Source organism: Scardinius erythrophthalmus, assembly GCF_964197995.2.
Source record: "Scardinius erythrophthalmus genome assembly, chromosome: 6".
In the NCBI taxonomy this organism is placed as follows: Eukaryota; Metazoa; Chordata; class Actinopteri; order Cypriniformes; family Leuciscidae; genus Scardinius; species Scardinius erythrophthalmus.
In genome coordinates this window covers 3040398-3317463 of record NC_138226.1, presented here as the reverse complement: position 1 = coordinate 3317463, position 277066 = coordinate 3040398, and the positions used below count along the sequence as shown (strand labels likewise).

General features: G+C 38.1%; 9 protein-coding genes across 20 annotated transcripts in view; 3 read left to right on the top strand and 6 right to left on the bottom strand.

Moving 5' to 3' along the window:
- Positions 1-52164: 52164 nt before the first annotated feature.
- LOC308691976 (proteinase-activated receptor 1-like) lies at positions 52165-62441 on the bottom strand. Of its 3 annotated transcripts, XM_081367602.1 has the most exons (11): positions 62189-62441; positions 61710-61763; positions 61438-61494; positions 60974-61030; positions 60707-60763; positions 60240-60299; positions 56512-56568; positions 56237-56293; positions 55311-55376; positions 55039-55095; positions 52165-54207 (listed from the first exon to the last, which is right to left on the bottom strand). In XM_081367602.1, the coding sequence occupies exons 1-11, from the start codon at positions 62259-62261 to the stop codon at positions 53183-53185; spliced, it is 1620 nt and encodes a 539-aa protein (XP_081223728.1). In that variant the 5' UTR covers positions 62262-62441; the 3' UTR covers positions 52165-53182. The 3 variants fall into 3 exon arrangements, with proteins under 3 accessions (XP_081223728.1, XP_081223729.1, XP_081223730.1); XM_081367603.1 differs by lacking the exon at positions 60240-60299; XM_081367604.1 differs by lacking the exons at positions 61438-61494; positions 61710-61763.
- A 10337-nt stretch (positions 62442-72778) lies between these two features.
- On the top strand, positions 72779-121614 carry LOC308691975 (thioredoxin domain-containing protein 6; the record flags this gene model as incomplete). The annotated part of the gene is made up of 20 exons (XM_081367601.1): positions 72779-72811; positions 72959-73016; positions 73434-73537; positions 73631-73702; positions 75213-75329; positions 77713-77788; positions 77872-77954; positions 78832-78924; positions 79055-79209; positions 80215-80423; positions 82619-82763; positions 84244-84351; positions 86279-86424; positions 110474-110618; positions 114396-114652; positions 114943-115038; positions 116021-116122; positions 119880-119981; positions 120969-121022; positions 121509-121614. The coding sequence occupies 19 exons, from the start codon at positions 72779-72781 to the stop codon at positions 120986-120988; spliced, it is 2121 nt and encodes a 706-aa protein (XP_081223727.1). The 3' UTR covers positions 120989-121022; positions 121509-121614.
- Positions 120731-151661, bottom strand: LOC308691974 (SWI/SNF-related matrix-associated actin-dependent regulator of chromatin subfamily A-like protein 1). 7 transcript variants are annotated; one of them, XR_014030288.1, is made up of 19 exons: positions 151363-151661; positions 150621-150844; positions 149315-149597; positions 147654-147704; positions 146998-147258; positions 146138-146188; positions 145457-145640; positions 145180-145330; positions 142592-142753; positions 136885-136950; positions 135336-135476; positions 133735-133953; positions 133500-133570; positions 127565-127659; positions 126122-126304; positions 123873-123973; positions 122517-122613; positions 122254-122336; positions 120731-121003 (listed from the first exon to the last, which is right to left on the bottom strand). XR_014030288.1 is itself a non-coding variant. In XM_081367598.1 (19 exons), exons 2-19 carry the CDS (start codon positions 150837-150839, stop codon positions 121000-121002), a joined length of 2430 nt encoding a protein of 809 aa, XP_081223724.1. In that variant the 5' UTR covers positions 150840-150844; positions 151358-151642; the 3' UTR covers positions 120731-120999. The 7 variants fall into 7 exon arrangements, 3 of the variants coding, with proteins under 3 accessions (XP_081223724.1, XP_081223725.1, XP_081223726.1); XR_014030290.1 differs by having other exon boundaries at positions 151358-151642; XM_081367598.1 differs by having other exon boundaries at positions 127557-127659; positions 151358-151642.
- A 1355-nt stretch (positions 151662-153016) lies between these two features.
- Positions 153017-185090, top strand: LOC308691947 (E3 ubiquitin-protein ligase MARCHF4-like). Its single transcript, XM_081367554.1, has 4 exons — positions 153017-153544; positions 180182-180337; positions 182286-182478; positions 184489-185090. The coding sequence occupies exons 1-4, from the start codon at positions 153191-153193 to the stop codon at positions 184911-184913; spliced, it is 1128 nt and encodes a 375-aa protein (XP_081223680.1). The 5' UTR covers positions 153017-153190; the 3' UTR covers positions 184914-185090.
- Positions 185091-197895: 12805 nt separating this feature from the next.
- On the bottom strand, positions 197896-218661 carry xrcc5 (X-ray repair complementing defective repair in Chinese hamster cells 5). Its single transcript, XM_081368073.1, has 21 exons — positions 218613-218661; positions 217275-217388; positions 216597-216780; positions 215732-215780; positions 215518-215640; positions 214707-214889; positions 212900-213014; positions 212339-212477; positions 211640-211752; positions 211191-211253; positions 209892-210029; positions 209707-209797; positions 209044-209174; positions 207327-207523; positions 204191-204278; positions 203170-203239; positions 202751-202860; positions 199695-199791; positions 199557-199624; positions 198385-198459; positions 197896-198231 (listed from the first exon to the last, which is right to left on the bottom strand). Exons 1-21 carry the CDS (start codon positions 218628-218630, stop codon positions 198217-198219), a joined length of 2181 nt encoding a protein of 726 aa, XP_081224199.1. The 5' UTR covers positions 218631-218661; the 3' UTR covers positions 197896-198216.
- A 1003-nt stretch (positions 218662-219664) lies between these two features.
- On the bottom strand, positions 219665-225623 carry tmem169b (transmembrane protein 169b). The gene is made up of 3 exons (XM_081367768.1): positions 225497-225623; positions 223959-224284; positions 219665-222595 (listed from the first exon to the last, which is right to left on the bottom strand). The coding sequence occupies exons 2-3, from the start codon at positions 224191-224193 to the stop codon at positions 221979-221981; spliced, it is 852 nt and encodes a 283-aa protein (XP_081223894.1). The 5' UTR covers positions 224194-224284; positions 225497-225623; the 3' UTR covers positions 219665-221978.
- Positions 225624-226050: 427 nt separating this feature from the next.
- Positions 226051-233792, top strand: LOC308692239 (uncharacterized protein). Its single transcript, XM_081368068.1, has 14 exons — positions 226051-226292; positions 226396-226452; positions 226545-226671; positions 226763-226852; positions 228871-229058; positions 229168-229201; positions 229296-229377; positions 229500-229635; positions 229737-229786; positions 230627-230823; positions 232122-232266; positions 232360-232401; positions 232481-232511; positions 233296-233792. Exons 1-14 carry the CDS (start codon positions 226244-226246, stop codon positions 233436-233438), a joined length of 1371 nt encoding a protein of 456 aa, XP_081224194.1. The 5' UTR covers positions 226051-226243; the 3' UTR covers positions 233439-233792.
- Positions 233793-233893: 101 nt separating this feature from the next.
- On the bottom strand, positions 233894-267345 carry pfkla (phosphofructokinase, liver a). Of its 2 annotated transcripts, XM_081367932.1 has the most exons (23): positions 267084-267345; positions 265645-265718; positions 265476-265553; positions 262357-262546; positions 259167-259332; positions 257829-257873; positions 255819-255927; positions 254586-254681; positions 253211-253303; positions 252528-252653; positions 252261-252325; positions 252080-252143; positions 251078-251224; positions 248047-248117; positions 247879-247966; positions 246575-246727; positions 243931-244095; positions 243625-243686; positions 241800-241911; positions 239009-239108; positions 238702-238807; positions 235515-236571; positions 233894-235377 (listed from the first exon to the last, which is right to left on the bottom strand). In XM_081367932.1, exons 1-22 carry the CDS (start codon positions 267166-267168, stop codon positions 236424-236426), a joined length of 2343 nt encoding a protein of 780 aa, XP_081224058.1. In that variant the 5' UTR covers positions 267169-267345; the 3' UTR covers positions 233894-235377; positions 235515-236423. The 2 variants fall into 2 exon arrangements, with proteins under 2 accessions (XP_081224058.1, XP_081224057.1); XM_081367931.1 differs by having other exon boundaries at positions 234488-236571; positions 267084-267302.
- Positions 267346-271573: 4228 nt separating this feature from the next.
- map3k13 (mitogen-activated protein kinase kinase kinase 13) overlaps positions 271574-277066 on the bottom strand; it is a 79024-nt gene continuing 73531 nt past the window's right edge. For 2 of the 3 annotated variants that reach the window (XM_081368260.1, XM_081368259.1), the window contains 2 exons: positions 276706-276997; positions 271574-274538 (listed from right to left, as the gene is read on the bottom strand). In XM_081368260.1, the coding sequence (XP_081224386.1) occupies positions 274437-274538; positions 276706-276997 (394 nt within the window). In that variant the 3' untranslated portion in view covers positions 271574-274436. The remainder of the gene's footprint in view (positions 274539-276705; positions 276998-277066) is intronic. The other variant, XR_014030327.1, reaches the window with a different exon arrangement.

Genomic DNA, 277066 nt, shown 5'->3' with positions numbered 1-277066 from the left:
CTTCTCCGTGTCATGTCTCGCGCTGTTGACGAGTTGGGACTCGATTGGCTTTCTCCAGCTGAGCCCGCCAGAAGCCGCCTCGATGAATGGTACCTGCCGGGGCGCCAGCAGGCCCCTCGTCAGCGCGCCGCTCCATTTATGCCTGAGGTTCACGAAGAGCTCACAAAATGCTGGCGCGCGCCCTTTTCAGCGCGAACGCGCTCATCTGCCTCTTCTACGCTCTCCACTGTTGACGGCGCTGAAGAGAAAGGATATGTGTCTCTCCCCCCACTGGAGGAAGCGGTCGCTGCACACTTATGCCCCCCCACTGCAGGTAGTTGGAGGTCTAAGACGGTGCACCCTTCTAAGCCGTGCAGAACTACTTCGGCCATTGCCAGCCGCGCATACGCTGCCGCCGGTCAAGCCGCCTCTGCACTTCACGCCATGGCGACGCTTCAAGCCTTCCAGGCCAAACTTCTCCGTTCCATGGATGAGTCAGGCCCGGACCCAGACACATTTAAAGACCTCAGGAGTGCCACGGATCTGGCACTGAGGGCCACGAAGACCACCGCTCAAGCCCTGGGCCGCAATATGGCCAGCCTAGTGGTAATGGAGCGCCACCTCTGGCTAAACTTAACCGAGATCAGGGACGCGGGTTAATCTGCCTTCCTCGACTCGCCCGTCACAGCCTCAGGTCTCTTCGGCCCATCTGTCAGCGGCTTCGCCGATCGCTTCACTGAAGCTCAGAAGGCTTCCAGCGCCATGAGACACTTTCTACCAAAGCGCTCCAGCTCAGTCCAACGGCGCCCCAAGAGCACGCCGCGACCTGAGAAAGTGGTGTCCCAGGTCCTCCAGCCCCGCCCAGCGGCTGAGACCAGTAAGCACATGAAGCCAGCGAAACGGTTCCCGTTCCCTAAGCGCCAGGGCCCGCGGCCGAAGCTGACGCTCGATCACGAGCCCAAGAAGCCGTCCTAACCGGCACTAAGAGGGGTCACTGTCCCGCTGCGGCCGGACCAGCCCCAAAAATCGCTCGACTGCTGCTCACGGCTCCCTCTTCAGTTCAGGCGGCTGCAGCAGTTCTAAATGCAGTTCATGGGCCCGTCACATGTCACGCACCCCTGCAAACAAACGCTGTTTTAACAGCGACCCACACAAAGCACAAATCGAGCATAATTTCTCACATGCATACATGTCAGTCCGAGCCCCCCACTCTGGGTGTTCCAGATATGATAATGCCTCTAGCTCTGCGGGCTCTAGCTTGGCAAGCTATCCCCGGAGTTTCAGTATGGGTGATGAACATCATAAAGCATGGTTACTCGCTTCAGTTCGCCCGCAGACCACCGCGTTTTCGCGCGGTTATACAAACCACGGTAAGGGGCACATTGAGTCATGTCCTCCGCACCGAAGTGTTAAGTCTGCTGGCGAAAGGGGCCATCGAGAAGATCCCCCCTTCTCTGAGCGAGTCAGGTTTTTACAGCCGATACTTTCTTGTTCCAAAGAAAGACGGCGGCCTGAGACCCATTTTAGATCTCAGACATCTGAACAAGGCTCTCATGTCACGGCCGTTCAGAATGCTCACGACCAGACATATCCTGACGCAGATTCGCCCAGGCGACTGGTTTTTCTCAGTAGATCTGAAAGACGCTTACTTTCACATTCAAGTGAACCCCCACCACAGGCCATTCTTGAGATTCGCCTTCGAGGGGCAGACATACCAGTACACAGTTCTTCCATTTGGACTGGCACTAGCGCCTCGTACATTCACGAAGTGCATGGATGCAGCTCTCTCCCCCCTGAGACAGCGGGGAATGCGCATCCTAAACTACCTCGACGACTGGCTCATACTGACCCAGTCAGAGGCGGAGTCACATACTCACAAAGCCTGGCTCCTCAGCCATCTAGAATGTCTAGGGCTCAGGGTCAATGTTGCAAAGAGTGTTCTGTTGCCCAGCCAACGTATCACGTTCCTGGGAACAGTTCTCGACTCCGTACTTATGAGAGCATGGCCCACACCGGCCCTTGCTCTAACGATTCAGCAGCTCACGGCATCGTTCATAGAGGGCTCTCTTGTACCCCTCAGAACGTTTCAGAGGATCCTTGGCCTGATGGCCTCTGCATCATCAGTACTCCAACTAGGCCTACTGCGTATGCGTCCTCTTCAGCTGTGGCTGGCTCCTCTGGTGCCACCCCACGCCTGGCATTCAGGCCACTTGATTATCAAGGTGGACCAGCGCTGTGTTCAAGCCCTGGCCCCTTGGAAAAATGCCAGCTGGTACCAGCAGGGCGTAAGCATGGGGGTAGTTTCAGAGAGGAGGATGATTTCAACAGACGCCTCCAACTCCGGTTGGGGAGCTCTGTACGAGGGCAGGCCTGCCTCCGGCCTCTGGTCGAGCTCAGAGAAACGCCTACACATAAACTGCCTCGAAATGAGAGCAGTTTTTCTAGCCCTAAAAACATTCCTCCCATACCTGGCGGGACACCACGTGTTGGTACGGACGGACAACATGTCGGTGGTCTCTTACATAAATCGCCAGGGCGGCCTCAGGTCCCGCAACCTGTTTACCATAGCCTCACAGCTCTTGCTATGGGCTCACACCAATCTGCGCTCGCTCAGGGCAGCTCACGTGCCAGGCACGTTGAATACAGGAGCAGACATGCTCTCTCGGGGCAGAGTTCCCCCAGAGGAATGGTCTCTCCACCCTCAGACAGTTCTCCTACTCTGGGAGGTCTTCGGGAAGGCAGAAGTAGATCTTTTCGCCTCAGAAGACAACTGTCAATGCCCAATCTTTTTCTCAAAGAGCAGGGATGCGTTGGCCCACGACTGGCCCAACCTTCCTCTCTATGCGTTCCCCCCGGTCTCGATGCTCCCTCAGGTCATCGAACGGATCAGGAACACGAAAAGCGCAGTGCTATTAGTAGCTCCTCTCTGGCGGACCCAGGTTTGGTTCCCAGAGTTGATGCAGCTGTCTGTAGCAGACCCGTGGCCAATCCCAGTGAGGCGCGACCTCCTGACTCAGGCCAACAGGACAATCTGGCATCCCCGTCCCGACTTATGGACCCTACATGTATGGCCACTCAACGGGTACCCCAGAACCTCCCAGAGGGCGTCCTGAATACTATAAAGGAAGCTAGAGCTCCGTCTACCAGACGCCTCTATCTCAGTAAATGGTCAGTGTTTTCCAGCTGGTGTTTAGCTCGAGACCTCGACCCATACACTTGTGAAGTACCAAGAGTACTGTCTTTTCTACAGGAGATGTTGGACGCGGGTCGCTCCCCCTCCACTCTCAAAGTGTACGTGGCAGCCATTGCTGCTTTTCACGTATTGGAAGCCGGGGCCTCCTTAGGAAAAAGCGACCTTATAGTTCGCTTCCTCAGGGGCGCCAGGAGGCTTAACCCGCCTCGGCCACCGTCTGTTCCGGCCTGGGACCTCTCCTTGGTCCTGCGGGCTCTTAAGGGACCTCCCTTTGAACCACTTCAGTCAGCTGATCCTAAGTCTCTCTCTCTGAAAACCGCCCTGCTTCTAGCACTGGCGTCAGTAAAGAGAATAGGGGATTTACAGGCGCTGTCTACCAGCGCTTCCTGTCTGGAGTTTGGTCCTAATGACTCCAAGGTCATTCTTAGGCCAAGACATGGATATGTTCCTAAGGTGCTCTCAACTCCGTTCAGAGCCCAGGTTATTTCTCTGTCAGCTCTCCCCTCCTCCGAGGAGGATAGCGATTCTCTCATGCTTTGCCCAGTCAGAGCTTTGAGAATTTATCTGGAGCGTTCGGCCTCTTTCAGACAGTCTGAACAGCTCTTTGTGTGTTTCGGGGGCCGATCCAAGGGCCTCCCGGTCACTAAAACCACACTGTCCAGATGGATAGTTGACGCCATTGCCCTGGCTTACACCTCACTGGGCCTCTCTTGTCCCATAGGTGTTAGAGCTCATTCCACGAGAGGTGTTGCCTCTTCGTGGGCTTGGTCAAGTGGTATTCCCATTGAAGACATTTGTGCGGCGGCCGGCTGGTCCGCTCCGTCCACATTTGTGAGATTCTATAAGCTGGATGTCCCTGCTCTGCAGACATGCGTTCTTTCTGTCTAGACTCTGGCTCTGTGGATCCAGACTAGTTTTGAACCATGGTCACTTGGGTATTCCCATCTATAGCATATGTGCGGCGGCCGGATATCTGCTCCGTCCACATTGTTGAATTATAGCTTTAATGCCCTTGCTTGTAGCTACAGTTCTTCTGTCTAGACACTGGCTCTGTGACCCAGTCTAGTTGATATTGAACACACGGTTTTCACTTTGTGGGCTAAGTGACTGGCTCTGGCCAGATCCGATGAATTATAACTTTAATGTCCCTGCTTTGCAGTTACAGTCTTTTCAGTCTAGACTCTGGCTCTGCTGACCCAGACTAGTTTGATATTAAACACACGGCTATCACCTTGTGGGTTAAATGACTGGCTCTGGCCAGTCTTTATTACGGATAATTGATGGGCCCGATGTTCGGTCTCTTTTTATCCTGGCTATTCTGTACTTCCCGGAACTCTGGTGAGTCAGAGCGGCCAAAAGATTAATAGCACGGCGTTTTAAATGGAAACGTTCCCATAGCGTTTGCAACGCAGTACGAGAGAACGTTCTCGTAAGGGAACGTACTGGTTACTTTCGTAACCTCGGTTCCCTTAGAGATAAGGGAACGAGTACTGCGTTGCCTTGCCGTGCTATTTTTCTTATGGCAGGTTTGTCGCTTCAGTCGATTATACCTGTCAAATGGCGGATTCTATCTGTATTTATATGTTATGGTCACGTGTAGTTTCGCGCGCTTGACAGTGACAGAGCGCCAAGCGCCCTGATTGGCTCGCGCGCTTCTGTCTATCCGCCATTGGTTCGTGCAGTTGCCCACAGCACAGCCTATCAGCTCACTCACGTGGGTCTGATGCTCTCGCCTGTGCTGTAGCAAATGCGTTTTAAAATAAAGGCTTCAATATTCTCGAGAAAAGGAGTTTTCCCATAGCGTTTGCAACGCAGTACTCGTTCCCTTATCTCTAAGGGAACCGAGGTTACGAAAGTAACCAGTACGTTGTTTTCTCGTTTTCATATGTGAAAGTCAAGTCAAGTCAAGTCAAGTTTATTTATATAGCGCTTTTCACAACACAGGTTGTATCAAAGCAGCTTCACAGTAATAAATTAGAACAATACATCAATGTTTGTTTCTAGTGGAACGTCTACGTTCGGTAATGCTGATCAATAGTATCGTTGATTGATTAATTCAATTAAATATCCCCAAATATCCCCAACTGAGCAAGCCAAAGGCAACAGTGGCAAGGAACCGAAAAACTCCATCAGGTGACCTAATGGAGAAAAAAAAACCTTGGGAGAACCCGGGCTCAGTCGGGGGCCAGTTCTCCTCTGGCGTTTATGAACTAGAGGTCGGATTTAACTGTAGGATTAAAAGTATTATATGAATGCCTGGCTGAAGAGATGCGTCTTTAATCTAGTTTTAAACTGGGAGAGTGAGTCTGAGCAACGAACAGTATCCGGAAGACTATTCCAGAGTTTTGGTGCTAAATGTGAAAATGCTCTCCCTCCTTTGGTGGATCTGGATATCCTAGGTATGACCAAAAGCCTCGAATTTAGTGATCTTAAAGAGCGCGATGGATTATAGGGCGATAGAAGATCGGTTAAATAGACTGGAGCTAAGCCGTTTAGGGCTTTATAAGTCAGTAGCAATACCTTGTAATTAATACGGGACTTTATAGGTAACCAATGTAGGGATGATAAAATCGGTGTTATATGATCATATTTTCTTGATCTAGTTAGAACTCTAGCGGCGGCATTTTGGACTAACTGTAGCTTGTTTATTAAGGATGCAGGACAACCGGCTAATAACGCATTACAGTAATCTAGTCTCGAGGTCATGAATGCATGAACTAACTTTTCTGCGTCAGAAACTGATAGCATATTACGTAGCTTAGCAATGTTTCTAAGGTGGAAAAAGGCTGTTCTTGTAACATATGAAATATGATTTTCAAAAGACAGGTTGCAGTCTAATATAACACCCAGGTCTTTTACTGTAGAGGATGAAGTAACAGGACATCCTACTATGTTAAAGTTGTATTGTGAGAGGTTTTGTGGGTGGTTTTTTGAACCGATAAATAGTACCTCTGTCTTGTCTGGATTTAATAAAAGAAAATTATGCGTCATCCAATCTTTTATATCTTTAACACACTCTGTCAATTTGGATAATTTAGCGTTTTCATCTGGCCGTGATGAAATATAGATTTGAGTGTCATCAGCATAACAATGGAAACTAATTCCATGTTTCCTTATAATATTTCCAAGTGGCAGCATATATATTGAGAATAATAGAGGGCCTAACACAGATCCCTGCGGCACTCCATAGTTTACTGGAGTTATGATAGATTTTTCTCCATTTAAATAAACAAAATGGTAGCGGTCAGATAAATACGATCTAAACCAGCTTAATGCTTGTCCTTGAACACCAGTATAATTTTGTAGTCGATCTAAGAGTATTGTATGATCTATAGTATCGAACGCAGCACTAAGATCAAGTAAAACTAATATTGAGATACAGCCTTGGTCAGAAGCTAAAAGTAAATCATTTGTGATTTTAACGAGCGCAGTTTCAGTGCTATGATGCGGCCTGAATCCAGACTGAAACTTTTCATAGGTGTCATTTTCTTGTAAGAAAGAGCCCAGTTGAGCGGACACAACTTTTTCTAGTATTTTAGACATAAAAGGTAGATTTGAAATGGGTCTATAATTTACTAGATTATTCGGATCTAATTGTGGTTTCTTAATGAGAGGTTTTATAACTGCCAATTTAAATGTTCTTGGAACATGACCTAAAGATAAAGATGAGTTAATAATATTGAGGAGAGGCTCTTCCACTACAGGTAACACTTCTTTCAATAGTTTAGTTGGTATGGGATCTAATAAACATGTTGTTGTTTTAGAGGAAATGATAAATTTATTTAACTCTTTTTGTTCTATAGTTGAAAAGCACTGTAATTGTTCTTGCGGCGTGATAATTGAGGCTGAATTATAAGGCGCGATTGAGGATTGAACGTTTACAATTGTGGTTCTGATGTTTTCTATTTTCTCAGTGAAGAACTTCATGAAATCATTACTACTAAACTGTAATGGAATACTTTGTTCAGGAGACATCTGTTTATTTGTTAGTCTCGCCACGGTGTTAAATAAGAACTTAGGATTGTTATGGTTGTTTTCTATTAGTTTGCGAAGATGCTCAGCCCTGGCCGCTTTTAGGGCCTTTTTATAACGTGACATACTGTCTTTCCATGCGATTCTAAAGACCTCTAAGTTGGTTTGTTTCCATTTACGCTCTAAATTACGGGTTTCTCTCTTTAGAACACGCGTAGTACTGTTGTACCATGGTGCTTTACTTTTCTCTCTGACCTTTTTTAATCTAATGGGCGCAACAATATCCAATGATCCAGAGAGAATGGTGCTCATAGTGCTAGTTAATTCCTCAAGTTCATCTGTTTGTTTGGGTTCACTGAGCAGCTGAGACAGATCCGATAAGCTGTTTGAAAAATTATCTATGGTGGATGGAAGGATTGTTCTGCCTAATCGATAACGCGGCGCAGCATGATATATTACAGGAGTACGTAATATGCAAGTTACCATGTAATGGTCAGTGACATCGTCACTTTGTGGAATGATATCTATATCGGTTGGATCGGTTCCATGTGATATAATTAAATCGAGTGTATGATTAAATCGATGAGTCGGTCCGGTAATGTTTTGCTTGACCCCAAAGGAGTTTAATAAATCAGTAAACGCAGCCCCTAACGCATCATTTTGATTATCTACATGGATATTAAAGTCTACAACAATTAATGCTTTATCGAAGTTAACTAATAGGTCTGAGAGAAAATCTGCAAACTCTTTTAGGAAATCAGCGTAAGGCCCAGGCGGTCTATATACGGTAGCCAAGGCTAGAGATAATAGGGATGTTTTTCTATCATCTAAGAGCGTAACATTTAGTACAAGTACTTCAAATGAAATAAACTTATAACCCGTTTTCTGAGTAACATTGAGAAAATCTCTATAGATTGTTGCAACACCGCCGCCACGACCATTCAGACGGGGCTCGTGCTTATAGGAGTATCCTGATGGAGTAGACTCATTTAAACCGAAATAATCATTTGGTTTAAGCCAGGTTTCAGTAAGGCAAAGTACATCGAAGCTATTATCTGTGACTATTTCATTTACAATAACTGCCTTAGGTGTGAGTGATCTAATGTTTAAAAGACCTAGCTTTAAAAATTGTTTTTGATTACCAATAGCAACATTTTCTGGTTTAATAACAATTAGATTTTTTCTAGATCCTGCAGTAGATTTATGATTTGATCTCACTAAACGAGGAATAGACACAGTTTCTATGCAATGTTCTACACTATTTATATCAGTTAAATTGGTGCAGCAGAGACTATGATTTGGACTTTTGTTTACTAGTCAAAAGGTATTTAACATTTTGGAGATGTTATCTGACAGAAGATCCGATCCGAATCTGTTTGGGTGTAAGCCATCAGCACGGTAAAGCCTAGGACGCTCCCAAAACAGATTCCAATTATTTACAAAGAGAAGTTTCTGCTCATTGCACCATGACATTAACCATTCATTAAGCGCAAATAATCTACTAAACTTTTCATGACCTAGTCGGTACGTGGGAAGCGGTCCTGACACAATAATCGTTATATCAGGCGATGTGCTGCGTACCGTATCGATCAGATTCCTGAAGTCTTTCTTCAAAACTTCCGTCTGGCGCAGTCTGATGTCGGCCCCTCCCGCGTGCAGGACAACGGTTCCGACGCGCTCGTTCAGAATCTCGGGAACGTGAGCAGCGACTTCGGAAACACGAGCACCAGGAAAGCAGTGACTATGCACCTTACTTTTATTTAACGTAACGTGTACGTGTCGAACGATGGAATCGCCGATGATCACAGCATCGCGTTCTGTTTCGCGAAGAGGGGAGAAGCGGTTTTGTGTGGATATCTCGAAAACCGGGAGGGTCGGAGAGAGTTTTCTTGGTCTAGACCTGACTCGCGACTTCCGCTGCGGAAAAATCCAGGCTTCGTGATGGCATGTTGGAGCCGGAGTGAACGAGACCATGGCTGATCGCGACCTCGACGTTCGGGACCGATGTTGAGGAACGCACGGAGTAGACGAGGTCGGAGTCAGCGGGTTAGTAACATTAATCTCTGATTTGTGTGCCTCGGCGCGCGATGTTTCGAGAGCCAAACGCCAGTCTATCAGCTCGGCTTTTCTTACTAAAAGGTCGTGGATCTGTTTCTCAACAGCTTCCAGCTCAGACTGCACCGCGTGCAGCTCAAATGTGTCCTCACCTGCACCAAAAGGTAGACTACTTACATTTGATATATTCGCCATTTTAACAGATGGACAGTAAGTTAAGTTAGCAACGACGCTACCAGTGGTGCTATCAATATTAATACTAATTTATGGCTTAAGTCTTGGATATAATCCGTCTTTTCAGTGGTACGGGTGTAGAGTAGACGCACGATAGGTGAAAAATGTTTGTTTGTAACTTAAATGAGTGCGGAGAAGACGCGTTCAGCCGTGATCCACGGACGTAACCTATAAGAGTATCCAGCGTTGGATCACAAGGCTTGAGACGCGTCTGCTCAACAATCCGCGTTATAACTATGAGGTGAGGAAAAGTAGAAAATGTTCGTTGTAAGTGAGTTTAAAGAGAAATCAAGAATTATAAATCAATCGATGGAGCTCCAAAGACAACAACGCGCTCAGACGCGACGCATGCGCATTCGAAACAGGAAAGCAAAAACGATCACTTCTCTTTAGAAATTTATCAAACTGCTCAATAAATAGTTTTATGATCTCTTTATGAACTTTTTGAAGCATCAAATTGGAAGTTGTGTAGCTGTCAATAGAAGGACAGAAAGGTCTCAGATTTCATCAAAAAGATCTTAATTTGTGATGCGAAGACCAACTTGATGGTGAGTAATTAATGACAGAATTTGAATTTTTTCAAACTCTTTAAATTACCTATGGTAATTTTGAAACTTGTGACTTCCATCATAGGTGCAGTAACACCAGGACAGCAGTCAGAATCTGTAACCAGCACAAAACACAATGAGTGAAGGTCATATACTATTAAAACATACAAGCAATTATTTTTAAAAAGTAAGCATAAGATCCCCCCTTAAACATTACCATCACTGGGGTGTAAGCAGACAGTACAAAAACTTTTATGAATAAAATTATACGAGTTTATACACATAAATTCTGCAAAACATAAATACAAATTGTCATGGGATTGTGTTGCATATTACTGTTATACGTTGTTGAAGAGTTACGGTTAGAGTAGCAAAGATACAGAATGCGGTCAAAATCTGCAATCAATACAAAAGACCATTAGTGAAAGCTCTCATAACACCACCAGAGAATAATCAGGAGAAAACATTAGGGCACATTTGAGAAAAGGCTTTCTTTGCTTTTGATCCAAACAAATCATAGCCTAGGCCTGCTGATACAAGCTATGATACTAAATTCAATCTGTTCATCATATAGAGCGATCACTTCTCTTTAGAAATTTTTTATCAAACTTATGGCAAGCCGTTTTAGCTTAAATTGTACCCAGCGTTACTCATCGTAATTGCATTTTTACTAGTAAGAATTCAATTTGAGAGCTCTACAATTCAATTCTTACTAATAACAATTACAAATAGAGAGCTCTACAAATGAATTTTTACTAGTCATATGTCTCCATTGACTTCCATTCATTTTTAATTACGGAGCTTTACAATTGAATTGTTACTAGTAAGAATTACAGTTAGAGAGCTCTCTAATTAATTTCTTACTAGTAAAAATGCAATGACAGAGCTCTCTAATTGAATTTTTACTAGTAAAAAAAATTAATTAAAGATAGGTATAATTGCAGAGCTTTGTAAATGAATAAAAGAGCTTTGCAATTGCATTCTTACTAGTAACAATTCAATTGTAGAGCTCCATAATTAAAAATGAATGGAAGTCAATGGTACTACGGAGCCCCCCTAGTCCCACTTTGGCAAAAAAAAATTATTATAACTATCTTGTGGCCTCAAGATAGTAACTCGTGGCCTCAAGATAGTAACTCGTGGCCTCAAGATAGTAACTCGTGGCCTCAAGATACTAACTCGTGGCCTCAAGATACTAACTCGTGGCCTCAAGATACTAACTCGTGGCCTCAAGATACTAACTCGTGGCCCAAGATACTAACTCGTGGCCTCAAGATACTAACTCGTGGCCTCAAGATACTAACTCGTGGCCTCAAGATACTAACTCGTGGCCTCAAGATACTAACTCGTGGCCTCAAGATAGTATCTCGTGGCCTCAAGATAGTATCTCGTGGCCTCAAGATAGTATCTCGTGGCCTCAAGATAGTATCTCGTGGCCTCAAGATAGTAACTCGTGGCCTCAAGATAGTAACTCGTGGCCTCAAGATACTAACTCGTGGCCTCAAGATACTAACTCGTGGCCTCAAGATACTAACTCGTGGCCTCAAGATACTAACTCGTGGCCTCAAGATAGTAACTCGTGGCCTCAAGATAGTATATCTCGTGGCCTCAAGATAGTAACTCGTGGCCTCAAGATAGTAACTCGTGGCCTCAAGATAGTAACTCGTGGCCTCAAGATACTAACTCGTGGCCTCAAGATACTAACTCGTGGCCTCAAGATACTAACTCGTGGCCACGAGAAAGTGAGTTTTTTCAAGGCGAACGTTTCCATGTTAATGTTTCCATGGCGACGCGTCACGCGATTGACCGCAGGCACAATAATACTGTATGACAGATGTGTCGCTTTTATTTCGCTTTTCCTTTTTTGTTCAAAATATTCACAAACTTGCTTACCAACCATGTCATCAACTAGCCTATCTGATATTCCGATTCTCACATGTGTAAGTGAGTGTGTTTAGTCGTTTAAAAACCTTTATAAATAATCTTGATCTATAATAACATGAGAGGGGAGCTGCAATGTTGTCCTGTCAGTCGGATTTACAGCACGTAAATTCATCAGTTTCTCCTGAAATAAATGCAAGAAAGTGTCCGGTGAACTGAGAAGAATAGAGTAAACTTTATAGTTCCTTGTCTTGGACTATGTTTGTCTAATATGAATAACACATGTCGGCAAATTATATTTGAATAGATTGTTATTGCTGCTTCCACAGACATCAGTGTGTTTTACAAACTCCAAATGTATTGTTTTACTCGTGCTTATGTGTATTTAAATATCTGAAACCAAAAATAAACATTATGAAGTTGAAAAAACTGCTTAGTTGTGATGACAGCGCTGAACGCGTCCGACTCTGGCTCAGCGCCAGCCAACGCGCGAAAGCACAGTTTGGATCTGGCAGCACTGAACATTCTAAAGGGGCTATTCTAGGGGCTAGTTGATGACATGGTAAGCAAGTTTGTGAATATTTTGAATAAAAAAGGAAAAGCGAAATAAAAGCGACACATCTGTCATACAGTATTATTGTGGCTGCGGTGTATCGCGTGACGCGTCGCCATGGAAACATTAAAAGGAACGTTCCTTGAAAAAACTCACTTTCTCGTGGCCACGAGTTAGTATCTTGAGGCCACGAGTTAGTATCTTGAGGCCACGAGTTAGTATCTTGAGGCCACGAGTTAGTATCTTGAGGCCACGAGTTAGTATCTTGAGGCCACGAGTTAGTATCTTGAGGCCACGAGTTACTATCTTGAGGCCACGAGTTACTATCTTGAGGCCACGAGTTACTATCTTGAGGCCACGAGTTAGTATCTTGAGGCCACGAGTTACTATCTTGAGGCCACGAGTTACTATCTTGAGGCCACGAGTTACTATCTTGAGGCCACGAGATATACTATCTTGAGGCCACGAGTTACTATCTTGAGGCCACGAGTTAGTATCTTGAGGCCACGAGATACTATCTTGAGGCCACGAGTTACTATCTTGTGGCCACGAGTTACTATCTTGAGGCCACGAGTTACTATCTTGAGGCCACAAGATAGTTATAATAAAATTTTTTTTGCCAAAGTGGGACTAGGGGGGCTCCGTACAATGGAGACATATGACTAGTAAAAATTCATTTGTAGAGCTCTCTAATAGCTGGGTTTCAGTCACGTGATTATGATGACGCGCGAAGGCGGGGCGATTTCAGATGGAGGGCAGGAAGTAAACACGGAGAATACGTCTATGGAGGAAACCGTTGCGGAGTGTCCGTGTTGTACATTTATCCGATTTTTTTACCATCCGTTTAAACTTTCTTTCAACTCTGACCCATATCCGATTCATGTGTTTAGTGTTTACACTTGCCATACTATCTGAAACATCGCGCATGCTTAAAGGGTTAAATTCTAGTGCACAGATGGGCGGACGCGAAATATGCTTGATCCTAGCTCTGCAATGTATGCGAAGTTCGTCAAACATCACCATGATTCTGAGGCGGAGGAGGAGAAAAAGTGCCATCATTGCACATATGCTTTAGTTATTGTGTGTGAGAGAGATCTCAGGACTGGTGGGAGCATATTGTGTATAAGGCCCCGTCCACACTACTGCGTTTTCGTTTAGAAACGGAGAATTAAAACGAATACGATCTCCGTCCACACCAGCGTTTTAGCTGCGTATTAGCTGCGTATTAGAATTGATCTCAGTCCACATTACAACGACTGAAAACGCGGATCACGTGACTATTCACCAACACTGGGCATGCGCGTGCCGGTGTAAACATAGAGACTTTCAGACATAGACTGTAAAAAAATGCTTTCAAACATCAAAATGTCATTTATTAATATGTATTTGTGTCAAAATTACATATTTTCCTATTCTATTTTGCCTGGAAATGCTTCCAACACGTATCGCATGAAAAATAGGCGTCGGTTCTATTTATAACATATGCACGCGTTTACCGCGCGAGCTGCGCCTGAGACGCGGCAGTTTATTACTGTAAGAAACTGTTCCAGCGGGTGAAGTTTACTGAATATTACCTGTGTAACGTTACTCCATGACTGATGACACCCAATCATAGAGCCGAGCGTGAGCCTCTGCGTCATCGTTTCTAAAGTCCTCCGTTTTGACCCGTCCACACTAAAACGCCCTCCGGAGATTCAAAACGAAAAACGGGTCGGCAGCGTTTCTAAACTTCTCCGTTTTGGGTCTCCGTTTTTGCCGTTTTAGTGTGGACGGGAGGTGCAAACGTAACAAAAGGTCTCCGTTTTTAAACAAAAACGCAGTAGTGTGGACGGGGCCTAAATATTGGCTTTAACCGCGGAGACTTTTGAATATTGGCTTTAATCCCTCAGAAAATCCGATCTGCCTGTTTACATGACGGTCGCATTGGCACATATCCGATTAATTTCCACATATAAATGAGGCCTGAAACCGATCTCGAAATATCCGAATGCATGCGTTTTTTTCCTGTTTACACTGTCATAGAGCTCATCGGATCTGTGTCACATATGAGTAAAAAACGGAATTGGGTGACATTTCACTGACAGTGTAAACGAGACCGAAGTAAATGAGCATTTAACGACAACCTAATGCTATATAAACACGGACACAAAAAACACGTTGGCTAGCTAACATATCTCCGACGAAGTGGTCGTTGCAGACACAGACATTAAAGGAGAACTCCGGTCAATTTTAACATTGAGCTAATTTTTTTGTACATTTGGAGTGCTGTCAATACAGAGAACAATGACAAAAATCGGTGTTGCCTACACCGAGTTATTCTATGTTTAAAATGTGCACCCTGTTGACTTCAATGGGGCAAGTATTAAACCTGCTTTTAGCCTCATAACATCCTTCATGTGTCTTCATGCATCCTTCACTCAGAAGGAATCACTCACATTAGCTGGGCACTTGTAATGACACATCAAGGATGTTAAGAGGCTAAAAGCAGGTTTAGTACTTGCCCCATTGAAGTCAACAGGGTGCACATTTTAAAAATAGGATAACACGGTGTAGGCAACACCGATTTTTGTCGTTGTTCTCTGTATTGACAGCACTCCAAATGTACAAAAAAATTAGCTCAATGTTAAAATTGACCGGAGTTCTCCTTTAACAGACTCTGCTCCTCCCGACCGCAGACGTAACTTAGGTTAAAAATCCACTTTTTACGGTGGTGTTCTGTGAGCTTTTTACATTTCTCACCTTCATGAGTGACAATCTTCGGTACTCTATAAACCCTTTCCCTTTTCTCGATTAGAACGATTGGAGCAGTCATATACTATACAAAACATTGCCATTTTTTTCAGACGGCAGATCCTCAGCTATTTCACTTCCTGCCCTCCATCTGAATTTCGCGCTCTCGCGATGCAGCAGCGTGACGTCACGTGAAACCAACCCTTTTGTAATTGTTACTAGTAAGAATTGAATTAGTGAGCTCTGTAAATGTAATTTTTACTAGTAATAATTAATTAGAGAGCTCTCTAATTGTAATTGCTACTAGTAAGAATTGAATTGTAGAGCTCTCTAATTCAATTCTTACTAGTAAAAATGCAATTACGATGAGTAACGCTGGGTACAATTTAAGCTAAAACGGCTTGCCAAACTGCCAAATTCATAGTTTTACAATCTCTTTATGAACTTTTTGAAGCATCAAATTGGTAGTTGTGTAGCTGTCAGGGGGGACAGAAAGATCTCAGATTTCATCAAAAATATCTTAATTTGTGATGCGAAGACCAACTTGATTGTAACTAAAAGCCTAATTAATGACAGAATTTGCATTTTTGGTTAACTCTTTAAATTACGCATCAGCAAGGTTAAATTACAAGTCACATTTATGCATATTGATTTGATGATCTACTAACCGTTATTGTTGGCAGTGCACATGTGTGCAATTACAGCTAAAAGCAAGATTATTTTAATCCCCATGATGAGCATCTGTTTCTATCATCAGACGTTAACTCCAAAATCTGCTGCCGATTTGTGTGAGCCAGAGCCAGTCGTTCACTTCAATCTTTTCACTGAATCAGTTGAGCTGATTGATAATGTCCGAAGCAAGTACAGTTTTGAAGCCAACACCTCATTCTGGAAAGAATCACTTGTTGTGTGTCATTTTAAAGTGAACATGGAAGATATGTGTTTGTAAAAAAAAAATTCTCCTGGGACTAAAAAATCGTTTATTTTGGGAGTGTAGCCTATTATTCTTGTTTACGTGGAATATGATGTTTTGCTAAAACGTCTTTCATTTGATGCTAGGTCAGACTCGGCCATAGCAGGGCATGAGATCAGTTTCTCACAGGATGTGGAAAGACAGTGAGTCCTCGCTGCAGCCTGTAGCACAATGACAGTCCAACACGTACTGGACGTGCATGCGCGGTGGTGTGTTTTGGTCAGTACAAAAAAAAAATTTAAAAACTGAATTTAACTTAAATATAACTTAAATATAAATGATCACTTGAGTGACAACTGCGTGATCTGACTGCTGTGATCAGTTTGTATATTAAACTTAAATTCTTTTTTTTTTTTATGTAGCCTATGTAGGGTACATCATGGCATGATGTACGTACATAAAACTCGTTTATATACTGTCTGTGATACAACTCCGTCGCTATAGAAACAAAGACGCTAAAATGCAATCATGCAATGAGCTTCTCTACTACTTATTGTGAAATTGATTTCTTTATATTTGCTAGTATTATCCATCCTGCAAAATCCTTATATTCTTATTCAATGTGTGGGTCTATTGAAAAATACAGGACAAATCCCGTGCCTTATTGATTTGATTCGGGACGCATCATCTTACTTGTAAATACGGGACGATTACGTATTTTAAGGGACGGGTGCAAGAGGAACCTTATGTACAGATCACTGGAAAAATTAGTATAGCCATTAAAGAAGGAACTCTTACCAGGCAAAATATCATTTCGCACTTTTTTTTTTCTGACAAGAAACTAATTCTCGATACTGTTATTATTTTTTCATTTTCCCTTGAATGTGTAGGCTACTGGTATTTTAAGTTGTTTACAGACAGTATTGTAGCCCTACAAATTATTTAAAATTAAAGAGACAATTACTTGACTAATTTTTGAACTGCATATAATTCATTTTCTAAATACCCCACATCATTGAGCACTCATTAAACCTCCAACAAATCATATTTTCCTACCTCAGGCATTTTCAGATTTAAACACCTTTTATTCTCAATAATTTGATTACAATAAATAATTATTATATAATAAATGATTATTATAAATAAAGGTAACCTGACTTGACTCAACCCGGTAATGGACAAAATTTAATTGGTTGAATAAAAAGGGTTTTACTATAAAACTTGCTATAAAACAAGCATCTACAGCTCATGTGTCTCTGATAACAATTTAAAAACTACAAATGTAGCATTTATGATAATATTCACATTTTGAAGTTAAAAATAGACTAAATGTGTGTTTGTGGACTCTTTCTAAAAAGGATGTTTTCAGTTTAGATGCTCAGCTAAAACCTATAGGAATAATCACAGCTTTTGTGAAATGAATAACATCAATATATTACATAATAATATTAGATAATATTACCAGTTTTTACATTATTGGCAATTGCAGAGTATCATAATCCATAAACATACAAAATATTATTTAATCACCTGTAAGGATGGGGAAAGTGTTCTTACATTTTACTTATTTCCTCAGGGCAGAGGCAAGCTTGAGCAAGAAGTGTTCAGAGATGAACTGAACCAACAAGCACTGTCAGTTTTATTATGAACAGTGCGTTTAAGGAGGTGCAACAGATTTTGCTTTATGATAGCATATATATTTACGACCGATTATGACAAAATTACATTTCCTTCATAGCCTAAACAGAGGCTTTACTCCCTTTAAACTTAAATTGTCAATGTTTCATTACATCACTGTTTAAAAACATACATTTTTTGTACCTTTTATAAAGGGCATTTTTCCCCTAATTTTATTAAATGTATGCTCCATCTTTCATTTCAAATTCTTAAATTTGATCAATATATTAAATTAAAATTAAATCATTTACATTGAAAAATTATAACTGTTATTAAACTGGATTATTTTAAATATTTTTGAATATACAAATAAGGAATGTTGAAAAGAATGATAGGCTACTTTATGAAACTAAACCGCCAGTAGGAGGCGTCTTAATGAGCGAGTCATTGAATCATTCATTCAAACGATTGGTTCAAACATGAAAACTGGTCAGGGGTAAAAAAAGGTGAGATACAGCAGGAAAAAATCCAATCCAATCAACTTTATATATATATAGCACATTTAAAAAAACAAGGTTAACAAAGTGCTGCACAAAGAATAAATAGAAAATATAACACATAAAACAAATATGGGGGCGATTTAAAATATTTTGTTGTCACCAGTGTTAATTTCGTTAACGAAAAAATGTAGCCTACGTTGATGACCTTTTTTCCCCTGATCAAGACAAGGCGATGAGAGACGACACCCACGTCATTAAACGATAACTGTGACTATATCAACCATGCAATATCATTGACAAAAAAAGACGAAACTGAAATGTGTTTAAAAAAAATAAAACTTGACCAAAACCAGTTATTTTTGTTGAATAAAGGAGGAGACAACACATTACAGACTGTTTTTACGAGCGTTCATGCTTACGGTTGCCAGATTTCAACAATTTAAACCCCAGTCAGAGCTTTTCTGTTAAAAGAGCATGTTTTCTACCTGGTCTTTTCAATAGTGTCTGGTAACCATCCGCGCGCGTATGAAAACACAGACAAGTAAGCTGGAGTTCTGCGATTTTCATTTAAGATTTTCATTGAAAAGATTTTCTCACAGGGTCATCCACCATCGATTAATTAATGGATTGTTTGTATTACTTGGCCCGCCAGACCCGCGGATTATCCACGATCCCCGCAGCACAATACGGTTTGAGAATGGACACAAGCGGTAACAGCAACAGAACCATCATAGTGGGAAAAGTGTATCTGACCATGTGACTGTCTGTCTGAGTTTTGTCGAGAGCCGGAGGCGGCACGAAATTTGACGGAGACGGCCGCCTCATAATTCTCTATGCAGGAAAAACCCTGGAATTCGCTTAACTAGTGTAAATCAAGCAAGCTAGTATGCATAGGCCATGAAGTGTTGGCGAAATAACACATTAGGGGACCGGAGTGATTATGGATTTTTTTCCAGAAAACTTATTGCACAAAATAAATTCAAGCACTTTCAAGGACCGGTCTCTATGTATGTTAGGGTGACCAGATGAGATTGGCTGAAATTCGGAACGGGGGGGGGGGGGGGGGGGGTTATTGTTACGGGAGGTTTTGGGGTAGTCCTACTATGATATTAGACTACATAGCCTATAATAAAATGAATTTTCACTCCTGAACCAAACATATTTTTATTCAAAGATCAACAGTCTGTCATTAATATTTAGTCTGCCACAAAAAAACAACATTAAAATCATGAACTCATTGTGACCAAAAAAAAAAAAGACTGTTGTAACAGTGCGTAAATCAGACATTTCAGGCTATAGTCTAATAAGCCTTATGCCAAAATTATTATTATGACGAAATTGTCGGTCATTAAATAAGAAAACTAAATAATTGTGTATATGATTTGCTTTGTGTAACCCAACATCAGACATTAGGCCGAAGTTTTTTTTTGCACACAGTGCCGCGGCCCGCGACCAATCAATCACTCCTTTACTGGCTGCCTGCTGCACATTCACTGTACTCGCGGCTGCGACAACTCGCGCTCGCTTATCAATGCATTATAATTCGCGCCTACGCTATCTTTGTAGAACTTCAAAAAAAGAAAAAAAAAAAAGATGCTGCAGCCAATGAGCAGCCGGCGGGGGCTGGCTGCAGGACGACTCAACCTCCACGGACAGTTTTTAATGTTTTATCAGACAATAACTACTCAAGAATTTGCTTTAGTATAATTTTCGGGACAATTAGGGCCGGATTCGGGATTCGGGACAACAGCTTAGATTTCGGGACTGTCCCGAATTTTTCGGGACGTCTGGTCACCCTAATGTATGTTTATTTTTAAAAACTTGAAATGTAAGATGCGGTCTGTTATTTCTTGATAACAGACCGCTGCTAAGTATAACCAGAGACAATTTATATGAGACATGCCACTTCCTCAATCCTCAATACAACTATATAAGGAAAACCCGTAACGGCAAAGATGGCGGTTGTATGCACATGTCCCGCCCCTCCCGCTGGAAAGCCAATCATCTGCTTTTAACAGTCAGCAGCTGACCACTAAGGAGCGAATGTACAGTGACGTGACATAACTGCCATATTCAACCTGTGCTTTCGCGCTGTGGTTGGCGCTGAGCCAAAGACGGACGCGCTCAGCGCTTGTCATCTCTATCACAACTGTTCAGTGTTTTAACCACATAATGTTTATTTTAGGTTTCAGACATTTAAATACATATAATTGTTTAAGTGCTTGGCACAACACCGGCATTCTGGATAGAGACGTAAATGAAGTTTGATGTCCTGAACGTGAACCCTTGCGCATGCGTAGTAAAGGTATAACCTGTGGGGAAAAAAGGCATTTTAAACCTTATTTTGGGGCAAAGTCATCAAACTTTTTCAGCGATTTTTATCATATTTTACTGCTGTTTCTATACATGCAGTTTTTATGTCCCAGTGACCAGTGAAAGTAAAGTTCTGACTCTCTGCCCATTCATTTAGATAGGAGCCTGGTCTTGTTAGTCTGAAATAGCTGCCCGGAGGCGTTGCCAAGATGGCGGCCGAGTGGCACGACTTGCCTAAAAGGACTTTGGTATAACACACCGTTGCCATGAAAAACAGAGCGTTGCTATGGACGCAGGATTCTAACCGTAGAGATGGAACGGACTATTTTCTTTAGCGGATGCAATATAATCGTTTTTAAATCAATAAACTCATTTTTAAATCAATATTTTGTGTCAAATTATTGATTTATTTGGTGGGTATAATATGCGGGATAAGAGAGCGGCTGTTGTTATAGCGAATACAACCCCTTCAGGCTGATTCAAGCTGATTAAGTTAGCGAGTGTAAGGTCGTGCAGTCAAGCGGCTCACATGTTTTCAAAGAGAACTGCTGTTTTCTGAGAACTGCTGTTGTGTTTGGCTGTGTTTCACATCAGTGCTATTCACAACTTTCCCGAACTCTGACGTTAGTCTGAAGATACTGCTATCAGAGAGAGCCTCAACAAGCCCAAACAACTTGCTTGGGTAGAGCTTAGATCGGGCCCAAAAAATCAAGCCCGACCCTACCTGAGCCCGTTGTGCCCGAGCCCGGCCCGACACATTAACCGTAATTATGAGCCCGAGCCCGATTTAAACCCAACCATTTTTAATACTTGGGCCGTTATAACCGGGGCGGCGCCAGATAATTTTTTAACATGTGCTGAGGGGGTGCTATATATTATATATAAATACTTTTAATAAATGATCAAAAATTGGCCACTTAATATTTATTCAATTATTTTAATGATCACACTTAAATTATTTTTTTTTAATTGAACAAGCACAACATTCGGCATTCAATCAAATATTATTAAAGATTTATTATTATTAATAATGTTATTTCGACATAATATGTGTGCCAAGTGTGCGTGCAACAAGCAAGATGTGCATTTGTAAATACGGTGACACGCGTACGTTGATTTTTATTAATAAACTAGTCTTTTATGTCAGTGTCTGCTGCAAAGATGAAGCTGCGATCGCCATCTCCGTAGTGAACACGCGACCTATAGCCTAGAGAGAAATGCACATCTTGGATTACAATTACATAATCAGAGAGTAGCCTATTTCTTTTCAATTTGAATTGTTTCATTTAAAGACATTTAAAGCTTTCTTTAGGCTATATTTCTCATGTCTGAGTTTGCGCTCCTGTTCACGAGCAATGCAAGTGGCCGCGGCGCGCTGGCGCCTCCATGTCATTTATATTGTCTGCTATATTTGATTATTACTATAAAAATTATTAAAATTAAGACACAATTTAAACAAAACGAAATTCACTTTAAAGAAAGGTTTTCTACAAAACAAAACTTAATGAAGAAAATTAAGTTTAATCATGTCTGACCCATTAACAAAATCATGTCTGACCCACTCTATGTCTCCCGATCATCCTGTCATGGTGTTCACTTTTCATAATCAACATGTGAAAAAATAACATTATAATATTTTAACAAATATTAAACTAAATGCTCTTATGGCTACAACAAATATATTAAGCCTACATATTCTCTATTTGTAGGCTACAAACTGCTGCACATTCAAGATAATTCTCGAATTCATTTTTAAATTATTGAAAACAATAAACATACCCCTTAAAAAAAAATAACTTATACAGTTGTACTTTCATAAAATCCTTCAGTTTTCGCGTGTTGTTTGTGCACCCGACAACGGTACACGTTGAGCCACAAGGAGCCATTGCTTAAAGGACAAGTTCGGTATTTTACACTTAAAGCCCTGTAGATCGTATCTGATGAAATAGAAGGGGTAAGATTAAAATTTGGACACATGCTGCTGTTCCGAGAATTTTAGGTTTATTTCGCTTTCCCCCCCACCCCCACAATGGATGTCTATGTGCACTCGAACATTCATTCCTAAAACACATTAAACTTTCATTTACAAAGACGTGAAACTCACCGAGTGGTCAGGGGTGTTCACTGGTATGTTCACTCAAAAATCGCTGAAAATGATGCATTCCAACAGGTTTTATCGTAGTTTTTGTCCAACTCCATTGACTTGTATTGAAAGAGCTGTGTGAGGAACGGTATTACTCCGCCACTTCTTCTTCTACTTCTTCTGTGTATTCAATGAAATGCCAGTGGTTTGCTTGCAATTGGCAAAGGTGCATTATCGCCACCAACTGGGCTGGAGTGTCTATTATTCAAGCTCTCAACGGAAGAATCTACGGGTGTGAGACGTTTGTTGGAATGCATCATTTTCAGCGATTTTTGAGTGAACATACCAGTGAACACCCCTGACCACTCGGTGAGTTTCACGTCTTTGTAAACGAAAGTTTAATGTGTTTTAGGAATGAATGTTCGAGTGCACATAGACATCCATTGTGGGGGTGGGGGGGGGGAAGCGAAATAAACCTAAAATTCTCGGAACAGCAGCATGTGTCCAAATTTTAATCTTACCCGTTCTATTTCATCAGATACGATCTGTAAACAGGGCTTTAAGTGTAAAATACTGAACTTGTCCTTTAATCTGTCTAGCCTACTTGTCAGTAATCAGTTTCACCCGTTTGTAATATTTATATTTTAACTTTGAACTATAACTATATTTTAACTTCGAAAATCTCAGATTCATAAGGCTTAAGGGTATTATCAGAAGGGTCTCACTAACAAATATGGTTAATTATAAAAAGATGCTTTAGAAATATGCTACAGTAGGCTATATGTAGCCTACATGAAAATACTGTTTGGTCATGACTTTTCGGGGCTTGAACAGTTATAGTTAACTGACTAAATATTATATGCCAATATTCTAGTGCAACATCTCAAAAGAGAATGCGCAGTCTAGTTTATGGCAAGCCGTTTTAGCTTAAATTGTACCCAATTACGGGGAGTAACGCTGGGTAGCCTACAATTTAAGCTAAAACGGCTTGCCATATAGGCTACCATACACCCACACAGAAGTGAAAGTCAAAAAGAAAACGAAAGAGTCCTCACGTCGTGAGGAAGAACACTTCACTGTCTAACAGCTTCAATAGACGATAATTGTTGATGATACAATAGACGTTTGTCAAAGAACATTGTAGAAGTATAGGCTACACAACACCTGTTGCTGTTTGTCTGAACTATTTGCATCGTGTTAAGAAGGGACATGCGCGTGCAATCATTTTTTAAAGAGATGATCCATAACACCTGGATTCAATAATTTAAAGAATGCTCAAGCTTGCGTATCTGCTGTCATGCTTGACAGTTGTCAATGCATGGTAAGTTAATGCTCCGATCACATTTTGCAACGCTGACGTAAGCTGTACGGTATTCGCGCTAACGGTAACTCCCTTTCACTGTCCCGTTTTGATTTCGGCAAATCAATTTTGGCGAATGCAAACAACGTGATTATTGTTCATGAGTCCATGAACAATATTAATAGACATTATACATGTATTTGATTAATTTAATGCATCCTTGCTGAATAAAAGTAGGCAATTACTTACAATTTACCATTTAATAATAATAAAAAAAAATCTTACTAACCCCAAACGTTTGAATTGTAGGCCTAGTGTATAATCTTAAAAAAAAACTTTCCATTTTAGATAAATGCTGTTAATTTGAACGATGGTTTGTTTGTAATGTGACTATGTATGACATTAAAATTCGTTTCAGAATTAAATTGTAGGCCTACATAAATAGGTTAAGCAATACAAATGTGTTTATGTCTGATAACCTTTTAAACATACTTAACTGCAGACACTGGAATGACGTAGCCTACACTGTGTTATTCAGAACAAATGTTTTGAGTGTCCCTCATTTTCCTATAAAAATCCACGATTGTCAACCCTAATGACATGCACAAACCAACACACTGGTATCATAATTGTGACGTTTAGCCACCTGTCACGGCGCCCACACGAAAGGGTGAATTCCAAGTGCAGCTTTATTTTGGGTAATCCGTAATCATATCCACAAACAGGTAAAAGGTCATAATCAAATCAGTCCAGAAAGCGACACAAACCAAGACAGACCACGCGGGTGACACAATACAAGGACTCCACACCAGTGACTAAAACAGGGTATAAATAGACAGACACTTGACAATGTGAGTGGGAACAGTTGAGTGCAATAATCAAAGGGTGAATCAAGTCCGACAAGGGTGATGGGGCTTGTAGTTCATGAGTGAATGACACCGTGGGGGAAGAGGACCTCTAGTGGCTACCCAGGGAACATCACTCAGACATTGTGACACCACCTAACAGTTGTTTACAGTAGGATGGCAATTTATCATTTGTTGGCATTTTATTGTAATTTATTATTTATAGAGTAGTTAAAAACAACAGTCAGATGGGTGGTTTTTTTTATGTCTTTTTTTGAAAGTCATACAAGTTTGGAGGGTGAGTAAATGTAAACAGTTAAATTTTGGGTGACCAATCCCTTTAATGTTGCAATTTTCATATTTTGTGGGAATGTTGGGCAGTTTTTCTTTTTGTGACATAGGCCTACGTAAACAATCGTTAATACGTGTAAAATTATCTATTCATATGTTAATTTGTTAATTGTAAAATTGCACAATGGCCATCTGCTGCTTGTATGTCAAGTCAAGTTTATTTATATAGCGCTTTTCACAACACAGGTTGTATCAAAGCAGCTTCACAGTTGAAAAGGAGTAGGAGGATGCTTAGGTAGCTAGCTTGAAGCCAATGGGGCTGTCAGTAAAAACAGGTCCAGTCTAGTCACTCTGATGTTAAGGTCTTTTATTTTCCTTCCAAATCATGTATTGGATATGGGTGTGTCTGTAGGGGTGTATGTGTGTGAGCGTGTGGTTTATGGTCAAATACACACATGCAGGGAAAAACAAAGGAAGAACTCAGTCCTCTGCAGTGCATCCATGTGCACCAGAATGAAGGTGCTGTGGGCACAGGTGCAATTTATAAGGCCTGATAGTGTCCTAATTGGCTTGAGATTAGGTGGGTGGAGCTAAAACTTAATAGGAAAATTAACAAGATAAGTGGGGTGTGGCACATGCTTGGCACCTTGACGCTTAGGGACACACAACTTCTCAACAACAGTATTAAATTAAAATAATACATCAATGTTTGTTTTTAGTGGAAAACGTCCACGTTTGATAATGCTGATCAATAGTATTGTTGATTGATAAATTAAATTAAATTAAATTAAATATATGTGTGTGTGATATATACAGTGTATATATATATATATATATATATATATATATATATATATATATATATATATATATATATATAAATATATATATTGTTAACAGAGTTGAAGTAGTTGCCTGTCAACAACATTGCCTGTCAATACTGTTTATATTCTTTCATCCGTTATCTGCATGGTTGAAAATGCTGCAATAACCATCCAAATCTTTTCTCTCAATCTCTTGATTCATGCTGCCTATTTTTGCTTCTCCGTTTCACTGGTCTGCATCAAGTACATGGTTCAGTACAAGGTTCTTAACAGAGGAATCTTACTGCTTGATTATCTTATTGTGGATGACAACTTTTCTAATTAACTTAGCAATTTATAATGTAATATTTATCACATGTATATTGTTGTAAGTTACTTTTTTTATTTTTTTATTTTCTTGCAAGAAAATAATTTTCTTGCCCTTGAGAGTCTGGGAGTTTCTTCCTCATGAGTCTTGACTCTGGGTTTCACTACACAGAATAATGAGAAGTGTTACTGTTGTTAAACTGTTGCATTGGTTATTCATTTATGGTTCGCATGTTTCATTACGCATTCAGAGGCACGAATTTTCTGTCAGTACTGCTGTCTGGGTCATATTTGTTGATCATACTTTTTTTTTCCTATCTTAATTATACTGAAGTTAATCAGCTTGATTCTCTCACCTTTTCTCATATGGTTCTTTTCCAAATACAGGTACCTTTGCAAAACTTTAATGCAAATAGGATGATAAATATATCCATATAAATACTTTATATGATGCTGTTTTTCTTGGTCCCATGATAAAATCCATGGCTTTTTCATATGGATATCGTTTTGTTCCAGGTCATGGGTGAACTCCTCCATACTTAGTCTATCAAAAGCATCGCAGAAATGAAGTGGACCTGGTTTATCATCATTCAACAGTTCACATCCAGCAAGTCTCAGATGAACATGTACACCTTCAAATAAAAGAAAAATGTTTTTTTTTAACTTGTCTTCACTCTGACACAATATAAAATGTAGTAAACTGAAAATGAATATTTTTAATTTTATGATTACCCTTTTTACGGTCTTACATCAAAAGTTTTAATAAAATAATTAAAACACAAAAGGCCAGGTTCAAAAAGTAAAAGTCCTCCTCGGTATTTTGTTCCAATCACCTCGATCTGCTAATTAGCAGTTTTTCTGCCAGGAGATAGAACTAATTAGTGAAATCAGCTGGATGAGTTCATGGGTGGAATATGGAATATGGCAGGACTTTCTGTCATACTGTCATATTTTACTTTCTGACCCCTGGACTTTACACCTCTGGCTACAGTGCATCTGTTATTAAATGAAGTATGTGTTAATGCTGATAATGTAGGCTTTAGTTCTCACCATCTGTGAGATTAAGGTGTTCCTTAACATAAAAATCCCTACTTTTCATGCCATCATACATGGCTCGAAATACAACACCAGCATCCTTTTGCTCTTCATTATAGTATTTTGAATCATTGCGAGAACGATAGACAGGTTTCCAAGTGGTTGAGTCAAAATATCCTATTTGCAGATCATCCAACATCAGCACAGCACTGAACTCAGGGAATGGTGTCTGTCCAACTACAGGGTTCTCAAGTCTCACGCATTGGGCGTGAGACACACGCAATTCAACCAGTTCACACGCTCACACGCCACACCGTGTATTTCTCACGCTGAAAAGGCAACGCCAACCAAGTTGTCCTGCGAGCTTTATATATAACGTTGCATATGAGGCGCGGGCACACAAAGTGAAGTTTCCTGCCGCCAGCACGTATCTCGCGCACAGATTGCGTTCGTTGATAGGCAACATAGATGCGCGAACACACGGAAGTTGACGGAACATTCTCGGCCACCGTACGTTCGTTACTAGGTAACCACCAACATTGCGCGAACACACGTCGTGATGGAGAAGGTAAGTTGGACGAAAGCTCGTCTAACATTTTTAAGGCTGGAACATTTAATATATAGCCCATCGTTTACATTATTATTGATGCAGTCAAAAACTCTACAACTACTTTGCAACCAGGCCAGAAGCTTTGGCTCAGTTTGGCTAGCTTACATTATCTGAAACTAAGGGAAATGTTAGTGGGTATGGGAAAAAAATGAAGATGTATTTCTTCATTTTATTTTAAATAAATTTAAATGTATTTATTTAATTTTAAATTATATTATATATTATACTGTATTAATAGTATTTCTAGTTACATTAAGGCTACATACATATTAAAGCAGAGTGCTCTGGCTAATATTTTATATCCTGTCAAAACATAACGTTACATTAATCATTGATTGCCATGCATTTGTATTTTTCAAACACTTGCAACACAAAACACATTTCATAAGCTGGAGTGTGTACTCTTGTGTACACACACACACACACACACAAACACACTAACATACCTTAATAATATGTCATTTGTTCTCAATGTCCCACCACACAAATCATTATACCATTTCGACTAGACACATTCAAAATGCAAAAATATTTTTTTCCAAACTGTTTGGAGCAATTTGTTATATTTTTGTAATTTTTGTAACTTAGTTTTAATTTTGAAATATAACATTAAAGAGTATATTTGATGTGATTAATTGCTCTGTCATTTATCAGATTTACCAATTGTTATTTTCAATTTGTGCTGGTTAATTATGAACAATGGGTAAAATTGGGGGGGGGGGACAGGTGGGGGCGGGGCTCCATTAGGGCTCCTCCCCCAACCGCATGTGATCTCACTCCAAGATTTTGATAAAACTTGAGAACCCTGCAACTATATGTTGCCAAAGCCATCAGTGAGTGTCGTGAATTAAACTTTTCCTTCTCTCTGGGCCTCGAGTGAGTTAACGTAGTGTTTTTGCGCAGCGCGTCACACACATGACCAGCGTCGGCCAATAGTGAGCCTATGTGGTGACGTGCAACACTGACGCGCTGCGCAAAAACACTACGTTAACTCTCGAGGCCCAGAGAGAAGGAAATTAATAGTGGAATAAAGTCGTTATTTTTGTTTGTTTTTAGCGTGCAAAAAGTATTCTCGTCGCTTGATAAACTTAAGATTAAGCCACTGTGGTCACTTGGACTATATTAACGATCTCTTTAATAACTTTTCTGGGCCAGCAAGTTTCATTCCCTTAGAAGTCTATGGAGGAGTGAGACAGCACTCAGATTTAATAAAAAATATCTTAATTTGTGTTCCGAAGATGAACGAAGGTCTTACGGGGTTGGAACAGCATGAGGGTGAGTAATTACTGACAGAATTTTAATTTTTGGGTGAACTATCCCTTTAAGGCGGCATATACGCTGAAGATTTCGGGTTCTCTTACGAGAGGTCTCTCGTATTGCGTAAGGTTAGCTTACGCATCGGGAAAGTCTTCTTTCTTCGAGATCTGAAGCCAAAAAATTATCCTTAATTTTGTATACATTGTCAACACAGTGCAGCAGTTCTTACCGCTCTGAACGCTTCGCGCCCTCCACACCCTTCTAACCGTCAGAATGGTTGTGGCCAGCGTGTATATATTCAGCGCTCATAGGCTAAAATTCTGATTTTCTTGTCTTCAGCGACGCTCTTCGCATTGCTGGATCTTGAGAGCCGCTGCCGTTGAAACCAGCGACCAGCAAGCTTAGGAAAACGCCTGAGGAAACCGGCCGTCTTCGCTGCCCTCAGCCATCCGTGCCTGCTACGCTATCTGGCGACATATCCTTTACATTATTACTGTTTCTGTGTGTATTCTAAAAGAGCACGAGGCGGTTTTGTAAAACGCCTCGTTTTTCCTGCGGCTCGTGCCGCGCCCTGCTCAGCAACGGAGACCGCCACCTCTCTGCGCTCTCCGCCTGGGCCGCGGGCACGCCGCCACCGCACTCTCCGAGTGCGAAGAGCTTTCAATGTCGACCCTGCGGGCTCGACTTGAAGCTTTCGACCAAGCTGTCGCTCCGCCTGTCCCTGCCGGGCCGCGCAATAAGAAGCGCCGCTCGCAGCGACCACCGGAGACTGTTGTGACTGAGGAGCTCGCCGGAACCTCTCCCTCGAGCTCTCTCTCGCCCTCGCCCTCTCCCTCCCGGCCGCTCAACCGCCGGCTCTCGCCCGCGCCGCCGCCGCGTCAGGAGATGAGGCGAATGTGATAGATACCCGTACTCTCCCTCTGTTCGAGCCGTGCAACTACGCCGCTCACAAGGGATGGCAGAAGCGGACGGTCTCGGAGCGAGTTTCCTCTCCCTCTGTTCAAGCCGCGCAAACTGCGCCGCTCACAAGGGATGGCAGAAGCGGACGGTCTCGGAGCGAGTTTCCTCTCCCTCTGTTCAAGCCGCGCAAACTGCGCCGCTCACAAGGGATGGCAGGAGCGGACGGTCTTGGAGCTCTCTTTACGTTACAAGAAAGCTACTCCGTCCTCGCGCGTCACTGGTGAAAGGGGAACAGAGTGTTTTCGTCCCGCCGTGGCCTGGACTATAACCTCCATTTTCTCACACATTTCTCAGTCCCCTCTTAAGTTCAGGCGACTGGAATTGTTACTATTGCAGTATACGAGCCTGTTATAAATACACGCTCACCTGCAAGCAAACGCCGCCCCAAGACATCATGGTGCTAACCGAGTACTAATGTATTCTCCCCTGTGGCTCAGTGGCGGAATCCTAGACTGTCAAGCTAGAGACCCGGGTTCGGTCCCCGCTCTCGCGGCAGAAAAAGTTTATGCTGTTCGCTTCTCCGAGCTCGCGGCCAGTTTTTCTTACATAAAGAAAACAAGCCCGCTCTCTCCCTCGTTGGGCCGTGCAGATTGCGCCGTTCAAGGGATGACAAAGCGGACGGTCACGAGCAGCGTTCAGCGTGCACGCCTCACTTACCGGCGAAAAGAGAAGAGAGTGTGTTAGTCTCGCTACGGCTGGACAACCGCCAATCCTCACACATTTCTCAGTCCCCTCTTAAGTTCAGGCGACTGGAAATATTACTATTGCAGTAAACGAGCCTGTTTTAAACACACGCACGCCTGCAAACAAACGCCGACGCGACACATGAGGTCGCTTTTTATATGCTCGCGCTAACTGAAAGCTAATGTGTTTTCCCCTGTGGCTCAGTGGCAGAATCATACGCTTTCGTGCGGGAGATCCGCGTTCGATCCCAGCTCTCGGGGCAGATAAAAATTTATGCTGCTTGCTTCTCCGAGCTCGCGGCCAGTCTTTCTTACTTACAGAAAGCGAACCCGCCTCTCGCACCACACCTTCTCAGGGTGCTCAAGTATTTTTGAGCGTCTAAACACGAGAGAAGAAAAGACGGTTAAATCCCCCAGCCCTGCGGCTGGACCACCGTCAAAGCTTAACGCTCTGTCAGTCCCCGTTGCCACGGCTACTGCAGCTGTTTACCTCGCAGTCAACGAGCCGGTATATCTACCCGCTCGCCTGCGCGCATCCGCCGTTCTCACGGCAACCCAGAGAAATTTCAAAAGAGCATAATGTCTGGTTGCACGGCTGACGCCGTATGTGTTTCTAGTACAGTGAATGTGCCCACGTTTCTGTGCTCACCCCTGTACACAAGCACTATACATCCCGTGTCTCTCACAGAGCCCACTCTCATGAAGCAGGCAAAAGCCGCTTTAGTGTTAAAAGTAGGTCACGTGTCCACTTCTCCGTGCACACACCTACTCACTGCCCACTCTGTCACACGGCCTCGCACGACCGGTCATGTTTTAAATGTAAGTCCTGTGCCCGCCCTCGAGCGCTCACACATACTAACTAACATTTTCGCCCCGACGTTTCGAGCTCTCGAGCCCGCGATGCGCGGCGATCGGAGCCCGGAGGCCATCCTGCCCCTGGCTGCACAGGCAAAAGCGTGGGAAGCTATTCCAGGCGCATCAGAACGGGTGCTAAGCACAGTAAAACAGGGCTATACTCTGCAGTTCGCTCGCCGCCCTCCGCGCTTTCAAGCGCGTATCGAGACCAGAGTGAATGGGGAAGTAGCACATCTACTTCGAGCAGAAATAGCTACACTTCTGTGCAAAAGGGCTATAGAACTGGTTTCCCCTTCCATGAGCGAGTCAGGCTTTTACAGCCGTTATTTCCTCGTTCCCAAGAAGGACGGAGCTCTCAGACCAATTTTGGATCTGAGACGTTTGAACAAGGCTCTTATGAGAAGTTCAAAATGCTCACAACCAGACAAATTCTCGCGCAAATTCGCCCGAGGGACTGGTTTATATCTCTCGATCTAAAAGACGCGTGCTTTTCAGATCCAGATAATACCCCGTCACAGGCCATTCTTGAGATTCGCCTTCGACGGTCAGGTATATCAGTACACGGCCCGCCTGTCGACACAGCGCGCGCTGCATTCGCCGCCTGGCCGCGTCCCTCCGGCCGGGCAGCACCGTACCTCTCAAAACATTTCAGAGTTTACTGGGTTGTATGGCCTCAGCCGCAGCAGTGCTTCGGCTGGGTCTTTTACGAATGCGCCCGCTACAATGCTGGCTGAATGCCCGAGTGCCTCACAGAGCATGGGCTTCTGGCGGTATTCACATCAGAGTGACTCAGAGCTGCGTTTCAGCTCTGAAGCCCTGGTTAGCGGCCGACTGGTACCAGCGGGGAGTGACAATGGGAGCTATCTCACACCGCAAAGTTATCTCGACGGACGCTTCCACCTCAGGCTGGGGCGCTCTGTTCGAGGGCAAACCGGCTTTTGGCCTATGGTCAGACCGGGAAAAATGCCTCCACATAAACTGTTTGGAGATGATAGCGGTCGAGAACGCGCTCAGGCGCTTCCTCCCATTCATACGGGATCACCATGTGCTAGTCCGCTCGGACAACACGTCCGTGGTATCCTATGTGAACCGACAGGGCGGTGTCAGATCCAGGAATCTGTGCAGGCTGACAGAACGCCTTCTCGTGTGGGCTTACCGCTCGCTGCGCTCGCTGAGAGCCGCGCACGTGCCGGGCCACCTGAATGTCGGTCCAGACAGACTGTCCAGGGACAACATTCCCCCGGGAGAATGGTCTCTGCACCCCCAGACAGTCCAGTTTCTCTGGCGCCTATTCGGCAGAGCGGAAATCGACCTCTTTGCGTCGAAAGACAATGCTCAATGCCCGAAGTTTTATTCGAAGAGCGAGGACGCGCTGTCCCAGACATGGCCCAGCCTCCCGCTGTATGCTTTTCCTCCGATCTCACTGTTGCCACAGGTCATTTCGAGGATCAGAGAAACGCACCACTCAGTGCTGCTTATAGCCCCGCGATGGGAAAACCAAACTTGTTACCCAGAGCTAGTGAGGCTGTCGCACTCACCCCCATGGCCGAACCCGGTGAGAAAGGATCTCCTCTCCCAAGCCGGTGGATCGATCTGGCATCCCCATCCAGAGCGCTGGTCGCTGCATGCATATACCCGTTGACCTGTCAGAAGGGGTCGTGAACACGATCACACAGCCACAGTTTCTTGGACGGCCTCTCTTTCGCTTGCCTTGAGGGTTCCACCTGAGAGCCTGCCTGGTGATGTTTGTTGGCGGTTTGCGGAGGGTGTGCCCTATCCAACCCCATCTTCTCTTCCATATTTCTACTTCCACTGGGATTTGGCCGGTCCTTTCCCATAGGTTGGTGTTACTGATAGTGTCAGGCCAATGAATGTGGAGGATCCTTCTGAGACAGGTGTTGATGAAGGTTTGGATTTTAATATTGGTGGTTTTGGTTGTCTTCCAGGTTTCAGCGCCGTACAGCAGTACTGATTTCACGTTGGAGTTGAACAGTCGGATCTTGGTGGTCAAGGTAAGCTCTCTAGAAGCCCAGATGTTCTTGAGCTGGATGAAGGCGCCTCTTGTTTTACCAATCCTTGCCTTGACATCTGCTTCTGTTCCACCATGCTGGTCAATGATGCTGCCCAGGTAGGTGAATGACTTCACTTCCTCCAGAGGACTTCCGCTCAGTGTGATTGGGTTGATGTTGCCGGAGTTGATCTTAAGGATCTTTGTCTCTTTGCTCAAAGTATATGTGGCCGCTATTGCAGCGTTCGCTGAGACGACGCACGGCCGGGCAATGGGAAGGAATGAGCTCATTATCCGCTTCCTCAGAGGAGCTAGACGGATGAATCCCCCGCGGCCCCCCTCGGTTCCCTCGTGGGATCTGTCCTTGGTCCTAGCGGCCTTAGAGGCTTTTCCCTTTGTACCGCTTGAATCCGCGGATTTAAAGTATCTGTCGCTTAAAACCGTTTTTCTGATAGCTCTGTCTTCAGTCAAACGAGTGGGTGATTTGCACGCGCTATCTGTTAGCCCTGCATGTCTTGAGTTCGGGCCGAATGACTCGAAAGTCATTCTCAGACCGAGACACGGTTACATCCCCAAAGCGATTGGAACCCCGTTTAGGGCACAAGTTATGTCCCTCTCGGCTCTGCCAGCATCCGATAGTGGGGACAGTGATAACCTCCTATGCCCTGTCCGGGCGCTGAGAGTTTACATCACGCGCTCCGCCGCTTTCAGGCGTTCAGAGCAGCTCTTTGTTTCCTTCGGCGGACGCACCAAGGGTCTTGCCGCCTCGAAGCAGAGCTTGCCCAGGTGGATAGTGGACGCGATAGCAGCAGCTTATGCCTCCAGACACCTGCAGTGCCCTCTGGGCATCAGAACCCACTCTACTAGAGGCATGGCCTCGTCGTGGGCCTGGTCCAGCGGAATTTCTAATCACGGTATTTATATGGCGGCGGGCTGGGCCTCCCCGTCAACATTCGTGAGGTTTTATAACCTGGAAGTTCCTGCCCTACAGGCAAAAATACTGTCAGCATAAGTGACATGTATGCTCTGCCCATTTCTCGTGTGCAGACTACGTTCATATGCTGGCGCTATTCTGGTACTATACTCAGAGTGAAGTGTTTGACTCAGACCGGCTGATCCGCTCTGTTCCCTATTTCCCGTTACGCGCTGTTGTCGGTGCTGGCCCGCGCTGCTGGCCGCCCGTATTATTCTCTGTCGCGCGGGAATTTTTCCCTTCATGTGAGACCGACTATGTCGTTTTTCTCCTACCCTTATGAGTGCTTATGTACTGTATGGGCTCGCTCTGCCGGCCCTACTGTTTGTACTGTTATATGTTTATAGACCGGCCGCGCCGCTCTATTTCATATGCTGCATGAAGTGCCTGTACTGCGCTGGCCCGTCTCTCCGACCGGCCACATTTCCCAGCAGAGTGTTTTCCCCGGTTTCCCTGGGATTCATGGGCTGGATGCTCGGCGCACACGGCGTTATCAAAGGGTTCCCGATGCGTAAGCTAACCTTACGCAATACGAGAGACCTCTCGTAAGAGAACGTACTCGGTTACTAATGTAACCTCGGTTCTCTCTAGAAGAGGGAACGAGTATTGCGTAAACTGCAGTGTCGCGCCACGAGCTTTTGCGCTTCAGACTGCGAAAACCAGAATTTTAGCCTATGAGCGCTGAATATATACACGCTGGCCACACCTATTCTGACGGTTAGAAGGGTGTGGAGGGCGCGAAGCGCCCTCATTGGTTGCCGCGTTCAGAGCGCTCACCGATAGGCTTAAGCAGTTGCCGCCGAGCAGCCAATGAGCACGCTTATACAGCCTGCCTAGGTCTGTCGGCTGCTGCACTGCGTTGACAATGTATACAAAATTAAGGATAATTTTTTGGCTTCAGATCTCGAAGAAAGAAGACTTTTCCGATGCGTAAGCTAACCTTACGCAATACTCGTTCCCTCTTCTAGAGAGAACCGAGGTTACATTAGTAACCGAGTACGTTTTATTGATTTCAGCCTCCACGCATGATGAAAATTGTATCTATGTAATGCATTAAATTAAAAAATCAAGACAACACATGGGAAAATAAGAATTTTGGGGAGGTTCCAAGATGGCTCCTTGATTGCACATGTTTTGATCAGCTCTGCATTCCCAAATACTTAAAATGACTTGTAACATTGTTGCAAAGAAGACTTTGAAAGATAACTCAGTGATTCGTCGGACACGACAATGGGTGGATCTGAAAAAAGGAAAAGTGCAGGAAAGAAGGCTGGAAAGTCCAACCAAATTGTAAATGCTAACACTGCTAGCAAAACTAGCAGCAGCACGCAGGTGGCCGAAACTTTTATGAAGATCCCTTCCAGTGACCTGACTACTGACAACTTGCATGATTATCTTAAACAAGACACTGATCTGGATGAATTTATACTGGTGGAGGAAGAATTTCGATCTCTCCCTGAAACTCCATGCAAGTCTTCAGCCCCAAGCAACATAGCACTGTAGCAAACTAATTTAGAGGTCTTTAGAAACGCGTGGAAAGACAGTATGTCACATTATAAAAAGGCCCTAAAGGGATAGTTCACTTTGAAATTAAATTTTGGTATGTTTTAGCTTACCTCAAGGGCATCCAAGATGTAGGTGTCTTTTTTTCCGCAAGTAGTTTCAATTTTGATATTTTTAGGTCAAACCGTTCTTGTCTGTCAGTCATTTAATGCAGGTCTGTGGTCACTGTCTCAAAGAGCATGCACAGAGTCCAAATTAAAACAATTCCCCATCGTAAGTACACATTGATGGCCTAAGACACGAAACGAACGGTTTGTGTGAGAAAACGAACAGTATTTATATTGTTTTTTAACTCTTCTACACAGCCACGTCCAAGTTATCTGAGGGCGCGCGCGCGTCCTACTGTGTGACGTGTGCGCAGACTGCATATATATACACTAGATGTCGCCTTGGCTACGGCAGTTCATGGGAACGAGAAAAACGCGGCATTTTATGTTATTTAACTTTTTTTATTGTGTGTGCAGTATGTTTTACTTTCAGCTGTGCCTATTAATAAGATGGATTCCATAATTTTTGCTAAAAAGTTTAGTTTGTTAATTATCTGTAGGCTTATATCCCTGTTAAACACATCTGAGATCTTTCTGTCCCTCTATTGACAGCTACACAACTACCATTTTGATGCTTCAAAAAGTTCATAAAAAGATCATAAAAGTAATCCACATGAATTGAGCAGTTTGGTCAAAATTTTCTAAAGAGATGTGAGCTTGTAACACAGCCCCGTCCAAGTGATCTGAGGGCGCGCGCGCTTCCTGCTGTGTGACGTGTGCGCAGACCATAGACTGTAAAAAAAGGATATGAATTGTTGATATCAAGAATTACATTTTTGATATCAACAACTGAATTCTTGATATCAGCAATTGAATTCTTGATATCAAAAATGTAATTGTTGATATCAACAATTTAATTGTTGATATCTGTAATTATATTTTCACTAAATGTCACCATAGGCTGCCATTCAAGATCAATTGTTGATATCAAAAAAAATATTTCTTACTAGTAGAAATATAATTTTTTATATCAATGATTACATTGTTTTTAGTAAAAATGTGAATTACTGATATCAATAATTCAACTGTCACTAGTTGAAATGTCTATTCTTGATATCAACAATTGAATTGGTACTAGTAAAATTTTTCATTTTTGATATCTGAAAATGTATTTCTGATATCAATATTACTTCAGATATCTAAAATGGCTTTCTTATTCATGATATCAGATATTAACATTGTCACTAGTGAAAATTGAATTATTGATATCAAAAATGAACATTGTTACTAGTAGCAATTCATAAGTGACAGTTTAATTCTTGATATCAAAAATAAAGGTTTTTACTAGTATGAATTGTATTTCTGTTATGTGAAATTGGAATTTCAACAAGAAATCAATTCTTGATATCAACAATGGATTTTGAATAGCAGCCATATGGTGACATTTCACTAGTGAAAATACAATTACAGATATCAAGAATTATAGTTTTTACTAGTTGAAATTAAATTGTTGATATAAAGAATTAGCATTTTAACTAGTGAAAATGTAATTTTGGATATCAAGAATTAGCATTGCTACTAGTGGAAATCTAATTCCTGATATCAATAACTGTCATTTTAACTATATTAAAATGACAGTTATACATTATACATTATACATTATACATTTTAACTTACAGTTTGCATATCAGTCTAACATCAGTGTAGATGATGCCCTCATCTATATGCTGCAGAGGGCTTATACACATCTGGATACCTCTGATGCATCTGTGCGGATCACTTTTTTTGACTTTTCAAGTGCCTTTAATACCATCCAGCCTCGTCTGTTAGGGGAGAAGATGGGAAAGATGAAGGTGGATCCATCATTGGTCTTGTGGATTTTGGATTATCTATCCCTGAGACCACAGTATGTGCGCCTACAGAACAGTGTCTCAAGTACCATTCTAAGCAGCACAGGAGCGCCACAAGGAACTGTGCTAGCTCCGTTCCTGTTTACCATCTATACGGCGGACTTCAAATACAATACTGATGGTTGCTTCCTGCAGAAATTCTCAGATGATACCTCAGTGGTCGGCCTCATCAATGGAGACGATGATGAGGAGTACAGAAGAACAATTGACAACTTTGTGCAATGGAGTGCGGACAATAACCTCCATCTCAATACCACAAAAACCAAGGAGATAGTGGTGGATTTTAGGAGGGGGAGGAGGAGAAGGATCCAGCCAACACCAGTCACCATCAGGGGCAATGAGGTGGAGCAGGTTGCCAATCACAGATACCTGGGTGTTCAGCTGGATAGTAAGCTGGACTGGACGAGTCATATGGAGGTGGTGTACCGTAAGGGGCAAAGCAGACTTTATTTTTTAAGGAGGCTGAGGACATTTGACATCTGCCAAACCTTGCTCTGCAGGGTCTATCACACAGTGGTGGCTAGTGCTCTGTTTTTCGCTGTGGCATGCTGGGGAGAGGGAGTTCACATAGCAGACAGAAACAGAGTTGACAAGCTCATCAAGAAGGCCAGCTCAGTGGTTGGGGCTGAACTTGAGACGGTCCAGCAGGTGGCAGGGACCAGAGCATTAAACAAACTAGGCTCAATACTGGACAACCCCGCACACCCTCTCCACTCCCTGAAGGTGGTTAACAGAAGCACCTTCAGTCAAAGACTGATTGCACCAGTATGCAAGACGGAGCGGTACAGGAAATCCTTTATACCAGCTGCTATAAGACTCTACAACGCACAAAAATAACCTTTGTCCTTTTATTTATTTTTATTTTTATTTATTTATTTATTTATGCATTTAATGCTATAGTAGCTTGTTATATATATATTTTTAACTTAATATGTCAGGATAAAACTGAACTAATATGTGGTGTTATGTTATGTCTGTCATGAAGCTGCTGTAGCACTGTAATTTCCTGTTAAAGGATCAATAAAGGACTTACTTACTTACTTACTTACTTACTTACTTACTTACTTACTTAGTAAAAATTGAATTGTTGATATCAAGAATTCGTTTCCTTGAAATGAATAAAAGTTAAAACGGCTTGCCATAGTGCCAGTTGTTCATTTGAATCTGTTCACTGATTGGTAATGTCCGAAGCAAGCAAGTACAGTTTTGAAGCCAACACTATGGCGAAAAATCAATGCCAATAATCACCGAGCACACAACTGATGCTAGCGCGCGGTGAATGACTTCCGCAAGAGGATTACAGATATACACGCGAAGAAACGGGAACTCGCGAGCTCATTCAAACCCTGCGCGCGCGCATGACATCATCTCAGCACGCAATACAAGCCCTCTCGCGCGCGCATGATCGTTCCCCACGCGCTCGCGCTTTATCTGCTCTCGCCTGCTGCTTTTGCTCGCTCCATAGACAGTAAAAGAAAAAATAAAAAGTAAAAGCTCGCTCGAACACTTTTATTTTTGGCAGTCGAGGGGCGGGACTTACTGTTTTAATAAACTCAAATGTCATTGATTACTTTTCCCCTTTTACAGAAGTCAGTTGCGATTGGATGCCTGTCCAATGACTCGTAATTCACTTGACTTGAGACATGAGACATCACTTCATTTGTTTTATTTATTGTGGTTGGTTTATTAATGTGTAATGTGATTCAATGCATTGTTAATATAGAATAGATTCTTACCAGATACTTTATTAACAGAAAGTCTTATTGCAGTGTGTTGTTAACCATTTAAAGCCTGACACATTAAAAAAATGGCAGAAAATTATATATTTTTGGAAATTAGATGTTTATTAAGCCTTGAATCAAAATCTAAAAAAATTTTTTTGCCAACTCATTTTGTTTATGATATATTTTTTGTATCACATTTGATACATCAGGCTTTTGGGGAACGTTTTGCTTACAACAGTGTAGATTTTAGAAACAAAAAATCTATTATGCCTTTAACAGTTTGAAAACATAGCAGTTTCTGTCTTTGTTCAGGCAAAGATGCACCTTACACTTCTCACAGTACACATGTGAGAAGTGATTGTTGGTGCAATGCTTGCATCTTTGCACCAACAAAGTGCAAAGATGCACTTTGGCGGCCTATAGCTTTAGGCGGCCTATAGCTTTTTTATTTATTTATTTGATTTATTCCCATTTGGAAAGAAGTTTTTAAATTACTAAGCAACCACTGAATGGAACAACAGAAATTATATATCATTTTAAAGCTTAGGATTTCAGCTTTTTAATGCATCTAATTGTATTTATGTATTATTTATGTATTATCTACATGTATTTATTCCTAACGAGTGCTGAGTAATCCCTCTAAAACCAAGTGTACCGCCAGCAGGCGCCACCTAGCTGCGAAAATATTCATTACCATATTTTTCAAAAATCTTGCCTTGATTAACACAAAGTTGATGTCATTTGAAAGCTTAGAGTCTGAACTTTACAGTGAATGTATCCACTTTGAAAAACTCTTAAGTATTGCTGAGTTATTTGCTGATAAATAGAATTTCTTTTTTTTCATAATCTATAAAATAATGTACTGCAATGTGTCAAAAACATCATACAGCTCATGAAACATTCTCAGATAATTGAAAATGGCACTTCATTTTTTACAGCATATTATTACAATTAAAATGAGCCCAAAATTAACATAATCTATTGCTTTTATGACAAGATATTCTTCATGGAGAAAAAATTGCCCATGAGGGGGTGTCAAAGACTGTACAAAAAGGCTATCTCTTTTCAAAATGCTGTAATTTTTGATTGCTTTATCTAAAAAAAAAATTTTTTTATCCAGATGCAGCTAACATAGGGGGACTTCACTAAAAAAGAATTTTCCTCCTACCTTATTTCCTTCCTGAGTTATTACATGACAAATAAGAAAGATATGCAAAATCATAATAAAAATTATATATATATATATATTGTATTTTATCCGCCGTTTCTTGGCAGGACAATGTCCAAATGTAATGTAATTTATATTGTCAAAAAATGTAAAAAGAGTTCTTTCAAACGATACCTACCTTTTGACTCTCCTTGCTATAGTTTTGGAGTTATTATGATTATATAATTTTTATATGGGGCAAAATTGGCTGTTTCAGGCTTACCAGTTCATTTCTCTGTGTGTGTGTGTGTGTGTGTGTGTGTGTGTGTGTGTGTGTGTGTGTGTGTGTGTGTGTGTTTGTGTGGGTGGGTGTGTGTGTGTGTGTGTGTGGGTGTGTGTGTGTGTGTGTGGGGGGGGGGGGGGTTGTCTTATTTGCACTCTTGATGTTTTAGAGTGTCACCCCTTCATTGCTGTACACTTTTTTTCAGCACAGTGGCTGATCTGTAGCTTGTACCACCAAAAGTTTCTCTGAGTTTTCCTATTTTTTCCTATTTCCCATTCGTCGCCCGTTTTCGGGCGGGAGGAAGCTAAGTGTGACTTTTTTTTTAACGACCCTTTACCATATCAGAATCATCTCCTTGATTTTTTTTTGTGTTCATATAGGTAATAAAACAAAAGTCACCAAGTTTCACCCCCATCCAATGAAGCAAAAAAAAAATTAACAATTCGAAACGTTCAAGTTTTCGCCCGTTTTCGGGCGAAGAATCCCAGAGGGTTATGTCATTTCAGTCATTAATTGCCATTAATTGAATCATCCCAATATTGTGTGTGTTTGCATTGTGGTAGTCATAAAATAACATTACTACATTTGACATTACTGTTTAGACTGCTTTATGTTCCATTAATACCTGTTGTATCAAATTTGATACACAATTTCCAACACGATTTACTCGTAATTTAACGATTAAATTATTAAGTAATTATGCATTATTTCAATTCAGAAAGTGTTAAATTAATTATATCAGGCAAAATCCAATATTATTTTTTACCTTAACAACTTGAAATTAGCCTTTATTTTCCTGCCGAAAGCGTCTAGCTTGATTCAACTTGCAGCCGCCAATTTGAAAAGCTAAAAAATCACCCCTCTACTGCCTGCAGTACAGTGAAATTCCACAAGATGGCAGAATACACGTATCAAAATAGATACAACAGGTTTTCAAAGAAAGTATTGCTCTCACTGATTCAGTATATGTCTTAGAAACTCGTGTATCAAATATGATACGTGCGGCTTTAAAGGGTTAAGAGATATTTAGGCTACAGACTAATGACGCATTTCCATGGTTATTAGCATTGCAAATTGCAATGGCAAGTAGGCTAGCAGTTATATTGAAATAACTCAATTGTAAACATAATTGTGTGTGCTGGCTTCAAGAGGACCGTGATCCTGGCTGAAATGAGAGTAAGCTATTCGCAAAACAAACAGGTTCAGGCAGCATGCACACAAAGTTTAACCAAACTTTTATTTTGACGGTGTTGTATCGTAGATTCCAAGGGAAAACTCATAAACAACAGAACTTCAGAATGGTCTCTCTTTATTAGGACTCATCTCTGTAGCCAGCAATATACACACACAAGCACACACCACACGGCATGTTCTTCTCTGCTTTTAACAGTGCTACAGCCCACAAACATGGTACGTCACCGCCCCCTATTGGACAACCCCAATGCCACCCTTAACATACAACATTTCCCCTCCACTTAACTCAGAGGCCATCCATCCTTCCTTCAAGACACCAAATCTTTTAGAACAACTGTAAAGTGATTTTTTTTATATATATATTTTTTTTACATCATTCAACTCATAACATTTCTTAATGCAAAAAAAATGATGTCACAAAGTCTTTATGATATGCTAGTGGTTATGCATTTTATGTCACAAAGTCTTTAAGATATGCTGGTGGTTTCCTCTCTCTTACTGACCGTCGTAGACATCAAAGTGCACTCTCGGGCTCCCGTCTAGCTGGGCTTTGAGTCAATTCAGGCATTCTTTGAGCACTGGGTAAATCTGGCAGTTGATTGCTTTGACATCCAGATTTCAAACTCTCAGGCTCCCAGTTATCTACAGTTGGAATTGATTCAAATGTTGTCGACGTACTGAGTGATTCTGGCATTTGAATATCAGCATCCATTGACACAACATCAGTCTCATAAGGTTGAACACACAAGGCATCTTCAAAGTCTTTAGTCAGCATCTCTTTTTGTTGTCGACTGAATAATTGATCAACATGACGTCGCACTACTTGGGCACTTCCTATCGCTACTTTATAGGATACAGGTCCTGTGATATCCTGAATTACTCCCTGCACCCATTTTGGTCCATATCCAAAATTCCTAGTATACACCATATCTCCTACTTCAAAATAGCGAGATTTTGCATGTTGGTCATGTTGCTCTTTTTGAACTACTTGTTTCAATTCAATTTTGCTGGTGAAGTCGGGGTGTATTTTGTCTAAGGTGCACCGCAATTTCCTCCCCATCATCATTTCGGCAGGCGACAATCCCGTGGTAGACTGGGGTGTAATACGATAACTGAACAATGCTCTATGCAACTGGGTATCCACAGTGGTACCAGAACTTTTTTCATGAGATCCTTAAAAGTTTGAACTGCCCGCTCAGCCAGACCATTAGATGATGGATGATACGGGGCTGAAGTAACATGTGTTATTCCATTCTTAGACATAAATTCTTTGCTTGCTTCACTTACAAAGCATTGAGCATTATCAGACACCATCATTTCAGGAATGCCATGGGTACTGAAACTCTTTCTGAGGCACTCAAGAGTAGTCGCTGTTGTTGCTGAATTTACGGGATAGGCCTCAATCCACTTAGAATGGGCATCGACTAAGATTAAAAACATCTTCCCCAGGAATGGACCAGCATAGTCCATATGCACTCTTCTCCATGGCTGTCGTGGACACTCCCATGGATGGAGTGGTGCACTCCCAGGGGCTTTTCTCTGTTCTTGACACACAGTACAATCTTTTACTCTGGCCTCAATGTCCGCATCTAAATTTGGCCACCACAAGTAACTCCGCGCCAGGCCTTTCATCCTCGACATACCTGGGTGAGATTGATGTAGCTGTTTCAGCAACCCCGAACGTCCTTGTTCTGGAATGATGATGCGGGCTCCCCACAGCACACACCCGTCTTGAACACTAAGCTCTTGTTGTCTCTGTTTATAAGGGGCAAACTCATTTAGATTACTGTGATTAGGCCAACCTTTAAGAACATACTCACGGACTCTAGAAAGGACAGGATCTCGACTTGTCCAATGCTTGATTTGTTCGGATGTCGTCAAAGGACTAATAACGCTGTCCAGCATTAAAACATAATCCTCCTTTGATTCTTTCTCTGGAATCTCTGGCACCGGAAGACGACTGAGGGCATCGGCATTTCCATTGTCCTTTCCAGCTCTGTAAGACATGACATACTCATATGCCCCCAACATCACTGCCCATCTCATAATTCTTTGAGAGACCATCTGTGGCACAGCTTTGAGTTCATTTAGTAAACTTAGTAAAGGCTTATGGTCTGTACAGATCACAAACTTACGGCCATACAGATATTTTTCTGGAATTTCTTGACCCCGAACACTACAGCTAAACCCTCCTTCTCCAGCTGCGAGTAGTTTTTTTCTGCTACTGTAAGTGTTCGTGATACAAACCCAATGGGTCTCTCCGTTCCATCTGCCATCCGATGAGATAACACGGCTCCCACACCGTATGCTGAGGCATCACAAGAAAGTACTAGATCTTTTTCCTCATCATAGTGGATTAACACACGGTTAGACTGCAGTAGTTCTTTGGATTTTTTAAAGGCTTCCTCTTGTTCCTCTTTCCAACACCAGGGGACTTCCTTCTTCAAAAGCAGGTGTAATGGAGCCAGCAGTGTTGAGAGGTTTGGCAGAAATCGGTTATAAAAATTCAACAGTCCTAAATAGGCTTTCAGCTCTGTTACTGATGTTGGTCTTGGTGCCTCTTGAACTGCTTGAATTTTTTCGGGAACTGGATGAATACCAGTGGCATCCACTTTGTGTCCCAGGAAAATTACTTCCTTTTCCAAGAATTTACACTTTCCCCTTTTCAACCTCAAACCATACTCCTCCAGCCGCTGCAACACTTTATCCAGTGTCCTCAAATGCTCCTGATCATCTCGTCCTGTCAGCAAGATATCATCCAGATATACAGTGACCTTCGGAATATTTTTCAGGACCCCTTCCATGGTCCTCTGGAAGATTGCTGGACTGGAACTAACTCCAAAAGGTAATCTGGTGTACGTGAACAACCCTTTATGTGTATTCACGGTCACACACGGCTGTGATGTCTTATCCAACAGAATCTGTTGATATGCATGACTCATATCTAACTTGCTGAATTTTTCACCTCCAGCTAAAACTGCAAACATGTCCTCCATCCGAGGAATGGGATACTGCTCCAGTGACGACTCTCTGTTAATGGTTACTCTGTAATCTCCACAAAGTCTTACTGACCCATCTGGTTTTAAAACAGGCACAACAGGTGCTGCCCACTCTGAAAATTTCACAGGCTCTATAATATGATCTTTAATCAGACGATCCAGTTCGACTTCAACTTTCTCTCTCATAGCAAAAGGCAGTGACCTTGACTTAAAAAAATGAGGCTTTGCATTACTTGGTACATAAATCTTAGCAGTGGCTCCTTTTAATGTTCCCAGTTCCTCTTTGAAAACCATTTCATGTTTCCTTAGGATATCTTGTAACAACTCTGAACTGTCTTTAATTTTTGTCACTTTTTCCCAGCTGAGTTCCAGCTCTGTGAGCCATGATCTTCCCAGTAAATTAGGCCCAGATCCTGCTACCACCACTGCTGTGAGTTCTTTGATAAGCCCTTTGTGTTTGACTTTAACCTTGATGGTACCCAGAACGTGCACTGACTGTCCGGTGTATGTTTTTAAACTGAGAGAGCTTGTTTTAAGTTTAGGCAAGTTTTTCTTAGCTTCTAATTTGCCATACTCCATCTGTGATAAGACAGTCACGCTACATCCAGTGTCAATTTCAAACTTTACAGGGCATTCATTTACAACCAGTGTCTGTGTCATGGGGGGTACATGGGGCTGTGGTGTCTCTATACTATACATGGTGAAAACGTCTTCAGATTGATCTTGCTCCTCTTCTTGAAGATAATTAGCCCTCTTTGATTGATTTCCTCTCCCCTATTTCCAAAATTTCTTGTCTTTATCAACAGCCTTTTCTTGTGGTTCCATTCTACACACTCTTCTCACATGTCCAATTTTACCACAATTATAACATTTTTTATTGGCAAATCTACAGTCTTTGGGCCCATGATTACTTCCACCACATCGATAGCACAGTCCTGTAAAACTTGACTTACTTTTTTCTCTTGTGTCCATCTTGAAAACAGTAGTACCCATTCGACTTCCTTTATCTTTATGCAAATCAGCCATATCCTTATTAGCAGCTTCAATTGCCTGAGCTTTCCTTAGCGCTGTCTCAAACGTCAGTCCATCCTCAGCCAGTAATCTCCGTTGTATGCTGTCATCATTAACACCACACACTAATCTGTCTCTCAGCATAACAGTGAGTGTGTCTCCAAAATTGCAATCTTGTGCCAGCTTCCTCAGTTCGGCCACATATTCTACTATGCTTTCATCACAGTGTCTGTTACGTGAATTAAACTTCCACCGTTGAACAATTTCACTGGGCTTTGGATTAAAGTGATTTTTCAGCAAACTCACCAGATCCTCAAAACGTTTTGATCCCGGTTTCTCAGGACTCAGTAAATTCCTCATCAGTGTATATGTCTGAGCTCCGACACAGCTCAACAATATGGCTCGTTTTTTCTCTGGTTCCTCAACATCATTTGCCACGAAAAAATGATTCAATATTTCACAATACTCCTCCCATGATTGTGACTTATTGTCAAACGGTGTAACGGATCCCAGCATACCAGCCATAGTTCAGTTCAGTCAGTACTCCAGGTGATAGTGATTAACTTTCCTCAGCTCACCCCGTTGAACTTGGCAACCTGCTGCTCCACAGTTCTGACTTTCATCCTCGTCGCCATATGTTGTATCGTAGATTCCAAGGGAAAACTCATAAACAACAGAACTTGGCCAGAGAATGTCTAATAGGAAGAGAATTGGCACTCTCTGCTTACTTCCGGGTTCTGGATTGGTTGCAGTAACACGTCTCTGTCCATGCGGGGGCGCTCGCGAGCGAGTGCAGAATGAATGGAGGTCTATGGCGAAAAACCCTCAAAACCCACTTTTCTCAGGATGTAATTTTTTGTCTAGTAATTTGAATGTTGTATTCGAAAGGAGATGCAAAGAAATTACACATTGCTGGGTGTTAGATTTTTTAGAGTCACTTATTTGGTTTAAAAAGTCTTTTAAAATGTCAATGACGTCAGAATGCTGACGTCATTAGCAGAATGCTAGCGTGTTCTGGGCAACAACAACTCAACCTGTAAGAAATAGAAAAGAAATAAGTACTCGTTCATTCAACTTTCGACCTATAACCCATGTTGAACTTGCAAAACCTACAATAAAATCTGAGATTTCTCAACGGCATTTGGGTGAAAGAGACACATTTAGCCGTTTAGCCCCATTGACTCCCATTCAGTCTGCACTCGCTCGCGATCACCCCCAGTGGAATTCTAATGGAACTGCAACCAAAATCAATACAATGGGGCTGAATAGGGAGTGCCAAGGCTCTCCGTAGACGGGCTCTGGTATGGCTGCAACTTCCTTCTATGACGTCATCACCCAGTTGCTGTAAAAACGCGCTACCTTTGAAAAAACCCTAATAAATGTTATTTTAACGCATTTTAAGATAGAAATGTTTACATATATACATATTGAGCACTTAATTTATACATTAATTGGTTGTGGTGGTTAACCTGCAACTTACACTTTAAATTGTATCATATATTGCTGTCATAATAACCATTTCAAAATTTTACGTGCTTTCTTCTCTTTCCCATTTTTGTTCGCTGAGTTGGAGCTGCGATGAAATATTGTTCTTATAAATACTTTCCAGCATTTCAGTAATAAAAGTGTACATACGGTGCTCTGCAGTGATCAAAAAGGATTTAAACAGTGGATTTTGAATCTCTTGGTTTAAACTCAGAGATGTGGATTCAGAAGGCGATTAAATTAGGCTACCACACGACCTGTTTGTCGACAGTAATTTGGCCAAATATTTTTACACGGGTTGGGTGAGAAAAACACTGATATTATGGATCCGTACGGCACTAAAATCACCAATTTACCCCTGTAAATGTTTAAAATACCATACGAAACAATTAGCGTCCGAAAAGGCCTAGGACTTAACTGACAGTAGCCTATGCTTTCACTGGCCTTTAAAAGCGCTCTTTAATTAAATTAATAATATAATATTAAATCTAACAAAATCAGTGTAATGACAATTTTATTCTTGGCATGAAAACACTTGAATTAGCCTAATTGAACACTGTCTGGGTGTATTAAAACTTCTGAATTACATTAGGTAAAGTAAAGGTAAAGTTAAGAGTGGTCCAGACCATAGATATCATATAATAAAGGCTAGATGTCTTAAGGCGGAGTCACTTCCGGCATCACCGGCGGCCATCTTGCCATAGGGAAGCTGTGAATTAAGGTGAGTGATCAGCACGCACACAAATCCTCTTATCTCGCTGAAATCTTGACGGATTTACAAACGGTTTGGTTTCTTACAAACGTTATTAACGTGGCTATAATTCTTTCATATGGAAGTCCATTGTTATAATTATTCATATGTATGCAATGTCATAACTACATCTCTGACGTTTATAACAAACCAAACCGTTTAAAAATCGGTAGAAAATTGAGCAATAGAAGTATAAAAGTTATACTTTAACCTATAAAACCTATAGAACCTATAAAAGTTCAACGCAGTGCGCAGTGAGTGTAATCTTAAGGCCTTTGCGCCGTTAAATTGTGAAGATCTTGAATTTTCGTCGAAGGGCGGGTCCTCAGCGGCCTGACGAATTTCGATGTTTCGCCATTAAACAGAAAATTGCTGTAATTCAGGCATGTAATGTCCAATCTGCCCCAAACTTCACACTTTTGATAAGCGTTCTGTCCTGAACACATGACGATGCTCATATTCAGTTACAGTCATAGCGACACCTGCTGGCAACAGGAAGTGACATGTTTAACACTGTTGTGGACTCTTAATAACATAAAAAAGTGCCAGCAAGTGCTAAACATGCTAACAACATACTAGAAACATACTAAAACATGCTAGCAAACACTTAGCTAAGTGCTAAAGCATGCTATTACTGCAATTAAATAGGAATTTGCTGTAACTCAGGCATGGAATGTCCAATCTGCCCCAAACTTCACATGTTTGATAAGAGTCATGGCCTGAACACATCTACGTGAGAATATTCCGTTTCAGTAATAGCGCCACCTACTGGCAACAGGAAGTGACATGTTTAACACATTGATGCCGTTCTAGCAACATGTTAAAAATGTCATTGAGTTCTAAACATGCTAAAAACATGTTAAAACATGCTAGCAATACTTAGCTAAGTGTGCATCAATCTGCACTTCGGATTCTGACCGGAAATAGTAGACCATCCGGGTGGAACACTTATTTCAACATACTACGATTTGGGACATACTAATTCTGTTTTTGAATACTATTTAGGACGGACAGTAAGCAAATTGGGACGCAGCAATAGTAAAATATGTCATTGAGTGTTAAACATGTTAGAAACATGCTAAAGCATGCTAGCAATACTTAGCTAACTGCTAAAGCATGCTATTAATGCCAAGAAACAGGAAGTTGTTGTAATTTAGGCATGGAATGTCCAATTTGCCCCAAACTTCACACGTTTGATAAGAGTTCTGTCCTGAACACATGACCATGCTCATATTCAGTTATACTAAGTCATAACACCACCTGCTGGCAACAGAAAATGAAATGTTTAACACTGTTGTGGTCTCCTAATAACATATAAAAAAGTGCCAGCAGGTGCTAAACAGGCTAGCAACATACTAGAAACATGCTATCAAACACTCAGCTAAGTGCTAAAGAATGCTATTACTGCAATTAATTAGGAATTTGCTGTAACACAGGCATGGAATGTCCAATCTGCCCCAAACTTGATATGTAACATACAAGAAACATGCTAGCAACACTTAGCTAAGTTCTAAAGCATGCTAGAAAAGCTAAAGGAAGTTGTTGTAACTTAAGCATACAATGTCCAATCTACCCCAAACTTCACACATCTGAACACATGTCCATGCTCATATTAAGTTATACTCATAGTGCCGCCTGCTGGCAACAGGAAGTGACGTTTAACACTGTTCTGGACTCCTAATAACATATAAAAAAAATGCCAGCAGATGCTAAACATCCTACCAACATACTAGAAACATGCTAAAACATACTAGCAAACACTTAGCTAAGTGATAAAGCATGCTATTACTGCAATTAAATATGCATTTGCTTTAACTCAGCCATGCAATGTCCAATCTACCCCAAAATTAATATGTAATATGCTAGAAACATCATAAAACATACTAGAAATGCTAAAGGAAGTTGTTGTAACTCAAGCATACAATGTCCAATCTGCCCCCAAATTCACATGACATGTTTAATAAAAGTCCTGCACTGAACACATCTACACAGCAATATTCAGATATAGACATAGCCCCACCTACTGGCAACAGAAACTGACATGGTTAACACAGTAATGCAGTACTAACCACATAATTATTGTGTACTAAGCATGCTAGAAACATACTAAACATGCTAGCAACACTTAGCTAAGCAACACTTAGCATGCTATTATCACCATAATACAAAACATTTTGTAACTGACTTTGACATACTCTTACTACCTCGTTAAACGCACATTGCCCAACCATGCTCTGTCTTCCTTAAAGGGTTACTTCAGGATTTAGCATTAAGCTTTGTATTAGTAGAAAACCTGTAGTATTTTCGAATTACCGCGCTTTCCCCCCTCATATCCCCCTGAGACAAGAGATTTATGTATTTTTTGTCTGGAAAAAATCCTCCGATGACGCAAAAATCGTCATTTTGCGTCATCGGAGGATTTTCTGGCCAGAGGCTAAAGACTACAGCCAGTAGATGGCGTTGTCCCGCATGTGTTCAGCCCGCCCATAGGGGGTGGGATCTCACTCAGAATGTACACATAGTGTCAGCCGTCTTTCTTTGGAAGCTAAGCTAACAGGCTCTTGTTCAGTGGAGAAAGCTGAATAGTAGGAGAAAGCTGAGTAGTAGGGGTTACCATCCTCCTTTTCCCGGACTTGTCCGGCGGGCGAGATCGTTCAAAATGTCCGGGATTCAGCTTTTGCGTTCTGCGGTCGCCATTCATTGTTTACATGCACACCTTTCAATCTAACTGAATTCATTCCGATTGGTGAATCTGACTGTAGTGTTTACATGAACGCTAAACAAGTGATCGGTTGATGTGCGTTTTACCATTGCTAAGAAAATTCCCGCTCCTCCGTGAGAGATGCGAGACCGGCGCGTCTCAGTAATGAAGCCACCGGCCTCGCGCCGTTCTCCCGCGGCCATCAGCCTCGTCCTGCTCGCCACAGTAAACATGATGAATGGCGACTGGAGAACGCAAAAGCCGAATCCCGGACATTTTGGACGATCTCTAAATCCCTCGCAAACTCATCATGTAGGCTAGCTTTGTTGTTTACAACTGCGCACTCTTACCGGTAGTAGGCGTGGCCTCCTAAGGCAGCGAAGCAAGTGCATTCTGGGAGTTGTTGTCTTTCATCCACATAAGCCAAAAATACATTTTCTGGCTTTTCTCAGTCTAGAAAGCTCCAAATTCAAAAATTTCTCCACATTTCTTCTACTTAAATGACCTATTTTAAATACACATTCATCTTCCCAGAGGTGAAGTATCCCTTTAAGCCACTGAGTGAGGATGGCACGAGTGCGAGGGCCCTTTCATCACTGCTTGCAGCTTTAATGTAATTATTATTATTTTTTAATGTACGTATGCACACGTTTTGGTGTAATTGTCTTTAGAAAATAGCTAGATATCTAATGCATTAAACACAATGGCATATATATGTCGACCAGAATAGTATACGCTGTTAGTTTATTTACATTGGATAGACATATGGATTAACACTGCAATATTGCTCAATCACAGCCTCTGTGCAAATGCAGAACCGAAATATGTAAAATCAATAATCAATTGGCTTCAGTCAAATGGTAGGTATTATAGGTTTTATTATGATTATATTTAATTTATTAATATAGATGGATGGGTGACATACTTTATGTATGTTAATATAGCCTACATATAATATATTATGCATTATAAACAGTGCTACAAAACCTTCACTGATATAACACAGTAGCTACATATTGTCAATATAGTGCATGATATATAAGTAAATTGAATAATATATGAGTGCATACAGAGAAGTTACTAACACACTAACACATCATGTAGGAACACTTCATTCCATATCGGTTAATACTGGCAGAGAAGTACAGTGTAAAGAACTTGTCAAGCAAGAATATGACAGTTGTTGTTTTAAAGGTGTGGTATAATACCCTTTTCACAAGATGTAAAATAAGTTTCTGATGTCCTCAGAGTGTGTGTGTGTGAAGTTTTAGCTCAAAATACCGCACAGATATTTTTATATAGCATGTTAAAATGGTCACTTTTTGAGGGTGAGCAAAAACACATTGTTTTGTGTCTGTTCCTTTAAATGCAAATGAGCTGCTGCTCCCGGCACAGGGGGCGGAGCTTCAACAGCTTGTGTCCTTTTACCTCACACACACATGCACTGGAGATTTCAAAAACTTTTAGCCTTTTATGTTCAAACCGGAGTCAGACACTGATGGAGAGACTCAAGAAGAATTGACAACATGTAGAAGCAACAGGACATTTCTGAATGGTTAGTTGATGAATTTATGTAGTTTATGTGTAGTTATCTTCTAGTCATTGATTAGCATATTCTTGATAATCTATAAACCGTGTGTATATAAAGTCTAGGGATGGTGATGTCACTAATGTGGTGTAGTCTCTACCAGCCGTTTGTTGTAGTCCTTAAAAAGCGATTTCTTTAAAAGCAAATATCTCCCTTTGCTTTGAACTTTGAGCGTTGTAACTTTGCAGATGTTGTTTATGATCAAACAACAACATTACACACTAACTAAAGTTAGAAAAGTGAAATCATAATCAACCACCCCTTTAAGAGAGCTCTTTAAGAGACTTTTGTTTTCTATTGTGCTGTTGTAGTGAGAGCATTTCATGCGTTTGCTGTTTTCGCTCTTTTTGCCTTTCTGCACCAAAACACAGATCTCATTTGCTGTCTGCACTGAGACGAGCCGTAGTAGTACAGAAGAGGGTCCAGAAAAACACTCGCGCTCCCCAAACACACAGCCAACAGGTAAACAGCATATGATGAATCTCCCTCCCCGATGTTTCTACTTGTAGCTAAACCAACATAGTGGTACAACAGGATGCCATTGGTTGGAGCAAAACACAACACAAACTCAATCAGCACAGCAATAGCCATAATCACAGCTTTCCTTCGAATGCCTGAAGGTGATGATGAAGTTGCTAAGCGTTCAGACTTTGCACTGAGTACATATATGATAGTAAAGTAGCTCACTAAGGTGATAACCAGTGGCAAGAAGAAGTAGAGGCAGGAGAGAATGGAGAATAGGTACACATGATACAGCACTGAAGGGTCGTTTTGGCACAGTACATCATGACAAGTGACGCCCACATCCTCAACCTTGAGCGTTTGTCTCATTGAGAGAAGTGGCACCGTACCAGCGAGCGCCAGAAGCCAGACCAGCACACACACACACGTGGCTTTCCTTGCGCTCCTCCAGGTTTGAGAGGTGATGGGAAGCGCCACAGCCAGCAGTCTGTCCACACTTATGCACATCATCAGGAGTATGGAGCAGTACATGTAGCAGTAGTAAGCAGCACTGAGCACACGACACGCCACCTCACCGAACACCCAATCTGAAGCGTTCAGCTGGTAGTGGATCTTCAGAGGCAGCAACAGGGCGAAGAACAGGTCCACACACGCCAGGTGAGACATGTAGATCACAGCTGGTTTCTTCACTTTAATCCTACAGGTGAACGTCACCAAGGCCAAAGCGTTCAGGGGCAAACTAATGAGGATGACGAAGATGTAGAACGAGGGCATGACGCGCGTGACCATCAAGCCTTTGAGAAAGTCAACAGACTTGCCTGAGATTTTCCACACAGGGGGTATTCCTCGTGGCGATATGAAAGGTGAAATACGCTGATAGCAACCTGTAAACCAGCACAAAAGACAATGAGTGAAGGTCGTATACTATTAAAACATAAAAAAAAAATAAAAAATTAAGTAAGCACGAGATCCACCCCTAAACATTACCATCACTGGGGTGTAAGCGGACCGTACACTGAAAATAATGATAGTTGAATTTACAAAAAAAATGTATGGTAAGTGGTTGCACACAATTTATTTTAGCTACATTTAAACAAATGCATTAAGTTCAACTTAATTCATTTGTTTAAATGTAGCTAAAATCAACTGTGTGCAACCACTTTCGATAATTTTTTTTAGTAAATTCTACGAATCTTTTTTTCAGTGTACAAAAACTTTTATGAATGAAATTATTTGAGTTTATACACATAAGCCACCAGCTCTGCAAAACGTAACTACAAATTGTCATGAGATTGTGTTGCATATTACTGTTCGGGTTAGAGAAGCAAGGATGCAGAATGCAGTCAGAATCTGTACAATCAATAGAATCAAAACAAAAGAACATTAGTGAAAGCTCTCATAACACCACCAGAGAATAATCAGGAGAAAACATTTGAGAAAAAGCTTTCTTTGCTTTTTATCTGAAACAAAGCTAGGCCCGTTGATTCAAGGTATGATACTAAATTCAATATGTTCATCATATAAAGCGATCATTTCTCTTTAGAAAATCTCTTTATGAACTTTTTGAAGCATCAAATTGGTAGTTGAGTAGCTGTCAATAGAAGGACAGAAAGGTCTCAGATTTCATCAAAAAGATCTTCATTTGAGATGCCAAGACCAACTTGATGGTGAGTAATTAAAGGCAGAATTTTGGTTAAACTAACTCTTTAAATTACCTGGTATTTTTTCAGGAAATGTCAAAGATGCAATAATACCCGGAAAGCCGTAAGAATCTGTAACCAGCAAAAAACACAATGAGTGAAGGTCATATACTACTAAAACATACAATTATTTAAAAAGAATTAAGCATGAGATCCCCCAAACATTACCATCAGTGGGGTGTACGCGGAGCGTACAACAACTTTTATGAATGAAATTATTCGAGTTTATACACATCAATTCTGCAAAACGTAAATACAAATTGTCATGAGATTGTGTTGCATATTACCGTTATACGTTGTTGAAGAGTTAGGGATAGCGTAGCAAGAAAGCAGAATCCAGAAAGAAGCAAAATCTGCAATCAAAACAAAAGACCATTAGTGAAAACTCTCATAACTCATTAAACACATCATTGCTGAATAAAAGTATTGATTTCAAAAAAAGAAAGAAAAAAATGACTGACCCCAAATTACTGACCAGTAGTGTATATTGTTGTTACAAAAGATTTCTATTTTTAAAACATTTGCTTTTTTTTTTTTTTTTTTTACTTTTTATTCATTAAAGCATCCTAAAAAAAAGTATCACAGGTTATTAAAAAATATTAGGCAGCAGAACTGTTTCCAACTTTGATAATGAATCATCATATTAGAATGATTTCTAAATGATCATGTGACTGGAGTAATGATGCTGAAAATTCAGCTTTGCATCACAGCAATAAATGATAATTTAAAGTACTGTATAATAAATTGAAAACCAATTATTTTAAATTGTAATAATATATCACAATATTGCATTTTGTTTCTGTATTTTTGATCAACTAAATGCAGGCTTGATGAACAGAAGAAACTTCTTTCAAAAACATTAAAAATAGTAATGTTTCCAAACTTTTGGCCTGTACTGTATATGGCATTTTTAAAATTTATTTGCCAAAAATAGTAATGATATTTATTTACAGGTTTATTAAAAATAATAAAGTTTATCATTAAATCTGTATTGTAAAACGTGCTATAAAAGATAATGGGGACTTGACTTGAATGATAGATGTAATGCTCTTGGTATTTGTGTTTAGGCTGTAATGTGTGTGTGTGTGTGTGTGTGTGTGTGTGTGTGTGTGTGTGTGTGTGTGTGTGTGTGTGTGTGTGTGTATATATATCAACCAACTTGATGGTGAGTAATTAAAGACAGAATTTTGGTTAAACTAACTCTTTAAATTACCGGGGGGTTTTACAGTAAACGTCACAAATGCAATCATACCCGAAGAGCCGGAAATATCTGTAACCAGCACAAAACACAATGAGTGAAGGTCATATACTATTAAAACATACAATTATTTAAAAAAAAGTAAGCATGAGATCCACCCCTAAACATTACCATCACTGGGGTGTACGCGGACCGTACAAAAACTTTTATGAATGAAATTATTCGAGTTTATACACATCAATTCTGCAAAACGTAAATACAAATTGTCATGAGATTGTGTTGCATATTACTGTTATACGTTGAAGAGTTACGGTTAGAGAAGTAAGGAGGCAGAATGTAGTCAGAATCTGTAATCAACACAAAAGACCATTAGTGAAAGCTCTCATAACACCACAAGAGAATAATCAGGAGAAAACATTTGAACACATTTGAGAAAAGGCTTTCTTTGATTAGCCTGGGTTTCCCCATGCTGCCTTGAGCGCAGCGCGATTTTATTCACGCTGCTAGGCAGTCTTGATCATAGACATCCTATATGGTGTCTATGGTCTGGATACCATGGACCAGATTTTCGCCTCAGCTAGGGAACCAATCACAGAACAGGGAGGGAGCAGCAAGACGATGACGACATCTATGCGACACACCGATGCAGTTTGTTTATATCTATGGATCTAACATGACAGACGTAAAAATATATGCATATTTTTAGGAACACATCTACAAAAATATGCCTGTATTTCAAGTTGATAAAATAATTTAAAATCCACATCAGTTTATTTGTGCCGACGCGCCACGCCCTCCCAGGATCTATAACTTTACCTAGGCCAGTGGTTCCCAAACCTGTCCTGAAGGCCCCCCAACACTGCACGTTTTCTTTGTCTCCCTACTCAAACACACCTGATTCAACTCATCAGCTCATTATCACATGGGTTAATTGAGCTGATGAGTTGAATCAGGTGTGTTTGATTAGGGAGACAACGAAAATGTGCAGTGTTGGGGGGCCTTCAGGACAGGTTTGGGAACCACTGACCTAGGCTACTTTCACTTTTAAAAATTCATAAAAAAAAAACCTTTTAAAAATTCATCAAGTCGTCGAGATGGATGCTGAGGTCGAGAGTTGAAGAAAAGAATAGTAAAGTTGTCGACAATACGTCATAAAAAATTAAGTGCAGTGTGTGGGAGAAATTTGGAGTTATCTGAAGAAAATATTGTGAAAGGCTTTGCTGCATTTTCGTGTTGGATTGCCGCAAATGTGGAACTTCATCGCTGAGGAAGCACGCAGGTAACGTTACAGCAGTTCTATCGAACGGTATTTTTCAAATTTAACACTGTTAAGTATGTGTGCTGTGCAGGGCGTGTTTGAACCCAAAATTGTCAGATGTTGCCTAGACGAAATTGCGTGGCATAGTGTTGTAGCCGCGTCTGTTCGATTGGTAAAATGTTATAAGGCTACTTAGTTTTGTGGTAACGTTAGCCATGTTCTTCATGTACCGGCCTTTTGACAGCTTCGGCTGAAGTTGTCCTTGTGTTAAGTGTCATGTAATAACTTATGTATGACATGGCAATAAACATTTTTGTAAGTGGGTAGTTGACGTGACGTGGCTTGTTCACCGTCACAGAAGATAAAAAAAAATTATTTCACATTTTCATCATTTAGAAAACTATAAATGATTAAACATTTTCTTGTTTTACATGAATTTGTTGTTTAAATACCGGAGTTATTTTTGATTTTTTTTACAACTTTGAGCCAAATCTCTAAATCTTCCTATTGTGTGACAGTAGACAAGATTATTTCATAAATATTAACTTTTATAAATAAAGAAAATAATGTTTAAACATCTTAATGAACACTCCTGGCATAATTGTGCAAGTGTCTATTTCACTAAGTGGCCATCACTTTTCCTATACATACATTTCTAAAAGTGTAGGAATTTAATAAAGTTTGTCACAGAAAAAAATGTCCTTTGGTGTTATGCAATAACCTGATATTAAGTTGGGCAATATCATGGACAACTAAATTTAGTTGAAAGACCCCATTCAAGGTCATGTGACTGAAGACCCCTATGAAGCCCATGAGAAGTGCACATGGCAAGTATTTCTCTCAGAATTGTTCAAATATTTAACTATGTTCTCAGAGTTTTTGTCCTTTAGTGTGACACTCCTAAATTAAAATGTGTATTTTTAAAGGAGAACTCGGCAACTCTAGCGAACTCTAGTCACTTCTTCGCTGATTTTCCCTTTTGTTGTCGCATGTTTTCCACACGAGCTCCCCTACAGCTGTGGGGGGGCGTATATGTCACAACACGGTCGTAAAAAACTCACTTGCGGCGGCCTCCTCCCCCTCTCTACCGCTGCTCATGTGCGTTTGTTTTGATCGGAGCAAGCCAACTGTATCGCGTGGAGCTATGTCTACCGAGGTGGGTAATCTGGTAATACATCATACATGCGTGTGTGTTTATGTTGAATTGCCGTAAAGCGATTTGTGTTTCGCGCTCGTTCTCGTTCCCGCTTCTCACGAGACTTCCAATTTCTATTTTGCCGGGACGGTAGTCCCCAAGTTGCAAGGTTGGTTTTCCGCCTGGGAACGCTGGGGGGAGCGGGGAAAGTCACTAGTATCACCAGAACAGGTTGTTTAACCATCCAAATGATTTCTAGACAGTTTTATTAAGTTAAAAAAGTTACCAAGTTCTCCTTTAACAGCAGGAGTATGTAATATTATGCAAATGTATCATGCCAATTGCTAATAACAGTTCAGCTAGTATTAGCATGGTTATTAACTGCCACAAAAGCTCAAATGTCCTTTGGTGTGACAGAAAATGACACAGGAAATGTCCTTTGGTGTGACACTTTGGCCTGTCACACCATAGGACACATGTCACACCATAGGACAAGACCCCCTTAAAAAGCTTTTAAAACGAATATATAAAGTTTCAACAAAAACAAACAAATGTCCTCCTTTATTATTGTTACAATAAACACTATATTCTGACTCTTTTTATGCAATGGCTATCTCTGTCCTTTAGTGTGACGTTTTGTCCTATGGTGTGACAAACATAAAACAACAGAAAAATATACTTATTTTAAAATATCTTTTAAAAAAAGAGTCAAGTTTGGCATTAGGGGAGTTACAATAATATCTCCTCTTAAATAGGTACAATTTCAAACAGTTTTGTAAGGTTGGCGAAAAAGTTTTATTGACATTCGTAGGGAAAAGTTTATCAGGTTCATCTATCCATGTTGAAAATGATTCTAATTAGTACTTTCATGTAAAATAAATATCACTTAAAAATAATGTGAACAATTCCGTCTCAAGTATTTTTTTATGTTATTTAATAGAATTTCTTAGTACTTTTTAAATGTCACACCATAGGACACATTTACTGTACTGTTGAGTGAAAATGTGAAAAAAATGTGTGAAGTCGTTGACAAAATGAGTGACCACTACTATTTTCTGAAACTGCAGTTTTCATACTCCATAAATATATGTATTTTTCTTAAAAAGTTATGTTTTCCAAAAAAGTAATTTTTCTTGGCCATTTGTCAACTACCCACGCGTGCCTATAATGTGATATTAGGTCGGGTGTCGGTTTTATTTTAAGCAGGTCGGGTGCAGATTTTAATTAGTGCTGTTGACGGAAAACCGGTCGGATTTACAGAATCGGACCCGTGCATGACTCTGGTGTACACATAAATCTCTGACCCATCGTCTTCTTTGTTGAATATCTGTCGCTCTACATACGTCATCTGGTATAATTGAAATGATTGGCTATGAGCTACGTACAAGGCGTAAGCTACGGAAAGTCGTAAGAATCTGTAACCAGCACAAAACACAATGAGTGAAGGTCATATACTACTAAAACATACAATTATTTTTATAAAGTAAGCATGAGATCCACCCCTAAAAATTACCATGTGTAAGCGGGCCATACAAAAACTTTTATGAATGAAATTATACGAGTTTATACACATCAATTCTGCAAAACGTAAATACAAATTGTCATGAGATTGTGTTGCATATTACTGTTATATGTTGTTGAAGAGTTCGGGTTATAGAAGTAAGGAGGCAGAATGTAGTCAGAATCTGTAATCAACACAAAAGACCATTAGTGAAAACTCTCATTACACCACAAGAGAATAATCAGGAGAAAACATTTGGACACATTTGAGAAAAGGCTTTCTTTGCTTTTTATCCGAAACAAATTATAGTAGCCTAGGCCTGCTGATACAAGCTATGATACTAAATTCAATCTGTTCATCATATAAAGCGATCACTTCTCTTTAGAAAATGTTGATCAAACTGCTCAATTCATAGTTTTATGATCTCTTTATGAACTTTTTGAAGTATCAAATTGGTAGTTGTGTAGCTGTCAATAGAAGGACAGAGAGGTCTCAGATTTCATCAAAAAGATCTTCATTTGAGATGCGAAGACCAACTTGATGGTGTGTAATTAAAGACAGAATTTTGATTGAACTAACTCTTTAAATTACCATGTATGGTTTCAGGATAACTCCCAGATCCATGAATAACCGGAAAGTCGTAAGAATCTGTAACCAGCACAAAACACAATGAGTGAAGGACATATACTATTAAAACATACAATTATTTTTATAAAGTAAGCATGAGATCCACCCCTAAAAATTACCATGTGTAAGCGGGCCATACAAAAACTTTTATGAATGAAATTATACGAGTTTATACACATCAATTCTGCAAAACGTAAATACAAATCGTCATGAGATTGTGTTGCATATTACCGTTATACGTTGAAGAGTTCGGGTTATAGAAGTAAGGAGGCAGAATGTAGTCAGAATCTGTAATCAACACAAAAGACCGTTAGTGAAAGCTCTCATTACACCACTAGAGAATAATCAGGAGAAAACATTTGGACACATTTGAGAAAAGGCTTTCTTTGCTTTTAATCCGAAACAAATCATAGTAGCCTAGGCCTGCTGATACAAGCTATGATACTAAATTCAATCTGTTCATCATATAAAGCGATCACGTCTCTTTAGAAAATGTTGATCAAACTGCTCAATTCATAGTTTTATGATCTCTTTATGAACTTTTTGAAGTATCAAATTGGTAGTTGTGTAGCTGTCAATGGAAGGACAGAAAGGTCTCAGATTTCATCAAAAAGATCTTCATTTGAGATGCGAAGACCAACTTGATGGTGTGTAATTAAAGACAGAATTTTGATTGAACTAACTCTTTAAATTACCATGTATGGTTTCAGGATAACTCCCAGATCCATGAATAACCGGAAAGTCGTAAGAATCTGTAACCAGCACAAAACACAATGAGTGAAGGTCATATACTATTAAAACATACAATTATTTTTTTTAAAAGTAAGCATGAGATCCCCCCTAAACATTACCATCACTGGGGTGTAAGCGGGCCATACAAAAACTTTTATGAATGAAATTTGAGTTTATACACATCAATTCTGCAAAACGTAAATACAAATTGTCATGAGATTGTGTTGCATATTACTGTTATACGTTGAAGAGTTCGGGATAAAGAAGCAAGGATACACGCAGTTTGAATCTGCAATCAACACAAAAGACCATTAGTGAAAGCTTTCATAACACCTCCAGAGAATAATCAGGAGAAAACATTTGGACACATTTGAGAAAAGGCTTTCTTTGCTTTTTATCCGTTCAATCTGTTCATAAAGCGATCACGTCTATTTAAAAAAATGTTGATCAAACTGCTCAATTCATATGAATTACTTTTACGATTTCTTTGTATTTTTTGAAGCATCAAATAGTTGAGTAGCTGTCAATAGAAGGACAGAAAGGTCTCAGATTTCATCAAAAAGATCTTAATTTGTGATGCGAAGACCAACTTGATGGTGAGTAGCCAAATTAATGACAGAATTAGCATTTTTGGTAACCCCTTTAAATAATGCATCAGCAAGGTATTAAATTACAAGTCACTTTTTATGCATATTGATTTGATGATCTACTAACCGTTATTGTTGGCAGTGCACGTGTGTGCAATTACAGCTAAAAGCAAGATTATTTTAATTCCCATGATGATCATCTGTTTCTATCATCAGACGTTTGCTCCAGAATCTGCTGCCGATTTGTGTGAGCCAGAGCCAGTCGTTCACTTCAATCTTTTCACTGAATCAGTTGAGCTGATGTCCGAAGCAAGTACAGTTTTGAAGCCAACACCTCATTCTGGAAAGAATCACTTGTTGTGCTGCATTTTAAAGTGAACGTGGAAGATATGTGTTTTTTCTTTTCTTTTTTTGTAAAAAAAAAAAAAAAAAAAAAAAACCTTCTGAGACTAGCTGACACTGTCATGAGTGTCCCATGACAAAAATGTTTTGGATAGAACTCAATAATCACTTCCAAAGATAATGCATTATTCTTGTTTACATGGAATCTGATGTTTTGCTAAAACGTATTTAATTTGATGCCAGGTCAGACTCGAGTGGCCATAGCAGGGCATGAGATCAGTTTCTCACGGGGACGTCAACACGATCTCATGAAAGTGCGTATCACCCCCGTAATGGACAAAATTGAATTGGTTGAATAAAAAGGGTTTTACTATAAAACTTGCTATAAAACAAGCATCTACAGCTCATGTGTAACAATTTAAAAACTACAAATGTAGCATTTATGATAATATTCACATTTTGAAGTTAAAAATAGCTTGAGGACTCTTTCTAATTTTTTTTTTATTTTTTTCCAGTTTAGATGCTCAGCTAAAACCTATAATCACAGCTTCTGTGAAATGAATAACATCAATATATTACATAGATAATATTACCAGTTTTTAATCACATTATTGGCAATTGCAGAGTACAGTGCTATGCATAAGTTTAGACACCCATGCTAAAGTTGACTAAAGAGGAATAAAAAAATCATCTTTTGGAAACTGAACTTAATGCCTTAATTTAAAAAATTAGGAAAAATCCAACCTTTAAGGACACCAATTTTCTTTGTTAATGAATAATGTATCGTAAATAAATAAATGTTCTTCCTTAAAGGGATAGTTCACTTTGAAATTAATTTTTGATATGTTTTAGCTTACCTCAAGGCCATCCAAGATGTAGGTGTCAGGCGTAAAGGAAAGATCCAACAGCAGAGGAATTCAATACTCAACAGTCTTTTAATGTTATACAAGAAATAAGGCAGTCTGTCGTTGCAGCACACAGAGCTGGTGATTTATACAAGAAACAAGGCAGTCTGTTGTTGTTGCACACCGTGCAGGTAATTATACAAGAAATCAGGCAGCCCGTCGTCACAGGACACGGGACTAGTGAGAGCACACACTTAGACACACGTAGCAGTCGTGAGGGCTTCTCTTATCTGGACAGCCATGGAATAGATGATCACAGAGCAGGTGGATAAACAGTCACAGAATGAACAGTGGCACACGTGGCGGTAACTGGGCTCTGGACTCACAGCGAGGTTGGATGAGCTGAACAGACAGAACAAGTGACAGTCGTACCGGACAGACAGAACAAAGGTGAGTATCTTCCAATCTGGTGAAGAGAGTTGTCGTGTGAACGCATGACATGAAACAATAATCCGACAAATAACTGCTAGAACAAACACTTGATAAAGGGAGCGCATTAGGGCGGAAAGTGGAAACAGGTGTCAACGCAGAGCAGCGCGAGCGCTGATTGCGATGACAGGGAGGTGCGAAAAGAGAGAGAGACTGAAGCGAGTATGCGAACAACGAGAGGTAAAGGCAGAAAAAAAGAGAAATTAACTCTGACTCATGACAGTACCCCCCACTCAAGGAGCGCCACCAGGCGCTCCCGAGGAAGGAGCCTGACGGGACCGGTAGAAGTCATCAATCAACGAGCGATCCAAGACGTCCCGGGCCGGAATCCACCGCCTCTCCTCAGGACCATACCCCTCCCAGTCCACCAAAAACTGGTGGCCACGCCCCCGAGGACGGACGTCAAGAAGCTTGTGGACTCTGTAAATAGAGGTCTCCTCATCAATAGGAGGAGGAGGGGTGGGATGGGTGGGCGCACGGATAACGGGTTTAATGCATGACACATGAAAGACCGGGTGAACACGCCCCAACTGACGGGATAGTTTAAGTTTAACAGCGACCGGGCTGATAACCTTTACAATGGGAAAAGGACCGATAAAACGAGGCATGAGCTTGCGAGAAGTCTCAGAAACAGGTAAATTACGGGTGGACAGCCACACTTTCTGTCCACAGACATATCTGGGAGATTTGATACGATGGCGATTGGCGGCTCGACGAGTACGAGTTCTGGATCGACATAAAGCAGATCTAACCGTTCTCCAGGTACGTTTACACCTTTGCATGAAAGCTTTGACAGACGGAACAGAAACTAGTGATTCTTGAGCGGAAAATACAGGAGGTTGGTAACCAAGACTGGCTTCAAAAGGAGAAACCCCAGTAGCGGACGAAGGAAGAGAATTGTGGGCATACTCAGCCCAGGGCAGTTGATCACACCATGACGCGGGATTCTGAGAGGTGAGGGTACGCAACATACGGCCCAGAATCTGGTTGTTCTTTCGGCTTGCCCATTGGTCTGTGGATGGAATCCCGATGACAGACTGGGGGAAGCCCCTATCTGTTGGCAGAATTCCCTCCAGCACTGAGAGATAAATTGAGGACCTCTGTCAGACACAAGGTCCGAAGGTAGACCATGGATCTTGAAAACGTGATCGACCAAAATCTGGGCGGTCTCGAGAGCAGATGGTAATTTAGGAAGTGGAATAAAGCGCGCAGCTTTAGAAAAGCGGTCCACAACGGTGAGGATAACCGTATTTCCAGACGAAGAGGGTAACCCAGTCACAAAATCTAAAGCAATATGAGACCAGGGGCGAGACGGAATAGAAAGAGGTCTGAGTAACCCAGCCGGTGGCCTATTGCTAGATTTAGTTTGGGCACAAACAGGGCAGGCGGCAACGAAACGACGAATGTCGCGCTCTCGAGTAGGCCACCAGAACCTCCTACGGATGGTCGCAAGAGTGCCTCTTACACCGGGGTGCGCTACTAATTTGGAGGAATGACCCCAGCGAAGAACCGTAGGACGAGCGGAAACGGGAACAAATAAAGTTCCCGAAGGCGCGCGGGGGGGTCTAATCGTGTGAGACAGTGCTCGTCTAACAGCCTGTTCAACTCCCCAGACGGCAGCTCCGACCACACACTGCTGAGGTAAAATAGTCTCCTCGGTCGAAGCAGCCTCTGAGGAATCGAACTGACGCGAAAGTGCATCAGGTTTGAGATTCTTGGAACCTGGTCTAAAAGAAATTGAGAAATCAAAACGATTAAAGAACAGGGTCCAGCGAGCTTGACGGGCATTAAGACGTTTAGCTGAGCGAATATACTCTAAATTGCGATGATCCGTCCAGACGAGGAATGGAACACTGGCACCCTCAAGCCAGTGTCGCCACTCCCCCAAAGCAAGACGCACGGCCAACAGTTCTCGGTTACCAACGTCATAATTGCGTTCTGCGGGTGACAGACGATGAGAATAGAACGCGCACGGATGAACCTTGTCATCCAGGGGAGAGCGTTGTGACAAAATGGCTCCTACCCCAATTTCGGAGGCATCGACCTCAACTATAAATTGACGAGTTGGGTCAGGAGAGATCAGAATAGGCGCGGAAGTAAACGGTCTCTTAAGACGATCAAAAGCTCCTTGAGCGTTCTCCGTGCAAGCAAATTTGATCTTGGAGGAGGTGAGAGCGGTTAACGGGGTGGCAACTTGACTATAGTTCTGAATAAAGCGCCGAAAGAAATTCGCAAAAACCTAAAAATCGCTGAAGCGCGATACGAGAATCTGGAACTGGCCAGTCGAGAACAGCTCGAACCTTGTCGGGGTCCATGCTGATCCCCTCTGCAGAGACTACTGAACCGAGAAAGGTAACCGACTGAGCATGAAAAACACACTTCTCAGCCTTGACAAAGAGGCGATTCTCGAGTAATCTCTGAAGGACGCGGCGAACGTGTTGAACATGTATCTGGAGAGACGGAGAGAAAATCAAAATGTCATCCAAGTAGACAAACACAAAAATATTTATCATGTCCCTCAAAACATCATTAATAAGGGCCTGAAAAACGGCAGGAGCGTTGACCAGGCCGAAAGGTAAAACCCGATATTCAAAGTGGCCCATGGGGGTATTAAACGCGGTCTTCCATTTGTCTCCCTCCATAATACGCACTAAATGATAGGCGTTGCGCAGATCTAATTTGGTAAATATCTTTGTGCCCTGCAAAATTTCGAAGGCCGACGACATAAGAGGCAAAGGATAACGATTCTTTACTGTTATGTCGTTCAGCCCGCGATAGTCAATGCAGGGACGCAACGAGCCATCCTTCTTTACAAAGAAAAAACCCGCACCGGCAGGAGAAGAGGATGGAACAATGATACCAGAATCGAGAGACTCAGACAAATACTTTTCTAAGACCACGCGTTCAGGTGACGAAAGAGAATATAATCTGCCGCGAGGAGGAACAGAGTTAGGAAGGAGTTCAATACTACAGTCGTAAGGTCTATGAGGCGGCAGAGAAACGGCCCGAGAACGGCTGAAGACCGCCCGCAGATCATGGTACTCCTCCGGAACACCAGACAAATCCTCAGGGCTCTCCTGAAACACAGAGACAGGTGACACAGACGGAAGAGCAGATACAAGACAGTTAATATGACAAGACGGATTCCATGAATGAATAGACCCCTTGACCCAGTCAATTTGAGGATTATGTTGAATAAGCCAGGGGTGGCCCAACACTACAGGGAAATTAGGAGACTAAAAAATAAAAAACGAAATAGTCTCTTGGTGGTTGCCGGAGACAGTGAGACTCACCGGACTGGTGACACGGTGAATAGTAGAGAGTTCTCTGCCGTCTAAGGAGTAGACAGTAGTGGGTTTAACTAAATTGACAAAAGGAATCTTGTGTTCACAGGCCCAGCTCTCGTCGATAAAGTTGCCCTCGGCACCCGAGTCGATGAAGGCCAGAGCAGTTGCTGAGGAACCTGTCCAGCGGAGAACAGCAGGAACACTCGTGCAGGACCTGGAACAGGAGGACTTAATAGTGGCGCTCACCAGTACTCCTCCGTCTACTGGCGAGCCTTGTCTTTTAACGTGCAGGAGGAAATGAAGTGACCGGGCGCACCACAGTAAAGGCAAAGACGACTCTGTATACGTCTCTGTCGTTCCTCAGCGGAGATGTGCACCCTCCCCATCTGCATGGGCTCAGCTTCAGACTGGCTGTGAACAAGAACTGAGGGAGTAGCAGAGGAATCATTAGACTTGGAATAAGATGAACGAACGCGTCGTCTCTGTTCAAAACACTTATCCAGACGAATAGCTAGTTCAACAAGTTGATCCAGCTGAGTGGGTGGTCCTTGTGCGTAGATCTCCTCCTTAAGATCTAAATTCAGTCCTTCTAGAAAGCGGGCAATAAGTACTGGCTCGTTCCATTCACTCGAAGTCGCCAGGGTCCGAAACTATAGCAAAATCGGCCACAGATCTTCTGCCCTGACGAAGAACAGCAAGAAGACATGAAGCCTCACCACCAAAGACTGACCTGTCGAAGACCTTGATCATCTCCTCCTTGAAAAGCCCGAAGGAAAGGCAACACTCAGCTCGAGCCTCCCACACTGAGGTCCCCCACTCGCGTGCACGTCCCGAAAGCAGAGACAACACATAAGCAATGCGTGCCCGGTCCTCCGCATTCGTCTGAGGCTGGAGAGAAAAAAACACTTCACATTGAATGAGAAAAGCTCTGCACTCAGCGGGCTCACCAGAGTAACTGGATGGATTGTTGACTCGTGGTTCAGAGGATTGTTGGCGAGTAGGAGACCTGAGAGGTTCCTGATGAAGATGCAGAAATCAAGCAGACAAATCTGACACCTGATCTGCCAAACTCCGGACAGCTTGGTGGGCGGCGACCAGCTCCTCCTCATGTCTGCCAAGCACGGCACCCTGGATTTCAACCGCCGATCGAACCGGCATCTCCTCTGCTGGATCCATGTAATTGGTCGGATTATTCTGTCAGGCGTAAAGGAAAGATCCAACAGCAGAGGAATTCAATACTCAACAGTCTTTTAATGTTATACAAGAAATAAGGCAGTCTGTCGTTGCAGCACACAGAGCTGGTGATTTATACAAGAAACAAGGCAGTCTGTTGTTGTTGCACACCGTGCAGGTAATTATACAAGAAATCAGGCAGCCCGTCGTCACAGGACACGGGACTGGTGAGAGCACACACTTAGACACACGTAGCAGTCGTGAGGGCTTCTCTTATCTGGACAGCCATGGAATAGATGATCACAGAGCAGGTGGATAAACAGTCACAGAATGAACAGTGGCACACGTGGCGGTAACTGGGCTCTGGACTCACAGCGAGGTTGGATGAGCTGAACAGACAGAACAAGTGACACAGTCGTACCGGACAGACAGAACAAAGGTGAGTATCTTCCAATCTGGTGAAGAGAGTTGTCGTGTGAACGCATGACATGAAACAATAATCCGACAAATAACTGCTAGAACAAACACTTGATAAAGGGAGCGCATTAGGGCGGAAAGTGGAAACAGGTGTCAACGCAGAGCAGCGCGAGCGCTGATTGCGATGACAGGCAGGTGCAAAAAGAGAGAGAGAGACTGAAGCGAGTATGCGAACAACGAGAGAGAGAGAGAGAGAGAGAGAGAGAGAGAAAGTGTGTGAATGTAAAGCCCCGTTCACACCGCCAGAGATTTTGTCGCTGCATGTCGCTAGTCTCTGTACAGTGAAGTCGCTTGTGGGCGTTCCTAGTGTTGTCGCTCTAATGTTATTGGTAGACTGCACGTCTGAGCAGTGGTGTGCCGTCAGAGCCAGCAGGGCCTTCTCTGCTGGCCCTGTCAAAATAGAATTTTTTTTTTCTAAAATTAAATTAATGTGTGTCTGAACATGTCTAAATTCAATTACTGTCTATCAGTACGTTACAATTATATTTCCAGAAAGAATATGGTTATTTTTTGTGAGTCTGAGCTGGATTTTACATATGTCATCTAAACGCCGTGGACCAGCACTAGTAGTATAGCTAGCCTTCCGTTGAAGCTGCCGTTTTCCAATTGATCATAACTTTGACTGACGTGTTTTATCAGCCAATCAAATTGTGATGCGTATGACAGAACGCCCCAGAGGCCCAGCGATGTGTCGATGGCTAGCCCGCGCTGATGTCATCGACATGGGTGGGCAGATACAATACATGTTTGTGTACAATAACAATTTTCAGGAAAAATAACATTACGATGTCCAGAAATAAATTTCATTAGTACATTGGGTCATTTTGGGTACATTTGTCATTCTAGATCTACCAATTTTGTTAATACCGAGAATTTCCACGTGAGTAAATCCATTGATAACTATGCAACTTTAGTGTTCGACGATGGTCCAGTGGTAGAACTTTAGCCAAGTGTGTCAGAGGTTCTGGGTTCGAGTCCACACTTGTATAGTTTTTTATTTTTATTTTACCGAATATGTTCATCAGTGGTTGTATATCAAGCAAGGCGTTTGTGTGCATTTTGTTTTGTAAGATTTCAACGAATAGAAAGTCTCCGCAACGGCGCTAGATTGAAGCGCGCATCTGAGTGAAAACTGTGCGCGAGCCACAAGAGAACACTGTATCCGCGCCACTGATAACAGCGGCAACGAGCACTCAGCTTGAACAACACATTTCAGCGCTAGAATGCATCTTATTCAACAAACGAAAATTAATGTCCTGCTAGTTAACCGGAGATGTTTTATTTATTTGTATTACTAACTTACATCCGTGCGCGAGATGTTTCAGCTCAGCTTTTATAATGTACAGTGGTGTGCGTGTGCGCTGAGGTTGAAGATCAGCTGTCTCGTCGTTGATGTTACGCAGTGCATACAGTGCATGATTGTATTTTTATTTTATTTTTTTTGGGGGGGGGGGGGGTAGATCGTTACTGAAGGCCCTGACTGAAACCCCACGGTACGCTACTGCGTCTGAGCATATACCATCACAAGTGTTATATAAAACTGAGATATAATTCTAATTTGACTGGGAATTGGTCTTAAAAGATTTAAAAGCAATATTATGCTGTTGGGAGAGTGTTGTTATATTAACCACAGCAGTGCAGTGCATTAAATATTTAACTACATTAACGATCGATCAATCAACAAATTAAACTCACTCATACTGTCAATAGTTACTAAAACGTTATTCGAATTTGACAAATAATCCATTTCTTGTCCCTTATAATCCACATAATGCATGGGGGAAACTGTAAAATGAACTGTCTGCAGCAGTGCTAAACTTCTTGTCTGTCATAGAGGGACATAGATGTCGCCTTGGCTACTGCAGTTCATTGGAACGAAACCGTAGCCAAGCGACATCTAGTGTATACATCTATACCCGCCCGCGCCGTCAGATCATTTGGACGTGTGCTGTTTTCAAGAGATAACTACGATATAAATACTGTTCGTTTTCTCACACAAACCGCTCATTTCGTGTCTTAGGCCATCAATGTGTACTTACGATGGGGAATTGTTTAATTTGGACGATGGGGAATTGTTTTAATTTGGACTCTGTGCTTGTGTTTTGATACAGTGTCCATCGACCTGCATTATATGACTGACAGACAAGAACGGTTTGACCTAAAAATATCAAAATTGAAACTACTGCGGAAACAAAGACACCTACATCTTGGATGCCCTTGAGGTAAGCTAAAACATATCAAAAATTAATTTCAAAGTGAACTATCCCTTTAAAATACAGGGTGCATAAGTGAGTACACCCCTATGTTAAATTCCCATAGAGGCAGGCAGATCTTTTATTTTTAAGTATTTAAAAAAAAAAAAATTTAGGATACTATGCATCCTGATAAAGTTCCCTTGGCCTTTGGAATTAAAATAGCACCACATCATCACATAGCCTTCACCATACCTAGAGATTGGCATGGTTTTATTTCAGTTTGCCTAATAGCTGGTTTGATTTGCATTGAGAGATGATCTTATGGAAAGTACCCCATGCCAATCTCTAGGTGTGGTGAAGGCTATGTGATGATGTGGGGCTAATTTAATTCCAAAGGCCAAGGGAACTTTATCAGGATGCATATAGTATCCTAAATTAAAAAAAAAAAAAAATACTTAAAAATAAAAATCTGCCTGCCTCTATGGTAATTTAACATAGGGGTGTCCAAACTTATGCACCCTGTATTTTAAGGAAGAACATTTATTTATTTACGATACATTATTCATTCACAAAGAAAATTGGTGTCCTTAAAGGTTGCATTTTTCCTAATTTTTTAAATTAAGGCATTAAGTTCAATTTCCAAAAGATGATTTTTTATTCCTCTTTTTAGTCAACTTTAGCATGGGTGTCTAAACTTATGCATAGCACTGTATATCATAATCGATAAACATACAAAATATTATTTAATCTCCTGTAAGGATGGGGAAAGTGTTCTTACATTTTACTTGTTTCCTAGGGCAGAGGCAAGTTTGAGCAAGAAGCGCTCAGATATGAACTGAACCAACAAGCACTGTCAGTTTTATTATGAACAGTGAGTCCATAAAAGGAGGTACACCAGATTTTGCTTTATGAAAGCAGATATATTTACCACCGTTAAGGGAGTTTCATAACTGTAACACATGGCCTCTTGTGGCATACCCATGAGTTTGTTTGTCCCAACTGTGTCTAGTGTCCCTGAACTGTTCTCTGTGTATTTAAGCCCCTGTGTTTCAGTCAAATAAATCTCTCATACATGTTTGAGCAGTAGTTTTTATTAGTCTATAGCGAGCGTAAGGTCGTGTAGTCAAGCGGCTCCCATGTTTTCAAAGTCTGAGAACTGCTATTGTGTTTGGCTGTATTTCACATCAGTGCTATAATTTGAGGAATGTCTAACTACCAGACACTGAAGAGAAAACCAGATTCTTTATATCAAAAAGACGTAAATATTCAAACCTAAATTTAGGAGTTATGTAAATATTTAAGCTGGAAGATAGTGACCAGACAACAGAAGCATAAATCTAAAATTGTTGTGACCTGGACCTGATATTTTGTTTAATACAGTATGTCTCTATTTTTCTTTATAATCATCTAATGAACTATTCCATCCTGGCAAACATGATGGATATGATACAAGACACATGGGGGTTTATATGTCAGGAATCATCATCATTTGCTTTTATTGACATACCATCTGTTCTCTGGAGGAAAGCAGGCCTTTATTTTGGACATGGTCTTTGAAGTAACATGGAATACATAATATAAATAAACATAAACTTTCAGTACCATCAAAGTTCTTATTTGTGAGTCACACATACATGAACGTGTCGGTGTCGTTGACTGTGAGAATAACAAATAAATCCTGCAATCCAAACAGCGTCCAGCAGATGGCGGAGGAGGAACGGATAATAAATGGTTGCTGAGCGACAAGGACGCGAAACAATCCGAGCTGCGCATGCGCTGACACTGTCCGTCGCTGAAACTTTTTGGAAATAAAAATAACGAATTAGTGATCACATTATTACTATCACTATCACTTGGAATAATTGGAGAAGCGTGTAGTTATTTTTTTTACGCTTAAAAAGACATTTCTATGGCTGGTAAAAAGAAGGAGATTAGTTTACAGGTTTGTAGGACGAAATCTTTATTAGCATTAAACTGTAAATGAGGGGAAAGTGGTTGTGTTGTCTGACAGTAACTTAGCTTTCTAGTTTATTTACTTTGCATCTCAACTGAAAAATGCCTGACAACTCTTGAAAACTTTTAAATTCAGATAAATATCAATAATGACGATCAATGGAGTGAAGTTCTGGCAACGAAAGGGTTAATAGGTGAGATCTATCTATCTATCTATCTATCTATCTATCTATCTATCTATCTATCTATCTATCTATCTATCTATCTATCTATCTATCTATCTATCTATCTATCTATCACTTACAGATATTAGGCTACTATGATTTAATTACCAAACAAAAGCATTTGTATAATTTGTTTTAAAGTAATATGCACAATCACACAATCAATACTTTTGACAAAAAAGTTAGTCAGGTTAGAAATGAGAACAATACATATAACGTTACTATATACATTTTATGTGTATCTTTCTTCACACATACTTTGGGGCCGCTGTATCACTGTTTTCTGTCATTTGGTCTGATCTGTCTTTCTTATTTGACAAATAAGTGCCTTGAGTTTTCAGTCTTGCAGTAATTGTTGTGATCTGGTGTTTTGTGTGTGTGTGTCAGTGGTTGATGTGTACCAGCAGTGGTGTGGACCCTGCCGTGCCGTCGTCAGTCTCTTTAGAAAGATCAAGAATGAGCTGGGAGACGACCTGCTGCATTTTGCCACGGTAAGATAAGCCGCTCTGGAGATTAGAGATTGCTCACAAACAATCATTATTAAATGTCGACATTTCTGTCACACCGTCTTATCATCCCTGCAGGCCGAGGCTGATGGCATTGAAGCTCTGGAGAAGTACAGAGGAAAGTGTGAGCCCACCTTTCTGTTTTATGCGGTGGGTCTGAAACTGTACATCTCTCTCTGGGTGTTTACAAATTCTTTTTAACTACAAATTCTAACTAAAATGAGCAAATAATTACATAGATTGATGCTACAAAACCTGTTAAGGACACATGCAAGCAAAATGTCACCCCAAAATGAATGGAAGAAGAAAAAATACTGTGCGATCCTGCTTTTAGGACCATTCAAGTTTTTTTCATTTTTTTTTTTTTCATGGAGGTTTTACTTGCACTGCCTTTAATTTATGCTGATATAATAAAAATTCTGTAGTGCAGTAATAAAAATCTAATGAGTCAACACTGAAAATATTAGGAATTATTCAAAAATACAACATCTGGAAGTATTACAATAATTAGCATTTTTGAGAAAATTGTGGTTAAAGGGATAGTTCACCTAAAAATGAAAATTCTCTCATTAATTACTCGCCCTCATGTCATTCCAAACCCATACGACTTTTGTTCATCTTCGAAACACAAACGAAGATCTTTTTGATGAAATCTAAGATCTTTCTCTCCACTTGATGCTTCAAAAAATTCATAAAGAGATTGTAAAGCTAATCCATATGAATTGAGAGTTTCAGTCCACATTTTCTGAAGAGACTCGATCGCTTTATATGTTTAACAGATAGAATTTAGGCTTTTATTCACAACGAACAACCGAACCTGCTTGATGCGCGAGAACAAACCTTTTGCAGAAGCTCAAACGTGTTGTGTAACACGAGAATGAACCTCATTGGTTTATATAGATTAGTTTTACGATCTCTTTATGAACTTTTTGAAGCGTCAAAGTGTCAGTTGTGTAGCTGGGTACAGAAAGCTCTTCATTTGTGTTCCGAAGATGAATGAAAGTCTTACATGTCTGGTACGAAATGAGGATGAGTTATCAATAACAGAATTGTTGTAATTTTTGGGTGAACTATCCCTTGTCGTTATCCAATTGTCATGAAAATAATGCATACAATGCGAAAAATGGTTCTAAAACAGACTTAAATTTCACATATGTGACTGGACCACAAAACCAGTCACATGGGTCAATTTTTTTAAATTTAGATTTATACATCACCTGAAAGCTGAATAAATAAGCTTTCCATTGATGTATGGTTTGTTAAGACAATATTTGGTCGAGATACAACTATTGAAAATCTGGAATCTGAGGGTGCAAAAAAATCAAAACATTGAGAAAATCTCCTTTAAAGTTGTGCATTTATGTTGGCGATTGTGCTGCATTCACTCACAAAAATACATGTTTTATATATTTACGGTAGGAAATTGACTAAATATCTTCATGGAACATGATCTTTACTTCATATCCTAATGATTTTTGGCATAAAAGAAAAATGGATAATTTTGACCCATATAATGTATTGTTGGCATTTGCCACAGATATACCCGTGCGACTCGTGACTGGTTTTGTGATCCAGTGTTACATATTTGGTGTGTGTGTGTGTGTGTGTGTGTGTGTGTGTGTGTGTGTGTGTGTGTGTGTGTGTGTGTGTGTGTGTTCAGGGTGGGCAGCTCGTGTCAGCTCTGCGGGGACCGAACTCTCCTCTCCTGCAGAAGATGATACAGGAAGAGCTGAACAAAGAGAAGAGCGTTCTAGAACACGGGGCCGCTCGCAGGGCGGTGAGTTACTTCACACACCTGACCTCTTTACTGTGGGATTGCATTCCTGAATCCCGATGGAAACAAGAAATGGGATCATAGAATGATGGAAATGTAGTCCTGTACGAGGTGTTAAATGCATCCAATAAACTACTGCTTGCTGAATAATGCATTCATATCATGCATATTATATAATTAGGTCTAAAAAACATTTTAATGAAATTTTAAAAAAAAATACATTAAAAAGTAAGCTCGCGCTCGATCGGCCCAAGGCCGGCATCCGACCAGCGCGGAAAGTCTTAACGTGTTGCTGTCTTTTCTCGAGGCAAAGTATTTTTTGATTAAATGCAATACATTTGAATGTGTATTCTCTCGTTATTTCATCTGACTCCATAAATGAAAAGGTTTTTAATGATATCTATGGATCATTAATTGTGAGCGAATGTTTGACTATTCTTTTTAACTCTTTAATGAAAATAATGTCAACGTCAGTTAGAATAATCAAATGTAACAATTTATTATGTCAGGTAAATGTATCATGCCAATTTCATAATCAATTTGAAGCTAATCGATACAAAACATCAAATACTCTGGAAAATGAGAAGAGATGCGAACCCAACATTAAAATACATGATGCTGAGAGTTTTGGCCGCTCTCAGCCTCACGGGCGAATCTGAGGTACAGAAAGGCCCCGAATCCCCTGCTGCATTTCATTATATAGTCAGGACCTCTTTCACTTGGAAACATCTTTTAACAATGGAAATTTGCATTCAGAAGTTACACCTTTTGGGGGGGGGGGTAGGAGACCACCTTCCTTTGTGTGCCAGCTATCTCTAAACTCTTAAAAACCTTATTACCTTTTGTTTTACTTATTTGGAAATGAGACATTTGTACCAGTCGCACTGAGACATTTCAAATGATACCAAACATGAAAAATACTCTGTGATAATCATTCACATTAAACTATACATTTTCTTGGGCGAATTCAAGTGATCTGGGCTGCGTTCTCCGAAGCTACCTTAACGCTACGTCGTTCTTAAGTTGTACCTTAAGAAGTACCTTATCGTTAATACTTGTTTTCCGAAACCTTCTTAGTTAAGTACACCTTCTGTAAGTCATACGTTCGTAAGGTTGGTCTGGAGCGCTCTTAGCTATACCTTATCGCTGCTGACGTTTCATACCGCTAGTGGCCACCACTACGCAAAAAGCTTTTTTACATCGCAGCTTAATTACACATAGACAATTTTATATGAACATTTAATATAAAATCTGATTTAGTATTAAAATTACAATTTTACTTTACTTTAAAATTTTACACATAAAATACTTAAGTTGTTATAGCCTACACCCAGTGTATGGAAGTGTTTTCATTAATAAAGTTTCCATACACTATAATGGTTGTTAGCTTTTTTAATTACTATCCTAAGGCACATCAGCTGGCGAACCATTTGACAGAAAAGGCTTAGGAGTCTATATAAAGAAAGATGAGTTTACACAAACTTTATAGCTATGGCAGCGAGACAGCGAGTACTTGTTTTAAATCAAAGACGGCGCCGTCCGCGGAGCCAGTTAGTGTATGTCAACTACATGGCTGGTGGATAATCAGCATACGTTGTGGAGAACATTAACACACTTATGGCCGTAAGGGTTTGGGATTGCACACTTGCTAAATTATAAACACAAACTCATATTTATTTCTGCATATACATATTTCAATGAGCCCCGATAAATGCAGTTTGTACTATTTCTAAAACGCTTCTTTATAAAGAACATTGTTTTCTCAATACTTTACCTATACCGCTGTGAAGGAAAGAGCGCACAATCGATCATCGAGGCATCGATATCAACCTATTCAGCGCCTCCACCATGGACAGCACCTGCTAAGGTCGAACTTAAGAAGGTTTACCTTAAGCAACATCCTAAGGTATAGTTCGGAGAACACACGTAGGAAAGGTATACCTGTTAAGGTGTACCTTTTGAGTCTTCGTAGCGCGCTAAGAGACAACGTTATCGGAGAACGCAGCCCTGATCATGTGAGAGATGTAGATTAGGATGTTTCGGAGGTGAGACTTGCGTCTCGATAGTGCACGAGGGCTAGTTCAGATGTTAATTTCCAGAGAGGTCCTTTGTCCTCTCAGGGTCTGGTCGCTCTTCAACCAGACTGTCCGGCATTTTGTAATTTCATGTTATTTTGTAATATGCTTATTTTGTAATTTCTCAATTCTTACAAAAGTTAAATGTAAAAATGATTTATACACCCTAGGATTTTTATGTTAAATTCTGCACAGAAAAGCATATCATCTTCAATAAATGTAATCATGTTTTATTCCTATTAGTAATTCAGCACACAAAGATTAGATTAATGTCATGAAAGATGACATTTGGGTGTCATGTGTCACTCCAGGTGAAAGATGAAGGTTTAACTGAAGAAGAGGTGAATGATGACATTGAGGATCACCCACACGATGAAGATCTGATTGGTAATGATCTTTCCTTCATCCTGCTTAATTGTAGTTTGTCCTGTTTGCTGAGTTTACCCGCACTGGTTTTGTGTCTTTTGTAGTTGCTGATAATAAGTCTTACACAGTGGCAATAATAAAGCCTGATGTGGTGGCACACGGCAAAGCAGAGGAGATTATTATGAAGGTAAGAGCTCAGTTTAAGAGACAGTTCCCCCAAAAATGAAGTTCTGTCATTATTTACTAGCCATCATGTTGTTTCAAAACTGTATGCTGTTTTTTTGGAGCAATATGAAGTTGAGAAAACAGAATTTAATTTATTTCGCTTTAAAGGGATATGCAAATGAAGTCATCATTTACTCACCCTGGTGTTGTAATAATGCAGTATGCTCTTCTTTCTTTTATGGACTACAAAAGGAGAATTTTTTTTATTAAAAAAGTGTCCCGCTCGCGCTCGTCCATATAATGGCAGTGAATAGCGACCAGCATCAAGCTTTAAAAAAATATGCAAAAGTATTACAGAATGATCATGCAACATGTGTCGTATATTCCAAGTGTTCTGAGGGTTTATGATTGGGTTTGGGGAAATCAAACTTAATTTAATGTTTTATTTTACAAAAAATCCTGTCTTTGGCTGTTGGTGAGTCACGCAGACGTGCACAGGATTGTCTTTAAAAATAATGCATTCAATTTTGTTCTGTTTTTCACCAAACCCTATCGTAAACCCTCAGAACAACTGGAATATAAGGCACGTGTTGCATAAAAAAAAATATATATATATATTTTTTTTTAAAGCTTAATGCTGGTCGCTATTCACTGCTATTAGCAAGATGACAAGCATGAGCGGGACATTTTTAAAACATTCTCCTTTTGTGGTCCAAAAAAGAAAGAACGGCATATTGCATTAGAACAACACCAGGGTGAGTAAATGATGACTTAATTTTCATTTTAGGGTGACCTGTCCCTATAAGTTCCTTATATTAATATGATATTATACCCTTTCTACACAGATAAACAGCTAAAAATGTATTCCTGAATGCAGTATTATATGCTTTTGTTTCTAGATTCAGGATGCAGGGTTTGTGATTTTAGCCCACGAGGAGAGAACGCTGAGTGAAGCAGAAGCTGAAGGCTTCTATCGACACAAAGCAGCAGAGGTAAATGAAGGAACTTCAGTTGAAGTCTAAAAATAGCATGTGTTTTAATATTTTGGCTGATGGTGTGTAATGGCAGCATGTCCAGTGTGTCATGTAAAGGGGGTGTGTGTGTGCTTGCGTGTTCTTCCAGCCTTACTTTCAGGAACTCATCCAATTTATGTCGAGCGGGCCGTCGCATGTCCTGGTCATTTCTAAGATGGAGGGCCGTGAGGACGTCATCCCAGCCTGGCGGGAATTCATCGGTCCACCGGATGTCGAAGAGGCCAGGACCACGCAGCCGGAGAGGTACCTTATTCCCAGGAACACACATATACAGTATAGACTGACACATGAACATAAGCAGTCCCTCTGACAATTTCATTAGGATAATGCAACGAAAAATCTCACTCAAAAATAAGTTTTTAATCGAAAAGGTACAAGGTCTTTTGAGCTGAATTTAATTTATGCTGATTTAAAAACATTTTTTTTGAATGAATGAATGGTCCACACAGGATGATTTTCATTATGATGATGAGAATGAATTTTTTTATGACAATTTGGGAGACATTCAATTATTAAGAATAATGCCAGAATGCTAAAAATAACTACATTTAGATGGTCCAAAAACCTTTTTCTTATTGTTAACTAAAACTATTATAGATTGTTTTCCATTAACTGAAATAAAACTGAAGTAAAATATAAATATTAGATGAAAAGATTAAACTTAAAAACTTCAGAAACGTTACCTTGTCAACTAACTGAAATAAAATAAGTTAAAGTTGAAGTAATGAAATGAAATATAAATAAGTTAAACTGACAAAAGCACATAACAAAATTATTAAAGCTAAAATTGAAATATAAAAATGACAATTCTATTCGATTAAATTCTAGTATGATTAAAGTATAGAAGAAATGTAATGTATCATTATGTGTTTTCCTTTAAAAATAGTTAGTTGGTTTTTACAGTATATATTTTTCCCCAGTAAATTATTATAAAACTGATTTTGTTGCGTTATTTATACATTTACAAATGATATTGTCTCTCTGTGTAGGCCTTACATAGATCTCAGTGATTCCCTGATGTGTGCATAATTTAATTTTGTAAGTAAACATAATTTAAAAGTGATACGAGGAACATGACGCTCCATATTGTGCTCACAGATTCGAGCACTAACAGTTTTAGCACAACACATCCTGTGTGGACTCTTGCCTCCCCCCCAGCAGTGAGACCATCTGCTCTTCTCTTTCTCCATCTCTCTGTTTCTCCATCCATCCTCACCTCCTTCTCTCTGGCCGTTCTCCGTTCTTCAGCTTGCGGGCTCAGTACGGGACCGAGACCCTTTCGAACGCTCTACACGGCAGCTCTGACAGCGAGCAGGCCAGCAGGGAGCTGGCGTTCTTCTTCCCGAACTTCAGGATGGCGATGGCGGGCTCGAGCTCGGAGCGGGCCGGGCCGGAAAAGGAGCATGTGGAGAGGACGCTGGCGCTCATCCGCCCAGACGCTGCCAGGGAAAACAGAGGCATGTGCCAACATTACGTTCACACGCACAGAACTGCGGCCCCATGGGTGCAGAGTCAGACTGATACTCCTACCTACACTGAAGCACTGACACACACTGCCTGTTTAAAGTTTAAAGACACTTGAATTCATTTGTTTCACACAATATAACACTTATTTTAGGTGAGTCGGCCTACATATGACTGGCATTTATCGGTCACTACATCATTCCCATACCATCTCAGGGTTATTTTAGTATAGTATTATTAAAGGGATAGTTCACTTTGAAATAAAATTTTGGTATGTTTTAGTTTACCTCAAGGGCAACCAAGATGTAGGTGTCTTTGTTTCCGCAGTAGTTTCAATTTTGATATTTTTAGGTCAAACCGTTCTTGTCTGTCAGTCATATAATGCAGGTCGATAGTCACTGTCTCAAAACACAAGCACAGAGTCCAAATTAAAACAATTACCCATCGTCCAAATTAAACAATTCCCCATCATAAGTACACATTGATGGCCTAAGACACGAAACGAGCGGTTTATGTGAGAAAACGAACAGTATTTATATCGTTTTTACCTCTAATAACAAAGCCACGTCCAAGTGATCTGAAGGCGCGGGCGCTTCCTATTGTGTGACGTATGCGCAGACTGTTGTGTTTTGAGACAGTGACTATCGACCTGCATTATATGACTGACAGACAAGAACGGTTTGACCTAAAAATATCAAAATTGAAACTACTGCGGAAACAAAGACACCTACATCTTGGATGCCCTTGAGGTAAGCAAAAACATACCAAAATTTTATTTCAAAGTGAACTATCCCTTTAATATTTTCAAGGGCCTGTATGTAGAATTCAGAAACCCTTGTTATTAGCGACACCGGTGGCCATTGAGTGAACTGCAGCTTATTGCTCGTAACGTAAAAGAGACTGAAGGTGATTCAATGCACCGATAAACTCACGGCGAAGTTCTTTTTCTTTCTTTGCTTAGAAGTAAAGAGAAGTTTGAATTTGAACTTGAATTTTAATTTAATCCTGACACCGTCCACGCTGCTGAGAGCGATGTTTAGATGAATATGTAAATATGTGCTGCGCTTTCCTCTCAATAACAAAATAAACACAACAAAAACGCATCTGATCATAGAGATGTGGATGTTTGCAGCCGCTCTGCGATTCACAGGCATCATGTCGACAGATGAGCTCATTAAAATTACACTGTTATGATTATTAAGTATGTCTGAGACTATATCGATCTGTATGAATCAATCCTTTTTGCATGACCTTTTGAATTTCCCAGCAAAAACGTCCCCATTCCTTCATATAAAATCAGTCTAGAGGGTTTCATAGGCAACCCAGGAAGTCAAGAAGGTTTCTTTACTAGTTCACAAATTGGCTACAAGAAACGATTAATACATGACAATTCTTACATATAGCCCTTTAAATTAGCATTTATTTGTATATTTTCAGTTTTCTTATTTTAGTATATATTTTCTTAATATAATACAAGTTTATTTTTGATATTTTACTTTAAGCTTTAGTAATTTTGTAATTTGTTATTGAACTTTCATTAATTTCTATTTCAGTTTTAGTAATTTTAGTACTTATGTTAATACAGCTAGTTTCCAAGGTAACACCTCTAATTGTATTTTTTTTGTAAGTAAAATTTTTTCACCTAATATTAAAACTTTATTTTAACTAAAGAAAACGATTTCTAATAATTTTGGTTAAAAGTGCAATAATCTGTACAGATTTATTTTTATTTTGTTATGCCAGTTGAAAGTCTCCTCATATTCTGATAACAATCACTATGTCTAAATGTATTTTTATATCGTCTGTGGAAGGTGTAGGACCATATAATGTTCATTCAATCATCGCATTAGGTCCGGATCAAATGAAAGCATGTGAAAGCATGTTTCCATACCACTTCACGCAGACATCATTCATCATCAGCGCGTTCACGTACGCTGTGCATGGCAGGCAAACAGTTGTTTTCGTTCTTTATTTTACTTTTAACAAAGTTAAAGGCTAAAGTTAGCATTTCTCAGATCACATATCGCACCTTTAACAATACCAGCACTGTTCCAATTGTTATTTTTCTAGTTCTGATGACTTTATTACTTCACACATTTTAGATTAACAGTAAAGAATGAGGAGATGTGTCTAAATTGGAGCACTTACGATCAGGAAGTGAATGGTGTGAAATGAAATGTGTTTGCAGAGGAGATTCTGGCCAGGATCCATGAAGCTGGTTTCACTGTGGCCATGCAGAAAGAGATCATGCTGTCGGAGGATCAGGTCAGACAGTTCTACAGCGCTCATCTAGAGCAGGAATACTTCCCCAGTTTACTCCAGAGCATGACCAGGTGAGCGCTCACATACTGTACATCACACATCAGTGGAAAAGGACAAAGTCAGGTGGTTTATCACTGAAAAACAGCACAACAGTGATATGATATAAGACACCAATTTTCAACAAATAGTTGCATGCATTATTAATAATAATCGGAATTATACCCAAGCAATGTAGCTTATTCTTGTAGTTTTACAATGGCTTTACAACCAATCAGAACCTTTTAGACTTTAAAATCAGAAGTTCTATTATACATGGAAATTAAATACATTTGAAAAGCTTTTTTTTTTGTTTTTTAGGTCAATGCTGGAAAACAGCACACACAAGCATATTTGAGCAGTTCTAATTTTTTAGATGTCAAAACAATAAATTAGGGATGCACCGATTTGAACATTTTAGCCGCTAACCGATAAATCTTTACATTTGAAAGCCGATAACCGAGATATTGGCCGATAAATCTAAATCCAACGTTTTATACAATTTTGAGAGCCTGATAACAAAAATAAAAGTCTCATCATTAAAAGCCATGTCCAAACACAATTATAATGATGTTCTCATTATAATTGTATGTAGCCTATATGACAGACTTGCGCTGTACATGTTGCACATTACTGTATTTTCCTTTTTGAAGTGATTCCAATCATATTTCAAGCAATTCAAAAGCATCATGGTGAACAGTGCACATCTGAAGTGTCTCAGCTGAAGGAAATAAAATTAATAACATTATTTATCGGCTTTTTGATATATATCGGCCAAAAAATCAGGCTGATAACGATAACATTAAAAATGAACACATATCGGCCGATACTGATATGGTGGCCGATATATCGTGCATTCCTACAATAAATTATAGATCGAAACTATCATACCTGCAAACTGGGCCCTGGCAAATTTTCTAGGAATCAACAGATGAAATAATTTCAGAAAATGTAGATATTAGAAGACCTACATGTTGTTTAGGTAGCAACACCAATGTCTATATTAACATCCGAAACTGTAAAATGCCCATAAACACTATAATTTAAACAGTTTTAACTTGTTTTTAAATGATAAACCTCACATTTCAGCCTAAAGAACCAAGGATGATAACTTATAATATATAGTATTAAATATAAAAGAATAGAAGAGTCCACACCACAACATATTTAATTGGTCTGAACTAATACGGCAGACAGGCTGAATGGAAATGCAGATTCACTCTCTGACAGATAAAAAGCCCTTAGATTTGCCGAAAGTGAGGATTTTGCAGGTATGAATATACTATTCATTCTGAATCTGAATTATGAATGCTAATGGAATTGCTGTCTAAAGAATAAGGAGTCGGACAGTAATAAACGTGTTCATGTCTTCAGTTTAAGCTTAATTGTACTTTTTGCCACATAGTTGTTATTTGCATATATACAGTACTATCTATATAATGACATAAAGAAGCCAGAAGAAGACTTCCAGTGGTCCTGGTGTAATGAAGAGTCTCTGTTCTGCTGTGTTCACAGCGGGCCTGTGTTAGCATTAGCTCTAGTGAAGCAAGGAGCCGTGGAACACTGGAGGAACATCCTGGGACCCAAAGACCCTGTCCAGGCTAAAAGTGAAGAACTTAACAGGTAAACCCATGTCTGTAATAGTGTCCTTTCTTCGGGACAATGTGTTATTGTATTGTGTATCATGTTATTTATCATATATGTGTTTAGAAGCAACTCCGACGCAATATTTGAAGGTCCCCAAAGATACTAGAGATATAGAAAAACTTTTTTTTATTTACAGAAACTAGGAGTGGCAATGTAAATTAATTGAATTAAATATATAAATATTCTAAATTAAATTTATAATAACAACATTTACTCAATATAATTCAATTAAATAATTATAAATAATTAAAATAATACAATTACATAATTACAGAAGCAGTTTCTATTTGAATAGCTTTTTTCAGTTTACATTTTTATTATTAATTTTTTTTTTGTGAATTACACATTTGTGATTTCGGATTTTTTTAAACTCACAAATAGCAATTCCACAGCAACTTCTGCCCAATAGAATATTTTAGAGCTTTGCAATGACTAGAAAATCTTATATTTGTTATAGAAATGTTCAAGACTTTTTAAGATTTTACTAATTTCCATGACTTTCCCAGGTCTAGAAATCACGCTTTAAAAATTCCTCTTATATCCAGGTTTTCCGAGACTGTGGGAAACCTGGTTCTTTGATAGAAAATGATAGCTTATTATATATGTTAAAGGTCCCATGACATGCTATTTTTTGTAGGCTTTAATATAGGCCTTAGTGGTCCCTAGTACTGTATCTGAAATCTCTTTTCAAAAATTCAGCCTCGGTGCAGAATTATAGCCACTACAAGCCAGTCCCAGAATGAGCTTCCTTCAGACAGGCCGTTTCGGTGTCTGTAGCTTTAAATACTAATGAGGAGGAGAAAGGCGGCGCAAGGTGGAGGGTGGGTGTGGCCTTGACCATCTTGCGCAACGGTACCGGTCCGTGGCGTGCATGTTTACGTTGGATATAGCAATGGCACGAAGACACGTAGTCGTTCAAGCATTTCAGTTTGACCCAGAATCTGATCCGGATGGAGAAGCAACGACTCGGCGGCTCCAGCAGGACGTTTCCGAATGGTTAGTTTAAAATATTATGTCTGGATACGGTACTTTATTCGGATGGTTTAGTTATTATCATGTAGCTAACGCTAACCTACTGTTGCCTTTTCATGAGAGATCTGTAACATCTGTAATTTATCTTATTACAATTACATCATCAAGCTCTGCGATCTTGAAATGCGGATATCGCGCGCGCCGTATAACCAACAGGAAAACGGTTATCCAAATAACAAAGAAGTGTACAACACTCGCGTTACAGTGTGTGTATTCACACACATAAACTGCATAGCTGCATAGCTAATGTGACAGCCACATTCTACGTGTAACAGTCTAGGCAACCATAAACAGTAAAGCAACACACTTATATATCATTAGTTGACTTACTTGTCCGAGGTGTGTAACGTTAGCTGAGCCAAAGAGAGTGATCCAGACTTTAGTTTCAGACGTTCAGCAAGCCCAGCTCTGTGTTAACCCTTCGGTGTTCATTTGTACATCCAATTATAGAGCAAGTGTTATGCTTCGCTCGCTCAAAAGCCATGATATCTCTCGTGGACAAACTAAAATCGCGCGCGCGTTCCTACTTCCTAGCGCATTTTTTCATGGGCGGAAAATATTCTCTGGGCGGGCAAAGCAGAGACAGGGGAGGTAACATTCCTCCTTATGACGTCACAAGGAGGATATTCAAGATCAGCGCGATTGAGCTTCCATTTTCTCAAAGGCAGAGAAAGATAACAAAAGCTCGATTTACACCGATTAAAATTTCTAGAAACTTGGGGACCATATACAGGCTAGGGGAACTCATATTAATGTTAAAAAACCTCAGAAAGTGAAAACTTCATGTCATGGGACCTTTAAAGTATATTTAGTTTTATTTTAAATCATTTTAAGTAGTGGTTGTGAACACCTCTCTGTGGTTTCTCTGTAGTTTGCGAGCTCAGTTCAGCGATGTGAACTCCAGTATTAACCAGCTTCACGGCAGCAGAAGCTCCAACGAGGCGGAGATGGAGATCGGCTTCTTCTTCCCACCAGAGGACACGCTCGCTGTCATTAAACCCCACACCGAACACAAAGGTATCATTTCTGCAGCAGCTCTGAACGGCAGATTGAAGTCTTTGCTTCTGTGTAAATGAAACACACATCAGAATAAGAGCACAATAAGGCAACTATAAATGGTTAGACAGGAAGAAGACAAATATGATTCATTAAGAACGTGTAAGAAAGAAGGCGAATCACAATTTTGTATGCAAATATAGTGATGATGTCATTGCTGCTGCTACATTTTGAAAGTTGGATCAATGTCAATGGAAGATTTTAAAATTAAGAAAAAGTATAATTAAATGTTGTTGTTTTTTTTTACAAAAACTGTCAACGCTGAAATAATCTACAATACAGTCTGAATGAAGTCACATTAAATTAATACTTCAAATGTAATGCCTGCGCTAGACCTTTTGAACAAGCCAGAATGATTTAGAAACATCAACACAGCAATGCTTTTCAAACACTATAAATATGATTAAAGACACTACTGCAAAGAAGTCTTCGGCTCAGCAAAGCTATATTTATTTGATCTAAATACAACAAAACAGTAATATTTTGAAATATTATTACAATCTAAAATAAGTGTTTTCTATGTGAATATATAGTAAAGTGTAATTATTCCTGTGGTTTTCAGCATCATTACTCCAGTCTTCAGTGTCACATGATCCTTCAAAAATCATTTCTGATTATTATCAGTGTTGAAAACAGCTTAAACTGATTAATATTTTTGTGGAAACTCCCCAGGATTCTTTATTAGTGGTGCTTGCTGAAAGCAAGGCATCACTATTGTTATTGCTCATACTTATTAGTGGTGCTTGCTGAAAGCAAGGCATCACTATTGTTATTGCTCATACTTATTAGTGGTGCTTTTTTGAAAGCATCACTATTGTTATTGCTCATACTTATTAGTGGTGCTTGCTGAAAGCAAGGCATCACTATTGTTATTGCTCATACTTATTATTATTAGTGGTGCTTTTTTAAAAGCATCACTATTGTTATTGCTCATACTTATTAGTGGTGCTTTTTTAAAAGCATCACTATTGTTATTGCTCATACTTATTATTAGTGGTGCTTGCTGAAAGCAAGGCATCACTATTGTTATTGCTCATACTTATTATTATTATTATTCTTATTATTCCGGACAAAAGTTTGGCGCGAAACTCGCCCCGCACCATTTGTCACAGACCCCTGAGTGAAGTGTCAAATCGACCGGCTCATTGAGGAGAGGTGTGCTATGACTTTTCTAAGCGATCGGGTGTACGATGTTCGCACAGCGGACGAAAAAGCGGCCAAAAAAGTCCCCATTGACTTAACATTGGGAGTTCTAAAAATATTTGAATCCCAACTGCCATTTTCACACACACAGACTCCAAAGGGCCTGACACCCCTGCATCTCTCCCTCTCTCTCTCCCTCAGAGGATTTATATTATCAAGCAGCCAATAAGTAATGGCCTAAAATCTTCATAGCCACACCCTAGAAACCAGTTTCAGCACCCTAGCAACCACTAAGAGCTCCCTAGCAACCACCCTAAACCAAAAAAAATTTTTTTTTACATTTTTTTGTATTTTTTAACGCAATATTACACTCGTGGCCTTGCGATATTGCTCCATGCTTGTGCCTATTCAGCCATAGGCACGAGGCCGCAGGCCGAGTGTCGTACTGAAGGCACTCGTTATTAAAGATTTTAATAACTCTATAAAAACTCCATAGTAACCATCTTTGACAACTACCAACCACCTAGTAACAAAATAGCAACTACCAAAAATACCTTAGCAACCATCCTGAACACCCTAGCAACGTCTAGAAACGCTCTAGTAGATCATAGAAACACCAAGGTGGTCTCGTTTCACTCAGGGCATCAAATGGCCAATCATGAATCACCTCAACACTTCCTAGCCCCTCCCTAGCAACCATTGTCGAGCACCTTAGCAACCAAAATCCTAGAGGGATATCTTCTATTCTGAATGTCACAGAGGCATGGAAGTTGGTTTATATCATTCATAGTAACAAAAAGCCTTTGCAGTTTCATCGATGGCAGCTGTCAAGCAACTCCATAGCAACCAAACAGATTACCCTAGCAACCAAAATTCAAAGAGGGATATCTTCCATTCTGAATGTCACAGAGGCATGGGAGTTTGTTTATGTCATTCATACTGAAAAGCAGCCTTTGGAGTTCATCATTAGCAGCTGCCAAGCCACTCCATAGCAACCAAACAGAGTACCCTAGCAACTATTTAGCAAGACCTATATCTCTGTATCAGAGCATCGTATAGAGATGGGGGAAGGTTTATATAATTCAATATTGACAAGAAGCCTTTGGAGTTTCATGATTGGCAGCTGCCAAGCCACTCCCTAGCAACCAAAGAGAGTACCCTAGCAACCAATATCCAAAGTGGGATATCTTCCATTCTGAATGTCACAGAGGCATGGGAGTTGGATTATATAATTCATACTGACAAGAAGCCTTTGGAATTTCACCATTGACAGCTGACAAGCCACTCCCTAGCAACCAAACAGAGTACCCTAGCAACCAAAATCCAAAGAGGCATATCTTCCATTCTGAATGTCACAGAGGCATGGGAGTTGGTTTATATCATTCATAGTGACAAGAAGCCTTTGGAGTTTCATGATTGGCAGCTGACAAGCCACTCGCTAGCAACCAAATAGCGTACCCTAGCAACCATTTATCAAAACGTATATCTCTGCATCAGAACATCGTATAGAGATGGGAGTTGGTTTATATCATTCATACTGACAAGAAGCCTTTGCAGTTTCATCATTAGCAGCTGCCAAGCAACTCCATAGCAACCAAACAGAGTACCCTAGCAACCATTTTACAAGACCTACATCTCTGCATCAGAATATTGTATAGAGATGGGGGTTGGCTCATTAGTTTCAGTTGTAAAACAGTCTGTAAATATCACCATGGTAACTGTGTATTCACACCCTAGCAACCATTTAGAGCCACCCAGCAACCGATTGGTGAGTTTTGCCACTGCAAGCACCACTTCACATTTTCTTCAGGAAATGTACATTCTAGTTCTTATTATTATTATTCTGGACAAAGTTTGGCGCGAAACTCGCCCCGCACCGTTTGTCACAGACCCCTGAGTGAAGTGTCAAATCAACCGGCTCATTGAGGAGAGGTGTGCTATGACTTTTCTAAGCGATCGGGTGTACGATGTTCGCACAGCGGACGAAAAAGTGGCCAAAAAAGTCCCCATTGACTTTACATTGGGCATTCTAAAAATATTTGAATCCCAACCGACGTTTTCACACACACACCACTCCAAAGGGCCTGACACCCCTGCGTCTCTCCCTCTCTCTCTCCCTCAGAGGATTATATTATCAAGCAGCCAATAAGTAATGGCCTAAAATCTTCATAGCCACACCCTAGCAACCAGTTTTAGCACCCTAGCAACCACTAAGAGCTCCCTAGCAACCACCCTAAACCAAAAAAAATTTTTTTTTCAATTTTTTGTATTTTTTAACGCAATATTACACTCGTGGCCTTGCGATATTGCTCCATGCTTGTGCCTATTCAGCCATAGGCACGAGGCCGCAGGCCGAGTGCCGTACTGAAGGCACTCGTTATTAAAGATTTTAATAACTCTATAAAAACTCCATAGTAACCATCTTTGACAACTACCAACCACCTAGTAACAAAATAGCAACTACCAAAAATACCTTAGCAACCATCCTGAACACCCTAGCAACGTCTAGAAACGCTCTAGTAGATCATAGAAACACCAAGGTGGTCTCGTTTCACTCAGGGCATCAAATGGCCAATCATGAATCACCTCAACACTTCCTAGCCCCTCCCTAGCAACCATTGTTGAGCACCTTAGCAACCAAAATCCTAGATGGATATCTTCTATTCTGAATGTCACAGAGGCATGGAAGTTGGTTTATATCATTCATAGTAACAAAAAGCCTTTGCAGTTTCATCAATGGCAGCTGTCAAGCAACTCCATAGCAACCAAACAGATTACCCTAGCAACCAAAATTCAAAGAGGGATATCTTCCATTCTGAATGTCACAGAGGCATGGGAGTTGGTTTATATCATTCATAGTGACAAGAAGGCTTTGCAGTTTCGTCATTGGCAGCTGCCAAGCCACTCCATAGCAACCAAACTTGAGTACCCTAGCAACCGTTTTGCAAGACCTATATCTCCGCATCAGAACATCGTATAGAGATGGGAGTTGGTTTATATCATTCATACTGACAATAAGCCTTTACAGTTTCATCATTAGCAGCTGCCAAACAACTCCATAGCAACCAAACAGAGTACCCTAGCAACCAAAATGCAAAGAGGGATATCTGCCATTCTGAATGTCACAGAGAAATGGGAGTTGGTTTATATCATTCATAGTGACACAAAGCCTTTTCAGTTTCATCATTGGCAGCTGCCAAGCCACTCCATAGCAACCAAACTTGAGTACCCTAGCAACCGTTTTGCAAGACCTATATCTCCGCATCAGAACATCGTATAGAGATGGGAGTTGGTTTATATCATTCATACTGACAATAAGCCTTTACAGTTTCATCATTAGCAGCTGCCAAACAACTCCATAGCAACCAAACAGAGTACCCTAGCAACCAAAATGCAAAGAGGGATATCTTCCATTCTGAATGTCACAGAGGCATGGGAGTTGGTTTGTTTCATTCATACTGACAACCAGCCTTTGGAGTTTCATTATTGGCAGCTGCCAAGCCACTCCATAGCAACCAGACAGAGTACCCTAGCAACCAAAATCCAAAGAGGGTTATCTTCCATTTTGAATGTCACAAAGAAATGGGAGTTGGTTTATATCATTCATAGTGACAAGAAGCCTTTGCAGTTTCATCACTGGCAGCTGCCAAGCCACTCCCTAGCAACCAAACAGAGTACCCTAGCAACCATTTAGCAAAAATAATTTCTCTGTATCAGAACATCGTATAGAGCTGGGAGTTGGTTTATATCATTCAAACTGACAAGCAGCCTCTGGAGTTTTATGGTTGGCAGCTGCCAAGCTACTCCCTAGCAACCAAACAGAGTACCCTAGCAACAAAAATCCAAAGAGGGATATCTTCCATTCTGTATGTCACAGATGCATGGGAGTTGGTTTTTTATCATTCATAGTGACAAGAAGCCTTTTTAATTTCATCATTGGCAGCTGCCAAGCCACTCCCTAGCAACCAAACAGAGTACCCTAGCAACCGTTTAGCAAGACCTATATCTCTGCATCAGAACATCGTATAGAGATGGGAGTTGGTTTATTTTCATTCATACTGACAAGAAACTTATGCAGTTTCATCATTAACAGCTGCCAAGCCACTCCATAGCAACCAAACAGAGGACCCTAGCAACCAAACTCCAGAGAGGGATATCTTCCATTCTGACTGTCACAGAGGCACGGGAGTTGGTTTATATCATTCATATTGACAAGAAGCCTTTGGTGTTTCATGATTGGCAGCTGCCAAGCAACTCCATATCAACCAAACAGAGTACCCTAGCAACCAAATTCCAAAGAGGAATATCTTCCTTACTGAATGTCACACAGGCATGGGAGTTGGTTTATATCATTCATACTGACAAGAAGCCTTTGGAATTTCATCATTGGCAGCTGCCAAGCCACTCTCTAGCAACCAAACAGAGTACCCTAGCAACCAAAATCCAAGGAGGGATATCTTCCATTCTGAATGTCATAGAGGCATGGGAGTTGGTTTATATCATTCAGAGTGACAAGAAGCCTTTGCAGTTTCATCATTGGTATCTGCCAAGTCACTCCCTGGCAACCAAACAGAGGACCCTAGCAACCGTTTATCAAGACCCATGTCTCTGCATCAGAACATCATATAGAGATGGGGGTTGGCTCTTTAGTTTTGGTTGGGAAACAGTCTGTAAATTTCACCATGGTAACTTTGTATTCACACCCTAGCAACCGTTTACAGCCACCTAGCAACCATATTGCAACATAAAGAAGCCATATTTCAGCTCCACAACAGCGTACAGACATGGTTGTTGGCTCGTATGCGATCATGTACAACACCCTAGCAACCGAGTGCCGAATTTTGCCACTGCAAGCACCACTTCACATTTTCTTCAGGAAATGTACATTCTAGTTATTAATGGTGCTTGCTGAAAGCAAGGCATCATTAGTGTTCTCTTGCATACTTATTATTATTCTTCTACTTCTTATTATTCCGGACAAAAGTTTGGCGCGTAACTCGCCCCGCACCGTTTGTCACAGACCCCTGAGTGAGGTGTCAAATCGACCGGCTCATTGAGGAGAGGTGTGCTATGACTTTTATAAGCGATCGGGGGGGCGGTGTTCGCCCCAGGGGTGAAAAAGCGTCCCAAAAAGTCCCAATGACTTAACATTGGGACGAACTTTGAGCACTCGTAGCTCGGAGCGAGGATTTCGGAGAAACGTGTGATTTGCCACATTTGAAGAGGCTGACAGGCTCTGTAAGAACATACCTCACAATGGGGTAAAAGTTGCACCCCTGGGGGGCAGGAGCGTCCCAAAGTTTCCCATTGACTTACAATGGTGTAGGACGGCCCATGAAATGGGCCGTCCTACACATTGCATTGGGATTTTGTATTGAACGTAGCTCTGGATCACAGTGTCAGAAAGACAAGGGGGCGGGCTCATTTTACTCAGACGACCAGTCAGTCTCTAAGGATCATTGTGAAGCTATCAAGCCACGCCCTAGCAACCATTTAGAGCACCTTAGCAACAAGTCCCATAGACTTCCATTGAAAGAGATCACAGGGATATCTCTGGACTGAATTGTCATAGAAACATGGGGGTGGTCTCATTTGACTCGGGGCAGCAAACAGCCAATCATGAATCACCTCAACACTTCCTATCCCCTCCCTAGCAACCATTGTCGAGCAGCTTAGCAACCAAAACCATAGAGGGATATCTTCCATTCTGAATGCCACAGAGGCATGGGAGTTGGTTTAAATCATTCATACTGACAAGCAGCCTTTGGAGTTTTATGATTGGCAGCTGCCAAGCCACTCCCTAGCAACCAAACAGAGCACCCTAGCAACCATTTTGCAAGACCTATATCTCTGCATCAGAACATCATAAAGAGATGGGGTTAAGACAAATTTGACTCAGGGCAGCACACAGCCATTCATGAGACACCACAACACTTGCTAGCCCCGCCATAGCAACCATTGTCGAGCACCTTAGCAACCAAAATCCATAGAGGATATCTTTCATTCTGAATGTCACAGAGGAATGGGAGTTGGTTTATATCATTCACACTGACAAGCAGCCTATGGAGTTTCATGATTGGCAGCTGCCAAGCCACTCCCTAGCAACCAAAAAGAGTACCCTAGCAACCATTTTGCAAGACCTATTTCTCTGCATCAGAACATCGTATAGAGATGGGGGTTGGCTCTTTTGACTCATGCTAGCAAAGAGGAATTCCAACATGTTACACATGCTAGCTGTGAATAGCTACATGCTAATAGCGATTAGGTAAGTGCTAAATCATGCCAAGAAAATGCTAAGAACTCCAATAGTAATCATCTGTGACAACTACCAACAACTTAGTAACACCTTAGCAACCGCCCTGAACACCCTAGCAACTGCCTAGCAACCACCCAAAATACCCTACCAACCACCTAGCAACACCATAGCAACCACACTGAACACCCTAGCAACTGCCTAGCAACGCCATAGCAACCACCCAGAATACCCTAGCAACCGCCTAGCAACACCATAGCAACCACCCAGAACACCCTAGCAACCACCTAGCAACGGCCTAGCAACTGCCTAGCAACCACCCAGAACACCCTAGCAACCGCCTAGCAACCACCCAGAACACCCTAGCAACTGCCTAGCAACGCCCTAGCAACCACCCAGAATACCCTAGCAACCGCCTAGCAACCACCCAGAACACCCTAGCAACTGCCTAGCAACGCCCTAGCAACCACCCAGAATACCCTAGCAACCGCCTAGCAACACCATAGCAACCGCCTAGCAACACCATAGCAACCACCCAGAACACCCTAGCAACTGCCTAGTAACGCCCTAGCAACCACCCAGAATACCCTAGCAACCGCCTAGCAACGCCCTAGCAACCACCCAGAATACCCTAGCAACCACCCAGCACAACCTAGCAACTGCCTAGCAACGCCCTAGCAACCACCCAGAATACCATAGCAACTGCCTAGCAACGCCCTAGCAACCACCCAGAACACCCTAGCAACTGCCTAGCAACACCCTAGCAACCACCCAGAATACCCTAGCAACCGCCTAGCAACCACCAGAACACCCTAGCAACTGCCTAGCAACCACCTAGAATACCCTAGCAACCGCCTAGCAACACCATAGCAACCACACAGAACAGCCTAGCAACTGCCTAGTAACGCCCTAGCAACCACCAAGAATACCCTAGCAACCGCCTAGCAACCACCCAGAATACCCTAGCAACTGCCTAGCAACGCCCTAGCAACCACCCAGAATACCCTAGCAACCACCCAGCACACCCTAGCAACTGCCTAGCAACACCCTAGCAACCACCCAGAATACCCTAGCAACGCCCTAGCAACCACCCACACCCTAGCAACTGCCTAGCAACACCCTAGCAACCACCCAGAATACCCTAGCAACCGCCTAGCAACCACCAGAACACCCTAGCAACTGCCTAGCAACGCCCTAGCAACCACCTAGAATACCCTAGCAACCGCCTAGCAACACCATAGCAACTACCCAGTACACCCTAGCAACCGCCTAGCAACGCCCTAGCAACCACCCAGAATACCCTAGCAACCGCCTAGCAACACCATAGCAACCACCCAGAACACCCTAGCAACACCCTAGCAACCACCCAGAACACCCTAGCAACCGCCTAGCAACCACCCAGAATACCCTAGCAACTGCCTAGCAATGCCCTAGCAACCACCCAGAATACCCTAGCAACTGCCTAGCAACACCCTAGCAACCACCCAGAATACCCTAGCAACTGCCTAGCAACCACCCAGAACACCCTAGCAACCACCTGAACAACACAAATAAGCCATATCTCAGCAGCAGAACATCGTACAGACATGTTTGTTGGCTCGTATGCAATCATGTACCACACTCTAGCAACCGAGTGGCGAGTTTTGCCACTGCAAGCACCATTTCACATTTTCTTCAGGAAATGTACATTCTAGTTCTTATTATTATTATTCTGGACAAAGTTTGGCGCGAAACTCGCCCCGCACCGTTTGTCACAGACCCCTGAGTGAAGTGTCAAATCGACCGCCTCATTGAGGAGAGGTGTGCTATGACTTTTCTAAGCGATCGGGTGTACGATGTTCGCACAGCGGACGAAAAAGCGGCCAAAAAAGTCCCCATTGACTTTACATTGGGCATTCTAAAAATATTTGAATCCCAACCGACGTTTTCACACACACACCACTCCAAAGGGCCTGACAGCCCTGCGTCTCTCCCTCTCTCTCTCCCTCAGAGGATTTATATTATCAAGCAGCCAATAAGTAATTTCCTTAAATCTTCATAGCCACACCCTAGCAACCAGTTTTAGCACCCTAGCAACCACTAAGAGCTCCCTAGCAACCACCCTAAACCAAAAAAAAATTTTTTGTACATTTTTTTGTATTTTTTAGCGCAATATTACACTCGTGGCCTTGCGATATTGCTCCATGCTTGTGCCTATTCAGCAATAGGCACGAGGCCGCAGGCCGAGTGCCGTACTGAAGGCACTCGTTATTAAAGATTTTAATAACTCTATAAAAACTCCATAGTAACCATCTTTGACAACTACCAACCACCTAGTAACAAAATAGCAACTACCAAAAATACCTTAGCAACCATCCTGAACACCCTAGCAACGTCTAGAAACGCTCTAGTAGATCATAGAAACACCAAGGTGGTCTCGTTTCACTCAGGGCATCAAATGGCCAATCATGAATCACCTCAACACTTCCTAGCCCCTCCCTAGCAACCATTGTCGAGCACCTTAGCAACCAAAATCCTAGAGGGATATCTTCTATTCTGAATGTCACAGAGGCATGGAAGTTGGTTTATATCATTCATAGTAACAAAAAGCCTTTGCAGTTTCATCGATGGCAGCTGTCAAGCAACTCCATAGCAACCAAACAGATTACCCTAGCAACCAAAATTCAAAGAGGGATATCTTCCATTCTGAATGTCACAGAGGCATGGGAGTTTGTTTATGTCATTCATACTGAAAAGCAGCCTTTGGAGTTCATCATTAGCAGCTGCCAAGCCACTCCATAGCAACCAAACAGAGTACCCTAGCAACTATTTAGCAAGACCTATATCTCTGTATCAGAGCATCGTATAGAGATGGGGGAAGGTTTATATAATTCAATATTGACAAGAAGCCTTTGGAGTTTCATGATTGGCAGCTGCCAAGCCACTCCCTAGCAACCAATCATAGTACCCTAGCAACCAAAATCCAAAGAGGGATATCTTCCAGTCTGAATGTCACAGAGGCATGGGAGTTGGTTTATATCCTTCATAGTAACAAAAAGCCGTTGCAGTTTCATCAATGGCAGCTGTCAAGCAACTCCATAGCAACCAAACAGATTACCCTAGCAACCAAAATTCAAAGAGGGATATCTTCCATTCTGAATGTCACAGAGGCATGGGAGTTGGTTTATGTCATTCATACTGACAAGAAGCCTTTGGTGTTTCATGATTGGCAGCTGCCAAGCAACTCCATAACAACCAAACAGAGTACCCTAGCAACCAAAATCCAAACAGGGATCTCTTCCATTCTGAATGTCACAGAGGCATGGGAGTTGGTTTATATCATTCATACTGACAAGAAACCTTTGGAATTTCATCATTGGCAGCTGCCAAGTAACTCCATAGCAACCAAACAGAGTACCCTAGTAACCAAAATCCAAAGAGGGATATCTTCCATTCTGAAAGTCACACAGGCATGGGAGTTGGTTTATATCATTCATAATGACAAGCAGCCTTTGGAGTTTTATGATTGGCACCTGCCAAGTCACTCCCTTGCAACCAAACAGAGGACCCTAGCAACCAAATTCCAAAGAGGGATATCTTCCATTCTGAATGTCACAGAGGCATGGGAGTTGGTTTAAATCATTTATACTGACAATCAGCCTTTGGAGTTTCATCATTGGCACCTGCCAAGTCACTCCCTGGCAACCAAACAGAGGACCCTAGCAACCGTTTATCATGACCCATGTCTCTGCATCAGAACATCACATAGAGATGGGGGTTGGCTCTTTTGTTTTGGTTGGGAAACTGTCTGTAACTATCACCATGGTAACTGATTTCACACCCTAGCAACCGTTTAGAGCCACCTAGCAACCATATTGCAACATATAGAAGCCATATTTCAGCTCCACAACATTGTACAGACATGGTTGTTGGCTCGAATGCAATCATGTACAACACCCTAGCAACCAAGTGGAGAGTTTTGCCACTGCAAGCACCACTTCACATTTTCTTCAGGAAATGTACATTCTAGTTATTATTCTTATTATTCCGGACAAAAGTTTGGCGCGAAACTCGCCCCGCACCATTTGTCACAGACCCCTGAGTGAAGTGTCAAATCGACCGGCTCATTGAGGAGAGGTGTGCTATGACTTTTCTAAGCGATCGGGTGTACGATGTTCGCACAGCGGACGAAAAAGCGGCCAAAAAAGTCCCCATTGACTTAACATTGGGAGTTCTAAAAATATTTGAATCCCAACTGCCATTTTCACACACACAGACTCCAAAGGGCCTGACACCCCTGCATCTCTCCCTCTCTCTCTCCCTCAGAGGATTTATATTATCAAGCAGCCAATAAGTAATGGCCTAAAATCTTCATAGCCACACCCTAGAAACCAGTTTCAGCACCCTAGCAACCACTAAGAGCTCCCTAGCAACCACCCTAAACCAAAAAAAATTTTTTTTTACATTTTTTTGTATTTTTTAACGCAATATTACACTCGTGGCCTTGCGATATTGCTCCATGCTTGTGCCTATTCAGCCATAGGCACGAGGCCGCAGGCCGAGTGTCGTACTGAAGGCACTCGTTATTAAAGATTTTAATAACTCTATAAAAACTCCATAGTAACCATCTTTGACAACTACCAACCACCTAGTAACAAAATAGCAACTACCAAAAATACCTTAGCAACCATCCTGAACACCCTAGCAACGTCTAGAAACGCTCTAGTAGATCATAGAAACACCAAGGTGGTCTCGTTTCACTCAGGGCATCAAATGGCCAATCATGAATCACCTCAACACTTCCTAGCCCCTCCCTAGCAACCATTGTCGAGCACCTTAGCAACCAAAATCCTAGAGGGATATCTTCTATTCTGAATGTCACAGAGGCATGGAAGTTGGTTTATATCATTCATAGTAACAAAAAGCCTTTGCAGTTTCATCGATGGCAGCTGTCAAGCAACTCCATAGCAACCAAACAGATTACCCTAGCAACCAAAATTCAAAGAGGGATATCTTCCATTCTGAATGTCACAGAGGCATGGGAGTTTGTTTATGTCATTCATACTGAAAAGCAGCCTTTGGAGTTCATCATTAGCAGCTGCCAAGCCACTCCATAGCAACCAAACAGAGTACCCTAGCAACTATTTAGCAAGACCTATATCTCTGTATCAGAGCATCGTATAGAGATGGGGGAAGGTTTATATAATTCAATATTGACAAGAAGCCTTTGGAGTTTCATGATTGGCAGCTGCCAAGCCACTCCCTAGCAACCAAAGAGAGTACCCTAGCAACCAATATCCAAAGTGGGATATCTTCCATTCTGAATGTCACAGAGGCATGGGAGTTGGATTATATAATTCATACTGACAAGAAGCCTTTGGAATTTCACCATTGACAGCTGACAAGCCACTCCCTAGCAACCAAACAGAGTACCCTAGCAACCAAAATCCAAAGAGGCATATCTTCCATTCTGAATGTCACAGAGGCATGGGAGTTGGTTTATATCATTCATAGTGACAAGAAGCCTTTGGAGTTTCATGATTGGCAGCTGACAAGCCACTCGCTAGCAACCAAATAGCGTACCCTAGCAACCATTTATCAAAACGTATATCTCTGCATCAGAACATCGTATAGAGATGGGAGTTGGTTTATATCATTCATACTGACAAGAAGCCTTTGCAGTTTCATCATTAGCAGCTGCCAAGCAACTCCATAGCAACCAAACAGAGTACCCTAGCAACCATTTTACAAGACCTACATCTCTGCATCAGAATATTGTATAGAGATGGGGGTTGGCTCATTAGTTTCAGTTGTAAAACAGTCTGTAAATATCACCATGGTAACTGTGTATTCACACCCTAGCAACCATTTAGAGCCACCCAGCAACCGATTGGTGAGTTTTGCCACTGCAAGCACCACTTCACATTTTCTTCAGGAAATGTACATTCTAGTTAATGGTGCTTGCTGAAAGCAAGGCATCATTAGTGTTCTCTTGCATACTTATTATTATTCTTCTACTTCTTATTATTCCGGACAAAAGTTTGGCGCGTAACTCGCCCCGCACCGTTTGTCACAGACCCCTGAGTGAGGTGTCAAATCGACCGGCTCATTGAGGAGAGGTGTGCTATGACTTTTATAAGCGATCGGGGGGGCGGTGTTCGCCCCAGGGGTGAAAAAGCGTCCCAAAAAGTCCCAATGACTTAACATTGGGACGAACTTTGAGCACTCGTAGCTCGGAGCGAGGATTTCGGAGAAACGTGTGATTTGCCACATTTGAAGAGGCTGACAGGCTCTGTAAGAACATACCTCACAATGGGGTAAAAGTTGCACCCCTGGGGGGCAGGAGCGTCCCAAAGTTTCCCATTGACTTACAATGGTGTAGGACGGCCCATGAAATGGGCCGTCCTACACATTGCATTGGGATTTTGTATTGAACGTAGCTCTGGATCACAGTGTCAGAAAGACAAGGGGGCGGGCTCATTTTACTCAGACGACCAGTCAGTCTCTAAGGATCATTGTGAAGCTATCAAGCCACGCCCTAGCAACCATTTAGAGCACCTTAGCAACAAGTCCCATAGACTTCCATTGAAAGAGATCACAGGGATATCTCTGGACTGAATTGTCATAGAAACATGGGGGTGGTCTCATTTGACTCGGGGCAGCAAACAGCCAATCATGAATCACCTCAACACTTCCTATCCCCTCCCTAGCAACCATTGTCGAGCAGCTTAGCAACCAAAACCATAGAGGGATATCTTCCATTCTGAATGCCACAGAGGCATGGGAGTTGGTTTAAATCATTCATACTGACAAGCAGCCTTTGGAGTTTTATGATTGGCAGCTGCCAAGCCACTCCCTAGCAACCAAACAGAGCACCCTAGCAACCATTTTGCAAGACCTATATCTCTGCATCAGAACATCATAAAGAGATGGGGTTAAGACAAATTTGACTCAGGGCAGCACACAGCCATTCATGAGACACCACAACACTTGCTAGCCCCGCCATAGCAACCATTGTCGAGCACCTTAGCAACCAAAATCCATAGAGGATATCTTTCATTCTGAATGTCACAGAGGAATGGGAGTTGGTTTATATCATTCACACTGACAAGCAGCCTATGGAGTTTCATGATTGGCAGCTGCCAAGCCACTCCCTAGCAACCAAAAAGAGTACCCTAGCAACCATTTTGCAAGACCTATTTCTCTGCATCAGAACATCGTATAGAGATGGGGGTTGGCTCTTTTGACTCATGCTAGCAAAGAGGAATTCCAACATGTTACACATGCTAGCTGTGAATAGCTACATGCTAATAGCGATTAGGTAAGTGCTAAATCATGCCAAGAAAATGCTAAGAACTCCAATAGTAATCATCTGTGACAACTACCAACAACTTAGTAACACCTTAGCAACCGCCCTGAACACCCTAGCAACTGCCTAGCAACCACCCAAAATACCCTACCAACCACCTAGCAACACCATAGCAACCACACTGAACACCCTAGCAACTGCCTAGCAACGCCATAGCAACCACCCAGAATACCCTAGCAACCGCCTAGCAACACCATAGCAACCACCCAGAACACCCTAGCAACCACCTAGCAACGGCCTAGCAACTGCCTAGCAACCACCCAGAACACCCTAGCAACCGCCTAGCAACCACCCAGAACACCCTAGCAACTGCCTAGCAACGCCCTAGCAACCACCCAGAATACCCTAGCAACCGCCTAGCAACCACCCAGAACACCCTAGCAACTGCCTAGCAACGCCCTAGCAACCACCCAGAATACCCTAGCAACCGCCTAGCAACACCATAGCAACCGCCTAGCAACACCATAGCAACCACCCAGAACACCCTAGCAACTGCCTAGTAACGCCCTAGCAACCACCCAGAATACCCTAGCAACCGCCTAGCAACGCCCTAGCAACCACCCAGAATACCCTAGCAACCACCCAGCACAACCTAGCAACTGCCTAGCAACGCCCTAGCAACCACCCAGAATACCATAGCAACTGCCTAGCAACGCCCTAGCAACCACCCAGAACACCCTAGCAACTGCCTAGCAACACCCTAGCAACCACCCAGAATACCCTAGCAACCGCCTAGCAACCACCAGAACACCCTAGCAACTGCCTAGCAACCACCTAGAATACCCTAGCAACCGCCTAGCAACACCATAGCAACCACACAGAACAGCCTAGCAACTGCCTAGTAACGCCCTAGCAACCACCAAGAATACCCTAGCAACCGCCTAGCAACCACCCAGAATACCCTAGCAACTGCCTAGCAACGCCCTAGCAACCACCCAGAATACCCTAGCAACCACCCAGCACACCCTAGCAACTGCCTAGCAACACCCTAGCAACCACCCAGAATACCCTAGCAACGCCCTAGCAACCACCCACACCCTAGCAACTGCCTAGCAACACCCTAGCAACCACCCAGAATACCCTAGCAACCGCCTAGCAACCACCAGAACACCCTAGCAACTGCCTAGCAACGCCCTAGCAACCACCTAGAATACCCTAGCAACCGCCTAGCAACACCATAGCAACTACCCAGTACACCCTAGCAACCGCCTAGCAACGCCCTAGCAACCACCCAGAATACCCTAGCAACCGCCTAGCAACACCATAGCAACCACCCAGAACACCCTAGCAACACCCTAGCAACCACCCAGAACACCCTAGCAACCGCCTAGCAACCACCCAGAATACCCTAGCAACTGCCTAGCAATGCCCTAGCAACCACCCAGAATACCCTAGCAACTGCCTAGCAACACCCTAGCAACCACCCAGAATACCCTAGCAACTGCCTAGCAACCACCCAGAACACCCTAGCAACCACCTGAACAACACAAATAAGCCATATCTCAGCAGCAGAACATCGTACAGACATGTTTGTTGGCTCGTATGCAATCATGTACCACACTCTAGCAACCGAGTGGCGAGTTTTGCCACTGCAAGCACCATTTCACATTTTCTTCAGGAAATGTACATTCTAGTTATTATTCTTATTCTTATTATTCCGGACAAAAGTTCGGCGCGTAATGCGCCCCGCACCGTTTGTCACAGACCCCTGAGTGAGACGTCAAATCGAGCGGCTCATTGAGGAGAGGTGTGCTATGACTTTTCTAAGCGATCGGGTGTACGATGTTCGCACAGCGGACGAAAAAGCGGCCAAAAAAGTCCCATTGACTTTACATTGGGAGTTCTAAAAATATTTGAATCCCAACCGACGTTTTCACACACACAGACTCCAAAGGGCCTGACACCCCTGCATCTCTCCCTCTCTCTCTCCCTCAGAGGATTTATATTATCAAGCAGCCAATAAGTAATGGCCTAAAATCTTCATAGCCACACCCTAGCAACCAGTTTCAGCACCCTAGCAACCACTAAGAGCTCCCTAGCAACCACCCTAAACCAAAAAAAAACATTTTTTTTTATTTTTTTTATTTTTTAAAGCAATTTTACTCTCGTGGCCTTGCGATATTGCTCCATGCTTGTGCCTATTCGGCCATAGGCACGAGGCCGCAGGCCGAGTGCCGTACAGAAGGCACTCGTTATTAAAGATTTTAAGAACTCTATAAAAACTCCATAGTAACCATATTTGACAACTACCAACCACCTAGTAACACCATAGCAACTAACAAAAACACCTTAGCAACCACCCTGAACACCCTAGCAACGTCTAGAAATGCTCTAGTAACCACAAAAAACTCTAGCAAGCACCCAGAACACCCTAGCAACCACCTAGAACACCTAGCAACTGCCTAGCAACCACCCAGAACACCTAGCAACCAACCAGAACACCCTAGCAACTGCCTAGCAATGCCCTAGTATCCACCCAGAATACCATAGCAACTGCCTAGCAACACCATAGCAACCACCCAGAACACCCTAGCAACCACCTAGCAACGCCCTAGCAACCACCAAGAATACCCTAGCAACTGCCTAGCAACCACCCAGAACACCTTAGCAACTGCCTAGCAACACCATAGCAACCACCCAGAACACCCTAGCAACCACCTGGCAACAGCATCTTGCTAAAAACATGCTGGCAACATGCTAATCAAGCTAGCATCATGCTAGCAACATGCTAATCAAGCTAGCATCATGTTAGCAACATGCTAATCATGCTAGCAACATGCTAATCAAGCTAGCATCATGCTAGCAACATGCTAATCCTGTTAGCATCTAGCTAAAAACATGCTAGCAAAATGCTAATCATGCTAACATCATGCTAGCAACATGCTAATCAAGTTAGCATCATGCTAGCAACATGCTAATCAAGCTAGCATCATGCTAGCAACATGCTAATCAAGCTAGCATCATGCTAGCAACATGCTAATCATGTTAGCATCATGCTAGCAACATGCTAATCATGCTAGCATTATGCTACCAACATGCTAATCAAGCTAGCATCATGCTAGCAAAATGCTAATCATGCTAACATCTTGTTAAAAGCATGATAGCAACATGCTAATCATGTTAGCATCATGCTACCAAAATGCTAATCAAGCTAGCATCATGCTAATCATGCTAGCATCATGTTACCAACATGCTAATCAAGCTAGCATCATGCTAGCAACATGCTAATCAAGCTAGCATCATGTTAACAACATGTTATTCAAGCTAGCATAATGCTAGCAACATGCTAATCCTGTTAGCATCTAGCTAAAAACATGCTAGCAAAATGCTAATCATGCTAACATCTTGTTAAAAGCATGCTAGCATCATGCTAATCATATTAACAACATGCTAATCATGCTAGCATCATTCTAACAACATGTTAATCATAGTAAATCATGCTGGAATGTGGTAAATCGTAGTAAATCATCTTAGAAATATGGTAAATCGTGGTAAATAATGCTAAAACGTGGTATATCATGGTATCACAACATGTTAATTGTGTTAGCATCTGCCCAGTGGCGAGTTTTGCCACTGCAAGCACCACTTCACATTTTCTTCAGGAAATGTACATTCTAGTTAGTGGTGCTTTTTTGAAAGCATCACTATTGTTATTGCTCATACTTATTCTGGACAAAAGTTTGGCGCGTAACTCGCCCCACACCGTTTGTCTCAGACCCCTGAGTGAGGTGTCAAATCGACCGGCTCATTTAGGAGAGGTGTGCTATATCTTTTCTAAGCGATCGGGTGTACGATGTTCGCACAGCGGACGAAAAAGCGGCCAAAAAAGTCCCATTGACTTAACATTGGGCATTCCAAAAAATTCAAATCCAAACCGACGTTTTCACACACACAGACTCCAAAGGGCCTGACACCCCTGCGTCTCTCCCTCTCTCTCTCCCTCAGAGGATTTATATTATCAAGCAACCAATAAGTAATGGCCTAAAATCTTCATAGCCACACCCTAGCAACCAGTTTCAGCACCCTACTAACCACTAAGAGCTCCCTAGCAACCACCCTAAACCAAAAAATTATTATTATTTTTTTTTGTACTTTTTAACGCAATATTACACTCGTGGCCTTGCGATATTGCTCCATGCTTGTGCCTATTCGGCCATAGGCACGAGGCCGCAGGCCGAGTGCCGTACTGAAGGCACTCGTTATTAAAGGTTTTAATAACTCTATAAAAACTCTAGTTTTAGTAACCATAGTAGTAGTAACCATCTTTGACAACTACCAACCACCTAGTAACACCATAGCAACAAAAAAAATACCTTAGCAACCATCCTGAACACCCTAGCAATGTCTAGAAACGCTCTAGTAACCACCAAAATACCGTAGCAACCACCCAGAACACCCTAGCAACTGTCTAGCAACCCCCCAGAACACCTAACAACTGCCTAGCAACCACCCAGAACAACCTAGCAACTGCCTAGCAATGCCCTAGCATCCACCCAAAATACCATAGCAACTGCCTAGCAACACCATAGCAACCACTCAGAATACCCTAGCAACGCCCTAGCAACCACCAAGAATACCCTAGCAACCGCCTAGCAACCACCCAGAATACCCTAGCAACCGCCTAGCAACACCATAGCAACCACCCAGAATACCCTAGCAACCACCTAGCAACACCCTAGCAACCACCCAGAATACCCTAGCAACTGCCTAGCAACGCCCTAGCAACCACCCAGAATACCCTAGCAACCGCCTAGCAACACCATAGCAACCACCCAGATCAGCCTAGCAACCGCCTAGCAACGCCCTAGCAACCACCTAGAATACCCTAGCAACGCCCTAGCAACCACCCAGAATACCCTAGCAACTGCCTAGCAACGCCCTAGCAACCACCCAGAATACCCTAGCAACCGCCTAGCAACACCATAGCAACCACCCAGAACACCCTAGCAACTGCCTAGCAACGCCCAAGCAACCACCAATAATACCCTAGCAACCACCTAGCAACTACCCAGAATACCCTAGCAACCGCCTAGCAACACCAGAGCAACCACCAGAATACCCTAGCAACCACCTAGCAACACCGTAGAAACCACCCAGAAAACCCTAGCAACTGCCTAGCAACGTCCTAACAACCACCCAGAATACCCTAGCAACCGCCTAGCAACATCATAGCAACCACCCAGAATACCCTAGCAACTGCCTAGCAACGACCTAGCAACCACCCTGAACATCATAGCAACTGCTTAGCAACGCCCTAGCAACCACCCAGAATACCATAGCAACTGCCTAGCAACCACCTAGCAACCACCCAGAACACCCTAGCAACTGCCTGGCAACACCCCTAGCAACCGCCTAGCAACCACCCAGAACACCCTAGAAACTGCCTAGTAACGCCCTAGCAACCACCCAGAATACCCTAGCAACCACCCAGAACACCCTAGCAACGCCCTAGCAACCACCCAGAATACCCTAGCAACCGCCTAGCAACACCATAGCAACCACTCAGAATACCCTAGCAACCACCTAGCAACCACCCAGAATACACTTGCAACTGCCTAGCAACACCATAGCAACCACCCAGAATACCCTAGCAACTGCCTAGCAACCACCCAGAACACCCTAGCAACCGCCTAACAACACCATAGGAACTACTCAGAATACCCTAGCAACCGTCTAGCAACGCCTTAGCAACACCCAGAATACCATAGCAACCGCCTAGCAACACCATAGCAACCACCCAGAACACCCTAGCAAAGTCCTAGCAACCACACAGAACACCCTAGCAACACCCTAGCAACCACCTGAACAACATGAATAAGCTATATCTCAGCACCAGAACATCGTACAGACATGTTTGTTGGCTCGTATGCTATCAATGTACCACACTCTAGCAACCGAGTGGAGAGTTTTGCCACTGCAAGCACCACTTCACATTTTCTTCAGGAAATGTACATTCTAGTTATTATTATTATTCTTATTATTCCGGACAAAAGTTTGGCGCGAAACTCGCCCCGCACCATTTGTCACAGACCCCTGAGTGAAGTGTCAAATCGACCGCCTCATTGAGGAGAGGTGTGCTATGACTTTTCTAAGCGATCGGGTGTACGATGTTCGCACAGCGGACGAAAAAGCGGCCAAAAAAGTCCCCATTGACTTTACATTGGGCATTCTAAAAATATTTGAATCCCAACCGACGTTTTCACACACACACCACTCCAAAGGGCCTGACAGCCCTGCGTCTCTCCCTCTCTCTCTCCCTCAGAGGATTTATATTATCAAGCAGCCAATAAGTAATGGCCTAAAATCTTCATAGCCACACCCTAGCAACCAGTTTTAGCACCCTAGCAACCACTAAGAGCTCCCTAGCAACCACCCTAAACCAAAAAAAATTTTTTTTTACATTTTTTTGTATTTTTTAACTCAATATTACACTCGTGGCCTTGCGATATTGCTCCATGCTTGTGCCTATTCAGCCATAGGCACGAGGCCGCAGGCCGAGTGCCGTACTGAAGGCACTCGTTATTAAAGATTTTAATAACTCTATAAAAACTCCATAGTAACCATCTTTGACAACTACCAACCACCTAGTAACAAAATAGCAACTACCAAAAATACCTTAGCAACCATCCTGAACACCCTAGCAACGTCTAGAAACGCTCTAGTAGATCATAGAAACACCAAGGTGGTCTCGTTTCACTCAGGGCATCAAATGGCCAATCATGAATCACCTCAACACTTCCTAGCCCCTCCCTAGCAACCATTGTCGAGCACCTTAGCAACCAAAATCCTAGAGGGATATCTTCTATTCTGAATGTCACAGAGGCATGGAAGTTGGTTTATATCATTCATAGTAACAAAAAGCCTTTGCAGTTTCATCAATGGCAGCTGTCAAGCAACTCCATAGCAACCAAACAGATTACCCTAGCAACCAAAATTCAAAGAGGGATATCTTCCATTCTGAATGTCACAGAGGCATGGGAGTTGGTTTATATCATTCATAGTGACAAGAAGGCTTTGCAGTTTCGTCATTGGCAGCTGCCAAGCCACTCCATAGCAACCAAACTTGAGTACCCTAGCAACCGTTTTGCAAGACCTATATCTCCGCATCAGAACATCGTATAGAGATGGGAGTTGGTTTATATCATTCATACTGACAATAAGCCTTTACAGTTTCATCATTAGCAGCTGCCAAACAACTCCATAGCAACCAAACAGAGTACCCTAGCAACCAAAATGCAAAGAGGGATATCTGCCATTCTGAATGTCACAGAGAAATGGGAGTTGGTTTATATCATTCATAGTGACACAAAGCCTTTTCAGTTTCATCATTGGCAGCTGCCAAGCCACTCCATAGCAACCAAACTTGAGTACCCTAGCAACCGTTTTGCAAGACCTATATCTCCGCATCAGAACATCGTATAGAGATGGGAGTTGGTTTATATCATTCATACTGACAATAAGCCTTTACAGTTTCATCATTAGCAGCTGCCAAACAACTCCATAGCAACCAAACAGAGTACCCTAGCAACCAAAATGCAAAGAGGGATATCTTCCATTCTGAATGTCACAGAGGCATGGGAGTTGGTTTGTTTCATTCATACTGACAACCAGCCTTTGGAGTTTCATTATTGGCAGCTGCCAAGCCACTCCATAGCAACCAGACAGAGTACCCTAGCAACCAAAATCCAAAGAGGGTTATCTTCCATTTTGAATGTCACAAAGAAATGGGAGTTGGTTTATATCATTCATAGTGACAAGAAGCCTTTGCAGTTTCATCACTGGCAGCTGCCAAGCCACTCCCTAGCAACCAAACAGAGTACCCTAGCAACCATTTAGCAAAAATAATTTCTCTGTATCAGAACATCGTATAGAGCTGGGAGTTGGTTTATATCATTCAAACTGACAAGCAGCCTCTGGAGTTTTATGGTTGGCAGCTGCCAAGCTACTCCCTAGCAACCAAACAGAGTACCCTAGCAACAAAAATCCAAAGAGGGATATCTTCCATTCTGTATGTCACAGATGCATGGGAGTTGGTTTTTTATCATTCATAGTGACAAGAAGCCTTTTTAATTTCATCATTGGCAGCTGCCAAGCCACTCCCTAGCAACCAAACAGAGTACCCTAGCAACCGTTTAGCAAGACCTATATCTCTGCATCAGAACATCGTATAGAGATGGGAGTTGGTTTATTTTCATTCATACTGACAAGAAACTTATGCAGTTTCATCATTAACAGCTGCCAAGCCACTCCATAGCAACCAAACAGAGGACCCTAGCAACCAAACTCCAGAGAGGGATATCTTCCATTCTGACTGTCACAGAGGCATGGGAGTTGGTTTATATCATTCATATTGACAAGAAGCCTTTGGTGTTTCATGATTGGCAGCTGCCAAGCAACTCCATATCAACCAAACAGAGTACCCTAGCAACCAAATTCCAAAGAGGAATATCTTCCTTTCTGAATGTCACACAGGCATGGGAGTTGGTTTATATCATTCATACTGACAAGAAGCCTTTGGAATTTCATCATTGGCAGCTGCCAAGCCACTCTCTAGCAACCAAACAGAGTACCCTAGCAACCAAAATCCAAGGAGGGATATCTTCCATTCTGAATGTCATAGAGGCATGGGAGTTGGTTTATATCATTCAGAGTGACAAGAAGCCTTTGCAGTTTCATCATTGGTATCTGCCAAGTCACTCCCTGGCAACCAAACAGAGGACCCTAGCAACCGTTTATCAAGACCCATGTCTCTGCATCAGAACATCATATAGAGATGGGGGTTGGCTCTTTAGTTTTGGTTGGGAAACAGTCTGTAAATTTCACCATGGTAACTTTGTATTCACACCCTAGCAACCGTTTACAGCCACCTAGCAACCATATTGCAACATAAAGAAGCCATATTTCAGCTCCACAACAGCGTACAGACATGGTTGTTGGCTCGTATGCGATCATGTACAACACCCTAGCAACCGAGTGCCGAATTTTGCCACTGCAAGCACCACTTCACATTTTCTTCAGGAAATGTACATTCTAGTTTAATATACAGTTCAAAAGAACAGCATTTATTTGAAATACAAACCCTTTGTAACATTATAAATGTCTTTAATCTAAAGCATCCTTGCTGAATAAAAGTATTAATTTCTTACTTCTTACTTATAAGTTATGAACGGCAGTATGTGAAATTAAATAGTAAGAATACTAATAATGAGAAACGAGGGTAAATGTCATAACTCACTGTTGAATCGGTCTGTTTCTGCTCATATCAGAGGAAATCCTGGAGGAGATTCAGGCCAGAGGATTCTCCATTTCCCATCTGAAGGACACGGTTCTGTCCAGAGAGATGGCAGAGGAGTTTTATAAAGAGCACCGGGACAAACCCTTCTTCAGCCAGCTGGTGGATTACATGTGTCGGTGAGTCTGCCAGTAAACCTCACTGAAAGGGTTAGTTCACCCAAAAATGTAAATTCTGTCAGTAATTACTCTCCCTCATGTTGTTCAACCCCGTAAGACTTTCGTTCATCTTCAGACACAAATGAAGATATTTCTGATGAAATCTGAGAGCTGTCTCACTCCTCCATAGGCTTCTAGGTAATCGAGATCTGCCATCCCAGAAAAGTTAGTAAAGACATCGTTAAAATAGTCCAAGTGACTACAGTGGCTCAACCTTAGGTTGACCAAGCGACGAGAATACTTTCAGTGCGCAAAAAAAAAAAAAAACAATTACGACTTTATTCAACTTTTGTTTTTCTTTTGTGTTTCTCTGAGTGAGTTCACGAGTCTAACAGCGCAGCGCTTCTGGGTTGTACGTCAGAACGGAGGCTCACTATTGGCCGACATCACACGCATCACACACATGACCGGCGTCGGCCAATAGTGAGCCTCCGTTCTGACGTACAACCCAGAAGCGCTGCGCTGTTACACTACGAATGAATGAGAATACTTATGAGAATAAAGTCGTTATTTTTGTTTGTTTTTCCGCACTAAAAGTATTCTCGTCGCTTGATAAACCTAAGGTTGAGCCACTGTAGTCACTTGGACTATTTTAACGATGTCTTTACTAACTTTTCTGGGATGGCAGATCTCGATTACCTAGAAGTCTATGGAGGAGTGAGACAGCTCTCAGATTTCATCAAAAATATCTTAATTTGTGTTTTGAAGATGAATGAAAGTCTTACGGGGTTGAACAACATGAGGGAGAGTAATTACTGACAGAATTTACATTTTTGGGTGAACTAACGCTTTAACTGTCCATAGAGCTTATTAAGATTAGACATTTATAATGTTTGTATTTCAAATAAATGCTGTTCTGTTGAACTTTATATTAAATAAAGATTCCCAGAGAGTTTCCGCAAAAATATTAAGCAGTTTAAAGGGTAACTAAACCCTAAACCAACTTTTTTTAGTTAATGATCTGTAAGATTGGGGCTTTAATAGTGCTGTTCATTGATTCAAGTATTGTTTTTTGACATTTGTGTTTAAAGTAATTTAATTTTACTAAATATGGTGTAAAAACGTCTGAGTGCTGCCCTCTTCAGGTTGAACAGTGGCTACTGCAGTTGAATTTTCCTATTGGAAGTTGTGGTACACTCTGACGTCAGAGGGTACCAGCTAACCACGCCCTTGCCTGCAGAGAGATACGTCTCAGATGCACGCCCCCTTTAGTTACCCTTTAAGCTGTTTTCAACATTGTTAATAATCAGAAATATGTCTTGAGCAGCAAATCATCATATTAGAATGATTTCTGAATGTAAGTGTCATGTGAAGCGTGTGTATGGAAGTAAAATAATGTCAAATGTTTTTGAAACAAAAAGCCTGTTGAATTGCACTACTTGAAAAAAAATAGGCATTGCATTAACCATGCTTGCATTTTAATGCATTGTATTTTTAGGGTTTGCATTTTTATGGGCTGAAATTCAACATGGTTGAATATTTAAGCTGTGAATATTTCAATTAAAAACATTTCAAACACATTTTCATTATTAAAAATTCAATAATCCATATTCACCTTTCATATTTCACTTCCAAAATATTCAAACTGTTTAAAAATACAACCTATAATATTCAACAGGCAATTTTCGGTCCATTTTATTTCGCTTTGCAAAATTCGCTTCCACAAATTCAGTGGTTCAAATTCGACAATAAATTCAACGGAACTGCAGGAAAAGCAATAGATTACCGAGATACTCTCCATCTGCTGTTAGTCGATCTCACCAGCAGGGGGTGCAAAAGCGCGTGTTGTTGACGAAGACAGAGCAACAGTTAGAGCAAGCCATTCATTCATAAAACTCATTTACAGCAATGTAAGTGTATTTGTGATTATTATGACGGCGGTTTTATGTTAAATTCAGTGTCTTCACGGTTACTTTCCCTGTGTAGCCTACAAGCATCTTTCTCTACCGTGAACAAGATTATAATGTTATTCCCCGATGCGGATATAGCCTACAGATCCAATATTACATTTTTGAGGTTGACATATATTTCTCTTGGTTGTTTAGTTGCCTTAACTTTATATTGTGGCGATGTGCTGCATGCAAGCTATTAGGGTTTCCCTCAATACTTAAGGATTCACCAGCTGGACATATAAAACGCTTAACGTAGCTTAATGGACTAATTACAGTGATATAAAAGACCAAACTCGCAGGCAAGCAGATTGACTCAGAATAACGCGCAAAGTTTAATGCTGAGCGTTTCCCAGTGATAGACTGGCATAAAGTTGGCTTGACGTTTGACATTCGCACATTTAGGGACTGTCTCTAAAGTGTATACGTCTTTGGTATACACGTTTCAAACTTCAATATCATTTGAATAGAACGACTTACAGTCATAAAACCAAATGTAAAGTGTTCATGTGGTGTCAGGCATAATGCGCACCCTTTGGATTTTTGATATTTATTCAAATAAATTAAAGTTTGCTATTGAAGTTAGAAACGTGTATGCCAATGTTTTATGCAACTTTTGAGACGGTCCCTAAATGTGCGAATGTCCAATGTCAAGCCAATTTTACATTTATTAGGCTACATTTAGTCATTTATTTAGCAGACGCTTTTATCCAAAGCGATTTACAGTTAAACTAACAATAGGAGGACAACAATATGCAAGTGCTATGACTCTTCCCAGTTTAAGCTAATGCAATACACGTAGGCGTAGCCTATACTATATATATATATATATATTGTAGAGAGAGAGAGAGAGAGAGAGAGAAGAGAAGAGAAGAGAAGAGAAGAGAAGAGAAGAGAAGAGAAGAGAAGAGAAGAGAAGAGAAAGTGTTAGTATTGATCAAGTGTTGATTTTATAACAGTATATCACGAAACGCTCAGCATGAAACTTTGCGCGTTACGTTCATTTTCTTAGTCCATTGAGCCTATATAGTAGCCTATAGCCTACATCCCCAATAAGGTGCGAGCTTGGTCTTTTATATCTCTGTATTAGTCCATAGCGTTTTGTCCCGACAGAAGGGGAATCCTCGAGTGTGAGGTATTGAGGGAAACCGATTATAATCCTGTTCATGTAGAGAAAGCTGATGACATGCTACACAGGGAAAGTAACAATGAAGTTATTGAATGAAACATAAACACAGCTTTTGTGTCTTTATCATCTTTTCCGCATATATACTGACACAGCTCATTTTCATTTTATGAATGAATGGCTTGCTCTAACTGTTTTAGAGACAGTTAACAGAACAACACGCGCTTTTGCACCCCCTGCTGGTGAGATCGACTAACAGCAGATGGAGAGTATCTCGGTAATCTATTGCTTTTCCTGCAGTTCCGTTGAATTTACTGTCGAATTTGAACCACTGAATTTGTGGAAGCGAATTTTGCAAAGCGAAATAAAATGGACTGAAAATTGCCTGTTGAATATTATAGGTTGTATTTTTAAACAGTTTGAATATTTTGGAGGTGAAATATGAAAGGTGAATATGGATTATTGAATTTTTATTAATGAAAATGTGTTTGAAATGTTTTTAATTGAAATATTCACAGCTTAAATATTCAACCATGTTGAATTTCAGCCCATAAAAATGCAAGCCCTAAAAATACAATGCATTAAAATGCAAGCATGGTTAATGCAATGCCTATTTTTTTTCAAGTAGTGCAATTCAACAGGCTTTTTGTTTCAGAAACATTTGACATTATTTTACTTCCATACGTGTGTCATTAAGATAAAACATGGTTAATTTTTCTATAGTGGCCCATGTACATTGATGGTTCTGACGAAGGAGAACGCGGTGGAGGAGTGGAGGGCAGCCATGGGCCCGACGGACCCCGGTGAGGCGAGGCAAACGGCCCCAGATTCTCTGAGAGCGCGCTTTGCTAAAGATATGCTGGAGAACGCCGTCCACGGATCCTCCAACATGGAGCACGCACACCAGAAGATTCAGTTCATCTTTGGAGATATCGGAACCGAGAGCGTGATCATCGACGGCGCCGCTTCTCCTCTGTTAGGTGACCAAAACATTGCAGATACAAGTTTGTACTGAGAAACAAAAATCAACATTTTTCATCTGGGAATAAAACTCTACTAAACACACCTAAGAATAACGTTTAAAGTCGACTTCTCAAATAAGAAAAAATGTGGGCGGGGCTTGTTTTTATCTGTGGGGAATTGATTTGATGGTTGTGATTTGCTATTGGTGGATCTTTTGTGAGTGACAGGTTGCCCCGCCCTCATCATCAGATGTACAGACAAATCCTTTAAAATAAATACTGCAATATTACATTCCTGTTATCTACAGAAACGGAGGAGAGCTTTGCGGAGCTCAAGAATCTTCAAACTTCAAGATCTCCATCGTTTGATGACTCGAGGAACCAGAGAGAGCCGAGCACTACAGGTTCATAAATATCCAAAAATATACACTCTGCCATTATTTACTCAACCTCATGTAATTCCAAACCTGTACTGTGATATTTGCCCATCACTATGATCTGACACTGCATTTAGAGAATTAATAAGTGAGTAAATAATCACTGAAGAGTTACTTTGGGTGAAATGTTCCTTTAGTTCAGGGTTTCCCAAACATCAACGTGCAAGTTGTCGAAAAGCGAATCATTTAATAAATGGAATGTATAGCTAGAATAAATAAATGGGGCTGCACAATTAATTAAAATTTTAGTTAGTGCTGTTGTCAAATTGTGTGTGAATGAGTGAAGCTCATTAACACACATGCAGCTCATAATAGTGTTTTAGAGCGAGTCTATTCACAATAAAAGTCTAGGTGCACTTTATTTACATTCATGTCATTTCCAACATATATGTGGACAGAAGTTTACAGCATTTCACTAGTATTCCGCCAAAATAAAAGCTCAGTGATTTAAAATGTTAAAAGCTCCAGGGTTTGTTTATTATGATGATTTTAAAATATTCACTATTTATTTAACAGTACAATTATTATTTACAACAGAAATATAGTAATGTCTTCATTTTTAGAGGTGAAACTAGTAATAATAGGCCTAATAATAATTATAATATGTTTGCAATATATGGAAAAATAACAATTTACATTTTTTGTTCAGGTCATGAAGCCTTATATATAAATAATGTTAAACTTAAAATATATACAATCAAAATAAAACAGATTAAATATTTTATCTGTTTACATGCATATTACGTGACCATTAAGCGACCTCAGAGAATCGTGAACATAGAAATGTGCCGTTAAATGATAGAAATATTAACTTAGAGGAACTTCAAGTAAATATTTAAGGGGTTCAGCTGACAAAAAGGTTTGTGAGTCCCTGCTTTAGTCCAGTAAGTTGAGGTGAAAGTCTCTTGTAAACACAAAAGTGAAGATTACCCTTGATCTCCACATGCAGAAGCTGCTGAAGAAATCCACCCTGAGACGACAGAGAGTCACGCAGTGTCATCCGATGAGACCGACACACTCGAGACGCCCGCCTCCAGCAGGCAGGACACAGGTGTGTGTTTCAGTGACTAGTGATGTACAATCAAAAACAACTTTATACACACATTCTTCAGGCATTAGAGGAAATATGGTTTGGAAACATCATTTCCACTTCGGCATTAATTGTCAGCACTGTCAGATATTAAAGGGGGGGTCCTATCATGCTTATTTACAGGTTCATAATTTAGTTTATGGGGTTTGCGTCATTTAATGTTCTAAAAACTCATTATTTTTCTTATAATTTACATTGTTGCAGCACCTGAATGCTCCATTTTAGTTTTGTATCTTTAAAACCGGTCTTCTGAAAAGCACAGTCTGCTCTGATTGGTCAGCCAGCCCCAGTCTGTTGTGAATGGACAGCCGGTCCCACTGTGTTGTGATTGGTCAGCTGGCCCCAGTCTGTTGTGATTGGTCAGCTGGCCCCGGTCTGTTGTGATTGGTCAGCCGGCCCCAATCTGTTGTGATTGGACAGCCGGTCCCACTGTGTTGTGATTGGTCAGCTGGCCCCAGTCTGTTGTGATTGGTCAGCTGGCCCCAGTCTGTTGTGATTGGTCAGCTGGCCCCAGTCTGTTGTAATTGGTCAGCCGGCCCCAATCTGTTGTGATTGGTCTACCTCTTAGAGAGTGTCATAAATGTCACGCCCCTTACCATAACCAGTGACAGATCTCTTAATGGGGATGGAGCTTTAAAACAGGGCGTGGCTTCCTCCCATTGACAGACAGACACATGACGCGCATGCATGAATTTTCTCCAAACCGCCCCGCAGTCGATTCTTAAGGTTTCATTGGTCATGTCAATCGCTGATTTTCCTACACAATGCTTCAACAAATACTAACCCTAACCATACTCTACCCTACACCCCACTGTTGGCTGACTGTAACTCCCTAACCGGACCTAGCTGGTCAGCCTAACCTTTAGTTGTCCCCTCCTACCCTGTGAATCTCGAGGCCCGGGACCTCACAGAGCTATCGCCCCCCACATCCACTTACATTTGGCGAGAGCAAAGGTCTTTGCCTGTGGAGACTCCGCCCCTTTAGGAGGTACCGTCTACTTTTGGAGTTCTCTACGACCTGTCACTGCATATAGACAGGGTTTCCGCGGGGCATTAAAAAGCATTAAAAGTCATTAAATGGATTTTGTGATAATTAAGGCCTTAAATGGCATTAAAAAGCATTAAATTGTAATCCTACAGGCATTACATTTTTTTATGGTTTTGAAGAAAATGTTATATTATCAATTTATTTGAATAGTCTTCATGATTAATAATTTTTATTTGCTGTCGTCGCAAAATATGTACGTTAGTGTGATTAAAAACACGCGGAAACAGTTTGGTGATTGCCTCCGGCCGGAGCAAAGTTGCGGAGGTGGCGCGAGTAATTTTGGACAGCAGGAACAACAGGAATAAAACTAGACCAGAAAACTGTGAAAGTGCATGGAAGACAAACAATTTAGAACATGGTTGGTGATAAAAATAAAGAAGGATTTTGCAGCGTTTGTAAAAAGGTATTTAAATTGGGTAGCTACAATGGGAATCAATGGCGTAAAATCTCATATGCAGTCTGACCGCCACACATCGACGGTAAAATGCAGACAGCAGTTAACTATGTGTAGTAACGTTCCCTCATCAGCACGACATCCGCTGTTGAAGCTCTCTTTACTTTTTTAACGCGTTAACGCATGAGATTATTTTTGTCCAGTTTAACGCGTTAAAATAGCCTATTTAACGCAAACGCAGCATTCGTTAATTTTTGTCATCCCTTGGGTAGCGTTACATTATATGATCCCGCTCTTATTCATGTAAATGCTTTTAAACGCGCTGCCTGCGAATGTCCTGTCTATGTAACACACACACACACACACACACACACACACACAGAGAAAGACGCGCGCCAGATCGTGCGCACAGACTGCGCACCAGAAAACGGTCCTCTTTCGCGCAACGAACAATAACACACAATTTTGCCAACATGTCTGTTTTGTGAGTATCCTCATAAAATAAGAGCAGTCCTAAATTAGTGAAATAAAGTCTTTAATGAACGCAAAGAGTTGTGAGAGAATGAGGCGCGTGTTAGGTCCGTGTTTATGTCAGCAGCTGCTCTTAAAGGGACAGCAGCCAATAAAGCTTTCTGTCAGTAAAGTTAATCACAGAACAAAGGCACCAGAGAAAATTACTCACTGCTATTGACTAAAGAACTCTTGTAGCTTTAATAAGCATTAGTCTATATTTAATCTATAATTTATGCTGTGCAGACTGTTTGATAACGTACGTTAGACAGGAAGGCCAAAGGTAAATATGACATTTATTATAGGTTTATGTGAGGATTGTTTGTTAAGTGCACTTAAATTAAAAGTTGTCATATATTTTTTGAAGCCTAATGTTAAAAACTTGATAGCTTTCAATTACACTGTAATGTTGGATGGCGGCTATAATTAATGTTTAAAATTAGGGGGGAGAAATCATTTTTATCCAGATATCAATAGCTGTATTAGTATCAGTGAGACTGGCCTTTATGTTGTCTCTACATTCATTTGTAGATTAACTGTGAAATGATTACATTATAAAATACACAAACCTAAACAAATGTAAGTGTTTTAATTGCGGAAAAAACGTGTGATTAATCAAGTTAATATATATATATATATATATATATATATATATATATACATATATACATACATACATACATACATACATACGATACATACGATACATACATACATACATATATACATACATTCATACATAATATCTGTGGTTAGTCATGGGTCGTGTATGGCATTAAAAATAAAAAAATGGCATTAAAAAGGCATTAAAAAGGCATTAAATTTAAATTGAAGATCCCTGCAGAAACCCTGATAGAGAATTAATAAGTGAATAAATAATAACAGATGATTGATTTTGGGTGAACTGTTCCTTTAGTTCAGGGTTTCCCAAACGGGTGTGTGTAAGTTAAATGGAATGTGTATTTAAAATAAATAAATGGGGCTGCTCAAATAATTGAAATAAAACAAATCATGATATCGCTTAGAGCGGCTATCAAAACAAAGGCCGCGATTAAATCAGGCCTAAATGATATAATCTGTTGCACCGCTTGTGTTTCAGAGTAAAGCGCAGCACTGAGTTCATTTACACACATGCAGCTCATCATAGTGTTTTAGAGCGACTCGATTCACAGTAAATGTCTAAGATCACTTTATTTACATTCATATCATTTTGAATGTTTACATTCTGTAACATTTATGTGGACAGAAGTTTACAGCATTTCACTAGTATTCCGGAAGCCAAAGTATAAGCTCAAAGATTTTAAATGTTAAAAAATCCAGGGTTTGAATGTTTGAAAGTAAAGGATTATTATTGTAACTTTTCTATTCAGTTTTTATTTTACAGTACAGTTATGATTTACTACAGAAATATAGTAATGTCTTCATTTTTAGAGGTGAAATTAATAATCATAGGCCTAATAATAATATTATATTCGCAATATATGGCAAATAACAATATATATTTTTGGTCAAGTCATGAATATATAAATAATGTTAAAATATATATACAATCAAAATAAAAGATTTACAGATTTTGCATCAGAGAACCATTAAGATGGAAATGTGCCGTTAAATGATAGAAATATTAACTTAGAGGAACTTCAAGTAAATATTTAAGGGGTTCAGCTGACAAAAAGGTTTGTGAGTCCCTGCTTTAGTCCAGTAAGTTGAGGTGAAAGTCTCTTGTAAACACAAAAGTGAAGATTACCCTTGATCTCCACATGCAGAAGCTGCTGAAGAAATCCACCCTGAGACGACAGAGAGTCACGCAGTGTCATCCGATGAGACCGACACACTCGAGACGCCCGCCTCCAGCAGGCAGGACACAGGTGTGTGTTTCAGTGACTAGTGATGTACAATCAAAAACAACTTTATACACACATTCTGCAGACATGAGAGGAAATATGGTTTGGAAACATCAACACTTCGGCATTAATTGTCAGCACTGTCAGATATTAAATATCATTCTTATTTACAGGTTCATAATTTAGTTTATGGGGTTTACTAGAATATGTTTACATCATTTAATGTTTAAAAAACTAATTTACATTGTTGCATTTTTTTATTGGAAACTTGCAAGTGCAAATCTATTACCAACCAAACATAAACACTACTTTAGTTTCTTCACCTCGGTATGCGCGAGCAAAACACAAACAAACTAATAAATCAAAGCACAAGCTTTTGTGTTGTAATGCTAAATATTACGGTAATTGTGTGTATTACGACCCGCCGGGACCCGATGCGAGATCCACCAATCAGAGAGGTTCCCGAATCTCCATTTTAAAATCATATTTTTATAAATTCATATATTTTTGTCAGAACTATTACACAGTATATCAGTCCCGTCACCCAAACTCTACAGAAATCAATTTTTAGTAAATTTCCCTCATTTTAAAAAGGTTCTTATTAATTGTCAGCAAAACCAGGAAACAAAATGACTGCGTCTTAATACACAAAATATATTCAAAATATTGTCAACTTGCTTGGATTTTCTTCATTTTACCTGGTGTTGGAAAAACTGAAACATGGAAGCAGAAGGTTGTCGCACCCAAGCATAAAGGACACATTAATCAGAAATAACTCCTTGATGCATAAACTTTTATTTATTGATTAATTCGTTTGAGTTCTGAAGTGTTTTTTGTCCCATGTCTCAAGAATCAGTGATCCGACAAACTCGACAGATGAACTCATGTCAGAAACGTGATAAACATTAATCACACAAAATCACTGACTTTAAACTGGAATTATAAATAAACTTTATTTTATCTTTTACTTGTGATGTAAATGTGATGAAGAGCTCGTCGTCTGCGTTTCAGGGGATCCGACAAATTCCTGAACTCTGCACAATCATCTGTCAGAAAAGAGGAGAGGTAAAGATGGTCAGGTGTCAGGAACGTTCATGAGAACAAGTGTTTCTACAATTAAAACGATTCTGTGACAGATTCATTACAAGAATCAGTTCATACAAGGCATTAAACTTGTCTAATTCAAATAAGGTGTATTATTTTTTATCATTGTTATACTATTATAGTTTTTGTTCATATTTTTGAATTAGATGATTTTCTACTTTAACTGTAGTAACATTTTTGGTCATTTTGTTAAGTTTTTTTTAAGTTTCGTTTTCATATCTATCTGGTTTTTGACATTTTAGTTTAAATTATTTTAGTACTTCAACTTAAAACTAAATGAAAATAAGAAATGTTGCCTAAATGTAGCTGATATAAAATTAGTTTTTAGATTTTATTTTATTTCAGCTAATGTTTAATTATGTTTTTTTTTATGGTTTTAGTTTGTGTTAACAATAATAACCCTGTTTGTAAGACATGATATGAACGTTTTCTTTCGTTCTCCACCAGTTTGGACCTGAAGACATCTAGATGTGCAACAAACAGCCAGTGATTTGTGGTTTCATCTTCAGTCTCTTATAAATCATCCTCTTGTGAATTAAATGCTCGTCTGTTTAAATACTTGGTGCAAGGCTGATCTGTTTGGCTCAAACTGAAATTTTGGGGGTTTTTATTTTATTTTATCACATACAAATTTGAGGCACTTGACAAAAACACGTCCAATGATTGGCTTTCAACCAACCCAAATATCTATCTATAAATTACAGAAACGGCTATCTGTCAGTATGTCTGTGTGTGTGTCTGTTATTCGCATATCTCACGAACAGTTAGTCCGATGGATTTCAGACTCGACAGGTGTCTCGCTACGGTCACGAGTAAGTGCAGTGCCAAATTTGGCATTGTTTGGATGAGAAATGCGTTAGATATCGTTCGGTAAAAGAAGCACTTAGAAGGTTGTGGTTTAAAAATAAACATTCTGACATGAACACTCAGTCAGCTACACTGTTTACTTCTGAATATTATATATTTATAAATTACGGGAACGTCTTTCTGTCTGTGTGTGTGTGTGTGTGTGTGTTATTCGCATATCTCTCGAACCGTTAGTCCGATGGACTGAACTTTTGCTGTGTAATTGTAACAATGAGCACTCAAACACACCAAACCAACAATTACTAAAAACACCCACAAAAACTGATTTTGCACGGGCACTTTGCACTAGTTTAGTTTAATTTCATGTCATAATTTGTCTTCTTACTGATCTTGATCGACCAAAGCAAGCATCTCCTCCTCATCAAAGGACCTCTGAAACATCTCAGTGATGGTCAGCTGCTGAGGGTCCTGACAAACAGCAAGAGGATAATATCTATTCAGTATTTATGTAGATATTTACAAACGTTCGATACTTTGATTATTCTAAAGCTAAAGCTTTCTACAGTAAGTTAAATGAAAATGGTGCAATGGAAATCTAAATTTTTTTTATTTTCTTGATGGTCACATGTTGAAAGTTTGGATACTAACCTTGCTGTGGAAGCTGGCAGATTCTGCGTTCTCTGAAATGTTGGACTCAGACAAGCCGACCTGCTCCAAAACACTCATTTTGCTCTGAATCATGGGCCTGAGAAACACAAGCAAACGGTATAAAACCAGCCGAACACAGCAATGATGAGGCCTATCACTGAGAAACTACTCAAATTAACAATACATTGCAGAAACAAAACTGAATTTTAAACAAAGTTCATTTGAAAAAAAGTATTACATTTATAAAATGCATACATGAAAATTCCAAGTATTTTAATTACAATTAAAGTAAAAATTACAAGTATAACTAAATTGTCTAACTATTTATAACTACGTGTAACTATATTCTTGATACAATTATTTGAATCTAAATTTAAGATTGTAGTAACAATTTAAAATGAACCACTGAGGGCACAAAGATTTAAAATGGTAAAAAAAATGAAACGGTGGCCAGTAACAGCATCTAATATGTACAGTAGTGGGCAAAAGTGATGTCCGAACTAGGAAAATTGACATCTTCACACTTTATTCGAATATTATTCAAAATGTGGAGCTTGGAGTCGATTGTTTTATTTAATAATAACACAACGAAACATGCCAAATTGTGCTGAAATCATTTTTATACAGGCTGTCATACAAAGAAATTATGAATTATGAACCAGAGAGAACCATCGGAAAATTAATAACTGATTATGTTGTAGTCAATGCATGCTTCTTTTTTTGCATACTGTAGTTTTTTACACAAAACTGTAGTTTGCCTTTTTTTGCCAAATAATTTTGTCAGATAAATACCTTTACCAAGTGTTTTGTTCTTCCCTCATGTATAAAGTGTTTTAAAAATATTTTCATCATATTTTGAAGGTTTTATTGAACTTGTAAGTCCATTAAAAACAAAACAAATATCCCCTCTGGACATCATTTTTGGACACTACTGTATATCTATATATACTCTTAAGGATTATGTAAATATGTACACAATCTATACATATATAATAGATAGATATCACAATAATAATTTTTCATGAACTTGCATCAAACCAACAAAACCAATCAAAAAATCTAAACATTGAGAAAATCTCCTTTAAAGTTGTTCATTTATGTTCACGATTGTGCTGCATTCACTCACAGAAACACGTTTTATATATTTACGGTAGGAAATTTACTAAATATCTTCATGGAACATGATCTTTACTTACTATCCTAATGATTTTTGGCATAAAAGAAAAATGGATAATTTTGACCCATACAATGTATTGTTGGATGTTGCCACAAATATACCCGTGCGACTCGAGACTGGATTTGTGATCCAGGGTCACATATGTGTAGGTGACTGAAGGGGAGAATCGTTTTTTTTACCAAAGGTAATCGTCTGCAGTGCCTTTAGCAACCAGGTAATGGATGTCCACATTACTGGTCTGTCCGATCCTGTGCACCCGGTCCTCTGCTTGAATCAGGACCTGAAGGAAACACACGCGTTTATTTAAGTAGTCTGGCAGCACTCTCAATATCAATTACATTCATTAAGTAATTTTTCCATTCGACTGGCTTTCTGAACCCAGACGAGAGCTTGTTCCAGACTAAACTACTCTCCTGATTCATGGAAAATGCTTTTCAACTCGAGACGAGGCTTTTGTCTGAGTCTGGCCGTCTAACCGTTTCTACGGGTACAGATTATACGACAGGAAGTCAGATCTGCATCACCTGAGAATCAAGGTTATCATGTACAAAAAACTAAATTCTTGACATAAAAAGAGTTTTATCAAAATCAAAATAACACCAGCAAGTAAAACAAAACAAAAAATGTGCAAAAAGACAGTCTAACATTTAAACTTGAGGTCTTGTATAATTCAGGGCTCCCACATCTCATGGTTACTGAAAAACTTCTAATTTTTCACCTTCAAGTTTAATAGTTTACAAAAGTTGCTTTCACAATTTGCAATTTCCAGCCAATGTGATATTTTAGATCTCCGCATGACTTTTCCAGGCCTGAAGCCACAGTTTTAAAGGAGTAGTTCACTTCAGAATTAAAATTTCCTGATAATTTACTCTCCCCATGCCATTCAAGATATTCATGTCTGTCTTTCTTCAGTAAAAAAAAAAAATTAGTTTTTGAGGAAAACATTCCAGGGTTTTTCTCCATATAGTGTCTTCAATGGGGTCCAACGGGTTGAAGGTCCAAATGTGAGTTTCAGTGCAGCTTCAAAGTCTCGACACGATCCAGCCGAGGAATAAGAGTCTTATCTAGACACACCATCCGCCATTTTATAAAAAAAATTTTTTTTTTTTTAAAAATTATACTTTTTAACCACAAATGCTGGTCTGGCACTAGAAGTGCCAGAATTCCATAACTACTAGAACTGCCGCAAGCGGTCATTTTGACCGCTGGATTCCAAACTCTATATCTTTTATGACAAATACCCAATTGAGAGATTAATGCATTTATTGTATTAGGATATCTTTTAAAAACAAAACAACACCAAACTGTACATTTAAACAAGTTTAATTATACATCTATAAATAATAATATCCGTAGATGTCCTGAACAAAATGACGGAGTAGCCTGTTTTCATGTTTACACTGTTCGATCGCGCCCGCCGACACACTCACACACACACGCACACACACAGACACACACACACCATATTCCATTGCAATCTTGACATCGCAGCCTGTTCATTACAGCCATAATAAAATATAATAATAAAATAGCCTAGTCAACCTAACATATAAAAATTCCACTGCTTTAGTCAGTAGTAGGCTTCAATTCGTAGGCTACCATTTTGCGCATGTGAAGGTGATCATTTTTTTCCGTCGATTTTGGAACACGAGTGAAGTACAAAGCCTATAATAAAGAACAGTTTACCATCTAAATACATTGCAAATGTTGAAACATTTTGATTCTAATTAGAGAGTTACGTGAGCCGTTATGTGAGCCCAACGCCGCTTACTTTCACTTTCGCTTGAAAGTAGTTGATTTCATTTTGATTTCAGTTCTAGTGCTAGCTGTGATGCGCCACACATTATGTAATCAAGCTGAAAGGCAAGGCAAGTTTGGTCTCCATCTCATTTTCTCCTCCAACTTCAAAATCATCCGACATCGTTGTTTTACCTTTTATTTATTTATTTGTAAATGGCGTTTGACATAGTCTTTGCATGTTCGATTTGTAAACACTAGATCTGTTCTTATGCCTACGTCACGCTTGACCTTTCAACGTGATGATGTAATGTGTGTTGCATCACAGCTAGTGCAAGATGAGTATTTGTGGTTAAAAGTATATAAATGTTTATTTTTTGTTATAAAATGGCCGCTGGTTTGTCTAGATGAGACTCTTATTCCTCGGCTGGATCGTGTCGAGACTTTGAAGCTGCACTGAAACTCACATTTGGACCTTCAACCCGTTGGACCCCATTGAAGACTACATGGAGAAAAACCCTGGAATGTTTTCCTCAAAAACCTTCATTTCTTTTTGGCTGAAGAAAGAAAGACATGAACATCTTGAATAACATGGGGGAGAGTAAATGATCAGGACATTTTAATTCAGAAGTGAACTACTCTAAGTTCCCCTGATGAGTGTGGGAACCCTGTAGATCTGTTGGCGTCTCACTCCCGGGTTCCAGAAGAGCTCCGCGAAGACCACGAGGTCGGCCGAGTGCAGCGTGATTCCCATGTTAGCGGCCGTGATGGACAGAACCGCCACGCAGCTCTTCTGTGAAGACTGGAATCTGTTACACAACTGCTGTCGATCCGCTGACGGCGTCGACCCGTCTATACGAATGTAACTGATTCCCTGCACACAAACACAACAATGTCAACACAGTACTAGTGCTCATATACAGTCAAACCAAAAATTATTCAATTTTACTAGTGTGTGCAGGACACTATAGTTAATTTATATACGTGAGGATAACAAAATAAAGTAAACTGTGACAAATTATACCCAAAAAGTCTTCATACAGTGACTACCAGTGACAAATTTGTCACTAAATATTATTCAGACACTTTGAGCTGATCATGTTTTTTGAAGTGTTTTTTCTTTAATTGCTAATGCTCTTTTTACACCCCAGAATGAACAAAATGAAGCATTGCTTGGTGATCGGTTGAGCTAAACTGGTATTATCTAATTGTATAGTTAAATTTAACAGCTGACAGATATTCAGCATAATTCATGTGTGAGACAGTCTAACAGAAGGACGGACAAAACCAGTGTTCTGCTCATATTTTATTACCATTTTCCAAACTATAGCGAATAAACTGAGATAATGTGAGAATAGGTGTTTGAATAAATTTTGGTTTGACTGTACATCCAACTCAACTATTACATACAAACCAGGATGACACAATTCACTCTACACCTCGTATGAACGTTTATTAGCTATTTTGGTTATTGATGCTCTGATATAGAAATTCTTGTCAATACCAATTATCTGCTAATTATTTTCACATTATGGCTGATATCTGATCAATTTAATAAACAATACTAAAACACTATAGACTAGAAATAAAGACATCATCATACCATACATACTGTACACTACTGGCCAAAAGTGTGTTATAATAATGATTTTTGAACGTTTTTGAAAGAAGTCTCGTGTTCAATAAGGGTGCATTCATGTGATCAAAAATACAGTAAAACAGTGAAATATTATTACAATTTAAAATAACTGTTTTCTATGTGATTATATTGTGAAATGTAATTTATTTCTGTGATTTAAAGCTGAATTTTCAGCATCATTACTCCAGTCTTCAGTGTCACATGATCCTTCAGGAATCATTCTAATAGGAGTCCAATAATGTATAGCATAATGATGAGAACTTCTCCCACTATAGAAAAACAAATATTGTTTATTATTACAAATATTATTTCAGCTAATTTGAGTACAGTACAAGTCTTATACTCTCAGCAACATTAAAAGTATTTTACCAAATTTGAATTCATGAAAAAAAAAAAAATTGAATTAAAGTCTGTCAGCTGATGGCAAATGTTTAAGAAAGTTTTTTTTTGTTTTTTTTTTGTGGGGAAGAAGTAAATGTGGACAGACCTTCTCACCGAGTTCTTTGGTTATACTGTCCAGCACCAGTTTGTGATGAGCAAACACCAGAAACTTCTCTCGTCCGCACTCCAGTGTGTCTGAGATGTACTCCCTGGGGAACGCATTAAAACACTATTATTTTAATATCTTTGATACAAATATATTCTGTTTTCACTTACAATTTAGTATATTTTTTTAAGCATTTTTAGCATTAAAATTAACTAAATAATTTTAGTACTTTATGTTAAACTAATCGAAAATGAGAAATGTTGCCTTGGCAAGTAGCTGAAATATATTTTATTTTATTTTATTTTAGTCAACGTTTATTTTGTTCAAAGTAACAAAAATAATTTTTATGGTTTTAGGGTATGTTTGCACGACAACCATGCACTAAAAAAGGAAAAGTTTTTCCTTTACTTTTCTCACATACAGACGACATTGTTGTCCCCGTTCACACTGATCTGCGAAAGCGATTCAAATTGCTGTAATATGTTGCCAGGCCAGTAGATGGCGATGTCACTTTGTAAAGAAAAACTGTGGCTATAGACCAGGGGTCACCAAACTTTTTTCTCTGGGGGCCACATTATCGTTCCTGACTGTGATGGGGGGCCGGGGCCGGGGCCGGGTCAGCTATATAACATAGAATTGTATGACCCAGACCAAAATGACCACCAGCAGGCCTCATTGTGTAGTAGAGATTACTAGCCTGGCACAGCCATCCCCACTACTATATTCACACTACTATATCAACACTTGATTCCTGGCACATATTTGTTTATCTTTACTAGTGGTTTGCAAAAGTTGTAATCGAGTCTTCACAATTTGTTTTATTTAAAGTTATTCTTCACAAATATTCGTTGGTCCACTGTTCTTTGAAAACTCTGCACTCTCTTTTAGGGGTGGAACGGTACACAGAAGTCACGGTTCGGTTCATACCTCGGTTCAGACATCACGGTTGGGTACAGTGAAGGGAAAAGCAAAACAAAAATGCAGAAGGCTTGTGCATGTCTCAGGCTGGACCACCAAAAGAAAAATAAATGTCTTAAGCCTTGTATTTTTTTTTTAAATAAGTTTTATTAATAAAGTAAAGGGATAGAACCAGTTTATTTGTAGTGCACTGACAATAGTTTTATATAATTAGTTCATTAATTCAATTAATAAAAATACCTTGATATGTTTGGTAATTGTACCTGAATTAATTGAAAATTAATCTGCTACATTTCAGATTAATATATTTGTTTTCCTTAAAAATGTAATTAACAGTAACTTAAACACTTTGCAGTTTGAATGATGTCCTGCATAAACTAAAGGACGGAGTATGTTTTTATGCTTCCACTGTTCGATCGCGGCCGCGCCACACACACACGCACGCACGCACGCACGCACGCCCACACACACACACACACACACACACAAATAAATATAAGTAAACACTTTACGACTTTTCGATCGCGCCCACACCTCTCTTTCAACATATTCCAGCATTGCAATCTTCACACCGCAGCTTCAGAGCTAAGGCGGAGCTACAGATTAGGTGTCCCTAAGAATCCGCGTATCTAACAGTAGTTCCGCATTACATTAATTAAATTGCACGCTAGTTTTATTTATTTTTATACCGTGTATTCTCCGTGTAAATGTATGCACCAAACTGTGACGGCCGTACCATGACGTACCGTCCATGACGACTTTTGGGGATTGCCTCATAGGGCCGGTTCAAGTAGTGGGGGGCAGAGGGGCTGGGGGGCCAGTCAAAGGGGGGTGGCGGGCCTGAGTCGGCCCGCGGGCCTTAGTTTGGTGACCCCTGCTATAGACTGAACCTGTAATATGCGTGCGCATGACGTCACAAACTTGCGTTTTTGTAGTTTACAGAGACGATAATAGTATCGTTTTCAGAAACTTGCACTTTGAAACACGCTTTCAATAGTTTGCGTTCTCAGGCGCACAAAACGGCGTTGTCGTGTAAATGAACGGCCAAATGCGTAAAAAGTTTTCCGTTTCTAGTTGTAGTGTAAACGGCCCCATGGTTTTAGTTGATGATAATAACCCTAGAATAATCATATGCTTTAGTAAACACACTATATATAAACCATAAGTCATGTAAGGTTGTGTATTAAGAATCACTGTGCTTGAAGCTGTACACTGCACGATTTTACCGGTTAACTACGGCAACAGCGACATTATAAAAACACCAGTTTTTGATATTAAGGCGATTGAGACACTACAGGTGAATAGGGTAAAAAAATTTAACTAGCAGATATCACCATGACACTTTCCCAGTTGATTACCTACATTAAGATGAGAAAAAAAATTATTACAAGTTTTCTGTAATTTAATGTTTAAATATGAAAATTAGGCAATATCTAATTTTCATATATTTTAAAAAACGAAATCTGAGTATTGGATAAAGCCAGGTTAAGAATTATTTTTTCATTGTGTTCACATATTAGATGGGAAAAAAATACAGAGGGATTTGTGGATTTCTACTTTTGTTATCCTGTAAATCAGAATATACTGTCAATAGCCTTAAAAATGATTTTCGCCATGTTTTTGGAATAAAATGTTATATAAATCAAGATAGGACTAGGAATAACATATTTACAAATAAATATATTTGTAAATGTCTTCATAATATAACTAGGTTCAAGACTGCAAAGTCTGGTGTATATCGGTGGTCAGGGGCGTCACTAGGCCCTTTTTAGGGGGGCTTCAGCCCCCTAAACTTCTGCCCAGCCCCCCTAAAAAATATTTGATTAATACATTTTTGATCGCTTCAGTCCCCTTTTAAAAAACTCATTTGAAACGGCGGCAAACTGCGTCAAGTTTCGGCTCCTCCCCTTATCTGAGTCTGCTTGGATTTAGCGCATTTTTCAATCTGCTGTGGCGCCGAGCAGAGCGAACATCAGAGAGTACAAGGTGTGTCGTGAGTGCATTTATTGATAGATTGCTATGATATTACATCTGCATCGGTGCAGTTCTTTGTCATAAATGCATTGCAGTTTACATAATGTAATGTTACTAGAGCGAGAGAAACACGGGACGGTTCGGTTTCTCATCCGAGCGCGAATTTTAGCAGCACGACTGACGCTTCAGTTTACGGTCAAGTGCGAGTTAAGAATAAGTAGCTAAACTAAACATTTTATATTTGACAGTTTTTTAGGTCATAAATGTTAAACGAATGACAAAAATAATTAGAAAGCTAATAAACTTTTGTCTAATTTCGCCATTTTGAGCTGAAAATAGGCCTATATAACGTGTAATTATGTCATTGTGAGGGGACAAGAAACATTAACAAAGCCGTTTTCATAGGCACAAGATTAATAATGCAGGTGTACATGTTGAGAATTAATATAATACAATTTGTAGCCTTCGGTAAATTAAAAAAGTTCAGCTTTAGGAGGGGAAGAGACAGGGCAAGATCAGGAGACTGAGAGAAAAAGACAGTGATGGAGAGATGAGGAGAGAGCAGGTTTTAAATCTATTTCTTATCCTTTTTTGGCCTTCAAACGTCTTGAAATGCACATATCAGAGAAATAAAAATGTTTAACCCCATAACAACTTCAAATTTATGACCTCTTTGATTATAAAGCCCTGTCTACGGCCATATATTAGGCCTAGATCAATAATGAATGTGTACATATTGTAATAAACTTAGTTACCTAGCTTTCCTGATAGCTTTGTCTGAGAAAATGATTCATAAATCAACCTATCAGTTGACCCTATGTTTACTTTCTTCACTGACAGACAAAAATGAAAAGCCTATATCAGTCAAAGCTCAGCTTTAGGAGTGGAAAAGACAGAGCAAGATAAAAACAAAGAGAAAAAGAGTGTGATGCTGATGAGGTGAGAAAAATAAACAGCTGCCCGCACGTGGTTTTAAAGCTATTGTTATCCAATTTTGTTGGCCTTCAAAACATCTTAAAATGCACATATGTAGATCAGAGAAATCAAAATTTTCTCGGGGGAGCATGTCCCCAAACCCCCCTGAATACCTCACATTCGGGACCTCTGTGATTATAAAACCCTTCCATATGCATGTTACTGGATGAATAAATGAAACTAGTTAATAATGAGCATTAGACCATAAACTAATTTTATTTTATTTTTTTAAATCATACCCTCGTTGGGGGCTGAGCCCCCTAAAATGAAAATCCTAGAATCGCCCCTGTCGGTGCTACTGAAGTGGAGATTTCAGACTTGGAGAATGAGAGAAAAGTCATTTTGAGAAAACAGGCTTTAAAGGGGGGGTGAAATGCTCATTTTCACTCAATCTCCTGTTAATCTTGAGTACCTATAGAGTAGTATTGCATCCTTCATATCTCCAAAAAGTCTTTAGTTTTATTATATTTATAAGAGAAAATAGGCTGTACCGAGTCTTTCCGGAAAAAAACGAGCGTCTGGAGGCGGGCCGTGTGGGCGAAGCCAGAGCCATAGAGAGAATCCGTCGATCTGGGCTTTGTTTATAAAACATTCATTGTCGAAATGCAGGGAACAAACAGTCTACACAACTCGTTTCTGCATCCACTGTTCCTAACGCTGGGTTCTTTGGTAAGCTTTCCCTCACCAAAAACACTTTGGAGACACTATGCAGCGCTGCCGATGATTTCCTGTTGAAGCGCGATCTGGTGCGCGGTCTCGCTCTCCTCTGGTCGACGTGTGCGCGGCCGCGCTTTTCCGGGAGAAATGCTCATATAAGGAGTTCCACTCTGGTCTACGTCATTAGATCCACGGTAAAAAAAAAAAAACAGCCGAAACTTGTACCAACCCGGAAGTAAGATTTTCGGCACAGAAATTCTCCATTATTCGTCCAAAATATTTTTAAAAAACTTTGGCCATGTTAAGCATGAGAATCCATCTCTTTAACACTGTAAACAACTCTGAATACATGAAACACCATTGTACCCCCCCTTTAAAGATTTATCATCAGCCAATGAGATTGCGCATTCAGCCGATTGGTTGCTGATAAAAAGGAAATGACCATATTTGGATCCGACAGCATTGTACAGGAGAGAGAGAGCTTTCTAAAGCCTCTGTTATACTCCAGTTTGGACGCGTGCACGACAGCTGCGCACAGCTCGGATGCGGACTACTTGTATTTATACTTTCTGCTGAGGTCCGCTCGGTGAACGCGTTCAACGCATGCGCAGTAGATCGGTCTGGACAGTGTAATCGATAATATTTTTTATATTTATAGTTTATATTTGCATTTATGTCAAAACCTAGACACTTTAAAACATCAAAATGACATTTATTAATATGTATTCGTGTCAAAATGACATATAAACATCTTTTCCTATTCTATTTTTGCCTGGAAATGCTTCCAACAGGCTTGCGTGAAAAATAGGCATTGGTTCTATTTCTAGCATGCACGCTTTTTCCGTTTTTTCAAATTCGGCGTCCATGTTATTTCCATCTCTTTCCTAATGAACACGCGCCCTTGTCCGCGCCCCTGATGACGATTTTTACGTCACGCGGACTCTCGCGGTCGCGGAAAGTATAACAGAGGCTTAACGGTATATATATAATCAGCGGGATGAATTACAACGCCAACTTTTGTTGAATTTATGAGAAATCTACAGACGCAAACAAACAGTGTAGTAAAATAAAGACCTAAATGTGTATTTCTGACTTTTTTTCACCACAAGTCTGAAAGAAGACATGTTATTGAAGACAAATATCCCAAAATCTCAAAATTAACCAGTAAAAAAAAAAAAAAAAATTTTATTATTATTTTATAAAAATTATTTTTTTGCCTGCCGTGTCTCGCCTTAATCAGAAAAATACTTCTATTAATAAAAGTCTGCTTATGGTTAATGCATATAGAATGTGTATTTTTACAACGGCTTGATTTTATGCATCTAACTATTTGAATGTACATGAATCTTTTAATAATAATAATGCATGTTTCTCCATAAAGGACTTGTGTGAAGCTGAACTCGTACTAGTCAAACATACATGATGGCTCTGATCTTGGCCTCTGCTGTGTGGTTGAAGAAGACCAGGAGTGCTTCCTTTTCTTGTGACTTCTGCACATGAACACAGAAAAACTCATCAGAGACAGTTACAGCACAAATCCTGTCATCACGTCATTACAAACCAATAAAAAGAAGAATTTCTGAAGAAAATAACGACAGAATTTCCTCAGTTATTCCTGAGTTATTTTCAGAGATGTGTAGTAGTTTGCGCTCACGTTGTGGTATCCTTTGGCGAGCTGTTTGGCAGCGGCGTTGAGAGCAGCTTTGGTGCGCGAGTTGATGCCGTCTGTGGTCACTGTGACCACCTTACGCTGTTTGGCAGGGAGCTGAGAGAGCACCTCTGATTTGAGCCGTCTGAGCATCAGAGACTCCTCCAGAAGAAGCTTGAGTTCGCTCAGATGAGACGAGCCGGAGTAATCCCAACCCCACGGGAGCTGCAGTCAGAGACACACCCTTTTCACACCGATGATCGCTTTTTCCTGATAGAACTTAAAGGGTAGGTTCACCCAAATAATAATACACACACACACATTCTTGTACATCTATCTTTATGAGGACATTCATTGACACAATGCAATCTCTAGCCGCTTACCCTAACCTTACCCAATACAACTAAGTGCCTAACCCGACCCCTGACCCTAAACCGACCCTTAACCTCAGTATAACCTTATCCCTAAAACCAAGTGTTGACCCTCAAACAGGCCTTTAAAGGCTCTCAGAAAGTGAGTCTCTCACTTTACTCTCTCTGTCCTCACTCCAATGGTCTAACACTCAAACTGGTCCTCACAAAGATAGTTGTACAAGTACACACACACACACAAATATTACACATATATATGTCATATTTAAAATATATGTATATATATAAAAAAAAAAAAAAAAAATGAAAGGGTTAGTTCACCCAAAAATGTAAATTCTGTCACTAATTACTCTCCCTCATGTTGTTCAACCCCGTAAGACTTTCGTTCATCTTCAGACACAAATTAAGATATTTCTGATTAAATCTGAGAGCTGTCTCACTTCTCCATAGGCTTCTAGGTAATCGAAATCTGCCATCCCAGAAAAGTTAGTAAAGACATCGTTAAAATAGTCCAAGTGACTACAGTGACTCAACCTTAAGTTTATAAAGCGACGAGAATACTTTCAGTGCGGAAAAACAAAACAAAAATAACAACTTTATTCAACTCTTCATTTTCTTCGGTGTTTCTCTGAGTGAGTTCACGAGTGTAACAGCGCAGCGCTTCTGGGTTGTACGTCAGAACGGAGGCTCACTATTGGTCGACGCTGGTCATGTGTGTGATGAGTGTGATGCTGGCCAATAGTGAGCCTCCGTTCTGACGTACAACCCAGAAGCGCTGTTACACTCGTGAACTCACTCAGAGAAACACCGAAGAAAATGAAGAGTTGAATAAAGTTGTTATTTTTGTTTTGTTTTTGCACACAAAAAGTATTCTCGTCACTTGATAAACTTAAGGTGCTCTAGTAGTAGTCACTAGTTGTGACTGTAGTCACTTGGACTATTAGCTAGCTCAATTACCTAGAAGCCTATGGAGGAGTGAGACAGCTCTCAGATTTAATCAAAAATATCTTAATTTGTGTTCTGAAGATGAATGAAAGTCTTACGGGGTTGAACAACAGGAGGGTGAGTAATTACTGACAGAATTTTCATTTTTGGGTGAACTAACGCTTTAAGCGCAGCCTTTGTGATTTGATAATCGCACTAAGCCATATCATATTTCTGTTTATTTCGATTAATCGTGCCGCCCTACACTTCAAGGTATGAACCAAGAACACACCTGTATAGAGATGTACGCACCTGTTTAGCATCACAGTATCGTGTGCCGAAGTCATGGAAGCGTGGAAACAGGGAAGGCCTGACAGCCAGGATCTGAGTGTACAGCTCAGCCGGTCTGGACATGGCAGGCGTTCCCGACAGCAGGATCACTCTCTTAGCGGCCTGTTTCATCACAGATCTTTCATTAGAAGCATCAGAGACGAGTTTTCATCACTGCATTATTATCAAAAATTATAAATTGTTGACAGTTTTTTCTGTTATTTCTGTTCATATTAGAAAGTGTACATCATTTAGTATTTTTAAAACGGCACTTAAATTATGGCTTCAGAAAATTCAATCATGTGATCATTCATTTGGATTTTTTTTTTTGTGTGTGATTTGATATTGTGATGTTGCAATTTGTTATATTGTGATGTGATATTATTATTATTTTCTTCTTTTTCCTGGATTGTAATGGAGTGCTGTAATTTTATGTTACATGTAATTTTATGTAATCCTGCCCATGGGACCACAGATGCAAATTAGCTATCTAGCTAACTCTGACACAACATTTGTTGTGCATGTGTGACCACCCTGTATATTTGGGTCACAAAAATATTTAAGTGTTTATATATATATATATATATATATATATATATATATATATTATTTTGTATTTATATATGTCTATTTCAATGTATATACAGTTTATGTTTTATGTAACTACTTTAATTATAATGAGTTTGCATCACTGATCTATATAATGTCATTCTATATAGATCAGTGGTTTGCATTGGACATTTGCATTTTTTGAATTCGGAGTGGCAGTTGGGAGTTGAGAGTTGCCATGACGACTGTGGCTTCCTCAAACAACAGAGAGGACCACTGACTGAAATAACACAGTTTTCGTCTCTCTCGCTCTCATTTATTGCTAAAGGTTAGTAAAAATGATAAGATTTCAGAAAAATAACTGTTATTTAGATGCTTTGGCGTCTACTATTTTAGTTCAATTGGATGTTTGTTTTATTAATGATTTTGGTTTAGTTCTATTATAGAAAATCTGTTAGTGTATCAATCATCTACTGTGTGAAACAACTGTGAGAGAGTCTGGATATTGTATTTATTATTATTATTATATTTATTGTTTTCTTTGTGTGTATATTTGTTTACTTATTTATTGAGAGTTAAGAAAATTACATTTGTTTCATGACATGGAAAACAATGATTAAATAATAAAAAAACAACACAGAGAGGACCACTGACTCTCTCACTCTCATTTAATGCTAAAGGGAGTACTACACATGGTCACTGTTAAATAAATTAAATAAACTAAACTAATCCACCTCTATTTTACTGTAAAATAACAAATTAACATTCTAATATTAATGGCTGTCTTAATTTGAACTTTTATGGTTTTCTGGGCAATATTTTGGCTTGGTAGACATTTACATTTGGTTTTGAGACACAGCCAGTGTCTGTGAACTCTAGACAGACTTAAAACTTCAATAGCACAGGGCAGGATCAACCAAACTGCAGTGTTTTAGACTTCACCTCTATGAATGATGCCTAAAATAAGCCTGAAGCAGCAAACCTTGAGCAGAGGAAGAGCCGCCCGACAGCGAGCAGTTTTCATGTTCTTAAGGAAGTGAGACTCGTCCTGTACACAAACAACAAACAGAAAACAGGAAGAATTCAGATCACATCCTGCTACTGGATCCACCTTGGAAGAGCTCAAAAGAGCTTTTAAAAGTCTTGATATTTGAAGGATATAGGGATGCTGAGTCGGTGGCTACTAAAAGGAATACTAAGTTTTTCTTAAAGGGATATTTCACTGCTGGAAAGATGAATGTGTATTTAAATGGGGTCATTTATGTAGCAGAAATGTGAAATTATTTTAGAAGTTGGTGCCTTCTAGACTGAGAAAAGCCAGAAAATGTATTTTTGGCTCATGTGGATGAAAGACAACAACTCCCAGAATGCACTTGCTTCGCTGCCCTACGAGGCCCCGCCCAAACCACGCCTACCGGTTACAGAGGGCAGTATCGGAAGAAATGATACAACTAGGCTACTAGTCGACTCGAAACTGAAAAGACGGCGTTTTATGGTGAGATCCCCCTATGGGCGGGTTGAGGACATGCGGGACGAGCTCCTCCTACTGGCTGTAGTCTCTCGCCTCTGGATAGAAAAGCCTCTGATGACGATAAATTACGATTTTTGCATCATCTGAGTTTTTTTTTCAGACACACAATACAGAAATCTCTCGTCTCAGGGGGACATGAGGGAGGGAAGCACGGTCATTCGAGAATACTACCGGGTTTCTACTGATACAAAGCTTAATGCTAATCGGTGAAGTATCCCTTTAAGCTTTTTGAAAAAAACTCTTATGTTCACTAATACTGCATTTATTTGATCAAAAATATGGTAAAAATTGCAGAGCCCTGCACATGACATGCAGACAAAAGAAAATATACTTTTAGATGGCCACGATTTACTTCATATTTCTGTTGAAACTTTAATACATTTAAATGTTTTAGTCTTCTCTGATGAATAGAAAGTTCAATACAACAGCATTTATTTTCTTTTGCATTTATTTATGTTTTATTTATTTAAACAATCCAAATATCTTTAGTGTCTCTTTTGATTACTTAATGCATCATGACAATTTCTTTTTAAAAATTTGTACTGACCTTTTTGAACGGTGGTGTAAACAGACAGACGAACATTTTTCTGATTATTGTGGCCCTAAAATGACTGAATTTCGTGATTATGTGACTAAAGTCAGAGACAGCAGAAGCACAACTATCAGTAAAATAATGTCTTCCATAATAACTGAATATGCAGTGAGTATTCAAATGTTATCAAAAACTATTTTCTTCAGGCATTTACAAATGAAGTGAGGAAAATTGGGTCGGTATGAGAGTTTTGTTAATAATACATCTGAGAGTGCATGTCATGCTTGACACAAACTGCATTAGTTACACAAACCTGGACTCTCATAAGCCGTGTTTCCATCCAAAGTTGAGAATTAATTGGAATATCGCATTAAAACATTTGCGAATAAGGCACCGCCTCCATCCACTGAGCCGAAGAGAACAAAACCGTCACTTCCTGATTAACTGGTGCTACAGTAAATATCACTAAGAAAAATGGAAGTTGCTGCAGTAGGAGAAGCCACTGTATATCATAATTTCATGTATAATAAATGCTGACGAAATACAATAAAGTTATGTTGCTTTCAGAGGTGGCTGTTTGGGAAAGGAGTTCTGGAAGGGAAAATTACACTGAACCACTTTGACGTTGAGCAAAACAACATTTCAGATGCTGTGCAATGAGATCGATCCGCTGGTTGGTCCAGTTATGACGTCCCATCACAAAGTCACGTGTCTGTTTTGATGCGCATCAGGAAATTGATTCAGTAAATGTGTTTCCATCGGTTTATATTACGGCTGCATGATATCGAAGAAAAATGCGATATGCCATAACTCATTATATAATGCGATATAATTCGATATGCGATACAATAATACTTACAAATGTGTAAAATAAACTTAAATTATCTTAAAAATATATTTAAAATGATATAACCTTCATACGTGTTTCTTTTTATGAGAATAAAAATCCCTACAGCTTCTGAAAGTGAACAGCAGTGTTTTACTGTAGCATAAGAAGTAAGGAATAATTGACGACAGGCCGTTTAATTATTAGAAAAATAATGCACACCCGAGGTGGTAATGCGGTCATGACGCGAAGCTGAGTGGCCGTTCACCTCGGGTGTGCATTATTTTTCTAATAATTAAACGGCCTGTCGTCAATTATTCCGCTTATACTACAGTTACCACACCTTGAAACATTGTTCAGATTATGTATTTCAAGACGTTTGTAAAGTTTTTGTCATTAAAACGCTCTTGTATGTAGGACTAATTTCTTACGCATCTAAACCAATGCCTCCGTACTAATTCCAAAACGTCCAAAACGTAACGAGTTAGTAACGGAGGTTTGAGCCACTGATAGCAGACTAATGCTGGGACACACGACTAGCTGACACATTCTCTGACTGTTTTCATCGACTGCAGCAGATTTTAAACACCGACTTTGAACACAGACTGAACGCGCTGAACACGCGTTTGGGCATGATCAGTCATACGTATCAAATTACATTCATAACCGGCCTTAAAGTGTGTCCCTAGTTATTAATGCAGTTATTAGAGAGAGAGATGTTGCAATAATGAGACAGAAAAGCATGTGCGTCAATATTATTATTTATTTATTAATTCAATTCCTTTTAATTAATTCGAATTCATTATTTTTTTTCCTATTATTGACAGATGACAGACTAGCCAAATAAATGAAACACAAAGCCCTTTTAACAAGTAAGGCCTATCAATAATTATTTGTTTGTTATATTATCTGCAATAATAATCTGTGCTGCAGGACTATCCATTTATTTAGCCTATATTCAGTTTAATTTTCTATTGATAATAGATAGGAATATACTTTATTTATTCAAATTAAACGGCATGTTTCTATTGATTGTGAAGCTAGACATTGAAAATTCCAGATCAAGCTCATGCGGCTAAATGTTTTTTTCTTGTTATGAATTGTATCCTATTTTCTGTTATTGCCGTTAACTACGCGAAGTGATATGGAACTGTAATGCGGTCAAGACCTGCCTGGAACTACTTTAGCTGTGCGTTTCCCTGAAAATAATGCACACCTAAGAACGTTCGTCAACCAATCAGATTCAAGCATTCAACGGCCCTGTAGTATAAGTGTTATTTTAACATCAGTGTAAACCACGGGGTTTAGGGGTTCAGGTTATCCTACATTTGGGTTATTTAACAACAGAAACTGAATAAAACATAAAAATAAAAATAAGTAAAAATAAAACACTGCTTAGTTTTCACTGTATAAATTAAATATACACTGATTCTTATTAAAGCTACAAAAGTTATTCAGCCAAGAGCAGTGAGTGATTTTCTCTCTGTCTTTTGTTCATGACCCCAGTTATTGCACTGCAAAAAATGCTTTTCTTAGTATTTTTGTCTGGTTTCCAGTCCAAATATCAAAACAATTCTTAAATCAAGTTGCATTTTCTAGATAAGTAAAATTAGATAAGATATTATGTCTTGTTTTCCAGGGGAATTAATCAAAAGTGAGTTTTTGCTTAAAACAAACAAAATAATCTGTCCATGGGGTAAGAAAAATAATCTTAATAACAGAAACAAGATTATTTTTCTTACCCCATGGACAGATCATTTTGGTTGTTTTAAGCAAAAACTCACTTAATTTTGATTTATTTCCCCAGAAAACAAGACATAATATCTTATGGCATTTTACTACTTTAGTAAATGCATCTTGATTTAAGAATTTTTAGATATTTGGACTGGAAACAAGACAAAAATACTAAGTAAGAAAAGCATTTTTTGCAGTGTGCAAGCTGTTGTAACGGAAAGCAGATGATCAGGTTTTGTGCCTTTGTGTTGATTAATCAAATCTAATCAACAAACAAAAGGTACTGATTAACCCCTCAAAACAAAACAACAGTGTTAGCAGATGCTCGGTCAGGTCCCCTGAGTTAATCTCATCAACTCAAGAAGATATTCACACTGAAAAGGAAGGACAAAGTTCGCCACGCGGTTCCACGTGTGCACGACTCTGCATACACACACACAAAACACAGACTCCTTATCATGCCCGACCACTTGTGGTCAAAATTACCTTTTTAAAATGTTTAAAATGTATTTCTTGCTGTGCTTATGATCCTTATACCCGAAATACGATATCTATAAGCTTTATTGATATGTAATCAGTTTAATATGCATGTAATCACGAGAAATCCTGTTTCTTTGTGTTGTTGACTAACAGAATTGTCATTCGCGGTATTGTTTTGTTCAGAAGAACACAACGGTGTTGAATATTTAGCACAGAATATTAGAGGATGCATTATTTGATTAATACCAGTTTTATAAATGTTTATGAATGAAGTTTATTCCGCCAGCATTAGTTAGAAGAGGCGTGTACCTTTCCAAATGAAAGGACATGACCACAATACGTCCTCCCAGGCGATTGGGTCACGCACGCAAGGGGGCGTGACTTGAGCTCCTTCAAAACACAGCGGGCTCTCTCACCTCTCTCTCTCACCTCTCCCTCTCTCACCTCGCTCTCATCCTTCCTCCTCTTCTACCGGCGCGACGCTTCCCCGAGGAACATCCCGGAAGGCCTCGGACAAACACATGTTCGAGTCGTAGCAGCCGTTCCTTTGCAACTAAGTTATATTTGCCTCTTCCTTCACGGAAGATGAAGACGAACTTTCTCGGTAACGTTACATTTCAGTGAGCCTTTTCAAGCTTCCCGCGACACTGGAAGACGCAGTCGAAACAGGACCTCGTCCGCGCTTTCAGCATCAACCAAACAGAGAACAGACGTGCAAGTATATTTATCTGATAAAAGCTGCTTTTCTGGGGTCCGTCGTTTAGGTTTCTGTATGTAACAATTACTAGCTTTTCCCTTCTCTCTATTTCTCTCTTTCTTTCTTTCATTTCATTTCATTTTATTCTTATCACGTATGTTATTATTGTTTAAATGTTTGTTTGTGTTTATTGTTTGCATTTTTACGTACGTTTCTATTCGTAGCTCATATAATCTTTAGTCACATTTATTAAAATCCATTTATACTTTTCACTGTCTCTGTGTTTGAAAACCCACCATTCTAAAGTCAATGAAACAAAAGATCCAGCTACAAGCTCGATATTAGACTACATTCAGTAGTTTTAATTAATAAACTCATAAAGTTTACTGTTCGTGGCCAGAACCTAAACTTTCTTGGAGTTTGTAAAGAGATAACCCTTCTTAACTGTGATAATCTCACCGTTACTCGCTGGACGAATAACGATTAGATCAGTTACAGAACCAGTTAATCTCTATAATTGATAAAATAAATGTACATGCGACTTATGAATTATAATGAATTATAAATGAGTCATAATTATTAATATTTCCAAAATTCCCTATATTCTTGAGCTAATTCAAATTTACCCAAAGTCGTATTCGCTATACTGTTGCGATATGCATATTGCGATATATACATTTGCGATATTTCGATATATTGTGCAGCCCTAGTTTATATGCATAAAACGTTTAACCGACTCAATTGAGCACATATTTGCGTTTTTTTTATGCGATATCCCAAAATGCGCATAAAAATAGGTGGATAGAACACGGCTATAGACACATGCACAAGCTAAAGTTCTAATGCAGTCAGTAAATGAGAGTGATTAGAAGAGTGTCTCAGCTCTCACCATAATGATGACACTGAAGGGGCTGGACGGCTGCTGTTTGTCCATCTTGTTGAGCAGGTCGTAGCTGATGATGTTGATGAGACCGGCGCGCAGGCTGTCTCGGCCTGTAACCACCACATTAATGCTGTCGGCTCTCACAGACGGCAGCCATCGGCGGAACGCCTGAGGGAAAAGGGTGAGAAATCAAGTCTTCGAGTGACTTTTTCTGCTATTTCAGCTATTTTGAAGAAGTTGATTCGTGTGACTAAAAGCTTACAAAAGGAACACCGCAAAACCTTCAGCATTTCCCTTCAAACTTTATAATCTACCATGACGAATCCCTGCTGGGGAAGAGGAGGATTTGTCCTTCCTCAAGGGTGCAGCGACGGAAAATATGAATTAATAAATCAGATTTCACATCAGGCATCCGCTTATAAAAAGAAGACCTGACAGCTGGTGCTTTTTGGTGTGTAGAAACACAGATGCCATTTATTTATCAATTGCAAAATGTGAACAGATCTTTTTTTTATATTTTGGTGTCTGCAATGCTGCTTCAAACTCAGAACTGCTTTTTAATTAACACCCAATTATGAACAGTCGACTATTCTAATGTAGAAAGCAAAAGTATTATGGTGCTTTTATTCTCTTAAATATTGAAATGCAAGAAGAGTATTATTTAATATAATGTATAAAGATTGCTTAGGTAAACATGTGACCACTGCACTTAAAGCACTCACCACTGCTTAAAACCCATGAAAAATATGAAAAATAATGTATCAGTCACGGGCAGTCACACAAATACTGTTTATTCTGAATTTCAGATGGAAATAGTTTTTTTAACCAGTTAGATCTAGGCCGTTTCTCAATATGCGTTCTTGTCTGTACTTGCGTTCTTGTGGACTTGTGAAACGTCATCAGTCGCTGCCCAAGTACCGTCCCAATACACAAGTTTGCATTTTGGCAAGAACGGTTAAAAATCCCGGAAGTGTTCTTGACACGCCCATTTTACCGAGGATGCATAGGTTGGTAACTTGTGTGAACTTAACGGCAGAAATATCCCAGCATTCATTTCGGCATTCGAGGAACGAGAGGTCAATACAGCAAGTCGTTTTTCTACAATTTCGTGCGTTATTTCATCACTAAATTCACTTCTGAGAACATTTGATGCGAGAAATCAACTGTGTAGATTTCAAATATTGGCATTTTTCGAAAATTTATGGCGAATCGAAAATGCGCTCAAATGTTCTCGGAAGTGAGAATCTCCAGCGTTGGTAGCTTTATTGTTATAAATATACATTACATAGTGTACAGTTGCAGAGTAATCCCTTGAGCTGAGGGTAGGCGATAAAGCCTGGCTGTTATCGTCAATAATTCTCGTTATGTTTGGGTAGGCTACTGCAGACGGCGTCTGTGCAGGGGTATTATTGCGCAATACCAGCAAGAACACACATCGTCTCAAACTGTCAGCGGCGTTCTGTGTGCTCGTCACCTCGTGAGTTCATTCTTCCAAGAACAACTAGCAAGAGCGTTCTCCCCAAGAACACAAGTCCGTTCTTTGCATTCTTGGTTTTGAGAAAAACCCCTACTCTCTTGTTCAGCAAGGATGCATTAAATTGATCAGAAGTGTCAGTAGGCGCGTTTCCATTACAGATTTGCGCAAAACTTTTGCGATTTTTTCTAAATGTCAACAAAAAACTATTGCGAAATGACGGCGTTTCCATTAACTGATGTTATGCGACTAAAACTTATCCCAGCCACTGCACTAGCCATTATTATTAATCGAAGGAGATGTGTGTGTGTTTTCCAATCATTAATGGTAAGGAACGACCCTTATTATACTGTGAGCGGCACATATGAAGTGTTTCTGGGTGTTTCTCACTCATTTCTGCTCCGAGGTCTTGATTGTGCCATTTATTTGAGGTTTAGAATCCAGTATTCCTGTAATTCTTTTGTCTTACATAAATTTAATAAAGAGCTCTGTCTCAGCTTCTGTCCAAACACACCGCGTCATCTACGTCAGGTGACCTGTAAATGCACAAAAACTGTTTCCATTGCAGTTTTGCGAAATATTCCTTTTTCGAATTGCCTGAAAAACCTCCTCATGCGAGCGTAAAAACTTTTTTGCGATAAATGGGAGTTTTTGCGAAATTGACGTGTTTCCATTAAGCGTATTTTCAATTCGCAATTTCAATTTGCGCAATTTGAAGGGTAATGGAAACGCAGCTACTGTCTACTTCAAATAAATTCTTCTTTTGTTCTTTTGAACTTTCTATTCATCAAAGAATCTTGAAACAAATGTATCAGTTTCAGCAGCAGCACAACTGTTTTCAAAATTTATAATAATCAGTTTCTTGAGCAGCAAATCATCATATTAGAGTGATTTCTGAAGGATCATGTGACACTGAAGACTGGAGTAATGATGCTGAAAATTCAGCTTTGATCACAGGAATAAATTACATTTTACAATATATTCTTAACTTTTGAGTTGTAATAACATTGCACTGTTTTTATTGTATTTTTGATCAGACTTGGTGAACAAAAACGGTAGTATAGGTGTGACATGCATCCTCAAAAAAACATCTCTGTAGTCTAAAGGTAAGTGTGTGTACCTCAGCCCATGTGAAGCGCACTGAGGACGGGGCGACCACCAGCAGAGGCCACTCACTCCTGTAGAAAGCAGCGATGCAGATGGCCTGGACCGTTTTCCCCAGGCCCATGTCATCAGCCAGAAGCAAACGGCCCTGTCTGGACACTGCAAAGCTGAGACATTAGCAAACATTACATTACTAACTAAGGTAGTTAACTAATGAACCTTATTGTAAAGTGTTACCAATGCACCAAGTATCTTTCTATCTAACCAAACAATGTCTGGTAATGGAGACCTACTTGACTCCGTCTCTCTGGAAAGGCATGAGGCTGCGTGTGAGATGTTGATCAACGTGCGAGAGATCGGCCTCAGGAGGGACTGGAGCTCTGGACTCACTCTTCTCAAACTGAGCGCAGAAGGACTGGAGCACAGCGTGAGGTAAAGGCTCAATCTCCACCGCAGACAGCTCCTTCAGATCCAACACTAGACACAAGACATCATCAGCAACGACTGTACATGTACTATATTTTACACCGGGTTACACCGAGTCAAAATTGCATTTGCAAAAATTATAAATAGGCTGCATAAGTGCACAAGTCACAATTTCTTATTACATTCAGAAATTATGTAAAATACCAATAAATAAAATAAAACATTTATAAACATATCAATACTCAAACATATTCATATAACGGTATTCAAAATATACAGTATAAAACAACATGCAAACCTGAAACTAGTGGCTATACAAATAAACTTGAGCTCATGTCACAAATCCAAATGTGTGCGCTTTATACATGTTTGGCATGCTTGATGTTAATTACATTATGAAAGTCACAGCATGTTTTAGATGATAAAATTTTTTTTGACTTATATTACGGAAAATAAGGTACTCATTCAACTTTAAGGCCAAAACATAAAACAAGTACATGAACAAAGAATTCACTTAAATCAAATGAACAAAATTTTAAACAACTCACTGAGCTGCCCGTAGTCCTCCAGAAGGAAAGTCCACTTTCTGGTCTTCATGTCTAATAATATTCAAACAAAGAATAAAATGATCCGTCAAAGCCTTCTGGAACTTTCCACACACTTCGGTGACCAATTATTTTTTTGAACAGTAAAGGCACAAATCCTATGGGTTTTTTTGGAGTGTAAATATATACATTTATAATATTAAATATAAATATTTTGATATTTTATACATTTTTATATATATTATTAAATATGAATAAATACATTTAAAAACATATTTTAATTATATTATTTAACTATAATATTTAGTTTGTCGTCCATTTTGCATGCAACCCTGTTACAGCAGGATTTTTATTTTATTATGCCTTAACATCGTGTCACCCAGGAAGTGACATCATTTGGAATAGTTCATCAAATTTAACCACTCGACCCCAGTATATATATATAAAAAAAAAAACATTTGTCTTTAATTGATGGGAAATGTAAGTTTGTCAATAACAAAATTATTTTAAAAACGGATTAAAAATTATCTAGTCACTACTGAGTGGCAACTAAATTTAGGCTAAATCTGTAATCGTTTATTGCATACCTTTTAATATGTATAAATTTCATTTTGATTTTTATTATAAGAAATTAAAAAATCTTCCACCTGACTTAATTTTATAAATATGCCTCATAACGTTGCAAACCTAATAAAATTAAGAGAAAATAAAACAGTTCATATAAAAAAAATTTGTTTGACTTCGTTAATTAAACTTTCCCTGACCGTTTGTTGAAAAGAAAAATCTAATTTTGATCAGTTATCTACCCAATTCATGGAAAGTGACTTCTTACTGTTTTTTGGCATTACATTTATTTCACTCACCATAACATTTGGACGGCATTTGCTTGAAGATTGCAATAACATCAGCCTGGTATCCAATATCGACTTCCAGCCGAGAGCGAGACACTAAAACGCACTTCCCCTTTACCGTGGCTCCTGGTTTCTGCCAACCCTGACAGAGTCGCATCAGAGCTGCCAGAGCTGCCGCATCTTTAGGGCGACCGGTGGACGCTGAAATATTCAGCCCTTCCATCCCAGCCAGAGGTTTCAAAGAGACGGAGGGCAAACGCACTGCCTGCTCCACTGAAACACAAACCAACACCATTACACCCTGCGCTACACAAAATACATGAATTATAATTAGCGCTGTGCAACGATTAATCGCATCCAAAATAAAAGTTTTTGTGTACTGTGTATAATTATTTTGTAATATGCATGTATATATTTAAGAAATATTTCCATATTATATATATATATATTATAAATATAAATATTTTATATATAAATAACACATTTTTCTTAAATATATACATGCATGTGTGTGTATTTATATATACAAAATATTTATACACATATATTATGCGAAAAACAAAATTTCTTATTTTGGATGTGATTAATCGTTGCCCAGCACTAATTTTAATAGATGTACAGCTAATAGATGTACTCAAATATGCCAAGTAACGCTCATGAAGACGTACTCAGCATCTGGTAGTCCTCAAGGCTGAAGTTCCACATTTTTGTAGCAGGATCTGTGACAGCAGAGAAATGACAAATGCATAAATATTATAGGCCATCAAGCATTTTCCTTTAAGATTAATTAGCATACACATCCGTTCAAAAGTTTTTGATCGGTACGTTTTTTTTATTTTTTTTAAAAGAAGTCTCTTCCGTACACCAAGGCTGCATTTATTTGATAAAAAATACAGAAAAAAAATGTAATATTGTGATATATTATTACAATTTAAAATAATTGGTTTTCAATTTATTATACTTTAAATTATCATTTATTTCTGTGATGCAAAGCTGAATTTTCAGGATCATTACTCCATTCTATCACATGATCCTTTAGAAATCATTCTAATATGATGATTCATTATCAAAGTTGGAAACAGTTCTGCTGCTTAATATTTTTTCATAACCTGTGATACTTTTTTAGGATACTTTGATGAATAAAAAGTAAAAAAATAATAAAAATAAATAAATAAAAAAGAAGCAAATGTTTTAAAAATAGAAATCTTTTGTAACAACAATATACACTACTGGTCAGTAATTTTTCTTCTTTCTTTTTTTTAAATATATCAATACTTTTATTCAGCAAGGATGTGTTAAATTGATAAAAAGTGATAGTAAAGAAGATTTATATTATTAGAAAATATTTTTTTATTTGGAAAGAATTGGTTCTTTTTAACCTTTTATTCATCAAATATATTAGGCAGCAGAACTGTTTCCAACACTCATAATAAATCAGAATATTAGAATGATTTCTAAAGGATCATGTGATAGACTGGAAGTCACATGTGTCACTGAAGACTGGAGTAATGATGCTGAAAATTCAGCTTTGCATCACAGGAATAAATTATTTTTTAAAGTATATTCAAATAGAAAACTATTATTTTAAGTTGTAATAATATTTCACAATATTACTGTTTTTTTCTAGCCTGGGTTTCCCCATGCTGCCTTGCGTGCAGTACGATTTTATTCACGCTGCTAGGCAGCCTGGACACCATGGACACCATGGACCAGATTTTCCCCTCAAAAAGGGAACCAATCACAGAACGGGGAGGGAGCAGCAAGACGATGACGACGTCTATGTGACACACCGAAGCAGTTTGTTTATATCTATGGATCCAACATGGCAGCAGACGCGAAGTTACCTTTCGATGCAGCCTTAGAGAGTGTTCTAAGTAGTTTAGAACGCAAGTTTATTTCGTCTTCTTCCTCGTCGAATTTCTGCCGCTCTACATACGTCATCTGGTATAATTGAAACGATTGGCTATGAGCTACGTGCAGCGCATTTGATAGACATTCGTAGCGCCCAATAAACGGCTCTGGGCATTCGTAAACCACGCCTCAAATACGAGAAAATGAGGTTCCCAGACCACGTCACAATGAGAAGAGGTCTGACGTTAGCCAGGCTAGCTTTTTTCTGTATTTTTGATCAAATAAATGCAGGCTTGATGAGCAGAAGAAACTTCTTTCAAAAACATTAAAAATAGTAATGTTTCCAAACTTTTGACCTGTACTGTATGTGATTAAAAATACAAAAAAAATAGTAATAATATTGTAAAAATATTATGACAATTTAAAATACTTGTTTTTTGCACGCTTTAAACTCTCTGTCAGTAGTGGTCGTCCTCACCGTAGTTCTTGGAGGGAATGCTTTTGAATACTGTGATGAGGTCTGCATGGTAGCCGACCTCCACTCGGAAGCGGTTTTCTGTGTGCGACACGCATCTCCCTTTCACGGACACCGCCGGCTTCTTCACGGGGATATTTCCTCCTGCTTCAGGGAGTTTACACGGGCGCTTTTCTCCTATTGCCGGTTTGTCCGCCTGTCCATAAAAGCTACACGTTGGAGAGGCAGTGTTGGAAGTTGGAGGTGTTGTCTTTGTACAGGGACCTTTAGAGTCTAAGGGCTGAGTCTGCAAAAATGAGCACAGAACTTCAGACACACACACACAAAACACACTTTTCTACCTAGTAATTGAGTATTCATATAAACTTTATGCATAAATGGCACCCATTTATTATACAAATAATGGCGTTATGTATAATAATAGAACTAAATAAAAAAGTTTTAAGTTGGCATGAAAAAGCCTTGCCAGAAAGTTTGAAGAAGTTTTAAAAGTTTGAAGGTTTTCAGTTTAGAAATATTAGACAGAATGGAAAACGAGTTTCTACCTAGTAATCGAGTATTCATATAAACTTTATGCGCAAATGGCACCCATTTATTATACAAATAATGGCGTTATGTATAATAATAGCAATTATGGGCACAAAATTCTAACACTTTTTAAAATATTAACTTAAAATGACAAAATGTATATAGTTGAAAACTAATTATTTTGACTATGGAAGTCAATGGGGTCCATCAACTGTTTGGTTACATTCGCTCTTCAAAATATCTTCTTTTGTGTAAGTAAATAATGACAAAATTGTAATTTTTGGGGGAACTATCCCTTTAAAGGGTCAGAGGTCACTCTTCTGCCAGAACTAGACTTGTGTACAGCCGTTACCGGAAGCCAGTGATATAGTTTATGAAGTCATAAATATGGATATTTTTCTTACAAAAATGCATGGCTTTGCTTCAGAAGGCCTTTATTAACCCCCTGGAGTCGTATGACTGACTTTTATGATGGATGGACGGACTTTTTTGGGATTCAAAATCTCAGGTACCATTAACTCCCATTAAAAAGCTTGGAAGGGACAGGATATTTTTAATATAATTGTGTTTGGCTGAAAGAAGAAAGTCATATACACCTAGGATGGCTTGAGGGTGAGTAAATTATAGGATTATTTTCATTTTTGGGTGAATTTACCCTTTAAGTTATTGAGCAGAGCAGAAATAAATCAATAATTGACATCAGCTCTGCACATTGACTATCTGACACTCAAGCATAAAAACTATATCAGAGTGATTTCTTCGTTCAGGAGTGTGTGCCCACCTGTCGTGCAGCATGAGCAGGTGCCCCTGGATGTGCCCGATCAGATGCAAACAGCTGGCTGTTCTTCGCTGGGCCTGGCTCTGCACAGACGGAGTGTGTGTGCTGGGTTTGGGCAGATCCAGGGGTGAGTTGAGCCTGTTTCTCAGCTCTTCTGGCCAGAGCGCGCTTTCTGTTCTCCTCTATCCTCCGCTGCTGCTCCGGTGTCAGACTCAGAGACATCACCGCTGTTAATGATGAGCACAAACATAAGACACACCCCCAAAAACACACACACTGATGGAGTTTTGGTTCCTTGCCACTGTTGCCTTTGGCTTGCTTAGTTGGGGACACTTAATATTCAACAGTTTTATCGATCTGTCTGCATTGACACTATTTTATGAGAACTGAATTGAGATGGACGATGACATTACGGTTTTCTCCATATTAGCAGCTATATATATATATATATACAAATGAACTAAATTAATAGCTTTTTTACAACAAAAATGAACCATTACTGAACTTAAACTGGACTATGACGCTATTTTCTTCTAGATCTGCTGTACAACAGAAACAAACTTTGTTGCATTATTTTCCTGTTATCACTGTAAGCTGCTTTGAAACAATATGTATTGTAAAAAGCGCTATATAAATAAAGGTGACTTGACACACACACACAGACTTATGAGTTTCTTGCTAAAACGTACAGTAGCATAACACATACATGTCGTATTTTAAGCGTTCACATATATACATACATTACCGTGTTACTGTAATCTTCTCAGTCTGCTTCCAGTATCGTTTGTTTACATATTCTGCTTCTTGATGCTGTCGAAGTTCAGATCATAGAGGGTTTATAACACTGTCAAATCAAATTGATTCAAACCCGAGTCATTTAATGTTAATTTTGTTTTTTGAGTAATCTTAAAGAACGCGTGAAATAAAGGTTAATTATTATTGGTTATAGAGATAAACTTTAAACTACTTTAAAAGACGCGGTGAGGCGGATATGACAGAAAGACGTCACGTAACGTAACGTCAGTGCGCTGCTGGTCGTACTGTGATGGACGCAAGCGTTCTCCAATGGGGAGGCCAGATGTGACTGGTGGGCGGGGTAAAGGGTCAACACGCTTATTTTAATATGGTGATAATAATATTCTTGGTAAATGTGCTTTACAATAAAAAAGAAGCGAAATTAAGCTCTTTTGTCACCGCTGCTTAGAGAAACAGGTTAGTTAAATTGTATAGCACAAGTTATACTGGACTTCAGGGCTAGTTGTCACTTTTAGGCTACTCCATGAATATTTAAAGAAAACTTTTTTTTTCCATCGAAATGACTGGGGGAAAGTGTCCCGATCAGCCTGGATTCACCCCTATAAAATTTTATTTATAAAAAAAATGTAAAGATAAAATCATTTTTACGGTAGCCTATAACTTGATAGATAGATAGATAGATAGATAGATAGATAGATAGATAGATAGATAGATAGATAGATAGATAGATAGATAGATAGATAGATAGATAGATAGATAACAAATGAATGAATGAATGAATGAATCACGAAAAAGAATAATGTAAAAGGTAACATATAACAATTATTTTTGGCCAACATATATTGTAATTAACCAAATGTATATATAAAAATAGAACACTGATTACTAAAGCACAAAACAAAATGAATGGTCAGCAATAGATTTGATGAATTCTGTGATGTTTTGTGGTAGTACAGTTTTTTTCTCACTCTGAAGCATTCAAAATTACACAAAACGGTTTGATAATATTAAAAAAGTCAAAATATGGTAAAGAAAAACTAATCTACAACTTTACCACCTTTGTTATCCTGTTCATTTTCTTGTCAATGTGTAAATAATTCAGGTTACAGAGTTAAAAAAAATTAAACGAAATACAATAAATACAGACTGATGGGCAACTTCATCATCATCATCATCATCATCATGTCCCTCTCCCTCCTCCCGCATCGTCCGCGCGCGTGACGTGTGTTCGGGAACCGGGAGCTGTCCCGGGAATCACAGTGCTGAACCCGCAGCATCAGACACACACTCCGACACCGAGCAGAGGAGGAGAACAACTCACGGATTACACACACACGATCCCTGATCCACTGAATGATGGAATAACAGATGTGATCTCGAGACGAGCGCGAGAGGAAACATCGCCTGCGTCGAGCCTCAGACTCCTGAATGATTTCACACCGGCGAGGAATGCGAGAAACACACGAGTTTTACTTTGCTGGAGGAAATACACAGACCACAAAGCCAATGGAATAAATCGATCATATGGCTTCTGACACCTGTTTACTGCCTTTCTGTTATTTTTTTCCTAATAATGCATGCCGAAATATAGCCTAGGCTAGATCACTGACTGATTATGGCACTTAATTATTTCACAACTTCTCACGTGCAATCAATTTTAAAAGTGCAATGAACTCACTGCAGGAACTGTAACGCACACATTCAGTTTAAGTTCTCGATTTTTTCTGGGCTTTGTGGAATACCATGGCTATTCACTCTTCACAGTCTGAACTCGAAGGGAACCTGCATTAGTTGAGCTGGATTCTTCCCGTTCTCGGATGTTGAGCGGTCACGGCATGTTGAAGAGCCGCTGTTGCGTTCTCTTCCGTGACCTCAAGGTGTTTCTGCTCGGGCCACAGGATCACACAAGCCCCATGAGCGGACAAACGGCCAGAATCAGCCCGTATGCTTCAGAAAACAACAATACCTTACGAGCCCACCGGCTCCGGGACTGGAGCACCCCGTCCACAGAGGACTCTGCCGGGCCCGAGGCTCCTGAAGGCGGATCCGGGTGGACGGGCCCCGCGGTGGCGGATGAGTTCTCCAAGGACCGGAGGGAAGACCGCTTCTCCTTCATCAGCTATGCAGAAGGAACCCCGGTGTGCAGGATATGCTTCCAAGGGCCGGAACAGGTACATAACAACCCTATAAAGTAAACAAATAATCCACACTGTTTAAAAAAAAAAGACTTAAGTTTTTAAGTACAATCAACTTCGATGTTTAACTTAAATTACATTAAACTGACTTGAAAAAAATTAATTGAATCTTGTATAACCTACAATTTCTTATTTTGATGAGTTTAAGCAAAAAAACTTGTCATAACTTATTGGTCATATCATTTTTTACAGTGTATATAGGCTACGTGATAAATGAGGATTGAGCCGAGTCATTTAACCATGCTAAAAAGTTTTAGTTTTATGTGGTTGCACTGATTTATTAATATCAGCACAATTGTAGACCTATTGTTTAAAGTGAACAACTATCCATTTACAGTAAGTACACTGAAAAAGTAAAAAGTAAGTAAAAAATAAAAGTAGGTGACTTGATTTAGGTCATAATAAAATACATACATTACATAAAATCCCTATAAAGGAAACTAATAACATAGGCTACGTGAGAAATCAGGATTGAGCTGTGTCATATAACCATGCTAAAAAGTTTTAGTTTTATGTGGTTGCACTGATTTATTAATATCAGCTCAAGTGTATTGAGTAAAGTGAACAACTATCTAGTACACTGTAAAAGTAAAAAATTAGTAAAACGTAAAAGTATAGGCGACCTGATTGTCTTAAGTTCATTGAAACTAAAAATGTAAGTTAATACAAAGAAGGAGATTGGTTTTATCAACAGAAACTCAAATTATTATGTTATCTGAACCCCACTAATTATTTAAGCTGATTTGACTTCACTAGATATATAGAAGATAGGGTTATATAACACTCTATTTAAAAGATTTATATACTGTATAATGCATTATAAATGTGTTTTGTAATGCATTGTATGATCTCATGAATAATTGTAACCACAGTTATAATACTTATCTTCATTGTTACACCTTTAAAAAGTATAATGCATTAAAACAGATGTAACAAGGAATCTGCAAATATTATAATGCATTTATTATAATGCATAAGAATATGAATATGTTTTTTTAGAATATAGCACATTTCCTTTTTTGAGGAAATGAGGTGTGTGGATAATATAATCTAAAGAGACTCTACAACTTAAATTACACAGTCAAACTTCATATGTGAATTTTGAAAAAGAAAAGTCTGAGTGTAATATATGACATAGACGAAACATATTACATAAACATAATTTTTTTTGCATATGAACAGCGTTCAGCTTAGTTAAACAGATCACGATTAGAAACAATGTAATACAAAACAGAATTGCAGAGATCTGTTGTTATCAGATATTAATTACCAACAACTATTTAAAGTCCATATACAGTTCCATTCCTGCCCAGGCCTACCTAATTAAATATTCATGAGCAAGAGCCAATGGCCACTCCCACAAAAACAAAGATTTTTACGATGTACTTTAGTTATTTGATACAAGTTTCCTCAAAACACAAAAGTACATTTATATAAAGTACATATTATTATTTAGTAACATGAAAAACATATTTAAAATTAATCAAAGCAGTTTACATAAAACATATTTGGGACCAAATTCAAGATTCAAAACATTAAAGATAAGGATACTCTCAGTAGGACAAACTTCAGTAGCATTCTCATAATTTTGACCAATACATTTCAGTGATTTTTAATGATTTTTTATTTTCAAATAAATCCTTGTTACAACCGGGCAAGTCATAGAAATTTGTGAAATTTTATGGAAATAAAATTATTTTACAATTTTATTAATTTCTATTAAAGATTGCATTTACAAAGAGACATTTCTAGCTGAGCATAACTACAAAAGTTCTTATTCACAAGTCTATAAATGTCCTGGATTTTTTTATGTTTTATTAATTTTCATTAGCGCTGATATTGAAACTCCCTAATATTTCCAGGTAGCCGTGTTTAACTGAACCTCATGATTGTAAGGTCAAGGCCCTGCAGTTGCCAAAGGAGTATTTACACTTCTTAATGCTTCTTGTTTTAGTAGGAAAACAGTAGCTCAGAGCAGGCCTCATGAATTATTCATCAATATATGCAAATTGTTTCCACTTCAAAAACCTCTGCACCGTCTTCACCCAAAGGGAAGGTGATTCACCAGAATTTACAACAGACCGACATTTATTTCACACTAGTTTCACTGATACATTTAAGCTCGTGCCAATTCAGAGTAAATGAAAAACTGTAGGAGTGTTAAAGTAACTGTCATGTTACCTGAGATGAGCCTCGCCTGTACTGAAAGAAGGAAACCTGAGCCGAGTCAGCGGAGACGGATCCATTACTTTCCTCCTGAGAGGGTTACAAGCAAAGAGCAAAAACCCTTAAAGTCCCCCTGTAGTCAATCATTTTATCCCTTAAAACTCATCTTTGATCACCAAAATTACATATTTAAGTTTTTTCCTTGAAAAAAATTTCTTCATGCCTTGAAATATCTTGAGTGTAACTCGACACCCTTGCCTCATTTAGTATACGTGCTTCTATGAATATGCAAATGAGCCCCGCCTCCACTCACTCACTCAGCTCAGAGATCCACTCTTTGACGATCACACGTTGATCTGATTGGTTACAAGGTAGTTTGTGACGTCAGAAACACCAGCGATTTCAATCCGTGTTTCTGAGACTGTCTTTGGTTCACTTCGACTTATGAATTTACACATAATTTGTCTTAAAGCATATTAAAAACACCACATAGACATATAAACAACATTAAAAAGTTGATTTTCACTACAGGGGGACTTTAAAACACTAGTTATAGAGGTGACCGGGGCTAGTTGTCACACAGTAACACCTAACTTAAAACTTTCATATTACTGTAAAATGCATCATAAAAGTATTTTGTAATGCATTGTATAACTCATTCATTTTTTAAATAATACATTAGAATACTTATCTATTCATTGTTTAAGACACAGGAGAAATATTATAATGCATTTATTATAATGTCATTATAATGCATAATATAATAATAATAATATTATAATACACGTAACTTTGGTTACAATTATTTATGAAAATATATTGTGCATTATAACGGACATTATGAATACTAATGGTAATGCTGCTGCAACTAATTCTAAATCTTTATTTAAGACTGTTGACAATCTTCTTAAAGCCAGTGTAATCAGTTTCTTCATTATTTCACTGGAAAGATTGAGGGCATATACAGCTCTTTAATCACTATCACCCCAGTTGAGCTAGTTGATACTCAGCCTTTAAATCCTCCGACCACTACCTTTTCCAACTTTGACATGGTTGGAGTTGATTTTATTTATAAGTACAGTTAAGTCCATGAATTCAACTACCAGTATATAAGATCCGTTTCCCTGCTCGGGCTAGCATCAATCTGCCCTCATATGACTTCAATTGTGAATTTATCATTGAGTTCTGGAATTATTTGTCCAATTACAGGCTTATTTCTAACCTTCCATTCTTGCCTAAAGTTTACGAGCGTGTTGTGGCTATTCAGTTAAATCATCACCTAGCACTGCACAGTCTTTTTGAACCTTTTCAATCTGGGTTCAGAAAGGGCATAGTACTGAGACAGCTCTAGTGAGGCTCGTAAATGATCTTCTTATTGTGGCAGATTCTGGTGCATGCAGTATTTTGGTCTTATTAGACCTCAGTGCCGCTTTTGACACTATACGTCACTCTCTTCTGCTGGATAGGCTGGAAAATTGGCTGGGTCTTTCTGGAGCAGTATTCAGTTGGTTTCGGTCTTATTTAACGAATCGTGCCCAGCTTGGGTAATTACAAATCTGATACCGTGCCTGTTCGACAGGGAGTTCCTCAGGGTTCAGTGTTGGGTCCAATTTTATTTAACATTTACATTTTGGGCAGATCAACAGGAAACATGGTCTTGGGTATCACTGCTACGCGGATGATACGCAGATTTACATCACCACTAGTCCCGATGTCCATTGCTCACTCTCAGAAAAAAAGGTACAAAAGCTGTCACTGTGGGCGGTACCTTTACAAAAGGTACACCTTTGTACCTAAAGAGTGCATATAAGTCCCTCAAAGGTACATATTGGTACCAAACGTGTACATATTAGTACCTAAATGGTACATATTAGAACCATTTTGAAGGGTACTGTCCCAGTGACAGCTTTTGTACCTTTTTTTCTGAGAGTGATAGCTTTACGTAGTTGTCTAGCAGAGATCAGTGTATGAATGCAGAATAACCTCCTGAAGCTGAACGGCTCCAAAACTGAATTGATGTAGATTGGTACAGTGACGGCTACTCGATTAGTAAGGCGGAGCAGATTAGTTTGATTGTTGACTCCAGCATGGTAATTCCCACTTCACAGGTGCAGAATCTTGTTGTCATTTTCGATCCTCAGTTAACATTTGAAGCACTTATAAAACACATCTCTAAAACTGCTGCTTACCATCTGAGAAACGTTGCTCGACTCAGACCTTTTCTCTCTTTTGCAGACACAGAAAGGCTTATACATGCCTTCATTACAACTAGGTTAGATTATTGTAATGCCTTGTTCTCTGGCCTTCAAGCTAAATCTCTGAGAAGGCTATGGTATATTCAAAATTCTGCCGCCCGTGTGCTCACTCGTACTTCTCCTCGGGAACACATCACACCGGTGCTTTCACAGTTGCACTGGCTTCCCATAAATGTGAGAATTGATTTTAAAATTCTTATTTGAACATGCAAGGCACTATTTAGGACTGCACTCAGTATATTTGCAATCTCATTAGCCCTTATACTCCATCACGTTCTCTCCGTTCTGCTAACTCTCTTTTACTACATCAGCCTTCATGTAAGCTCAAGACCATGAGCCTTTTCATACGAATCCCCCAAACTGAGATGCACCAACGTTGGGACACTTTAAAAAGACTTTATTTAAGACTTTATTTAATTAATTGTTGTATTGCCCTTTTTGTTTCTGTTTATTTTACTGTAGCACTTTAGAAAAGCACATTACAAATAACATTTATTATTATTATTATTATTATACCTATACTGTAAAAATGATATGATCAGTGAGTTATGACAACATACGTTTTTACATTGCTTTTAAGTTGAGCAATTTTCAACTTTTCTTTATAAGTTATACAAGATTCAACTTTTTTTTTTTTTTTAGTTTAATGTAATTTTAGATTAAATTACTTAAACATCCAAGTTGATTGTACTTAAAAAATTTAAAACAGAAACTAAAATAAAGGCTTTATTTCATAAATCATCAGTTATTTAATTCAATTCATTAGTTTTAATATCTGTTGATATTTTGTATGTACCTTTTAAGTTTGCTTTGCGTTTTCTGAAAATCTACATTTAAATACGCTTTCTAATGGCATGTTTCCATTGTGACAACATGCCCCACTACAGAGGCATCGTATCCCAAAAGGTCAGTGTGTGTCTGAAATTAATCGTATCTTTTTCTCCTGGACAATAACGGTAGAGGTTTTCGGCTCGTATCATAAAGAGGAGCAGCATCTGTGTTTATGAATCACAGAAAGTTCCTCTGAGGCGCTCAGTGTTTTTATTAACAGCTCCATAATTACACAGTTTCAATTCTGATTTAAACAAACCCATTGTGCTCGTACTATTCTGAGATTGTTGCCCCAAAGCGAGCAGCATGGTGTCTTTGAGAAGCTTTGCTGTAAGTGTAAAGAACCCGAGGGAATGATTTCAGACGATTGTTCCGGTTAGAGACTGATCAGATCTTCTCTCTTGAGCTTTTTGTGTGTAGAGATGAAACAGAACTGATGTCTTACACACACGGCATGATGGAAAGACGTGTCTAGATGAAGGGCAGAGCTTTGATTTTCTGTCTTTTATCATTCTCTGACTGATTCATGGCTGTTTTTCTGCTGATTCAGCGCTGGGGTTCATTGAGCCGCTGACAGATGCTTTGAAAAAACACCCTGTTTAAATGTGTAATAGCGCTCGGGAATGTGCGTTTGCATCTTTCAGACGGCTTTGACTGGTGTACTGTTTCAAAATGTAATGATTGTTCACGTCACAATGCATTATCCAGACATCTTCATCTTCTCAAATGCATCTCGACTGGATCTGAAAAGCACAAGGACTGATCTCTGGGTTCAATGCAAGTTCATCTCTAAAGCATTTGCAATGGAAGTATACAGTTTCCTAAGACTTAAGTGTTCACATTAAACTCGTATAGAATTAGTGGCCTTGTCTGTATACTTTTTTTCCCCTCAAACCTCAATGTCATGATCAAATAATGCCGGTAAAGCCAGTAACTTTCACAATATGCACACGTTTTTTTCACAAAAGTTATTAGAGTAAGCAAATATTATTAGATTACGTTTTACAAGAAAACACTATTTTAGTTTTTCTACTTCAATTCAATGTTACTTGACAATAAAGTTCCATTTGTTAACATTATTTATCATGAACTAACAATGGAAAATACTTCTAAGGCATTTATTAATCTTAGTAATTTCTACATTTACTAATACATTATTACAATCAATCGTTGTATCAGTTAATATTATTTAATAGACCTGAGCTAACATGAAATGACATTTTATTAACTAACGTTAGCAGAGACTAATAAATACTGTAACAAATTAAGGGCTCATTGTTAGTTATTGTTAAATGTACACTTCCTCAAACATTAACAAAATGTAATTAATAAGTCAATACTTCATCTTGTGTTACCCTGATTTACCATGGTAATCCTATTATAAGAGTTTATATTTTAGATAAAGCAGGATGGGCTGCGTTTCAATACAATTTTTTATGCCCTTCCATCACTAACTTTCCTCAGTCTCATTCACAAAAAGTATTCTCTATGCTCCATAACATTACATTTGAATCACTGTAGTCACATGGGCTATTTTAACGGTCTTTACTACCTTTCTGGGCCTTGAAAGTTGCAATGACGTTGCTGTCTAAGGAGGGATAGAAAGCTATCGGATTTCATCCAAAAATATCTTAATTTGTGTTCTGAAGATGAACGAAAGTCTTACGGGTTCGGAACGACATGGGGGAGAGTAATCACTGACAGAATTTTCATTTTTGGGTGAACTAACACTTTAAGGTAGCTACAGGTGCTATGCGGTTAAATGTCAAAATAACTCTAATATCATACGTTAAAGTTGTGTGGGATGACGGTAAATTAAGCACGTCACAATCATGTTGCATTGTGGTCTATGGATCTGCTGAAGTGTACATTTTGGGTAGACTCGCTTCCGTGGTCAAATTCGAGGGGTCGAGGGTCTGTCCAAATAAACTTCCCTTGCCCACTTGAAGTTAAACGCACTTCAAAATGGCGGCAGGGATTCTCCCGATGGGAAGTGCTTAGGGAAGTTCACGAGTGTATGTCTAAAAGTGGAGTTAAAAGCAGCCATGGTTTTCGTGGGAAAATGCGTACATGCGTCACTCGCCAGAGTGTGTCTCGTCATATCCGTAATTATAGAAAAGTTGCTGTGGGAGTGGCAGAGGTTAGTTGAGTGTGTGTGTGTGTGTGTCTGAGGGATTTGAAATTTTGTAAAAGTGATGCAGAGATGATGGTGTTTTTATCACTCAACAGGAGATTAAAGTGCCCCTATTATGCTATTTTAAAGTTTCCTAATGTTCCATCATTGGTTTGCTGGAGGGACGCCTCGTTCAGCGTGATGTGAATGTAATGTGGCAGTGTAGACCTGTGTTATAGTGATTGGCCTCCACGGGATTGGAGAAATAGTCTCCTCCAACAGGTTTACATGCATCAAAGGTAAAAAAAAATGTTTAATTTCCTCATAATATACATTTGCACATCATCACATTTTCAATGATTCTCAAACGGCTCGTCAGATGAATCAATCTCTCTAAACTCCTCCTTTCCGCGATATACTCTGCTCTGATTGGCCAGACAGCTCAGTCTGTTGTGATTGGTCTACATGCCCATTGCCATAAGAACGTCAGCTCTGCTTGTCCTGAGGCTTCCTACACCGTAAAAAAACACAGTAACGAACAATGACGTCAGTTTTACCATATCAATGCGAGCGTGAGTCCGATGATGAAAGATTGGAAGAACTATTCATTCAACCCGAACCTCCATCGCATCGTTTCTCAGTGATACACTACTCAGTTTGAGGTACATTATATGAGATGTTGCAACTGTAATTCCTCACCATCAGCATTAGCAACTGCATGTCAATCAACAAACCGATTATTTTACTTATTTATTTACAGAGTATTTTTCTAATTTATTGCGGTGAACATGTGAAAACTGTATCAATAACAGTGCAAACATTAGCCGACAGTAACGAACAATGACGTCAGTTTTACCATATCAATGCGAGCGTGAGTCCGATGATGAAAGATTGGAAGAACTATTCATTCAACCCGAACCTCCATCGCATCGTTTCTCAGTGATACACTACTCAGTTTGAGGTACATTATATGAGATGTTGCAACTGTAATTCCTCACCATCAGCATTAGCAACTGCATGTCAATCAACAAACCGATTATTTTACTTATTTATTTACAGAGTATTTTTCTAATTTATTGCGGTGAACATGTGAAAACTGTATCAATAACAGTGCAAACATTAGCCGAGCTCTAGCGCGAATGACTGGAACATAAACGTTGGTAAAACAAATCTTGCTCCATGCTTAATCTTTACTCAAACTAGTGAGAACGACAGACGATCTGCATTAATAGACACAGTTATAGGTAATAGTGGCCCACAACTGATCAGCAGAAGTATTTCAGTAAGACCTACACAATATAAAACTCAAAACTAAGTATTTTGAACACCATCTTTCAAGAGCAAGCGATTTGCGAATCCTGATTTGAGAAGCAGTAGTCAGTAAAATAAAGGGAACACAGCAAAAGTTTAGGATTATACCGCTGTGATATCAAGGTAAAGATGAACTTTAACCACTGATTCTTCACATGCTTGTCCTTGGGCTGTGAAAAATAAAAAAACTGGCTTTACCTTCACATTGTAGAGCACAGCGTCTTCTTGACATGATGCTCTCCAGTATTCACAGGAATCAGCTGCAGTGTTTGAGGTTCAAGTTTTCCCTGGTGTCTGTGCGCAATATGCTAATGTTTCGTCTCGACGTCACAACGAATCGGCTTCTGACTCGTTTGAAAAACGATTCATTTCATTGACTCAGAGTCGACTCTTGAAAGACAGTAACTTTATATAAGGTGAACTTTCAGATTTAAAACTTTGCAGGATGTTTTCATTCACTCAGAGCTATGTTACACACTAAAGGTCATTTAATGCTGCTGGAGCAGCAGCATTACTGAGAGGGACATAAAAAAGTTGGACAAGGTGATCAAGAAATCTAGCTCTGTCCTGGGCTGTCCGCTGGACTCAGTGAGAGAGGTAGGAGACAGAAGGATCCTGGCTAAATTGACAGCTATGCTGACCCATGAGTCCCACCCATTGCACTATACTCTGTCAACCCTGGAGAGTAACGTCAGTGACAGGCTGCGCCATCCCCGCTGTGTGAGGGAGAGATACCGCAGGTCTTTCCTACCAGCGGCCGTCAGACTGTACAACGAACGCTGTTGACTTTGGACTATTTTATTTTATTTTATTATTTTTATATTTATATTTACATTACATGTTCCATATAGTGTGCTATACCTGACTTATGTGCCCTGATCTTCTAATTGTATATTATCTATTTCTGTCCTGTCTCTACTGTTGCAAACCGTAATTTCCCCATTGTGGGACAAATAAAGGTTTTTCTTATCTTATCTTATTTTCAAAAATCCATAATAGGGGCACTTTAAGATTAATTTTATTGAACAGATAAATTATCATATGTATCTCTAACAGAGTTCATCATAAAGCATTATGTATTGTAAAGAGTCATATGCACACTCACGAAGCCCAACCAATACAAGGTTCTTTTGCTAAATATATGCTGTTTTACTGCCAAAAGTTACATAGTGTACCTTTAGCTAATACGTCATAGGACCTCATTTTAAAGTGTTAATTAGTGTAAAATAGTTTCAAAGGAAATCCTACACCAATTCTGTTTAGTGTAGAGACTGTTCACATTTAGCAAACTGACAAGATCTCGGATAACTGGAGAGAGCGATCTGTTTCTCATTCATCTGAATGGCAGTTTCTTAGCCGGTGCATGAGCCCTCAGAAGTGTGCAACTAAGTAGGTAACCGTAAGTTCATGCACTTAGAAAAGTAGCTCCTCCTTAAGAAGAACAATACATACAGTTGAAAATAAATACAGTTTTTACTGAATAAATAATGCAAGTGCTTTACCAAAAAGGCTTCGGATTCTGCTTTATAAAACCCTCGGGAGCACTGGCTCTGTGCCTTACTGTAACCGTGATTTTATCTTCTTTTCTCTCTCTTTTTTTTTTTTACTTGTAACTGGTGTTGAACCCGGAAGATTCCTTTCATCTGTGATGCTCACTGAGCTTCTCTGCTGTTGTGGACCTGCAGAGACACAGAGACGTACAGTCACAGACTCAATCTGCTGTGGAGATCCCTGTAGGGTTACAGTATGTGTGCTCACACACTTCAGCATTCGCACTACCGTTTTAGCAGACGGACAGATTTATGAGGAAGCCCTGGGAGAGTTTAGCTGTGTTTGAGAGGCAGAAAAACACGCTTCATTTTGCAACAACACACATGAAAAATTACATACATTAATGTCCAAAAGTGATGCCCAGCCTATATTGACATCTTCACCATTTATTTGAATATTATTAAACATTTGGTAACACTTTATTATACAGTGTCCTTGTTACAAATGTTAAAAATAAATGTTCAAAAATAAAATTACAAATTGAATTTATTTATGATTTAACTTCTATTAACTAATTCAAATCAATATATGGTGTAACGACCCTTTTGCGTTTAAAGCGGCTTTTGTCCAGGTCCACTTGCGCATAGTTTTTCAGGTAGCTTTGCAGGAAGGTTTCTTCAAGCATCTCGGAGACGTTCCCGCAGTTCTTCTGGATTTAGTCTGTCTCAGTTTCTTCTGTTTCTTCATGTAATCACAGACGGACTCGATGATGGTGAGATCAGATCAGACCGGCTGTTGTCATTTTCCTTGTCAGACACAAATCTCACTGGATTATTACAATTAATGGCAAAAAGAATGTTTGGAAATGTAAACTGATATTTCCTACTGACACATTACAGCAAAAGATAGAAATAATGGACTTAAAACCATTTTTTTTGGGGGGATTAACATGCCTAAGACTTTTGCACAGTACTGTATATTTATAAAGCATGTTAAAATTGACAATTTTTGAGGATGAGCAAAAACGCACTGTTTTGTGTCTGTTCCTTTAAATGCAAATGAGCTGCTGCTCCCGGCGCAGGGGGCGGAGCTTCAACAGCTCGTGTCCTTTTACCTCACACAGACATGCACTGAAAATTTCAAAAACTTTTTGCCTTTTATGTTCAAACCGGAGTCAGACAATGATGGAGAGACTCAAGAAGAAGTGACAACATGTAGAAGCAACAGGACATTTTTTCGACAACAGGACGAGTTTATGTAGCTGATGTGTAGTTATCTTCTAGTCATTTATTAGCATATTCTGTCATGATAATCTATAAATCGTGTTCAGGGGGCGGGGTTTATGTAAATTTTAAGGTTGGTGATGTCACTAACCCGGGAGGAATGTGGTGTAGTCTCTACCAGCCGTTTGTTGTAGTCCTTAAAAAAATTTCTTTAAAAGCAAATATCTCCCTTTGCTTTGAACTTTGCAACTTTGCAGATGTTGTTTATGCTCAAACAGCAACATTACACACTAACTAAAGTTAGAAAAGTCAAATCATAATCAACCACCCCTTTAAATAGTCAAAGCGTACTTGCATGCACTGGATGTGCTGGTTTCGGCCTCACCTCATAAATGAAACACCTGTGATTCACAACTACCTGTCCAGTTGCTTAGTTGACAAGTTTGGGTGAGCAAGAGCAAAACACACAAGATATAGTACTTTCAATGCCCTGTAGACGGCGATATCACTTCTTATGTAGCAGAAATAAACTGCTGCAGAAAAAGTTAGGTACCATGCAATGCAAATATTTTGGAGTAAAGAATGCATATACTTATTAAAAAATGTAGTCAAGTAGAGATTAAACATTGTTAACGTCTTTGATACTCAGTCAAATTACAAAGTAGCCAAAAAGATACTTAAGTACAGAAACTAATTACATTTGCTCAAATACTTTACACCACTGGCATTAGCTAATTTTAACCAATGGAACGTTATTAAAGTGATACCAAGATAAAAGAATTTCAAGTATGCAACTCCATGCACTTTTACCTCAGTGGAAAATGTACCATAATTGTGTTAAGACATGGAATATTTCTTGCATGAAGCCGCTAAAATGAAAATACAAGGAGCAAAATCATGTTTTTTGTTGTTGTCATTTTAGATTTAGACCATGCATACAGTCAATTCCTGAAATAACCAGCTTCAGAAGCAGCAGAAAGACGAATGCCCAGCACAGATGCCTTCATGTCCACACACGCATTATATAGCATGCAGTAATCCCGTGGAGGCCACTCACTATAACACAGGTCTACACTGCCACATTACATTCACATCACGCTGAACGAGGCGTCCCTCCAGCAAACCAATGATGGAAATTGCTATTTCAGAACGGCTTAAGGCTGCGCTTATGTGTTGCCTTTTGTTGTGCGGGACATTCGTGCACCATTAAGAGTCAAAGGCATCCCACTTTCTTGGCATATATTCAGTTATTTATGACAGATTCAATTCATTTCGCCTCTTAAAAGTGGAAGTGGTTTGTAAACCAGAGCGCCAGGGCTTTCAAAAGGCCTCAGATGGCTGTAATAAGTATAAGTGCAAAGGACACTCATGTATTTAAGCACAATATTACTAGTTCAGGTTTCTTTGTTGTTGCTATACTTTGAGGTTTAATTTTATTTAATAAAAAACAGAAAATGATTTAATCTGGTCTGGCAAGCTATATATTTTTTTACAATTTCTATGCAATGCAAGTAGCGCTTGCGCTGCAAACAATTATTTTCTTACTTATTATTAGGGCTGGGAAATCATGATTAATCGCGATTAATCGCATCCAAAATAAAAGTTTGTGTTCACATAATATTTGTGTGTGTACTGTCCATAATTATTTTGTATATATAAATACACACACATGCATGTATATATTTAAGAAATATTTGCTTAAATATACTGTATATATATTATATATAATTTGTATTATAAATAAATATAAATATTTTATATATAATTAACAAATTTTTCTTAAATATTTACTTGCATGTGTGTGTATTTATATATTCAAAATAATTATGGACAGTACACACACAAATATTATGTGAACACAAATTTTTATTTTGGATGCGATTAATCGCGATTAATCATTTCCCAGCCCTACTTATTATTTTTGCCTGGTTTAAAGTCCAAATATCTAAAAATTCTTAAATCAAGATGCATTTACTAGATAAGTAAAATTAGATAAGATATTATGTCTTGTTTTCCGGGGGAATTAATCAAAATTAAGAGTGAGTTTTTGCTTAAAACAAGCTAAATTATCTGTCCAAGATCTTAATTCAAACAGAAACAAGATTATTTTTCTTACCCCGTGGACAGATAACTTTGCTTGTTTTAAGCAAAAACTCACTTAATTTTGATTTATTTCCCCAGAAAACAAGACATAATATCTTATGGCGTTTTACTACTTTAGTAAATGCATCTTGATTAAAGAATTTTTTGATATTTGGACTGGAAACAAGACAAAAATACTAAGTAAGAAAAGCATTTTTTCCCGTGTGCATGTCAAAAGGTCGTTGCTAAAATCAGCTTGTTTAGCCACCATGAACTCGGGGACATTAAATCACGTCTAATCCTGATGTTTTAATTGACATGGAACCAAATAAGGAATCGGACTGACACATTTACTAAAATGACCTACTTACCATTAATCTGAAAAGTAGGTCTGATATGGATATTTCCGTGTGGATGACTGCACACTTACACTGCGTTCTGCACTTTCTGTGAATGATCAGAGGATGAGTTTAACCTTCAGAAAATGTTCATCATCAACCTCAAGAGGTCAAATATGAATATTAAATATTTTATGAGACCTTTTATTTGGTTCTGTATGAGGTTTGCCGTTTTTGCAAACTTGTTATCAATTTAGTTTTTTTATGTATTAAAGCATATTTCTTGTAAATTAAATAAGAAAAACTTACAGTAAATCTTCAGTTTGATGAACACTGAAAAAGGGAAGATTTTTTTTACATCATGACAATTTTCATGTTTTGTAGCAGGTGAAAATCCTATAGACATAAGATTGCACATAAATCATTTATAATAATATGTGAAACTGGATCACAAAACCAGTCTCGAGTCGCACGGGTATATTTGTGGCAATATCCAACAATACATTGTATGGGTCAAAATTATAGATTTTTCTTTTATGCCAAAAATCATTAGGATATTAAGTAAAGATCATGTTCCATGAAGATATTTAATAAATTTCCTACCGTAAATATATAAAACATTTATTTTTGTGAGTGAATGCAGCACAATCGCCAACATAAATGAACAACTTTAAAGGAGATTTTCTCAATGTTTCGATTTTTTTGCACCCTCAGATTCCAGATTTTCAATAGTTGTATCTCAACCAAATATTGTCCTATCATAACAAACCACACATCAATGGAAAGCTTATTTATTCAGATTTCAGATTATGTATAAATCTCAATTTAAAAAAAAAATTACCCACGTGACTGGTTTTGTGGTCCAGGGTCACATATACATTATGACAGTGAACGACATCAATTCAACAGACCTCTGAGGTGAAACATGCCAACACATATTTTCAGGCAAATTAGGTAATAATTAATAAATAATGAATGTAAGATGGTATCAAACACCCTAAAGCGCTTCACATTTCTGACAGAAGTGTCCGTGTCTGAATCACGTCTGCTAATTTAATTTAAAGAGTGTCAATCTGTGACACGCTTTCCCTCTTTCCTTGAAGTCTAGGAGAATCCCCCTCGAGTCTCCCTCCACCCGGCACCGTCTCAGATGTTTATTTATTTCTGAGTCATACTTATTCATAATTCAGAGCGGCACACGACTGACACAGTTTTGCAGGGGAGTAAGAATCTGACTAAGGTACTCTGGGTTCTGCGAGCGACACACTCACACACTCCTCAAGCTGAACGGCTGTTTCTCACAGGAATGCATTAGAGCTGGAAACCCTTTTTTCATATGATGTGCCATTTCTTATTCTTATTTGATCGCGCTTTTAGCTCCTCTCGGCTCTGTTTAACATGTTTAAATCCATTCTGCAGGTTTTATAGGCTAAAGCTGCATAATTCAAATGAACATTATTAGTGGCTGTTTTTAAATGCTCTATTCTTCAGCAACTCTCTAATATTACTGATTTAATCTATATATAGAAATATAGTGCATTCAGTTTTATTCACATACAAACAAGCAATAAATACTATAGCAAATCTCGTCTGCGTGATTGTTTATATTGTCTCAGAATGTAACTATATTATCGCCCAGCTCTAATCTGCTAAATGAGATTATAAAGCAGGGAGATGTTACGATATTATAAGAATTAACATCATGATTTTCTTTAAAGCTCTCTCTCTCTCTCTCTCACACACACACACACACACACACACACACACACACACACACTCAGATACACTCACACACACTCAGATACACTCACATACACTCTCTCTCTCTCTCTCTCTCACACACCCTCTCTCTCTCTCTTTCTCTCTCTCTCTCACACACAAACACACACACACATACTCTCACTCTCTCACACACACACACACACACACACTCACTCACGCACACACACATTCACAGACAGACAAACTCACGCACACACACACAAATCAATGAAACACTTACAGTTGAAGTAAATGGGACCAAACTATAATTCAATAATATGTACATTAACATGTTTGTAGGGTGAACAAAACTGATTTAAACAACTCGCACTCTACACATTTCTTATTAAAAAATCCCTTTTATTGTAAATGCCTCAACTTTGGCTTTTTTACAAGAAAATGATGGACAAGTCAAATTTATTTTAATCAACATTACGCCACAAATGTTGTCAACTGAACATAAAGTCTGCCTCTTTTCTCCTCTATTGTGTCGTATATCCGAGAGAAACGCTTCTGGAACAAGAACAAATGTGGGCGGGGCTTGATTTTGTTTGTGGGGAATTGACTGGATGGTTGTGGTTTGCTATTGGTGGATCTCATGTGAGTGACAGGTTGCCCCGCCCTCGTCATCAGAGAAGAGGAAGTTATTCTGATTCAATATTACGAGGCACAAAAAAAGAATGATGTGCACGGATCAATCATTGATAATACAGTTTTTTACAATCACTTTGCTACTATTTTCAGAACCTTGATGTCATTTTTCAAAACTCTAGACACAAAACTCAAAACAGTTATCACTTGTAACACAGGCTGTCTAATGTTCAAAACATTGCATTGTGCATTCACATCTTTAAAGAAATCTTGCACTTGCACAATCATTGGTTCAAAAAACTAATTTACTGTGAAATACCATTGAAACATAACTATAGATCACCCACACACAAGCAACTGATAGTTTCATTGTGTCATTGTTCGTACAATCATTAAATATTGTAGAACAAAATAAGTGGTACAGGTTTCATTATGGCACTACATGTACAGTAAATACATCTCTGTAAAGGCACTGCAGTAGTAGAGAGAATACTACAGTGGAATCATTGAACAAAGTTTGTAATATATTGATGCAAAACACTACAGTACAATCACAACATAGGTTTATTTGAATCAAAGCAAAAATAATTAGCTATGAAATAGAAAAGAAAAGACAGTACTGTAAAACATCAAATGCAGTGTTCCTCAACTTGCTTGTTTGTACTGTAAGAAACAAAACAGGAGCGATTACTGTACTTCTACATTGTCATCAACTCTGTGTTGTGGATTTGGCCACAGGTTCTCATCTACATCACAATGGATGTTTTCATTAGCCAAAATATTAGGCTACATCCATGGATATTGTAGTCTAATTGGTTCATGCTCCATGCTAATTGGTGACAATGAATCTCGTTATCTTGAAACTCTCATGATTTACAGTAAACATGAAAGATTGTTTGTCTGTTTCCATACAACTACGCATTCAGAGTAATGCAATAGTTACTTATCATTTTGAGTAGTTGTATCAATTGATAGTTAGATCATTGTAAGGAAATGAATAGACACTCATTTGAAATGTAATGTGTGAATTGCCTTATATATATATATATATATATATATGTATATATATATATATATATATATATATATATATATATATATATATATATATATATATATGTATATATATATATATATATATAATAGTAGTACTTTGATGTTAAGTTGTGTCATATTGAACAGGTGATTTTTGCTGAATGAACAAATGATCTAAGTTTATGTGTATTGTATCCAAGCAATTGAGAAAAGGGTTAGAGTTTTGAAAAATGTGCATTTTGATCATTGGTTGTGAGTTTTGTGTCTAGAGTTGTGAAAAATGACATCAAGGTTCTGAAAATAGTAACAAAGTGATTGTAAAAAACTGTAAACACTGCAATATTGCACACAAACAAGAACTGTAAATTTTGATTTCATGGTGACTAGTTCAGTTTGCTTGGGTTCACATTACACACTTAGTTGTCACTACACTGAAAAATGCTGGGTTGTTTTATCCCAATTTTGGGTCAGATATGGACAAACCCAAATGTTGGGTTAAAAATGTACTTTAAAAATGTAGCCCAACGGCTGGGTTAATGGCATTTTTTTTGTGTGTGTGTGTGTGTGTGTGTGTGTTCCTGAAGTGAATTAGAACGGGAGTAAACTGAACGGCCTTCAGCTCTTGGTGGAGTAAGTGAAACAGATTGTCACAGTTGTAATGGCGTCTGAGAACACGGAGGTGGATTAGGCTGCAGGTTTTGGACTCGCTCCTCATCTCCTCCTGTGCCGTCCTCCTCCCATTGGCTGTTCCTGCTCTCCTCATACTGTCCGGCAACTCGCTCCCACGAAGTCCATCTGCAGACGGGCCTGTGTCTGAACACACACTCCCTTTCTGTTTCCTCTCGGCGCTGTTGGCTGAAGGAGCATCGGGGTCGTGCTTATGTAATCCTCACGTTAAGTTGAGCTCGAGGCGGCTTTTAAAGGAGAGCTCGGCTCTTTGGTGGGAGGAGAACGGAGTACTTTCGGAGAGATTAATGGAGAATTTAAGGTTTTCTTCTGATGTTTCTTCTAGGGGAAAGAAACTGAAATCTCACGTGTTACTCAACAATGTTTGTGCTGTTCAGATTTGACAAGATACCGAAGTCTGCAATCAAAAGTTAATTTAAAATCAAATATTTCTCATCAATGAATCCAAAGATCAAATAATCTGAGCTGCTTTCCACACTGTAAAAAGTGACCAGTTGACTTAACTTAAAAAAAATGGAGGAAACCCATTGCCTTAAAATTATTAAGTAAATAAATGTGCATAGTTTTAAGGCAACGGGTTTCCTAAAAATATTTTAAGTATACTTAAAGCTAATTAACCCAACAGTCGGGTTATTTCTAGAAATTACCCAACGATTTTAAAAATGACCCAATATTTTTTGGAAAATAACCCAACATACTGACCCAATATGTGTAACCAAACGATTGGGTTGAATAAATAACCCAACGTTTTTTACTGTGTAAGTGAACTGAACCCTTATTTACAGTGCACTATATGCTCATTGATAAAGTTAATATTTTTATTAAACATGTCTGAGAACTCCATCAAGCCTCTTAAGCTTTGAAAGAGCAACCTGTGAGCAATAACATGTCCATTTGGGAGCGCAGGACGACACAAAGGAAGGAATAATCACAAACGAGATCTCTTTAATATCTCAACTGTTTCTCTTAGACAGCAATGAGATTAAATGGAGATTACATTGAGTTTCAGGAGATGAGGAAAAACAGAAATCTCACATCACTCCTCGAGATCTCAACAATGTCTCAAACTGTGCTCAGATTTGACAAAATACCAAAGTCTGCGAGGAAAAGTCATTTGTTTCTATTTGTACTTTGCTTAAAGAATTTTAGGAGAAACATCTTGATAATTAAAACATGTCTGAGAACTCAATTTAGTCTTTTGAGCAATGAAAGAGCAACCTGTGAGCAATTACATTTTCCTCTAGAAAAATACATCTCAACTGATTCTCCTAGACAGCAGTGAGATTAAATAGAGATCAAATTGAGTCTCCTAATTCTCAGATGTTTCTCCTGAGGAAAAAGGCCCCGGTAATCTCACATATATATCCTCAATCATCTCATACAGTCTCAAACGGTGCTCAGATATTCCAAAATACTGAAGTCTGCAATCAAAAGACAGAGAGCTCAATATGAACTCAAATATTTCTCATCAGCCCATTCTTCTCTCATTGATTTTAAAGCTTCTTGTGTGCTCACAGGTTGCTCATTCATTGCTCAAGAGACAAAACGGAGTTTTAATTCAAGTATCAACTTTGAATCTCAGATGTTTCTCATAAGAGCAACTCTGGCAATGTCGAATTCAAGGAGATAATCATGAAGAAAATCTCTTTAATATCTCAGTTGTGTCTCCTAGACAGCAATGAGATTAAAGCAATGAGAGTCTCCTGTGTTTCCTTAGGAAAAGAGATCCCAGTAATTTCAGTGATCTCAATACGGTCTCAAACGGTGCTCAGATTTGCCACAGTACCAAAGTCTGCAATCAAAAGTCAGAGATCTCAATATGATTGAGATCTTCAAAGTCCATGTTATTCCCGTTCATTTTAAAGTTTGTTACTTTGCTCAGAGGTTGCTCATTCATTGCTCAGGAGACATAGGCTGAAATCGGTCCCTATACCCCCAAATAGGGCATGATTTTAGGGAACAGCCATTTGTTGTCCGAAACCATAGTGGACGTTATTGAGTGCACTCATTCTATCCCACAATGCACCGCAATAACGGGTGTACATCTTCTCAACAATTCTGAGAAGAAAAACTTGCAATTCTGAGGATAAAAAGTCACAATTCTGATTTATATCACAGTTGTGAGTTATAAAGTCCAAATTGGGAGATATAAACTTGGAATTGCCAGAAAAAAGTCTATAAAAATCTTTTCATTGTTATAGGTTTAAATGTCATTTCATATTGTCAGTATAGGCTAAAAGATTATGCTCCCTATGAATATCATCTAGACTTATTGTTTACGTCAAATTCATGCTTTAATGGCAGGTTTCACCAGTCCAGTCTGTCCGTTTAATGGCTTGCAACCAAAAAAGTGTGTGTAAAGTTCCAAAAGGCTTCTTCGTCGATGGTATTCTATAAAAAGAAGAGCAGCGCGGCATCCAAAATTGAATACTTCCATTCTGTATAGTGTAAAAAAAAAACATAACGCCCAACAAAGTAGTGTGTCTGAATACGTGGAGTTCTTTTTTGCTGCTTATTGCGCTTAAAGGGGTGAGAAATCAAATTTTCCTTGAGCTTTTGACATATGAGGTCATCATACTACAGTATAAGAATATCCTGTAAGTTTCAGAACTGAAAATGTTCTTGTTAGTCCAATAAAAGCTTTTATTGACACCAGGCACAGCGAACGACAGGACAGTGGGGATCTATGAGGTCAAAGGGTATCAAACCCCGCCTCCGCAGAAGAAGATCAACGCCTACATCCACACTGCCTGTTTAGCCCCGCCCACCATGACACTGGAATTCATTATAATATGCAAAACTGTTATCCAATCATAGCAGTGGGTGTTTACTTCCAAGTCTTCAATGTGGCACGCCCATAAAAAAACGAGCATTTCAGGAGCTAGCTCAAAACCAGGGTAGAAAATAGCCTATTAATTATTCATTTTGATGTTTTTGAATGTAAAAACCAAGCAAACGTCATAAGTTGTCCTCAGACAACAATATACATTTTTTTTAAAAGCCAGTTCATGACCCCTTTAAACAGTCAAATACACACAAAATAATGTCAAAATGCAGATCTTGGCGAGTGTACATGTAAACACAGCCAGTAATGTTTTAAGTCAGGGGTCACCAAACTAAGGCCCGCGGGCCGACTCAGGCCCGCCACCCCCCTTTGACTGGCCCCCCAGCCCCTCTGCCCAACACTACTTGAACCGGCCCTATGAGGCAATCCCCAAAAGTCGTCATGGACGGTACGTCATGGTACGGCCGTCACAGTTTGGTGCATACATTTACACGGAGAATACACGGTATAAAAATAAATAAAACTAGCGTGCAATTTAATTAATGTAATGCGGAACTACTGTTAGATACGCGGATTCTTAGGGACACCTAATCTGTAGCTCCGCCTTAGCTCTGAAGCTGCGGTGTGAAGATTGCAATGCTGGAATATGTTGAAAGAGAGGTGTGGGCGCGATCGAAAAGTCGTTAAGTGTTTACTTATATTTATTTGTGTGTGTGTGTGTGTGTGTGTGTGGCGCGGCCGCGATCGAACAGTGGAAACATAAAAACATACTCCGTCCTTTAGTTTATGCAGGACATCATTCAAACTGCAAAGTGTTTAAGTTACTGTTAATTACATTTTTAAGGAAAACAAATATATTAATCTGAAATGTAGCAGATTAATTTTCAATTAATTCAGGTACAATTACCAAACATATCAAGGTATTTTTATTAATTGAATTAATGAACTAATTATATAAAACTATTGTCAGTGCACTACAAATAAACTGGTTCTATCCCTTTACTTTATTAATAAAACTTATTTAAAAAAAAAATACAAGGCTTAAGACATTTAATTTTTCTTTTGGTGGTCCAGCCTGAGACATGCACAAGCCTTCTGCATTTTTGTTTTGCTTTTCCCTTCACTGTACCCAACCGTGATGTCTGAACCGAGGTATGAACCGAACCGTGACTTCTGTGTACCGTTCCACCCCTAAAAGAGAGTGCAGAGTTTTCAAAGAACAGTGGACCAACGAATATTTGTGAAGAATAACTTTAAATAAAACAAATTGTGAAGACTCGATTACAACTTTTGCAAACCACTAGTAAAGATAAACAAATATGTGCCAGGAATCAAGTGTTGATATAGTAGTGTGAATATAGTAGTGGGGATGGCTGTGCCAGGCTAGTAATCTCTACTACACAATGAGGCCTGCTGGTGGTCATTTTGGTCTGGGTCATACAATTCTATGTTATATAGCTGACCCGGCCCCGGCCCCGGCCCCCCATCACAGTCAGGAACGATAATGTGGCCCCCAGAGAAAAAAGTTTGGTGACCCCTGTTTTAAGTGAATGTAAACAGTTGAGGAAGAAACGCATGTATGTGCAGTATGTGATTTCGGACGCACCGCATCTATTATTTTGCATTCTGATTCTAACATCCAAACGCACAAGATGATATTCTTTTCCTTATTCCGTGGATCTCGCCTGTTTTCCACAGTTTTTCTGTGCGTAACAGCTTCAAACATGTTTTATTCAAGCATCAGCTCAAATGTTCTCAGATGTTTCTTCTAAAATACAGCAAGTCTTTTAGAGTCTATCTGTATTTCTTCGCAATCATTTAAAGTCCCCCTGTAGTCGATCATTTTATCCCTTAAAACTCATCTTTGATCTCTAAAATGACATATTTGAATGTTTTTTCCTTGAATGCCTTAAAATATCTTGAATGTAACTCGACACCCTCGCCTCATTTAGTATACGCAGTTCTATGAATATGCAAATGAGCCCCGCCTCCACCCACTCACTCAGCTCAGAGGTCCACTCGCACACGTTGATCTAATTGGTTACAAGGTAGTTTGTGACGTCAGAAACACCAGCGATTTCAAAGCGTGTGTTTGAGACTGTCTTTGGTTCACTGCAGTTTTAAGGAGGAAATACTCAGCAATGCTGTCGACTTACGAATTTACACATGGTGTGTCTTAAAGCATATTAAAAACACCACATAGACATATAAACAACATTAAAAGCTGGATTTTCACTACAAGGGGACTTTAAAGTTAACAAAACTGAGCATTGAATGAGCAAAACTGCGCAATAGCATCCTCGCATTAGTTTATGATCTTATTTTGGGCTCTGAAACGTTTAACTCGAGCTCTGTTTATACACTCATCTTCTGCACGTTGTTTGTGCGAGTGTCGATGTCTCTCAGCGTGACGCTAGCGTTAGTGTTTGCTGGAAGGTGAGCGTCACACTGCGCCACACCTGTTCCTGTGTCTGCTGATCCTCAGTTACGCTTCACACACACACACACACGACAGTCACTACGACCATCCGCGTTCGTCACACACTGTCCCGTACATGCAGGAGAGCAGAACGCCACACACACACATTACTCAGTACAACACCGTCCCGTAGTAAAAAATACCACACAAGACGCACATTAGATGCTAACGTCCAAAACATAGTGAGAAAAACCAGATTAAACCAGTCTAAACTGGATTGTCGGATGAACACTGTAAAGTTTATTGGAGTGCATTTTAGAAGAAAATACTATCTCAGTCTTTCTAACAATGTTTAATTCACTGCTACTTGCTGTTTCTTTGTGAAAATTTACTTTAAGTGGAAATTGTTTCAAAAGACATCCTTTAGTGTTTGTTGCTAAATAATGCCACAATACTCTAATAAGCATAAATATAGACAGCACACATAGATATTGGGTAAAATAGACTATTTTTAATGAGATTGAACAGCACTAGGGTAGTAAATGATTGGTAAGTATATGTATAATACTATATAATAGGCTATACTATAATATTCTTCAAAGATTTCTTCTACATTTTGGATCCGTCATAAAGCCAATCCCATAATGTGATATTCTCTCTTGGAATAGACTTTGCATGCCTTAAAATCACTGTGTTTTGACCACAAATTCAAATTGTGTACTTTTTTTCTTTCTATTGTAATATATAGTAAATGTAATTTATTCCTGTGATCAAAGCTGCATTTTCAGCATCATAACTCCAGTCTTCAGTGTCACATGATCTTTCAGAAATCACTCTAATATGATGATTTGATGATCAAGAAACATTGTGTAAAAAAAAAATCTGGATTCTTTGATGAATAGAAAGTTCAAAAGAACAGCATTTATTTGATATAGAAATCTTTTGTAACATTACAAATGTCTTGTCGTTTGTTCTAATGCATCCTTGCTGAATAAAAATATTAACTTTCACTGCCAGCGTTTTGATACTTTTCACAAAAATGTCATGGCCCCCAGAATATTATTATGTTGTATGAATATCTGAACATGCAACATATCAAAAGAAAGAACATAATCTCTGCTTTAAAATAAGTAAATAAATGTAATATGGGTAAGTTTCATAAAAAAGCAACACTTTGAATATAAAGATGAGAAAATCATGAAAATCGTCACTTGTTTCTGTCTCTTCTTCGACAGTGTTTTGATCGGGAGATTCAGTATTCGTTCAGGAGATATGTAATAGCGCCCCCTACCGTATAACAGTGAAAACACGGAAAGCCAGAAAATTCCGTCAATGGCGGGGAAAGAGTTAAAGGGTTAGTTCACCCAAAAATGAAAATTCTGTCAGTAATTACTCACCCTCATGTTGTTCCAACCGCGTAAGACCTTCGTTCATCTTCGGAACACAAATTAAGATATTTTTGATGAAATCTGAGCCATGTCTCACTCCTCCATAGGCTGCTATGTGACCGAAACTTGCTGGCCCAGAAAAGTTATTAAAGAGATCGTTAATATAGTCCAAGTGACTCCAGTGGCTCAATCTTAAGTATATCAAGTGACGAGAATACTTTTTGTGCGCAAAAACAAACAAAAATAACGACTTTATTCCACTTTTCATTTCCTTCTCTCTGGGCCTCGTAGTGTTTTTGCGCTGCGCGTCTGTGTTGCACGTCATCACGCATCACACACATGACCGGCGTCGGCCAATAGTGAGCCTACGTTGTGACGTGCAACACAGACGCGCTGCGCAAAAACACTACGCGAACCAACTAGAGGTCCAGAGAGAAGGAAATGAATAGTGGAATAAAGTCGTTATTTTTGTTTGTTTTTGCGCACAAAAAGTATTCTCGTCGCTTGATATACTTAAGATTGAGCCACTGGAGTCACTTGGACTATATTAACGATCTCTTTAATAACTTTTCTGGGCCAGCAAGTTTCGGTCACATAGCAGCCTATGGAGGAGTGAGACATGGCTCAGATTTCATCAAAAATATCTTAATTTGTGTTCCGAAGATGAACGAAGGTCTTACGCGGTTGGAACAACATGAGGGAGAGTAATTACTGTCAGAATTTTCATTTTTGGGTGAACTAACCCTTTAATAAAATAGCACTGACCCCAGACTTTTGAACAGTATTGTAGTTCACCAAAAAAATGAAATTTCTGTCATTGTTTACTCTCCCTCATGTTGTTCCAAACCTGCGTGACTTTCCGTCTTCTGCAGAACACAAAAGGAGAGTTTAGTTTGTTTTTAACGGATATTTAAGACACTTCTGTGCAGTTGAAATAAATCAGTGATTCTTCACCTGGAGATTCTCACAATCTACCTGACATTTGTATTTTTAGTGCACTATTCCTTTAAATATCCAAACACAGCATGAACAGCAGTGTCAATCTGTTAGTTTGTTTATTTCACAGAATCACAGCGCTTCTGCAGTTTACCATGTGTAGCGCAGTTAAAAAGTCACTCTGAATGAATGAATGTTGGGCTTTAGTTCTCTTTATCCAATTTTAAAATTCATACAGTGTCCATGAGGAAGATAAATTATTAATTCTGAAATAGTCAATTCATTTTTCATTATGTCTGAACTGTCTAAAACCAAGATAAAACACTGAAAAATAAATAGATGATAAAAAGCGCTGGGTATTGAAAAGGCGTAGATAAAAAGACTTTTTAAAAACATATTTATAACAAACTAAGAATTTCTAAGGGCTCTAAATGATCAAAACGTCGCTGAAAAGCCTGTTGCACACAATCTACTACATGTCTTCTGTCGTCTGATTGATAGTTTATACTTTTTTAGAAGGTAAAATGTCTTTTTTATTGTAAAAATGTTATGCTCATGGTTCATGTCTTCAGTTTTCTGTGAAAACTAATTTTTATAAAGTAAACATATGAATAACTTTTATGTTGTCATTAATATTTTAAGATGAACACTTACTAGAATGACGCAAATTATTTTTACTGGATTAATATCCATACATTTTTTTTATTTTTTTTTTAGAAAAATCATGTTAAAATATGAGTCTAAAATATGATCAATGCTTTTTAGGAACGTTTCTTTGTTCATCTGTCAATCATCATTGTATAGCATTGCACTATAAGTTTTAAAACTACAGATATTGATATTTCATCATAAAACTAAGCATTTAAATATCATCTTACTAAGATTATTGGAGATATAGAGTGACAGCTTATATTTATATGGATTGTATGTTCTCATTGATTTACATTACAAGTGAGCATCAGAATTTCATCTTACTTTTTGGCCATATAAATATCAGTATCTGCACCAAACTGCATATTTTGGGCCTCTGAATAAAATTCTGATGTTTTTTCATCCTTGAGTCTGAGGATGTCAGGTTCATGTCAGGCTTTACTGGGTTAATATTCCTTCATTCTCTTCTCTGGATGCTCAAGTAATGGTGTTTTTACTGAGAGTCTCATGTGTGTGTGTGTGTGTGTGTGTGTGTGTGTGTGTGTGTCAGGGCGAGCTGCTGAGCCCGTGTCGCTGCAGCGGGTCCGTTCGCAGCACTCATCAGCCGTGTCTCATCAAGTGGATCAGTGAAAGAGGCTCGTGGACCTGTGAACTCTGTTACTACAAGTATCAGGTGATCGCCATCAGCACCAAGAACCCACTGCAGGTACAACACGTATTAAAGAGCTGGTATAATGTCTTTTCACAAGATGTAAAATAAGTCTCTGATGTCCCCAGAGTGCGTGTGTGAAGTTTTAGCTCAAAATACCCCACAGATATTTTTATATAGCATGTTAAAATTGTCACTTTTTGAGGGTGTTTTTGTGTGTGTCCCTTTAAATGCAAATGAGCTGCTGCTCCTGGCACAGGGGGCGGAGCTTCAAGAGCTTGTGTCCTTTTACCTCACACAGACATGCACTGAAAATTTCAAAAACTTTTAGCTTTTTATGTTCAAACCGGAGTCAGACAATGATGGAGAGACTCAAAAAGAAGTGACAACATGTAGAAGCAACAGGACATTTCTGAATGGTTAGTTGATGAATTTATGAAGCTTATGTGTAGTTATCTTCTAGTCATTGATTAGCATATTCTGTCATGATAATCTATAAACCGTGTTCAGGGGGCGGGGTTTATGTAAATTCTAGGGTTGGTGATGTCACTAACCCGGGAGGAATGTGGTGTAGTCTCTACCAGCCGTTTGTTGTAGTCCTTAAAAAGCGATTTCTTTAAAAGCAAATATCTCCCTTTGCTTTGAACTTTGAGCGTTGTAACTTTGCAGATGTTGTTTATGCTCAAACAGCAACATTACACACTAACTAAAGTTAGAAAAGTCAAATCATAATCAAGTTAGAAAAGTCAAATCATAATCAACCACCCCTTTAAATGATGCAACTACACAAAACCACTACAAGACTGAAGACTGTTTACAAAATTAGACCTGAATTAGTATAGTAACGGTTTTGATTCTTAATTATTCTACTCAAAATTATTATTATTTGATAAATTATTTGATCAAAAATACAGTTTTCTATGTAAATCCATAGTAATATGTAATTTATTCCTGGGATCAAAGCTAAACTTTGAGCATCATTACTCCAGTCTTCTCTTCAGAGTCACATGATCCTCCAGAAATCTTGATGATTTGATGATCGAGAAACATTTATGTTTATTATCAATGTTGAAAACAGCTTAAACTGCTTAATACTTTTTTTTTTGTGGAAACTGTGATACATTTTTGTTAATGAATAGAAACTTGAAAAGCATTTATTTGAGATAAAAAAATCTTTAGTGACATTAAAAATTTCTTTGCTCTCACGTTTGATCAATTTAATGTGTCCTTGCTGAAAATAATCAATAAAAAACCCCAAACTAAACGGTACTACACTAAACAAGAACAATACTGTTTGGTCGTACTATATTGTTTTAACTAAAGTGCATTTATAAACAACATTACAAACAATAAAACTCCAAATGTGTGTCTGTAACTACACATCGTCACTGAGGTTTAGTGAATCAAGAATCATTCTGTGTCATTAGACCAATTCAAACCCAACTTTTATAGAGAACGAGTTCATTTGAATCATTTGTGACCCTGGATCACGTCACCAGTCTCGAGTCGCACGGGTATATCTGTGGCAATAGCCAACAATACATTGTATGGGTCAAAATTATTGATTTTTCTTTTATGCCAAAAATCATTAGGATATTAAGTAAAGATCATGTTCCATGACGATATTTAGTAAATTTCCTACCGTAAATATATAAAACATTTATTTTTGTGAGTGAATGCAGCACAATCGCCAACATAAATGAACAACTTTAAAGGAGATTTTCTCAATGTTTAGATTTTTTTGCACCCTCAGATTCCAGATTTACAATAGTTGTATCTCGACCAAATATTGTCCTATCCTAACAAACCATACATCAATGGAAAGCTTATTTATTCAGCTTTCAGATGATGTATACATCTCAATTTAAAAAAACTGACCAATGTGACTTGTTTTGTGGTTCATGGTCACATATAGTTTTGAATAAGAACTGGATCTCAATCCTAAATAGTGAGATACAATAGAACTGAAACACCTTTCTCTCTCCGTCTTTGTCTTTTAATGAAGTGGCAAGCGATTTCCCTCACCGTCATAGAGAAGGTCCAGATAGCGGCGGCCATCTTGGGTTCCCTCTTCCTCATCGCCAGCATCTCGTGGCTCGTGTGGTCGTCTCTCAGCCCTTCGGCCAAATGGCAACGGCAAGACCTGCTCTTTCAGATCTGTTACGGGATGTACGGCTTCATGGACGTCATCTGCATCGGTACGTGCGGTTCTGCTTGGGGTCAGAGGTCAAGTTAAGGTTTAAATGAAAGATATATTCAGTCATAATAAGTCGTTTATACAGTTTAGTTCAGCTCTTTTTTTCACTGGGGAAGTTTCACTGCTTTCTGAAAGTTATAGTTTTCTTAGTACAATAAATATATTTATAAGAAAAGATGAAGGAGAATTTTACTACAAACTCTTTTAAAGAAATCCACAGACAGTATAAGTGTTTTAAAAGCAGAAAAACCTTGAAACTGGGTCTGTAAAGAACCCATACCTCATTTAATCTTCTTCTGTGACTCACAATGCACCTGTGACCATGAATCTAATACAGCGGGAGTCAAATCTAAAGGAAAAAGAACATATGTAGCAACTTTTAAATATTATATCATGCATTAATACAGTATGTAATATTATCTGGTCCATTTTAATGATTGAGTCTCAGTCCCAGTGAGTGTAGCGAATTTACATCCACACAGATTTTATAGAATATTAAATACATACGGTCACATATGAGCGTAAACAGAAGGAGAAGTAAAAAAGCAAAAGAAATCAGCGGATGAATGATTCAGTTTGTTTGTTTTTGAGCAAATGGCATATAAAACATGCGGCAGCAGGAGAGATTGTGTCCTATTCATCAGTCATTAGAGCAGAATACAGGATTTAAAGCAAAAGTTCACTTAACAATACTAATGTAGTCATCATTAACTCAAACTCATATTATTATTCAAGTATTTTTAAATACATGTGTATATTTTTCTCACTCAATTTACCACTGACTGCCTCTGATTGCTTTTAGAGGGAAGAACTGCCTATAACTTTGCATGTATTCGACCATTCAAGTGCAATAAGACGTGAAAGAGAACCGAATTCCCAAGTTTTTTTTCACTGGTTATTGTGTTTAATAACACTTTTTAACATTGAGCGCATTCAAAATTCGCGTTCGCCTTCTAAGAGAGGCAGCTTCCTGTGCGCACACTTTCCTTTTTCCTTTTCAGGATAGGATATATTGCACTAATAACTCTTTTTAACATCAAGCACATCCCGCTTATATTCTCACTCATGCATTTCATCACTCTGAAGTGTCAATAGTGCTATATATTTACATACCGCGCTATAGCAAAATCTCTAACGATAGACATTTTATACCGTGGTAATGATAGATCGTGCTAGTTAATGCATTAACTAATGTTAACAAATGAGACCTTAAGTGTTATAATTTTCTTTATCTCAGTTATGTGACCCTTTAGGGCCCTATCTTACACCCGGTGCAATGCAGCGCCAGGCGCGACGCAAGTGTTTTTTGCTAGCTTCAGCCCGACGCAGTTATCATTTTTACGTCCTGTGCCATGTTGTTTAAATAGCAAATACATTTGCGCCCATTTGTTCGCCCCTGGGCGTGCTGGTCTGAAAACAAGGTGTGTTCAGGCGCATTGTTGGCGCGTTACTATTTTGAGGCAAATGAAAAAGACTGAGCCTTTGACCAACTGAAACCTGGTCTAAAGTCAATGATGCAGTATTTTTTTGTTATTTAAAGAGCGCGTTAGGAATGTGCGCCTATAGGTGGGTCCACAACACACATACACTTTGTCCCGTAGATGTTCTGCTCGCACTTTAACCAAGCTTATGAGCAGATCCGTTCCTCGCTAGAGAAGCGTTTAGTTTTTCCGCTTGCAAAATCCACCATGTAAATAGCGAATCCGCCAAGGCGCGAGCGCAACTGGCTTTTAAAAGGAGTGTGAAATTACACTCTTGATTGATTAATTGCACGTTACGCCCAAAACACACCCATTACTCATTAAGAGAATAGAGACAACCCTTTTAGACCATGCGGCGATAATTTTTCCTGTCGTTAAACTAGCAAAAGTGGATTCACGCAAGTGCACTTGCGCCGTGCGCTTTAGACCATGCGCTTAGATCGTTAAAATAGGGCCCCTAAACTTTGTTGTTCAGTCATGAATCACGAAAAACATTGCAGAAACATAACCCCGAATCAATCTCTCCACAGCTCTAATCGTCCACGAGGGCCGGTCCGTCTTCCGCATATTCCATCGCTGGCAGGCCGTCAATCAGCAGTGGAAAGTTTTAAATTACGACAAAAAGAGAGACAGCGAGGAGGTGAAGAAGAGCGAGGAACTGAAGCGTTCGCTGCTCCACCAGAGGGAGCCGGTGAGAGTGGACGTCTCTCCGTCACCGTCTTCACTCATGGCTTCTGCTGGGACGCCAGCGCTCGACGTGACCGACGTGACCGACGGCACCACACAGGACCCCACAGGCACCGACGGCCCGGCTCTGCCTGAACAACACTGTCCGTATAACCTTCGCTATTTATTCAGCCATCTTCGGCCACACGAGCCCCGGAGCTCGCCGAGTCCCGTCGGCACGAACACCACCAAACCTAGAGAAGTGGTGATGAGAGTCACCACCGTCTGAGGAGGCCTTACGACGGGACGCCTCAAACGCCTTTCAGCACAGACACACGAAGAGCACAGCGTTGAAACTGTTGGATTGGATTATAAATGACTTTAATAGATGCTAATCATGAACAATATGGGTTTTTATTTGCATATGCTGAGATTTAAAGAGCTGAATTTAAAGCGACTTTCACCCAAAAATGGACATTCTGTCATTCTTTACTCACCCTCATGACGCTCCCAAGACGTGTTCATAGTTTTCAGTCATGTGACTGGCATGGAGATGCCCGTAGAACTTCCATCTGTTTCAATCCACAACTATTTAGACCTCGAAATGAAGAAAAAGAAAAAAATATGTGAACAAAATGCAAGTTTTGGGCACTTGTGATCATCCTACTGCATCAAAAACACTTAAAGTGCCTTAATGTACTAAAACACTGATATTAAAAGATCAAATTGAGTTTACACCTTACTGATGATCATGCAAGATACAGGTGAGCAGATGAGTCTAGAATATGAATGCAATGTGCTAATTGGTGAAGCGTTTTCTTCATAATGGTTTTCATGGAAAAACGAATAACGAGAAACTGCGTGTTGAGTTTATATTCTGGGTTCATCAGCTTGCCTGTACATAGTATGCATCATTAATAAGCGGTATATTGATTTGATCTTTAAATCTCACTGTCTTACTATATTAGTACTAAGTACAAACCTGGCAAACATGGAATAAAAAAGGAGAATTAATGAAGAATCTTCATGCATAAAACAATTCATTGTTCGACAGTAGAAATAACAAAATATGGGTTTAGAACCTGTGTTATTTAAGTATTATTAATATACTACTATAGTTTTATGTTATTTAATCTAATTTATTTATAAGTATAGTTCTAGAGTTTTTAATCAATTTGAATTAGTTTGAATCATTTTTTTTTTCATTTTCAATAGTTGTAGTTTTTTTTAAGTGTCTATTTAGTTTTATTCATTTTATTTCAGTGCTACTTCAGTTATTTTAGTACTTTAAATGAAATTTAGAAATGTTGCCTGTATTTTATTACAGTTAATGTTTATTTTATTTCAAGTAATGAAAATGTTTTTGTTTTTTTTATGTTTTAGTTTTAGTCATCGATAATAACCCTGTTTGAGGGTGAGTAAACAATAAGAGCATTTTTGTTTTTGGGTAGATTATTCCTTTGTGTTTAGATAATATTTATTTGAAAAAAAAGGTCACTATTCATTGAAAAAGTTGATGATAGTTTTGGGAGATTAAAAAGTCGGCACACCACGACTCCAAAAATGTGAAAAATGTAATGATAGACTCGATAGCTTCGTGCACGTAGGCTCTTCGTCAGACAATTAAAAGTTAGAGCGAATGCAATGTAACAGGGAGGAGAGTAAAGATGGAAAGCTCCTAAAGCTCAGTTCCATATAAATTCATGGATAATTTGTTGTTTTGTTTTGTGAAAATCAATATTGACCTTGTATTTGAAAAAGGATCCTCATATAAGAGACAATACTAAAATTCAGAGTCAGTTCATTCGCATTCGGAGATCGACTAGTTTTGACTGTCAAAATGCCGGCGGACACAGAGACAGTGAGTTGATCAAAATATTTATTTTTAGTAAACTCTGTGTTACACAAACAATGTTCTCAATGCTGGAGTTCATGTGTAGAGCCGCTGGTGATACTGAGACTTCCAGCACAGTTTCATGTTGTGTCGAGCCTTCTTAGTGTTTAAAAATAGAGATATTTGATGCGATCATAGAAGTGCCCAAGCGCTCCCATTCAAAAGGCAATTTGACTCAATACGAAAATACAGTCAAACTTAAAAGTGGCGTTTCCATCCTAATTATGCTTTTACATGAAAGTTTGCCTCGGGTAGATTCACAAAAAGATTGCATTTTGGCGAGAGTTACACTTTAAACACACCACGCCTTTATACACACAGGTGACCCCCCCCCCCCCCCCCACACACACACACACACACACACACAAAAAAAAGATACCAATTATCACCCAAGAGAACAAAGAAAAATACAAAGATAATGCATATTAAATGTGAAAGTCAAATTAAACATACAAAATTAATATCAATTCAAATACCTGCATAAGCCAAAAACAAAATCAAGAGCAAATCTTAAAGAAACGGACGAATATCTCATCGTGAATTAACGTGAAACCTTCTGGATTTACACACTAGATACTATGGCATCTATGGGGGATTCATTGAATTTGATATTCGTCCGTATCTTTAAGATTTGCTCTTGAGTTTGTTGTTGGTTTATGCAGGTATCACTATTTGAATTGATATTAATTTTGAATGTTTAATTTGACTTTCACATTTAATATGCATTATCTTTGCTCTCTTGGGTGATAATTGGTATCTTTTTTTTGTCACCTGTGAGTATAAAGGCGTGATGTGTTTAACTTTGAATCGTCTGACGAAGAGTCTATGTACTTGAAGCGTTCCCACCTGTGTGTGAGTCTAAACAATTACATTTTTCACATTTTTGGAGTCGTGGTGCGCCGACTTTCCCCCTTTTTATAATTTTCCTTGTTGATCACCCAATTTGAGCAACATTTTGCTTTGCTGTAGATGTGCGTGCTTTGGATCTGAGTTTTGGGAGATTATAAATATGTTTACAGTAACGTTATCGGTGCCGCCACAGAGACGTTAAACGGAGCGCGTGGATCCGCCCATGACCCTTTCACTGTCCATAGATAATGAGTGACAGCTGTCAATCATCACTGTGACAGATGCCACTCAGGACTGCAGCTCAATCTGTTGAAAAGCACAAGCCGTCTTTCTGAAACTCTCTTGCTTTTTCTCTGTTCTTCTCATGCTTGCTGGTAATGCATGTTTTCATATTCTCACAAGCTTTGTGAGAATATCGATCATCTCAAATCATAGAACAGGGACGTCCATGTGAACATTTCTCCATTGAGCACTTCAAAGTCAACATGAAATCAAAATGAACTTTTCATAACACATATCTCTTATTAAGTCTTAGGTGTTATTGTGCACAATTCATCAGTGCACCTTATTCTGAAGAAAACTAATGTTTGTCTTCTTAATCTTTAATCAAAATGTAATGACTTGCTCTGCCTCTGAAATAACTTCCCTTCACAATTTTTACAATCCAATCAATTCCTGATGGATAAAATCAAGTTCTGATATACTTTATTTATTTTAACATTTGGTTTCAATGAAAACACATCTTATAATGGAAGTAAAATACGTTGCGAACAGTGTTTCATGTTGATTTTAACACCAGGTGAACTGTCCCTTCAATTATTGTAAGCAAATTACAAATACAATTATATTTACCATCTGTTTATCCCACAGACAAACAGTGAAGGCCAGACATTTTGGGTTTGATTATTAAAGGAATTGTTTGTCATCATTTACAGTATTCACCCTGTAAAGCATGAAGCTGATTTTTCAGGTTCATACAAATAGGTCGAGTAAATGATGACAAAATTGTTGTTTTTGGATGAATTACACCCTGTTGACGCAGATTACTTATTTTGCCATTATATATTTCTATCAAATATATCAACTTCAACATGGTGTGCTAAGATCCATATTTTTGTCATGTTGCCATTTCATATCTAATGAAATAAAACTAATGTATAAACGAACATCAGCATGAAACGACTGAAATATTACTCATCTTTGGAATCAGATGTGTCTGAAGTCTCATATGATGGAGGACAGAGGGAGGTTTGACCCATCTCAGCACCTGTAGGGCGTCAGGTACGGTAACCCTGAACGCTGAATAATTCAGCTGATGAAGCGCTGTCTTCTATCAATAAGAAGACGGTCTTAAAATAACAGTCAGCCAGCAGGAAGATCCCAGAGTTCATCATGAACACGTCCGCTCCACTTCTCCTGAATTCAACACCTTTAAAAATAAAAGCAGACATGGGTTTATATACAGAGAGCATGAAAGTTTAAACCCCGTCATATCAAAACTGTAGTTTGACACCGAAATCCTTTTAGCGGATAAACTCTGTTTTTCTCTCTCGGAAAAATGGAGCAAAGATGTTGAGGACTCGTCCTGAAATATTCGACCAATCAAATGCTGTCTAGAATGAGATTGTCCCTCCCCCTGATATCATCTGCATAACAAGTAGCACATTATAGTTGTGTCCCAAATAACACACTAAACACGTATACTGTGCACTGTGTACTCATCCGTGTAGTGTATGAATTTTATACGGTTATTTTGTCGTTCAAAGTCGGAGTCCATTTAACCCCTTAAAGATATAGTGGCGGATCTTTCCGAATTTTAGATAAGACCCGCCCTCTCCACTTTTTGAAAAGGTTGATTGATTCACCAGAATGATTGACAATTAGGAGGACCAATAGTATAGGTGATCCACCCGGAAGTAAAAAATCCTCCGCTATACCTTTAACTGTCACCTACTTCAATATATTACAATTAAATCCTAACCTAATCATGACAAACTATATATCGTTGGAAAGGTAAATAGATATTTTACCACTGTTTTTTGTTAGAAATTATGTAGGAACAGAAATAGATGAATTTATGACAAGAGTGCACCTCAAAAAATCTACAGTTTTGACCTTTCACAAAAAGTTGACACACACACTTTTAATAATTGAAACGTTAGTTTTCATATTTTTTATCGCTTTTTTTTTTACATTACATATTTTAGTAGTTATCATAAATTAGGTATCATTTGAAAGCTTATGATCTCAGAATTCATCCTGAAATTGGACATTGCGTTACCATAGAAACAGTACTCTAAATTATTTTATCAGGCTCCTCCCCTTTTGGGCATCATTATGTTTCATAATTTATGATCAAAATCTTTTCTAATCTTGACAAAACACATATTGTCAGAAAGGTCTGAGTCTCAAGGTTCCATATTTTGTGACAGAAGTGTTATTTGGACAGAAATTTATTAATTTGTTATGGCAGAATGCATACAATTAAATTCAATGGAATTCAATGTCACCCGGTGGCTATTTCTGGTATTACGCCTGAACAAAATCTCATGGGAACTTCAATTGTTGTGAAATCAACTTCAAATTTAGAACACAACTTCATTAGATATATGGCTTTGATTTTATAGTAATTTTATAGTAAAAATATTTTGTAAAATATATATTTTATATAAAAGAACAAATATTAAATTATATTTTTTTTATTTATACAGTTTAAAGTTACAGGGACAGTGCACATTAATAAACATTTATGTAAATGTGCCAGTTTAGCCAACTTGGCTAATTTTCAACTGTAGTCCCTGGGCAGGTGTGACGTCAGATAGACTACATAAAACAATCAACAATACATTAAATCACATTTCATAAAATACATAAAGTACAGTAACACAAGGACAACAAAACATAAAACAAGGCAAATTTGATTTAATGTAAATTTAAACTTCCATAACTTTTTCATACTTACATTTTTTGAAGTGCTTTCATTTCAGCAATAATCTGCTATTTTTTTCCCTGGAAAACAAGACCAAACTTAGGTCTATACTCCAAAGCGTTCTTGAATTACAACCATTTAAGCTTGAATAGTGCATTTTAATGTCCATTCTCAAAAGGGGGGTGACAGTTTGGGAACAAAAAAAAACACACTAATCACACATTCCACAAAACGGCATTGAATAGTGCATACTTGCAAGAACACCAATTGGGACGCACCTCATGATTCACAAATATGAATTTTAATTTTTCTAAATACAAAAATCAAAGAAATCCATATTAAGCTCTATATACTGATGTGGTCATATTGCATCATATATTTGCTGTTTTTTCTGAGTTTCTCAAAGTTACACAGAGTTCAACTGCAAGATAATCTCTAGATGTAAAGGTGAGTTTGGGTTTGAATTGCATCATGTGGAACAATTCTCAACAAGACTCAAAGCTGGTCTGGGGCTTCTGGTAAAAACATCAGGTATCAGGTAACATCATGTAATGAGTCTATATAATATATTAGTTTCACCTTTTAAGTTGAATAACTGAAATAAATGAACTTTTGCACAATATTCAAATTTTTCCTGATGGATCATAATTGATACTCACATTTGATTTTTCTAAACAACGATGCATAGATAATTAAGTATACCGAAGTTGCTTCAATCAGTGTGTGTTTAACTTGAAATATTACTAACAATAAAAAAGCTATTCTTCTGTTAACTTCAGTAATCAGTACATGTTTCACAGAGTTTCACCTGTATATGTGTGTGTATGTATATTATTATACTTATATATTATATATACATTTCTGTATACACACACACACACACACACACACAGTCAAAAGTTTGGTAACAATACTATTTTTAATGTATTTGAAAGAAGTCTCTTTTGCTCATCAAGCCTGCATTTATTTGATCAAAAATACAGTAAAAACATGAAATATTGAAATATGAAATATTCTGAAATATTATTAGAATGAAAAATAACTGTTTTCTATGTAAATACGGTAAATTGTTATTTATTCAGGAATCATTCTAATATGATGATTTATTATCAGTGTCAATCAACAGTTGTGCTGCTTAATATATATATATATATATATATATATATATATATATATATATATATATAAATATATATATATATATATATACATATATATATATATATATATATACATATATATATATATATATATATATACATATATATATATATATATATATATATATATATATATATATATATATATATATATATATATATATATATATACAGTGAGGAAAATAAGTATTTGAACACCCTGCTATTTTGCAAGTTCTCCCACTTGGAAATCATGGAGGGGTCTGAAATTGTCATCGTAGGTGCATGTCCACTGTGAGAGACATAATCTAAAAAAAAAATTCCAGAAATCACAATATATGATTTTTTAACTATTTATTTGTATGATACAGCTGCAAATAAGTATTTGAACACCTGTCTATCAGCTAGAATTCTGACTCTCAAAGACCTGTTAGTCTGCCTTTAAAATGTCCACCTCCACTCCATTTATTATGCTAAATTAGATGCACCTGTTTGAGGTCGTTAGCTGCATAAAGACACCTGTCCACCCCATACAATCAGTAAGAATCCAACTACTAACATGGCCAAGACCAAAGAGCTGTCCAAAGACACTAGAGACAAAATTGTACACCTCCACAAGGCTGGAAAGGGCTACGGGGAAATTGCCAAGCAGCTTGGTGAAAAAAGGTCCACTGTTGGAGCAATCATTAGAAAATGGAAGAAGCTAAACATGACTGTCAATCTCCCTCGGACTGGGGCTCCATGCAAGATCTCACCTCGTGGGGTCTCAATGATCCTAAGAAAGGTGAGAAATCAGCCCAGAACTACACGGGAGGAGCTGGTCAATGACCTGAAAAGAGCTGGGATCACCGTTTCCAAGGTTACTGTTGGTAATACACTAAGATGTCATGGTTTGAAATCATGCATGGCACGGAAGGTTCCCCTGCTTAAACCAGCACATGTCAAGGCCCGTCTTAAGTTTGCCAATGACCATTTGGATGATCATGGGAGAAAGTCATGTGGTCAGATGAGACCAAAATAGAACTTTTTGGTCATAATTCCACTAAACGTGTTTGGAGGAAGAAGAATGATGAGTGCCATCCCGAACACCATCCCTACTGTGAAGCATGGGGGGGGTAGCATCATGCTTTGGGGGTGTTTTTCTGCACATGGGACAGAGCGACTGCACTGTATTAAGGAGAGGATGACCGGGGCCATGTATTGCGAGATTTTGGGGAACAACCTCCTTCCCTCAGTTAGAGCATTGAAGATGGGTCGAGGCTGGGTCTTCCAACATGACAATGACCCGAAGCACACAGCCAGGATAACCAAGGAGTGGCTCTGTAAGAAGCATATCAAGGTTCTGGCGTGGCCTAGCCAGTCTCCAGAACTAAACCCAATAGAAAATCTTTGGAGGGAGCTCAAACTCAGTGTTTCTCAGCGACAGCCCAGAAACCTGACTGATCTAGAGAAGATCTGTGTGGAGGAGTGGGCCAAAATCCCTCCTGCAGTGTGTGCAAACCTGGTGAAAAACTACAGGAAACGTTTGACCTCTGTAATTGCAAACAAAGGCTACTGTACCAAATATTAACATTGATTTTCTCAGGTGTTCAAATACTTATTTGCAGCTGTATCACACAAATAAATAGTTAAAAAATCATACATTGTGATTTCTGGATTTTTTTTTTTGATTATGCCTCTCGCAGTGGACATGCACCTATGATGACAATTTCAGACCCCTCCATGATTTCTAAGTGGGAGAACTTGCAAAAATGGCAGGGTGTTCAAATACTTATTTTCCTCACTGTATGTATATATATATATATATATATATATATATATATATATATATATATATATATATATATATATATGTGCATGCCTACAATTTGCTCAAATATACATTTTTTTCATTCGCAATGCTTCATGGGAGTGCAACTGGCCAAAGCATCTACTCTGATTGGTCACTCTCAGCTGAGGATTATGGGAAGTGTCTTTTGGATCAACATAAGCATATATCATCACTGAAGAAACTCATGTTACATTTGTCTTGAAAGCTTTGTAAATTATTGCTAAAATTCAATGTTTTTTTGGAAAACAATGAATGGGATTGTACCTCCGGAACAGAAGAGGAGAGTTGTGCTCTGCTGACACACGGATCAGAAACGCACGGATCAGAAACACACTGTGATCAGAAAAGCATGAAATTCACTCCTCTCGTCTGCCTGTTTCCTTTTATCTTCCCTCTCGCTACTGGAGGTGGAAAGGGAAAAAGGGCTGTCGGATTGCTTCCCGGCTCCTGTTTGAAGTCTGAAATGACAGTCATTATGGGTTGCTGCAGTTTTTCATTCTGGAAACATCAAAATGGTGCGTCAGAAATGAGTGCGGCCCCCTGCCACAGTTTTAATCGAACGCTCTGAGCTCTGACACTCATACACAGAAACCATTACAGTCAGATACAGTACGTGACTACAATTCACACACACACGTCTGAAAACATGAGAGATGTAGATCCTGAGCGGCAGGAGAGAGGGAAAGACATTGAGCTCGTCGCAAATGTTCTCTGGGATACTTGAATCTGTCAAATATTTGTATATAATGATCTCACAAAAGTATCTACACTCAAATGTCATTAGTGGCATAATGCACAGTTACAGTTGGTCATTATCCAAAAGCAAACGAGGTATAAACATTTTGCATTCAAGGACCAAAATTAACAAAAAATTTGATGAACTTAAAAATTTAAATAGATTTACTTCCACTCTGAATATTTAAAATACAAAAATGTTAAAATGTTATATACAAAATATATAGTAAACTTTTATTGAGAAAAAAAATAAGCTTAATAACAATATATTTTAATGTTTTTTACTGGAAAAAAAATAAAAATAATTAAGAAACCAATATATATATATATGTATGCAAAGTAAATAAAAATATTTGGTTACACTGTATTTTGTAAGTGTCATAGTTACAGTGTAATTATATATTTAAGTAGTGAGTAATATTAAGCAACTGCAAGTACTTACTATAGGGTTAGGGTAGGATTAGGGTTTGGTTGAGGGTTAGTTGCATGTAATTATGCATAATTAACTGTTAATACTATGGTAAGTACATGTAACATATGTAACAAGGACACTGTAAAATAGTGTTACCAAATATTTCTAAAAATAAAACAATATTGCATTGTTGAGCTACATAAAATATACAATGATATACTATAAATATTCTATTTTTAATAATATTTTATAAAATACATGTGATAAAATGTAGTGCTATTTTTTTTATTATAATTTATTATAATTATAAATATTTTTAACAGTGTAATAACTTAAATATTCAGTAAATATTAAATATCCTTAAAGGGGTGGTATAATGTCTTTTCTCAAGATGTAAAATAAGTCTCTGATGTCCCCAGAGTGAGTGTGTGTGTGAAGTTTTAGCTCAAAATACCCCACAGATATTTTTATATAGCATGTTAAAGTTGTTATTTTTTGAGGGTGAGCAAAAACGCACTGTTTTGTGTCTGTTCCTTTAAATGCAAATGAGCTGCTGCTCCTGGCACAGGGGGCGGAGCTACAACAGTTTGTGTTCTTTTACCTCACACACACATGCACTGAAAATTTCAAAAACTTTTAGCCTTTTATGTTCAAACCGGAGTCAGACAATGATGGAGAGACTCAAGAAGAAGTGACAACATGTAGAAGCAACAGGACATTTCTGAATGGTTAGTTGATGAGTTTATGCAGCTTATGTGTAGTTATCTTTTAGTCATTGATTAGCATATTTATTAAGGGGCGGGGTTTATGTAAACTTTAGGGTTGGTGATGTCACTAAACCCGGGAGGAATGTGGTGTAGTCTCTACCAGCCGTTTGTTGTAGTCCTTAAAAAGCGATTTCTTTAAAAGCAAATATCTCCCTTTGCTTTGAACTTTGAGCGTTGTAACTTTGCAGATGTTGTTTATGATCAAACAGCAACATTACACACTAACTAGAGCTAGAAAAGTCAAATCATAATCAACCACCCCTTTAAAGTGTGACTTTTTACTTCCAGTTGCCCATGCAAGCGAATAAAATCAGTGCATTACGCTGAGATCAGAGCAAAGCATGTTAAACAAGCTGACCTTTTGTCCAACAACACTTTTACCTCTCAGTCAATTACGATGACTGCAGAATCCTTTTAAAAAATGAACACAAATGACTCAATTAAAGCAATTACTGTAAATAATGACTGAATGCATGTGAGATGGGTGCATGAAATTATTCATTTTAATCTATGGAGCAGCATCTTCTTATTAACCTGTGAAAACATGCGTCAAGAAGAAATGCAGGTCACTGCTCACCACAAATTCAAAAGAAATTTACATTTACATTTATGCATTTGGCAGACGCTTTTATCCAAAGCGACTTACATTGCATTTCAAGGTACACATTTACATTCTTATCAGTTCTAAGAAATAAACTACAATAGAAGTTATATTATTTTACTTACAGAAAATGTATGTTTTTAGGACATTTGTAGTCTTGACAATGAAGCTCAATACCCTTAACATAATACACAACTATCTCACTGTCATTACTGTAATGCAAAATAGCAAGGATTACTGTATTATGATGAATATTGTTGGCTCTGTGAATTGCTTTCGTTCCTTTATTGAAAGTGTCCGCAAACTCTGAATCAACATTTTTCTAAATGTCATAATCATTTGTTAACAAACAAGTATTCATTACTTCAATGAGCTCATTGTATCTGCCTTTAATTATTACATTGTTTAAATTAATACATTTTTAGCTGTGATTTTTGTATATGTACATTTCTGAAATACATAAATTAGACAGTTTCCTCTGATAACAGAGCACTCTAAATTGTAATGTGGACTCATGCATTTTCAGTAAAGCTGCTTTGAAATGATGTGTATTGTGAAAAGCGCTATACAAATAAATGTGAATTGAATTGAATACATAAATGTAATTAACCGATGAGAATCACTATTAGGAATCATGGAAATTACTCTGAACATGAAAGTACTGAATGGTTTTTTTAATTTTAATTTTTTTGCATTAAAAATACATCTAAAATCTTAATGCTTTGGGAAAAAAATAGTAGTAGGCCTATATGTGACACTGCACAACAAAACCAGTCTCGAGTCGCACGGGTATATCTGTGGCAATATCCAACAATACATTGTATGGGTCAAAATTATAGATTTTTCTTTTATGCCAAAAATCATTAGGATATTAAGTAAAGATCATGTTCCATGAAGATATTTAGTAAATTTCCTACTGTAAACATATAAAGCACTCATTTGTGTGAGTGAATGCAGCACAATCGCCAACATAAATGAACAACTTTAAGGGCGATTTTCTCAATGTTTAGATTTTTTTGCACCCTCAGATTCCAGATTTTCAATAGTTATATCTCGACCAAATATTGTCCTAACAAACCACACATCAATGGAAAGCTTATTTATTCAGCTTTTAGATGATGTATAACTCTCAATTTCAAAGAATTGACCCATGTGACTGGTTTTGTGGTCCAGGGTCACAAATAAAAAACAAAGACTTTTTTTCTTTTGGCTTTTGGGTGAAATGTGACCTGGTTTTCACCTCAACACTGCTCCCATTGATCCACACCATCTTTCTGTCTCCTGTATTCCGCCACTACACCTCTGGTCTCTTCATAACACAGTTGTATTGAGCAGGTTGAGACGAAGCCTCGAGCTCGAGCTGTTCGACCCAGGAGATGCTCGTGTGAAACTGCAGCGTGTGCGTTTTCCGAGATCCGGGGGAGGATTGAGACGCTTACGTGCTCTCGGCAAACTGCTGGTGCGAAGAGAAGCAAACTGAGATCATCAGCCCGGAAAGAGACGCTACGATTCATCAAAGCCTCACAGTCTGGCATTAAAAATGAGGGATTATGAGTGTGGATCATAAATGTCCTCCCAGCTGATTAATGATGGAAAGCCTGACTCATTTCAGTGAAGCAAACTGTTCGTTTCAATGAACTGGTTTGAAAAGATGTTGGCATGACATTAAATGCACTAAAAATAATAAAGCTAAATGTGACCCTGGATCACAAAACCAGTCACGAGTCGCACGGGTATATTTGTGGCATGGGTCAAAATTATCGATTTTTCTTTTATGCCAAAAATCATTAGGATATGAAGTAAAAATCATGTTCCATGAAGATATTTAGTAAATTTCCTACCGTAAATATATAAAACATTTATTTTTGTGAGTGAATGCAGCACAATCGCCAACATAAATGAACAACTTTAAAAGGAGATTTTCTCAATGTTTCGATTTTTTTGCATCCTCAGATTCCAGATTTTCAAATAGTTGTATCTCGACCAAATATTGTCATATCCCAACAAACCATACATCAATGGAAAGCTTATTTTTTGACCCTTGTGACTGGTTTTGTGGTCCAGGGTCACAAATGTAGGCATATATAATTGACATCATGATGAGCTGCTCAAATAGGGATTGTGGAATCAGTTTTATTTTGTTTAATCTTTTATTTGAAGCATCACTGCCTGTATAAAGTACATGGACATTTATTTTTTCCTTTAGAAAATCCGACAAGCATAGACTGTGCAGTATATGTGAGACATTCAAGTAATCAAACTCTAGCAACATAATCGTTCCAAACAGCATTTATGATGTACAAAAGCATTTAGTACAAAAGAACACGAATAATTAAAGCACTTGAACTGTTTTTAGGGATTTGTGTGTCACAAGAAATGGCACCTAATGGAGAGTTGCAGAAGGTTGGTGGACGTCGGTGTTGGAGACATCTGTTTTACATCATGTCCAGCTGCATTAAAAAAACATTAGTCAACAACTTAGCATGTCATTAAAAAGTGAATGCCTGATGAAATCTCTACTAAAGCATAACAGACCAGTGAAGTTTTATTTTTCGAACTTTCAGACCATAATCACACTCACAAATATAATAATTTACACTCACCAGATCATCCACATCTCCAGTGTCGTCCTGAGCCGGAGCCGCCGGCTCTTCCTCCTTCTGCTCGAACGCCAGGAACTAAACCAGCAAATACAGAGTTAAACGACCACAATAACACACAGACTTTACCAACAACCTCTGCACATTAAAGAGGACCTATTATGCCCATTTTTAAAGTCTTGATTTTGAAGTTTTCTGGTCTCTACTAGAACAGGTTTTCCTGCTTGAATGTTGATTATTTTCCTCATATTTCCTCATATAATTTTAAATATATTTTAAAGATAATTGAAGTTTATTTTGCACACTTTAAGCATTATGGTATCACATTATTTAATGAGTTATCGCACTTTTCTTCATATTCAGCTCCTCTCTTCCCAGTCTGTCAGTAACGCTCCGGGATGTGTTTCCCGAAAGCATCGTAAGCCAACTATGGTCGCCAGTTCCGTCATTATCAGCAGTTCAACGAGTCGGTGTTTCCCGAAACCAACATTCGCAAACAGCATCGCAAAGTTGTGTGTTTGGAGCGACAGCTTTTGATATGTGGTTAGAAGCAGTTTCTTGACATGTGGACTCAATAAATCTTGAGCCAAATAAGCAAGCTGACATTTAGTACAATCTGTATCTTTTATTTAGAATACATAAAAGTCATTTACGCCTTTTAGTTCGTAAAGAGATTTAATTTAAAGCGTCGTTTTTGAAGAGTGCGCATGTGCCAACGACGTGCTCTAGTATGCAAGAACGAGTCTATGAATGAATCTGGAAATAAAGCAAAATAACTAGAGATAGTCCTCAGATGCCATGTCCGTAATTTATAGCAAAAAAAATGGCATTAATTCGATCTCAAACAGATTCATTAAAATTAGTTATTACTAATACTCCATCATTAACCAACGTGGTTGAACGACCAATTTGCGACCCACATGGTTTCGGGAAACAGTCGTGACTAGCTAGAAAGAAACACACCTTGTTTAGTTCTGGTCTCTATTAAGCCCCGCCTTCTGAAAATCACACTGTGCTCTGATTGGTCGGCTGGATCAGTGTGTTGTGATTGGTCAAGCGCTTTGAGCGTGTTTGGGGAAATGTCCCGCCTCTTACCATAACCGCCAGTTTAACACATTACTAACTCAACCAGGCCCCGCCCCGCCCCGCCCCTTTACTCGTCGAGTTGTGAGTACCTGGCTTGCGTCTTGTTTGGAGACGGTGCTTCCGTCCACTTCATCTTTGCTTATGAGCGTCAGAGCATCTGAAAACACAAGCACATGTTGAAGGCATGATGACTTCAGCTCAACACGAGCAGAAGGCCTGTTCTTTACCTTGTCTAAGCAGATCCCAGAATTCCTGCAGATTCCTGTCAGGAACGCTCCTCTTCAGCGACTGCATGTAAGTGTTGAACAGCTCTGCGTTTCCGCTCTGATGGAGTAAATGTCATTGGTTCTGGTCAGGCGTGTGTAAGCACATGCAATGATGCTCTGAGCTCATGTACTCTTACTTAATGTCATAAACACTGAAAACTGATATCAAGAAATGTAAATGATGCCACACACAGGCGCTGTTTACACCAGCTATTACCATCTGTCTCCGGTGGTCAGGTGTAAACAGGGTCTAAGATTTTCAATAAAAAAAGAAATTGTACTTTATGCCTTAACAGAAGAAGAATAACTATGCTATTGTTAACTAAAACTAAAACAAAAACAAAATTGTGTGCATTCATTTGAAATAAAGCAATATATATAGTACTGTGTGTTTATGTGTGTGTGTGTGTGTGTGTGTGTGTGTGTGTGTGTGTGTGTATATATATATATATATATGTATATATACAGTGGTAGTCAGAATTAATGGCACCCCTGGTAAATATGATCAAAAATGGCTGTAAAAAAATAAATTTGCATGGTTTATCCTTTTGATCTTTCATAAAAATAAAAATAAAAAATAGCAAAAATCTCACCTTTCATTGAAGGAAAATAATTTAAAGTGGGGGAAATCACATATAATAAATGTTTTTCTCCAAAACACATTGGCCACAATTATTGGCACCCCTAGAATTTTTTACGAGTAAAATATCTCTGAAGTATATTCCCATTAATATTTACCTTTATTAGCACACCAGGGTGACTAGGAACATGAAATTGTCCAGCTATGACTTCTTGTTTCACAGGAGTTTAAATATGATGAATACACAAAGGACAAAATTCTTTAATCATCCATCACAATGAGTAAAACCAAAGAATTTAGCGCTAATGACACAACACTAATGAGCATTAAATATACAGCACATATCAAATGGAAAAAGTTGGGTTAAACAGTCTACTTTTTACTAGCCACTTCATTGTTCAAAACAATCAAGTCTTGACTCAAATTCTCTTGACTTGTTCACACTCTTGGTTTAGTTTCCTCAAATCATTGTGGCTTTGTAAATGTGAGACATCCTTAGAAATCGTTCACAAAGCAGGGTTCGTACGGATACTGGAAAATTAAATTCCAAGACTTTCAAGGACTTTTCAAGCACTACTTTTTTGGTTTTGTAGGACTACAATCAGAGGTCTCACTTGTTAACCAATATCTTTATTATATTTCAAATTCTAAAAAAGGAAAATGGATAAATAAAACAAAATGGTACAAATAAAGTGCAGCACATGCCATGACTCTGGTAACTGTGGTAAAAGGATACCATGACAAAGATTTCGCTTTCCTTCTTCAAAGTGATTTTTTTCTCATGAATATATGATTAAGCTGAAGAATGAAAGCTGTATCATATACTTGGATATTCATATGAGCAATATCACGCTCATAGCCATGCGAAATGGCTCTATATCTATATCAGACGGACTGCAGCATTAATTTTGCGTGAAAAGATAGTTTTATCGGTATAATTACACATATACAGTACCAGTCAAAAGTTTGGAAACATTACTATTTTTAATGTTTTTGAAAGAAGTCTCTTATGCTCATCAAGCCTGCAGTAAAAAAAAAAAAAAAAAAAAAAGTAATATTATGAAATATTATTACAATTTAAAATAATGGTTCTCTTTTTTAATATATTTTGAAATGTAATTTATTTTTGTGATGCAAAGCTGAATTTTCATCAGCAAGTACTCTAGTCTTTGGTGTCTTATGATCCTTCAGAAATCATTCTAATATGATGATTTGATACTCAGTTATTATCAATGATGGAAACAGTTGTGCTGTTTAATATATATTTTTGGAATACTTTTTTCAGGATTCATTGATGAGTAAAACGTTAACAGCATTTATTCATAAAAACAGCATTTATTCAAAATAAAAACATTTCTAACAATATAAATCGTTACCATCACCTTTTATCAATTTAACGCATCCTTGTTGAATTAAAGTACTAATTTCTTTAAAAAAAAATAGTTATTGTTCCCAAACTTTTGAACGGTAGTGTATATTGTTACAAAAGATTTCTATTCTAAATAAATACAGTTCTTTTTAACTTTTTATTCATCAAATAATCATGAAAAAAGTATCTCAGGTTATAAAAAAAATATTAAGCAGCACAACTGTTTCCAACATTGATCATAAATCAGCATATTAGAATGATTTCTGAAGGATCATAAGACACCAAAGACTGGAGTACTTGCTGATGAAAATTCAGCTTTGCATCACAAAAATAAATTACATTTTAAAGTATATTAAAAAAAAAAACATTATTTTAAATTGTAATAATATTTCATAATACTACTGTTTGTTTTTTTTTTTTTTAACTGCAGGCTTGATGAGCATAAGAGACTTCTTTCAAAACATTAAAAATAGTAATGTTTCCAAACTTTTGACTGGTACTGTATATATCGTGATATGCATATCGCAACGGCTTGCAATAACTGCGGTCATGAACTAAAGACAAAGAGAAAACCACTCACTGCTCTCGGCTGAATAACTTTTGTAGCTTTAATAAGAATCAGTATTTAATTCATACAGTGAAAACTAAGCCGTGTTTTATTTTTACATTTGATTATTCAGTTTCTGTTGTTAAATAACCCTAATGTAGGATAACCTGAACCCCTAAACCCCACTGATGTTAAAATAACACTTCTTACGCTACAGTAAAACACTGATGTTCACTTTCAGAAGCTGTAGGGATGTTTTATTGTCACAAAAAGAGGTTATATCATTTTAAATATATTTTAAAGATAATTGAAGTTTATTTTGCACACTTTAAGCATTATGGTATCACATTATTTAATGAGTTATCGCACTTTTCTTCAGTAGCGTGCATATCAGACGCCAGCTGAGTTCAGATCCTCTGACATGAATCCAAACAGTGTCTTTTTCCTAGTACCCGAAAAAACCCACCGACTGGCCCTTAAGTGATCCCTGATTGGATGCGGAGGTTTAATTGAGAGCTCACCGATACAGACTGATCCCTGAAAGCCTGGATACATGCAATGCTCTTGGTGTAGTACTCAGGGCTCCTGTTGCCCAGCAACTGCTCAATCCTGTGGGTCAGCTGCTGGCACGCTGTCAAGGTTACAAAACAATGATTATCAAAGCGAATGCACTAACAAGAGAACCTGCGGCTAACATTCAGAAACAACACCGCTCAATGACAGAGTCCGTCAAATCAATTAAAGCTTACATCACACTGAGCGACTATTCACTGCTTTAGAGACGACTTGCAACCTTGCAGACATGCCTGAAGCGCCACTACTGCATTTACAATATGCTATGCATAATAGTTGACACTTTTTGTAAGGTTACTAACGTCGCTCATCGTAGGAGTGAGAGATGAAAAAAATTAAAAAATAAAACTGAACAATCAAATCTCACCCTGATCGAAAGAAATGGTCTTCTGTCTAATCAGCGTGCAGAAATCTCTCGTCGGATTGACACTGCCGACCTGAAAGAGAGAGCCATAATTCATATTACAGTATTAGAGTAAATATGAATACATGTTTCTGGTCTTATTTGTGCTTATGTTACTGTAAATAACTCTCTTAGTCTCTGAAACAGCTTTTCTGCTGACAGGCAATGGAAAAATCGAAAAGTCTTCACTCTGAAATGTGTCATGTTTCGTACAAAATGGGCTGCGAAAGGCCTTTCATATTAACTTTAAGACAGTGAGAGGTTTCAGAATGTTTTATAAATTAAAGAGAAAGCATTAAAAAAATATATATAAAAAATATTTAAATTAGTGCAGTCAAATCGATTATTCACATCTAACATAAAAGTTTGTAAATCTATAATATTTACAAATATAATATTGTAAATGTATAATATATAACTTTTACGTAAGATGTGATTTGATTGCACTAATTTAAATATATAATTCAATGTAATATATTACTCTACAGTAAAAAAGTTTGGGGTCGAAAGGTTTTTGAATCTCTTCTGCTCACTAAGGCTGCATTTATTTGATCAAAAATACAGTAAAAACAGTAATATGAAATATTATTACAATTTAAAATAACTTTTCTATGTGAATATATAGTAAAATGTAATTTATTTCTGTGATCAAAGCTGAATTTTCAGCATCATTACTCCAGTCTAATATGCTGATTTGCTGCTCAAGACACATTTATGATTATTATCAGTGTTGAAAACAGTTGTGCTGCTTCATATTTTTTGCAGAAACCATAATACATTTTATTCAGGATTCTTTGATGAATAGAAAGCCCAAAAATAACAGAATGCCTTTACTGTTACTTTTGATAAATTTAATGCATCACTGCTGAATAAAAGTGTGTGTTTCTTTCAAAAAGAGCCCTAACTTTTGAACTGTAGTGTAAAACATAAACTTATAAAATCTAGTAATTTTAATTAGAGTGTACATTATTGAACAGGTTCTCACCGATGTGACGTTGCCCTGCGCAATCTCAGCAAAGTTGAACTCTATCTCTTCATCCACTTTGACTTTCTTCACATCCGGCTCATCAGCACTGATGAAGACACAATCAACATCACCAACTAAAACAAACACTTTCTGCCCTGATTTCATATGATGACAAGTTTTGTGCCCACATCTATTAGAAACATGAATGGTTGATAAATTTACCCACCAAGGTGTATGCCCGTGTGTGCAGATTTGGTGACTATTTCCCTTTATTTATCTATTTTTAATGCAACTATTTTAATGTTTACTGCTTATTTATCATGTATTTATTGTATTTTGCTTATTATTTATTTACATGGAACTGTATGTAATGCGTGTGTGTGTGTGCGTGTGTGGTATATTGTGTTGTGTTTGTGGAACCGTACACGCATTGATGCTCAACACGAATGAAGTTCCTAATGGATAAATAAAGTTCTTTGAATTGAATTTTGAATTGAAATTATAAACAGTAAAAATGCCAGAAAGTTCAACCTTAAAAGTATGCAGACATAGAGGAATACTTCATTCCAATTGGTCAATTGCAAAATAAACCCCTCCCCCATCGGTTAGCATAACTGCATGTTTCTTCATTGCTATAGAGAGCCTAAGTCCCGCCCCTCCGCTTCCGGCTCATGGGACCTTATTTCGGAAAAAATATGTATGGAAGTCAATGGCGAGAGATAACTTATCTTTTTATTCCGTCTGAACTGTGCCCTGAATTACACATATGATGTTTGTCAATTTAAAAGGTAATTATGAAAGTCAAGAAAGTCGCAGTTTGTCATAAAACAGAAGAGTAACGTTTAGTTTTATGTGAAAATCGCTCAATGAACTACATCTCTCGTCTCGCACTATGTACGTCACAAGATCCGTTGCTCGTATGTGTGTATTCTGGCTCAAAACACTCAGGCATGACGGCGTAACGTTACGATTATAATGTAAGACTATAGAAAAAATGACAGACGTTAGCTTCAGTAAAGTTAGCTTCATTCATTGAGAGAAAAGGTATGACGTCGCATGTGCGCCTTCTGGGTTTGTAGTCTTTGTAATTAGGTATTTTCACAGTCTTATACCTCAGCAGTTTTACATCAAGCTGCGACTTTCTTGACTTTAAAATGTATCTTTTAAATTGACAAACATCATATGCAGGGGTTAAAGTGAAAAAAAATCCTGAGCCTGAACATTTTTTGGGAGGCGCGGGTGGGGGTGGGGGGGGGCTTCATTGGCACCATTTATTTTCAAGCATGTTAATGGCATATTTTTATGAATAAAGACCAGTATCACTGATATAGCTACTTATGTCTCTTTGTCCAAAATTTGAAACATTTATTAAGCTTAAAAAAATATAACAACTTTTAATTTAAGTAAACTTAAAACAATCATCACTTAAACCCATAATAAATGTAATATTTACCTGTACCTTACCTGTCTAACCAATGTGAATTATATAGAAATTGAATACGTTTATAAAACAGTCCGCACTGCATTAATTATAAATGAAAAATAGATTAATCCTTAAGCGTTTGGCAGTTAGTAATTTTCTCTGTTCCCATTGTTCTTTGGTTAACTTTACTAACAGAGAGAATTGCTGTCACTTACCCGCCGCTGCTGACAGGATCTCACGCATTCTCTACTCTTTACGAACTATTTAAGATTGTATTTAACTAATTTTACTGTTCTTGTGAAGATACTCGACAAAACTGACATTTTGACATAGCCTAAATGTGTGTGTTATGGTTCGTACAAGCGCGAAAGGGAACTCGATGGCGCGCTGTCGACTGCGAATGCGATACTGGCGCGCGTCTTTCTGTGTGTGTGTGTGTGTGTGTGTTTCAGGAGGACATTCATTCACTGACAGCGCGTTCTCTTTTGTCTTCTCGCGCATTGATAGTTTAAAACATTTGCGTGAAGGAGAGCATGATCATATAACCCAAAGGATGACAGAAAGAACAGACGCTGCGATAAATATTTTAACACGGTAGAGCTGGACAAATTAATCGCATGCGTTTACTTTGACAGCACTAACGTTAGGCTACTTGTCATACATTGCTGACAGAAAATGTTGCGGTTTAAAGTGGACTCGTTTTCATGGTAGGCCTACATAGAATGTGTTTTTTTTTTGTAAGCTACACAGAATATTTAATTAAATATTCAAATTAAATATTTAGCCAAGTCTGAAGTTACCAAGGAGCAGTGTATGTTAACGTTAGCTCAGTTATCAACAGGTGTAGACAGAAAATATGATTATCCTGACCTGAGCTAATTTACTAAACCAACTCAAACCTCTCCTTTCTTTCTTTTCATCCATGATGACATTAAGTCACGTACCGTTACCTGTTGTTTCTGGCGTTTCATCGCTGTCTGTGCTGCAACCGCTAAGTTACTCGCTCATTAGAACATTCAGTGAGCTATTTTACACAGGCTCGGTCCTGCTCCTCCGTGTCAATGACGGCGTGCGGTTAAACATCATAACAAACGAATTTTAGTGGGGGTGGGAAGGACAACGGGATTTTGGAAAGTGTCCTGTCCCCATAGGAAATTACGCCCGTGCAGGAGGACATCATCCAAAGCTTCATGAACTAGCGCTCCTTTCCCCGACAACGCTAACGTGACGTATAAATCTCAATCACACTGTGTTGCCAGGCCCCGCCCTGCTCTGCTTCTGATAGGCTTGTAACGTTAGTAGAGCTGCGTTTCTTTCATATGATTGGTAGGTGAAATCAATTGACTCGAAAATATTGAACCGCATGCAAGATTCAAATTTATTTATTTTCTTCATCACGGCCGCACGCCGGAGATCCGGCACGGTGCCGGAATACTTTAAGCCCTGCATATGTGTAAATCAGGGCACAATTCAAACGAGATCAAAATATTTGTTGTCTCTCGCCATTGACTACCATACAATATTTTTCCGAAATAAGGTCCCATGGTGGTCGACCGGAAGGGGAGGGACTTAGGCTCTCTATTCCACTTAAATAATGAAAAACGTCCACTGATAGCAGTGTAAATATGTCTACCACAATACACAGATCCCATTAAACCGCCCCTGCTGGAAGTCATAGCACTTCTCATTGATTTGAAGCGCAGCTCCAGTGTTGATTTGATCCATTCTCACCTGATGCCGAACACGTCTGCGCTTGTCTTCTGCTCTTTCTTTTTCTGCACCACTTTCATGGGGAACTTGGTCTTGACGTCCTGCAGAGGAGCCTGGCAGCGTGTGGCCACGGCCTGGGGTCGCTCGAGGGCCGCTTTCAGCCAGGGCTCGATGGATGGCAGGGGTCCATCAGGATTCACACCGCGGTGATGCAAACACTGAGGACACGAGCCAAGAGAAGATCAATGAGACCCACTGCAGAGACACGGCCTGAGACAACATGGATTTCACAGCCAATGTCACACACACCTGAATCACTGTATTACTGGAGGACAAAGAGAGGAGATGTGAGGGGGAATAAACACTAGGGCACAGAGTGTGTGTGTGCATTTTGAAAGAAACAAATGCTTTTATTCAGCAAGGATGCATTGAATTGATCATGGGAATATCTCAGAGTATCCACTGTACGACTGATTGCACTGTATTCTTCCTTTTGAGTCTAAACTGAACTCAAATTGCACTGAGAATTGGGTAAGAGAGAAACACAAACCACTAAATTAGGGAAATTGAAAGATACACCGGTGTTTCGCTAGATGAGTTTATTCTATGCATCACTTTATTTCATTTTACTCTAATTCAGTCCTTTTATAACTTCTTTTATTTTGTGCTTGTTTTCCATGCAAAGCACTTGCACTGAATTGCCATAGTGTGACATTTTAATTACTTACTATGTAAAGCATTTTGAATAACTGTTTACATTTTCCTTGCTTTTATTTTGTGATTATTTTTATTCCTTTCTATGTAAAGCACTTTGAATTGCCATAGTGTATGAAATGTGCTATTAATAAACTTGCCTTACCTTGATCAAAATGATTTTCTATTTCAACTAAATGCTGTTTTTGTGAACTTTCTATTTATCAAAGAATCTTAGAAAAAGCAGCACAACTTTTTTTAACATTGATAATAATCAATAATCAGTTTCTTGAGCTGCAAATTATCATATGAGAATGATTTCTGAAGATCATGTGACACTGAAGACTGGAGTAATGATGCTGAAAAGTCAGCTCTGATCACAGGAATAACTAATGTTTTAACATATATTCAAAAAAGAAAATAGAAATTTTGAATTATAATAATATTTCACAAAATGTGTGTTTTTACTGTATTTTTGATCAATTAAATGCAGCCTTGGTGAGAATAAGATTCCCAAACTTACCGTATATATATATATATATATATATATATATATATATATATATATATATATATATATATATATATATATATACATACACACACACATGGCATGCTATACGCATAATGAACGAACAAAGAATAAAACATTTTTGCAGCATTTATTAATCTAGGTTAATATTAATTTATATAGCTATATACTATTGTTCACTGTTAAAGTCAGCATTAAATTTGCTAGTTTTTTCTTTCCAATTGTGAGTTGCAGTAACAAACTGAACCTTATTGTAAAAGTGTTACAAAAAATAGATGTTTAAAATGTATAGATAACCATGCTTGTTTTTGACTGTATTGTTAAATTGATGCATATAAATGAAAATGCTTAAATATCATTCTTCCTCAAGTTAGAGTGTGAAACACATGCCTTGAGTTTTTAGCTGGACGTTTACTTCCTACTTTTACTCCTTACATTAAACATTCTGAATCTATTTGACCACTATGAGAGTATTGGATATTGTCAGGCTGCCCATCCCCATTCCCATCATGCCTGGAAAAGTCTCTGGAACTGTGGGTTTGGTATGTGGTTGACTTTAAAGATGTCCACGCTCTCTCCATCCTCGTCCTCTTCCATCAGCATCATGGAGTCGATCAGCGAGTCCACGGCTGACAGCTGAGACTCTGAGACATTCACACAGAGACAAGAACGTCAATATGCATCTCCTTTAGTCTATATGTGGCCCTGGACCACAAAACCAGTCACAATGGTCATTTTTTTTCATTGAGATGTATATATCATCTGAAAGCTGAATAAATAAGCTTTCCATTGATGTGTGGTTTGTTAGGATAGAACAATATTTGGTCGAGATACAACTATTGAGAATCTGGAATCTGAGGGTGCAAAAAAATCTCAACATTGAGAAAATCTCCTTTAAAGTTGTTCATTTATGTTGGCGATTGTGCTGCATTCACTCACAAAAATAAATGTTTTATATATTTACAGTAGGAAATTTGCTAAATATCTTCACGGAACATGATTTTTACTTAATATCCTAATGATTTTTGGCATAAAAGAAAAATCGATAATTTTGACCCATACAATGTATCTACAAAATATACCCGTGCGACTCGTGACTGGTTTTGTGATCCAGGGTCACATGTGCCACAGAATCTAACTCTGTATTTATTTGGCTCTTGTGATGTGAGGTCCCACCTGAGGGCACGAACTTCTTGTTGTTTTCCAATGATGGGAAGGAGAAATGTCGGAGATCCTCCATATAGGGCAGCTGGACGTACAGCAGACACTGAGGACGGGAGACATGAGGAGTGACTCTGGTGTGCAACATACTTAAGATTAAACATTTAAAGTGTGTTTTCTGCTCGATATGATCCACATACTTCATATTTCTCCTTGATGCAGGGAAAGGCGGCGCCCACTTGAGGATTGCTGCGGCGATCGTAAGCATAACGCACAATCGCTGCCATCTTTAGACCGTCAAGGGCATGAATCAGAGCGGACAGAGCCACTGCCGCATGCTGCACACACACAATAAAACACACTCACAAAAGAACATATGCAGTCAAGTCAAAAGTCTCAGACGGCTAGTTACAATGCTGCTTTTATTTACACAATCATTCAAAAGTTTGGGGTCAGTTCAATTTGGGTTTTTTTTGGTAACACTTTACTTGAAGCCTTTATTGTAATGCATTATTAAAAGTATTTTTAATGCATTAATTATGCATCTTATAATGCATTGTGATATCTCATAAATAATTGTAACCACAGTACACCTTTAGAAAGTACAATGCATTAAAACATGACAAACACTTTCAGATGTAACAAGGAATCTGTGAATATTATAATGCATTTAAACTTTGGTTACAATTATTTATGAATAGATATAATACATTATAACGCACATTATGAATATCTTTATAATGCATTATACATAAATGCTTTAAGTATTACCGTTCCTTTACTGTATATAAATTATTCATTTGATTCAGCAAGGATGCATTAAATTGATCAAAAGTGACAGTTAAGACATTTACAATGTTGCAAAAGATTTATATTTCAAATAAACGCTGTTCTTTTGAACTTTCTATTAATCAAAGAATCCTGAAATAAAGCATTATGGTTTCCCATATAAAATATTAAACAGCACAACTGTTTTCAACACTGATAATAATAATAATAAATGCAATGGCTACTGAAAGTAGTTTTTTTTTCTAGCACTGGAATAAATTACATTTTACATATATATATTCAAATAGAAAACAGTTCTTTTAAATGAATAAAATGATAATAAAATAAATAATATCTCACAATATTACTGCTATTTTTGATTAAATAAATGCAGCCTTGGTGACTTTTAAAAAACATTTAAAAAATCATAACGACCCCAAACTTTTATGTGCAAAATATATTATCAGCATAATAATTTGAGTGAAAAATGAACATGAACATGAGAATGTCACTGTCATTCTTTCTTAATTTTACATTCTTTTTCTTTTTTCAAAACTCCAAAACTTTGTTAATTTCCAGGTTGAAATAAAAATTATTTTATATGTGTCCTCAAACTTTTGGTCACCACCGCCATATCCATTCAAACATCACAGTTACTGACAATTACTAAACAAATTATTAAAATTAAGCAAATAATATCACAGTGAACACAAAAGCTTTGTAAAACTCACCTCATCATCTCTGGGAGCAAAAACTTTGACAACTTGGCTTCCCATAAACTGATGACGACGAATCTGCATCAAACAAACAAACAAACAAACAAACAAACAACTGTCATTGTACATTATAAAGCGAACACACAAGGCAAAGCACATCAGTGCAGTTCAAAGTGTTTACATTTACACAAATATCAACATTTTCAGTAAAATTATTAGATTTTTGAGAATGTGCTAACGTAATCGTCCTACGGGCCGGACCGCCACAAATAAACAATTTGTAATCAGTAACTTTCTATTATGTCCTGTCAGAGTTCTTACACTCATTTCAAGTTGCAGGAAAGCTATTTTATAAATATTGCACTATTTTAGAGCTGAGCACAACAAGAACTTGCAGTCACTATAGAAAGTGCAATTTGTAAAACTCGTTTGAAAAGAGCGCCATCTGCTGGACAGCATCTTACCGCCTCCTGCTTCGTGAAGCCAAGCACAGCAAAACACTTCCCATCATGCTTATATTTCATCTGGTCCTCGTCCACCTTTGAAAACGGAACAATGTCACTTCCGTAACGGAAACCTATAGGAAACACAGAGCATAAACAGAAAGTGCTTGTTTCAAAACATTTCAAGTCACATTTATATTTATATAGTGCTTTATTACAATACAGATTGTCTCAAAGCAGCTTCACAGCAATAAACAGGAAAATTACAGTGTAAACGTTGTAAAATTATTAAATTCTGAAACATTACTTAAAGATTGAGGTTAGTAAGATTCGTTATGTTTTTGAAAGAAGTCTCTTATTCTCACCAAGGCTGCATTTATTTAATGAAAAATACAGTAAAAATAGTGAAATATTATTACAGTTTAAATGAACTGTTTTCCATGTGAATATATTTTAAAATGTAATTTATTCCTGTGATGCAAAGCTGATTTTTTTTGTCACATGATCCTTCAGAAATCATTCTAAAACATTTCAATGTCTAAATTCAGTTCCAATTTTGTTCTCATCGGACAGTTAATTATTTAGCTAATTATTTGTTTTTTTAAACCCAATTTCAACCTACGTTCACAAAACTGACTGTGTCCCAAATCTGATGTTGTAATGAAAGAACTGCAAAAATGACAGTGAGTGAATGCAACATTTTCAATCTTTGTTCTGCACCTTGGATAGTGTCATCCTTCTGTACTTCGGTTTCATCATCGTCGTTCAGGCAGTAAACCGATTCCCTCTTGACGTCCTCCCGCTGGTGACTCTGAGCGTCCACCACGGTCCAGGACTTCTTCACCTTCTCCTCCGTCACCTGACGGCCACCGAACACAATATTAAAGGAATGGTAACGGCAAGCCAATCAGATAACGGCCACATTGAGCTGGCCAATCGTAGCACGTTCGTAGCAGGCAGAGTTGTGTTTGTAAAATAATAAAACATTTGTAAATATTTTTTAATTAGCAAATCTCATTTTTATTTATTTGTGAATTTTATAACTTTTTGTTAAACTCTTCACATTTATTTGTGGATCTTAATCTATTTATTTGGAATAATGCAACAATTCTAACCCTATACGAATGCAACCAGGAAAACGTTCCTAGGGGAACCATTAGCTTTTAGGGGAGCTAAACCATTATCCTGGTGGCTAGTTCCTAGAACCATCCGATGCGAAAGACCCTTTAGACCGGATTAGATCGGATTGTATTCTGAGGGACGCTTTGAACAGGAACTCACAGCTTTGTATCCAACGATGCGGATGGTCAGCGAGCTGCCGATGGTCATCTGACATGGCCAAGCCATCGGCCTCCTCTCGATACGCTTGAAGACGGACAGCTTCTCCAGAGCATCACTGCAGAAAACATCAACACAATCACTTTCTATTTAAAGATTTTTAATAATTTTTTTGTGATTTTTGCCTTTATTGTGATAGGATAGTATCGAGTGGACAGGAAGCCGGGATTCGAACTCGTGTCACCTGAAGCGCAACGGCACTATATATCGGTGCGCTGCCCATCGGTGCCGACAACACACTCACTGTCTGACAAATGAACACTTTTCTAGGCTTACTGGATAATTTTTTCCAATTTGAACTGTATATCAGGTACTAATCATTTGAGTTAATAGATTTAAACGATTATTAGCAGATTATTAATAGATTTAAACGATTAATGCAACTCAAATAAGACGTGACAATGGAGAAATTATGTTGAAAATTCAGCCTTGCCATCACAGGAATAAATTATATTTTAAAACATATTCTAATAGAAAACAGTTATTTTAAATTGTAATAATATTTCACAATATTACTGTATTTTTATTATATAAATGCAATCTTGATGAGCATTAAATGAGACTCTAAATGGACTGAATGACGTTGATTTGGAGGCTAGTTTTACTCACAAAAATCAGCATGTCGTTGATGATGATTTATCTGGAAAGCCTGTAAATCACACTATTAAAATTTATTTCCTGACATGTCCATGAATTTCGGAAATATCAGGCTTTTAGTTATTCTGATTCCTGACAGACTGGCTCACCTAAGAAAATCAAAGCTCTTTTTATAAGTCGCTCTGAATAATAGTGTCTGCGCTTTACAGTTCACTTCCTGCGGCCCCTGGAGTCGGTCATGTGGGCTTAAGTGCCTCGCTTGATGTGCGTAACCGTGAGTGTTTGTGTGTTTTTGAATGACTGATTGATGCAGCGTCCTCAGACATTCGAACTGCTACTAATGCAGTGTTGGAATGAAATGAGGATGAGTAAATAATGACTATTTTCATTTCTGAGTAGACTAATCCTTTAAATTAAGAAGTAAAATGATAATTATTAAAAACCTATAATTATTTAAAAAAAAACTTTTAAACCAATTTGCACAAATATATGTAAAAAAAAAAAAATTATACATAAAAAAAAAAAAATATATATATATATATGTGTGTGTGTAAAAATACATTAAATATATTATTTATTAATTTATTTAAATATAAAAAACATTTTTTTTAGCTTACATTATTCTTATAATTATAAAATATATTTTATTATACATTTTAATATTTAAAATTATTTTAAAAAAACTTTAAACCAATTTGCAAAAATATTAGTAAAACATTTCTTTATACACATTTTTTTTCATATATAATAAAAATATATTATGTAATATATTACTTATTGTGTATTATTTAATTTTAATTAAAATATAATTACATTTAAATATTTTATTAATTTATTCAAATACAAAACATTTTTATTTTATATTATTTTTTAATTATAAAATATATTATATTATTTTCTATTATACATTTACATTTTTTTTTTACCAATTTCTTTATAATAAAAATACAAATATATTTATGTAATATATTATTTATTGTATTATTTCCTTTTTATAAAAAAATATGAAATAAAAATATGAAATAAATGTATTAAAATATGAAAAAAAATTATTAATTTTTATTATACATGTTTATACTAATTATAATATATTTCATAATATAAAGAAACTGTGCACTATCTATATTTTCCACTTGCAGATATGCATTCATACCTAAACGTGTGGACCTCCTCCAGGCCGTCCTCCTCTAGGCTAGTCATGATGTTTCTGACCATCTCCAGTCCTTGTTTCTGCTGTTTGTTCAAGCCTTTTCCAGGTCGGGGAGGAGCCGCTGACGGTCCCGGTCCGTCCCCGTCACCATTCCCTCTGTCCTCATCATCCACAGGGAACGGCAAACTGAACGGACCAAACAAACTGCATATTAGGGCTGGGCAACATCGATTTTTCGATTAATCGTTTTCTAAAATGTGGTCGATTTAAAATCGATCCTCAAAGGCCACGAATCGATTTGTTTCCATACTTATTTATCTCTCACCCAAAAGCAAGTATTAGTTTTCCTCCACTGGTCATGGGCTCGTATGTGAATGTTACAGCTAATGCTGTGAGACTTGATGTTTGTTTTCTCTTAACCATAAAATAACCTGATCCTGTTTGATCAAGGCATTCGGCATCTGTTCTGACTCGTCCAATTTGCAGCATCAATTTTTCATCTTGCATCAAAATCCTGTCTATTCATTGTATGCATCTGAAATATAGAGTTGGATTCTGTTTTAAAGTACCCAAGTGTACCTAAGTTCTTAATTTCTTTTTATTAATTAACCACTTGTAAACTTATGTTCACTGTTCTTTTTTATAAATATAGGATTTGTATTAAATCTATATTCGGTGAGTCGAATCGAAATCAAAATTCGAATTTAGATTTGAAAGAAAATACTTTAAACTATATACATTATTTCTGAAAAATAACTATATTGTGTAGCCCTTTTATCATTATTAGTATCAGTTATCAGTGCATGTTTCTTACAAGAACTGCATGGTGATGCCAGCTTTCTTCAAGTTCTGGATGATAACGTCCAGCTGGTCTGCCGAGGTCTGTATGTTCAGATCCGTCAGCAAGACGATGTTCAGACGATCGGTTTTCTTCCCCCTAAAAAAAAAAAAAGCAAATTAAAAAAGTGTGAATGCAGCTGTAAAAACCCCTCAATTGCATTTAAAAAGAAAAACGACAAAAATCTCACATGGTTTCATTCTGCAGAAGGTCCATGCAAACCACAAGAGCATCAAGCCCTGACAAACAAGTCAAGGACTTTACAGACTAACATTAACATGAATACAAACAATATTATTAAGTTAAAACCACGTAAAATGTTTACTAGTCCCCATGAAATATATGAAAAATATATGAAATAATCCATGATGTGGATTTAATGGTCACAAGACATGCAGGTAAATGAATAATATATTTCTATAATTAATATTATTTCATTTAAAATAAAAAACAATTAAAAAACAATTATAAATAAATTTAATGTATTTATATAATTATAAAATATATTGTATTATTTATACATTTGAATACTAAATAATAAAACATTTTATAACATAAAGAAATTGTTTACGATTCTCTGATGTGGTTTAATGGTCTCTTGACATGAAGGTAAACAAATAAATTATTTCTTATAAAATAAACAAAATAAAAATTAACCTTTTATTTTGATCGTTTTTATTTTTTAAATTATTTATTTATTTCAATGTAATATTTTTATGCTTTAATTTATTAGTATTTTATCAATCACAACCCCCTGATAAACACCTTTTAATTTATTTTATATGATTTGATTTTTATTAAAAAATAAATAAATTAAATCATTTGTATTTATTTATGTACATATAAAACGTATTTATATATTTATAAAATACATTATATATATAATTATTAGCAGTTCCCTCATGAACCACATTTTGGAAACCCTCAATTACAAAATATCTTGTATTCATTTGGTTTCATATATTTTACGATACACCTAGTCTCACGAGAGCTATAAAGTCTGGTGTCGTCTTATCTTATCAACGATTATACGGTAACGGTAACATGAAGGATACAGTCTGCTTGCTGACCACCGGGTTGAAGTTCACTCTCGATCTCTTGGAGCAGCTCAAAGTCAGGCATCATGAGGTGCCGGTGAACCGTGATGTTCTCATACTGCCCGTCTTTGGCCAGAGGGTTTTTAGTGCCATCGGTACCAAACAGCACCAGAGCCACCTCGTCTTTATTCTCAGCAAACACCTGAAATATAGAAAAACAGCTTGATTTACGTCCTGTGTAATGGCAGTCTCGAGTCGCACGGGTATATTTGTAGCAATAGCCAACAATACATTGTATGGGTCAAAATTATCGTTTTTTTTTTTATGCCAAAAATCATTAGGATATGAAGTAAAGATCATGTTCCATGAAGATATTTAGTAAATTTCCTACTGTAAATATATAAAACATTTATTTTTGTGAGTGAATGCAGCACAATCGCCAACATAAATGAACAACTTTAAAGGAGATTTTCTCAATGTTTAGATTTTTTTGCACCCTCAGATTCCAGATTTACAATAGTTGTATCTCGACCAAATATTGTCATATCCTAACAAACCACACATCAATGGAAAGCTTATTTATTCAGCGTTCAGATGATGTACAAATCTGAATTTCAAAAAATGTACCCTTTTGACTGGTTTTGTGGTCCAGGGTCACAAAAAATTATAAATAAATTGAGAACATTGAGTACCAACCTGGCGCTGGACGAACCTCTGGATGACTTTTTTGGCTTGTTCAAAGGGCGGTTCATGACCCGGCTCAGAGTTGCTCATGGAGAAACCCACGTCCATGCACAGCACCATCGCTGACTACAGAAAGAGAGTCAGATGTCAAAGTCAGATGAGGATACGTGCATAATTCTATGGATGCTTGTTTCCGCAACGGAATAAAAAAGTATGTATAAATATAACTGCGAGATTTTATCACAGAATTCTGAATTTTTTCCTCCCAATCGCAAGTTTATATCTTGCAATTGTGAATTTATTTCTCACAATTCCAACCTTTTCAGAATAGTGAGATATAAACTCGTAACTGCGAGAAAATAAGTCAGAATTGTGGGATATCATTTATCTTGCAATTAAAAAAAAAAGAAATCGCAACTTTTCATCTCACAATTCTGACTCTCAATTCTGATTTTATATCTCACAATTCTGACTTTTTTCTCAGAATTGTGAGATAAAAAGTCCCAGTTATCTTATCTTTATATTCCGTGGTGGAAACAAGCTTTCAAGTCAAGTCACCGTCATTTATATGGCGCTTTTTACAATACAGATTGTTTCAAAGCAGCTTTACAGAGAGAAAATAATGCAACAAAGTTTGTTTCTAGATGAAAATAGTGTCACAGTCCAGCTTAAGTAAGTTCAGTGATGGTTCATTTTTGTTGTAAAAAAGTTATTAAGCTTTCATAGAATTCTTCAGAGAGAGAGAGAGAGTAAATATTTAAATATGGTTTGATCGGAAAATTATGACAGAATTATATATTTTTTATACAATGATATTAAATGAGACATATGCTTAACTCTTAATATTTCTCAGAAGTTTCTCCTGAGAAAAATCTCACATGTGTCTCTTCTAGAGCTTCAGAAAATGTCTCAAGCTTTGCTCAAATTTTAAACAAAAGATACTAAAACAATAGCATTTTATATTTTACTCGAGATCTCAATATAAACAGAAATATTTTCGTTAACCAATGAGCAAATAATGAGCAATCCACATAATACATCTATGACAGCATTCGTAATATTCAAAATATAAATCCTATCTATTTTAATGTACCTATCTGATATCAACTTGAATATTAAACGATACTTAAATCTGCAGATAATAACTTAAATATGACACTTATTTTCTACATTTTCTGAGTAACTTAAGTGGGTGAAATGTTCTGTTCTTTGTGAATACGGACATAAATACAAACCAGATGGTGAGTCTGTCTTATGTACTAGCAGCTACGTGTCTCATAAAAGTTAAGTCATTATTTATTAATAATAAAACAAGCTTTTGATTATGAAGACCAAGAATGACTAAATTACCTTCGCCGCTCGCGCCATCTCTGCTGGTTTCCGTCTGTTATTGTTCCGGGTGAGTAAATGAACGGATGATACAAGGTTCCGCCTCAGACAGCGAAACTAAATTATAATAAAAAACCCAAAACTTTTGTGTTCCTATATTCCAGGCCACTTGATAATTAAATATAAATATATATATAAATATATATAATTTAAAACACAGTTTTAAACTTCGAGTAAACGATTGTTTTACCTCAACCTGTAAAAGAGAAGCGCTCGGGGATAATGCAAAACATTAGAGTAATCATATGCTTGAATACTGAATATATCTGTTTGAAGCAGGAGTCTTCTTATACTAGATGAAGCATGTTCTAAGTGGGTCAAACTACATTCATATATCCAGTCATAACATGAATGTTACAGTCTCCGCAGGGCAAATCTCCGGTTGCTGGATACTAGACATGCAATGTCATGCATGTAGCCTTTTGATTGTTTTGGATGAATGTGATTTCACCAAATGCATCATGTTTATGGATCAACATTACAACATTCAATCAACCAATACGATTTGAGGGACAAGTTTACAGTTTATGTCAAGTTTAAACTTATAAGCAGAGTTGGTCCTTCTATATCGGTGTTACTGTTTTTTTTTTTTTTTCTAAGGCACATTTATAAAAGATACTAACACTGGCTTAATCTAAACCCTGTCTGTGAAACCAGGCCTATGAGTCTAACAAAGGTAAATTGTTTGCTTGCATACAAAAAATGCCTTTGGATTACATATAAACTGTTAGTACTACATATTTGTAAAAATTTTAAAAAGTTAGTAAATGATTACATTCTTGTTGTGAAGAAAAAAGAAACATCAAAATATATTTTCCTTCATCACTAATGCATTCAGCAGAGAGTTAAACCTGGCCAGCAAGGAAAAAAATATTTTAAGTATAACTTTCCTAAAATACTTTTTTTTTTTCAGGCAATTTCCTCTGTAAAATTCCTAAGTTATAAATTCTGCAAAGGATTTTCAACATGTTTTGTTTTGTAGATCACAATAGACACACAAACCTGACATGAAAATACAGGAATAGGAATTTTATTGTCTCTTTTGAGCATTACTGCACAATGAAAGCGCAAAGTCAGAAACAAAGGAAAAAATACAAAAGTTTTACACAAAATTCTTAACTAACCAAACACATGTTAAAAGGTAACACACATTTCTCATAATGCATTTGATTTGAAATTATTTAAAATGTTCTTTTGATGCCCAAGAACTGGTTATGAATTTTTTTTTGGAATAACTGTCTGCCCCATATATAATCATAAACACACACACACACACACACACACACACACACACACACACACACACACACACTCACAACATTCTGCACATAAATTCTCTTCGGGATTCGTCGTTAGTAAGCAAATTAAAACTACTTCGAGAGTATGCAGGGCTCTCACAATCTCAAAAATAATCAGTTTAATTGCATATATATATGGCTTAGTTTTACAGGAGGTTATGAAAAACATATACTCCTCTGTTCTTTCCTTTCTGATGTACAGAAAAACATTTTTAATTAAAATAAAACATGCAAACTGTTAAAATAAATTGTAACACTTTACAAGAAGGTTCCATTCGTTAACACGAAATAACAACGAAAAATACTTCTAAAGCTTTCAATATTTACTAATAGATTTTAAAAATCAATAGTTGTATTGTTAATATTTAATGGTTCGATAATGAGTAGATTTATTGTTGTTATTGACTAACCTTAATAAAGATTAATAAGTACTGTATTGTTCATTAGTTAATGCATTAACTAATAGGACCTTATTGTAAAGTATTACCCAAATAAATACAATAAAATAGAAAAGAATAAATATTTTAAATACACATCTTTAAGAAAGTTTGGAAGTCTGACATACAGTATGAAAATAAGAAAACACAGTTTCATAAAAAACAACAACTAAGGGTGTGTTCACACTTGGCAGGTTTGGTTCGATTAAAACGAACTCGGGTGCGGTTCGACTGTAATATGAATGCAACACGGACTAAAGACATCTAAATTAACCAAAAACAGGACGTAATGTCACAAGATATGACCCTTAAATGCACAGAATGCTCAAGGATACCGGGTTCTTCTCATTATAGGAGCTAAGTTACCCATTACAGTTCAGTACAGACATCAGACCCGCTGTCTCCTCGCAGCAGATCTTCGTTTGTGTGTGTCTTCATTTGTTCCTCCATGATATGTTCCAGTGTGAACGTTAAGTGAACCAGGACTAAATGTATCATTTTCTTTTTTGGCCCGGACCAAAAAACCAAGAGAACCGAGCTACAAGTGTGAACACACCCTAAGATAAGAAAAACAAAACAAAAGTTTGGCCCAGGATCCTAAATTAATACTCGCCAAGTGGCAAAAACAGGATCAGTGTTAGAAATCAGGAACATTGTGCTTGGTATGTTTTTCGTCTTCAAACCAAACTCGGGTCTCCAGCCGAAATCCCGTCTGGCTAGCGCTCTTCCCATAATGTTCAGGCATTAGGTCAGTAGGTGGAGATTAGGAGGAGAGTCATTGGTGGCTGTTTAAACACATTTGCAATCCTATGAAAGCAATCCAGTCGAATGTGTTTTCAACTACCTTTAAGGCTTAATATAATCTAAACGGATGAGTTATAAAACAATTCACTCCCTCACAGTTGTCATGAAGGGCAACATTATAGACCAAAACCACTTTTTGCACCAGGCTGTAAACATAGATTTTCTGCTGTAAATTTGGGCATTTTAACATGGGGGTTTATGGGATTGACTCTCTTTTGGAGCCATCTTCGATGAATTGCAGTTTAAGTCACTTTTCCCTGTTGGATTCAAGAGAGAGACCGGAAGGTTGTCGCTTGCTTCAAACCGAACTTGTGTCTCCAGCCCACAAAGTTTAAATCGTGTCTGGCTAGTGTGCTTCCCATAATGTTTACGCATTAAGTCTTACGTGGCTGTTCGAATACATTTGCAATCCTATGAAAGCAATCCCAAAACCTATAGCTCAGACCGTAGAGTGTTGGCGCTTGCATCGCAAAGGTCATGGGTTCGTTTCCCAGGGAAAGCAAGAACTGAGAATGTAAAAAATGTGTACCTTGAAATGCAGTGTCGCTTTGGATAAAATCGTCTGCCAAATGCATAAAGTAAATCCAGTCGAATGTGTTTTTAACAACCTCTGGAAGTGGTCAAAAGTGGACGAGCTCAAAAAGTTTTAGACCCCATTTACATCTGTATTTAGACCTGTCTACTTGTGATCCGACTGACCAAAACGCATCTTAATACCACGTGTAAACAGGGCATAACACTCGCCAAGTGTCAGTAAACAGGACCGATAACCAGCTGAGAAAATCTGTTCACACCGAGGATGTTTGCAGCGACTTTCCCTGCAGACTCCCAGAGATTGTGTCCGAGTCCAGCAGCTCGACTATGCTGTAGGGTGAACAGTCCTCCAAACCGAGCTTCCCACAAGCCCACCCGCAGAACCCCTTCTCTAAATCCCTGACGGACGTCCACCACTCGCTGAAGGCCCAGGACACCTGCACCACGGCCGAGTAAAGAGCCAGCGACAGAGACAGCGTCACGATGAGCACTGGATAGAAGATGATGAGGAAGGGGCACACCGTGATTTTGTGGCAGAACGTCCGTTCCTCGTTGTACACCAGGAAAATATTGTACCACGTGAGAGTCCCGTAGTAGAAGGAGGTGATGAAGGACAGGACGAAGACTACGGGAGCACAGGAGAGACTCCACAGGACGACGTGAGGACCCTGAGACACGCCGAATCCACACGAGCGACTCGATCCGTCTCGAGCGTCGCATTCGGCATCCAGCCGCTCCTTTGACCTCGCCATCTCACGCAACTCTCTCTCCGTGAGCGTCACGTGAATGTCCACCATCTGGCCTTTCTTCTTTCCACGCGTGATGGTCCCCGTGAGCGTCACGTAGCGACTATCTGGAGGCACAGCCCAACCTAATGAGGTCAAGACATTTCATTTACAATGAGACCGAATGCATTCTGTCTAATGCATTTCCTATTATAAGACAATTCATATTCAGTATATTATCGATTTAACTGCACCGAGTCTGACGCTATATCAGATGAGAACACAATTGGAGCTGAATTGAGCTGAAAAATAACTTATTGAACTGAACTGAATCAACACTGAACAGAATAATGACACGATTGTCTTCTGTAGTGCTGAAATCAGCTTGTTTCATAATTAACAGTTATTTTCCTGTTTATCACTGTGAAGCTGCTTTGAAACAAGCTGTATTGTATAAAGCGCTGTAGAAATAAATGAGGAATCAAATATTTCTTGACCTTTTAATATAAAATAGTTGAAAACACAACTTCTTTAGTAACTTTCTGAACTCAAAACTTCATCCTCTTATGAAGAAATAGCATTTTGTCACTGTTTGATGAAAAACATGTACCTTCACTTTTAGCAATTTCAACTTTTCAACAACTTTTAACTAATGACAGAAGGCCATTTATGGTTCTGAAAGTGAGTGGCTAATTATGTTATTTTTTTAGTTAATTTTGTAAGATTGTTAATAAGAAAACGTGTTTTTTACATGCTCTTTTTTACACATTTTTGCATCAGAATGCACAGATTTATTGAAACTAAACTGCAAAAATAAAAAGTTTTGGTTAGGATATGGCACAAAATGTTAGTGGGTTGGTAAGAATCATTAATGTTTTTGAAAGAAGTCTCTTCTGCTCACCAAAGCTGCATTTATTTGATCAAAAATACAGTAAAAACAGAAATATTGTGAAATATTATTATAATTTTAAATAAGTGTTTTCTATGTGAATATATAGTAAAATGTAATTTATTCCTGTGATTTAAAGCTGAATGTTCAGCATCATTACTCCAGTCTTCAGTGTCACATGATCCTTCAGAAATCACTCTAATATGATGATTTGATGCTCAAGAAACATTTATTATTATTATTATTATCATCAATGTTGAAAACCGTGATACATTTTTTCACGATTATTTGATGAAAAGTTTCAAAAGAACAGCATTCAGTTGAAATAGAAATCGTCACTTTTAATCAATGCATCCTCTCTCAATAAAAGTATTATTTAAAAAAATAAATAAATAATCATACTAACCCTAAACTGGTGTAGGTTTAGTTCATTACATTAACTATTTATAACCACAAAGTGTCATGATACTTTTTTATCTTCATTTTGAACAATATATGTTTGTTGATTTTTAAGCTTCCCTTTGATATTTTGTTTAATAATGGAAGACATTCCTACACTTTAAAATGTGGCAAATCTTTTTTTTTTTTTTTACCAGGAAAGCTGGGATAGCATGCTTCACCTTCACTGCTGGGGTTGTTGAGAAATGTAGCCCCTTCTTCAGAGTTCCTCTCTCCAGCTTCACTGTCTGCTCCATGCTCTTCACCAGCGGCTCTCTCTGGATCCGAGCGGTAGACGATGATGGACTCCGGCCGGTGTTCTCGCTTCCTCCTCTTCCGTCGAGTGCTGGTCCCACTGATTTCTACATCCATCTGCCCATCCGAGACCTCAGATCGAACAGACTCCAGCTGCTCCATGCTCCGGTTTACTGTCTCACAAGCTTTGAGAAGAGCTACAACTTTGGAGAGAATAGGAAAAGGCTATTTACTCCATTCACACACGATAAGCCTGTGAGAAAGAGAGAGAGAACACAATGATGCACAGTTGGCATGCATTCAATCAAATGAGAAAATCAGCAAAAGATTACATTATTTAGTCTCATTTGAACTAAAAGGTAATGTAAGTTTATAAAAGACAAGTCTTGTCTAGTTGGGGCAAGGTGTCAAATTTTTCAAAATGTTATAAATGTATTCACAGTGTAATATCTGGTAGGGGTGAAGGTGTATTAAAACTTTTATTGATTTTCCTGAACAATAATGGTGAACATGTACCAGTGTTGTTATTGTTAACTAAAATGAAAAATAATTATTTGTTAATTGAAAAAACGTAGTTCTGTCAAATGGATTAACTGTGATTAATTGCAACTAACATAAAAGTTTGTAAATATATAATATATGTGTGACACAAACTTTTATGTTAGATGTGATTAATCACGATTAATCGATTTGACAGAACTACTTTTTTTCAATTAACAAAAAAAATATTTTTCATTTGTTAACAATAACAGCACTAAAATAAAGCTGATTAATCGCACCGATTTGATCGATATGAACATAAAAAGTTTGTTAATGTGTGTGTGTATGTGTATGTGTGTGTATATATATATATATACACACACACACACACACACACACACTCACACACAAACTTTTATGTTAGATGCGAATAATCGATTTGACAGCAACAAAATAAAGTACAATAAAATATAAAAATTAGAAACTGGAATAAAATAACTTAGGACAAAAAGTTAATTACAAAAGCACATGACAAAAAGACAAACATAAACTAAAACGAAAATATAAAAATTAAAGCCAATTTAAAATATTAACAATTGCTAAAATAGTATATAAATAATACTAAAATAACACTGAAATATGTATTTTTTTGGTTGGAAACAACACCCTTCCGTCAGCGAGCTGGGTCTCAATCAGCTCTATTGTCAGAGAAACAAAGACATACAGGAGACAACGGAATCGTACTGTCAATAATAGGATTGTGTTTTAATAAAATAGCGTCTAAAAATCCTTCATTTTTAATCCCATTGAGATAGCGGTTTATTTTAAATCAGTGTATTGTAATGCCTGAGCGCCAGGCGGAGGCTGTTTTTGTCTCAGCTTATCCGCTCTGGTTTTAATAACCACACCATGATCTACTGTAAGAAGCGTCTTATTCACAAACACAAGAAGATCCTGCTTAATTCATAACCGTATTCGCACCTACCAGATGCACATGCATGAAAGAACCGCTGTGAAAACTCTTGCGATGAAATGTTTAGCTTGGTTAAATGTCCAACAGCAGCCGCCATACAGATGCGCCTGGGCCACAATATACACAAGTCCCGCCCATTAACTCTGGAACGCCCGTCGCGTCCAATCAGATAACGATAAATCGAAGCCCCTCCTCCAGCCAAATCCACTGTAAATAAAATTGATGAGAGCAGTACGATTTTCCGGTGAAATACTACTACGTTTATTGCTACATTAATTATTACAATCAGTATTTTTTTCTAAATATTATTTTTAAATTGCGTGTATTTGTGTGTACGTCTGCATTTATTTCAAATATTTTATCAAATAAGGCAATGCACAGCACATACAAATACATGATATCATCATTAAAAACTTTGATGTTATTGATGCACATGGTTAAATCTGTTTAATTATTTATTCAGAAAATAAGTAACGACTTGTCTCACGCAGGGCTAACCAAATTAACTTATTTATTTATATTTATTATTTAATGTATTTGAAACTGATCTGATTCGTGAGTATGTCGTCATCACGTCAGTCAGAATCTCGTGCAGTAACGGACGTTTTAACTGACGCGCTCGAGCTACGTTTATACGCACAATATTCGCCTTTCAATTCCATATTTTAGTTATATAATATATCAAGACTGGAAAATAGGTCTATTTACGTGATATTTGTGGTATTTTCAAGACCTGTGTGTGTGTTTTATCGGGTTTGAATGGAGGAACAGACGATAAATCAAATGGACAACCTGCTGCTTCAGTTAGGTGATGAGAGCGCTTCATTTATTTTTTTATTCATTTATTTTACATACCGGTTCTTTGACAATTTTAACTTGATATGTATTGTATACTGTTATATCTACGACAGGTATAGAGACTCGAGAACTTGCTCAGAGGAATAATGACCTCAAGCAGCAAATACAAAGTAAGTTTTTACTTTAGCTCCCCTAATCACCCACATATAAAGAAAAAAAAAAGTTTTGTTATCATCGAATGGTCTGTCTGTTGTGTTTTTAGTTTGTGAGTCCAACATTCAGGAGAAGAAGGATTACATTAAGACAACACAACTTACCATCAGCAAACTCGATGAGGAGATCCAGCAAAAACAAAACACTGGGAAGTTTATCAAAGAAAACACAAAAAAGTATGGCAAAGTGTGACTGACAATATTTTTATTTTCCAATCTCAAACTTAGCATAATATAGTTTAATATGAATATTTTGTTCTGATATCAGTCAACAGAGAACAGGACATCTGCTGCTTCAGTATGAAAAGACACTGGAAGCTGAGCTAGAGAAGAGACAGAACAGCTATAAGCAAGACATGTAGGTTCAACATGAAGTACCATAACAGTGTTGTACGGTGACGAAGAGAGCTCAACAAGACACATGCGACTAGAAAAAACACCAGCAAATTAAGAAAACATCTTCATTAGTTTGACAACACATGTGCTCCAAATACTCACAACGCAACCAAATACAGAAACATGCTTCAAATACTCACAACACAACCGAATACTCACAACGCAACCAAATACAGAAACACACTTCAAATACTCACAACACAACAAATACTCACAACGCAACCAAATATAGAAACACTCTGTGAATACTCACAACACAACTGAATACAGAAACATGCTTCAAATACTCACAACACAACTGAATACAGAAACACGCTTCAAATACTCACAACACAACAAACTCACAACGCAACCAAATACAGAAACACGCTTCAAATACTCACAACGCAACCAAATACGGAAACGCGCTTCAAATACTCACAACACAACCGAATACAGAAACATGCTTCAAATACTCACAACGCAACCAAATACAGAAACACGCTTCAAATACTCACAACACAACTGAATACAGAAACATGCTTCAAATACTCACAACACAACAAATACTCACAACACAACCAAATACAGAAACATGCTTCAAATACTCACAACACAACCAAATACAGAAACATGCTTCAAATACTCACAACACAACTGAATACAGAAACACGCTTCAAATACTCACAACACAACCGAATACAGAAACACGCTTCAAATACTCACAACGCAACCAAATACAGAAACATGCTTCAAATACTCACAACACAACCAAATACAGAAACATGCTTCAAATACTCACAACACAACTGAATACAGAAACACGCTTCAAATACTCACAACACAACCGAATACAGAAACACGCTTCAAATACTCACAACGCAACCAAATACAGAAACACGCTTCAAATACTCACAACACAACCGAATACAGAAACACGCTTCAAATACTCACAACACAACAAATACTCACAACGCAACCAAATACAGAAACACGCTTCAAATACTCACAACACAACAAATACTCACAACGCAACCAAATACAGAAACAAGCTGCAAATACTCACAACACAACAAATACAACACAACAAATACAGCACGTTACTGTATTTGGTTGCATGTGTTGTCAAACTGATGAAGATGTTTTCTTAATTTGCTGGTGTTTTTTCTATTTGTATGTGTTTTCTTCAGCTGCAGCACATTGAGCTGTCTCCGCCACTGTAGTGTTGCGCTTGAATGAACTTAACCCTGACATAGGAAAAATCTATTAAAACTAGAACAGTTTATTAAACATTTAGAGAGAAAAAAATCTATAAAAAAAATCTATATTTGATACACCAGGCTTTTATGACTCATATTATAGTATGATATAGTTGGAATATGGATCTCATCCTCAAGGAGGAAAAAACATCTCAATGTTATTCAGAAGTCCAAACTGAGCAAAAATTCAATTCAATTCAATTCTGATAGCTTGTAATGCAAATCAATGAGATCTTTATGACAGTATAATAGACTACTTGCATAAAATGCATATACATATCAGTTATATCACCCAATAATATGTCTAAGATGATTTATGATCAAAGATCTGAATATCAAAACATAATGCAATGCAATGCAATGATGATTGACAGAAAATTAAATGTTCCTCAAAAGCCTGATGGATCATAACTTATTCTTCCTTAAGTTGCTTCAGTCCAGTTAGTGTTCATTTTGAAATATTACTAACAGAATAAAAAGTTTTTCTAATGTTTACTTTATAAAAACTAGCAAAAAGACACACGAACCACGACCTGAAGATGAACGTTTTTAAATTATACTAAAAGGCCTTTTACTTGCTAAAAACATAAACTATATCAGTCAGATGACAGAAGGCATGTAGTCGATTGTGTGCGACAAGTTTTTCAGTAAAGTTCTGATCATGTTGAGGCCTTAGAAGAAATTCACATATCAAACATGATACAGTAGGCTTTATGAGGCTAAAGATGTTTGGTTTTTGAAGGAAAATGTTCCAGGAGAGAATCGAGAGCTACAGGAGCGTGTTTCAGCAGTATAAGGATCGATACTGCCAGAACTCACTAGCTCAAAAACTGCTGAAGGCTCAAGCTGAGAATGAGGAAATCGAAAGGAGAATGAGAGCAATAGAAGAACAAATAATGGAGAAGGATAGAGAACTGACAGCGGCACTAGGTAACTCTGTTCTTAAAGTAACAGTTCATTCAAAAAAAAAAAAAAAAGGTGGTTTCAAACAACAGAAATAAATAAGAATAAAACTATTCCTTCAACACTGTTTTGACAGGTGAGGAGGAGCCAGTCACTGATGGTGCTGACAGGTATTTTATCTTTACAGCAGATTTGTTTTGTTTTTATCAGAGGTTTGTTGCATTCGTCTAATTAACTTTTTTTCTGAAATCGCTTTGAAAATAGTAAGTGTCTAGACAATGACGGCCTACAAACCGAAAGCGAGTCCTTTGATGAAATGGTCCCTCATCAAGAGCCCATAACGCAGGTACTTCTGCTGTTGTCCTGAAACTGCATGTACAGCTCCATCTACATGAATTGGGAGAAAGAAAAAAAACATTCTTCTATTTAATTCTTGAGAAAAGTTATTGTGAGTTCTGTAACTTTTAGAAGCCTGAAGAATACGCAGACGAGCGCATGGCTGCTGAAGATCCTTCCGAGGCGAGTAAGGTTAAAACTGCAGAAAGTGAATCTCAGATGGACACGTTTGCCCCCAGCGTATGGACAAAGAGAGAAACTGTAGAAGGTAAACACCAGCATAATATTAATATTTTGAAAGCATCACAAGATAAACCACAATAAGCACACAGATTTATCGATCACAGTCGAGTTTTCCTTTCATTATAGATCAAATGCAAGAAGGCGATGAGAGTCAGTCAGTGAACGTGAATGAACCGGTATAGTTGAAATACAGACAACTGGTTTTAAATTATTCAAATATACCCTACCCTATATATTGTTTGTAATAATTATGTTCTTTTTAAATGTTTTTGAAAGAAGTCTCTTCTGTTCATCAAGGCTTGATTTATTTTTTGAAGAATACAGCAAAAATAGTAATACTGTGAAATATTATTAGAATTTAAAATAACTGTTTTCTATTTGAATATATTGTAAATTGTCATTTTTTTCATTTTCAGCATCATTACTCCAGTCTTCAGTGTCACATGATCCTTCAAAAATCATTCTAATATGATTAGCACCTCAATCATTAATTATGGTTATTATTAGTGTTGAAGCGGCTTAATGTTTTCGTGGGAAACCGTGATCCTTTTTTTCACAATTCTTTGATGAATAGAAAGTTCAAAAGAACAGCATTTATTTGAAATAGAAATCACATGATAAATATCTTTACTGTCACTTTTGATCAAGTTGATGCATCTGTGCTGAATAAAAATATCAATTTCTTAAAAAAAAAAAAACCCTTTTAAATGGTAGTGTATCAATATATCACCATTTGATACCATTGATAATCTGAAAGAGCAGCAAATCATCATATAAGAATGATTTCTGAAGGATCATGTGACACTGAAGACTGGAGTAATGATGCTGAAAATTCAGCTTTGATCACAGGAATACATAATTACATTTTACAATATATTCGCATAGAAAATAGATGATTTAAATTGTAATTATATTTCACAATATTACTGTTTTTGCTGTAAGAGACTTAGTTCAAATACATGACTTTTGACCGCAAGTGTACTGTATGTATTCTTATAATTTCTGTTTGAATGCAGCAGGGGAATGTGAATTCTGAGCTCATGGTGGAAATATCAGAAGAGGAGGAGAAGGAGAAGGAGGAGGAGGAGGAAGATAGTTTGGAGGCGACCACAGCAGAAACTCATGAGGACACAGTGACTGAGGGTGCCGTCTGCCCTCCTCCCTCACCGGCTGGAGTTAAAACCACACCGACCACCCCGACCTTCTCCTTAAAGTATGACCTGACCTCAGTGTTCATGATGGAGCGCACTGCTGCCGTCTGTCACTTACATTAGTCTAAAGTCAACATGAAACAACCTATTTTTCTTCATGCATTTTTCAGGGATACACCTAAACTGTGGTGCACAACTCAAGTCAGCTTTATTTCTATTGTGCTTTATACAGTACATATTGTTTCAAAGCATCTTCACAGAAATAAACAGAAAAATAACAGAATCATTAATGCAAATTTGATCAAATATGAGACAAATTCTGCTGTAAAGCAGCTGAAAAAAGACAAGTGCCATTATCTCAATTCAGCTCAAATAACTGTAAAGTTAATCAATTATGAAACAAGTTCAATTCAGCCATAAATAGCTCTACAGAAGACAACACTAGGTGCGTTTCCATTACAGATTTGCGCAAAAAAATGTGATTTTTTTTCTAAATATCACTAAAAAACTATTGCGAAATGACGGCGTTTCCATTAACCGATGTTATGCGACTAAAACTAAATTTTTTACCTCTCGCGATAAGTCATTCCAAAAATCATGGCGACGGATGTTGGTAGGTTTATATATATCACAGCCACCGCACTAGACATTATTATTATTAATGGAAGGAGACGTATGTGTTTTATCCAAGCATTAATGATAAGGAACGACCCTTATAAGTGAGCGGCACATGAGGTGTTTCTGGGTGTTTCTCACTCATTTCTGCTTCGAGGTCTTGATTGTGGCATTTCTTTGAGGTTTAGAATCCAGTATTCCTGTAATTCTTTTGTCTTATGTGAATTTAAAAAAGAGCTCTGTCTCGTATTCTGTCCAAACACACCGCGTCATCTACGTCAGGTGACTAAATGTGCAAAAACTGTTTCCATTGCAGTTTTGCTAAATATTTCTTTTTCGAATTGCCTGAAAAACCTCCTCATGTGAGCGTAAAAACTTTTTTGCGATAAATGGGAGTTTTTGCGAAATTGGCGTGTTTCCATTGGGCGTATTTTCAATTTGCGCAATTTGAAGGGTAATGGACACGCGGCTGGTGTCATTATTCAGCTCAATTCACTTCAAGTTTTGTTCTCATCCAATAGTGTCAGTGCAGTCAAATTAGTAATATTACTGTGCCTTCTAAACTAGTCTTCAAGTGAAGGGATTGTGAATGTCAACCAGAAAGGATTTAAAGGCAATGTTTAATCTTGACTTTATTTGCTTTAATGTGCTCTGATGATGTATCTTTCACAAGAGCAGGGACATGTATCAGAAAGTAAACACATTTTAATAGAACTATTTTGATTACTGTTCGATCTGTTAACAGCAACAGTCCCAGATGCTCACCTGGACGACAGGACATCTCGGACACCAAGTCGCCCGCTTTTGTCTTCTCCATGATGTCTGGTCCAAACACACCTGCGTTCTCCAAGCTGGGATGTGACTTCGACGTGGGATCGGCAGCAGAAGAGGTGAACTTCAGAAGCTGGAAGACTCGCATGTGCATTGTTTCATTAAAGAGTTGCATCATTTAATTTGTGTGTGTGTGTGTGTGTGTGTTGTAGGCATCTCCATTTACCTTCACAAGCTCCTATTTCAGCGACAAGGTATTTCTGGAGAAATGTTTGTGTTTAATGGCTGAATGTTTTAAATGTTTGAAAGCTGATTTTGTATTTCTGGGAACAGAAGTCACCAGGATCAGCACCCAAGTTCTCAGGTGAAGTATGATTCATGAGTAATATCTACACTACCAGTCAAAAGTTTGGAATAATTATGTTTTTTTTCAAAGAAGTCTCTTATGCTCACCATTTTATAATGATTATGCTCCATGTATTTGATCAAAAATACAGTAAAAACAGTCATATTGTCAATATTGTCAGTTTTCTATGTGAATATATTTTAAAATGTAATTTATTTTAAAGTGTAATTTATTCCTGTGATCAAAGCTGAATTTTCAACATCATTACTCCAGTCTTCAGTGTCACATGATCCTTCAGAAAAAAATGAATTATTATTGGTGTTCCATTATTAATAATAGTTCTTAATATTATTAATGTTGAACACTTTTTGTGGGAACCGTGATATTTTTTTTGATGAATAGAAAGTTCAAAAGAACAGCATTTATGTCACTTTTGATCAATTTAATGCATCCTTGCTTAATTATTTAAAAAAAATAATGTTTCTTGAGAAAATGATGATGAAAATTCAGCTTTTATCACAGGAATAAATTACATTTTACAATATATTCACATAGAAAACAGTTACTTTAAAGTTTAAACTGTAATAAATATTTCCCAATATTACTGTAGTTTTAATAAAATAAATGCAGCCTTGATGAGCAAGAGACTTCGTTTAAAAACAAAAAAATATTCCAAATTATGAATTATATTTTGCCTAAATGGTTCTATGTACATAAAAATAGTCTTATATTTTCTGCTTTGTGACATTTTCATACTATAAAAGTCAAGAGTCTAGAGTTAATGCTGTTGTTTCTCTCCAAGGTTTCCTGTTTGATGAAGCCGAGAGTCGTCAGGAGGAGTTTTCCTTCTCGTTCGGGATGGAGAGCCCTCAGAAGAGCTCATCCACACAGGACGCTTCAGGACCGGCTGATTCCTTTCCCTTTTCATTCAGCTTTGGAAAATGATAACTTCACAAACATAAATCTCATCCATATAGCTGTACTTCAGAGATGTGTTCAAACGTCTGTTGATGTTACATTCTACACTAAATGTTGTATGTTTGTTAAATATATATGTTTATAACAGTTGTATACGGCAATATTTACTGCAGATTCTGCTCCTTTTGTTCACTGCTGTAATTTTAGTTTGAGCAACATGATTCAAAATAACTTATTCACAGAGATCATTTCAATATATGCTTATACTTAAATGCGTGCATTATAATTAATAGTAAATTAAAGGAATGTTTTGAATTCTTGCATTTTCTTCTCATTAAATGTATCTGGTGCTAATTTGTTACTGAAAATATAGCAACACTGAAAAAAGTTAAATTGTTTTCCCTCTACTTACAACACAGCAAGGGATTTTTATATATATATTTTTATTATAGATTGTAGTATATGCATTTTTCTTTTTTATTAAATGACATTCATCATTTACATGTTAGATTGTGATGGCTTACATTTACAGACAGAAACTGAATCATTTACTGTACACTTCTGGAGATTTCAGTAAAATAACCATTTCATAGTTGTTGACAGTAATATGAAAATCTGCTAAACATGGAAGTTTGAAATGTTCTGACAAAACCTGTGAAGAACACGTCCAGTTGCATAAACACAGTCACTATGTTAAGACTATCTTAAGAACTAGTGAACAACTAGCAGTTAGATAAGAAATCCAATTCACATTAAACCGATCTAACTTTTATCTATCTTGACTTTAAATTATTTTTATTTTATATAACTAATTTTTAAGACTAGTCTTAGCCAAGCTGTTTACGCAACCGGCCACAGATGACTATAGTCTGAGAAGTTTATTCAACTGGCCAAAGCAGGCCATATTAACCCCTAAAATCAGGAGAAAAATTACGTTTTGCACAAAAAAAAAAAATATATATATGTTTTTTTGCATTGTGAAAATTTCATGACAATTAAACCAAAAAATCTCATTCTTAATACTGCAATGCTAAACATGTTAGTGTGTATGAAAATAATGTCACAATGCAAAAAATAAATCCTCAATAGGCTTTATTTACTTTTTATTCGCCTGTTTTAGTTACACTCATCCCTGGTTCATTAGAGCGATTATTTTCATTTTCTAATGAATGTCAAAGTAGTGTATTAAATACTGGGGATGTAAAACATGCTGAACTAGAACTATCTATCGCTCCACATTAATCACGTTGCATAGACACACAATATCACAGACACAACACTGAAGACCACAGACACACATCATCTGATCTAATGTTTCACAATCACAGCACCTGGTTCACAATCTCCACTTTTACCTGCGACATCAAACCATTCCCCTCATGGAAAAGCTGCAGGGATAAAGATTCGCCAGGAAATAGACAGTAAAATCTGCAACTAACAGAAGCAGTTTAGTGTAAAGAATAAACACACAGTGACCGTCTACACTGAAAGTGACCGGTGTTGCATTGCACAAAGAAAATACATTTCTTAACAGCAAAATAACTACATTACAACAACAAGGTGATTTTAATTAGAGGACCAGAAACACCACGAGCTGGCTTTGATGAAATGGTCTAAAGTGATTAAAATAGCGCTATATAACAAATTAAATTTATAGCAATAGATTCACATATTATTTATTTGTTAATCGAGTGGAAACAGACGTGTGCAGTGTTTTCTCCAAGTTTAGTCCTTTCACTGAGACGTGATTTTGTCCTGCTAAAACTGAGCTTTTCTAAAAACGCTCTACTAAGTGCATACATTTGAACACGGACGTATTTGAAAACGTTGATGCATGTTTAGCATACTGTCTATGATGTTTCGTCATGATCATACGACGCGACGCGAAGCGGAGCTTGAATCAGCCTGAGGGGTTGTATTCGCTATAATAACCGCCTCGCTCTTCTCCCGCTTATTACATGGCTACCTACCAAATAAATCAATAATTTGACATAAAATATTGGTTTTAAAAAGGAGTTTATTGAAGCGGAGCTTGAATCAGCCTGAGGGGTTGTATTCGCTATAATAACCGCCTCGCTCTTCTCCCGCTTATTACATGGCTACCTACCAAATAAATCAATAATTTGACATAAAATATTGGTTTTAAAAAGGAGTTTATTGATTTAAAAACGATTGTATGGCTTCCGCTAAAGAAAATAGTCCGTTCCGCGTCCATAGCAACGCTCTGTTGCTCTGTTGCCATGGCAACGGTGTGTTTATACTTATAATTCCCCCAAAATAGAAATTCTGTGTGAGAAAAAATTCAAGTTTTCAGAGTTTTAGTGTCAGTACTACATTAAACTACTATATATAATGTTGAATATAATGTATAATAATGCAATGGGGGAATATTTGTGTGTCCTGATAATGCCAAATGTCTGATGTTACCAGTAAAAAGTGGCCAACATTATTTTAAATATATCTAGTCATGAAACAACACAAGCATATTCATCTAAAATAATTCTGTTTTCATCTTCAGAATCATGAATATTGTTATTCTGGTGTCTCTATTGTCCTGTGCTTTTTCAGCACCAAGTCCAAGACTATTCATTTACACACACAATGTAATATCAAAGTTAGCATTTTAATCAACAGTAAATGTTTTGTTAGCTTTTTATCATATGTCTTGGAGTGTCGCAATAATATCGTATCGTGATATGTATCGAATAGTGACATGAGGGTCTCGTCACACCCCTAGTTTTCAGACATTTCAGTGTGGACGGAGAGTGTTTAGAAACGAAAACGCAGTTTTAATGTAAATATATCAATAATTCTATTAATTACACTGGGAGTGATCTAGTTTTGGACACTCTGCATCAGTCCAGCATAAAGATGGAGCAAATACAGGCCTCTGGAGAAGAAGATCAGGTTCAGGCACACATCTAGAGTCGTACTCTCCTTCACTCACTAAAGCATCAGGCGTTCACCTGTTCTAACGGAGGAGTGGCAGTCGTGTGTGGGTTGAAGGTCGCTTTAAAACCCGGTGTCGATGCTGAGAGAGCGACGGGTCACGTGTTCGATCTCTCCCGTCACATACTCGTTGAAGGACGTCTGATACTTTGCCAACATCTTCAGCATCAGCCGGAGATTCAGCCACCACTGAGTCTTGGGCATCCGGTGTCTGCAGGGCGAGAGGAACTGCTCACTGATACTGGAACACTTCACAATAAGCTTCATTAGCTAATGTATTTACTAACAATGAGCAATACATTTGTCACTGTAGTTATTAATCTTTGTTAAATTAGTTAATAAAATACAGCTGTTCATTGTTTGTTCATGTTAGTTCACAGTGTTTTAACTAATGTTAACAAATACAACCTTTGATTTTAATGACATATTACTGTAGTAAATGTTGAAAGTAATATTACCTAAGATTAATAAATGCAGAAGAAGTATTGTTCATTCTTTGTTCATGTTAACTTATATAAAAAAAAAAAAAAAAATTAAACCAAAACTAATTTAGTTAACTAATGAACCTTATTGTAAAGTGTTACCCTGATACGATGGAAGCTTATGGGTAGCAATATTAAATTTGAAATGTAATATGCAAAATGACGATGCATTTCTGTATTTAAATTTAAATTTTCCAATACATTTGTGCAATGTTTGGTGCAAAATGAAAATGTTTTTATATGTAAATTGAATATTAAAACTAGTGCATGAAATGGCAAATGTAAATTATATAAATGAATTATCATTTTCATTTCGCACCATGTTGTATTGGAAAATGTAAATTTAAATACAGAAATGCATTGCCATTTTACATATTGCATTTCAAATTTAATATTGCTACCCATAAGCTTCCATATGATACTAGTTAGACTTGTCATTATGCATTGGTAAAGTGTGGTTTGATGCAGCCTTGAGAACTGGACAATAATTATATGAAGTGTTATTATTACACTGTCTAAAAAATCCCCCTAACTCAACTCAAAAACTTCAGTTCAGTTGCTGCCTTACATTTTTAAGTTGAGTCATTTCCACTCATTTTTAATTTTTACATTTTGTCTACCTGAATCATGCATAACTTAAAAAAATGTTTGTTACAATTGTTTAAATTATTTCGATGTTGCTTCCATGACTTTATCTCCATCTTTTAAAGTGAGTAGTAGCAACTCGACACAGCTGGTCATCTCGTCTTCTCCAAACAGAATAAAACAGCCTTTCCTCCATCTCATGAGAAAGCGTTTCATTTTTCAACATCTTTCAAAAGTACTTTTTTCATGTGTCCATTTTTTTAAATGAGGAGTTTTATTTTTTAAATTGAGTATATCTTTGCTTAAGGCGAGAAACTACAGGTGAATAGGGTAACATTTTTAACTAGCAGATATCAACATGAAACTTTCCCAGTTGATTACCTACATTAAGATGAGAAAAACAAATATTACAAGTTTTCTGTGATTTAATGTTTAAATATGCAAATTAGGCATTATCTAATTAAATATGCGCTAATTTGCATATATTTAAAAAAACGAAATCTGAGTATTGGATAAAGCCAGGTTCAAAATTATTTTTTCATTGTGTTCACATATTAGATGGGAAAAAAAATACAGAGGGATTTATGTTATCATGTAAATCAGAATATACTGTCAATAGCCTTAAAAAATAGATTTTCGCCATGTTTTTTGGAATAAAATGTTATATAAATCAGGCTAGGAATAATATACTTACAAATCCCTCTGTAAATGTCTTCATAATATAACTAGGTACAAGACTGGAGAGTTTGGTGTATATCGGTGCTACTGAAGTGGAGATTTCAGACTTGGAGAATGAGAGAAAAGTCATTTTGAGAAAACGGGCTTTAAAGATTGATCATCAGCCAATGAGATTGCGCATTCAGCCCTTTTACTTTCACGATTGGTGATTACAAGGAAATGACCATATTTGGATCCGACAGCATTGTACAGGAGAGAGAGAGCTTTTCATTTCAGCTTTATTATTTTTTTTAATAAAGACCTAAATGTGTATTTCGGACTTTTTTTCACCACAAGTCTGAAAGAAGACATGTTATTGAAGACAAATATCCCAAAATCTCAAAATTAACCAGTAAAATTTGATGTTTTTGCCTGCCGTGTCTCGCCTTAAATCAGCCGTTATGATGTTATTACGGCACAACTGGTTGTGAAAGTCGTATGTACCTAATATGCAAAGGTGAAGTCAGGTTGATTAGGACAGTTTTTGACTAGGAAAAAGTGTCCTTCACCCCTACTGAACCTGGTGTAGTGTGTGTGTAATTGTTAGAGTCACTCACACAAAGTCGGTCTGGTCCTTCAGCTCAGTGACGGGACTGAAGGTCAAAACCTTCTTATACAGGCCTATCACACAGGCCGAGTCTGGGGTGTTAGCAAACACACGACCTGACAGACACAAACACACTCAGTCGTTTCATCTTCTGCAGAAATCTAAAGTTTAAACTGCTGCTCAGAATTAGTCCTGTCATGTGACTAAATACCATTGACTTCAGCAGGAAAACACAAAAACGTCAAATTAAGTCAGAAGTATTTGATTTATACAGAGATGTTTTGTACAGTTATATTTAGTTTTAAACATCCTCTCACCTAGTCTAAAATTGTCGATCATCTTCTCTGTGAGCCACTGCACGGCTCGAACGCCCAGTTTAGTGCCGTAGTTTCTGTCAAACGGTGTCGGCACTCCACCCTACAAACATCAGAGACACAACATCATTTCTTTCAGCAGAGCCAAACCCCAATGTTGTAATTTCACTTTAAGTCCCCCTGTGGTTAATGTTGTTTATGTGTCTATGTGGTGTTTTTAATCTGCTTTAAGACAAACCATGTGTAAATTCATAAGTCGACAGCATTGCTGAGTATTTCCTCCTTAAAACTGCAGTGTCTCAAAAACACGCTTTGAAATCGCTGGTGTTTCTGACGTCACAAACTACCTTGTAACCAATCAGATCAACGTGTGATCGCCAACCAGTGGATCTCTGAGCTGAGTGAGTGAGTGAGTGAGTGAGTGAGTGGAGGCGGGGTTCATTTGCATATTCATAGAACCACGCATACTAAATGAGGCAAGGGTGTCGAGTTACATTCAAGATATTTTAAGGCGTGAAGAATTTATTTTCAAGGAAAAGACATTTAAATATGTAATTTTGGTGATCAAAGATGAGTTTTAAGGGATAAAATTACTGACTACAGGGGGACTTTAAAATCTTTTAATAATGCACCATAATTGTACTTTAAGTAATCCATGAAAATTTACTTCACTTACAATAAGATTCCAATTGTTATCACTGAAAAATGCTTCTAAAGTGTTTAATAATCTCAGTTTAAGTTAATTTCAGCATTTACTAATACATTATTAAAATCTAAATCTGTATCTGTTAATATTATTTAATGGACCTGAGCTAACATGAACTAACAATTTTGATTAACTGATGTTAACAAAGATTAATAAACAATGTAACAAATGTATTGCTCATTGTTAATTAATGCATGAACTAATATTAACTAATGGGAGCTTATTGTTTTTCCATGAAAAACTGTGCAGATGAAATTTGCACTATTATAATGAATGCATGTTTTGAAATCAAAACAATGCAGATCTTAAATATCTGATGCATTAAAGTTTTTTTAAATATCTGTTTAGTTGCAAGAAATAACATATATTGAAACTAATTAGAAACCCTAACCCTAATTAGGCTCTTTGACACAGTATTTGTGTGTGAATCAACTATGAAGTTGCTTCAAATTGAAAAGCAGGTGATTTTTAAGATAATTAATAGGATGCACAGAGATGCTGAAAGAGAACCTTCATACGTCACTTTATTAGAGTTGCAGAGCTGCCAACTCTCACGCATTGAGCGTGAGACTCACGCAATTGACACTTTTCACACGCTCTCACGCCACACATCCATTTTCTCACGCACAGAAAAATTGCGGAGCAAAGAGGTAACCTACTTTTAATATTAAACTAATTCTCAGCTCTTATTCCGTCAATTTTATTACGAAATTCAGACAAAAATACGTTTGCTGCTTGTAAATGTGACGTGACAGATCGCTGAGCGCCGCAGTTCAAGTGCACGTGAACCGATCATCTGTTACTTTTTATTTAAAGATGCAGTACAACTTACCGAAAGTAAACATAATATCGACCAATAAGTGTTTTTCAACCACGGAAAGAGGTCAATATAACAGCAGGAGAACAATTATGTCACATAACCTTACATTTACCTCAGGAAAGCCATTTAATGACCATAGCATGATAACTGAATAGAAAAATAGCTAGAGATATTTTGCTGAGCACTATATTACATATTTATTATATATTTACTTATGCCATTAAATAATTGTTATTATAACAAAAACTGCATTATATTTAATTTAATTTGTTATTTTTAACCTTTAATAATACCAGATTGGGCCCTCTGTGTTTACAGCATTAGGTGAGATTATTTTTTTTTACATAAAATTTAAAATAAATATGTATCCAAATGAGTCAATATTGAATCAAAATCGGAATGAAATCACAAGAATGGAATTGAAATCTTGAAATTTTTGTCAAGCAATAATAAAAACTGTATCCTACAGTATAAACATTGTAACATGTTGTCACTAAACTTCATAAAATTCTATTTAGTTACCGGAAGGATAATTCCGGTATTTAGCACTTTGAGTCTCTTTTCTGGTTTGTTTTGGATGAACTAGAGTGGTGGACACAGAAAGTTTGACGATGGGTCCTGTCTCGACTCTTTGACTCGTTTAGAAACGCCTTTGAGCGCTTCAGAGTGGCTGACTATGGCCATGCACGAACATGTCCTTAAAACAACCCTTAACGTTCGTTTTCAAAACTGTGCAACTCACCGAGTGGTTAGTGGTGTTCGTTGATGATTAAAAACAAGTAGCGTAGCGAAATACAGTTTCTGTCGTGTTTTATTTGGCATTTTGTAAAATCCCATTGATTTCTGTTGAAGGACTCATTGCTCGTTGATATTACTGCACTTCAGACTCAAATATCGAGCGGAAGTTTACACGCGGTTGTGAGGTATCTGAAAAAATAGTTCCACTATAGCAAATAACACGCATTGAAATCATACATTGCGCCGATATATTTGTTTTTAATCATCAACGAACACCACTAACCACTCGGTGAGTTGCACAGTTTTGAAAACGAACGTTAAGGGTTGTTTTAAGGACATGTTCGTGCATGGCCATAGTCAGCCACTCTGAAGCGGTCAAAGGCGATTCTAAACGAGTCAAAGAGTCGAGACAGGACCCATCGTCAACATTTGTGTGTCCACCACTCTAGTTCATCCAAAACAAACCAGAAAAGAGACCCAAAGTGCTAAATACCGGAATTATCCTTTAAATTGCTATTTTGAGCCTGTACCTGCTGCAGATGTCCCAGAACATTGACCCTGCAGTCGAATACACCTTTGCCCTCTGCCGAGTAGAGCTTATGGATGAAATCAGTGGTGTATTGCTCATGGCATTTCTCATTCCTGTGAACAGAGCAGTTTCACACTCATGTCATTAAAGGTGTAGTGAGCCATTCCTGCGAAACACTGGTGAAAATTGAAACCCAAGCAAACAATTTTGTGAATATTCGCTAGATGTCTGTTCTGTGTGTATGCAATTTCAGGTAACACTTTATTTTACAGTGTCCTTGTTACATATGTTACATGTACTTACCATAGTAATAACAGTAAATTATGCATAATTACATGCAACTAACCCTCAACCAAACCCTAATCCTACCCTAACCCTATACAGTCCCTCCAGTTTTTCGCGATTCCGCGATCGCTGAATACAACGCAAAATCAACAAATTGTCGCATTTTTTTGCGATCCTGCATAATTCCTAATTTAACCGCAAAATAATCACAAAAATGAAAAAGACCTCACAAAACATTAAATTATAATCACCCAATTGAAATATCTCTAGTTTAATTAAAGTTTCAATGCATTTTACGTGGACACAGATGTTGCGCACGCGTGATGTCTGTGAGCGGTCTGTCAGAAACATGGCGAAAGAAAATTTGTCTCACCTGCCCTCTCACATAAGCGCCAAGGAGCGGGCTAAGCAATATCCTGATATATTGCACGAGAGCATGCACGAGAGTGGGGGTAAATTGTTTTGTGTTGACCGAGTGACTGCCTGACTGCAGTGTGTGTGTGTGTGTGTGCGTGCGTGTGCGCGTGTGTGTGACTGACTGACTGCGTGTCACCGCCTGTCAGCGTAAATTCTCTAGCGCTTGAACAAATACACATAGCAACAATTACTTCAAAATATTCATCTTGGCGAGTATTTACGTAAAACTATCAGTAATAACTGATTGGGACGTTTGTCATTACTGTAGTAGGTCTTAAAGTGACAGTAACCTAATTTACCTGCTGTTGTCAGTGTTGTTAATGTTAATCAAGCAACAACAATAGCTACAGCACAATAAAAAACAAAAAAAAAACGTAAATTATCCACTGTTTGTAACTGTATCCTTGTATTTATTTGTCCTGTTTTGTTTCTTTTTGTTATTTGTTCCTTTGTTCTTATTTCATTACTGAGTGTTTACTTGATTATTTAAATCATTTCTTGGATGTTCCTGGTTGTGCCCATAGGTTGTTTTAAAAGTTAATTTGATGAGAATTTGATTAGACCAAAATAAACAAGCTTTATGCATTTTGTTTGTGATTTGTGTCATGTATGACGATTGTGCATCTGACAATACTTTTATGGTAAATGTGATGTCCTAATTATAAAATATAAAAATCGCAAATTTTTTCACAAATTTCTGGAAATTACCACCACAAAATCAGTCATTTTGATCGCAAAAATCACACAAAAAAATCGTGAAATCCTGGAGGGACTGCCTATAGTAAATACATGTAGTTGCTTAACATTACTCACTACTTAAATATATAATTACACTGTAACAATGACACCTTAAAATAAAGTGTAACCCAATTTTGTATGCAGCCGCCATTTCCATCCGGGGAAATTGGTGCGAAATATCTGTCATAAAAATGGAAGTTGCTGCAATCGGGGGATACATAATTTTTCATACATCATTATAAATTATTATTTATGATCATATTCCAATAGTTTAGATTATCATCAAATAATTTAGGAACCTAAAATATGTGTTGCAGGGCAAAACAATGTGGACTCGTTACCTCAGCAGTTAATGTGTTAATGTGTTGTTAATGTGGACTCGTTACCTCAGCACCAGACCTCTCTGAATGTCCTTCTTCATTTTCTCCGTCAAATGCTCCACGTTGGTCTAAAAGAAGTGACACACCAACAGCAAAACAATGTTTATTCTTCCATGTGTAGATATGGAGCGTTGGGAAATGTTAACTAATTGTATATTAAACTGTTTTATAAAATGATTTTGCCATTAAAATGCACTCTCAATGCCTGTTTTTGTTTGGGAAACGAGTAACAGACTCCATAATATCAGCTGGCACATGGTTAAAACAATAATTATGATACTATCATAGACGATAAACATGGCACAGCCCTACCTTGAGGTCATGGATGTTGAAAGGATCTTCGAAGATGTAAGCGGCGTCCGCTCCGACAGCGATGCCTGTGGTGGTTGCCAGATATCCACAGTATCCACCCATAGTCTCCACCACAAACACTCTCCTCTTGGTCCCTGTGGCCGACTGCTTGATCTTATCACAGCTCTTCATGAAACACAGACCAGCTTCAGATTAAAAACTAGACAACGAATGCAGCGACACGGCATCTTTATTTAAAGCTTCTGCAATTAAGGTATGCAGGTGTGCAAGCGTTTCAGATACAAGCCTCGTTTCAAAACCGACAATTTTAAATGTAATCAAAGCAAGTTTTTGTATTAACCTCCTTTTATTTATTGGAAAGTTTTATATGCATAAATGTAAATGTACAAAAAGTAAACCCCTCTTTGACATCTTCAAACGAGAATTGAATTTGTACTTAAATACAATTTCAATGTTTAAGTTAATTTCAGCATTTACTAATACATTATTAAAATCTAAAGCTGTATCTGTTAATGTTATTTAATGGACCTGAGCTTACATGAACTAACAATTTTGATTAACTAATTAATAAGCATAACATTTAATCAAAGCAAGTTTTTGTACTAACCTCCTTTTATTTATTGGAAAGTTTTTATATGCATAAATGTAAATGTACAAAAAGTAAACCCCACTTTGACATCTTCAAACGAGAATTGAATTTGTACTTAAATACAATTTCAATGTCTGTAAATAAGAAAGCTATAAAAATAAAATCTAGAATTTGTGCCATGTTTAATATTCTTTCATAATATGCTTTTATTCATGCTTGTATTTTTTTCTTTTTTTATTTTTCTTTCTTTTACATCTCTTGGCAAATAATTTTCAATAGGTAAATAAGGCTTCTTTACATCTTTTTCTTGTTGAGTATTGAACTATACATTTTTTATTGTTTAAAGGGACTGTGTGTAGGAATTTCTCCCATCTAGTGGTGAAACTGTATTTTGCATTCAAACGAATAATGCTCTCCAGCGCCTCGCTTTTTCAAATGCGCGTTGCATCTACGGTTGCCGTTATGTACCAAAAAGCTATGACAGGATGTCTTACAATAGCACTTCGAGTTTTTCTTCGGGTGAACAGGTTTGTTATTTAAAACAAACTGAAACTTGAAACAACGAAAAAAAGAATGTTACAGTATGAATTACTGACTGTGAAAAACATTAACTATGGTAATTAGTAGTAATGCCTTCTTTACTCGTTATATTTTTTGAAGTACATGCATTGTTAGATATCATCATCATCAGAGCCTTCTCTAACGTTACTTTACTCAATAGCTGCTATTCATCAAAGAGCCTGTTTAACTTTTAACTATAAATGTTCAACTGTCTATATAATAAAGTACACAACCAAGCAATGAAAAAAAAGCTTGTAATTAAGACCGTAACATTGACTTACCTGTCTAAAAGAAGAAAGCAGGCAACTTCAGCGTCTCTTTTGAAAGCTTTCTCCTGCATTAGCTATCCCGACATTAACCCTTGTTTTTGTAATCTCTGGTCACGTTTCCTTTTACGGTCTATTTTGGACTTTTTCGACGACGAGGACTCCTTATCCTGTGACTCAGCATTTGTATGAATGAACGGTGTATAAATAACCGTGCAGTGTGCATCCTTTTAAACTTGCCGGGGCAGTGACGCCTCTCACTGCTCTGTGCCTCCGCTTCTGCTGGCTTCAGTCACGTGACGCTGGTTCTGAACGAAAACGCGTTGTGGAAACGCGTTGGTCTAGTACTTTTTGTCCCTCTCTGCTATTATAGTTTTTCAAGATGGCGGAACTACATGGAAGCCTCCGTGGACCTACCCGTCCCATGTATATAAAGATAATAAATTCTTCGTTTACGAGGATTAGTCTGATCATTAGCATAGGTATTTGTACACCATTGAGGGCATATTTATGAATAAAAATATTGATTTTAGATAATAAAATACCTAAAAAGCTACACATAGTCCCTTTAAAGGTTTGTCTGTCTTTGTATCTTATGTTTGTTAAAATTTGCAATAAAAATAAATAAAAAATAAGCATAAAAATACATTTAAATTTTACATCGGAGCTTTTACCCAAATCGATTTCTATTGCATATACAGTATTTTGCATTGTATCGGTTCATGCATTTCTTGGGAATCAACCCATGACCTTGAAGTTGCAAGCCAGAACACATAAATATTAGGTGAAATGGTACGTTTTTTTTATTGATTCTTTCTATATTTTCACAGATATCTCACTTAATCTTTTCTCATGATGCATTATGGGATTGCTTTGTCCACAAAGTAAACTGCACATGCAATGCTGCTTTAGCATTAGGCTTCTTACACAGCGTTACACTAACTTAGAGCATTTGTGTTGGGGCACATATGTTGCTCTAAGTGTGTATGTAAGGTTGGGAGACAGAAAAATGGATTCTCTGAAGCATTGTAATTCTGACACAACTTCAAAAAAATAAATGTTTACAGACGTACCCAAGCAAAATTGTCTATTGTGTATAGGCAGCTCACTAGGTTTGAAAACTTGCATTTCTTGCAAGTCACATTTAGGTTTAGTAAAATACATATGCCAATAATCTAAAAGAGAATATCTATGAGTGTTTATGTGAGTGTGTGAGTCCTGTACTTACGCCCATCGCTGCATTAACCGCAGTATCGCTGCCCAGACTGAACTCAGTGCCTGGAACATTGTTGCTGATGGTGGCAGGGATGATGCACATGGGAATACATAATTCATCATAACGGCCCCTCGCTTCAACCAACTCCAGTACGCCCTCGTACGCCTGGACACCACAGAGAGTACAGTCAGATATCAGAGAGTACAGTCAGATATCAGAGAGTACAGTCAGATATCAGAAAGTGCAACGCAGACTTTTTTTTTTTGTTGAACTGAAAACTTAATTTTGTGTTTCAGGGAAGATAACAGAAATAGAAATAGGGCTGGGCGATACAGCAAAAATATTAACATTTTATTTCCAAATTTTGACAGTATTCAATAGATATCAAAATGTAAAAACAATGATTTTTTTGCCCCCATGAAATTTGCCCCCCATAATCTGGATAGTACAGCTGTTGTTACACAGTACATACTAATTTTTTACCGCAAAATCAGCACTAGTAAAAAAAAGACAGTGACACTTTTACATTTTTACTAAATGAACACAAAAGGAAAATTTTAAAATCATATAAACATAAAGGTACCGGAATAAAAATAAGAAATAAGAAATATACATATATATATACATATATATATATTAGGGGTGTAACAATATATCGCAATACAAAAATGCAACAATATGCATCGTGAATAGTTCACCCAAAATAAAAATTACGAAATAAAATTATGTGAGAAAAAATTTAAGTTTTCAGAGTTTTAGTGTCAGTACTACATTAAAATATTATATATAATGTTGAATATAATGTATAATAATGCAATAGGGGAATATCTGTGTAAAAAAGTGGCCTACATTATTTTAAATGTATCTAGTAGTCAGTGACAGAGAAACATACAGTATTCGTCTGAACTAATTCTGTATTTTCAGCTTCAGAATCATGAATATTGTTATTCTGGTGTCTCTATTGTCCTGTGCTTTGGGTTTCCAGCACCAAGTCCAAGAATTTTCATTTATACACACAATACCAAATTTATCAGTTTAATAAACAGTAATTTTTTTTACATAAATGTCTTGGAGTATTGCAATAATATCGTATCGTGAGTTCAGTATTGTGATATGTATCGAATCGTGACATGAGGGTATCGTTACACCCCTAATATATATATATATATATATATATATAAATACACAAGAAGTGCAATCTTACTACAAAAGGTTATGGTTGTTGAAACAACAAAGCAAGCTCTTTGAAGAACAAAGAAACACATTACACAGAATAAGTGTCATGTCTATTAGTTTGCATTAACATGTTTGTGTACCTCAAAACCTCCGACGACAAACAGTGACTGGATGCCGAACTTGTTGAGGTTTTCCACCAGTTTCTCCATGCAAGTGCTGGGAAGGGTTCTGGAGAACATCGAGGGTCACAAAGCTGGGATTAAATTAAAGAGCCAGTGAAAATGCACTGACTTTTAAAGATGACTGACCGTTTAGTTCCCAGCAGAGATCCGCCCTGACCCGTCCAGCCGGCCACCTGATTCCACGACACCTCATTTACCTAAAAAACAGTGGGATTTCATGTTACCATTTCATTAATATGAATATAACTATTGTTCTTTCCAAATAACAGAAAGAGATTATACTACCCCCTTTTATATTTTTATTTGTTCATTTGGATTGCACTCATTTGTTGCATGCATTTGGAAATTATGGATAATAGGATCATTGGTTGGAATCATTGGATGGAATCACGGAATCCAGTCATAAAAATGAAATTTACAGTGTACTGTCATGGAATTAAAGCACAAAAACACAATTTAACCCTTTTGCGAACTTATGGACATATTTGTCTTTTTCAGTTTCGTTTTTTTTTATCATTTTGCCTGTGTTAATGCCAACTGCATAAAATTTGGCACAGGTGTGCATTTTTATTGGAATTTTACTATATCACCCTCATTTCCATTAATAAATCTATTTTGCACTAGCAACACAAAATAGTTCCTCTCTGGACCTTTTGGACAAAAATGTCCCCATTGAAACCCATTAAAACTGCAATTTTTAATCCCAGGGCCATTTAACTATAAAATGATGCAATCTTTAATAGGCTTTCATTCTGTTGGCAAGGCTTCAAAATTTTAATTTTTCCTCTTTTTTCTTAGGTTTGGCCTATAAAGCAAATACTCGCTTTATTCCTGTTTTCTGCTTATGCATATTATAGAGCCAATTGGATAAATTAAGCAGTTGTAATTGTGTGGGTGTGTTGGTATAGAGTGTGGATTGTATGTGTGTACTAAAAAACAATCGTGTGTGTATGTGTGCTTGAAATATTTGAGAGAGAAAAACTCACAGACAAACCACTGTGTCCAGAGGAGTTTTGCTGCATCTAATGGGGAAACTTTGGTTCTGCGCCCAAACTAAATCTCACTGAAAGCTCTTTTTTTTTAGATCAATCTCAAATTTGGAACACGACTTGTTTAGATTTATGGCTTTGATTTTCTAGCAGTTTTAGAGTTCAACATGTTTCGTAAAATATATATTTTATATAAAATATTGTTCATATATAATTTTCAAAAACTTAAACCTCTATAACTTCTTTTTTTTTTTTTCATTTACATTTACTTTTACTTCAACAATAATCTGCCACGGGTCTTCTTTAAAATGAGACCAAACTTAAAGGGTTAGTTCACCCAAAAATGAAAATTCTGTCAGTAATTACTCTCACTCATGTTGTTCAACCCCGTAAGACTTTTGTTCATCTTCAGACACAAATGAAGATTTTTTTGATGAAATCTGAGAGCTGTCTCACTCCTCCATAGGCTTCTAGGTAATCGAGATCTGCCATCCCAGAAAAGTTAGTAAAGACATCGTTAAAATAGTCCAAGTGACTACAGCGGCTCAACCTTAAGTTCATCAAGCGACGAGAATACTTTTTTGTGCGAAAAAACAAAACAAAAATAACGACTTTATTCAACTCTTCATTTTCTTCTGTGTTTTTCTGAGTGAGTTCACGAGTGTAACACCGCAGCGCTTCTGGGTTGTACGTCAGAACGGAGGCTCACTATTGGCCAGCATCACACTCATCACACACATGACCAGCGTCGGCCAATAGTGAGCCTCCGTTCTGACGTACAACCCAGAAGCGCTGCGCTGTTAAGCCTTGTTTATACTTTCGCCTGGCTCCGCAGCGCGAGTCTCCGCAGACCGCGCGCACCTCCGCAAACGGACGAGGCGTTTATACTTGACGCGCTCGCCGGTGTACTATTCTTTGAAACGATAGGGGGCGACTCAAGTAATTATCCTCTAAACCATTAGGAATCAGCGGATAGAAGAAGAAGCTATACACACGTGACAATGTTTATTTTAGTACACCGCCACCAATACCACACTACAGAAAGAATCGTGTAAACCCCAGTAGGCTAAACCCTGAGATTATTACTAGTGACAATAAAACAAAATATATGGATATGAGAATGTGTATACATAAATAAATTAACAATCTCTTACATATTTTCTAATTTCACTAAACATTTCATTAAGTTTCGTGAACATTCTTATTAAACATGGACCTTTATGTTCATTAAAAATACTTTTTATGCTATTGTATGCTCATTTTTTAAATGTAAGCAACTCATTTAGACTTGCAAACTGGGTGCCGGTGTGGTGAGAAGTTCGAGCTCGGCCAGATTCGGCTCGAAGTCGTTCATCTTCGGATGCGGCGCCGCGCGCGTTGTTACAAAAAGTGCCGTGCACACCGCCAGGCGAAATTGGGTCTTGCGAACCCAACGCGCGAGACCGCCCACTCCGCAATGACGTCATTTTTGCCGCGCGCGCCTCGCGATCTTGCGGCTGCGTCGAGTATAAACAAGACTTTACACTACGTGAACTCACTCAGAGACACACAGAAAATGAAAATGAAGAGTTGAATAAAGTCGTTATTTTTGGGGTTTTGCGCAATAAAAGTATTCTCGTCACTTGATAAACTTCAGCTTGAGCCACTGTACACACTTGGACTATTTTAACGATGTCTTTACTAACTTTCTGGGACGGCAAGTTTCAATTACCTAGAAGCCTATGGAGGAGTGAGACAGCTCTCAGATTTAATCAAAAATATCTTAATTTGTGTCTGAAGACGAACGAAAGTCTTACGGGGTTGAACAACATGAGGGAGAGTAATTACTGACAGAATTTTAATTTTTGGGTGAACTAACGCTTTAAGTCTGCGCTCCCAAGCTTCAAAATTTTTTATGATGGTTTTTAGAGACATTTTTGTCCACTGTGGACCAATGTGGACCTTTTCTGAACTGATGCACAAGGGTTAAATATGAAGTCTGCATGTTCTGCGTGTCTCTGTGTGAATCAGTTTGATCAACAACACACATACTGTAGCACAGATGATGCTTGTGGTGTTTTCATCACTGTATGCGGACATGAACACATGGACTTCATCTCTAGAGCTGCCCTGAGTCACTGCATTAAAATGCATCATTAAAGAAATCATTGAAATGCACAGTTCTTCACCGCTCCATTGGCCAGACCCTCAAATCCATCGCTGACGAAGTAAACCCGGTGTCCCGTGGCCAGACCGACCCTCACCGCTGACCTCACCGCAGCGTTCATGCCGGCGGCTGGAGCTCCCACGTTCAGGATGGCCATCGAGTAGTTGCTCTGAGATCAAAATCAATGACATTTAACATAGGAAACTAGGATATAATGGAACAACACCAACCCTTCACTGAGCACCAATAATCTGCGCTTTTCTAATGGAAGTCTATGGAGGATCTGTGCATTTTAAATGGAATTATTCAACAATATTGGGAAAAAAATGCTGTTACACTTAGACACTTAGACTTCTAATATTTGATGTTTGTGTCACTGATTCTGTTATTTCCCTGTTTATCACTGTGAAGCTGCTTTGAAACAATCTGTATTGTATAAAGCGCTATAGAAATAAAACTTGACTTAAATATTAGCATTTTATGATCCATAAGCCCTGATATCTTAGCTACAATAAAAATGTATAAGTACCAGTTGCAAAAAATGACTTGAATGTAAAAGTTTACAGTTTTGTATATGGATCACAAAACCAGTCACATGTCGCACGGGTTTATTTGTGGCAATAGCCAACAATACATTCTATGGGTCAAAATTATCGATTTTTCTTTTATGCCAAAAATCATTAGGATATTAAGTAAAAATCATGTTCCGTGAAGATATTTTGTTAATATATAAAACATTTATTTTTGTGAGTGAATGCAGCACAATCGTGAACATAAATGAACAACTTTAAAGGAGATTTTCTCAATGTTTAGATTTTTTTTGCACCCTCAGATTCCAGATTTTTAATAGTTGTATCTCGGCCAAATATTGTCCTTTCATAACAAACCACACATCAATGGAAAGCTTATTCAGCTTTGAGATGATGTATAAATCTCAATATCAAAACATTTACCCATGTGACTGTTTTTGTGGTTCAGGGTCGCATATCATGCAGTAAAATCAGATTTAGTGTTGGTGTGTTACCTGGACCGCAGCAGGTTTATGATAGGCCAGCAACTTATAAATGTTCCAGTTGTTCTCAAAACTCCTGTAAACAGTATCATTTGATTCATTATTACTCGCTTGTGTGGACATCAGTCAGCTCAAACTTTGACCTCAGCAGGTTTATCTGCTAATTAACACAGATGATAACGAAGCGTCTCACCTGCCCCGCAACTGGATGGCTTCTTCAAACCGCTTCTCATTCATGGCCCTCTGAACCTCTTTAGTCTGTAAGAAAGAGAGGCAAATTATTCTCTTAAGGCAAGATATACTTGTTTTTCATGCACTGGTTAATGTTGAGGTTGTATAGACTTGTTTTGTTTCTTGTTTTTCATACCAGACATCTTGTCTCATTTTGTAATTGATGTAATACCCTTTATAAGTCTGCAAAATGAAATAAAAAAACCGGTGCACTACTGAAGAGACTCACCATCTCTACGGCCTCCATGAGCGGGAGACGCACGGCCTGGTTCCCTGATAGGCCGATCACACAGGCGGGGGTGTCCGGTCCCGCCTCCAGCAGGGCCACCACGGCCTCGACACCCATCTTACTGCTCTACACGACAAAACATCCACAGCCTCACTTCAACATCACTACTCAAAACTACTGTTAGGGTTTAAAGTGCACTGTGTCGTTTCTAGCGGCATCTAGTGGTGAGGTTACGAATTGCACCCAACAGAAGTTACGGTCGCCGACAGGAAGTGATGTCGTCGTTTGAGACAGCAGAGAGTAGCCAGTTACGCAAGAGGTTTCTTTACAAAGATAAATTAAGAAATTAGGTTTACTTAATTATTCAGTAAAACGATGTTATTGCGAATATTATTGTAACTTGTTCATCATTGTGTCAGTGTTTTATTCGCTGACTTTAGCTCGCTTCTTTGCACGAAGAACAACACAAAAACACGTTTGTCCATTTAGAGCCACTGTAGAAACACGTCGATGTAAGTGGACCCGCATGTGTGTAGAAAGAAATGCTCATTCTAAGGTAATAAAAACACAACGGTTCATTAACTAAGGTCTTTATACATAGTTATGTGTATGATATTGCATTTCTGTCAACAGATCCTCCTAAATATTACACAGTGCACCTTTAATTGAAAGTGTTTATTTACCAGAACTCTGTCGAAGGCTGACGGTGTCCCGCCCCTCTGGACGTGACCCAGAACAGTGACCCGAGTGTCATAACCCAGACGCGACACAACCAGCTGCACACAATCACAAATCACATGATCATTTATACACATCTGATTGGTCAAGCAGTGTTAGAAGAGAGCTGCTGATACTTGTTTTATCTGTCTTTTTTACACTTATTTCAATGGAGCTTTATACAATAAACATAGTTTTTAAAGCAGCTTAACAAAAAATAACAGTGTTGTAAAATGTACAGTATCAATTTATGAAAATGAATTCAATTCCAGCTTTAAAATGTCTCTATAGAAGACTTTTTATCAGAAGACTATGGACGCTTGTTTCCAACATTGAATAATGAATAAAAGAGGTAAATGCGACTTTTCATCTCACAATTCTGACTTTTTCCTTGCAAAGGAAAAAGGTACATTTGATACATATACACAATCCATTCAAATTGCGAGTTTATATCTTGCGATTCTGAGTTCATAACTCACAATTCTGACTTTAATTTTGAGATATAAACTCTGAGAACTGCAAGATTAAAAAGTCAAAATTGTGAGATATAAACTTGAGTTAACTGCAATTTTTTCTCACAATTCTGATTTTTTTTTTCTTGCAGTTCCGAGTTTATTACTGGTAATTTACTTTTTTCACAGAATTGTGAGATATAAAAGTCTGAATTGTGAGATATAAACTCAGAATTGTGAGTAATAAAAGTCTGAATTGTGATATATAAAAATTGTGATATATAAAAAGTCTGAAAAATGATATATATATCATATAAATGATATATGATATATAACTTCTTAAAATTGCAAGAAATGCCTTATTTGTTGTTGTTCCGTGGCGGAAACAAACTTCCACAAGTTCATATCACTTCTAGAAAACATATGGCTAACATTTAATAAGTGCGAACTTATGGTAAATTTTATGAAAAAACTAAAGCAGGTGTAAATAATATCTATAGGAATTGAATTAGCATGTACTAAAATGACTTTAAATGGATAGTTCATCCAAAAATCATTGGATCATTTACAAGTTGATTCAAACCTGTATGAGTTTCTTTCCTCTGCTGAACACAAAATAATCTATTTTAAAGAATGTTGGTAAAATGTCGATACTGATTTCCATAGAATTTTTTTTTGTCCATACTATGGATGTCAATAGGGTCCATCAACCTTTTTGGTTACCATATCTTCCAATATCTTCCAATATTATATTTTGTGTTGAGTAGAAGAAAGAAATTCATACAGGTTTGGAACAACTTGAGGGCGAGTAAATGACAGTAAATGACTTTTGTGTGAACTGTCCCTTTAAGAGCTTTTCTCCTGTTGCGATCTGAAGAGCTTCACTCACGTCTTTGATGTAGTTGGAGGTGATGGCCTCACCGCTTTTGTTGATGGCTCCTTCAGCGATGATGATGATGTTCAGTCTGGATCCTTTACTGCGGCTCTGAGCAAACACATCGAGCAGTCATAAAGTGAAACTGGGCTGTTGTTATTTCTATCCCGTCTGCGGGTGCTAATGCACTCTACTGGGGAATAACTGACCTCCGAATGTTGCGATTGACCAATCAGAATCAAGCATTTCAGACAGCCGTGTAATGAAATACTTTGTTACACAGCTCTGTGGAATACTTGATTCTGATTGGTCAAACGCGCCATCCGATTATCTGGGAATGACATACCGCTGAAAACAGAAACACAGGCTCATCCGTGTTAAGTCAGCAGCGCTATACGCTCGCTAGGAACGGGTTTTCTTTGTGGAAGTTTTGCATTTGGTGAGCTAATAAAATATTAAAATTCAGTCAAATCAATATTTTGTGTAGAGTTATTTAATTATGCCATCCAGTATCATGGACTCGCTCGCTCTTGTTTCATACAAACGCAGCGGCGGCCATTTTGTGACTATTGTTTTGTACACTGTTGGATTATAAGATACAAACAAGTACGATTTAAAACAGTTTAATCTGAAATCAATATCTCTTATCTTCATAATTATTTATGTGTTGAAATGCTGTGTAATAAGTGATATGACTGTATAACGTATCTCTTAAATATCCGTCTAGTTTGATCTTGCCGCTGAAACGGCTCTCTCCGTGGAAGCTTTGCGTTTAAAGAGCTAATAAAATATTTCAACTCAGATCAATATTTCGTGTCTAATTATTTACTTATGTGGCAAGTAGGAGTGTAATAAGCGGGATAATGTACATCCAGCCGGTGGTTATCTCAGAATAAACCCCCTCCAAGTGTGTGTGTGTGTGTGTGTGTGTGTGTGTTTGTGTGTTTATTCTGGGATAACAATCGGCTAGATGTACATTATCCCTAACATAATAGATGAGAAATCTAAAACTAAAATTACTAAAACTAAAATAAAAATAACTGAAAGCTATATAATAATATAAAAAATTACACAAATTAAAAAAGCTCATAGCAAAATTTCTAATGCTTAAACTAGAATTAAAACAAAAACTGATCATATAAAAACAATGCTCTTAAAACTACAGGTAATTATAAATGAATGGCTTGATTCATAAATGCGATCATGTGTGCTCCATCAATGTGTTTAATGATCTATAACTGATCTCACCTCTCCCAGTCGAGCGCACATGAGCTCTTCCCAGCCGTCCTCGGGAGGAGCTTCAGGGATGAACAGCCAATCGGCTCCAGACGCCAGAGCTGAGACCAGCGCTAGATATCTGCAGGAGAACAGGGTCAGTGCCAACGCCACAGGACGTCAGTGAGCATAATAATGTGCATTTATAATGTGCTCTTCTAAAACCCAAAACATCAGTGACCCTAAAAGTCAAAAGTTCTGTCATGACACCCTAGATGGCACAGGCTGGTCGGTCCTTAAAGGGATAGCTCACACAAAACGCTTTCAGAAACCCTCACCTTCCCCAGCTCCACCTGTGCAGATCTGCTACGGGGAATTCATGAACGCTATACTGTACAGCAACAGTGTAGCAGATCTATTCCATCAAGACCAAACATATCTGTATTATCATATCCATTACCACACCAAACACTCATGTCATGACAGAACTAATATTATATTATTATCTCAATTATATATTATTATCTCAACCTCATCCAAACCTGTCAGGAGGAGTAAATCATGGCAGAATTTTCATTTTTGGAAAATGATTAAATAAACAGCAGAGCATTGAATTGCAGTAGAAAATCTAAAACTGAAAAGAAAATGAATTAATTATATATAGATATATTTATAAAAAAAAAAAACTACTTAAAAGGACAGAAATGCACAAAAAATGACTAAAACTTTAACTAAAATTAAAAGGAAAAAAGAGAAATTTTTAAATAAAAGTAAACTGAAATAAAGTATTTATAAAACTTAACCTTTTTATTTTAGGTAAATTAGAAATGTTGCCTTGGCAACTAAAGTTTATAGAAATATAATTTGAAGTACTAAAATTACTAAAACTGAAATAAAAAAGTTAAAAAAGCTAACTAAAACTAAAACAGAAAATTAGCCGTATTATTAACAGTGTTGGGTAAGTTACTTTAAAAAAGTAATTAGTTATAGTTACTAGTTACTTCTCACAAAAAGTAACTACATTAGTAACTGAATTACATCATTACAAAAGTAACTAATTACCAGGAAAAGTAACTATTGCGTTACTTAAAAAAAAAAAAGTTTAAATATAAGAAATTTCTTGGATACCCCCAATATGAAATGTTAAATGAATTAAATGGACACTAAATAGAACATCTTATTATTATTAAACATTGTACACTAATCTACACTATTTTAATGTTGCTGTGGGACAATGTGAGAGACACCATATTAACTTAAATATTAAAATATTATCACTACTATAGTGGAACAACAAAACACAATCAATGGTTTAGAACTTTTAATATTTATTGCACAGACCACAACTGGCCAAAAAAAAATGAATCATGCTTCTTAAGAAATGTACCAAAAATAAATAAATAAATAAATAGTAATAAAAAATATACAATACACTATAGTGCATATAATTAAAATGATAAAACTCACACACCTTTACAACTGGTAGACATTCTGTACAGCTGAAGTATTTTCTTCCTCACAATAGTAAGTTTAACAAAAAGTGCTCTCAATATAATACTGAACAATGTACCAACATAAATAATAATAATAAATATCATCCTTTGGGGGTTTATTTTTATAGTTTTACTAGAAAAACTGAAATAAAAATTAAAGCTTTTTTAAAAAAAACTAGTAAAATTAAAAAAGCTAACTAAAACTAAAACAGAAAATTAGCCGTATTAAAATTGTTAATAAATACTGTAATATTATATAAACAATACTGAAAATAACTGTTGCCAATAAGTTCTGGGTGGATGCTATAGCACTATTAGAATGTTTGGGTGGTTGTCAAGATGTTTTGTGTGGTTGCTAGGGGCACTGTTCCAATGTTTGGGTGGTTGCCAAGATGTTTAGTGTGGTTGCTAGGGGCACTGTTAGAATGTTTGGGTGTATGCCAAGATGTTCTGTGTGGTTGCTAGAGCGTACACATAATCTCAAATCTAAACATGTTTGTAATCTTCCCATGATTTCTTGGTGTGTGTGTGTAGTTTTTCTCACACTCACCCGCAGTGGCGACCCATGACCTCTAGCACAAACGTGCGCTGATGGCTGGAAAAAAGATCAATAACACAAAGTGAGCACTTACAATGATGAAAACTTGTCTAAATGTACATCTGCCTACGTGCAACTGTCGCAACAGAACAAGAGAGACGAGACGAGACGAGACGAGACAAGACGAGAATTCCACACATTCAGTGCATTCCTGAACAAACAGGAAATCAGTCGTCAGTCACAGACAGTTTCCCACTAATTATATTATATTTTCTTATCTATACAGTATGTCTTATAGCCAGTGTCATTTACATAACGTTGATACAATTTTAGTTTTTAATAATATTTTGAATTAGCTTTTATTTTTATATTTTTCATTTTGATTTTAGTTAAAGATTTAGTCATTTTTTGAGTGTGTTTTTGTCATTTTAGTGTTTTCTTGTTTTGTTTTTAATATACCTATATAGTTTTTTATTCAATTTATTTTAGTCTTAGTTATTTTAGAACATCGAGTTAAAAAAAAGTTAAATAAAAATTAGCAGAAATAAAGACATTTTATTTTTATTACAGTTTATTTTTAATATTTCTGTTTTTTAGTTAAAAGTTTTAGTAAATTTTTTTTTACTGTCATTTTTTTAAACATCTGTATATAGTTTTTTATACATTTTTATTTCAGTTTTTCATAACATCAAGTAAAATGAAATTAAAAAGTTTACTTTTTTATATTTTATTTTAGTTAATGTTTATTTTTAAATTTCGATTTTTATTTGTTTTAGTATTTTTTTTTGCATTTCTCTCATTTTAGTAGTTTTTTTTTTAAATTTGAAGTTTTTATTCATTTTTACTTCAGTTTTAGATTATTTTATTTTATTACATCAAGTTCTACTAAATTGAAAAATTTACTTTTTTATATTATATTTTAGTTAACGTTTATTTTTATATAGTAGTCATTTTAGTAGATTTTTTAAATGTCGATATAGTTTTTATTAAACTTTATTTCAGTTTTACATTGCTATTTTAGTACATCAAGACAAACTAAATTAAAACAAGTTTACTTTTTAATATTTTATTTTAGTTAATGTTTATTTTTATATTTTCAGTTTTTTTATTATTTCAGTTAAAGTTTTAGTAATTTTGTTGTTTTTCTGGCATTTTTAGTAGTTTTTTTTTAAATATGTGCTTTTATAAATTCTTATTCAGTTTTAGATTTAGTTATATTATTACATCAATTTAAACAAAATTAAAAAGTTTACTTTGTTTTATTAAATATGTGTATATTGTTTTTATTCTTTTTTATTGCTGTTTTCGATAAGCTAAGTGAAGATGAGAAACGTGTGAGTTGAGCTGGACCTGGTGGCGGTGGTGGTGATGGCGTCGATGATCTCAGTGATGCGGTTGAGGGCCGAGTCAGCGCCGATGGTCATGTCGGTTCCACAGAAGTCATTATCAATGGACCCCACCAGACCCACGATGTTCAGGTGCCCGTGCTGACGGGCCGTCTCTGCCGTGATTCGACCTGTCAATAAGAAGCGTATAAGTAAATGTGTATATAGTTCAAATCAGTCCAAAGACTTCCTTTATGGGGAAATATTTAGCAGAATGCTGCAGTTCATCAACATTTTCGAGTTAGATTAGTGTTATTTTATCCATTCAATTTCTGTTTAATTGTGACTTTTATTGTTCGTGGCAGTTTTTATTTTAGTTTTTACTTTTATTTTTTATATTTTTAGTTTTCGTGTTAACTTAAGTTGCATTTTTATAATTTCATTATGTGCTTTTGTCATTTTATTAGTTTTTTGTTTTTAATATTGCTATTTAGGTGTAATTTACGACATTTTACTTCAGTTTTAGATTTTATTTCAGTCTTCAATTTAAGCTTATTTCAGTTTAATGCATTGCCAAGGCAACATATCAAAGTTTTTCAACCAATATTTATATTTTATTCCAGCTTTTTTCAATTAACAGAAATGTTTTTTAAGTCCCCCTGTGGTGTAAATCCAGTTTTTAATGTTGTTTATGTGTCTATGTGGTGTTTTTAATGTGCTTTAAGACAAAGCATGTGTAAATTCATAAGTCGACAGCATTGCTGAGTATTTCCTCCTTAAAACTGCAGTGAACCAAAGACAGTCTCAAAAACACGCTTTGAAATCGCTGGTGTTTCTGACGTCACAAACTACCTTGTAACCAATCAGATCAACGTGTGATCGTCAACCAGTACCTCTGAGCTGAGTGAGTGAGTGGAGGCAGGGCTCATTTGCATATTCATAGAACCACTAAATGAGGCAAGGGTGTCGATTTACATTCAAGATATTTTAAGACATGAAGACATTTTTTTTTTCCAATTTTTGTGATTTCAAAACTCTGTGAAAGAGTTTTAAGGGATAAAATGATTGACTACAGGAGGACTTTAAGGGTTTTAGGTGTAGTTAACAATAATAACCTTGATGCCATGTAAAGAAGATAAATAATATTATTATTAATATGAAAATAAATAAATAAGGAACAACTTTTTGCTAGTAACTTGTAGCAGAGCTAACTAGTTGACTGTAGCTGAACTTGTATCTTGGGAAACTACAATTTCAAAATGGTTTCCTGAACACTGATGAGTCAATGCTTGCGTTGACACTTTGATACGGCTTTATGATTCTTATCCTGAGGAGACTTTACTGCCCGACTGATCATTTATGAGCTTGAGTCAGCTTTCATGACCTTAGTTTTTTTTCTTTTTTTTAGGGATGCACCGATATGAACATTTTGGTTGAAGCGCGATAACCGATAATTCTTTATATTTGAAAGCCGATAACCGATATATTGGCTGATAAATCTAAATCCAAATGTTTATATAATTTTTATGAGCCTGATTTCAAAAACAAGTCTCACTAAAGTCAAATCCATGTCCCAAACACACAATTATAATGTTCTCATTATAATTGTATGAAGCCGATATGACAGACTTGCGCTGAAAATGTTGCACTGAACCATATTGTCCTTTTTAAAGTGATTCCAATCATATTTCAAGCAATTTAAAACCATCAAACTGAACAGTGCACATCTGAGGTGTCTCAGCTGAAGGAAATAATCCATTATTTATCGGCTTTAATATATCAGCCAAATGTTCTTATGAGCCCGATAACAATAACATTAAAAATTAACACATACCGATACCGAAATGTTGTCCGATACCGAAATGTTGTCCGATACCTAAATGTTGGCCGATACCTAAATGTTGGCCGATACCTAAATGTTGGGTTGGGCGATACCTAAATGTTGGGCGATACCTAAATGTTGGGCGATACCTAAATGTTGGGCGATACCGAAATGTTGTCCGATACCTAAATGTTGGGCGATACCTAAATGTTGGGCAGATACCGAAATGTTGGCTGATACCGAAATGTTGGCCGATACCGAAATATTGGCAGATACCGATATGTTGTCCGATACCGAAATGTTGGCAGATACCGATATGTTGTCCGATACCGATATGTTGTCCGATACCGAAATGTTGGCAGATACCGATATGTTGTCCGATACCGATATGTTGGCCAATACCGAAATGTTGGCAGATACCGAAATGTTGGCCGATACCGAAATGTTGTCCGATACCGAAATGTTGGCAGATACCGAAATGTTAGCAGATACCGAAATGTTGGCAGATACCGATATGTTGTCCGATACCGAAATGTTGGCCGATGTTGGCCGATACCGAAATACCGATACCGAAATGTTGCCCGATGTTGGCAGATACCGAAATGTTGGCAGATACCGATATGTTGTCGGTATATGTTGGCCGATACCGATTCCGAAATTTTGCCCGATGTTGGCCGATACCGATATGTTGGCCAATACCGAAATGTTAGCAGATACCGAAATGTTGGCAGATACCGATATGTTGTCCGATACCGAAATGTTGGCCGATGTTGGCCGATACCGATATGTTGGCCGATACCGATATGTTGTCCGATACCGATATGTTGTCCGATACCGAAATGTTGGCCGATACTGAAATGTTGGCAGATACCGGATATGTTGGCCGATACCGAAATGTTGTCCGATACCGATATGTTGGCCGATACCGAAATGTTGTCCGATACCGATATGTTGGCCGATACCGATATGTTGGCCGATACCGAAATGTTGACCGATACCGAAATGTTGACCGATGTTGGCCGATACCGATATGTTGGCCGATACCGAAATGTTGACCGATACTGAAATGTTGACCAATGTTGTCCGATACCGATATGTTGGCCGATACCGAAATGTTGTCCGATACCGATATGTTGGCCGATACCGATATGTTGGCCGATACCGAAATGTTGGCAGATACCGGGTTATGTTGGCCGATACCGAAATGTTGGCCGATACCGATATATCATGCAAACCCCTATTTTTTGGGGCAGAAGACTTAACAAAAAATTCAATTTAGTCATTATTTTTGAAGTTCTGTTAGTGGCGACGCACTTTTAAAACCGCATATAATGGCAAACTATAAAGTAAATAGCAAAGCTCTGTGTTTTTCACATTTGGTGTGATTTGGTACCTTTGTCCACCAGCTCCTGGAGGAGTCCGCTCCACTCCGAACGGAAGATGTTTGCTCCGGTGAGGCTGCCGTCTCCTCCACACACACACAGGTTACAGATGCCACGCTTCACCAGGTTAAAGGCCGCCGCTAAGCGTCCCTCTCGCGTGGTGAAGGCCTTACAGCGGGCGCTGCCGATCACCGTTCCTCCCTGTGGAGGACGACAACACAGAGGAGACGCTTGGAGACATGAGTCTTCAATCATATAGAGTAATTACTTGCAATGCTTCAGCACAGGCATAAATGCACGTCAGCACTGCGCCAGAACAGTCTCATGCATCACGGTGAGTTTGAGGAAAACAGCAGAAACACAGCCGTCAGTGAGTGGACACACACACACACTCACTGAGTGAATTGCACTCGGGAGTTAAACCGGTTCACCCAGAGAATGAAAATACTGGCTTTATTTACTAATTCTTGCATGTCACCTTCGGGGCTATATGCTGTTATTAAAGGAGAAGTTCACTTTTAAAATGAAAATTCTGTCATCATATACTCACCCTCATGTTGTTTCAAACCTGTATGAATTTCTTTCTTCTGATTATCAGTAACCAGACAGTTTTTGGGTCCCATTGACTTCCATAGTAGGAAAAAAATATACTATGGAAGTCAATGGGACCCAAAAACTGTCTGGTTACTGATAATCTTCTAAATATCTTCCTTTCTGTTCAGCAGAAGAAAGAAATTCATACAGGTTTGAAACAACATGAGGGTGAGTATATGATGACAGAATTTTCATTTTAAAAGTGAACTTCTCCTTTAAACACATTACCGTCTACAGTAGGGGTGTAACAATATATTGTGTCACAATATATCACAACACAAAATACAACAACATGTATCGTGTATAGTTCATCCAAAATGAGTTTTAGTGTCAGTACTACATTAAACTACTGTATATAATGTTGAATATAATATAATAATGCAATGGGGGAATATGTGTGTGTCCTGATAATGCCAAATGTCTGATGTTACCAGTAAAAAGTGGCTTACATTATTTTAAATATATCTAGTCGTGAAACAACACAAGCATATTCATCTAAAATAATTCTGTTTTCATCTTCAAAATCATGAATATTGTTATTCTGGTGTCTCTATTGTCCTGTGCTTTTTCAGCACCAAGTCCAAGACTTTTCATTTACACACCAATTTAATAATAAAATTTAGCATTTTAATCAACAGTTCATTTTTTGTATCATACGTGTTGGAGTGTCGCACTAATATCGTATCGTGAGTTCAGAATCGTGATGTGTGACATGAGTGTATCGTTACACCCCTAGTCTACATGCATGCGTGCAGCAAGTTAAACCCCACACCAAGTTATTGATAATCTCCTCTGTCAATCAGATGAAAAAATGCTGCATTGATTCATCTCATTCAGTTACAACAACCACGAAGCTCGCAACTATGACCTGCGCAATGCATCAACAAACATCACTGCAAATGAACTCTGAGCAGACGAAAGTTCATCAGTGCAATTTCACTGACACAACAACAGTCAGCATACGGGCTTGAAATGACCATAGACTGTAAAAAATAGGAAATGGCATGAGGGAGAATAAATGATGACCGAATCTTCATTTTTGGGTGAACCGTCCCTTTAACAGTTTTCAAAAACATTTACGTTAAAAAGAAGAATAATGGATGCACTTGATCACAGAATCATAGAACTCTTGAGTAGTAAAAATATTATTTTAAACTCAGGCTGAAGTCACTGCATACAGGACATTTCATCAGACCAAACTACTGCATTTCCAACACTACCTGTGGCATCTATAGGTAAAGGATAATGTAGAGCGAGACGGTTGTTATAGCGAACACAACCCCGACAGGCTGATCGGGATCCCGACGCGAAGCGGAGCTTGGTTGTATTCGCTATAATAACCGCCTCGCTCTACATTATCCCGCTTATTACATGGCTACCCACCAAATAAATCAATAATTTGACACAAAATATTGATTTAAAAAGGAGTTTATTGATTTAAAAACGATTGTATTGCTTCCGCTAAAGAAAATAGTCCGTTCCGTCTCTACGGTTAGAATCCTGCGTCCATAGCAACGCTCTGTTTTTCATGGCAACGGTGTGTTATACTTAGCAGCGGTTATCAAGAAATAACACACCGCATTTAACATTAGAATTCAACCAAGCCATGTAATAAATGTTAATATTGTCTAAGTTATTCTGATATATCTTTATTTTTCCAGGCTGGATGAAAGCACATGCAGCAGGACAGCTTACCAGTTCACCAGCTTAACCGGAGAACACAGAGCAGAGGACAGAAGAGAGAGAGAGAGAGAGAGAGAGAGAGAGAGAGAGAGAGAGAGAGAGAGAACACAGAACACAAGACAGAAGAGAGAGAGAGAGAGACTCAACAAGAGGAAACCTTCACTACAGCCGTTTCACTGCAACTAAAACACTGCTTTCAGCCACTCAAATACAGCTGATATTAAATATAAAGATTAGATGACAAACTTAAATATTGGAAATGCTGCCATGGCAACTAACTTACATAAATACGTTACTAAAATTACTAAAGCTGAATAAAAATAAAGCTAAATACAGCAATACAAAAACTAATAGAATTGACAAATGCACATAACAAAATTACAAATAAATTGATATGAAAACTAAAATATAAAAACCTCATTCAAAATATTAACAAATAATATATTCGTTTATTAACCAATATGCACTACCGTTCAAAAAGTCGGTGAGAAATGTTAATGTTTTTGAAAGAAGTCTCTTCTGCTCACCAAGGCTAGCTAAAAATACAGTTAAAATTGTGAAATATTATTATAATTTAACATAGCTGTTTTCTATATGAATATATAGTAAAGTGTAATTTATTCCTGTGATCAAAGCTGGATTTTCAGCATCATTACTCCAGTCTTCAGTGCCACATGATCCTTCAGGAATCACTGCATCTTTGCTGAATGAAAGTATTAAAAATAAATGAATGAAATCTTACTGAGCCCAAACTCTTGAACGGTAGTGTAGTGAAGAAAGAAGAGTTATGATAACTGATTTTCAGGCACAGATGTTCTGTCTGGATCTAAACTGATCTGAGTCCAGATCTTACCAGCTGAATTATATTGGTGACGCTCTGCCAGTTGGCCAGTTTAATATTGTCTCCTCCGTCTACCAGTCCTTGATACCCCTGAAATCACAGTGAATACTCACATTAATACTCATATATCCATATATTCCCACAGATCAGTGAAGACATGAATGTTAGATGAATGTTGTACCTCATACACCAGATACACCTTGGCGCCCACATAGATGCCCATCCGGGTCACGGCACGAATCGCTGCGTTCATTCCTGACGGAGAGACGTTCAGTTTCATCCTCATATTCAGAAGTTTAATTACACGGATTACAATCATCACCTCCCGCCATGCTCACAATCATCAATAGTGAGTAATAATCAGTTTCTGGATTTTAATACAGTGTAAACTCAAAATGCACATCTGACACGACTCCCACAAAACCTGTCCATTAAAATATTACAAATATTACATATAATTGAACTTGATATAATTGTTTTTTAATCATTTTATTTAGTGCTGTCAAACCAATTAATCATGATTAATCACATTTAACATTAAGGTTTATATGTGTGTGTGTGTGTATACAGTATATACATATATATACACACACATACATAATATATATATATATATATACTTACTGTGTATATGTGTGTGTATATATATATATATATATGTGTGTGTGTACAGTATATACATATATATACACACATACATAATATATATACACACACATACATAATATATATATATACTTACTGTGTATATGTGTGTGTGTATATATATATATATATACAGTATATGGGCTGTCAAGTTGATTAATCACGATAACGTTTGTTTTTTTATCTAATATATATGTGTGTGTGTGTGTGTGTGTGTGTATATTTAACATTTAGACACATATTATATACACACATTTTTATGTTAGACACAAACTTTTATAATAGATGCAACTAATCATGATTATTGCTAATACAATGCTAAATCATATGTACAATAACATTACGATGTCCAGCAATCGATTTAAATAGTAGCCTACGCTACATGGTGGATACATGAAATGAATGCTCTGACAGTTAACTGGAGATCTCTTATTTATTTGTAGAATTGGTACATTCGTGCCACAAGATGTTTTAAAAAGTGGTGGGGACATGTCCCACCCGCAAATTACAACCTATGATCACAGATTTAAGTTACACTTTATTTTAAGGTGTCATTGTTACAGTGTAATTATATATTTAAGTAGTGAGTAATATTGAGCAACTACATGTACTTACTATAGGGTTAGGGTAGGATTAGGGTTTGGTTGAGGGTTAGTTGCATGTAATTATGCAATATATACTATTACTATGGTAAGTACATGTAGATTGTTACCCAGATTTATATAGAACTTCTAGAATAATTACGACAACCAGTGGAGCTTCAGCATAAACATTCAATGCATGTTAAACTCAAAAACAGCTGATATGAAGTCTAGATCTGCCCAGGAGACAGTGCAGGACATTTAATCTCACTATACTGTCTTTTGCTCTTTGCTGTCACATGAACAAACACGCTTGCCTATATAACTCAGAGAGTGTGTTACTCTTTCACTAGTGTAAATGTGTGATGTGTGTGTATCTGTGGCCCTGCGTCACCTTGCGCGTCTCCTCCGCTGGTCAGTGCGGCGATCGCTCGCCCCGCGCCGGTCATCCGCAGCTTCTCCAGCCCCGCGGAACTCATTCTGCTCGCGTCGCGTCGAGTCGAGTCGAAGTCTCCGCTAAACACGCTTCTGCGGGATAACAGTAGATCTCTGTAAATCAGTGGTTCGGAGAAGCTCGTCTCCGTCGGGTCTCCTGCGCAGATTGACCTTCCGGTAAACAGACGCAAGGACGCCCCTGACGCGCGCTGACGTCTCTCCACAACAGTTGCACGGTGGGTTTGGCACACTGCGAATGCGACGCGTCGAACTGCACGATTTCCTTGTAGAGCAACTGAGATCTGCAAGATTAATGATGCTGCAGTGCAGATGTGTTGCAATAACCCTAACCGACATGAGACGTCATGGGATGTTATATAAAAAAGTTTTGTGCTTGCTTTTTAGCCGATTTAAGCTTGATATTTCATGTACCTGTGAAAACTGTGAAGAAAAAATAAACTATTGTGCATCTGTTTTTTCACTGTATTTACTCAAAGATTTAGAAACCTGTGCATGATATGTGTGTATTTTGTGTGCTTTTGTTATACCCAGAATGGCAATTTGGAATGTAAAGAACAACATATTGTTATTTCTTTTATTAGGAAAAATACCATATACATAAAAGAAATGGGCTTAATGGAAACCACATTTTTAAAATGACTTTAAATTATATCTAAATATTTTGGATCAAACTAAAAACAAACAAAAACTGAAAACATGTAATGCTTTAAAAGCACTGGATTTTATGTAATATTTTGTATTTTTACTTTTTATTAATTTTTTTTATTTCGTTTTTTATTTCATTTCCTGGCAATGTTAATGTGATAATGTGAATATGTAATATTGTTCTCATGGCATTGAGAAAAATAAAAAAAACTGTAAAGACTGTAAAAAATGAGAGAGGAAAAAAAAAACTTGCTTTTTAACCCTCTGGGCCTCTTCGGTCGAAATTATTTAATATTACATTTATTTAAAAAATAGTTTTGCTTCATCAGAAAGGATTGACACTTGGAGACTTTTGTCACATTAGCTTTGTGAACACACACACACACACACACACAGAAAATCATGGACATGATTCGAATATATGGTTAAAAAAGAGTCACCCGTGGCTTCTTCGTGGTCAAAAGTGACCGACACAGGAAATGAATGGGAAATAATTTCAGAGAATCTTTTGGTGGTACAAACTGAAACTCAGTCACTGTGCAGAATAAAGAGCGCTGCAATGAAGAATTATCCCTGTCCATTCCTTATTTTGTTAGATTTTTTAATAATCAAATACTGATTAACAAAAATGCTGTCCATGTGTTCCCTTTCTAACTAAATGTAATGTTTGATTGTAATCATAATGCAAAACCTGATACTTATCTAACAAAAAAATAGCTAAACCTTGACAAAAACTGTCTTTTGGAATGTCTAAATATAAATCTAAATGCAAAACCTAAAAAAACGAAGAAATTATGTCTAAAAAAATAAAGGGAATCCAAAAAGCCTCTCTATATATTTATACAGGGAGATTTACAGGCGGTCACACGACATTACACGAGTTTTTATTTTTTAACGCCTCCGGATGGAAATATTCTTACTACCTTCACTCTATTTTAATGTGACATATTGCATTTATTGACATTTTTTGAAATGTATTAATTCTAATGGATTTTTTTATATATATAAATATTGCATAAAATCACCTCAAAATTCTAAATAATCAAAAAATATTATTGAACAAAAAAGGTTTCAGGTTTCCATTTCAGGTTTTTCCTGAAATATATATATATTTTTTTTTAACATTTCAAGGCTTTGGTCACTGGTGGTCCAGAGGGTTATAATAATTTGCATTATATAAAAAAAGCTAAACATTTGTTAATAGTTCATGCAATTAAGTGAATTAGGGAAATGCAACCTAGATGTTTTTCTCACTGGTTGTACAGTAATACTCCAGAGATCTAATGATCTATTTAATTAGCAAATGCAATAAAACTTGTGAACTTTGAACAGTCAACTCTGTTTTAAATGATAAGTTATCTGGCCCTTAAACTCAGTTCTGTAAGTGAAATACTAGGCCTTATTTACGGCTGTGAAGGACATGCAACACGACACGAGTATGAGTTAAAGGAAACGTTAAAGATGATGTGCACACAGAATGAGGAGAACACGGAGAGTTTAGTACAGTACATCAGTGTTTATTCCATGCAGTCGCTCTGCCTTGAGTTTACACGTCACTCCTGTCACACTGTACACAGGCTTTACAGGAAAACGTCGGGATTGGTCGATCATAACACCATTCAAGATAAGGAAGGAAAAGGGTGAGACATGAGTAAGAAACTAACAGGAGGAAAATGAGCCCAGAGCTGAAGACATTCTGCACAAAAAATACTTCATGTTTTAAATACCTGCATATGTAGTTGTGGACAAAGCAATTAAAAATGTGACTCTGGACCACGTCACCAGTCTCGAGTCGCACGGGTTTATCTGTGGCAATAGCCAACAATACATTGTATGGGTCAAAATTATCCATTTTTCTTTTATGCCAAAAATCATTAGGATATTAAGTAAAGATCATGTTCCATGAAGATATTTAGTAAATTTCCTACTGTAATTATATAAAGCACTCATTTTTGTGAGTGAATGCAGCACAATCGCCAACATAAATGAACAACTTTAAAGGAGATTTTCTCAATGTTTCGATTTTTTTGCACCCTCAGATTCCAGATTTTCAATAGTTGTATCTCGACCAAATATTGTCCTATCCTAACAAACCACACATCAATGGAAAGCTTATTTATTCAGTGTTCAGATGATAAATCTAAATTTGACCCATGTGACTGGTTTTGTGGTCCAGGGTCACATATGGTTAATGTGAATAAGACAGAGATGGATTTAGAATAGAGAAACGTACAGTTTAGACAGCCGAACTGAACTGTATGACGCCGAAATTATCTTTACAACCAGAAAACGTAATTTTTATTAATTTAATGTATTATGTCATTTTAATACAATGATTAAACGTGAGCCAATAATCTCTTGCCATAAACAATGGTCTATGAGAATGAAATTTGAAGTGTCTAGATGTAATAAATGCACAGATATCACCCCTCCCCCATTTTCCATATAAAAATAATAACAGCATACAGGTGGAGAAAATAATAACCAAATGTTCATGTCTTTAAGATGTCATCTTACCTCGTCAGTAATACTTCAGAAGACAGGAAGATGAGACGAAAAACACAAAAATTAACAGAAATCTTACTAAGCGCATCAAAATAAATTAAGTTAAATGATCATGTAGACCAGCTACAAATAAAAAGACAGACATTTTTTAAATTAAATTAAATTAAAATCATATTTTACAGGATTTGTGATGGCGCTATGGCCGGAAAGACTTCATAAATCATCATATACTTCATACATCGCTGACTAAAACCGCAGGCCTGATCTTTAGAGCAACACGCAAACGGAAACAATGAGGTCGGTGCGTGTGTTCGGTTCGCCTTCATTACGATCAGACCATGTTAAAAAACAAAAAAAAATTCACTTCGTCTAAAGAAATCTTGCGTTTTTAGCACATTACCATCAAACTGAACAGAAATGACCAAAAAAAACAAAATAAGTACAGTAATAATGGCTGATATTTTCCACCCAATGACATTGGGAAATTGGCCCAGAGTTTAAAGTCAACATGAAACACAGTTCACAACCCAATTTACTGCTAATATTATTGATATTAAGAGAGAAAGGGACAGGACCTGATTTTCCCCTTCAGGAATTGACCGAATGATGGACATTATGAGCCTGAATGGGTTAAAAATAAGGAATTTAAACAGAAATGCTGCGCACGAAAGCAAAATTTTGATTTCATGTTGACCTGAAGTTTGTTTCCAGTGGCCTTTGCTTTGTTCTTACTCGACGATACTGTAGTTTTATTATCGAATCACATCTTGCGAGGCTCTTTTTAGTAAGCTGCAAGTAGATGATGATAAAAAGGGAAAATAATAATACCATTCACAGTTTATTTGACATGCCGTGTGCAGTTCAGCAACACATCTGGAGGATCCGGCTGCATTTACCGATGATGAACGAGGCTTTTTAACTAGTGCTATAACGTCTATATCTAAACACAGGGTAAATATGAATGCAACAATAATAATATCTAGACATGCCGGAAGATGCAGTGTCCCCTTTCATAAGGGGAATGAAAAATAAGAGATTTGCGAGGACCATCACGTTCACACTGCGGTTTGATCCAGTGTTGTTCAGAAGAATGATTGGATATGAATGCAGTGGTCATTTGCAAACGTTGTGTCCGAACACGAGCGCGACAGACGAACCGCTTTCCCTAGAGGAGACTCATTAGCACTAGAAAGCATTGAACCTGAGCATTAAACCAGCAAAAAGCACGGGGATTTCCCATTTCTTCTTCCTTTCCTTTTCCTTTTTTAGTTTTTTTTTACTGAAAAAAACTCACGGTGTAAAAATAATGAACTCATATCTGAAAAAATAGAGGTCTTTTACAAAGCAGTTTATTTCCACGTCGCCTCGCTACTGTCGATCTGTCCAGAGCCCGCTAGACAGACATCCTGAGCCAACCATCCTCTCCGGCCTGAGACGTTATTGCTGACACACACTGATCTCCATCAACGGCACACTACACACACACAAACACACCATACACATTATTAAAGACGCTATAGAGGGATCTTTCAACCAAACATTATAATTCTGTCATCATTTATTCACCCTTATGTTGTCACAAACCTGTATGATGATGTTCTTGCAACAAACTTTACACTCTTAATAATAAAGGTTCTAAAAGGGTTTTTGGTTCCCCAAAGAATCTTTCAGTGAGTAATTCTTAAAGTGCCCCTATTATGCTTGCTTGAATATTATCCTTCATGAAGTGTGTAATATAGATGTTTGTGAATGTAAAAGGTCTGCAAAGTTTTGAAGATCAAAGTACAGATAAATAAAGTTGCTGTGTCCTAAAAGAAAGAATCGACCGATTCTGCTGAAATGAGTCGTCAGTAATTCCAGTCTCACTTCCTGTTACAAACCCACATGATGCTAACACCGTGTCCTAACTACACGTGACTCGACGTGCGATAAAAGGTCATTTCCCATGTTAATCAGAGTGTTTGTCCTATCCAGCCGCGACGGCGACACGCGGCGATTCTATTTTAGAAACTGTTTCTATTTTTCTGCGGTGTCGCGCTGGAACAACAAACACAAAGTGTGGCGATGATAATCTCAGGTGCTGTTTATGTGCTTTATTTAATGTTAAAAGTGTGTAATGTGACTTTGAATATCATTTAGTGCCCCAGCTTTGTAGCTGTAAAAGCAACAATGGGTAATTCACCTCAGATCTGGAAATTAAACACATGGAAACAAGAACGTTCAAACTGTGAACAAACAAGTGTATTCTTTGACAAAGATTGTTTTAGTAACTCAGTAGCCTATGTGTTTTAATAATGTTTAAATGGTGTAATATTTGCGAATTTTATTATGTAGCTACTTATCCATTTTCTTGCGAGTGCCGTCAAGATTACTCTCTGGTGCCGTGAGACTCCGCCCACACGTTGTTCTGATTGGCTGACTCCACCCACACGCTGTTCTGATTGGCTGTGGGTTTTTATTGATTTTGACGCATCTCGCAGTCGCGTCGCGTCTAGTGTGGACAGACACATTATTTGTCGCTGGAATCTTATCGCGTCTGGTTAGGACACGGTGTAACACATTTGCATAATGCCCGTCTATGGTCTCCATTGGCTGCCCGCGAACGACGTCTACTTTGCACCTCGAACGCTGTAGCTGTATCTGAGACGGGAAGAGCTCGGTTCGTGTTGCTCATGTCAAGAAGACGCTCTTTTCACACTTTGACGGAAAAACCGACACCATCATTACGGTTCGTATCACTGTGTATCAAGCGCTGAAGAAGATCCGGAGCTGAAATTAAGTTTTCTGTTTTCGACCAATCACAACAGACTGGGTCATCTGACCAATCAGAGCAGAGTAGCTCTCGGAAAGGAGGAGAGAGACCAAATCTTCAAACTAACCGTTTTCAGACTCTTCAAGAAATGAGGAAACTAGTGTTTTTTGATCAAGGATGAATGTAAACAGGAGACATTAGCATAATAGGGGCCCTTGAAAAGACTTTTTTTTTTTTCTTTCTTAGTGTGAAGAACCATTTTTCACAATAAAGAACCTTTAGTGGAACGGAAAGGCTCCAAAGGCTGTTAATGGAACCATCAATGCCAAAAAAATAACTATTAATTTCAAGAGTGTGTGAAACTTGTGTGAAAGAACAAGAGTCAAACAGGTTTGAAATGACATGAATTATAGTGTTATTTTTGGGGTGTAAAAGATCCCTTTAACTTGATCTAAAGGGACACTGCATCTCCAGAACATCAACATCGTTGGTTTTCACGTCAAAGTTAAAGATGACGGAAAAAAAGAAACTCTTTAGGGATGAAGTCACACTTTCGCACACGGCAGGCGTCCTGCTCTCACCTGGCCGTCCACAGCGCCTCTTCAAACACAGTCCTGAGATGAGGAAAAAGCTGCTCCGGGTTCCTTTAAACACTGATTTGATCATTAAAGACGTTGTTCCAGTTGAGCAGTTGTTTTTTTTTACTTCCGTTTTGTCCGTAGAGGCGAGCAGCAGAAGCAGTCGTCTGATTGGCTGATCAAATGCCGACCAAGCAGGCATGCTGGGATTCATCCATAGATCTTGGAAGTCAAAAGGGCAAAATAAACAAAAAAAAGACATTGTTCCTGCTGGTGCTCAAATTAAAGTTACCCTGAAGGGCGTCACTATTGTAAACTCAGGAAGTAGCAGGTTCCCAGAGGGACGCGTCTCATTTTTTGACGTCCCATGAATCTGTGGTCCCGTCATGGAATGGATCCTCAAGCTACACACTTAACACTTTCGTTCACGTACCTACGGACATATATACACACATTCTTGCAGACCACAATCATCTTAAACTAGCTAACTAACTAACTAACTAACTAGCTAACCTGGTATTGAGGTGCCTTGTTTTGTTTTGAACACTCCAGCGCTAATACTCTGAATTTATGCTCTTTTTTGTTGTTTTTTTGATATTGGAATTCCACTTCCTGATTTTGTTTTGCATTTCCTCCAGCTCGTAATAAAATAAATGACGCGTGTTACTCTAGCTACATTATCACTTCAGAGGAATCTGCCTGAGATGCTCAGAGAGAGAGTGGTGGATTATGGGAAGGGCTGGATGAATGGGCTAAGGGTCATGGCTGTTTACAGCAGGCGTGGATTATTGCCGTGGTTTCCTCCGAGGGTTCACCAGGAAGAGGGAGCGCAGGGTGGCTTGTTCCTGATGGTGGCGTCGGAACATTCAGCATCCGAAGTATCACAGTCGGAATCACCGAAATGCAGCGGATTCTGAACGAAGAGATCAAGAAACAGTTCACATTTACTCCAGTTTTATAGTAAGGGATTCAAACACTAAGAATTATTCTTCAGAGTATTGTCCTCTGGAAATTTTCCAATTATGAAATTGTAATTTTAGATTAGATTAGCAAAGATTGTTTGTTTGAGTTGGTTCATTTAAACCAGGGAACTTTTTTGTCAGCGGAGCATCTTTGAACATCTTTTGAACTAAAATATTTAGGTTAATATTAATATTTTAGTTAATATTTTAATAATCTAACTACTCATTTGGATGTTCACAGTTCTCTAATAATGGTTAAAGGTATAGCGGAGGATTTTCTTTTTCCGGGTGGGTAGTGTAAACTATTGGTCCACCTAAGTGTCAATCATTCTGGTGATATGTTTACGTAAGGCCGTCCTACATGCTCGTCCCTTAGTTTTCGCTTTCTGCGCATGCGCACTTTCAGGTGTTTATGTGTGGTGAGCTAGAGTTCAGCCATTCATTGAAGCTCGCCGTTTCACCGGGTCCTTTGAAAATGTCTGAGAGTCGCAAGAGAAAAAGTTTGTACGAACTGTATGAGAAGAAGAGAAAGGCCTCAGAAGAGAGAAACAAGATCAGAGTGTTTTGGGGAGATTGTTTCACACGATGGCGTGCGCTGAAAACACAGGTTGGGCTTCCCACTGATGCCTCAGTCGCGAAGTTTCTACTCGACAGGTAAAGTTTGGCATGCTATTTGGAGAAAAAGTGCAAATCTTCTTTTGGAAAGTAATCTTGTATGAGCGATGCCGACAGCAACTTGTAAACAGAGCGTGCACGAGGAGAACCTCGCACACGTTTAATAGGCGTTCCCTCTCGGGAGCAGGTAGAGTGTTGCGCATGTGCATTTTTTCAAAAAGTGGAGAGGGCGGTTCTTATCTAAAATTCGGAAAGATCCTCCGCTATACCTTTAATGGTCACATGATATGCAGGTAAACAAAAAAAAATTTAAGTTTATTTCGATTGTTTTTAATTTCAAAATTATTTATTTGACTTTTTCACATTTTTAGTAATAGTTTTATGTTGATTGTTTTTATTTATGTATTTATTCTAATGTCAATTTAATTATTTTATATATATACATATATATATATATATATATATATATATATATATATATATATATATATATATATATATATATATATATATATATATATATATATATATATATATATACACACACACACACACATATATATACATACATATTAGGGCTGTCAAAAGATTAATCGCGATTAATCGCATCCAAAATAAAAGTTTGTTTTTAATAATATATGTGTGTGTACTGTGTATAATTAAATTTGTATATAAAAATACACACACATGCATGTATATATTTAAGAAATAGTTGTTATTTATAAATAAAAAAAATTGTATTTATATATAATATAAACTATATAAATATATATACAGTATATTTATGCAAATATTTCTTAAATATATACATGCATGTGTGTGTATTTATATATACAAAATAATTATACACAGTACACACACATATATTATGTAAACACAAACTTTTATTTTGGATGCGATTAATCGCGATTAATCTTTTGACAGCCCTAATACATAACATCTTTTTAATGTTTAATTTTGTTTGTTTTTATTTTAAATTATGTATTTATTCTAATAACAATTTATTTTAAATAATATATATCTATTTTAGTTTTATTTTGATTGTTTTTATTTTAAAATTCTGCGTTTATTGACATTTTTTCTAATAAAATATATTTTTAGTAAGCATTTTATTTTGTTTTATTAAAAATTTATTTGTTTTATTGTATTTAAAATATTATAATTATAAATACGTTTTTTTTTCTTTTTTTTTGCATTTACTTAAACATTCTTTTTATTTTAATTATTTCCAATGTTGCATATTTTTCAGTAATTGTCTTATTTTAATTGTTTGTATTTTTAAAATGTATATATTTTAATTCATTTATTTCAAACATTTCATATTTTTAGCAATTGTTTTATTCGGATTGTTTAATTTTAAATAAAAAATCTTTTTAGTAAGTGCTTTTAAGTTTTCAAATTTGACATTTGGTTTCCAATTTGACATTTTTCTGAATGAATGATTAGCCTAGCAGCAGTTCCCTGATATTTAACGAACTGCTGGATTGACGTAGACGAGTTTACCTCGTAGCTGTGCTCATCCGCACACAGTTTTCCCAGAGAGATCTGAGTCTTGACCCGGCGCACGGCGCACTCTTTATCCGACAGGCCGTCGGACTGCGTGGAGATGTCGATGGGGATCTCGGGAGTGTGTGACAGCAGCTCGTCCAGATGCTCCTCTTGACTGGCGCTGAGCGGATCCAGCGGGCCGCTGTGAGAATGGTCACTGGTGTTGCCCTCCTCTCCGTCAGACACCGACAGGTTCTCCGAGCTGAAGGTGGAGTACGACTTGAAGCTGCTCATACAGCGATGAGGCCTGGAAGGAGACAACATTTGGTTACACTTTATTTCGATAGTCCACTTTAGACATTCTACTACAGACAAC

What these genes read in the sequence shown, in the direction of transcription:
- tmem169b (XM_081367768.1), bottom strand. Translation starts at nt 224,193, where the DNA reads ATGGAGCAGCTGGAGTCTGTTCGATCTGAGGTCTCGGATGGGCAGATG. An exon ending in CAACAACCCCAGCAGTGAAG is followed by an intron (nt 222,596 to 223,958) that starts GTGAAGCATGCT and finishes TGACCTCATTAG; the next exon opens with GTTGGGCTGTGCCTCCAGAT.
- xrcc5 (XM_081368073.1), bottom strand. An exon ending in GCATCGTTGGATACAAAGCT is followed by an intron (nt 212,478 to 212,899) that starts GTGAGTTCCTGT and finishes GGTGGCCGTCAG; the next exon opens with GTGACGGAGGAGAAGGTGAA. An exon ending in GCAGACGTGTTCGGCATCAG is followed by an intron (nt 204,279 to 207,326) that starts GTGAGAATGGAT and finishes TGTCTTCATCAG; the next exon opens with TGCTGATGAGCCGGATGTGA.
- LOC308691947 (XM_081367554.1), top strand. Translation starts at nt 153,191, where the DNA reads ATGTTGAGCGGTCACGGCATGTTGAAGAGCCGCTGTTGCGTTCTCTTC. An exon ending in GCTTCCAAGGGCCGGAACAG is followed by an intron (nt 153,545 to 180,181) that starts GTACATAACAAC and finishes TGTGTGTGTCAG; the next exon opens with GGCGAGCTGCTGAGCCCGTG. An exon ending in CATGGACGTCATCTGCATCG is followed by an intron (nt 182,479 to 184,488) that starts GTACGTGCGGTT and finishes ATCTCTCCACAG; the next exon opens with CTCTAATCGTCCACGAGGGC.
- LOC308692239 (XM_081368068.1), top strand. Translation starts at nt 226,244, where the DNA reads ATGGAGGAACAGACGATAAATCAAATGGACAACCTGCTGCTTCAGTTA. An exon ending in TGGGATCGGCAGCAGAAGAG is followed by an intron (nt 232,267 to 232,359) that starts GTGAACTTCAGA and finishes TGTGTGTTGTAG; the next exon opens with GCATCTCCATTTACCTTCAC. An exon ending in GCTCCTATTTCAGCGACAAG is followed by an intron (nt 232,402 to 232,480) that starts GTATTTCTGGAG and finishes TTCTGGGAACAG; the next exon opens with AAGTCACCAGGATCAGCACC.
- pfkla (XM_081367932.1), bottom strand. Translation starts at nt 267,168, where the DNA reads ATGAGTTCCGCGGGGCTGGAGAAGCTGCGGATGACCGGCGCGGGGCGA. An exon ending in CAGCGGAGGAGACGCGCAAG is followed by an intron (nt 265,719 to 267,083) that starts GTGACGCAGGGC and finishes TCTCTCCGTCAG; the next exon opens with GAATGAACGCAGCGATTCGT. An exon ending in TCAACATCCATGACCTCAAG is followed by an intron (nt 243,687 to 243,930) that starts GTAGGGCTGTGC and finishes CACTTCTTTTAG; the next exon opens with ACCAACGTGGAGCATTTGAC.
- LOC308691974 (XM_081367598.1), bottom strand. Translation starts at nt 150,839, where the DNA reads ATGTCTCTGAGTCTGACACCGGAGCAGCAGCGGAGGATAGAGGAGAAC. An exon ending in CATTCCCTCCAAGAACTACG is followed by an intron (nt 147,705 to 149,314) that starts GTGAGGACGACC and finishes CTGCTGTCACAG; the next exon opens with ATCCTGCTACAAAAATGTGG. An exon ending in CTGCCAGCTTCCACAGCAAG is followed by an intron (nt 122,337 to 122,516) that starts GTTAGTATCCAA and finishes GCTGTTTGTCAG; the next exon opens with GACCCTCAGCAGCTGACCAT.
- LOC308691976 (XM_081367602.1), bottom strand. Translation starts at nt 62,261, where the DNA reads ATGATCATCATGGGAATTAAAATAATCTTGCTTTTAGCTGTAATTGCA. An exon ending in TAACTCTTCAACGTATAACA is followed by an intron (nt 56,294 to 56,511) that starts GTAATATGCAAC and finishes TGCTGGTTACAG; the next exon opens with ATATTTCCGGCTCTTCGGGT. An exon ending in CTCTTCAACAACGTATAACG is followed by an intron (nt 55,096 to 55,310) that starts GTAATATGCAAC and finishes TGCTGGTTACAG; the next exon opens with ATTCTTACGGCTTTCCGGGT.